General features: G+C 36.0%; 4 protein-coding genes across 5 annotated transcripts; 1 reads left to right on the top strand and 3 right to left on the bottom strand.

Moving 5' to 3' along the window:
• Positions 1-32267: 32267 nt before the first annotated feature.
• LOC149803155 (transmembrane protein 184B-like) lies at positions 32268-94128 on the bottom strand. Of its 2 annotated transcripts, XR_016420144.1 has the most exons (9): positions 94005-94128; positions 90072-90269; positions 74871-75036; positions 66731-66821; positions 61058-61133; positions 55696-55787; positions 54119-54288; positions 37189-50094; positions 32268-37152 (listed from the first exon to the last, which is right to left on the bottom strand). XR_016420144.1 is itself a non-coding variant. In XM_089952775.1 (8 exons), exons 2-8 carry the CDS (start codon positions 90267-90269, stop codon positions 49538-49540), a joined length of 1350 nt encoding a protein of 449 aa, XP_089808901.1. In that variant the 5' UTR covers positions 94005-94128; the 3' UTR covers positions 32268-49537. The 2 variants fall into 2 exon arrangements, 1 of the variants encoding a protein (XP_089808901.1); XM_089952775.1 differs by having other exon boundaries at positions 32268-50094.
• Positions 94129-94329: 201 nt separating this feature from the next.
• On the top strand, positions 94330-258613 carry LOC149803152 (DNA ligase 1-like). The gene is made up of 23 exons (XM_089952773.1): positions 94330-94442; positions 103426-103509; positions 110008-110485; positions 111712-111826; positions 117007-117152; positions 122095-122347; positions 126051-126125; positions 131254-131353; positions 205572-205679; positions 207245-207301; positions 208678-208850; positions 211876-211940; positions 219165-219266; positions 225181-225349; positions 227002-227101; positions 229733-229818; positions 230904-231019; positions 233288-233494; positions 234738-234954; positions 235671-235753; positions 241575-241727; positions 243462-243659; positions 249594-258613. The coding sequence occupies exons 1-23, from the start codon at positions 94426-94428 to the stop codon at positions 249771-249773; spliced, it is 3282 nt and encodes a 1093-aa protein (XP_089808899.1). The 5' UTR covers positions 94330-94425; the 3' UTR covers positions 249774-258613.
• On the bottom strand, positions 135555-192601 carry LOC149803153 (uncharacterized). The gene is made up of 4 exons (XM_089952774.1): positions 192383-192601; positions 152272-152527; positions 151008-151160; positions 135555-142547 (listed from the first exon to the last, which is right to left on the bottom strand). The coding sequence occupies exons 2-4, from the start codon at positions 152504-152506 to the stop codon at positions 142141-142143; spliced, it is 795 nt and encodes a 264-aa protein (XP_089808900.1). The 5' UTR covers positions 152507-152527; positions 192383-192601; the 3' UTR covers positions 135555-142140.
• On the bottom strand, positions 143586-145308 carry LOC149803154 (uncharacterized). The gene is made up of 2 exons (XM_089951495.1): positions 144533-145308; positions 143586-144177 (listed from the first exon to the last, which is right to left on the bottom strand). Exons 1-2 carry the CDS (start codon positions 145306-145308, stop codon positions 143586-143588), a joined length of 1368 nt encoding a protein of 455 aa, XP_089807621.1.
• Positions 258614-273009: the final 14396 nt, after the last annotated feature.

Here is a 273009-nt window from a genome sequence, read left to right as displayed (position 1 = left end):
TTTGTCTTTTTTAGTCCCTGTTTTTGTTCTTTTTTGACGGTCTGGACACTCTGAAGACCAATGCCCTTTCTTCTGACAGATATAGCAAGTATCTTGACTTTTATCTCGAAAGGAAGGAGAGTAGTCCGTAGGCTGGTCTGAAGAGAATTTTCTAATGACCCCTCGCAAAGCTCTGACGAAACGTTCCATCTGGTTAGTCTCTTCCATCGTTGTGCTCGGCTTGAGAGTGAAATGAATAGTGAAAGGACAAGACACACACCCTTTTATATACGCTGGTCTGCTATGACTATAAAGAAGCTCATGGTGTTTGAACTTGAGTCATTTGACTTTTTGCTTTCAAGATGAAACGATCTAATTCATTCGAGAAGAAAGAAGAAGAAAGTAAGAGGCAGAAACGTGATCTATCGCCTCGAACCAGGGCTGAAATCTTGGCACAAATTCATGCCAGTGATTTTGAAGAGGACATGAGTGAACCAGAATCCGAACCCTCTAAACCAAGTTCACCACCCTTAGTCAACCCTGAAAAATACTATTCCATTCGAGAGACGGAAAAGCGTTCCTCTAGAAAATTTAGAACCACGGCTTACAAATACACGGTGAAGTTTAAAGATTTCAAGTCCGAAGTACCGTTAGAGAAAGCAGAAGGGTTCATCACCGGAGTGTGGGATTCTCTGCTCACTGCACTCAAGCGACAATGTCAACCCAAAGAAGACGACCGCTTGAGACTTTCTATACAACACGACGGTTTGAAATCCCCTGTTTGGATCGAGTTTAGCACCCCTGCAGAATTGACCGTTTCCAAAGTCATGGACAAGATTCAACACGTGCAACAATCTAATGACCAGTTTGACATCACCGATGGAAAAGCCACATTGGACATGACCCACGTCTCTCCTCCTCAAGGGACCGGACGCAAAAAGATGTTATTGGTGAACGACCTTCGCAGCATTAAGCGTAGCCTTGTCCAAATTCACAATCCTCATGACCAGATGTGTTTAGCCCGTGCCATCGTGGTGGGACGAACCTATGCCAACAAGAACGACACGGTAGAATGGAAAAGAGACTGGGAGAACATTCGACAATCGGACCGAGCCAAACAACGAAGTGAAGCAGAACTCCTGTTACGACAAGCTGGCATGTCCAAAGACACACCCTGTGGCATTCCTGAGATGCAAAAATTGCAAGATGCCCTAGCTCCACGATACACCTTGAAAGTGCACCCTCAAGAAGTGCGCGGGCCTCTGTTGTTTCGAGGGCAAGATTTTAAGGACGGAAAATACATTCATGTTTATCATCACGATGACCATTTCGATACCATTACCAGTATCACTGGATTCCTGGGATATGTTTATTATTGTGAGAAATGTGACTATGGTTATAATAATCGAGAGCAGCACAAACATTGTGGATGGAAATGCTCAGGATGTTTGGCCTCTCCACCCTGTCTGAGCGAAGAACCAGTGCCTTGTTCAACTTGTCTGCGCACGTTTGTCAGCCCTACCTGTTACCAACAACATTTGAAGACGCAAGGTTCACAGAAGAAATGCGCTTGTCAACTGCTGAGATTGTGCCCCGCGTGTGGACAAGGCATACGTACCAACAATGCCAAGGCACACGTATGTCGAGGAAAGAAAAAATGTCACATTTGTCACCACATCGTGGACTTGGAACACGAATGCTACGTGCAAAAATACCATCCCCCACCAGAGAAAGAGGACGGTCACAAGAAGAAAGGCAATTTCATCTTTTTCGATTTCGAATGCATGCAAGAGACTGGCATTCACATTCCTAATTTCTGCGTGGCTCATCGAGCGTGCGAGAAGTGCATTCAAGAACCTATCTTCAGTCATTGCCCTCACTGCAGCAAGATTCCCGGAGGGCGTGAAAAAATCTTTCGGGGACCAAACACGTTAGCCGATTTTGCCCAATGGGTTTTAGACCCCATCGACAAGACGTGGAGCCAAGAGGACATCGAACGTTACGGAGATTGTCATCGTCATGCCACGGTGATGGCTCACAATTTTTCCGGATACGATGGACAGTTTCTTCTCAGATACTATACGGAACAAGGCACCGAGCGTCCTAAAGTGACTTTGAACGGGGCCAAAATCATTTTCATGCAAGTGGGACAAGTACAGTTTAAAGATTCGATGAGCTATTTGGCCATGCCTTTGAGTCGAATGCCTAAAACGTTTGGAATGACAGAAATGGCTAAAGGGTACTTTCCACACTTTTTCAATACGGAAGCCAATCAACACGCCGTTTTACCCCATTTGCCTGAGGCTCACTATTACGACCCCGACAACATGCGTACCGAACAACGAGAAGATTTCTACGCTTGGTACCAGGCTCACGCCTCGGACCCTTTCGACTTTCAGGAAGAAATGCTAAAGTATTGTCGTTCCGACGTGGACATTTTACGACGTTGCTGTGGAAAATTTCGAGAACTGTTCATGGAACACGGAGGGGTCGATCCTTTGAAAGAAGCTTGCACCATTGCCAAAGCGTGTTCCTTAGTGTATCGACAACGATTCATGCCTGAAAAGACCGTGGCTGTCATCAGTCCTCAAACGACCAACTATGTCAAACGTCAATACTCGGTCAAAGCCCTACGTTGGTTACATTACTTGTGCGACAAGGAAGACAAGTGGATTCAGCATGCCCGCAACGGAGGGGGTGAAAAGACCATCGGAACGTATTCGGTCGATGGTTGGGACTTAGAAAACCCCAAGATCGTGTACGAGTTTAACGGCTGCTTATTTCACGGATGTCCCGTCTGTTACCCTGACCGTGGCAGCAAAAATCAGTTTCTGCAACGAACCATGGAAGACTTGTACCAGGACACTTGTCAGCGGCGCCTAAAGTTAGAACAGCAAGGATACCAAGTGGTGGAAATGTGGGAACACGAGTACGATCACCGTTTGAAAACCGATCCCGAGTTTAAACACCTCGTGGAAAGTTACCAGTTCATGGACCCGCTGAACCCGAGGGATAGTTTGTACGGAGGAAGGACCAATGCCACCTGTTTGCTGTACCAAGCCGACGAAGAGAAAGGAGAAGAAATCAAATACTTGGACGTGTGTTCGCTGTATCCCTACGTGTGCAAATATTGTCGCTTTCCTGTAGGGCACCCGCAATTGCTGACGGAACACATCGACCTGAAAAACATTCGACAATACGAAGGCTTGATCAAGTGCAAAGTTTTGCCTCCCACGAACCTATACCATCCCGTCTTACCTCACCATTGTCAAGGCAAACTGATGTTTCCCTTGTGCCGTACTTGTGCCGAAACGTGCAACCAAGACCAGCCTTGTCAGCACACCCAGGAAGAACGTGCCTTGACGGGAACCTGGGTCAGCGTAGAATTGTTCAAAGCTCTGGACATGGGATACCAACTGTTAGAAGTGTACGAAATTTGCCACTTTCCCAAGACACAACAATACCACAAGGGTGATCCCAGTCAGAAAGGCATTTTCGCTGACTACGTGGATGCCTTTTTGAAACTGAAACAAGAAGCCAGCGGCTATCCTTCCTGGTGTCACACTCCCGAAGACCAAATACAATTCAAAGAGAAATACTATGAACAAGAAGGCATCTCTTTAGACCACATCGAGAAAAACGAAGGCAGGCGATCGTTTGCCAAAGTGATGTTAAATTGCTTGTGGGGTAAAATGGCACAACGACCGTGTTTACCCAAGACGGAATATTTGACAGAACCTTCCCGCTACTTCCAGATGATTCACGACAAAACCAAATACATGAAACACGTGGACGTCGTTCGAGAGAATTTGATCTTGGTCAATTACGAAGAAGATCTGGACTTTGTACAAGACGACCCTTTTGGAAATGTCATCATTGCGGCTTACGTGACAGCTCATGCTCGCTTAAAATTGTACGAAGCTTTAGAACTGTTAGGGGAACGCGTCCTGTACTTTGACACGGACAGCTGCATTTACATCCATCACCCGATTCAACATCACCCTAACATCGAAGGAGACCGTTTAGGAGCCTGGACAGACGAGCATCCCGACGACAAGATTCTAAGTTTCGTCAGTGGCGGTCCCAAAAATTACGGCTACGAATACCGGGACAAACAAGGAGAAGTGCACACGACGTGCAAAGTGAAAGGACTGACTCTGAATTATCGTACCAGTCGAGTGGTCAACTTTGGGGTATTGAAAGAAGCCTTGCAATCGGGAGAGGATGGAAACTTTAAAGTGACCACCTATCAACCGAACAAGATTGTACGTTTACCCACTCACCACATCGTCAGTCGACCCTTGGAAAAAGTCTATCAAATTGTATACCAGAAGCGAGTGCGACTTCCCAATCACTTTACCTTACCGTATGGACACGTCGGTATTGGTCTGTATATAAAAAGGAACCCTAGGCAAGATCGATAGTTCATTGGGACTACCAAGACCGAGCGAACAAGATGAATACTTTGAAAGAGACATCGTTCCAGTTTGGGGATTGTAAAAAAGTTGTATCTTCCTCTAGTGTGACTAATACTGGATGGATAAGACCCAGGCATTGCGACGGAAAATGTCCGGAAGGAAACTGCGATTGTCCATGTGGTTACCATTGTAATTGCGTAACGGAGTTTGCAGACGAGTGCGATTGTGAGCCTTGCGATGTGTACGATGCTGTACGTTGTGACCTGAGCGATGCCGTAAAGCATCATGGGAACTTTAGTGTCCCTACCCCTATCATGGAAAGCGATGCTGTGCGTGTCAAACCTGAGGGATGCGAAAGCGATGCCGCTCGTCCTCTTAGACATTTTACCGGGTTTAAAGGGGAATGTTCACCTTCACGTCTACCCCCCTACGGATGTCATCCAGCCCTGAGCAAACTCCTGTTCCTGTCACCCAACCCTCATCGAAACGAACCTGTGAAAAACGAATATTCGTTTCCTGTGCGTTTGTCGGAATACTGCGACTTTGAAAATCGTCTTCAATCGTTCAAAGGAAAATGGCCTAAGTATCTGGGAGGACCGACCCCCGAAGAATTAGCCAGAGCCGGATTTTTCTACTTGGGCGAAGGAGATAAAGTCAAGTGCTTCAGTTGCGGTGTGTCACTTCACCACTGGGAACCGCAAGATTTGGCCTACGTTGAACATGCTCGATGGTCACCGAATTGTCATTACTTACCCTTAGTGGGACCGAGACATTGAAGTAACTTCTTACCATAATAATCTGTTCATGGATACTTTACAAGAGAACATTCGTGCTTTGCCTGTGGAGTTGAGAGAACGCATTTACCGAGAGCTGGTCAAAATACAAGTGAAACGTAAAGAACAATTGCATCCGTTACGTCACCGGTGTTTGAACCACTGGTACCTGAAGGCTATACAAGGATTGATTCAATTGAAAGTGTTCCATCGGACAGACATTGATCAACGATCCTCTAGTTTTAAAAAGGATTGGTTTGGTATGGACGATTGCAGTTACATCATTGTAAACGTACTGCATCGAATTCCAGAGGAAGAGTTAACGAATTACCAACATCTTGAACACAATGTCAACTTAGTGAAAGAGGAAACTTCTGAACGAATTGTAATGTGTAGATTAGTGACTCAACGATTTAAATTCGACACTGAAGTGAAACCATGTTTGTGCAAAGAGTACATTTCTTGTGTCAGACCAAAGAGGATTTAGTATGACCTATTCATGGATACTTTGCTAGAGAACATTCGTGCTTTGCCTGTGGAGTTGAGAGAACGCATTTACCGAGAGCTGGTCAAAATACAAGTGAAACGTAAAGAACAATTGCATCCGTTACGTCACCAGATCTTTAACCACTGGTACCTGAAGGGTATAAGAGAACTGATTCGTCAGAAATTGTTTCAGTGGTCAGACCTTGTTCAATACTTCCAGGCCCCCGATGATTCACGTGTTGATCATTTTGGTTACTTCGAGATTCACCTAGAGCAACCCATTGAGGAAGACGAGGTAAAGGATTACCAACATATTTTCCGTGGAATCTACTTAGCGGAAGAGGAAACTTCTAATCGAACTCTGACGTTTCGGTTACAGTATGCAAGATTTACATTACCAACTGGAGAACGAAGATCACTGGCTAGAAAGTACGTGTATTCTTTTCGAAACAAAGAGACTATAAAAACAGGCAGCTATGCCACGACTTATGTCGTATGTCATCCAACAGATTCCGTGGAAGGAACTCAATGACCATATTCAAACCGTGGATCATTACCATCGATTATTACAAGAACTGTATCCATTCAATTTGGGACGACAAGTGGTGTGTGTCTTAGTGACTTGTTTTCTGGGATTTCGTTTACCAGCCGATTCTTTGTGGACTCTTTACGATCAGTACTTACCACCTCCATGGCCTTAAATGGTCACGAAAAACTCCTTTTGCTCAAAGCCTTGCGGTTTCATCTGGATACTTCTCGACCTCAACAGGAAAAAAAGATTCGTCAACTTTTAGCTACCCAAGACGTGTATGACGATGTGTGTGTAGCTTGTGACTTACACCCTCATTGGACAGATGTTCGTGACTTTAAAAAGGGGGGTTTTGAGGCTTGGACCCAAGAAGTGGCCCAGTATGCACAAGAGTTGTTCAAGGAAAAAAGTTACTTTTCAACCTGTGTTAGTGACGGTGCCAGAAGAACCCGTCACCGAGAACAACCACTCGCTTCAGGACAGGACTGTCATGGACATTCCTGAAAGGTCATTCCGGGAGGACACTTGTGTGACAATACCTCATGTAGAGACTGTAAGAACATTACACACTGTCCCTAGGACATCTTGGTTACCCAAAACATGTTGTACAGACACTTGTTTATATTCCACTTTGATCGCTTTGCTGTGTTTTATATTCCTGTACATCACTATTTGGGTTGTATGTATTTTTGTCTTTCGTGTTCATATTTGAAACATTCAATAAACGTGTTCTGAAAAAGTATATAAACTCTTGTCTTGTTTGTTTTTCGTGTCACAAGTGACATTTCTCATACCATGGCTACCTCTGCTGTCTCTGCTCCCTCTTCCTCTACTGTCAAAGTCATCGACGAACACTTAGATCGTGCCAGTTGGGAGGCTTTGTATCTTCGCCATCCCTTTAACATGCTCATTGCTGGACCTAGCGGTTCAGGCAAAACCGAATTCGTCAAACGTTTGATCGAACATAAACATCATTTGATCGATCGACCCCCTCAACGGATCGTGTGGTGTTACAAAGAGTGGCAATCGGCGTACAGCCTCTTGCGAGAAAGTCAAGGCGATTCCATCGTGTTTGTGGAAGGCATTCCTAAAGAAGACGACGGCATCGTCTCTGACTCCCGTCAAACCCATTTGGTCATTTTCGACGACATGTTAGGAGAAGACGAAGAAGAAATTAAATTGTGGTTCACGCGCAAAGGGCATCACCGTAATGCCAGTGTCGTTTACATCACCCAAAATTTGTTTCAACAAAGTAAAGCCCATCGCACCATCAGTCTCAATGCACATTACGTGGTCTTGTTTAAAAGCCCTCGAGATAAATCGCAAGTGCAAGTCTTAGCCAAACAGTTAGGAACGCCTTGGCTGACTCAGGCGTACGACGATGCCACTCAAACGCCACACGCCTATTTACTCATCGATTTGAAACCTACCACTCCCGAGGATTTGCGATTTCGTACCCACTTGTTTCACCACTGGTGCCAAGACGGAGGGCCTGTCCTGTACACGTCTCCGTCCTCGACTTCATTTCACTCCCTATCAAAAAATCTATAAAAACCTCAGACCCTTTTTCGTCTGTCTCACACTCAGTGCGAACATGACGTCCCTTCAGTCGCATCTTCCCGTCAAATTGATTCGTGCCTTGTATGGCATCAGTCGAGAAAAAGATCCACAAACACGAGCTCGTGTCTTAGAAGCTAGTCTCAAAGAAGTCTTACGATGGTTCACGGTGACGGCACGTCAATTACTCCAAGGAATCATTCAGATTCCTCATCAAACCAAACGCTTTTTCGATCGAAACAAAGTCGCTTTGGTCCAACTGGCCGATCCCCGCATCGACACTCAAACCAAAAAACAAATCATTTTGAAACCTGGAGGGAGCGGTACTCTAGGAGGGGTCATCATTCGCTCACTCTTAAGATGGGATCCTAATGCCCCCAAAGTTATCCCTAAGACAAAAGTTCAACGAAGCCCCAAGAAGAAAAAGACCAGGTCCCCAAAGAGAAGAACTTCTCCAGTGGCGGGACCCTCCTCTTACCAGACACCACCCCGAAAAAAGAAAAGAAGCCCCCAGAAAAAGAAACAGAGAAAAAGTCCTCAGAAAAAGAAAAGTCCACAGAAGAAAACTAGTCGCAAGAGAGGCACTGCGGCCAGGACGCAGCCTTACACTCGCAAACCACGACCTGCCACAACGTCTCCGGCAGCCTCACGTTTGTCCACTTCTCCGTTGATGTCACCAGGAACTGAAGAGTACTTGGAGACGTTGATTACACCAAGAACTTCTCCGTTGATGACCCCCAAAAGAACTTCCCCAGTGGCAGGACCCTCCAATTTAGTGGCAGTGGCTGCTGCTCACAAAGTACCTTCTCCCAAAATCAAAGTCCAAGAAAGATCGGGCATGTTACAAAGTTTACTGGATTTGTCCAAGCAAGAACTGGCTCGATTTAGTCCGTTGCGTACCCCTGCACGACGTGTCATGCCTGTCCTCAAACTGATAAAACGTAAAGACAATCAGTGGCGACGCGTTCCAGTATAAAAAGAGCCTGTGACCAAGTCGGGGTATCAGTGAACTTGTAAAAGATGTCACCTCCAAGAAGCCACAAAAGAAAGAGACAAAGGCAGACGCGTCATCCGACAAAGCGCTTAGCCAAGCATCGACATTACCCTAAGAAAAGACACAGTCGTTCCAAGAAAAAGAGGCGTCAACAAAGGGGAGGATTCCTTGGCGATTTTGGGAAAAACATTGTCACCTTTATGACAAAGCGATAGTCCCAAAAAAAAGATAAAAGGGTGTGCGTTAAGTCATCGACGTTAGTGTCTGTTCGGTGAATGTCCCGGAACCCACAAGCAAAAATGTCACCCTCCAGAAAACCCCAAGGAAAGAAAAGGAAAGGACTGCCACCACGTTTAGCTAAACATGGGGACATGTTATCTGTCCTGTCCAAAGCTTCTTCACCCCTACGAAAAAAACTCATTCAAACGGCCTCCAAAGAGGTCATCGATACCGTGTGCGAATGTTGTTTGAACGTTTTGAAAGGCACGATCCCTTTGTCCAAACACCAGAAACAATGCTTAGGCAAACATCGTCACGTTCTTCGCCAAATGGTTCGAAAGAAAATTCCCATTCGTCAAAAAAAGAAGATGTTGGTCCAACGTGGAGGCATTTTACCTCTCTTGTTAGGCCCCATACTGAAAGGAGTCTTGGGAACCATGTTGGGAGGACTGGTGGGAGCAAGATAAAAAGGCCTCGGAAGTTCCAAGATCTCAGAATCGACCCCTGACAACCCCATGGAAGGACGAAAACTAGCTTTAGTGCCTTACAAACGATGGATGGAATACCATCGGTGGCAAGAACAACGCACTCCGCATTTACCTCCCAATCCCAATTTGAGCGAGATGTCCCAGTTACAACACGAATTGCAATCCTTGATGGATCGCCAAGATTTGTCCGAAACAGAAAAATCGCAAAAGTACGGTCAACTCTTGCAAAGACTGCAACTCTTTCACCAGAAAGCTTTAGACGAAACAGCTTTACCCACTCTAAAAGATTTTAAGACCTTGATGAAAAGTCCAGCACCATCATCATCATTACCACCACCACTACCATCCCCATGGGTCATCAGAGATCTACCCCACAAAGACCTGAGGAAGAAGAGATGCGCGAAGTGTTTCAAACACCGTCAGCAGCTCCCATTTCGAGTAAGATTGCAGCATCCTTGTTGACCCCGTCCCCCACACCCCAACGAGAAGAAATGAAAGCTTGGGTTAAAAAGATGATGTCCACGCCTCCTTCGACAGAAGTGAAAAAGAAAGAAGGGAAACCAGAAGCGAAAAAAGAAAAGAAAACCAAAGCCATTCCATTGCCACCTCCACCTCCACCACCACTACCTTCGACTTCTACTCCCGTAGCCCATCGGACACGTAAATCCGTTTCCAAACCACCCTTTCGTCCCACCCAAAGTAGCATCACCGAAGAGTGGGTGACTTATTAACACACAAAAAAAATGGAAAAAGTCTTAGCCAGCATTTACTACGATCCCTCGCATCCTGCAGGTTACGCAGGAGTTCAAAAATTGTATCGTGCTGCCAAAACGCGACTGAAAAGTCTCCGTTTACCTCAAGTGCAACGATGGTTACAAGAACAAGCTACCTACACTTTACACAAACCCATTCGACGCAAGTTTGCCAGAAGTCGCACCCGAGTGGAAGGCATCGATCATCAATGGCAAGCCGATTTAGCCGATGTCTCTCATTTGGCCAGCTACAATCGTGGCTACAAATATTTGTTTTGTGTCATCGACGTCTTTTCCAAATTTGCCTGGGTCGTGCCCTTGACTTCCAAATCGAGCAGCGAGTTAGTGCGAGCCCTGCAACGGGTGTTAAAACAAAGCGGTCGTCACCCTCTTCGATGGCAAACGGACAAAGGCACCGAATTTCTGAACCAAGCTTTCCAAAAAGAATTAAAGAAACGTGACATTCATTTTTTTACCACCGAGAATCCCGAAACCAAAGCCAGCATCGTGGAACGTTTTCAACGCACTTTGAAAGAACGCATGTGGAAATATTTTACTCATCACCACACTCTCAAGTACATCGACATCTTACCGCACCTGGTGCAAGCGTACAACCAATCTTACCATCGAAGCATCGGACGTGCCCCGCAAGACGTGACTCCCGACAACGAAGTGTTGGTGTTTGAGCGTCTGTTCGGTACGTCCCCGACGAGGGCTGTCCCCAAGAAAAGTGGAGAGTTGGCCGTAGGAGATTGGGTGCGCATTGGCAAAACCAAACGCACTTTCGACAAAGGTTACTTACCTAACTGGACGACCGAACTGTTTCGCGTCACTGGACGAGTGCATGGCCGTCATCCTGCCGTCTATAAATTGGAAGACATGAACGGAGAAGTACTCAAAGGAACGTTTTATTTGCCCGAGTTACAACGTGTCACCAAAAAAGAAGACGACGTGTACGACATCGAAAGCATTCTCGAACGCAGAACCCGTAAAGTGGGCAAACGACGTGTCAAAGAAGTCAAAGTACGTTGGAAAGGATATCCACCCAGTTTCGATTCTTGGATCGACGCTTCGCAAGTCATCGACTATAAAAAGAAGAAGTGACCATCATGCCCTTTCACACAGCAGACGCAGCTACGTCGACCAGTCCTTCTTCACCCAGTTCTTCTGTGCAAGATTTACAAAAACAACCCTTGTGGGTGTGGTGTGGAGAACGTGTGCCTAAAACGCAAATCGTCTTTTTCTGCCAAATCTTCGTGGTGTATTGTGTCATCGGGGCAGCCATTGCCAATTTGAGTTTGCAGCAAGGAGACAAACAATTGTGGACCATTTTATTGAGCAGTTGCATCGGTTACCTGCTTCCCAATCCCTCCCTGAAATTCTCCTCGAACGGGAACGTTGTGTCCAGTGCCAGTGCCAGTCACCACTCCAACCACAATCAGAACCCCATTTTGGGCGGAGACACGCCTCTGACGTCCATTAATAACCCCTCGGACAGCCACAGAACTCTGGAATTATGAGTCACCAAAACCAATTTTACTTAACCTTACCCAGTGACAGTTCCATGGAGGTGTTTCCCCACAACACGTTGTGCTGTTACACGGCCAAATTACCTCAGACCATCCCCTTAGATCACGAAGCCCATTGGGAAGTGGCTTTAGTGGAAATGATTCACCCGACCCAAGTCCTCAATGTCCTTCCCAATCAAAATGTTTTTGATGTGGAAGTTCATGACGAACAATTGCAACAGTACTTGGATACCTATGGCAAATATGACAAGAAAACCCCTGGCACAAAAAATCAAAAGTACACCACCTATCACTTGTTCATTCCCCCAGGGTATTATTTTAGTGGTCAACATTTGGTGAGCACCATTACCTCCAGGTTTAATGTCGTGTTTCTGAAAGCTTTGGAAAGTGTCAAAAAAAGTGTCACCATGGAATACCACAAAACAGCTCGTCGCTTCTTGATGAAATTTGACGGGAGTAAAATCCTGTCCATTTTATTTTGTCCTGAATTGTTTGACATGTTGGGCGGAGACATGGACATGAGAATGGCGATGATGAAGAAAAACGAATCACCCATCGTTTACGACAACGAGTCTTTTAGCAAGTTATTTCGTGCCCCGGTAGAACTGAACCAAGGACTGAATTTGATGTTTGTGTACTCCGATGTGGTGGAGTATAACGTGGTGGGACACACCTCTGTACCGTTACTGCGTGTCATTCCTTTCAAAGTGGATTCTGCCACGAACGCTGACAAGGAAGGTGGAAACACTTATCACGTCCACCGCGAATTTGTCCATCCTCACTATTTGCCTGTCAGCAAGTCGTATTTGGACACGGTCAACATTACTATAAAAGGAGATTTGGGACAAAATATTCCATTCACCAAAGGAAAAGTCACGGTGAAACTCCATTTTCGAAAACGGTTCTCTCACGATTCGTAAGTAAGTCATGTATCCAGTGTACCGAGGGGTTGCTCGACAGCGAGGACACGGTTTAGGAGACATGCTGAAATCGGCCTTTCGTTCGGTGGCTCCGGTGTTGAAACCGATGGTGACACGCGGATTGCACGCCTTGAAAGATGCGGCACTGACGCAAGGCAAAGAATTTCTCCAAAATGTCATCATCGACAAACAAAACCCTAAAGGAGCCTTCATGAGGGCAGGCAAAAATGTCTTGCTGCAAACGGGTAAAGACATTTTGGGCCGACGAGACACACCTATAAATGCCCTGCACGCTACCGAGTCAGGCATTCAGCAAGGACAAGGCAGAAAGAGACGACGAAGAAAACACCCTTTCACCAGACTTCAAGCGAGAAAGGCCAAGAAAAGAAGAACCGTTCGAGACTTAGACGTTTTCGATTATTGAGAAAGAGAAAAAAAATGATGCACCGAGAGTCTTGCGCTTGTTCCAAGACGGAACTGGACCTGTTTGCCATGCCCCCCACCATGATGACCATGCAAGAGTCCCAGTGGGTGGAATTTCATCCCGTCTCCTCTTTGACGAAATCAGCTCCCATCGAGTTTGAAATCAAAGGACAACCCGAAGATTACATCGATCTGAATAGCAGTTACCTGTATTTGAAAGTGAAAGTGATCAAAACGGACAACACCAATCCAGGAGGCGATGCTAGAGTAGCTCCTGTCAACAATTTCATGCATTCCTTATTTAGCGAAGTGGACTTGTACTTGAATAACAAACTGGTCAGCAGCAGCATGGATACTTACCCATATCGTGCCTACTTGGAAAATCTCTTGACGTACGGAAAAGAAGCCAAGAATACTCATCTGGATGCTTGCGTGGTATGGAAACCTGACACAGCAGGTGTAGGCACGTTTAGCGACACAGTCCTGACAGAAGATGACAATCCTCACAATGTGGGGTTTAACGACCGTCGTAAGAAAATTCTGCAAGGGCGAAGTTTAGAACTGATGGATCGTTTGCATTTGGACATGTGGTTACAAGAAAAGTATTTGCTCAACGGGGTGGATATCCGTCTGAGACTGAATCGTAGCAGTGCCACTTTCCATTTGATGGCCCATGCCAACGAATACAAAACTATCATTCAAGAAGCCCGACTTTACGTGCGTCGTGTGGAAGTGTTACCTAAAGTGGGAAACGACGTCAGTCAGACGTTGAGCAGAACGACTGCCAAGTATCCGATACGACGCGTAGAAGTGAAAACGTTCACCATTCCTGCTGGACAGCGATCTATAATCGAAGATCATCTGTTTCAAAGACAGTTACCCAAACGTTTGATTGTTGGTATCGTCAGGAATTCAGCCTTCAACGGAACCCACGATCAAAATCCTTTTGAGTTTCAACATTACAATGTGTCCAAGATCGAAGTCAGTCGCGACGGCAAGACCTTGTGTACCCGACCCTTTGAGCCCAACTTTGGTGTCGCAAAGAATTATTTGAGATCGTACTTGTCCCTGTACGAAGCCACGGGGCAGTTAGGAACCAACACCAGTCACGGTATTTCGTACGACGATTATGCAGGAGGCTATGCTTTGTGGGGTTTTGATTTCACTCCAGACCAAGGCAGCGACGAGGGACATTTCCACCCTATAAAATCAGGCCAGATTCGTGTGGAACTTCAGTTTGCAAATCCACCTCCAGATCACACAGTGAACGTCATCCTGTATGCAGAATTTGACAATACCATAGAAATCAACAGTTTGAGAGAAGTTATTCTAGATTACTAGAAGTCATGGAAGACTGTTATCCCTCTTTACCTAGTGGAGAAACTTTGGACATGAAATGTGAGGAGACTGTGGAAGAAGAAGAAGTGATCATAATGAAGTCGAGATGGCCAGAACAAGAAGCACATTTAGTCTCCTGTTTTGCCAAACACTTGGTCGATAAAATGACGGAATTGATCAAGAAAAATTGCTATGGATGTCAAAACGATCATCCCAGTCAAATTCAACACGATAAATGCCTGATGTTAAGTCAAGAAGAAAAATTGGACGAGTATCTGGACGAAGCTTGGAGTCTCATCTCGAACAAAGACGTGTTGCACCAGTGGTATAAAGACTTGCGTGAACATTCTTGTCCACCATTAACCAGTCAAGAGATCCATCGTATCGAAGCTCTCCTAAATCAGAGTGAGGAAACAGAACGAATAACCGTTTATTCGTCAGACATTTTCAAGCAAAAAGTCAGGATCGAATTGACAACTTATTATTACCTGTGAAGAAGAAGAAAAAAACAACACAGAAAACAATGGATACCTGGGAACTTTATTACCTTTTGAACCACAGTTCGTATACGGCTTCTTGGAATCCTGTCGTCTGTGCTAAAGATGAACTCCCTCATCGCAAACCTAAAGACCATCAAGCTTACGTGATCAACACGGACGACAGTCATCTCCCAGGAACCCACTGGGTAGCCGTCTACTTTCCTCAAGAAGGATGTGTGGAATATTTCGATTCGTACGGATTGCCCCCTTTGGAAAACGATATCATTGACTTTATGAGAAGAAATGCTGAAACCACCCGATTCAATAATGTGAAATTACAAGGCACAGATTCCTTGGTGTGTGGACAGTACTGTGTGTATTTTCTGCATCATCGCAGCCTGGGCTATTCCTTAGAACATTTAGTGACTCATTTCGATCCTCGTTCTTCTGCTAGAAACGATGTGAAAGTAGATCGATGGTTTTGTGACCATTATGCTTATCTTTTGTCTCAAGCTAGGAAACGTAGTGTCCATCAATGGCCTAATGATTTCCAACAGTGGAAATCACAATTTCATTCACAACGTTGTCAGCCCTGTTTAAAGTAGATTGTCCATTGAGATAAAAATGTTTGTGATTTGAAAAAAATTGTTTGATGTTATAGTGTTGGATTATTGTTAAAAATGTTAGAGTTGTTGTTTAGTGTTAAGTGATTTTTGAATAAAAAATGTTGTGCTTTGAAAAAAATGTCTTTGTCTTTTGTTTAGCTATAAGAATGTTGGATTGATGCTCTTTCATTTCTTACTATCCCTCTCAAGACACTTAGTTAGTTAGTTAGTTGGATTATAGTGATGACACTCACTAAACGTTGCGACTCGAAAACCGTGTGGGGGATGTTTTCCTTCACGTCCGCGCTTTGACTTTAAGAACCGGGGTTGTTCCCAGTCTAACCATCCATTGTCGACTCATCCTCTTAAGAAGATGTGCTCCAAACTAGCTAAACTCAACGAAGCCTACGTGAATTTGCATAGGGTCAGACACAGTCTGATACCGAAGCCAGAAGAAATAGAGAATGTGAGAATGTTAAAAATCACTGAAGACCTGATAGAAGAGCTCTTCAGAGAAGAAATGAACAGGGAAAAAGAAGAATGGACAGAGAAGTACAGACTTCAAAAACAGCAGCAACAACAGCAGCAGCAACCTGAAGCTGACAGAGGCTTTGTCGATTGTCGTATCGACACTAAAGAGTTCTTCTTCTCTTTCCGAAGAAGCAGACCTATCGCCAGAAAGTCTATCCTCAGAGGACATCGCATTCTTAGAAACTAAAAAGAATGCCATAGCAAACAAAAAAAACAGCCCTTTTCAGGGCTACCCAATACTCTAGAAAAGAAATAACGATCCATTTGCCAATGTGTGTAGGTAGAGTAGTGTGAAAATAAACACTGACTCTTTTCAAAAAATGTGAGGGTATGTGTTTGTGTATAGGATTGTGTGTTTGTGTGTTAGTAAATGATCAAGTAGGTTGGTGTGGATAGTAGATTAAAATTATATCTTTTCTTAGTGTTTGAGGTGTATATTTGGGGTTAGATTGGATTGATTTGAGTATGTGGATAGTCTATTGAAGTGATTTATAAAAAATTTTAAAATAGTAATGGGTAGAATAAAAAGTGAGTGAGTGTTTCTTTTAGGTCCGCGCGTTGTTGTTTTTTTTGGTCATGATCTAGGTAAGATGAATTTTATGTTATTAGGGGATGTTTTCCATCACGTCCGCGCTTTCAGTATAACTTGAAACCCGTTCGGAAGTCCAGTTACCCTTGTTGATTGATCAACACCAAAAAATGAACACGAGACTTGAGAAACTGTTGGAGCTTCATGTGCATCTGGAATATGCCAGGCGCATATTAAATGAACTGGCCGCGGAAGCCATTGTCGAGGAGGGAAGGATAAGAGAGGAGGAAAGAAGAAACAAAGAAGAGGAGGAGAGAAGATATAAAGAAGAAGAAGAAAGAAGATATAAAGAGGAAAGAAGAAACAAAGAAGAGGAGGAGGAGGAAAAGGAGAGAAGAAAAAATTTCAAAATCCCAGAGAGCGAAAATTGGGATTCTGAAGCGACATATCCTGCCTCTGCTCTCTCCCCCCAAAAGGTAAAAAGTAACTGGGGGATAAGATGCGTATGTGGCGCCAGGCCTGGAAGGTGCCACCATTAACCAGGTGCCCATGAAGTTCCAAACAAAACAGCCCTTTTCAGGGCTACCCAATACTCTAGAAAAGATATAACGATTAATTTGCCAATGTGTGTAGGTAGAGTAGTGTGTATATAAACACTAACTCTTTTTTAAAAAAATGTGAGGGTATGTGTTAGTGTGTTTGTGTTTGTAAGAGTAAAGGTATGTTTGTGCGAATAGTAGATTATGGGTTTCTTTATTGTTTCTTAGCAAATGTGGAGAGTATAGTTTGGGTTATATTATATGAAATGAAAAAGTAGGGGATGTTTTCCTTCACGTCCGCGCGTTGTTCGGTCATGATCTAGGTAAGATCCATTTTATGTTTTTAGGGGGATGTTTTCCTTCACGTACGCGCTTTAAGTATAAGAACCCACAGTATTCGTCGTTCAAACCATTCTGCAAAGAATAAAAAGAAGATGGCGTCAAACCAAATGGACAAAATACAAACCTTGCAAGACGTTTTAGACAACTTAGGAATAATGGAACAGATGCTAATAAGACTCGTTGAAGACCATTATTCCTATAGTCCCCATCGTGTGAAGATGGAAATTAATAACGTAAGGAAAGCAAAGGACAAGATTAGTAGTGTCATGAAAGAGATCAAGGAGGAGAAGGAGGATGAAGAGGAAAGAATAAGAATACGCAAATGGAACGAAAAAATTGAAAAAGAAGAAGAAAATGAAAAGAGGAAGAAAGAAGAGGAGGAAGAGAAGAAGAAAGAAGAGGAGGAGAAGAAAAAAAAGAAAGAGAAGAAGAGTGTAGGAGATAAAATAAGAACTTGGTGGAGGAAAAGAAGAAATTAGAAGAAGAAGAAGAAGAAAACCCAAAGGCCCTTTTCAGGGCCAGCCATATATCTCGAAAAGAGATAGCCTTACCATTGCCTACCCCTTTTTTTATTTAGTTTTTTTTAAAAAAAAAAATAGAGACCCTCCCTGTTTCAATTTTACATAGACCCGATACAGACCCAGGGGTTTTTTGTCCATGTTAAATTTACATAGACCCTATACAGACCCAGGGTGATTAATGTTAAATTTACATAGACCCTATACAGACCCAGGTTAAGTCTGTAATGCTAATTCCCATAGACCCTATATCGACCCACGATTTTTCTCCATGTTAAATTTACATAGACCCTATATCGACCCAGGGGTGTTTTTAATGCTAATTCCCATAGACCCTATAGTGCCCCACTTCACTACTAACAATATTGCACGTAATGGCTGTCAAATAAATTTAATAGCACAATATCGTATGCAATTCTAAAATAACAGCTGTAAATAAGCACCGAGCTATAAAAACACGCATACATAGATATTCACTTTTTAATAAAAAACCTTACAACACTACACAATTACACACAATGGCTGTTTTATGTATACCAATTTAATTGTTTGTATGTTAGTTTTAACAATTTTTTTTATTATTTCATCACATACTATTGTAATATTATATGCTGGACTTGACCTTGTCCACAACTGAGTTCATTTTTGCTTGACCTGACTGATCTTTTTAATTATTTCATTTTATGTAAACAACTGATACATAGCTAAAGTATTCTTTATGTATATGCTTAATATTGTGATCTTTATTAACAGAAGAAGTATGGGTGAAGGGCTAATTTCTCGGCATATACCCCCCCCCCCAAAAAAAAACAACATTAGACATGAGTAATGGTTGAAACACCAATGACATATTTTTAAACAAAATCTAAATGATATCATTGTATAAGTACGTAATTTATGGTTAGTATTTCAAAATCTTTATCCTTAGGTACAAAAATTTGTAATGTAGAAGATATTGAAAAATAACGGAAAATAAGGAAAGTTAACTAAAAGATACATGCAGTGGCAAAAAGTAAAATGAGGATGGGTAAAACGTTATGAGTGACGAGAAGAGGAACAAGTACCATATAGCTGAATTTGACCGACAATCGCCTGGGGTAGTTCAGTCAGTATTGTATCAGTAATCGCTACAAAAACTGTTAAAATCGTATGACACAACAGGCTCTGTTGAGAATGGAGGCATAGTAACGATTTGTGATTGCAGAGACTTGTATTCGCGTCTCAATTGTGATTATCAAAGTTTCCTAACCCATTAAATAAATCTGAGTCAGAAAACACGTAAAGGAAGTGTGAAAAGTACAATGCGATCGCTGATTCTTTCTTGATACCGATACTGCAAGCTGTATAATCTGTAAAGGTCTGCTGTTTGCTATCAGTGCTTTATTTGTGTCTTGGTGTTAATTCTCACTGACCGTTGCTTCATTTTTTGCAGGGAAACTATATGGAGGAACTAGGAAGTAAAAGTCGATGACATCATGGGGCTAAGTCACATGGCGCTACGCGAAGTGGACAGGCCCATGAAAAAGTCTTTGAAAACACCCCATGCAGAACATAAACAGACAAAACAGAGACACAAATACATACTGGATACTTCTTCTATATCTTAAAAACCATACAGCTCCCGCACTGTATGATTGACCACTACACGATAATGTGGTCTTATAAACAATTTTGGATCCTTCAATAAAGAATAATCAGATAAATTAAATAAAGGAGGCTTAACTCGACCCAGGAGAAACACATAGAGAATAAAGAAGTGTGGACCTTGGATCTGGCTTAACCTACCTATCAACATCTTTAAAAACTATTACGAGGAACGACACATATTATCACTCAAATAATACAATAGGAATTTCTTTTATATATATAAACAAAATCTAAATAGTACACCGTTCCATCGTCAAAATTCGAAAACCATAAAACAAATTAAAAGATAAAATATAACATAGCATAACGGATCTTAAATCCAAAATTAGGAAGAAATACAACTGGGGAAGATATTTGATCTATACTTGCTGTCTCAAACATACAGAAAATGTAGCATACATACAATACAGCACCACTACATATAGCAAACACTGAGACCTAGGCGACCTCTAGCAAATGTCACAAAACTTTTAAAGGAAGGAACTTCGAGCAAGGTGAGGGAAACCAGGTTCGGACGAACACTAAGGAAACATAAATAACCCATAAAAAATTCTAAAAACTAAATTTTTGATATAAAATTTTGTTTTAAATAAAACATACAACACATCTGTGGGGTGGAACACACAAACATCCTTTTTATTTTTTGGGAAATGGTGGTAGTGGGGCATCTTCTGGTGCCCCCCAAACCTCCCCATGTTTTAGCAAAATATGTAAAAATATAATTGACTAAGAAGTGAATATATATGGGTATTGTAGAAAAGCTGTCATAAAATGATAAGTGCACGTACTTCTTCTTATTCTTATTAATCAAGCTTTTAAAAGTCCTTTTTAACCCGGGCTTTTCCGTTCTGGTCCTTTCTGACCCGTCACCGACCTTTCTGGACAGAGCCTCTTTAACTCGGGCCTTTTCCGTACCGGTCCTTTCTGACCCGTTATCCTCTAAAATCAGAAATGTACACTTATATACGGTGGCAAGGCCAGCCTTAGCGTTAGTAATTTTTATAAAAAATATTTATAGAGAGAAAGTCATTTTAAGGTGTTGGAATAAAATGTTAAGTTCAATATCATATAAACTTGTTTAAAAGTTTATTTCTAAATGTTGTGTTCACAAGGGGCCCAGCGCGTACATTCAACAGGCCCTGCCCATAGGGGCTCGTATCGGCTTACAATTTACCTGTCATTCCATGTATTATAGTTATTATATAGTACATGTATGACAGGTAAATTGTAAGCAACGATACGAGCCCCTGTGGCCCCGCCAAGATGCTCCAAATCGGGGCCGCGTTTGCTAAGGCCGTTGCTGGCATCTGGCAGTAATGTACAAGTAACGGAGATAAAAAAATAAAGTAAAAGAAAGCAAAGTTACGAAGCACGAAATTATAAATAATTTTTTGTTGTTGTCGAGTTTTGTTGCTGTTGATATTAATGGATATGATGGCGCTTGTGTACTGTACTGGTACACTAATACTATTCAGAACGGTACGTAATATTTTAAGACAGCAAATAAAACATGTAGCCATATAGTACTAATATTAGTACCCTTACTCGCACCTCGTGGACAACCACAACAAATCAAGTTGAGGCTACGACATCGTAGCTAGCAGCCATATAGACCAGCAAGTTGTTCTCCACCTTTTTTTTTTTTGACTGGCCGCCAGTCAAAAAAAAAAAAAAAAAAAAAAAAAAAAGGTGGAGAATGACTTGCTGGTCTAGTAGCCATATAGTTGTATAGCTATGGGACTTAATATACATTTATTGTTATTTATTCGTTTATTTTTATCCCCGTTTAAGATACTCATTTTATGTTTTCATTTCTCCAAGTTTTCATCTAAAAGTTCTTGACCTGACATTTCAGAACCTTGGCTAAAACACCATCAATAAGTTTATAGCTATCGTTATTTTATTTTTGTTAAAAATATTGATAAAAAAGACAAAACAGACTTCAATTGCATAACCAATTAAATCTAGCAGATGGTGTTTTCATCAAATGCTGCATATTCACACCTGTTTCACATGCCTTTGATGTCCACATTAATTACACAGATAAGACAATAAGCAGAGTAGGTATTGTCATTTATAACCAGACATAAGTATCATTTAATATGTAACATTCAAAAACATACATTAAGGAAACTGATGAAAAATACATATTGGCAACAGTGATATAACAGAATTTAAACAGTGTTTGAACAGTGATTTTAAATGCAAGCAATTTGATTTAAGATGGAAAGAATGCAATGTCTTAAATGTGTGTGTGCAATTTGCATTTCACCATGCAAAAATTCTTGATTAGTGTGTTGTTTTGTGATATTATGGATAATATCGGAATGGTAAAAATAATGGTAACAAGAAAAAGCAAGAAACAGTTTCCATGTGGTGACTGTAAGAAAGACTGTGAGTTGGGCTATCTTCTGTGTGAGATACATCACTTTATTTGTATTTCTTTTTCCCAGGTTATATTTTGTTTAGGTTCTGTTGTGCATTTTTATTATTATGATTATTTGAATCTCTCTGCAATTTCTTTGAGTTGACAGTATGACCTTTCATTTTAAGTTACAAGCATAAATGTGTTGCGCTATTCCTCCAGAAGAACAGTTTTAATGAATAGACAGTTATTCCAACTCTTTGCAACAGGAGAAATGTGCCTTCAAGTTTAGTAAAATTTTACAATTAATTTATTTCCTAGAATACAAAGTGAATGTTTAAAAGGAGCTTACATTATTGTAAATTAAATCCCAGATATTCTTAAATGTTCTATCACAAGTCTAACAATATAGTGTTCCAAATGAATGCTAGTATTTAATGTGCTGATGGTCCAGTAACCTTGAATGATTTAATGTGATAACAATCTTGATGTATCACAGTGATATAATCCAGAGTGTCCTTGAATGAATTCACAATAATCCCACATTGGCATTATTCTAAATATGTTGTTAAGATAGGAATACATTATTTTGATGTATATGTCCCCACTTGTAGCAATAACCTTTTTAAAAAAAATCCATTATCTTAAACATTTAACAAATTCCTTTCTTGAACCTCCTAAGGTCATAATCTAGACTGGGTCTGGAACTCGGACTCAGATAAACAAAGCTTACTAAAAAGACAGAGAAGGTACACACCATCATTCTACCCTCAGTCATCAACAAAGGTCAAGGACTAAAAATAAATTTAGTATATATAACATTGTAATTTCTCAGATTCCATTCTAAAAATGTGTATAATTTATTTGTTTATAGTTACACCATAAGCAGGAATCTAATCTTCATGTGCCTAATTCCAAATGACTCTATACAAAACATCTTTTATATATTCTGCATCAGTGTTGTGAAATATCATTTCCTAAATATATTAAACAAACATCAAGACTTTTTTCTATATTAACAGAGCTTGCATCAAAAATGTCTTCTTTCTGCTGAAGCCAAATCTAAAACTGAGATATCTAATTTTGATACACCCACCACCTTCATATCTCCCAAATAAACACTTATATCTCACTTGTGGTTTAATTTAATTTATGTATGTATAATTTATGATTATGTGTCAGACACTGTAATAAGTATTGTATATTTTGTACATATATAATGCATTCATAGTTGTAATATTCTATTTTTGGAGACTACATAAAATCTTTAACATCACATTTATCATTTTAATCCTAAAAGTTTATTTCTTGCATTTTCTCAGCACCCATACAAATCTTTCATTTTTGTTTAATTTGAGAAATATGGAACTTTAGTTATACTTATCACAATTGGGTTTTAATAAATATATTTTAATTTACTTTAAAAAAAATTCAAATTATTGCTGAATATATATTATATAGGGTATGTTATACATATTTAATTTGTATTGTTTGTTGGTGTTTGTACATGATTATAGATTATAGATTGTAAGGGTAATTTTTTTTGGTAATAGCTAATTTTTGTCTATAACTGTAGATTATATTTTGAGATAATTATTTCTTGTAGGGAAATATGCTTATTTGGATTTGAGTTCAGGACATTGGTTTTCCCCTCAGGAATTACTGGCCTACCTAATATTTGACATGTTCTTTACTAAAATTTAAGTGAAATTACCTGTTCTTGTTTACAAATTAGAATGTTCTGGAAATTAACTTTTGACCCTCACCCTGGTCCTTGTTTTATGTCTTAGGTTTTTATATTTTGGTTGCTTACATGAGAATTATTTGTTCCTATCTTAACACCTGAAGTGGAATCAGTCTTTTAGTTGTGTTAAGTTTTCATTTGAGGGGATTTATTTATTTCTGACTAAATCATTATTTTGGGATCATTGTGAATTCATTCTGAGACATTTTGGATCATATTAGTGTGATATATCAAGACTGTTAACACTATTCCAGGCTATTTGTACATTAGCACTTACAATACTTGAGTTCATTCAGAATACCACTGGAATTCATTCAGAATACTCTATACTGTTGGACTTGTGATTGAACTTTTAGGACTATTTGGGATTTAATTCACAATATTGTAAGTTCTTTTTAAGTTTTCACATTTTTATTCTAGGGTAATAAATTATTTATTGAATTTTACTAAACTTGTTGGGTTTTGTTCTTTTCTGTTACGAAGCATAAGAACATAGAGGCATTAAAGGTGGATATTAAACATTTAATTTATAACAGCTTATCTATTTAGTCTCATTTTCATTTGATAAAAATTTATCCTCTCCTAATAAAATTATGATTGAAAATCTATGTTTGAAGTTAATATTCTACAAATGTATAAATGTTTATGGCATTATTTTGTGAATGTCTCATCACAACAGGCTGCTAAGGGGGTCTTGAAAAACTAAAAGCTTTTGTTCAGCGCTGGACTTTGTTGATTGATGAGAGGTACTGTTTTTGTGTACATCCCATAATACCTGTAAATCAGATTGCTGCCAATATCTTGTTCTTGTACATGTAGAGAAAAGGGTACATTTAAGAACAACTGGGGACAGCCTTTTCGACAGTGTATCTGTCCTTATATGTGGTAATGAATCCAAGACCATTGAACTGTACTAACAATACTACTTTAATGATTATGCCTGAGAGGTCTGTGATATCAAGGCATTCTAACAAATAAGTATTCAGATTTCGCTGCCAGATTATTATTATGACATATTGGAAAGGAATCAGATTGGGAAATTTTCCTTGACATGGACTGTGATTAACTGGCCATGATCACAATGCATCCATCACACAGCATCTATCCAGATGTAAATGGGTAAAGAAACTGGCATTTAGGACAATGACTGGGAGACTTTGAAACAATGCCGTTGTTTCTTTGGGTCATTCAAGAACAGTGCTTCAACATCAGTGTGTTCAATAGATATACCAGCCTTTTCAGCAAACATTATGCCAATGATTCTTAACTTGACTCAGTAATGAAAAACAAGGTCAGCTGGAATAATGTTTCTGTTACAATGAATTAATTGGCTTCAATGGCTGTCAGCTCTGGTAATGTTCTCATTGACAGGCCTCACACGTTTTTTTTGAAGAAAGAGAAGTTTACAATCATAACAGATAGGTTGGGACTTTTCAAAATAAATGAAAATCACAATGCATTACTGTGTGTACCACCTGGCATAAAGGAAAACATGTTCTTTGTAGTTGACAACAAACAAAAGGATGAGAGAACAAAAACTAGTAAGAGGAAAGAGTTTGAGGATGACTGTGGCTTATGGTGAAAGGTACTTCAACAAATTTTTGTCACACCAAACAAAAATCTGTCAACCTCATTAAGCGAGATCAATAATATTGCGTTGAGAAATAAATAAACGCATCTACAAGCAACTTGTACTGCAACCTGATACTTCTGACCTGTTATTAGTGCAGAGGGCATATAACAAAAATAAGAACTCTCAAGAATACAAGGGATGTGTAACTTGGATAGGAAATACACCAGACTCTAGGGCACTCCATCTATCTCAATTATGTAGTATGTTGGTGCATTTCCTGGAAGTAAAATTCATGGAAATATAATAAAACCTGAAGTACACAAAGAATACACAAGAATGAAACAATATGCAAAGGTGGTGGTTGCAAGTATGGTAAAGCATGACTCTGCCAAAAACATGTACAATAAACTAAATCTAAGTTATTTACAATATTTTCAAAAAGATCAAGGTTGTTCAAAACATTAAACACAAATATATAAAAAAAGACAAGAACACCAACCTGCCTAAGTTATAAAACAAAAGAATTCTTGTAGACCACATTCTAAATGTAGAAATTAAAGCTTATTCTCAGACCCATTCATTTATGTTGTCTGACCCATTGATTCCAGTTTGTTCATCATACTGTACACGTACAGAGCAAAACAAATCGCTAGTTCACTTCACATAAAGACAAATGTGACTCATTATTTAGAAAATAAGGTTGATGTCAATGTACAAATTAGAAAGACTTTTGCCCACACCATTATTTATTGACAAAAGAATCTTGCAGGCCACTAATTCTGTAATATTAAAAGAAACAGCATAACATGCCACAGATGGTATTTTGGAAAAAGCATTGGGTTTCAAGATATACTTCAAAAGATGAATGTTACCAATTCTAAAAGATCATGTTAACTTAACTGAAGGGTAAAAAATGTAGAAACCCACTGGACAAATAATAATACAGAATCATAGGTTTAACATGGGATTACATAATGGAGTCAGAAGTGTTTAGAGGGTCAAAAGTATTCATGGGGTCACAAATGTTTGTAGGTTAAAAAGTGTTTACTTTGTTGTTTCATCCACTTCTCAAACAATCACTGACATTCTATTAGACGCTAATAAAAGTAGGGAACAAAATGTGTATAGGGTTGAAAGTTGTATGGGGTCAAATGGGAATAGTAATGTTAATGTTTTTATCTACAATCCAAACACATCATATATACAATCCAGCACTTTTTTTTATTATTATGATTCAAACACACAGCAGGGCCCCTAGTGGCCGAGTGGTCTAAAGCGCTTACCGTTACGGATCACTGCCATCTCACCTCTGTCTGCATGGGTTAAAGTCTCGGGTTCAACCTATGTGGGTATGTGTGAAAGCTTGCCAGTAGCTTCTTGTGGGTCGGTGGTTCTTTCTGGGGTTTTCCTGGGTTCTTCCTCTACCATTAATACTGGCCACCATGTATAGCCTATCTTGTGCTGAAAAATGGTGTTAAACACCACAACAACAACAACAACAAGAAACACACAGCCTTACAATCTAACACCCAATTTTAATATTATCCAAAGACCATCTTTCTAAGTACTATCTAACACCATAGGTACTATTCAAAACACCTTGTGCAGTGCCTAAATTGTCACATCTACAATCCAACTAAACTGGTATGCATACCTGCCAACTTTTCAAAAGCCATGGAGGGAGACTGAATAAAAATTAGGGAGATTGCGACCTAAAATTGGAGGTTTTTTGCTGCATTTTTTAAGCCTCATTTTCACTAAATATTGACTGATCTTCTGGGTCCATTGTGAAATTCTCAAAGGATGCTCAGTTTCTCCCTGTGATGTCACTGATGTGCCTTATTTTCCCACAGGAAATTCCCTCTTTACATATTCTGGTGAGCTGTGGCCAAACTGCTAAAGGTTAGTCTCAAGTAAACAAGCACGAAAGCCAGTGTGACTAATTAACAGTTAATCCTTAGCAATGCAATTATCATTGTAATTCAAAGAAACCATATTCTACAGTGCGTTATGTAAGCACCAGCAATTGACTGGCAAATAATGCCCTATTTTGTAGGACTTTGGACTTGCACTATTTGTTAACGTAGCTTTAACAATTTTTCAGTCATATTGCTACAATTTCTGCAGCGTGGCAGTTTATAGTGATGTCTAGCACTGGGGCATCATGCTGCAGACATGTAGTATGATGTCCCACCCAGTCACATTATCCTGACACCAGGCCAACCAGTCCTAACACTAACCTCATAATGCTGAGCGCCAAGCAGCTGTTAGTATCATTTTTGTAAGTCTCTGATATGACTTGGCCGGAAATCAAACCCATGACCTCCCGCATCCAAGGCAGATGCTCTAACCACTAGGCCACTAGAGCAGTTATATTTATTTTTTTCTTGTTTCTGTTTTTGTAGAAACTAGTGGCTTCTAAATATACATTCTCAAGCTACCATACATGTGGCAACTATTTATTCCCATTGTTTTATATCCCACCTTATTTCCTTATTTTCAACTCAAAAGGCATATAACATTGTTTACTAATATATTTATTCTGAATTAGTGTTTGAGGGTACATAAGCTGCATGGTATGTTTTTTCCTTCCTTCTTTTAATTTAATGATGGTAATTAATGTTTTTATATATGGTATGGTAATGCCAGGTGTTCACTGGTGGGAATGGAGATGATACAGCATTCACAGTAATCATTCTTGAAATTTAAACTAATTGCTGACAATTCTATTGTTGTGGTTTATTTTTGTTGTTTATTTTCTGATTTTTGTATTGTTGTAACCTTAAAAAAAAATCAAGTGATAATAATAATAATAATAAAGACTTTATTTTGAGAAGGTAATTCAATTATTTGCAGAACCAATCTAGCTTGAAGCCTTCTATGTTATGTACAATATATACAGTATATACATGATGTGAAGAATCTGGCTTGACACTAAATAATTAAGTGATTTTAAAAATCAAAGTATCAAGCCTGGAACATATGCACAGGCATCTGTGAATGCATAAACATATATAAAATATCATCCTGTATTAAAAAATTCAATAGTGAAAACTATGCAAAATTAGGTGGCATTTATTGTACTAGAACTGTTCAATTGTCTAAAGATTTCATCCATTCTAGACATTATGAAAAGAAGAAATGCTAGGAGCCTGCGTTATGTCATTGGGAATGTTGTTCCATACCAGTGGAACAGTATATTGAAAACCTTTTTAAAAAATTCCTTCTTTGGCCTTGGTATAATGTAATTTTTACTTCTTATGGACCTTAAATTTGGAATACCATCAGCATCATGTTGGTGAAATATATTGCTTAGATAAACAGGAATGGCTTTTCTGGATACTTTATACATCAGTTTGGCCTTTATATTATTCATTGCATCCTGGAAATTGTCTATACATTGATTTAGAATTAAATGACAAGCCCTCTTTTGGAGTCTTAAAAGTGTTGTTATCTTTGAATTAGAGCTATTACCCCAAATTACATTACAATAGTCCAGATATGGCTGAATATAATTTTTATAAAAGATGACCTTATACTGAAGAAGACTATGTTTTGATTTTCCTCAGTAGCCAAAGATTAGAATTAATTTTTTAAAAACATGTTTAATGTGAATAAACCATGTAAGATTGTGAATACACCAAGAATTTTAACACGAGTCATATTAAGGCCCACATTGTCCAATAGAACCTGGAGTTTGTCGCTATCTATCCTTGCTCGTTTTTGTTGCATTGTAACAAGTTGGGCTTTCATTTTTTCTGTATTTATGATCTGTTGAGAGCATCTTGTAAGTTATTTTTTTCAAGTACTCTTTTGGTTTTACCCATCTCAGACAGTGCAGTATCATCTGCATGGAAGTCAGTGGAAGAAATTGAAGTTCCTATCTTAAGAGGTAAGTCATTGATAAATAGAATGAATAACAGAAATCCAAGGATAGAGTCCTGTGGTACTCCACAATTAAAATTTTACTTTCATAAAGTTGACCATTTTAAGATACTTTTTGCACTCTATCGGTAAAGTAAGAAGTAAACCATTTTGGTGAGTTTTCACTGTATTGATAGATTTTTAGTTTTTCAAGTAAAATTTCATGGTCTACAAGATAAAAAGCTTTATAAAAATCAACCATAATAGTGCCTACCATTTCTCCTGGATCTAATGCTTTCAGCCTTTTATCAATTTATTTATCAATGATATAAGTGCAGTTGATGTGAATAATGTTTGAACAATCTATTTACTGAAGAAAAAATTGTTTGTGGTGTGATAATAGTTATCTCATCACAATACTATTCACAGGTAATAGATCAAGGCTTCTGTATATTACATAAAATTGTCTAATTATGTAAGATTTTTTTAAAGAAGAGAAATGAAAATCGACAGACGTACCATAATAACCAGCATTTCTATGCCAAAATCAGGAGATATTATGAAATCGGGGAGGTAGGCGTAGAACTATTCCCAAAATCAGGATTTTTTTTTCCCAGGATAAGAGTTGACAGGTAGGGTACTATGTGAAATCACTCATACTATCCAGCTCCCACTTTTTGATTACTATCTAAAACCTGCTTTTTAATTATAAACACACGCTCCCCTACAATCCATTACCCTCTTTTAGATTATGTCTTCAAAAATGAGGTAGTAGCCAGTCCAATAATAAAAGGGGGCAGGGTTAATGCTGAATCCAGATGTGATCAATGTATGACCCTAATTAGTTGTGTTTCAAATGTCATTTTGCTGGCATTTTTATCAAAGATTAATGAATCAATTACATGGATAAAATTAGTGATTCTCACTTTGGATTTAAGAAAGGGTTGTAAACTGTTAATACAATCTTTAAGCTCCATAGTCTTATAAATATGTACGTCAGCAGTCATGATTTACTTTGCTTTTGAAAACTTTCAAAGGGTTTGTGTTAATTTTTAATAATGGTTTACTGTACGAGTTATTTAAATCCGGAGTGAGGGAGAAGTATTGAAAGTAAACATGTATGTGGCTGGTTTTTTAACACTATTAAAATAATTGGATGGTAGTGTGTTTAAGAAATCCACCTTCTTAAAGGCACACCTACTGTCTGTACTTTATATTCGGATTTCTGAAACATGAATTGTTGTTCTTGATAACTTGTTTTTACTGAATTATTGTATGACTTTGTAAAGCTCACAAACATCTGAACTGTAAATTTAAGCAAAAGCAAATCGGTGCATTTTATCAATCTTAAAATTGTAATTTATTTCTTCTTTGTACTGCACTGTTATAACCATGTATCTGTCATGGCTGATGCTACTTATTTCTGTTTTATCATCATTGAAAATATAAATTTCAATCTACAGATCTACTTAAATTAACTTTTATTTCCATAACTGTTATTATTCAACGCGACAAAACTGACAATACTTTTAACACATCTATACAGGAAAACAAACCGTGATTTTCTCTTGATATATGCATTGATGCTTTGATGTTAATTGAAGTTCATCAAAAACATGGGCCACTTTTGTTTAGTGAGGTTTCAAAACTGAAATATTCCAATAAATTTAGAACTTCAAAAGATAAAGACTGTGATGGTATGTCACAGATAAACATGTTTATAGGCTAAAGCAAAGATGACTGAATTAAAATGTTGCCCTTGGTAAGTCCAACAACATGAAGCATCACACAATATTTTGAATTTATGAATAATCAAGAAGAAAAAGATAAATTTCATAATAATAATAATTAAAAAGTACATAGAAGCCTTATTAGTGGTGATTGATACACTTTGTATTCCTTTCATCCTGACAGTTTTTTTATTCCTTTTCTTTCAGATCATGAATTAAAATTTGGTCATGGGACATTTCATCATGTAACATCTTTCAATAATTTTTTAAAAATTCTCAGGTGTTACCACAATTTTGTGTGTGCTGGAGGTCTGAACTAATTGCTGACTCCACTTGCCTGTCAGTGAAACTTAAACATATCCCACCAGCCATCCATACATCACTGGCATATTGTGAGCCAGTTAGTAATCAGGACTATGTGTAGAGCAAAACATACCGATAGGAATGCTGATCTGACATCTGATTGTCTCCAGGTAACATAAACAATGTCATATAGTCAGATTCACTGGTTCTTGTTCAATTTTTAAAACAAATCATTGAAGATGAACCTTTGATTTTAACTAAATGCAGTACTGATGTGTAAATGGCCATCAGCCAATTAGCCACAGGCAAGTACAGAATATAAGTTGTTCATTCTATTGCACTATGAGAGACATAAGGGGGCGCTCACCAGTTATTATGTACTTTTTTGAGAGTCATGTATGTAAGGTGGAGTTGTTTGCATTTAAAACATGCACAGTGGAGAGAATGTTGGCATACCTCATTGTTACAATAATGTAATGTGGATGCTATTTTTTGGTATATTGTACTTTTGGAAATTGTACATGATCTAAGCACACTTCTGACTAAAATGACTGCTCCCTTGTGCTAAAAAAACAGCCTGAATTAGTCTAAAGTACACTATCCATAGCAGCTATCAAAATAGGGAAAATGAATTTTGCCAGACTAGACAATACCAGCTTCTGAAAGTGCATTGAATGAATACCAAATATATAAAATGTAAAAAAAAGTTATTGGCTCTTTTTTTTATACAATTTACCTCTGAAGTTCAGGAAGTGAAAATGATCAAGTGGTGCTAGCACTTTTTTTAAAGGTGCACATCTTGAGTAAGGCCAAGCTGGATACTCTATAACCCATATTACACCCATCAATCATACACCAAAATAAATTTAATTTAAGATTCTTTGAATTATACCTAAGATACATGGTCTTTCTTAAATAGCTAGTAAACCAGTGAGGAAATCCAGGGAAATTCTTTTTCTTTAAAATTCTAACCCTATGCAAAATACGAAACTGTAGAGCTCCACCTTAAATAAAAACAAAGCAGGGTCAACGAGAAACTTTAAATAAAAACAAAGAGGATTAACAAGAAACTTTAAATAAAAACAAATCAGGGTCAACCAGAAGATTTTTATTTCTGACAAGATCCATCAGACAACAAACAACACAAAATGGCCAGTCAACTAGTATTATAATGTAAGAAGTTTTGCCAATACTTACTGGCATCAAAGAACAAACAAGTTATACTATATCAAGGAACACGAGGAACTGAGAGAATTATTAACATGTAGATTTCATTTACTCTTTTAAGTTAAGTTATAAGTATGTAACATGTATGCAATCATATTGAATTCATGTTAAGTTTTAAAATATTATTGCATATTAACCCTTTGTTATTAACTTGTAACAGGTTGCTTTTCCATTAGCAGTACATTATGGACATGCAATTAACTTGCAACAGGTTATTTTTCCATTACCAGTACACCATGGACATACAATAAACTTGTAACAGGGTATTTTTCCATTACCAGTACATCAGGTTATTTTTCAAATTACTAGTACATCATGGACATGCAATACACTTGTAACAGGTTACTTTTCCTTTATCAGTACATCATGGACATGCAATTATCCTGTAACATTATTTTTCCATTATCAGTACATCATGGGCATGCAATAAACTTGTAACATATTATTTTTCCATTATCAGTACATCATGGGCATGCAATAAACTTGTAACATATTATTTTTCCATTATCAGTACATCATGGACATGTAATACACTTACTTGTAACAGGTTACTTTTCCATTATCAGTACATCATGGACATGCAATTATCTTGTAATTATTTTTCCATTACCAGTACATCATGGGCATGCAACTAACTTCCTATGGTTATTTATCCATTATCAGTACATCATGGACTTGCAATAAACTTGTAACATTATTTTTCCATTATCAGTACATCATGACATACATGTAAAGCAGAAAAAAATATATGGAAAGTTTTTTTGTATAAGGTACTGAAACAAACATTCTAATATAATTTGCAAATCATGATTAAATAGAGATATTACCAGTGATGAAAAAACACTCAAACACTCTGTGACTGTATATTGTGATTATATATAAATATATATACTAGGTTAATTGCCTTTCTTAGGATGGGAATACAAAAACTTGAATCAAAATAAAAAATAAAAAAATTGGAAAGTTTGAACATAAAAATACAAAACAAAGTTTTAAAAAATTTGTGATCCTGCCACAAGTTTTGAACTCGTGACGTTCTGTTTGGTAGCCAGGACTGACAGACAAATTATGGGTGTTGATATATGAAATTATATATATTCATTCTTGACACTATTTCAACTGAAATGTTTAAGCTTCAACAGGTCATGAAAGAATTTAAAGACTGAAGCAAGTGTGTAAATAAACATAGACAATATTGATATCCACTTTGAGCTTTTCAAAAGAAGGTAGGCAAAGAATGTGTAAAGGTATAAAGAATCTTAATTGCACAACTAAATATTCAGAGTTAGTTTATCTAAGACAAAAAGGTAGTTTATCTAAGACAAAAAGGTAAGATATATATATATATATATATATATATATATATATATATATATATATATATATATATATATATATATATAACAAATGTCAAAAACTGTATGCACTAGTCCAAGCAATATAAATGTATTATCTAGAATCTCATCAACTTAAAAATTTAACAGTTTTCAAATGATAGAAATACCATATATTTACTTAAGTCCAAATGAAAGTAAAACAGACCCTGATCTGTCATCACATAATGCACCATCGGGGTCTATGCAGTTGGTTCTACTTATTACTCATACTACACTGCATAAATCCAGATCTGCTGGCATGTTATCTGATATCAGTGTCTGTGAAATCTGCAGCTGGACTCAACTTATAGGCAAGTATATATGGTACATTTAGGTTAAAATGCTAAAAACATCAACAAAAATATTTAACATTGTGAATAAAGTGCTTCATTTTTATGAAATCCCTGTGGAAAATAAAAATTGTGTTCCAAATGTCACCAAGCTTATGGGATGAAATCAATATTTTCATCATACTGTAATTGTTTGGCTAAATGGGAAATATCTGATGGTCAAAAAAGTTAACTAGAAATGTGTTCATGTAACAGGGATACCCCCCCCACTAGAGCCTCAAAAGTGGTCAAAAAAGCTTAACATGCTGGAAAGAAATGGGTAATACTATATGCCCCCACATTAAATGAGCCCATACAAAAACACCTACCTGCAGACAATTTAAAAAGGTGCTGGTTATTTATGTTGCAAATATTAATTTTGAACTCAGGTTCCTGTTAATGCTACTGAAAAATCAAATTTACCATTTCTGATTAATGTTCCTTGAACAATGGAGGATGCGTAAAACTTCACAAATTTAATATTGTCAAAGAAACAAAACCAGTGTACTTGGTACCGATTAAAGCTAACTGGTAGTGACCCAAGATTTTGGTTACCAGTCAGTATATTTATTACACATTTACTAGAACATTATGGCCTACAAGCAGTTGACAGGATACACAATTTGAAATATTTAACATGCATTGTCAGTGACATATACAAAATACCAATATTATATGTATACACACCCTGACTGGTTCCAAGTAAACATTTTAAAGTCCCCAAAGTTGACAAAGTCTTGTTTCGTGCAAAATGTTACCAGAAAAAGCTATATTTCATCAAGCGAGAACAAAAACTAAACATGGCTAAAATACAAACAGCAAAATCTTTTTAAAAAATCACTGCAGCTAGAAGAATTGCCAAGTCCATTTTATCATAAGTGATGTGTGTGTGTGTGCACTGTATTAGCATAGGTACCAGTCATAATAACAGCTATATGGTGCCAACTGAGATTTGAATTTCTTGTTTTTAATTACCAGGAGAAATAAATGCTAATGCTATTGGTCACAAGTCTCACAAAAACAAGAAGCCCAAGTGGGTCTGAGATCACTTATTTCATATTACATTTATAAAATAGTAAAAGGTCTTTATGTCAGGACAACTTTTTATATTCTGTAAATGCTGTTGAGTGGTTTCTAAAGTTCTTTAAATAATTGTCTATTTTTAATATGAGCAGTTATAATTACTGAGACGGACATAAGCTATGCAATCTTGAAAGTTTTATTAAAAATTTGTTCAGTGGTTGTTGAGAAGGAGTAATTTATTTTATTTCTTTAATTTTGACCAAAGATGGCCATATTGGACGGTGGATCAGCCTCAACTGAATTAAATTGAAAGCCCTCATAACAGGATGCTTTCTGTCAAATTTGGTCCGATTCTTAAATTAAAAGCCCTCACAACAGGATGCTTTGTGTCAAATTTGGTCCAATTCTTAAATTAAAAGCCCTCACAACAGGATGCTTTCTGTCAAATTTGGTCCAATTCTTAAATTGAAAGCTCTCACGACAGCATGCTTTCTGTCAAATTTGGTCCAATTCTTAAACTGAAAGCCCTCACAACAGGATGCTTTCTGTCAAATTTGGTCCAATTCTTAAATTGAAAGCCCTCACAACAGGATGCTTTCTGTCAAATTTGGTCCAATTCTTAAATTGAAAGCCTTTACAAGAGGATGCTTTGTGTCAAATTTGGTCCAATTCTTAAATTGAAAGCCCTCACAACAGGATGCTTTGTGTCAAATTTGGTCCAATTCTTAAATTGAAAGCCCTCACAACAGGATGCTTTGTGTCAAATTTGGTCCAATTCTTAAATTGAAAGCCCTCACAACAGGATGCTTTGTGTCAAATTTTGTCCAATTCTTAAATTGAAAGCCTTTACAAGAGGATGCTTTGTGTCAAATTTGGTCCAATTCTTAAATTGAAAGCTCTCACAACAGGATGCTCTGTCAAATTTGGTCCAGTTCTTAAATTGAAAGCTCTCACAACAGGATGCTTTCTGTCAAATTTGGTCTAATTCTGTTTGGCAGTTTTTGAGAAGATGTTGTTTAAATGTTGTTCTCTTTTCAGTGACAGCTGCCAGGATTTTCCAGCCTTGTGGTAATACTTATTGTGTAGATCTATAAAAGGTTTTCTGATAACATTTTAATTCTGTTACAATGATGACATCTAACTTAATAATTTAGCTTGCTGTACATTTTAAGTAAACTTTGATTAAATACTGTACAATTTATTTTTTCATGTTTATTATGCAATTAATTATACATCTCTAATGACCACAAGATGGTATTTGATAGTAGGAATGACCACAAGATGGTATTTGATCACGGAAATCGCAAACTCTTGCAACAAGAATTAGGCTTGGGATTTCTAAAGTGCAAACCCGTTGTTTTACCACTGGTCCCAACAGAAGTGCAAATCCAGTGGTTTACCTCTGAGATATAGTGAGTGCAAATCCAGTGGTTTACCTCTGAGCTATACTGAGTGCAAACCCAGTGGTTTACCTCTGAGCTATATTGAGAGCAAACCCAGTGGTTAACCTCTGAGCTATATTGAGTGCAAACCCAGTGGTTTACCTCTGAGTTATATCGAGTGCAAACCCAGTGGTTTACCTCTGAGCTATACTGAATGTAAACCCAGTGGTTTACCTCTAAGCTATACTGAGTGCAAATCCAGTGGTTTACCTCTGAGATATACTGAGTGCAAATCCAGTGGTTTACCTCTGAGCTATATTGAATGTAAACCCAGTGGTTTACCTCTGGGCTTTAGAGATATGCAAACCAATAGTTAAATTCTGAGCTGCACAGATGAGTAAACTCAGGGATTTACCTACAGATGCTTTGTGGTTTCAGAATGCAAACCCTGTGGCTTACCTCTGGGCTTTAGAGATATGCAAACCAATAGTTAAATTCTGAGCTGCACAGATGAGTAAACTCAGGGATTTACCTATGGGCTATGCTGAGTGCAAACCTAGTGGTTTACCCCTGAACTATAAAGAGTGCAGACCTAGTAGCTCACCTCTGGGCTATTGAGAAATTCAAGCCAAGTGACTTACCTCTGGGATATACAAGATGCACACCAAGTGGCTTACCTCTGGCTAATTGACAGATGCAAACCAAGAGCTTACCTCAGGGCTATTGATGGACAAAAGCCTTTCAAGTAGCTTACCTCTGGACTATTGAGAGATGGAAACCAAGTTGCTTAACACTGGGCTATTGAGAGATGCAAACCAAGTGACTTACCTCTGACCACTTGACAGACAAAGGCCAAGTAGCTTACCTCTGGGCTATTGAAAGATGCAAACCAAGTGGCTTACCTCTGGGCTACTGAGAGATGCAAACCAAGTGGGCTATAGAGAAATGCAAAACCAGTGATTAGCTGTTGAGCTATACTGGCCATCTATCTCATATATAATTCCAGAATACAGGTAAGGCATTTCTTTCTATATTACAATCACTGTCAACTCGCATTACACTAGCATCAAAACAACCTAGATAGTAACACGCTTCATTATGCAAAACTCCATTTCTTAGTGAAACAACAAATCTAAAATAGTAAATTCAAATAATTTTGAACACCAGTCAATGTATCATGGTTTGCAATACGTTTTTAAAAGTTAACATAAGCAAAAGATTTTTGCCCCAGACACATTCATTAGAAAATACTACCACTGAGCTTGAAGTTTTCTTTACCGATTAATGCTGAATTTTAAAAAACCTATATCAGTGCACTGTATTGTTATAGTTGAAACATTTATGATTCAAATCATCCAAAAGATATATTTTTTTTTAAACCTGACATATAATATGTTTGCAAGCACAAGCCAACAAGTTTCAATAAAGGTCCACTTATCTATGTTCCTACAATTTAATTTCACTGCAATGAATACAAAAAGAAAAAACAGGTACATACAACATCATTTCCTTAATTAAAGTGGTTTATGCTACAAGAATGGATACGCTGACACTGTCAGGCTGAGGTGTATTCATATGCTGTATCAATCAAGTTCTTTCCTCAACTTATAAAAAGCAAGTTTAATGTATCTTATGAGCAAAACTTTTAACACCATGATAAAAATGATATCTTTTGCCAAGGCATCTGTTAAAAGTAGGCTTAACAACAAAGAGAGTAAATATCCATAGATCTACCACACTTGAGTAACATTTTACGTTATATATATTCTATTCACAAACTATACATACAAGCTGATATGCTTCAACAAACAATATATAAACAAATGTCAGAATAAATACAACAAAAAAGATAACTTTAACAATATCCTGATACTGATGTTTACTATATATATATATATACTTTCTTACATGCATGGTCCATTGTAATCAACACAGACCCGGATCTCTACTGCATAATCACCAGTATATCAGGGTCTGTGTTATTTTCTGTAATGATTACTCCAAACACAACCGCAAAGACTCTGATTTGCCACTGCATAAAGTGCAAGCTAATTAGGGTCTATTTTATTTGTTGCAATGATTACTCCTAACACAAACTGAATAGACCAAGATCTAACAATGCATAAAGTGCAAGCAAATCTGGGTCTTTGTTTTTTGTTGTAATGATTATTCCTAATTGCGTATACCCATATCTGCTGGCACATGTGCCAGCAGATCTGGGTAAAAGAAGTTTGCAATTGGATCTGGCTTAACACACCTGTATATACAGTTAAAAGGTATGTACAAGATACCATCTGTACTCACTTATAAGTCACTTCAAACTGAAAACAATAAAGACCCTTATCTGCCATCTCATAATGCACCTGCAGACCAGGTGTATGCTGTTTGTTGTACTGATTACTCCTAACAAACTGCACAGACTCAGATCTGCTGGCATATTATGCAATGGCAGAGCTGGGTCTGTGCAGTTTGCAGTTGCATTTGACTTATAAGTGAGTATATATGGTATTTACAGCAGCACAAAAATAGACATATTCTTTGAAATCATTATTATTATTTGCTCATTTTTTTCTTCATTAATTTTACATTGTCAGAATCGTTTAGTATTTTACGATATTGCACACCTTCATATTGCATTCACGTGCATAAAGGAACTACTTTCTATTGTAAACAAACAATGGATGCAGACGCCAGCACTTTTCATTTGTAAACAAATCATGTACACTAGCGTTATAGGCACTTTATGTTTTGGTTGATGAAATTTGTTCCTGAATGAAGTAAAGCAAATGTTTTGTGGATTGCCACATGGCAGCTGCTTTGACACATTCCGCGTTAACTTTTTTGATATAGTGTTTTCGATTTAGGCTAGCTAAATAGTAGACACCAGAAAGGGTCCTCACAAATAACATACACGTCACAAGGCATAAACTGTCGTCTTTAGCTGGTAATAAGAATGGCCAAAAAAATATACTTAACAGTTTTATATCCTGAAGTTCCTCAAATTGTACTTTCTTAGTTCTGCAAATCTGAATTACATGAGCCATGTCATAGGTTTTTAATCTTGATTACACATTTTGAAATTGTACTGTAATTTCAAATATAAGTGCAATTACATCCTCCTTACTGCACTCAAAATGAAATAAGCATTAATTTCCATAGCGTCTTTTGGATAATTGCAATTGAAACACTTCATATTTTTTCCCACATTATGATTTCAAACATTCAATGACAGAAACAGAACATTTGCAGATGTCAACATGCTTCTCCCTCGCTTCTTCAATCGGATGTATTTCATGTAGAATTGTCACATATAAATCCAGTCCATAATCACAAAATTTCATAGAATCGACAAAAATACCAAAATCTATTCATTCCAGATCAAACGGAAAAATTGTTGCAATGTGCATTCATTCACAATATGATTCCAAATTTCAATTTTAAGTAGACAAAAACACCATTTTCTTTTGAAACTTATGTCTAGTGTGAGACTAAGTTCAAATTTATCTGGGCGGAGTTATGTGTACATTAATAATGTTGTTGTTGTTGTGTGTATTTAGTTTGGAGTACTGCATACATTCATTTACTTTGTTTCTTGTAGTGTATTTTGTTTAGATAATTAAGTCTTAGGTAGAATAAGAAAATGAGCATATAATAAAAAGGTTACTGCATTTGTATGGGAAAATATGAACTTGTTTTGTCAGATGGATATACTGCACTCCCATGGTCATATTTTCCCATACAAATGCAGCAACCTATAAATACTATCTCTTCCAAGAAAACAGCCAATTTATTATTAACTACAGATTTATATTGTACATTAAATCAATAATTAAAGATGTGAACTAATTCAATATGATAAACATCACAACCACGATAGCAAAACAGAATTAAAAACTGTTAAATGCTGAATATTGTTGGAAAACAACATTTAAGGAATGTTCCAGTAAAATATACTTGGGAACCTGGGAATGCACTTTCAATGTGGAGTTGTTACTCACAGAAGCAATTTTAGTGTTTTATATATTTTCGTAATAACCCTTTCAATCATCAGAGTACCATGGCATATATTTTTTAAAAAGTGCATTCCTTGGATACCATGCATGTTTAAACGGAACAGCCCTAAATAATATTTATTTCTGATTGGAAGAAATTCAAAGTAAACCAAGTACTTCCTCTTTCTTCACAAAAATCACCTGTCAAAAGAGACAATAAGAAAAAAACGTAAACGCATCAGAAATTATTTTATGCTCATAAAAACTTAAATTGGGCTATATATAATATATTCCAATACCCTTGCACTCTCTCATTGTGATGATGCTATTACGAAAAAGACTAATATTAAATGGACATAATTTTGCAAGAAACTTTACATATTTGTGAAATTATCTTTGTAAATCGGAGTGTAAATCAGGATGTGATTATCAGTAAAAGACAGTTTAAATGAAGATGAAATATAAAGTATAATATAAAAAGAAATCAACAACTCTTTTGATCACAAAAATAGATTCTTTAATTCCCTGAAAACATGTTGGTCATCTGTTCATAAGAAAAACACTTCCAAAAAGTTTCATAATCATTTGTGAATAACAAATAAATCCTTAAATGATTGGTTTCAATTTGAAGAATGACTCATCAAAGGCAATTTTATCCCTAAGATTTTATTTTAAAAACTAACTTTCAAAGCCCCATCACATTAGGTTTTTGAAATCAAACATCCATAAACATAACTTCAAGAGATTTTATGTTACATAATTTTGTGTGAGAATCAATTAGTATATCCCTATTTCTGAAACTTTAATATTATGTTTCATTTACTGTGAATTCAATTTTAAATGTTGGACACAAATATCTGTAGATTTAACTGTTGTTACAAACCATGAATTTGATGACAAACAATGTTATTTGTGAAAACTACAGGATTCTTTTTTACACATCACATAAATTGGGCATCACAAAATAACTGAATTCACACGTTCAATCATGTTTTTCCTCCCGCTTTTCTTTGATATAAATTTGTATCACATAAGTGGCAGTTACTATGTCATACAAAACTTTCATAGTACTTAAAATGCAATTAACAAAATCTAATCAAAATATCCATGATACTGATGTATCTGTCAAAAGAGGGTAGTGGTAAGTGGATGGTTGCTTGGTTTAATGTTTTTGTTTTTCTAATGGAACTTTTGACATCATTTGCTGTATCATACTGAGAAAATAGAAGGACAAACTGAGGTAGCCAACCCAGATGGCCTGGGTGGGTATCAAACCCAATGCTCTTGGAATACATGTCTGACTCTCAACCAGCTAGACTACTACAGCTTCCAGGAAGAAGAGGAAGGAAAGGAGTAGGATAATTTTAAATACTAATAAGAATTCTGTACTAAATAATGCTCCAATGTCAAATGCAAAATCAATAAAATGTGCAACAAAGAGCTCATTATAACTGAAAGTTACAAGACAGTCATTACAGTATTATAAAAAAAATAAACAATACATAAACAGACATTACAAAAGTTTCATTTTCATTATAAACTGCAATGTTATACAACAACTGAACAAGCAATCAGGGGGATAACCTATGCATGTACACATTTTTACAAAATAATTATATACATATTGTTCACGGCTCTTGCCTCTCTTTCTGTTAAAAAATAATAAGAATGAAATTTATTCTTTGACAAAACTATACCAAGGTAAAAACAAAACAAAGTACATTAACCAGAAAATTAATGTTTAAGACAGCAGAAGTGAGTCACTTAAAACTGTTTCTTCAACGTTTTAATTAAATTACACAGTATATACCAACACATTAATCATCTGAAAGTCAATTATCTAGATTATTTCATCATCATGATGTACAGACAGAGAATATATTCTTCATGCCATAATTCATCACCTGCTGGACAAATTGTCATTGCAAAATTAATATTTTCTGGTTAGTAAAAAAATATCTTAGTTTCTGAGGTCTGCTACTTAAATTGTTAATTTACTTAAATTATATATGCAATGGGTACTGACAATTTTTACAGCATTAGTGAAACTATAGCAAAAAAAGAGATAAAAAAGTGTGACCGTTTTAAAGAAAAAGCATGCAATATCACAGTAATCATTTACATACTAATTATAATAATTCACAGAGATCAATGTAAATTGTAAATGACAAGAAGGGAAAAAAAGGAGTACTAGAGAGTCAAAGCATTCATGGTTTTGCATGGAGTTGAACTACACCATGCCTCTGATATGACCATTAAGAGTCTTTAGTCATGCTGGATTAACTTGGGATTACTAAAAGCCTAATTACAAATTGTCATAATGGCACTTACTTAAAGACAACTGGGTGTAAGAATAATCCTTCTCTCTTTGTATCTCATTCTTTCCCTCATTCTCTCCTAATTACATTTTATTTTACTTTAAAAAGATAATAGTACTATTTTAATTATAACTGTGTAAGATTTTGCCACCCCTACAAAATCACTGTCAATATTGCCTTGGCTGACAAGGTATTTCTTAGTAAAACATTATTGTTAATCTCTAAAAATGTATGATTAACACAGTCTATTTACAGTGGCTTTCAAACATTTAGGTTGCTCAGCCTGAATAGCTAGTTTTTGGTTCATTATAGCTTCAAGATACATGAAGAAGTCATAACAAGGAGGTTTTAGTAAGAATTGTCAAGGAATGGCATTTGTGTATAGCTTTATAACTGCAAAGCTGGTGATTACCATATATACTCGCTAACGGATCATTTTTTTAAAAGCTTAAACTCTGAATCATGATGAGTAAGGGTTGACTTGTAAGTTAGATGTACAAAAACATTTGATATAACTAAGGGCAATATTGGAAACTCGATGTTTTGCAGTATGTAAAAAATACCTTAAATTTAAATTTTTGTTTTCATGCCACTATTCTCGACCAGAAAAACAACTATTCTATGAAGTGTTTATCTGTTTCATTATGGTTTTCATTACACAACACTTGTATCTACATTCGGATTTTGATAATTTGAACAAATGAAATGAAATATTACTCACCCAAATATTATGTGTCCATCAACGTTTGTCTACCATGGGTATTTACTTGTAAGTATATTTCCTCCATTTTTATGCGGGTCCACACAAGCCATATTTGTATTATATTTCAAGTTTACTGTATAAACAATGCTAGTGTCTGACCAAAGTTTTAATTTGATTTATATTTGCCTTTTTTGAGAGCCAGATCTAATTCCCAAGCGATATTTCCCACGTTATCTGCCATATGCATACAGGATGATAAGCCCATAGCTTGTTTTCTCCGTTAACATCTCATCTGATAGAAACACTAATGTGATACATGTTTTGTGCCCAGGTGTAGTTCTATATATTCGTTAACTGTGGGTGCTTATTTTAACACTCCCTGATCATGCTAAGCAATCGACACCTGTACAAATGTGACCATCCATTAATGAGATTTCACTTACTGTATGATCAAAGGGTCACTTACACAGCTTAAGCTCAGTCCCCACATAAATAATGACCCAAGTTTCTGAATCATCAGTGTTCTGTCAGCTACTGCGTACCTTGTCACTTTGATATGGTACATCATGAATTGCTAAACTTGTAGTTTCACCAATATGGGAAGAAGAAAAAAATGCAATGTTCACAATAGCACATTCAAGTTAGAAGTCATCTACCATGCAAAGAAACAACACCAGTGTATCAAGAATGTAATTTGGTTTGTTTTTCCAAAGTGCTCCTCTGAGTCACTGACAACAAGTCATCCCTTACAGACAGATTTGATTCGGAAGTCAGACAGAAATTAGCTTTAATTAATCCTAAAAAGGGATCTCAACTTATAATCAAGTACATACAGTATGTACGATGGATAGAACACTTGTGTAAAGTTTTATAACAGCACAATGAAGTGATTATGTACCAAAAAAAGAACACTTACATAACTTGTTAACAACACAGCTGGGTGATTACGTACAAACAATAGTACAACTGAGTGATTATGTGCACAAATTAGTTCACTTGTGTATAACTTGATAACAGCATAGCTGGGTGATTAAGTACAAAAGCATCCTTTTACACTTCACACACATTAGAATAAATTACAAAAGCTGAGATTCAAAAGTTTTATGGGTTAATGTGCCATTTGTTAAAAATATTTACTTTGAAAACATTTTGCCATTTAGAAAGATGAAAAAAATATGTTCTTAAAAAATAACTTGATGAAGTCACAGCCAGACCATTTTATTGACACACATGACCAAAATGTGAACCAAGTAACTACACACATTTTACTTTAAAATCTGTCTTCTCACATGTTACATATTTTTAAAAGACATGTTAGATATATGATATTTCTCTACTAACTCAAAGCAATTGAAAAACTTTTAGATACAGCAGAAAAAAGGGCTTTATGACACTGACTTATTCTGATCAATAACATGCTTCCGTGGATGTCCAATTTGTTAAAGTTATTTTGGTTTAATGCCATTTCTCAGTACCAGATATGCTATACATGCTGGCCAGTATAACTGGTGGAGGAAGAACCCTTGGGAAATCCTGGTAAGAACCACCAACCCACATAAAGCTACTGGCAGCTTTCTCACATTCCCACACCGGCTGAGTGCAAGACTTGAACACATGTGGACAGAGGTGAGAAGACAGTGACTGGTAAAGGTAAGAGCTTTAGACCACCTGGCCACCTGGGGTTCTTTGAATTTTACAGATCCCTTATGTCATGGAGAAAGGAACTCTCTACTTAAAGTTATGACTTGATTTCAACAATGATACTTAAGTCTGAGAAACATATGGATTAAAAAAATCAAGTAATCTTACTGGAACACTGATATCATATTGCCTGAAAACTAACATAAATGTGTCATTTTAACAAGAAGTGATGAATGGACAGAGAAGGGTAACACTATATGCTCTGCTATATGACTAAAGGATAAAATGGAATGAAAATTTATTTTAAATTTACTTGGAAGTACACTGTAACAATGTCAGTGCAAATAAGAGCTCTGTGAACAAAATATTATATGCCTGCACCATGTTTAATAGTCGTCTATGCAGCATAAGTAGGGGATGGTTGATTCTTGAAATTACTAATGGGTCACAATGACCCTGACCTTTAGTCTTGAAATAAACTTACCATGCAGAAACAATAATTTCTTTTTTAAGCTTAACCTGACCAATGACTTTTGACTTTCAGACTCCAAAATCAATAGGCTTAATTCTTACCAAGTGAAATCTACCCACAACATTTAGTCAAAGAACTTACTCCAATACAAGTTTTTTCTGCAAAACCAATTTTTGTTAAAATGACACAATGACCATGACATTCTACCCCGAAATCAATAGGCCTCTACAAACACTTCTCATAATGTGGTCTAGAACTAAAGCTACTATGCAAAACCCATTCTGACCTCTGATCTATTGACCAAAGAATCAAGACTTCTTTCTTCCCAAAGTTTAAGACATCTTCACATTTTGTGAGTGAAGATGCCTAAGAACTGACATTTTTGTGAAGAAACGATTTTTTAAATTTTCAGCCAGGGTTACCTTGATCTTTGGCCCCAAAATCAAAGTTTCTATCTTACCCCAAGAGCAAAAAAAAAATAAAAAAATAAAGTTTTGTCTTGGTCTTTGATGTGAAACTAAAGTCATTGTGCCCAAATCATTCTAATTCTTGGCCACAATGACCTTGACCTTTGAATTCAAGTCCAATAAGCTTCTTCTTATTCCATGTGCAAGTCATCCACAAAGTAAGGATACAAAACTAATGCTACTGTGTGGATACCCTTTTCAGTTGATGACTTTGACCTTTAAACCCCAAAATTGACAGACTCTCATCTCAAATGCAAGCAATTCACAAAATATGTTAACAGTAATGATGAAGAACTCAAGCCATTTTGCAGAAATTTAAATATGAACAGACAGACTGATGGATGAACAAACAATATTGTAACATGATATCCCCCCACGCATAGCAGGTGTATAAGAACTGCATAGCAATACATTCACTGGTTTCTGAGCTACACATTTATAAAGATAGGTAATTTTTGCACCTGTACAGAAAATGCACAAGTAGTTATCATTTTTACTTCTGTTCAAATTTCATTTGCATGCTGTGACATCACAAATTTAACAACTTTTTTTCATATCAGGTAATGTTGTTGTTGTTGTTGCTGTTGTAGGGTTTAACGCCATTTTCAGCACAAGACAGGCTATACATGGCGGCCAGTATTAATGGTGGAGGAAGAACCCGGAAAAACCCCGGAAAGAACCACCGACCCACGAGAAGCTACTGGCAAGCTTTCTCACATAACCACATGGGCTGAATCTGAGACTCGAACAAACGCAGACAGAGGCGAGATGGCAGTGATCTGTAATGGTGAGCACTTTAGAACACTCGGCCACTCGGGGCCCCCCATCAGGTAATGAAGTGCTACACAAAATTCCAACTGAGTGAGACACACAGTGATCCAAATGACACATTCAAACATATGAATATTTTTGTTTTTCATTTAAATTTGTTCTGGTAGTTGGGGTTTGGTGGAATAAATAATTAAACAATCATCAGCATCAAAGAATGAAGAGACAATAAGCAACTTATTTGTACAGTTTCAGTTTCCTAGGAATCTGTACAGTTTCAGTTTACCAGGAATTGGTACATTTTCAGTTTACCAGGAATTGGTGCAGTTTCAGATGACCAGGAATCTGTCCAGTTTTTGTTGACCAGGAATCTGTAGTTTCAGTTCACCAAGAAACTCTACAGTTTTAGTTGACCATAAATCTGTAGTTTCAGTTGACCAGGAATAGTTTCAGTTTATCAGGAATCTTTACAGTTGCAATTTATTGGACATAGCTTGTTATGTGCAGCAAAGTGAGGTTGGGAAGTATAACTTTATGTAAAATCGCCACGCCTTAAAAATCATGTATTTCATAAAGAATACTTTTGTACATTCACAAGAAATTGAAATATTATTTTTCTCTTAGAGATTTGTATTTAATCCATTACTTTAAAGCATTGCTTCCTATGGACCATTACTGTTTATTTTGAGAGCAAGGGAGAGAATTATGGTGTAAATTACTAGTTTACCTAACTTCTCCATCATCAAAATTTTATCCAGGGACTCTGATGGGGCCAACCATCATTTATTTGATGATATCTCCACTGGTAATTAAGGACATAACGTGCTTTTCAACAATATTTGCATGCTCCGTTCACAAATCTTTAACCAGAATCAATCTATGTATTTCCATTATTTTATTTATAATCGAGTAACCTGCTCTCTTACTAAAATTTGCTGACAAAGTCTGGTGTTTTGTGTTTAAATTGAGTCAGCGAAAGGCCAATTTTGTTTGATGAAATTGTGCGTAGTTGTTTTAGCCTTTCATGTGATGACAATATGCTGCAAAAAAAACCCCAAACATTATATACACATAGCTTATTACTTTTTCTTGTCTTTTTCCCCAAAAGTATTTAATCAATGAAAAGTCCTCATCAAATATGTTTTCCCAATCTTCATGGTGATTTGCAATTTTGAGCTCCTTGGTCCTCATACCACTGCGTTTATCCCAATACACAGCTTTATAACAAAGAATTCTCCCATGCAGTGAAATGATATAAATAATATCATTTATGGAAGATTTGTGGAACTTATTCACTTTTGACTTTCTGTTGAAGGACAGACTATAGAGCAGGTATTGTTTTTTACATGCTAATATGAAATCACTTTTATTGATCTAGATCTTCTGTAAAAATAAATAAGAAAACACCGACATGTTTTACTGCCATTATGTATATGTACCTGGTTTCATATTCCAAAAAATAAATGTGAAAATGTGGAATCATTCATTTTTCACTACAACTGAGCAAACCTATTGAGGGCACATGGAGTTTGATTTTTTCCCTTCATTTGGAAGATAAATTCAACCTGCATCCTGCATTCTGGATCTGAACAATGGGCGAGAATACTGTACTACAAATCAAGAAATATTTCATTTCAGTCCAATTTAGTTTGGTTAATACTGAAGAAAACTAATTTTTAAAAACAAATCACTGCTAGAATCATTTCTACAATCTATGACACAATTATTTGTCCTCTTGAATAAACAATACCTGAAGGAAACAAAAATTAGTATTGCTTAACCATAGCGGTGTCCAGCTCATGACATAACCAGTTACTGAAATTCCAGAGCGAGACTTAGTTAAGTGGGCTTTTATACAACTACTAAAACTACCTGCAACTCACAAATGAAATTTTTTAGAGGCTTATTTTGTGTGCATTTTTTCCATATTGAAAAATTTCATCATACTGCTTCAACAAAGTTTTGGGTCGAATTTTATCTTTAAAATTCAAACGTATTTTGGTGAAACTGAATGCTCGATATCAACACTGTAATGCTATGACATGATTTTGAAGATTTCTGTAACATTAAAGTTTATTAAGAGCTGTAAAAGACAGGCCTTGAGTTCACCAGCAGAACCTAAATCAAGACTCAAACTTAAGTCAAACCTAATTTTAACAAAAAAATGTCAAGTTCAGACATAAATATTGAAGAACTGTTTGGTGAAGTCAAGGCTGACTGCTGATACTAAAATCTTGAATCATGCAATTTGATTGGATACAATTTAAGTCAAACTTAATTTTAACCAATCAAATATCACGTTCAGAAATAAATATTTACGAACTGTTTGGCGAAATCAAGGCTGATTGCTGACACATGAATCCTGAATCTAACAAATTTGACTGGATATAATTTAAGTCAAAACTTAATTTTGACCAGTCAAACATCAAGTTCAGACATAAATATTAGAATGAAATCAAGTCCAGAAATTCAAAGAATGATTGCTGATATATGCAGCACATGAATGTATATTATGCATTTACATCATGACTCCTTACTGGAATGGCTTGTTGACCTGAGATTGACAATTCACTTTGGCCCTCATTTTCTCACATAATATCTTTTAGTGAGATGTCAATGGTCAACAATGACCACATATTTCATTGTTCTCCAGTAGCTGTAAGTCTCACTGAAACTCATCATCGGAACTCAGCAATGTTGTCTTCTCATTTTGCCGCCGAATTGTGTGTGGGAGGCCATGAGGCTTGATGCCTCCCACTTGCTGTTGACTGGATGTGCTGTTGGCTGATGAAGAGTAAGAGCCAGTGGTTGGTTGTCCATTCTGGTGCTGTTGTCGGTTCTGATATTGGTTGTAAGACCAGCCACTATCACCATGATCCTCTTCCTGTGGGATTTTCATGCCCTGTTGTGTATACTGCTGGTAATGTGGGTGAAAGTTGTGGATTGCGTCTTGCATAATGTCACGTGGATTCATAGTCTCCTTCAAACTGCTGGAAATGCTTTGTAACGAGACAGTTCGCCCAACAGTCGAAGATGGTCCCGAACTGTAGATGGTATGAGGGAATGCAAATCTAAGGGCTATGGCAGCAAATAACATTTCAATGCAGATTAAAAAGTTTTGGTATCCTGCCGAGACAGTTCCCACGCCGACCTGCTCCAACCCCTCCTCGGAGTAGATTGATCTGATTGCACCTCCATGCTCAAGTATGGCAAGCAATACACCTGGATGAAAAAGAGGCATCAATTATCTCAGAATAAAGGATAGAAATTACTAACAAAAGAGTGCTTGTTTCTCCATTTGATTACTAACTCTGGAGTCACTAACCATGGGTATTTGTTACCCCCTCTGCTATACATGCCATCAAAAGAATGCAGCGACTATCTAAAAGCAGTTCATGAAACAAGTTTTTGAAAAAGCTGCTGCAAGAAATGTCTCAAAGAATATCTCTATTGTTTTTGCTGTTTCTGGTTTTGATTGATTACACTATTTAATATATTATTGGCCATATCATGCTAAGTAACTGCCCTTCCCAAGGACAACACAAGACAGCCAACCCAGAATGACTTGGGTGGGTTTTGAATCTGCAACCTTTGAAAAGCAAGTTAAATTCTCTACCAACTAAACTACCACCTGCTTCTTGTTCTTTCAACCTGTTCTTGAATGATGAATTACCAAAGTAATCACTATGTGTGGGGAAGACATTTGAAGAAAGGTACATACAGTACTTAGTGGTTTACAACAAGCTACCACCAGCTCCTGGTTATTTCAACCTGTTCTACAAAATTTTAAGTTATCAAAGTAATCACCTTGCTTGGGGAAAGCTTGTTGAAGAAAGGCACATACTTTATTTACTAGTTTACAATAGACAAAAAAAAGCAAATATCATAGACCCTCATCTGCCATGACATGACACACTGGAAGATCCATGTATATGTTATTTGCTTCAAATTTACAGTAGAACAAACAGTGTGGACATTGATCAGCTGATGACATATACATCTGAAAAAATTAGTCTACACTGTTCACATTATTCTTCTAACATGACTTTAATTCATTGTGACATTCCAAAAAATCAACACATATTGATAAAGATTTTTTTTTTACCATATATACATGTACTTGCTTATAAGTGGAGCCCAATTATGGACAGCACGGACCCAGCTACGCTGTTACAAAATACGACAGTAAATTTGGGTCTAAGCTATGTTAGGGGTAATCTGTTGAACAAAGAACACAGACCCTGATTTGCCTGTGCATTATGCAACAGTAGACCTGGGTCCATGTTGTTTGCAGTCTGACTTGACTTATAAGTGAGTATACAGCGGATTTGATGAAATACTGTGAACTCGTTTACTTTTGCTGGTATTCAAATCGGTGATTTAGGGATGAGGTCCTATTAATTTTGCTGGGTTTTTAAATTCTTGGTTTGTAGTAACCATGCAATCTATAAAAACGGGTACACTAAGAAAAGCAGTCAATTTACTGTATAATTTCATTCCACATGGAGCACAAAAGAACCCTGTTTATTTAAAATTTATTTATCTATATCAAGGTGATCTATCTACATTCCTGCAAACCATTTTTTGTGACCCACACAGATACAAAAAGTCAGTTCTATAATTATTAAATAATTACTCAAATATGTCATGTATGGCCAACAAACTTTATATTTGGCCCACAGTGTTGAAGATGCTGGACCACCTTGATCATGATTATGGGTTCATCCAAATCACATGTATGTCTCCTACAGTGCAAATCTGGCATAACTCAAATGTCTTCATCTAATACTGTTGTTAACCTGAACATTTTTGTGTCCCCTCAAGAGTTCTGATACAAGAGATTACAGGTTTGAGGCTGGGTACACGTAACTGCAGGTTTGAGGATGAACAACCAACTGCCTGATAGTGACATTGGGATGCTAAAAGCACATGCTTTACACCAGATTAGGATAACCCTTCATTTAATTTTGGGTGAACTATATAAATCTGAATTCTGACCTTTTACAATTTTGATGTTTGTGCATGAATAACAATACTGGAAATCACTTTAACACGTTAACCCCTGGAGGTTTTTGTCATTTTTGCCTGAAAATTGAGTAGGAAATGCATTTTGAAAGCTATTTCTGAATAGATCTGAAAACACCAAATCCCAGGTGATCTTTCAATAACATACTGCCTAGTTGCATTAGAAACATTGTTTTTCATTGGCTATTTGACTCGAGCATGAGCAGAAGGGTAAAAGTTGGAGTTCTTTTTGTTTTTTGCTAAATGGAGCCATTATTTTTGTATCGAGACCATTCTTCCAAATGCCATACTTATCCTACTTTTTGCAAAGGCTCATCTGTCTGTTTGCAGTTCATACTGGTTTGCCTTAGATCTGAGACCAAAAAGTCTAAAATCCAGATACAAAATCGGATTCCGACCATGGGCGAATTTTTGGTAGAAAAAAAGTCAGGTCCAAAAAATGAGGTTTTCTATCTGTATTTTGTAGTGCAACTAGATATTCCAGATTATTTGACATCATTGTAGAGCTACTTCTGTCTACCTTTCTATAATACCACCCACTTTAGTGTATCATGCATGATCATGACGCTACAGAGCTCAGCAGTAGGCTACTACCTCCTGCCTAGTTAAGTCGTAGTATGGGGTTAATGTGTTAACAAGGATTTTTTTTTTTTACACATCATCAAGGAATTGCTAAATTTGTAATTTATATGTAATGTCGATGCACAAGTGATTAGATACACAAGGAATATTCAAATTTGGTGACATCATCAAAATGCAGTTTAACACATTAACCCCTGGAGGTTTTTGTCATTTTTGCCCGAAAATCGAGTAGGAAACACATTTTGAAAGCTATTTCTGAATAGATCCGAAAACACCAAATCCCTGGTGATCTTTCAATAACATACTGCCTAGTTGCATTATAAACATTGTTTTTCATTGGCTATTTGACTCACGCATGAGCAGAAGGCTAAAAGCTGGACTTCATTTTATATTTTTTTGCTAAACGGAGCCATTATTTTTGTATCGAGACCACTCTTTGTTCCAAATGCCAATCTTATCCTACTTTTTGCAAAGGTTCATCTGTCCGTTTGCATACTGGTTTGCCTTAGATCTGAGACCAAAAAGTCTAAAATCAAGACACAAAATCGGATTCCGACCACGGGCAAATTTTTGGTAGAAAAAAGTCAGGTTGCAAAAAAAGAGATTTTTTTCTTCTGTACTTTGTAGTAGAACTAGATATTCCAGATTATTTGGTATCATTGCAGAGCTACATCTGTCTACCTTTCTATAATACCACCCACTTTAGTGTATCATGCATGACCATGATGCTACAGAGCTCGGCAGTAGGCTACTACCTTCTGCCCCGTTAAGCAGTCGCTAGGGGTTAATGTGTTAAAGTTATTTACATGCTATCACATTTCCCCAAGAGGTACTGGGATCCCCGGATTCTTTATCACATTTCCCCAAAAAGTACTGGGATCCCTGGATTCTTTATTTTTTTCTTACTTGAGTGTAATTTATTGCAAAACAGTTCTAATTCTCATTAGTTACAGAATCAGGTACTGATTATCTAAATTACATTTTTTAAAGGAAATATGGCTGGCTGGTGGTACTTATAATTTTGTCAGATTCCAGATAACTACCAACTGTAAAAAATAAATAGGCCCATGCTGCATGTGTAATTTTTGTATTAATCCAACAGGGCCACATTTTGTAAAAAAAATTATCTCAGCTAGAAATGTGTTCATTGAACATCGATGCCCCAACACATTGCCTGAATTGACCTAAATGCACAACTTAACTACAGTATGTTGGATGGACAGACAGACAAGGGTAACACTATCTGCCCCTACCAATATCATGCTGGAGTGTAATAAAAATGTTGAAAATCAAACTTTATGGTACTGAACAAAAACTGAACCCAGCTCGATGAATCCAGTCATCCTGAAGAAACTAGAAGGAAACCAGGCTTGAATATCTTTGTACAAATATCTGGATTGAAGAGTGACAATATTTAGAACAAGATTAAATTCCATTTAAAATATTTACTTGTGTACCAAGTTTGACCCATGTCCATTCAAGTCTTCCTTAATTTTGTGTCATACAAAAGAACATCTGCATAGTGGTAGCAGTTCTAGTCCCCTTCATCATATATAAAACATTAAACGCTGATAATAAATCTTTGTCACTTATTTACATTAAAAATAAATAATGTAGCAAAACTGACAGGTTAACTTACCTTGCCAGAAAGAGAGGAAAATGACTGACTTGACAGTGAAGAATTTCCAGACTGGTTCATAGGGACTTAGGAGCTCTCGGGTGGCAAAGTAGAAGAGGAACAGAGCATAGAGAGCCAGACTGACTGATATGTTGTAGATGATGGTGATGTATAGGTACCCACTGTCAGGCCTGATACAAAGAACAGTAGACAAAGTAAAAGTTTAATTACTTGGACATCTATTATGACTCTAAAACCAGTTTTTTTAAAAAGTACCCAGCAAAACCTTTCTACATAATATAAAAAGTAACAATATGATTTCAATTATATACCTGCAAAATAAAAACAAAAGACAAAAACTTAAGCAGCAGATATGGCTACTTCATACTGTAACAAAGATTTTGGAGTTTAACACATCTTTTATTTAAACAAACATTGTGGATTTGGATAATTAATAATAGTATAAATTCCAAAATAAATTTAATCAGAATATTTGAAATTTGCAAGACCTGACGAAACACAGACAGTCCAATTCATTTTCTTTTAAGGTGGCTTTATAATCCAAAAACCTGTATTTGTTTATACAAAAATAAATAGGAAATGCAACCTTGCTACCTTTACCATTGCAAAGCCATGCAATTGTTATTATAGCATTGTCCTCAACTTCCTAATGATGCCTCCACCCCCCACCCACCCCAGCAGTGACCCAGGGGCTTTGTCTGATTCCATTATATGTATGATGTGTCATCCCACTATGACCGTATATATGAGTTTGGTTCAACCTGAATGTGTTCACAGAACCCAAATGCTCAGCTACCCTCTTTTGAGCATGGCATTGCAGTCAAATGTGCATCAAAAACTGACCAGTGTATGCAAAACCTAAATCAATGAAGAATTAATTTTAGGTCACAGTGACTCAATTTTTGTAAGTGGCACTGTATACTACAATTTTATTGATTTGAGTACAGTCGACAATGTCACAAAAATGGACCTAAATACAAAACTTAACTAGAGTTATTGAGGTATCAATTTTAAATCAACTTGACTTAATATTTGCAGGGTAGCACTGTACTCAGCAAAATGCATTCCATATCAAGCTGCATGCCTCTGTTGCAAAAAATGCTCAAAAGCTGGCCTAAATAGAAAACAAAATGTAACCATAGTTGATGAAGGTTGAAATTTAGGTTGCAATGACTTAGTTCTGGTAAGATGGAGTTGCAATCATAAAGATGCACACACATCAAGCTATGACAACTGGGCTGACTTAAATGCCAAACTTAACCAAGCTGTGATGGCAGGACAGACGGACAAACAAACAGTCAAGGAAACACTATATGTCTCTTCTGTATTTGTGGTGAGGGAAACAACTACTTTAAAATGCTAGTAGAATTAAAACATTTGCACAGCTGATGTGACCACCATCCAGTGATACTGGGGAAAAGAGCCAAATAATTGCAGATGGTTACAACTATCAAGTTGAATGAATTTCCACCTAAACAGTTAAGGACGTATGGTAATGGATGGATGAATACATGGATGAATGGATGATGACACTAAAGATGGAGTATATCAGGAATGTCATTCTTTGCAGTACTTACGAGAAGTTGCCATCTTTGTAACGGCCCACAGCTTGCAGAATGAGGGTAGTAAGAGCCATGATTGGTTTTATAATACAGAACTGCAAAGTGGCCTGGAAAACAAACAAAACGTTATTAAATATAAAGATGAATAAAGATAAAATGCGACCCTGCTATAATGCGAATTCGGATATAATGTGGTCATGGCGTGGCTCCCGAAATTTCATATATTCATTCGCACACGAAAAAATATTTTTTGGTGCAAGTATGTGAAATAGTGTATAAAAAATTTATTATCATTTTGGGAAAGAGGTCGCATACGAGTTCAAATATAATACAATCGTGGCATGGTTCCTGAAATTTTAAATACATGAACATGTATTTTTCTCGTACCAGGATTATTTTTTTTTTTAAGTATGAGAATGAGTGTGTAAAAATGTTTATTATCATTTTGGGGAAGAGTCTGCGTATGACAATACGATGGTGGCATGGTTCCTGAAATTTTAAATACATGTACTTGCATTTTTCTTGTACTGGGATTTTTTGTTGTTGTAAGTATGAGAAATAGTGCGTAAAACATTTATTATCATTTTGAGGAAGAGCTAGCGTATGAATTTTAATATAATACAATCATGGTGTAGGTTCTGAAATTTAAAAATTTCACCAGGTTCTTTAAGTTTTATGCCAAAATAAACATTATCGGAAATGTTACTTATTACTGATCCATGAGTAAAACCAGTAAGTTGTCTTTGTGATTGTCTTCAATTAATTCTGTATACAATCGTTGTTCAAACAATAGCCAACATGTGTTTCTTCTTTAACTGCATACACAATCAAGCAGCAGACAATATGGGGGTTGATAAAAGATTCTCACAATTTAATAAACAACAAAAAACAAAAGCCGACATGTTTACTGGGCTTGGTGATGTTATTAGACGCAATCAGTTGACCAGTAAATAATGTCCGCTTTATCAGCTGGAAATTGAAAGGGTATGAAATTGTACACGTGTTCAGCTTAATTTTTTTTATATAAAAGTGACTCATGACCATTGCAGGTATACTGCACTTAGTTCTCTGGTTTTACATGGGTATGGTGTTTGTTTATGAACTCGTTATTATTTTCCTATTTTTCATAAAAATATTTTACCATTATGGAAAAGCAAGTTCACAAACGCAAGTCGTTCTCTGCACTTTGCACAATGATTAGTATAGTAGTTTTCACACATTTCTTTCGATATTCACAAAATCTGAAGTAAAAGTTATATGCATGCTGAAAGCATATGTTCATTGTTAATTGTTCTTGCTGTAGTCGTTCAAACAAATAGGTGTACAAGCGTTAATTATTGGAAATTTACAATGGATAAATGTACATGGAAAGGCATATGAGAAAATTTTAGCAGTATAAAATTTGTACAGACACTGTTCATAGACCCTAGAACGTAATGAACCGTACATGTGCTTCGTCTTTCTTAACCTAATTTTGCTGTTAATTTTCCCCACTGAATTCAGACACAACATGATGTGTGACAAAATTATTGAATAGTTTAAATATTTATGCAATTTTTGCAATGGAATTACATGTAGCATGGATTAATTGCAAGCCCTGACGGTAAGATATCAGACGGCAAGTAAACGGTGTTGATACTTTGTTCAAGCTGTATATTAGACTTTGAATTCAGACACAATGATCTAGGATAAAATTATTGAATATTGTAAATCTGTGTGCAATTTTTCAATGGAATTACATGCATTATGGATGAACTGCATGCCATGACAGCATGACAGTAAATGGTGTTGATACCCTATTCATCATATACATTAGACATGAATACGCGTATATGTGCCAATGAGTTGTTCTCTGAAAAAAGTAAAATACTGTAAAATTCCACATTAACGTGACCCTGATATTAATGCGATCCAATTTAGCGGGGTTCCACTGTACATTGATCTTATGGTTCTCATAATGTTACAAGAAACAAGAAGCAGCAGCCACCACTGGTGACCAACCATCTTTTTTTTTTTTTAAAAAAGCACACATTTAAAAATCAGCTTTAAGTAGATTTTCATGTGTTTGTCTATCATAAATTACCACCCATGTTGTTCTTTTGTTTGTGTTCTTTTTCTCACTTGCTTGAGCAGTTCTCATCTATTGTTATGGAGTTTGGTTATATATATTGAGACCCTGCTAGAGCTTGCTCCATTATAACAAGAATTTGGATATAACACGCTAGTGGTGTGGCTCCTGAAATTTCATGTACATATATTTTTCTCGTACACACAAAAAAAAATCTTTCTTCAAAGTATGAAAAAAAAACGTAAAATGTTTATTATTATTTTGGGGAAGAGAAAGCATATGAATATTACAAGATGATTGTGTCATGGCTCCTGAAATATTTTATGTATTTTTCTCATACACGAAAGAGTAGCTTTTTCTTCTTAAAAGTATGAAAAATAATGCATAAAAAGTTTATTCTGGGATTACACAGGGCTTCGCCAATGTCGCAAAATTGGATTTTTTTCCCCTTATTGGCAGCAACACATACCATCTGGTGATTTTTATTTTATTGGTGACAATATTGGCTGTTTAAACTTGTATATACAACCACTGGTTTGGAGTGGAGAAATTCAGAGGCCCCATGAAAGAAAGCTGCAAACTGGATATAAAATGTGCTGAAATTTATATATTGTTACATAAACAAATTCTTTGTCCATATTGATAAACCATCTAAACAGTGTACTGTTATATCAAAATCCACTTATCTTGACATCTAGAATGAGTACTGAATGTTGTGAGATATCCTCTTTTTAGTTGTTGACATTTCTGGTAACGGATATCAATGGATGAGGCATTATCTCGTAATCTATCATTTGTTGGATTTTTGGCCACTTGCTAGTAATTAATATATTTACAAAGACTGACATTTGTATGTGGATGGTAAGTATAATTCCTCTTCTTTTCACTCAGAATTAAATCCTTCAGAACACTCACACTTTCTGTTATAATTCCTGTCATTAGACCAGAACACCTGCGTCTCTATCGTCCTTTGACCCTTTGTTAAATTTCTGATGCATGCATGGAAGGCAGCATCACGTTGCTACCACAAATGTAAAAAAAAATAAAAAAAAAAGAAAACAGCACACATCTCACTTATTGGTTTATTCAATATGGAGGGAGGAACAGTGACTAGAGTAGTCCAAATGATGGCCAATTCCTTTTCAAAATGTACCCAGATAAAAGAGTTTGCTGAAATTTCAAAGGAAACAGATTACCTTTGAAGCACTGATTGTTATTAAAACATGCTCAGCAAATGGAGAAAAAAAATCAGTCTCATTCATGCAATACAATTATTTGACGTTACCGCCACAATAAGAAATGGGCATTTGTTTGGTTCTCCAAAGCTGGCCTTTCGTGGTGACTTCAATAACGTATGCACCCTTCCTCAAAGAAAGCCGACTACAATCTTCAATAAAAACAAAGAACTTTTCTTCAAAAAAGTCAGAACAAACTTAATAGAAGTAATGGAATCTGATGGATTTTTGCATTTTCCAACGTGACTGGAACATGTTAACTCTGCCATGAAAGTTTCCTTTTTGCTGGGAAAAAGTTTATGCTTACGAATGCTACCAACGGCGGCTTAAAATGCAAGCTTTTACTGACTTGGGACCTACGGAAAAGTAAATGTGCTTCGTCATTCGTTACGTGATTGTGTTATGTTTTTTAACGAATTCAGACCAATATGACCTGTGACAAAATTACTGAACATTTTAAATCTGTGTGTGTGCATATTTTCGATGGAATCACTTGTATTGTGGATTCACTGTATATGATGAGATTTGCGGGTCAGTACATGGTGTTGATACTCTATTCATGATATACACTAGACATGTATAAATAGACAGATGGTAACTGTGCCGATGAAGCCCATATTTATTACCTACCCCCGCTGCAATTTTTTTGGTACATGCATAATTTTCTTCAGCTAACTCACCTGGTTGCTTATAACATGGTTCAGTCTATAACATGGTTGAGTTCAATGGCTCCCAACTATTGTGTTATAGAGGGGTCATGCTGTATGTTTGAGTGATCTGTTTTATTTTGGAACCAGCCTGTTTGGAATATATCTATATAGTTTAAGAACAATAGATCACTGCAAGATGCACCACTAATCTAGCTATCACACTGCTAACCTGAACTTAAGACTGTTCCATTTTCTAAACCAGTTGATCATTTATCTGTTGAGTGATTCATCATTTAACATTATCTGTTGAGTGATTAATCTGCTAGACACAATCCTTCACTGCATACATAGATCTGGCAGATGCTTAAGAGTGCAAACACTATGATTATCCTAAATTAAAATCAGCTGCGACAAAACAACATAAACATAATGATCTGATAATATACTTTTCATTTTAACATAAATATATACAATGATTTGATATTCATGTAGATTTAGTTTTAAAACATTGAGCACTGGGTACAACAAAATTGTGGGAACCAAATGTAATCTGCATGTTCTTTCTCTCTCCAATGAGTTTCAAAGCTTGTGTGATTCTGTATCAATTTTGTGAGAATCTTGATATACTGTATCCATGCAGCATTGTCACTTAGATGTGATCAGTGAAGAAGAGCACTGGGTAGAGGCATCATTTTCAAGAATGAAAGCTAAAACTGAGGATTCCCTCTGGATGCAGGTTATAGGGGGTGATCTATAAATATAATGAACTTTGAAAGAGTGACAGAATAGGTGCAAGGTGAAGCTGTTTGCATTTGCAACATGCACAATGGAAAGAATGTTGGCATACATCTGTTACTTTCATATACTGTGGTTGAAATTTCTTTGGATATTGTACTTGTGGAAATTGTACATAATCTAAGCACACAGTAAAACCAATTATGACTTCTCCCAAGTGCTAAAAAATTCAGCCTGATGCAGCCATTAAATCGTGGAAACAAATTTTGCCAGATTAGACAATACCAGCTTCTAAAAGTGCAATGAATGAATTACCAAATATGTAAAATGTAAAAAAGTTTACAGCTCTTTTATTCACAGTTAACTCAGAAATTCTGTAAGTGAAAATGAACAAGCAAAGCTAGCAGTTTTTTGATAGGTGTGCATCTGAAGTAAGGCCAAGCTGTGTACTCTATAATCCAAATTACACCTATCAATCATGCACTAAAATAACGGGAATTAAAAGCTCTTTTTATAATACCCAAGATATACAAAAGTCTTTCTCAAATAGCCAGTAAAACCAGTGAGGAAAACCTGGAAATTATTTCTCTTTAAAAATACAAACTGTAGAGTGTCGCCTTGTGCTGGTTATATGAACATTTGCAAAACATTACTACTACAAATCAGTTTGTGACTGTGTGTTACACTACCTGTTTACAAAATCGCAGAAACCCTATGGTATACTCTTTTTCAACCAGACAGCATGTACACCAGATAAAGCTGGATCTGCAATAAAAAATGGGATACATTCATTATCAGAGTAAAAAGGAACTCGATTTGCGTTAGTAAAAACAAACATGCCCCCCCCCCCCAGGGAACAATGACTCCAAAAAGCCCATTTCTGAGAAGAAAAAAATCAATATGTAGAAACATTTTAAAAATTATTGTAACGGCAAGATGACCTAATCAGGTCAGCCATTTATACATACAAAACATGCATACCAAACTGACTCTGTCTACCTCAAGTAATTGTTCTTCAATTCCGTTCATTTTTATATAAAAAAAACCCCCACAAAAAACAAGAATCAACAGAACTAAAATAAACCAGATGTGATGGCATGAAAATTTACTCGTGTTTTCTACATATGAAAACAAACAGACCTATAAAAGTTCAAACTGACCTATACAATTTCATTTACCTTCCTCAGGATGATTTTGTTTCATTGTGCTTAAAAAGATTCTTTTTGTCTGAAAACCCCCAACCACCCCGCAACAAAAACCAAAGTTCAAAAACTAAAAAATATTTGGAAGACTTAAAAGTTGTTATAATGTCATGAAAATTCAGTGAATATCAATACATGTACCAAACTTTCATATGTTTTAATCTCAAGTGGAGTGTGCTTAATTATGCAAACAATGTTCTTTTTTGTTTTGTTGAAATCTCGAATCCAAAACGTTCAAAACTGTGCAAGTATTAAACTGTAATGACCTGAAAATCTAATCCAGTCATCTACTCATGGTCATCAAAAAGCATGCACAATTTCATGGCTCAAAATCCAAGAGATTGTTTGCAATAAAATGGATTCAGGATGGACATACAAACAGCAGCAAAACAATATACCCCTGCTGCTACGGCATGAAAAGGTATAATAATCTCTCCATATGTCACATGTACTTGCTTGTAAGTCTGGTCCAGCGGCAAGCAACACTGACCCTGGTCTGCCAGTACATAGCAAGGCAGCAGATGAGGGCTACATATTTGTAATAATGATTGCTTGTAACAAACTGTACCAAATCTGCTGGCTCATTATGCAATGTGGGTCTGTGTGGTTTGCTGTTGGATCGAATAGATCCAACTTATAGGTAAGTATCTGTGCTAAATGCAAACAGCACTGACTCAGAATTTTTGTCATATAATGTGCCAGCAGATCAGGATTTATGCTGTTTACATATGTGTGTTAATTACATGAAGGTAAAGAGTCACAGGAATTGGCATGTCTGAATGCTTCTCACTCTTGTTATTATTGAAAAGAACTATTTATCAGTAGCAAAGACTGCTACATAAAAATCTACATCAAACATTTCACACTTATGCTCCCTGTCTTTGTTTTTGGAAATTTTATAATTTCTGTTTTTTTAAAATATAATTCCCAGCTTAATGCTACAATGTTGGTTTTTGCAGGCTATTTTGTATGCAACAAGCACACCCCGTCTTTCTTACTGTTCAAACTAATTAGCAATACAGAGACCATTTGTTTACAATGTAAATCCTTTAAAGTTTGTCCGAATTTTTAATTCAAGTAGCATTCAAGATAGGGCTAAAAAATTTGCATTTTACACACTGATACTCACTGAAACAGCCTGTGCAGTCAGCCATTGATAAACATGTATTATTTGGACTCCCTGAAAACATACATTTTGACCAGATAAATGACCCTTGGGAAAAATGATAATATAAAGTCCCAGAGGACATTCTAATGGTCCACATTAGAAAAATGTCTCAATAACTGATATGCGGACAATAATGTGCTATTATATGCTAATACATAGTTTTGGGGGTAAAACTGCTTTCACTTTCCCTGGCACTAGTACCAGTCCAAGGTGAATAAACTCCTAGCTGATAACTTCCTCACTTCTATCATTCTGATTATTGTCCTCCTCTGACTAGGACAGAAAGGATATCAGGGTATGATTGGAGGAATTAATTTTGGTAAGTATTACACAACTAAAATTAGTTGTACACAAGAAAACTTCATTTTAATAGCTATAACATATTATCTGTGCAATTTTAATAAATTTGTTTTATGAAAGACCAATGATTGGGCAAAATTTCTCCTCACTTTATTCAAAATCAGGAAGATACAGGAATATAATCCCAGACATTCAGAGTTTATTACCCCCTGTAATGGTCCCTTACTTAGAAAGGAACATATCTCTTCCTTTAGGAATGCCAATTTAGTCTGATGAATCAAATGGGAGTGCTTGATAGAAGTGGAAGGTCATGAAATGAAGCCAGTAAGCCTCATTTATTATGGAGGTAACACATATAACATCTATTATGTTCAATCTGGCATCTGGAACAAGGCCTTGTCAGTGACCACTGACAGATGCCTGGTTACTGGTATTTGTTACCTTGTCCAATGACCCGTGCCCAGTGACAGATACCTGGTTTATCCTAATGCACTGTCACCAGTGAAAAATGACTCATAAACAGTAGAGAAGATGACTGTGCTTTCCTTGTGCCGTAGAAGCCGACCTCACTTGCAGGTGCTGGTGACTTCCTTGAACTGGGAAGTGTCATTGCTCCATCCCATGCTTGGACAGATTCTACCAGCTAAAAAAGGGAGTGGAGGATGTTCCCTTCTTCCGGTTTACTGTAGAAGCAGCAACTCTTTGCCAAATCCCACACCTCATCTGGTGACAATAAAGACATCCTTCAATATGACAGCACTTAGCACATGCCAAGCATGCGGTGTTGATGTGCCAAGATGTCAACATATGGCAACATTTGTCAGCTCCTTCTGGCATACTGAAAGGCTGACAGAAAAATACAACAGAAAACAAACAGCCAGAAAAAATTTGTAGTGGTAATACATACCAAAACCATTAAAAGACAACAAAAGGGTGACAGCAGGGTTTATTGTTGTTTCAATAACCAGTTTTCAGTTTTCAAGGACTACTCTCAGTATCAAGTGTTCGACTTCAGTTACCAATTAAAATACAAGAAACAAAAAAAGTAATAAATAAAATAAAATACAAAATGCAAATGATCAAAGTGTCAGTGTAACTGGAACAAAATATGAACAGGAGACCCTCAAAGGGACAGATGCTCTGCTGGGTGAAAAGAATTTCCATGAATTAAAATAAGACCATTTCTTCCTTTTAACTGTCAAATACTGAGACCATCTCTGATGGGCAGCAATAAAATGTTTTTCAAATTAGCTGCTGTGGTACACATACTGGATGTCAGCTTGGCAATATTTTTTATTTCTGACAAAGTTAAGACTAGAAGTGTTTTAGTGAAAACCATCTCATAATTCTCATCCATTCTGGGGTAGAAATGACAAAAATATTTTTAAGACAGACACTGTGGCAGCTGTATTTGATGTATGATTGGCACCATTTTTACTTGGACTAATTAGGTGTCATAAGAAGGCTATTGGCTAAAAGCCCATGTTGAAATATCTATTCAATTTGGGAGTATAGATAACATTATTTTCAAGATAGCAATAACAAGATTTTCAAGTTGTGATGGCCAAATTGGATCTCAGATCAGCACCATTTTCATTTAAGAAGTATCTTAGTGAAAACTTCATGTTGATATATCTATCCATTTTCAAAATGACTACCATATTGGCAACATATTTATTTAAGACCAATAATAAGTCTTTAAGTGAATACCTGATCTTGATATGATCATTCAGGAGGAGTATCAATCAGTAGATTTTCAAAATGGCTTCTGTAGTAGCCATATTGGCTGTCAGATCAGCAAGATTTTTACTTAGGACAAACTAGACATTAAAAGAAGTTATTTGGGTAAATCCTAAGTTCGTATGACCTTCCATGTTGGAGAAGTAGGCTGCCTTAGCAGCCATAATGAATGTTCATCTAGTACCACCCATAAATGGTATGTGTCCTCTTGTAATTAAACCTAAAATGCATCAATCTACCATAACAGCTATGTCCGTGAGTGTTTCTCTGAGAACCTAATTAAGTGCTGACCATGTTTTGATAACTGACTTCTGGAAGTATGTGCTGTATTGTTGCACTGAATTCAAGCTGGCCTCCTTTGTATTATCATGTTAATTATGTCTTTTGAATCAAATAAAGGAGGTAGAATAAAAGAAAAGTTAAAAGGCATGCAAATCCTACAAACTTAAAATCTAGTGGCCCCGGTTGTATGTTGGGTGAACTCACTTCATTTGATCAATCGAACAATGTTATAAATGTTATTGTGTATGTAACATAAACTACCTTAAATTAACTGACTCTTTAATAACTGTGATCAAAGACAGCAAGGCAGTCAAGCGAAATGAATATTTCAAAAACTAAAGAGCTTGATTTCACAGATATGGACCATTGTGGGCAAGCAAGTTTCAGAGAATTCTTGAACTGGCACTTTGAGATATCCTCAAGGATAATAATAAGTTTCATTATTACTTCTAATGAGATCATGACATCAACATTGTACTAATTGAACAATACAAAAATTGAACTGCTCCGGTGGCCTAGTGGTTAGAGTGTCCACCTCTGAAGCGGAAGGTCATGGGTTCGAACCCCCGCCAAGTCATATCCAAGATTTACAAAAATGGTACTCATAGCTACCTCACTTGGTGTTCAGCATTAAGAGGTTAGTGTTAGGACTGGTCAGCCTGGTGTCAGGATAATGTGACTGGGTGGGACATCATGCTATGTGTCTGCGGCATGATGCGCCATTGCTAGACATTACTATAAACTGCCACACTGCAGACATCATAACAATGTGACTGAAACATTGTTAAAAGCTATGTTAAAAATCCTAATCACACACACAAAAACTGAGTTTCGATGTAGACAATTGTCTCAGAAATAAATGGTGTGTTTTTAAAAAAAAGGAATCTTGTTTGGTGGTGTATCAACAATTAGTCTAGTTCCGTGCTCTGTGGACTCCAGATTTGGCAAGATACTCTTAAACACCGCTACAGGAACCAGACTCATCAAGAAAGCAAAAAGCAGTGATGTATTAAACAGATTGGTCGTGTACACATGATGGTTGTTGAGACCAGTTGGAACAATCTTTCATATGCTGGATATTTTGAAAATAAATGTTATTTAAATAGAATAACTTCATTAGAAAAAGCGCTTTATTAAAAATTATTATCAACGTGATTGTAAAATGAGGATTCAGTCATTAAACAGCCCAGTTCCCTAATGCTGCCCCCACATGGTCTTCTCGATGTCAAAGTGAATGTTTTCAATTTTTTGGAGGTCTCTTGGTAACTCACTCCCTTGCTTGTAGTGCAGTCTATGTTTGTGGACCCCATTGTGCACAAGTTATCAAGGGAGAGGTGTACAGACTACTGTCATAACTTTAGGTCTTAAAATAGGTAACACCAATTTAAAGTAAAATCAACACTCAATTTATTTCCCTCCAATACAAAGTGAAAATTCAACAGACACAGTATTGTGAAGTAAATTACAAGTAACAGAAGTGACAAAGGTATCAGACTGGCACTATGTTTATTTTTGCTCAAGGCACCCAATTACTAATAATTGGAGGAGAATATACATCATGGACATGGGACTAGCACCAGGAAAAGGGAAAGCAATCTAATAATAACAGGTAATGCATGGCTGCTATTGAAATGTAAATTTCAGACATAAAAATCATTCAGATTTCTCACTTGATTGGTTTTCCTCGAATCTCTGACATGATGGAACTTTCCCCTCCAAGGTACTCATAGCACAGACTCAGAAAGTTGTAAATCACAAATGCTGCAACAAAAAAAGGGCAGAATGCAGATCTTTAGCCTTACAGCTTACAACATCAATAAAACAGATCTAATCCATTTCAATATCTGTAATCTAGTAAATTATATGATGATTTATCACATTGCCATTGTGCAGCAAGGTCCATTGGTCCCTGACAGCATAGATATCTTAACAAACATTGTATTAATAATCATAGATAAACATTTGTCCATGAGGTAATGCACACACACACACATACACACACACACACACACACACACACACACACACACACATACATATATATATATATATATATATATATATATATATATATATATATATATATATATATATATATATATATATATATATATATATATATAACTGAAGAACTGAAAAAATAAGTGTTAGTTCCTTTCTCAATAAAAAAACCTCCATACAATTTCTGCCAGCTGACAGAACATATATCATGTGTGCTAACAATGCTCCTTAAATCTTAATAAACAAAAACACTTCCCATGGGATAAATTTCTCTTGGGGAAAAAGAATACTAGGCAAATCAGTTAATTGCCTCAGATAAAGCTGTAGGTCTGATTTTCAACATTCTCATTCCTAAAATATCCCAAACTATTTAAAAGTTACCCAGGCTAGTCAAGAGGCAGTGTAGTCTACCATTGGCAGTGTAATCTTGTGGTTGGCATAAATGACAGTGTAGCCTAGTGCTGGCATATAAGGCAGCATGTCCCAGTTGTTGGCATAAAAGACTGTGGCCTAGTGGTAAACAGAAAGACAATGTGGTTCAGTGCTGGCATAAACTACAGTATGGCCTTGTGACTGCCATAAATGATAATGTGGCCTAGTGGCAGGTATGAAATAGGTGACAGTGCAGGTTTAAAAGAGCATTGTGGCCTAATGGTCAACAGAAAGACAATGTAGAACAGTGCTGGCATAAACAGAAGTATGGCCTTGTGGCTGGCATAAAAGATAATGTGGCCTAATATTGGCATAAACAGCAGTCTAGCCTAGTGGTCAACAGAATGGCAATGTGGCACAGTGCTGCCATAAACTGTGGTGTGACCTTGTGGCTCGCATGAAAGATAATGTGGCCTAGTGTGAAGGGATCTGGCAGCTGGTCCTCTCCACTCCCACACCGGGACATTTTCAAGGTAAGATTTTCCTCAAAAGGGAAACTGCATTATTTCTTTTGTTTTGAATACATTACCATAATGCCTTCAAATTTAAGCAAAGATATGAAAGCGGCACAGTAAAATCTGTCTGAATAACCAATGGTATGAGAGACCCCTGCCTTGAGACGAGGTTCTCGGTGCATGGTTTAATTATATAATGTTATGACCACTAATGAGTGGCAAGTCTTGAGAGACCTCCTTATTTTGGCAGAAGGGGTGAACTTTCAAGACAGGTTCTAATGTAACAAGATGTTCTTAAAGCATTCACATAATGAAGAACAAAGGGTGTGGTAAGCAAGATGAGTCCCACATCTGATGCTAAGGAGCAGCCTGAAATGGCTGAAAAGGATGAATTAGAATCACTCCAGATTAGCAGGTAGTCTTTTTGGATGTATTTGTGTCCATGTTAAATGAGTTGATAAACAATGGGGCGTTTTTGCAATACTGTGTCACCTGTCTGGACAAACCCATATAAATGGAAATTATTTTACGCCCAACTCCATGGAAAATCTTTGTACACCTCAATCATTCACATAAATGAGTACAATCTCTTGTGCCAGTCAATATAATGGAAAATGTTCCAACTGAAAGTTTGTATGATCCATTTCCAAATATGAAATGTATTGGGTTTTTTATAATGAGAATAGAAAAAAAATGATGGTACAAGTTTATCTTGAATGCTCTATTGGTTATTCAGGCTTAAATTTTTTTTACTGATTTCTTGCTTTTCCGTGAAAATATCTGACATTAAACGTTTTTCATAATGTATCGAGACTCCTGCATTATCACAGTTATAAAATAAATTTGCAAGATAACATGGTCATATCATGGCTCCAGATAACATAAAATGTTTGCTTGTTCTGACTGCACCATTTCTCAAAACACTGGTATGGCAACATTATAAGTCAACAACGTATTAGCAACATGTAGCCTGTATATGAAGATCAATATTCTTGCGATCAATATTAACACAGCAGTGGTACATTTTCATGGAGCTTAAGGCCATCTTAATCCCAATCGTTACATAAATTGGCAGGTGGTACAATTATCAATTGTGAGTTAAACAAAGGGCCCATGAGGGTCTGATACTGTTCACTTCAGTTGTTGGCATGTCACCTTGAAGATGCAAATTCACAAACATATTGAAACTGTAGGAGAAATAAATATTGCTGTATTTTCTTATAATGTTGGTGTGACTTATCTTCTGTCATGTACCATTTATATCTAAAAAAATATGCACAATACAGTGTAAAGTACTATCCATGCATTCAATAATAACAAAAATAATAATAATAAAAATAATAATGAGTTTATTTAAGGTAACTCAATTAGATACAGGAACTACAATAATCTGCCTTGAGGCCGTCTGTTATGTATAACACAAACAGTATTTAATGCACAATGTGACAACAATTTTGCGTAACACAAAAGAATTGGGTTATTCTGAAAATCAAATAAAGTTTCAAACATGTAAATCACAAGCATCAGTGAGCATGTGAAAGTAAATATCATACTGTGTTGAAAAATTAATCTGTGACAAAGATGTATGAGCAGAGAAAAGCAGGAGGTATTTATATTACTTAGATCTGTTTGAGCATCTTAAGATTTCATCCATTTAAGACAAATATTATGAGAAGAAATATATGGAGCCTAAAGCATATTTAACATGAACAGACCAGGTTAAAGAATGTCTGTTGAATAGGGAACAGTATTATGTTTGACTGTACCGAAAGCTATAAACTTTGTGTATAATGCAATATACATGTTGGTTCAACAGGGAACAGTATTATGTTTAACTGTATCAAAAGCTATAAACTTTGTGTACAATGCAATATACATGTCTGTTCAACAGGGAACAGTATTATGTTTAATTGTATTGAAAGCTATAAACTTTGTGTACAATGCAATATACATGTTTGTTCAACAGGGAACAGTATTATGTTTAATTGTATCGAAAGCTATAAACTTTGTGTACAATGCAATATACATGTTTGTTCAACAGGGAACAGTATTATGTTTAATTGTATCAAAAGCTATAAACTTTGTGTACAATGCAATATACATGTCTGTTGAATAGGGAACAGTAAAATGTTTAACTGTACTGAAAGCTATAAACTTTGTGTACAATGAAATATACGTCTGTTGAACAGGGAACAGTATTATGTTTAACTGTATCGAAAGCTATAAACTTTGTGTACAACACAATATACATGTCTGCTGAACAGAGAACAGTATTACGTTTAATTGTATCAAAAAGCTAGACATTGTGTACTATGCAGTATACATGTCTGTTGAATAGGGAACAGTATTATTTCTAACTCTAAATTAACTGGGTACCTTTAATTAGCACTTACTTGTTCTGCATGAATAATATGCTGTCACTTGCTCACACTGACTTGCTAATGCATCACTGGTTGAATATATTGAGTGGTACCTATGCAATTGTTTGAAAATTAAGCTTACTGGTAGCTAAAGGATTAGCAACTTATAAAAGTCTCCAAATCAGTGTTTTTCACCCTAAACAAACTGAAAAATTACAATGTAGTTGCACTTTTAATCCAAATAGTTCAAATAGTGGGTAGCTGCTGGTTCTATTGATATATGAAGTGGGAGTTTTCTGTAACAGGTGCTTCCCAATAAAGTCACTACCTGATGATCTGCCCATTTTACCTGGAAGATGGTCAACCTGACAGCTTCTCCTATATGCACCACCAGAACTGGCCATTCTGAACAAGGCACACTAAGGCAAAATCAGCTTATAAATTACAATATAGACACCAACAGAAAGCATCATTTTCATTTTGTTTGTGTGTATGTTTTGTAAGTTTCAATAAATTTATGTCAACCTGCAAACAGCATATAAAATCAACAATAAATCTGGCAGCATACCACAAATATGGCTGCTGATGATGTCATTTGGGATCAATCTATCCACAATACTATGACATGAACTAGTTAAAAAGTTTGAAGCTACTGTTTTTAGTGATTGATACAATAAAGAACATTCAAAAATTGAGACTATTGAGCACTGGTTTATATCAAGACCTGGTGAAAACAGTGCTTTCAATGAAATCAAATCAAAATAAAAGTTTATTTGACAAATCCATACCTAAATTTTCTCTTGGAAGTACAATATTATGAGAGGCAATAGCACATGGAAAATTATTAAATTTAAAGCATTTTTTTAAATCTTTCATTTCAAATATAGCAGTTTCACCATTGTGTCAAAATAATAATGAAAAAGTATGGCCCTGTTGGGCAACTTGATTTTTCGCCAGGACAAGTGATTTTTAAAAAAAAAAAACACTTGCCCTAGACCTGCATCTGAAACCTGTTTTCTTCACTATTGCATCTTGTATTATTAAATGAAATTTTGTTCTGTTTTAAACATTGCTCTGAATAAGAAAGAATTATGGAATACCACAAATATGTAATTCTAAATAGCCCTTATCATAAATTACTTTCCCTTGATGTGGATCAGCATTATGTGAAGAACTGTAAAGGAGTTTCATGCCAGGATACAGCTGTTATTCTCTTGAGTTGATATTAATGATTAATAAATGTTGAATAAGAAACTGAATTGGCTCCTGGCTGATTTTAGCTTGGTTTCCTTAAATATATTTGAGATTAGTATAAATAAAATTTTTATATGTCTATATATATATATATATATATATATATATATATATATATATATATACATATATATATATATATATATATATATATATATATATATATATATATATATATATATATGAAAAAAGTTGTTAAATGACACTGAGTAGTTTTAAGTTGCAAATAACAACTGTGACTAAATGACAATCTACCCACAACACATGATGGATGATGTATGAAGGACCATATCTTAAGTTTAAGTGACCTTATAGTTAGGTGAGCTAACATGAGTCACAAGAGGGGACTGATGCTCTTCTGGCCAAAAGAAATAGTAATAACAAGATTTTCAACATGGCAATTGTGCAGCCATACTGGCAGTCAGATCGGTACAATTTTCAAAATACAACCAACTAGACACCATAAAAGGTATTTCAAAGAAAACCTCATCCTCATATTATCATTCATTCAGGAGCAGTGATGAGATTTTCAAGATGCTCACTATGGTGGCCATACTGGATGTCTGATCATTTTCATTGATGACCAACTAGACATTGTTGTTGTTGTAGGGTTTAACGCCATTTTTCAGCACACAATAGGCTATACATGGCGGCCAGTATTAATGGTGGAGGAAGAACCCGGGAAAACCCTGGAAAGAACCACCGACCCATGAGAAGCTACTGGCAAGCTTTCTCACATACCCACATTGGCTGAATCTGCAACTCGAACCCACGCAGATAGAGGTGAGATGGCAGTGATCCGTAATGGAGAGCGCTTTAAACCACTTGAGGCCCCAACTAAACATTGTAAAAAGTTGTCCAGCAAAGCCAATGTTGATAAAGACATCAATCCAGGAGGTGTAGCAATGAAAAGATTTCCTAGATGAACACTATAGTGACCGTATTTTAAATTCACCCATTACCATTTTCATTTAGGCCAAACTGGACATAAGAAATTTTCTGGTAAAAACAGCATGGCTTATTACTTTTTGTTTAGAGAGAGTAGAAATAACAAGATTTTTTAAGATCAACATTGTGTTGGCCATGTTTGATAAGCAAGTGGTACCATTTTTATTTAGGACAAACTTGACATCAAAATAAATTTTCTTGTGAAAAATGCATGGCAATATCTATTGGTACCATTTTTTCATTTATGACCAACTATACATATAAGATGTATTCTACTGAAAAGCTCGATGTTGATATGACCATCCATTCAGGGGGAGTAGCAATAACATTTTTAAAATGGTCACTATGGCAGTCATAAATGGATATCAAAGTGGCACCATTTTCATCTAGGACCAAGCAGACATAAAAAAAAGTCTTCTGTTGAAACCCTATGTCAATATGACTTAGGAAGCATAATGACTACAGAATTTCCAAGATGGCTTCTTTTGTAGCCATACTGGATATCAGATCAGAATGATCTTCCTCATAAGTCATTTTGTGAAAACCCTATACTGATTTGGCCATATATCCTGGAGGATTACTGGTAGCAAAATTTTCAAAATGGACATTGTGATGGCTGTAATGGATCCGAGCATGGCCATTTTCAATGAGAACCAACTAGACATGGGCTGATGGCAATCCTCCAACTTTTGCAAATGGATGAATGATAGATGACAGGTCATCCCATAAACACTTCTACGACCAGTAAAGCTAAAATGTTCTCAGTTCCTGTACATGGAAAGTATGTCAAACAGATCATAAACAAGGCTGAACATTTCTTTACTTGTGAGAGCAATTAAAAGTTCTTTAGATTATTCACTGTAACAATGATCACTGAATTCTTTGTCTTGCAAAAATGATCTGTTCTAAAAGCAATGCAACTGTTTGAGACAGTTCAGAATGGTTCCTTGTCAAAAATTTGCCCATATGACATTTAGTTATGAGACACTGAACAAATCTTAAGCATTTGCTTTAATTAATAATTCACAACGTTATGTCCATTATCATTTCAGCTATGCTTCTGGGGTGTAAAAGTGTATGTTCACATGCAATACACGTCCAAATGCAGATATCACTGACTCAAACTGGACATTGAATAATGCAATGACAAATCTGGAAGGATGTTGCTAACTGATCAGGTGTGCCTGCTATATACATATGTAAATGAAATATTCCTGGGTTTAGTTCTTTTTTTAAATATACTTTTCCACTAAGAAATTATGTCAGTTCATTGTCTTCATCAATGTGTTTGAAATCTTTTCATGAATAGGTGAATTATGACACACATGATCACATTAAACCAATTACCATGTGCAAGACTACTACAGTTAATTGACACCATGATGCAATCTACTATAGATTATCAAAAACTCTGCCGTAGCTCAGTTTGTAATGAATCAGATGAGTAATCCATTGGTTGGGGGGGTTGCTACCAGCCCAGGCCAGTCAGGGCCAGCTGCCTCGGTATGCCATTGGGAGAGGGATGTTACTCCTCTTTTCGCATCATGATATAGCCAATCCTGTTTTAAAAGTGGGGTTAAAACCAACTAAGAAACAAATCATACAAACCTTATCAGTATATATTTACATGACAGTCAGGTTTCATTAAGGTGGTGCTCAACAGTTTCGTATTTTGCAAAGGGTTAGAATTTTAAAGAGAAAGAATTTCACTGGGTTTCCTCACTGGTTATACTGGTTATTTAAAAAAGACTTTGTATATCTTAGGTATAGTTTGAAGAACCTTTAATTTCCTTTATTTTGGTGTATGACTGATGGGTGTAACATGGGTTATAGAGTATACAGTTTAGCCTTACTCCAGATGTGCACCTTTCAAAAAAGTGCCAGCTCTACTTGGTCATTTTCACTTCCTGAACTTCAGAGGTAAATTGTATAAAAAAGAGCCAATAACTGTTTTTTTACATTTTATATATTTGATAATTCATTCATTGCACTTTCAGTAGCTGGTATTGTCTAGTCTGGCAAAATTCATTTTCCCTATTTTAATAGCTGCTATGGATAGTGTACTTTAGACTAATTCAGGCTGAATTTTTTTAGCACAAGGGAGCAGTCATTTTAGTTAGAAGTGTGCTTAGATCATGTACAATTTCCAAAAGTACAATATCCAAAGAAATATCATCCACATTACATTAATGTAGTATAGAGGTATGCCAACATTCTCTCCACTGTGCATGTTATAAATGCAAGCAACTTCACCTTACATACGTCACTCTCTCAAAAGTACATAATAACTGGTGAGTGCCCCCTAAGAGAGTTAATGAAAGCTGACTGTGTTTCAAAATAAAGGCAGAAACAAATCTTACCCTCATAGCAGTCTCTCAGACTGTCAAAGTAGACATAGTAGTTGTCATTGTTGAAGAACATGAGACTGAGGAATGAGTCAAAGCTGTATATTGGGACAATGAAGAGGATCCGTACAATCCATCTCTGCTCATTAGGACAGGTGTAGTACCTCAGGTGCAAGTATATCTAAAAGATATAAAAAAAATCATACCATTGTTAATTTTTTTTCTGTGTTTAATTATGCTGAACTCTCCTTTCTATGAGTAACTCTAAAACAATAAATGTAAACTGTACACCATATACACGAGTCAAAGCACATTTATTTTTCACATACATGTTACACATAGTTCCTGCACCAAAATGATTTTTATTTTAAACACATTAACCCCTGGAGGTTTTTGTCATTTTCACCTGAAAATTGAGTAGGAAACACATTTTGAAAGCTATTTCTGAATAGATCCAAAAACACCAAATCCCAGGTGATCTTTCAATAACATACTGCCTAGTTGTGTTAGAAACATCGTTTTTTGTTGGCTATTTGGCTCGCGCATGAGCAGAAGGGTAAAAGTTGGAGTTCCTTTTTTTTATTGTGCTAAATGGAGCCATTATTTTTGTATTGAGACCACTCTTTATTCCAAATGCCCATCTTATCCTACTTTTTGCAAAGGTTCATCTGTCTGTTTGCAGTTCATACCAGTTTGCCTTAGATCTGAGACCAAAATAGTCTAAAATCCAGACACAAAACCGGATTCCGACCACGGGCGAATTTTGGGTAGAAAAAGTCGGGTCCAAAGTTCTTTTATCTGCATTTTGTAGTGCAACTAGATATTCCAGATTATTTGGTATCAATGTAGACCTACATCTATCTACCTTTCTATAATACCACCCACTTTAGTGTATCATGCATGACCGTGATGCTACAGAGCTCAGCAGTAGGCTACCTCCTCCTGCCATATTAACTCGTTGCTAGGGGTTAATGTGTTAAGGAGATTTTAAGGAGAAAATGACTGATTTCAGGAGTCATTTTTAAAGTCTGATACTTTGATAAAAGAAATAATACTACAGTTGAAAGCATGTGTGCAAAAATATCTTGGTTATCTGACTCAACCATGGCTACTGACATAATATGAAGATGGTTGCAAAATCGTTCACTGAGTGTAAAGTTGAAGTGGAAAAATAACATATTTCCTGTATAATTTTTTTTAGTTTAGCTCTTTAATATCAAATTCCAGGACATTTTATGACAAAAAGTAATCTTCAAGGAGGTTTATATCTGTGCTGAATTCAAATTCCAGTTGAATTTCAGGACCTCCTTAAAAATCAGGTGGGTGCAGGAACCCTGCAACCATAAAATTTACTGTTGGTACTATCCTTTTTACAGTAAATCCCCCCATCCCCACCACAAAACAAAACAACAGTAGCATAGTTTGAACTCAGATATAACATAAACGAAGACATTCCATCACTTAGTTGCTACTAACTGCCTTGTAGTTTTTTTTCTGATAGTCTAACAAGTAATATTATTTTGATTGTTAAATTCCTGGATTTTGGTTCCAATTGTTTTGATGGAGGGATAATTCTTTATTGGGTTTTTTAATTTGTTGTTTGTAGCAACTTTGACCTCCATGAAAATAGGTACTCCCCAAAAACTGTAGATTCACAGGTTTTTGTGAAAGAATAAAATTATCTGTATTTCATTTTTCCAAATACACCAAGTGACAGAAAATGGGTCATGGGTTTCACCACTCTGCCAGGTACAGTTTTATTACAGAACCAGATTATTCTGCAGTGTGTGAAATTTCCCTGACTTTGATGTAAAAAGTTCAAGAATAATTACAAATACCTTGCTGCCTTTATAAAATATTATTTTCATGGAAATGTCATACCATTAGCTACTTCTAGGCCTTTATAGGCTGGAATCAAAAACATTTGACTCATTAATGCTTGCAAATAGGTGGTCAGCGAGATTCTGTAATATTTCAACACTATACATTCTGACAGTGGATCTTCAAGGGTCCTTTTTACTAAAAAAATAGCCATGCAACAATATTCTTCCTTGTAAATTTATATGTTGACCATGAAAATTAACATGCAGTTTGCCTTGATCAGTATGCAGGTATTGTTTTATTATTACTAAAATTTCCTTTTAAAAAAAACAAAAAAAACAAGCATTACTGTCTTTATTAAATGAAGTATTGTAATATACTCACTTATAAGTTGAGTCCAACTGCAAACTGCACAGACCTAGATCTTTTGGCGCATGTGCAATTTGATAGGAGTAAGAGTAGAACAAACTGCTGTTTGATAGGAATAATCAGTAGAACAAACAACACAGACTCTGTCCTGCAGGCACATTAAGCAACAGCAGATAAAGATCTTTGTTGTCTGCAATCTGACTCGATTTATAAGCGAATATATATATGGTACCAGTAGCTGTCTGTTCCCAAATGTAAAAAGTGTAAAACATGCCTCTAGTCCTGGGCCCATTTTCTCTTGGGAACTTGCGTGTCTGACTTAACTTCGTATTTCTGATAACAACACACTTTTAATATAGGTGATGCTTGATTAATGTCATAGATGTGTTCCTGAGGTTGGCATAAATCGTAAATAATTTTCCCATAGGATAATTGTAAATTAATGAAGTTCTGGGGCAAATTATACTCAAATTTTTTCAAACAATGAAAAGTATTAATTTTTTAAGAAATTAATATGTACAATACATACGTGATATGTGCATGAGTCACAGCAGTGCCAGAGACAGCATATAAACAAACAGTGACACAAAATGAATGTTATTTCTTTGTTACAAATGGTGCTAAAATGAAAGCGTGTACATCAAATTGGCATATAGATTCACCACCTTAAAGCCTTCTGACACTGACAAGTTCATAGCCATCAGTTAAGTGATTTTAAAAGTAATCTCATTCTAAAAACAGAATTAATTTAAAATCTTGATGTTTAACTGGATGACATCAAATCACTTACCAAAATATAAGAGAATTTTTAGTTCAGTCTGAGTACAGTATGAACACAAAATTTAGGCTTTGGTTTTCCCAGGGTAACAGGAAATGGAGCCTGGTCTCATGACTTTTTTGGGGAAAAAGACCAATTGGGAACAAACTTTTAGGAGAGATTTGAAATTCTGCAGCAGCAACCCCCTATGACCCAACCAACAAGAGCTGCCAGAAGACAGCATAATTCAGAATTTTGATCACCCACCAATGACACCAGAAACATTTCATAAGATCAATTTATTCCAATTTATAGCTTACCCAGCAATTACTTTTCAAATGTTTTTTTTATAATAAGAGTTTAGCATCTTAAAACCATGCTAAGAGCACAGCATATATTTTGTGGCCCAATTAACTAAGAATTCTGTACTGGAATTTCAGCAGGTAGCAAAGCACTCTGTAACTGGGCATATGCATGTACATGACTGCTACTCACTATGATCAATAATCAAATATACATGTTCTTGTTGAGCAGACAGATCATAAACAAACAATTTTCAGCAAAAACAATGAAAAGCATGACATATAGTTCACAGTTAATGTACCTATTTTTGTAATGACTGTACCAGTACATACTGTAGTCCCTCTCAATACTGAACCTCAGTACTGGGTCCTTGACCAAGATGTATCACATGATTTGCACTAATTTCAAAATATCATGCTGATAAATCAACTAAATGATGACGCACATTTGTTTTTTCTCTATTAATCCCTCTAATATTTTGAAAATCCCCTTTCCCCCTCACCCACACTTATCAAACTGACTATCATGGCCGATTATTAGTTTTTATATGTAACCTACCTCACTATAAGGTGACCTCAGTTATAATGCAGTATACTTTTTGATGGCTCTACCTCACATTTGTATAGTGAGGACTACTGTATCATACTATCCACAAAAAAGTACATATCCTACAAGTAAGATTGCTGGATTATCTGACCTAAAAGTGTAGCTTAAAGTCATTGATGCATAAAATGTAAATCAGTGACCTACTTCTGATGTGGTGATGTAGTAATCAACACACAGGATACATATACAAAGTCACACGACTATACAAAGTTGTATGACACTGACCAAGTGCTAAAGGTAGAAGAAGTCATAAAATGTAAACCATGGTGACCAACTGTTGGCATGACAGCATAGCTCTCTATAATTTTGATCCATATTCTAAACAATTCTACCCTACAAGTGACAGTGCCGGAAATACTGACCTAAAATAATGCTCAGTATAGACAGACATACACATGAATGTCAGAGCGATCATTCTGGCTAGCTTCCAACATTAGGCAGACGAGACAAAAATTGAAGGAATGATGAAATAGGCAGATAGACATAATGATGAGGTTACCACTATATGCCCTTTCACAGTAAATGTCATTGTGAATCATACAAATAGTTTTGTCTCCTTTTGAAAACATATTAAAAAAACTGGCCTCTAGGTAAAAAAAAGATTTTTAAACCCTAACCTGATAGTGCAAACATATGGGTGCTGAAAAATATGTTTTTAATTCATTACAACAGCAAACATACAATATATTCTTGCTTATAAGTTGAGACCAAATGCACACTGCACAGACCCAGATCTGCCATTGCATAATCTGCCATCAGTTCTTGGTCTATGCAGTTTGTTAGGAGTAATCAGTAAAACAAACAAAACAGACTCTGCAGACAAATTATTCTATGGCAGATCTGGATCTTTGTTGTTTGCAGTTTTACTTGACTTACAGAGGTATAAGCAAGTATATACTGTAGAACTAAAATTTTAATCATCTACTTTTCACTCATCACAATAAAAAAAAACTACGTGTATAAGTTAAAAAGTCTTACTGTAATGTAAAAAATGAAACCAAACCAAACTTCTCACTCAATATTTGACTACAAATAAAATAAAATATTTATTAAAAACAACAGGTCTAAAAAGTGCTTGAGTGCAGAAGTGTGTGCATATATATATATATATATATATATATATATATATATATATATATATATATATATATAGGGTCTGACACTACTGTCTGAAAAGACTTTCTGATAATTCATGATAAGACCATTTCTTTTATTAGGAATGGAACCATCTCTGATATTCCTGTGCAATAAAATTATAAAATTACACATGGTGGAGCCATACTGGACAAAAGATCACCAACATTTTCATTTGGAAAAAAAAACAAAACAATTTGAAGACTTTTGTTGATATGACCATCCATTCTGGAGAATTAATGTGGCAGCTATATCTTAAGTCAGATCAGCATCTTTTTTTCATTCAAGACCAACTAGGTATCATAACAAGACTTCTGGCGAAAACCCTGATGTCAATGTGACTAGGTAGGTATCATAACAAGACTTCTGGTGAAAAACCCCATGTCAATGTGATTAGGTAGGTATCATAACAAGACTTCTGGTGAAAAACCACATGTCAATGTGACTAGGTAGGTATCATAACAAGACTTCTGGTGAAAAACCACATGTCAATGTGACTAGGTAGGTATCATAACAAGACTTCTGGTGAAAAACCCTGATGTCAATGTGACTAGGTAGGTATCATAACAAGACTTCTGGTGAAAAAACCTATGTCAATGTGATTAGGTAGGTATCATAACAAGACTTCTGGTGAAAAACCCCATGTCAATGTGACTAGGTAGGTATCATAACAAGACTTCTGGTGAAAAACCCTGATGTCAATGTGATTAGGTAGGTATCATAACAAGACTTCTGGTGAAAACCCTGATGTCAATGTGATTAGGTAGGTATCATAACAAGACTTCTGGTGAAAAACCCCATGTCAATGTGACTTTCCATTTAGGAGGTGGAAGATTCATCATCTTCAAATTAGCACAAGCTAGACTTGACAAGAAGACTTACGGTGAAAGCCCATAATTATATGGTTTTCCATCAAGGATGAATAGTCATAAGATTTTCAAGGTTGTCATAACAACATCCATATTGGAAATCAGATTGGCACATTTTTATTTAAACATCCAGACAATATTAATCATCTTCTGGTACAAAAACCCATGCTGATCTGCCTTTCTGTTCAGAAGAAGCGGCAATAACAAGACTTTAAAGATGGCTGCAGTGATGGCTATATTGAATTAGGACTAACAAAACACTGTTTTGCAGTGAAAAGTGCAAATTAGTCTAACAGGATGAGTGATAAGATTTTACAGATGTGGTAAATTTTATTTAAGACAACTAGACATCACGAGAAGTCTTTTAATGAAAACCCATCCATTTTGGTGGGGAATCAATAACAAAGTTCTGATGATAGCCATTGTGGTGTCCATTCTGGATGCCTGAGCAGCACCATTTTCATTCAGGATCAACAAAACATCATAAGAAGTCTTCCTGTGATAACGTCATCCCAATATGACTTTCTGTTCAGAAGGATTAGCAATAAGATTTTTAATATGGCTGCCAAGTTGACCATATTGAATGTCAGAGTGATGCCATTTTCATTAGGGACCAACTAAATGAGGCATTTGCAACCTATGGCCAGCAACCTAGTTTTATCTGCTCATTTGCATAATAGGGTATGTCTATAAAAATCCCTTATCTGGCCTGTGCCCTGGATGAAGCTGCACATGCCTGGACTAGATCATAAGATGGACCAACTAGATATCATAAAAAGTATTTTCTTGAAAACCCCATATTGACATTCAGGAGGAGTAGCAGTAACAAGATCTTGAAGAGGGCTACTTTGGTAGCCATACTGTATGTCCAGTTGAAAATATTTTAAGTTAGGACCAACTAGACAGCTTAAGCAGTCTTCAGTGAAAACCCCATGTTGATATGACTTTTCATTCATAAGCTGTAGTAATAACAAGATTTTCAAGATGCCCAAGTTAGACATCAAATCAGCTCCAGTTTATTAGGATTAACAATACATCAAAAGATATCTTTCAGTGAAACCTCATCTTGATACCACTATCCATTCAAAAGGAGTGGCAATAAGATTATAAAGATGGCTGTAATAGCAACCATAATGCGGGGCCCCGAGTGGCCGTGTGGTCTAAAGCGCTCTTCGTTACGGATCACTGCCATCTCACCTCTGTCTGCGGCGGTTCGAGTCTAAGATTCAGCCAATGTGGGCATGTGAGAAAGCTTGCCAGTAGCTTCTCGTGGGTCGGTGGTTCTTTCCGAGGTTTTCCGGGTTCTTCCTCCACCATTAATTCTGGCCGCCATGTATAGCCTATCGTGCTGAAAAATGGCGTTAAACCCCACAACAACAACAACAGCAACCATAATGGATGTCAGAGTATAGCCGTTTTCATTAAGGACCAACCAGACATTGGCATGAATATGTGTTATGTTTCGAAAATTTTTTTTTATATAGTTTAGGAGAATCAGTGATAGCAAACTTACCTTAACAGATAGGTGAATGTCAGATTATGGATAACAGGCCATACCACGAACTCTTCTGGTCTATGACCAGTAGAGCTCAAAAATAATTTTGGATGCAAATGTATTGAAAAGGTCAGGCATGCGCTATTTAACAAAGATAAATATAAATGCAGATCCAAGGATGCAGACACCTTGAGACAAGCTAAATATCACTCAAATGCAGACACCTTGATACAGACAAGCAAAATATCACTCAAATTTTTTACAATGTTGGGGCCAGTTTTCAAATAAGATTCTCTCTGCATAGAAGTATTCTTTGTAGAAGTTATTTTTCTTGAAGTATCATTTTTCATGGATATTCTGATTGTTACAAACCAGTATTTAAAGATCCAACAAACAATAATCTTTCTGTTCATATAATAAGACTCCTATCCAAATAATAATAACTGAGAAAAGTGCCACCTGAAACAAAAACATGAAAATTTACACACCACCACCCCAATAAATATATTGACAGTACTTGATCTATTACACTACCACTGGTGACAAAATACTCTTCTCCTGTCCCCATCTTGCAAGGTCCTGGATTGCCGAGTGGTCTAAGGCACTGTCCGTTACAAAGCACCCACACATTTGATCCCTGTCCATAAGAGTATTTTATTTTATTTTATTACCAGCCTAATGAGTTGCCCCAAGGGGCCAAGTGGTCCAATGCACTCTTTGTTACGGATCACTGCCATCTCACCTCTGTCTGTGTGGGTTTGAGTCTCAGATTCAGCCAATGTGGGTATGTGAGAAAGCTTGCCAGTAGCTTCTCGTGGGTCTGTGGTTCTTTCCAGTGTTTTCCCGGGTTCTTCCTCCACCATTAATACTGGCCGCCATGTATAGCCTATCGTGTGCTGAAAAATGGCGTTAAACCCTACAACAACAACAACAACAATAAGAGTTTGAGTCATGGCTCAAACACCATGGGTATAAGAGACAGCTTGCTGGTAGCTTCCTGTGAGCAAGTGAATCTTTACGTTGGTCTTCCTCCACAAAATACACTGACGGCAATGTTCTATATATCCTATCATCTTCTAACGCAAGTTAAGCCCACAAAACCCCAAACCAAAACCAATATGGCAATCTCGTAGATTTTGATCACGCAACACAGAAATGAAATGAATGAAAAACCCTATAAAAACTGCTATTCAAGCATAAAAGCTGTGCAGTAGTAGTTAATTAATCCTGTTCATGCTTGGTAGGAAGTGATGCTTTCTTGTAACCCTGGGGAAAACATTATATTTGCAAACTGAATTATTGGTACATCAATACAGTTTGCATACAATGTGCTGTATATACTTGTCTAGAAGTCAAGTCAAACTGCAAATAATAAAAGATCTGCAGATTACTCCTAACAAACTGCACAAGCCCAGATTTGCTGGCACATTATGCGACAGCAAATCTGGGTCTGTGCAGTTTGCAGTTGGACTAGACTTTTAAGTGAGTCTAGATGGTAAAATTTCAAATTCTAACCAAAGATATAATTGCATTTTGAGTCTGAATATTGATTATACAGTTCATACACGGTATGAAATTTATTTTGACTGCTGTGTGTATGTTGGCATTGTGACTTGTTAAGATAACATCATCATTTATTATTGAACACATACTGTTGCCAATTCATTTGCAAAGGATTTGTAAAAAGTACAGTTCAAATTTAAGGAATCACAAGTGCAAAATGTATGTGCTCTTTAGAGTTACATATTCATGTCATATACTTTTCTCTTCTTTTATATAGGAAATTAGGCCTCATTAAAGAAAGTATTAGGGATACATTTACTCTGCATGGTCAAGAAAGTATTTTTTTTTTTAAATTCTGTTAATTTATGGGAAAGACCAAGAATTTATTAGACTCAACTTTCTGTGTGATACGTGATTTAAATTTTTATGTAGCTTTCACGATTTTAGTCATATTGCCATTATGTCTGAAATGTGGCAGTTTATAGCGATGTTTAGCACTGGGGCATCATGCCACAGAAATGTAGCATCAAGTCCCACCCAGTCACATTATCTTGACACCAGGCAGACTGGTCCTAACACTAAACTCTTAATGCTGATGTCAATGCTGACTCGGCCAGGGTCTGAACACATGACCTCCACATCCAAGGCAGGCACTCTAACCACTTAGGCCACCAGAGTGGTCCCAACCTTTGTGGCTATCTATGAAATTTAATTTCCTACTAGATCATCCAGTTTTTCATATTTTGGGATACCCTGGTATTGAAGACTAAGTACATCAGTGAGGCTGCAGGTTGTAAACATGAACTTTGTTCATACAATGTGTTTCATGTTTGGTACAGTCAGAAGATCTAGATTATCACACTTTGTGGCCTAATTTATGGAGTTATGTCCCTTGTTTGACTTTCAATTTCATTTCAACTTGCTAGCTTTTAATGGACTCAAATGAAATCTGGAATAAAGTTTTACAACGGGAAGATCTAGGTCGAGGTTTTCTGGAGGTAGCTCTCAGAACTTTGCCCATCACTTTTGTTTCTACAAAACATGTGAAGAACGGCATGGACTGATATTTAATTTGCTATAAGGCTATTGTTAAGAATTATAGGTCAAATTTGATTTTCTGTGTTTTCAGTTCACAGTTTATTTAGTTGTTGACCCAGTCAGACATTTCAACTTGTCTACCAATTTCATTTCTGCTCAGTAATAACTAAAAGATTTGATGGAATTTAAAAAACAACAACTTGAAATGAGGCAGATAAAAGTTTATGGAGCTACGGACCTGTTTGACTTTGTAACTGCTCTTCAATTTTCACTTAAAGTCTAAAGGACTTTGTGGACTGAAACCATATTTTATTTGGTATGAGGCATTTTTAATAAGATTCTGGTTAAGTTTGATTTTTATTTTTTTTCCTATTCAATTTTACTGAGTTGTGGCCCTAGTGTTACTGATATCTTTGACCCTCAATTTCATCATAATTGCAGGGGGCATCCATGTCGTATGAACACATATCTGATCCTAACTACAGTATGATGTACATGTCTGCAAAATATCTGCCATTACTCTTCTTGTTTTATTAGCAACAAAATCATGCCAGATCATTTTCTCCACTTACATGTACAATTATTACTGTAATGGATATATGACCTATCTAAATTTTTCATATAACAAAAAAAAAACAAAAAAACTGTTGACACTTTTATAAAGAATCAAAATTTTGCAGTTCATCAGTATGGGGGGGGGCCAAACTTATTATTAATGCTAGCAATGGCTTGGGACACGTCTGATAATGAACACATTAATGAGAGGTTTTTTTCCTTCTCCCTTTATCAACTTATTGATTTATCTGCTGCATTACGATAAAAATTTGCCAAATCCTTGATAGTAAATCCTTGTCAGTAAGGTTACAGTGAAAATACAACTTCCCTGCTGCAAAGGCCTGCTGAGTAATCATCTAAAGGTCAGTTACAATTTATTGTTGCTGATAAAACTGCTGTCCCTTCTGGGCATCTTGGTAGCAACAAATAAAACATAAATGGAGACAAGGGAAAATCAATGTCCACTGGCTATACTGACAAACTAAAAAGCCAACCAGGTCACCAACCAAAGAGACAGTATCATTTTCAAAGCACATTCAGCTCAGGAACAATCAATACTTGCTACTGTGGTCTCAATGGTACTTAACTCTGTCAAAGAGAATTGTCACCGTCTTAGATTCCACCATAACCCTTTAATAAACAATTTGGAACAGAAGAGCAACATGCATATACAATAGTCAAATGGAGTTGCAGCAAATGCTGCCCCCGCCCCCAGCCAATTAAGTTAAAAAAATATAAACAACAATAACTGCACAAAAACCAAATGATCTGCAAAAGAATGCTGGCAGGCAGGGTCAATTGACTGCAAAGAAATTAGATATACATGTATTGGTAAATCTTTTTGTTTTTTGACCCAATGAATAAAAGACACTACTACATACTGCAAATTCATGTCACCTTCCTAAACTAAAATCTTTCTGTTTTAAAGGTAAAGTGAGATTCCAAATAGTTAAGTCATTTTTGAAAGGAAAAAAGATGACATAGTCTTGGCGCAAATTAAAATACATAGTGATAACTACTGTCTGGTACTAATACACATCAAGAATTGAGTTGCAATCCGTACTGTAACAGCAAATTCCTCGACCCCAACAACTGAAATGGGATCCTGAGAAAAAAAATGGCAGCTCTAGGATACGCAAATGCTAGGCCATGGCTAAAAGTTGTTGCTGTTCCAGACATACTGTTGGATATTTTAAATCCTGGGAAAAGTGTTAAATGTATGAGTTACGAAAATAGGCAGAATGCTGAGTAAGTGATCACAAAATGCAACAATCAATTCACAGATCTTTCATCTACACTAGCAGTGCTAAAAATATCCAATAGCCAGACACTCGGAGCCCATGTAATTTTAGTTCAGGTCCTGTATTCAAAGCGAGGAGCCCATCAGGCTCGTCGAAAATAAAATTGTTTGCCTGAGGTAGCTTTGATCATGCCGATGAAATGAGTAAACAATCTAAATCAAATCACACTGTACTAGGTAAAATTGAGATCTGATTTTAATCAAATGGATGCGTTGCTAAAAATAAGATTATAAGCCCCTGACATAGTCGTGTTTCGAGAAAACACTATTTTCAGTAATCTTTAAAATAACACACAAAAAAAAAACCTTTCAGTCTATGCCTGTTACATGTATATTATGTATAAACGGCAATCTGTAATGATTGGAAAACTATCCCTTGAGCAGTTTAAATAGCAGCGAATAAAAGAAAAGAGGTCAGGTATAAAAACAAAGTTTCACATTAACTGGCTGACAATAGAAATTGGGGGGGGAGACAACTGACCCCACCCCCTTGCCCCAATGTGTGAGCTCCCATGGGAGGCACCATTTCTCCCTGTGATATGCCTTATTATCCCCCAGGACAAGCCCCTCTTTTCATATTCTGGTCAGCTGTGGCTAAACTGCAAAATAGCTAAAGTTTTGACTTAAGTATACAAGCAATAAAGGGGGCCCCAAGTGGCCAAGTGGTCTAAAGCGCTCTCCGTTACGGATCACTGCCATCTCACCTCTGTCTGCATGGGTACGAGTCTAGGATTCGGCCAATGTGGGTATGTGAGAAAGCTTGCCAGTAGCTTCTCGTGGGTCGGTGGTTCTTCCCAAGAGTTTTTCTGGGTCCTTCCTCCACCATTAATACTGGCCGTCATGCATAGCCTATCATGTGCTGAAAAATGGCATTAAACCCCACAACAACAACAACAGCAGACAGAATGGTGGGAAAGTGTATATGTATATAGTCAATCTTACTGGAGGCTGAAGGAGTCTGCTGTCCATGCTCTCTGAGACATGAGAAACGTAAAAGGGAAGTCTGTTGTTGAGCCTTGTTACAATCAGGTCCACCAATGTTCTTTCCCATCTTGTGAAAAGGGACTCTCTTATGGAGTGGTAATGAGACCATTCTATGATGATAGTTCTTCCAGACCTGGACAGGCTATCTTCTAATATGTCCTTTGTTCCTGGAAAGTGGCAGGCTCAGAGGGTGATGTCACCTAGGTTGCCTAATTGAATAGGTTCCAGGACTCCAAGCAAAGAGAAGTTGCATGGGTGCCTCCCTGACTGAGGATATATGCGATGATGGACATTTTGACAGAGGAGACCATGACTCTTTGACCCCTTACTCTGTCAATACAACCTGGCAATGCTGGAGATACCGCTTTCAATTCTATATTGTTGATGCAGAGGAACAATTCAGCCATAGTCCAAAGGCCCTGGAGCATTGTGCTCTCTGGCTCTAAATAAGTGCTTCAATTGGAATCTGCCTTGTCAGCAAACAGTTAGGAGTGGAACTGCATGCATAGGACCATAGTCAGTAATCTGTCATGATTCATCCACATGTGCAAATGGTGCTGAAAAAGTTGCTCTAGAGAGATCTTGGCTGAAAAAGAAATCTGTGTGGTTTCCATATTGTGAGAAGAAGGAACTGTAGAGGCTGCAGATGGAGACATCTTACAGGAACCAGTTCTTCTGCATGTTCCCAAAAGGAATCGTAAGTAAAGGTGAGCAGACAATTATGTTTTTGCTTACAGTGAGCAGACAATTATGTTTTTGCTTACAGTGCATCTACATACCAGAGTATATCAATCCAATCCAGTGAAATCCAGATTAAGGTCTGTTTTATTAGGAAGTTTATCCCCATGTAAATCAAGTTCTGTAATGGAAGAAGTTCTGACTTCTTGTACTTGGGTAGAAGACCAATTAAGTCATTGTGGACCAACAACAGAGCAGACTCTGATGAAGGGACTTAACTTGAATACTGTGAATATATATATATATATATATATATATATATATATATATATATATATATATATATATATATATATATATATATATATCCCACTTCTCCCAGTTCAGCTCTCACTTCTCAATGTTCTGTCCAAATGGAAAAGTTGCTTCTCCCTAAAATTCAAGTCTAGCTTGACCCCTGCCTTAGGGGGTGTATATTTGAAAGAAGGATGGTGTACCCAAACCCCTAAAGGGTGTAATACTTGAGGTAACTCTTATGTCCCTTAAAAGGAGAAAAGGTTAACAGCACATCAAAAATTACAGATCAAACAGTGTAATGCTGAGATTGTAATGAACTGTACAAGGGAGACAGATAATGTAGTACACATTAGTTACGAGCAAATTTTCTCTGGTGATGATCTAGGCATACAGCATGGCATCTTTGAAAAAGATGATCATGATCATTTTCCACATATTCCAGGCCAAGTGTACAAGTGCATTGCTGACAATTCTCCGCTCCATGAGAGGATGTATTCCCATCTAATAGGCACTGGTTTTTTGGCATGAAAAGCATAAAGCTGCAAAACAGGGTTGGTTATGTTAAAGCTGCTATTAGAACTGGTTTATTACAAAATGCTGAAAAATTATTGTAAAATAATGCTAAAACACAAATAGTGAAACTCCCATTCAAATAAAGCAGAAGCATCCAACCTTTTCCAGCTGGAGATAAAAGCAAATAAAATACTTAAAGTCATGGACCACACAAGAACAGTCTGCTTATATAAAAATGCAACACAATTGTTACATGACACTAATAACATTTTTATCACACGGTTGCAATAATATTATTAAAGAGGTTTACATAAAATATAATCAGAAAGCATTGCTGAAAAAAACGAAACACTATTAATTAAAATCCATTTTTCAAAAAGACAGCACACACAGCTGTGGGTTGCACAATGTTAATGACGGGACTGCATGCAGCTGTGGGTTAGACACACCTGAAATAAAGTACTTCTGACACACACACACATACAGAAAAAGTACAATTATATGATTCTGCAATCTCTCATTGTACCACCATCCCCCACCAAACTACTTCAAATGACATAGTTGTGACTAATAAAATGAAAAGACTAATGGCGACACTGCTGGAAATAAATGATTTACTGTCATTTCTTCATTGCCAATGCATTTTTGTTTTATTTCTGCAATCCTGAATTTCTCTACAGGTTTCAACCAGTGCATGCCTGGCCGAATGTGTGGAGCATCATGGGATGCCAAAGTACCAGGACATGTTCGGGTTCGCGAGTCACCTTGTACAAAGTTCAATCATCTAACATTAAAACAAAAGTTAATGTATCTGACTATTAAGTATTGTTTTCCAGAAAGTAAAGGGAGGTAACTTTGGATGTTAACTTAAAATCCCAGGATATATCTTATATGAAAACAGCAAAACTCATTTGTCATGGAGGAGATAAAGACAAAAAATGCAAAATTATCAACTAAGAAAAAGTGCAATACACATTAATAGGGACAAACTTACCTGATAAACAGTGACTAAAATAGCTGCAATTGCAAAAGTGCCAGCAATTCCCTGTGCAGCCTGGGTCTGCAGGAAAATAGGAGGCTGGGTATTGTTCCTTGCCACATCGCTTGTGGTAGAATGAGTAGTTGTGTTGAATGAAACAGTGGTGCCATTACCCTCATGGAAAGGGGTAGTGGAATTACTGTATGCATTCATCTGAAAATCAATAATGAAGTAGTCAAGGTTACATATTTAAAATAAATAAATTTGACGGGCACTAGCTCAATTAACTTGTTCTGTTTATGTACTAGAAACAAAAGAATCTCATATCACAATAATGTTTTTAATGTGAGTAATTTCTGAGATTTCTCCCAAAAGCTGGAGTGCTGTAGCTGACCCATATTACCTCAGTACATCCTTGGAAAAGGCACTTAGCAGTATATGTAGTTTCCAGCATAATACATGTGTATAACAATAATATAATATAATATACATGTGTATCTACATGTATCATACATGTGTATAACAATAATATAATACCAGTACCATTATATACCAGCCAACTAAACAATTTAAATGGGTAATTTTAAGACTACTTCACTATTTTAGAAAAAATGTGTGCTTTTTCCTTTGGCTGTGTTGAACTTTTTGTTATTTGTCTTATGTTGAAAGATTAATGCAGAAAATAATTTTGTATACGATTTCCTTTTTTGTATACTGCTAGCAGCTGCAAACCAATTTATGAAAAAAATATTACATCATTGTGTTTTCCTGTCCATATTAAAAGTCCAAAATATATTTTTCACAAACTAAATATCTGATTAGTATCATAATATTAAGTTTTTTGACAAGAATAAACATTTTCATTCAAAACTTAATGTTTCTTTTTAAATACAGGTGCTAGTAACACTGAAACTTGAGACCATTTGTTGGTCATTGGGGTCTGAGTACAAAGCATGTACTTCCTGACTACCACTGTTAACAAGGGGAGCAGATGACTTCAAGGTAAGAATCAGATGATACTTGATTTAATGGGAAAAAGTATCAAACTTTATTTTAATGAAAATCACTTCTTTGCTAATAAGAATAGCCACCACTGTGTGCAGCTTTTTTATGAATTATGTGCATTTAATTGTATTCATACAATACTTTCAATTAGTCAATTTAATTTTTTTTAGATAATGATAGTCTATAATTTTTTCAAGCATAGCTTGTGTATCTTGTTTGTTTTAAGTCAATATTCGATGCCATATTGTTTTTACTGAATAAACCTGAGAATGAATTATGACATACATGTCATTATATATCATGCACTTTATAATTCATGTATACCATAAATAATATAGCACTTGTTTGTAATCGCTATTGTTACTGAGGGTATTACTGCGATGTGTGTCTGACATTTATTCAACTTAATAAATTTACTGAAACTTAATCTTATCTATGAAGTGTGTAATGTAACATATTCATTTTATAGTTCTATATATCATTTTTATTTCCATGAAAAAATCAATATTGTCTTGTTTTGGTTCAAATAACAAGTGTAAATCTCAAATTAACTTATTTGCCATACTATTCTTTTTGACTAATAAGAATATATTGAAAAGTATTATTAGCACAATGCCCACTCCTTGATATAATTTAAGATAAATGAATAATTAATAATGTAATATAATATAATTATAATTATATAATTAATAATTTAAAGCTAAAATAACATTTATATCACCCCTTAATAATCATGGGATCTGTAACTGCAGGGCTAGGATCAGGTGTATAATGGAATTTTTTGAAGTCACTAACGTTGTCTCTTTTATAGTATGATATACTAGGTCAAATGTCAGAATGTTTCACCAGCAGTAATATGATGACCTTTTTTCACATTGTATGATATTGTCTTTCCTGTGTTTTGGTTTCTTTCAACATTTAAGCATGTGTGAACCACCTGTCAAGATCCAGCGATAACAATGTAACTAGAAGGATCTACAATTGGGCAGAATGCCACCATCTGACTATTTTTGTACAGAGAGGGTACCCCTCTTTACGGGGCTCCCATTCTTTTAACTTTGATTTAATAATTTCAGGAATAGCAGGAACAATTTATGTGATAACATGCGCAAAGAAAACTATTTGGCTTTTTTTAAAACTATACGTTATTGGTAAGAATTTGATATGGCTCAGAGAATATTTTCATGAAAAATCCACAAAACGTGTGGATCATGGAGGGTTTCACATGGGAGAGGTTTTATTTATGTATCTAAATACATAATGTGCCAAGAATATTTTGGTACCTATCTTCGTTTCATGGGAATAGAGTTGTAATTATAACATACCCACCGTCTCATCTTTAACCGGAAAAGTGTGTCAGTTCTCTCCCTTGATTACCTGTTAGAGGTAGCAACCAAAGATTTTGACCTTTTATCAATAAAGTACAATGAAATCTGTGATAAAAGAAAATCACCTTATCAGAATAATAAATATACCTATATTTATAGTACATTAAGGTTATTTATTGTAAGGTACTTTACTGACAAAACATCAGACTACTTCGGTAGCAACTATATACTCTAATGAATATAAATATTGTTGCTACCGCTACCTGTAACCAGCAGTCTTTTTTTATTACTACAGCTACAAAATAGTATAAAACCTGCTCGATAACTTTGGATATAAAATTAATGTAGTAGTAAAAAAGATTAATACAAATTTATACTTGTATCTGCACAGATGAGATGTGATTGTTTTCTGTTTGAGGAATAAGAAACATTTCAAGTTATTAAGGTTACTAACAGTTCAGGCTGTTGAAGCATCCATACCTCCTGCATAAACAGCTTAATTTGTCTGTGATTTTTTGTTTTTTGACACTGTTTAAAAAATACTGTTATGACAAAAAATGCCAGCACAATCCAACTATACAATAAAGCAGATGCAAAATAAATAAATACAAATAAAAAGTATATACAGTACCGTATTTAACTTTTCACTGGAAATATGAGAGAGAAAGAAAAATTTTATGTAAACTTTTAGTCATAAGAACAATAGTTTTAGATGAATTAGTCTAAACAAATTCTAATACAGGTAGGCTTTTAAAAGGAATAGATACCTGGATTGAGTTGTTACATTGTCCTAATAGATTTCTTTTGAAAAGTAAGGAGGCAGATGTTACCAATCCCTTTTGTTTTTCACTTTCACAAGAATAAAACATGAATAAAAACAAGCTTACACATAATATGGCTTTTGGATTGGACATTCACTCATAATTGTAAATTCTGAGTAATTAAAGCTGCAAATTCTGGATTAGCCATGGCACATTTCCCCAAAATTTCCTTTTATATACCACATACATTTGTAAATTATGCCTCGAGAACAGTCTGGTTATATTCTCTTGTGACTGCTTCATTAACTAACAAAAAAAAAAAACCATTCCATTACTGGATTTGTTTTTAATATATACACTGTACAAAATATGCTCACTTTTTGGAGAATTCTTTTCTGTTGTTGCAGGCAATACAATAAGTTGTTTGCACTTTTTTATGAGCAAAAACCATGAAAAGGAGTATACTTGATTTGCTAATTTGTTATTTCTGATGCTTTGACTTTCTCAAAAATACCATATTTATTAACCTGAGATGACATTTTTAATTTGGCCTGTTATCCCTACAATTTCCTTCCTGAAAATCGGCACATATGCTTCAAAAACAGTATTCCGCATCAACGATATTGTAATCTCTATTGACAGTTGGATGGGTACTTTAGTACAAATGAGCATTTTCAAGTCATCTGCTAGGATTCACATTTCAAACAACTCTATAAATGTTACCCTTCTTGCGAAGAGAATCGTACGAGAACATTCGTATGAGAATCCATATGCAATGTGTAACTAACGAATTTCTTGGGTTTTTTTTACACAATAAATAAGATGCTAAAGTAACTGATAAATTGTATACTTACTTTGGCTTTATTCCAGTTTAAAACACGTGAAATGCTGTCATGTTTGTGAACTGTGTTAAGATAATCGTTATTACTATTATCCGTTCAATGATCTGTCACTCTAATCAGTAAAAATACAGGAAGTGACGATTATCCTCTTGATTATGACGTCAAGCATCACTAATGAAAACCATAATTTTAAGTATTTGTAGTATTTCTATTGATTCATTTGCCTTTAAATAACACAGTTGTACTCTGATTTACAAGCACAATCACCAAATCTTCAATCAGCAGAGAAAATTAACATTTATACTGGACACTTATTTAAAGTTCCTTCCCTTTAAATAATCTTCAACCAAATGGACATTAGTAAACTTCCTGTGGGATAAAAGCGGGAAAGCGGCGTGAAGTTCTGCAAGAAAAAACACCCGTTATTTCCAAAATGCAGCGATCTATTATGTCAGTTTCATTTTCGTTTTCTTTTTTTCATATTCATGCATTAATATAAGAAATAAGAGCATTCTTCAAATTATTTGCAACAGCATTTCATGAAAAATCTATAATCATATCATCTATGGACAAAAAGGACTTGCTCTTGAGTAATAGATCAACAATTCCTTCTCTGCCATTATTTATATTCTTGCCTCTAGATAATTATTAATCATCGTGTCAGTTTCTCCTTACATATAGCACTCGTAAGTGTAAATAGTCTTCTAATGTTTAATGGATTGCCCAGAAATTTGGTAAATGTTCTAACCTGGAAATCTGCACTTTGACAAATGGGCCCAACAAAATGATTGAAAATCACTTGGCTCTTACAATTTTTGGTAGAGTTGTTGGCCTTCTTGTCTAGTAACAGTGTGTGGAACAATCATGTTAGTGCAACTAGTTCCGCAGTTTGAATGGTTTGCCATAAAACTAGGTAAATGTTATAGTCGTGACCAGAGGATATGCATAATGTCATATCTCTGCTTACGAAATTTCTGTTAGTCTTATATGTCTTCTGGCATCGTTAGTCCTGTAACAATATAATAGACTCTGAGATGTAATGTGGGTGGCTTCAGTTCATTTTGGAGTAAAATCCAGTGATAATTCAGCTTAAATGCAACTTTTGGTTGAAACATTTTGGCCCAAGTATGTTTTTATAGGGATATTCTGCACTACATTAATGCATTATTACTTTTATAATATTTTGATAATATAAATGTGTATAAGGGATAACACTAATTGTCAATACCGGTAGTATGAATCACTAAAATGATTTTGTTGTAACAGTTATAAGCACTCACAAGGGAAGTAACTCTTTACTGATAGAACATGGCTTTTGTATAATCAGATGTGTTCAGATGCTACTGTACATGAATATCCAGTTATTATGACTACTGACATGTTTATTACACTTCAGTTTTCAACATTTTATATAACACATGCTTTCATGGATAACATGATAAAAATAACACGATCACAGGGTTCTCAATAATTATCAAAACTAAACCCTTTGACTCTTCACCCAATAAACTGAAGAGTCAAAATCGCAAGTAAGCAGTCTCACTAGTCTTTAGTTTTTAACAGTGATGAGCTCATAGCTGGCATTGTTTGTTATTTGTAAAATTACTGATGTTTAAGATTTCTTGTCTCGTGTTGAATAGAGAAACATCCAAGCTGACAATGAGGCAGATATCTTTACTGAAGTGTTTCTCTTTCTAATTATGGATTGGGAGATTGTAAGAATTGGAAGAAAAAGTATACATTACTGAGCAATTTTATTATAACAGTTCACAAATACATGCAATATAACAATTATTCCATCTTGTTATTCAATCCTTTGTAATTTGAAAGCATGAAATAGACACTGAGCATGATGTCTGGTAAATTCTTACTGGTATATACTTTAACTGAACACCACAAGTTTTACATGTTTTGCTGATTAAAGCAAATTGTTTGCAAATAAAACCCAGTTTGTCCACTTACCTTTGACAACTGGCTTCACTAGCCACCATATTTTCCAGTTTTGTATAATTGAGTATAATTTGATGGGCAATCAAACAAATGCAGATAATTATTAAAAGGTCATTCCAGTCAGGTCATTCCAGTCAAGTCATAATTGATTCTGTCTTTGTCATAAATGTCAAAGATAATCTCAAAACAGTTTAACCATTTCAAGTATGCACACCTAATCTTGATATCATTGACCTGTTAGCTTGGCCCAGTTCATACTGACATTTCATGTGTGTGATTATATTGGCTAATAAAGTGTAAATAATAGTCTAGCAAGTGTTGATAACTGGAGTATACAATAAATCATGCTAGATGTTAATCAAGGGTAATTACAATTGATGCTTCAGCTCAAATCAACTTGCATCATACAAACAGGTTGAAATTTCCATGCATCATAAATAGGTCAGATTGAAATTCCAAGCATTAGGGTCTAGGGGTATGTGTCAATTGAGGACCCTGTGCATAGTATATTAAAGTATGATTTTGAGCAACAGAGTGCCAATGATTGCGGTGACATATAAGCTGATTATGTATGGGGATGAACTGAAACAACTTAACCTAAAGTTTATTCTAATTTAAATGGATTGTATAGACAAATGCAACTCGGTAATGGATCAACCATTAGTATAATCACACAGGTGACATTAAAAAAAAACTACCCTGTCTAAATTCATAAAACAAACACTATTGCAGATATTTAATGCTATAATTGAAACAACAAGATAATAAATTGTGTCTAATTTTGTTGGGTACAAAATTAAATCATAAAAATCTTATATGTAATCAAATAACAGTAAATCTTGCAGATTGCCTCATACAATACACACATCATGGATTGCAGAAAATCCATGTTTTCAAGGTGGAATTTAATCCATCTACACAGTTTGGTAGTCAATGAATGCCAAATTTATTTAAGCTAAGGTTTATTTTCTTTAATGAAATGAATATCATTAATTACTTGTGTCAAAAAACTATGAAACGGGTACTCAGTTCTCCACTATGTTAGGTATATTTAATTTTTATTGTTTTGTCTTTTTTCCATGATTATGTTATATGACTATTATGTGATTGACCTTGGTCAGCAATTGAGTTAAAGGCCTGCCTGACCAGTGGCATTTATTTTATAAAACAATAGTACATAGCTAATACAGACCTGCAACTCTTACGATTTTGCCATTAGTCCTACGAAAAAAATTACCCTAAAAAATACGGACTTACGGCATACTAGAAAAAATTTACAGAAAAATGAATGCTGTCGAAAAATCTGGATAATTGGTCATCCATGTTGGACCCGGGTTTCATCTTAGAATTAGTGAAATCAGCCAGGGAACCAGACTAACTTTACAGCTGCACCCAGATGCTTTACAGCTGCACCTATTTGTTCATGTGAAGCGACTGCATGTTAAAACTGTCGATTATAGAATTTTAAAAAATGCCATCCATAAAGCGATGCATGTTTAAGATGAAAAGGAAAATAAACTTTTAGAAAAGTGTTAATAATCAACACAGAAGAATAAAAAGGGGTATTTAGATTATTGTGAATAAAAGCTGGAGCTGGAAAGGACACAGTTACGTTTATTGGACATCACATGCCAATTTGAGTATGTCTCATGGCAGGAGATATGATTGCTGTCGTCATTTGAAATGGAAAAGAATCGAGAGATAGCAACAAGCCATTGAGCTGCATAGGGTTTGGAACTTGAGTTTGTGCAACTGTACTAGTGGTAAATAAAGACTACATGTACTTTACAAACTTTTCAGTTAAAATTTTAATTACGTTTTCCAGCTTTACAACAGCAGTTATGGATATTTTGTTACACCTTACTGAAAACTGGTCAATATTACGGGGAAAAAATCAACTGCCTTACTGAGGACTTGTCAGGGTTGGCAGGTCTGCTAATATACCTGACTAGTGGCATTTATTTTTATAAAACCATAGTAAATAGCTAATATTTCACTGATTATAGATTAATTAGGTCATTATTACTAGAGCTAAACATGTTGTCTTGAGTTTGATTTTAGGATATTTTTGTTCCTCCTGGGAGTTTCTGGTATACCTGCTGTTTTACATGTTCTTTACTAAATTTTTAGTAAGAGACCCGACCTTGTTTACAACTTGGATTATTCTGGAAATGAATTCTATGGGAAAATGACCATCATCCTGGTTTTTAAATTGTGTTTTTATATTAAGGTTGATTATATTAAAATTGTTCGACCCTACCATAACATCTAGTTTTCAATCTTTGAGGATTTATTTATTTAAATTATTCACTGGAATTAAAGAGTACTTATTCCTGCTTCTTGGACTAGTCATTATTTTAGAATTGTGAATTTCTTCAAGGAAATATTTTATTATACCATCGTGATACATTAAGACTGTTGGCACAGTTGCAGATTCAAGGCAATTCTCACATCAGCACATTTGATATTGAAATTTATTTGGAACACCAATGGAATTCAATTGGAACTCTGTACATCTGGACTTTTGACAGAACTTTTAGGACTATTTGGGATTTAAATCACAGTACTCAAGTTCATTTTTAAATTTCTGCTTTGTATTTTAGGGAAATAAATTTGTTTGTTGAATTAAACAATACTTGTTAATTTTCACTCTTTACTATTACTTAGTTTAAGACCATAAAGTCATAACAATTAGCAAGATTACCACACAATGGGTATAATCATCTGGTAACATTAGGCTTCCTAGTCCTCTGTTTTACCATTCATTTATATAGATTTACTAAATATACATGTGAGCTCTTATTCCTCTTGTTGTCGATTGTGGGATTTATGACAGTTGGTATGAGGTACAATAAAAAAAACCTAAAACAATACAAAACACGTACATAGAATACAAGACGAACATAATACATAATATAACAAATACAGTACACATTATAACCCACCCACCGGCATTTATAATTTTATCACAAAAATAAAAACAATCCCTTACCAGACTCAAAGAGTATTACTTACCCAAAATATATTAACGTATTCAATCCCTTTGTCTTTCACTTGCGTGAAAGACTAATCTCCGCACTGCTCAAGGTGCTGTATGACTCTTTCTCTCTCTAGCCTCGAGTAGTAATTCCCTAGCCTTTTATTAGTATCGCAGAGAGGTGGTTTTCATACACATGACGCACGGGAATCATGCATCGCGATCAATCGCTCACTTGTTCGCTCACTCACAACAACCACGCACATTAGCACACGACGCATGTCCCAGGTCACATATGACAGAACCAAATTGGTTCCATGCCACTACCCCAGGACACCTCCAGAAGTTAAATTTTTCATTTTTATCGTAAGTGCATAGAATTATTATTAGAATTTGTCATTTACATTACTTGTGATTGAATCTTACAAAGTCATCTGGAGTGTGGTTAGAACCAGAAAATATGTAAGTAGATTTAAAAAAGCAATAAAAAAAATATGAGTTGATTAAGATTTTAGATGATCAGATTTATAATGCAGCTTGGAATGATTTAAAATGAGACAAAGATTTGGAAATATAGTTCAGTAACTATTTTTATTTTAATACTTCTAACTTCAAAGAACTACTTATTAAAAATTACAATTTCATTTTTCTTCGATATACAGTCACCGTGAAACTCAGATAAGATATGATCCATGATGTGATATTTAATTCAGAGCATACATATTGGGTTGTAAATTGTTAGGGTTTCCCCTTACCTTCATTTGTGTGTCTGAGACCCCTAAATTTTTAATTTGACCCCCAGCTCTGACACCAAAATTTGTTTTTGACCCAATCAGACACCAAGGGATTTTGCACACCTGTGGAAAAGAGTGAAACTTCATGTAAATATCAAGGATTATGTTTGATTGAGTTTCATATAATGAATTAACACCCCATGCCCCTGCTAAGTTTAATTGAATACACTGTGAACTTAGTCATCCAAATCTAAATCTAAAGTCTAATTAGAAGACATTTTTGGCGTCATTTGTTTTAATTGAGACTATTGAAATGAATGTAAGTGTTATTTTTCTGTTCTATTCAAATTCATTATGATCAAAAATACTCGTGTTGAAAATGGACCAACAGTATTAAAGGGCAGTAACACAGCTGGTCGATTAAATCTAGGGGCTCTCTCAGCTAATTCTATAAGAAGTGAGATTTTCACAATTGTTGCAAATTGACTTTTGACAATAACTTGACCAGAATGCAAACGTGTACTGTTTTCATGCACAATCATTGACCTTGTTTTGTAAGATGGTTTTCAAAATCAAACCATTTTGTTTTTATAGTAGAAATGTACAGACAATATTGGAATGAAATTTGAATACATGGTTAAAACATAAAGACTTTGTTTACTTTGATATGGTCCCAGTTCATAGCCTTCTTCATTACCAACTTGTCAAACTACATATCATTGTAGGAGCTTCTGAACAACAGTGAATAGAAATGCTGATGTTGTGATAAATGTGACTATTGTGAATTTATGTCATTATTTAGCGAGTTGGTGTTTGAATTTCATAGTTGACTGCTGGGTTTGTTTGCAGGTACAGTGTGACCCTGCTATAACATGGTAGTTGGGAGCCGTAGAACCCACCTGTGTTATAGACCGAACCGTGTTATAAGCAGACAGGTCAGGTAGATGAAGAAAATGATGCATGTACCGGGGGGTAGGGAGGGTGGGTGTATTAATAGAGTATCAACACCATGTACTCACCCACGAATCTCATCATATATATTGAATGCACAATACATGTGATTCCATCAAAAATATGCACACGCACACATTTAAAATATTCAATAATTTTATCACAGGTCATATTGGTCTGAATTCAGTGGAAAAACAGCACAATCACGTAAGGAAAGCACAATCACGTAACGAATGACGAAACATATTTACTTTTCAGTACATCCCTAGTCGGTAGAAGTTAGTTTGCATTTTAAGCTGCCGTTGGTAGTGTTCGTAAGCATGCGAAAAGGAAACTTTCACGACAGTGTGTTCCAGTCACATTAGAAAATGCAAAAATCCATCAGATTCTATTACTTTTGTTTAAGTTTGGTACTGACTTTCTTTGAAGAAAAGTTCCTTGTTTTTATTGAAGATTGTAGTCGGCTTTCTTTGATGAAGGGTGCATGCATTATTGAAGTCACCGCTAAAAGGCAGCTTTGGAGAACCAAACAAAAGCCCATTTCATATTGTGGCGGCAACATCAAATAATTGTATTGCATGATTGCGACTGATTTTTGTTCCATTTGCGAGCACGTTTTCATAACAATTGATGCTTCAAGGGTACTCTGTTTCCTTTGAAATTTCTGCAATATTTTATATGTTTACATTTTTAAAAAGGAATTGGCTGTCGTTTGGTCTATTCTAGTTACTGTTCCTCCCTGCTTATTGAATAAACCAAGAAGTAAGATGTGGTTTTTTTTCTCTTTTTTTCTTCACATTTGTGATAGCTTTGTGATGCCTTCCACGCATGCATCAGAAATTTAACAAAGGGGTATTCTGAAGGATTTAATTCTGACTGAAAAGAAGAGGAATTTTACTTAGCATCCACATAAAAATGTCACTCTTTGTAAATATATTAATTACTAGCGAGCATCCATAAATCTGACAAAAGATAGATTACACGATAATGTCTCGTCCGGTTGATCTCAGTTACCAGAAAGGTCAACAACAAAAAAAACGGCTATCTCACAACATACAGTATTCATGCTAGATGTCAAGATAAGCAGATTTTGATATAACAATGCGCTGTTAGATGGTTTGTCAATTGGACAAAGAATTTGTTTATGTAACAATAGATAAATTTCAGTGCATTTTATATCCAGTTTGCGGCTTCCTTTCATGGGACCTCTGAATTTTTCCACACCAAACCAATGGTTGTATATACAAGTTTAAAACAGCCAACAATGTTGCCGATAAAAAAAATCAGCAGATGATATTTTTTGAGGCCTATGAGGGAAAAAACATCCAAGTTTGCGACATTGGCGAAGCCCTACGTGATCCCAGAATAAACTTTTTACACGTGTACGAGAAAAATACATATAAAATTGCAGGAGCCACACCACTATCGTCTTGTAATATTCAGATGCAGTCTCTTCCCCTAAATGATGTTAAACTGTAAAAAAAAAATTCTGTACATTTAAGAATTTTTTGTGTACGAGAAAAAATTCATGTACAGTCAAACCCACTTATCTCGACCTCGGTTATCTCGACAACCCGCTTATGTCGAGCGTTTTGGTCCGGTCCCAAAAAAATTCTTCTTTGTTATGCTATTTTTTACCCGCTTATCTCGACCTCTGTTAAGTCGATAACCCGGTTATGTCGGGCATAAGTTTCGGTCCGAAGTAACATGTGGACCCGCTTAATTCGACGAAATGCAACTTTTTAACGTTAATCTCACAGAAATTGTACAAGAAATAGTCAGCAAAAGCGATCGATTTTCAGGCACAATTTTGGTCCGTTACGGCAGTAGTCACATGTTTATTTCATATTCTTTCTATTTTTGGTTCGTAAGAGTAGCTTAATCGATTAGCGAAAGGAGTGTCATTTGCACTCATAGTCAATGTACATGTACATGTATTTTCAAAAACATTTATTGATCTTTATCTGCGAGATACTGTCATATATTAACCTGGATATAATACAATCTTGGTTATTTTGCACCTAACACCGCATTATGCGTGAATGGCGGGTGCCTGAAAGCAATCGGTGGATGTTTCTCTCTCACTCTCTCGTTTGTGATTTTCTTTGATTCATTTTTCAATCTGATAACATATTCAAACCTCTGAGTACAACCAAACATGATTTGTTTTTCAATATTCACATCAATTATAAAAATGCGTCGTGTGTTATCTGACATAAGTGATGCACACTACAGTAATGGATGCATACGCTACATGTGATATAAGGAGTTCATAGATATATTTTTTCTTTAATAAATTACTTATGATGATAAAAAAGGAATAAATGATAACAACACCAGGTTAGTTCATTTCATTTTATTATCAATTAAGCGTTTTGTTTATTTTATTGTAACATGCAGTGGGAGGGGATTCCAGTAAACACCAGCAAGAGACAGGAGTAATGCTCAAGGACATTTTTAAAATTACCGGTTTTTATGAACCCGGATATCTCGGGACCCGGTTATGTCGACGATTTTTTTACACCCCCGACGTAATCGAGATAACCGGGTTTGACTGTATATGAAATTTCGGGAGCCATACCACGACCGTGTTATATCTGAATTCATGCTATAATGGAGCGTGCTATAGCGGGGTTGCACTGTATCACTACCAACTAGATAAAAAAATATTCAAATACATATTTTTTGTTTGAATACATACCAAATATGGTTCTGATTCAAATGTTTAGGGTTTTGTCTCAGAGTACAAGATCTGTATTTATTTCCACCATGCTTGAAATTTCTCTAATTTGCCTTGATGAATCTTTATCTTTCTCTTCAGGTCCTTTTTTGCTGCCCCAAAGCAGAAAAAGGAGGGTTCCGATGAGGCTAAGACAGATACCACAGTTAATAATAAGGAGAAAAGGTCTGAGGTTTCATGTAAAAAAAATTATACTTATTCTCACACATTAGCATACTTGCTATTAATTTTTGGAGAGAACTGTGATAGGCGTGGAATGAAAGTTCAGAGAGACAATCCCCATTGTAGAGTTAGGGAAGGCATAGATATTTAAAAAAAACAAAGATCAAACTATACAGTATGTGCTTCAGTCCGAGCACTTGTAGTTCTGTACACCTGCTGAAAGGGGGATCCTTCAGTGTTGTGATGTCTGTCCTTCCATTAGTAAATCTGTCTGTATCCTTACAGGGTCTGTAGGGGACCTTGAAAAGCCTTGAAAAATGACTTTACAGAATTAAATTAAAAGAAAAGAGGAAAAGAAACGACAAAAAACAATCTCTTGCTCAGTTTTTGCTGGAAATTTTTCCACTATTGGCCACTATGCAGTCATACATTTTGAACTTCCGATTGTATAAAGCCTGTATGTAGCATTGGTTTAAATTTGAATCATTCACTTCGACATTGCTGGCTGCTGATTCCAACTTCGGTAGCTAGCTGAAGAATAATAAAATTTTTGGATTATGAGATCTTTCTCTGAGAGTTTTGTAAAATGCAAATTATGCCAGAAGGATATTGATTTGTGTGAAATGGGAGAGAGTGCTCCACGATCCCATGCAGCTGCTCCCCCCCTCCCCCCGGCTCTTATAATGGTGCTTAATACAGGCAAAATTTGAAGCCTTCAGCATCAAATCAGTTTTCACAAAAGAGGTATGCTTATGAACACGTAGATTCAAGTTGTAAAATAGAAACTATATAGTCTTAATTATGAAATTAGTTCAATCCGGTTCTGTTTTGGGGTTGAGTAGAAATAGAACAGACTCTAATTGCAATGAACACGTTAAATCTAAAAATATAGAATACAGCTAAGCTGAGAGAAATATTAATATATCTAATATGAAATAGTTTAACATAAGCAATAATATAAAAAGATCTTTTTTTCATTTATGGGGATGAGTGAAGAAAAAAGGAAGGTCCTGAAAAAGACATTGAGACAATGACAGCTGCTGTTGATGTCTGTGCATTGAAAGCAAAGATCCATTGGAAAATTTCCTTTAACATGACGCCAAAATAATTTGAGAAAAGTGAAACAGACAAAATCGCTGAATTTGGAGCTCTTGAAAAACAGCTTGATAAGCTACGAGAACTGAAAAATTCACTCTAATATATTTTGGAGTTTTGTAAATAGTGTAATGTAGACAGAGTAAAATGAACTTTGTTAAGTGACTATATTATTCTAATTCCCAGATGTAGAATGTTTAATATTAATTGGAAAGATATCAATGGTCATATTATTGTCTTCATGTTTTATCTTGTTTTTTAACAAATAAATTTGCAAGAAATGTTCCTCATATGGAGTAATAGTAAGTATTAACTTTTGTTTACATAGTTTCATTTATGTATCCTTTAAAATTAAGGTAATAATGCACCTTGAAAAACACAAGTTTGAACCTATGAAAAACCTTGAAAATTTTGAATGAAATATCCTACTAACCGTGTCTTTATTAATCTCTACCATGACCAAGTTGTGGATTGCTACAAGTCCTTTCCATTTCTTATCAGTCGTACCTATTCAGGCCAGGTAAATTGCAGGTACTGTACAGCTCACGTAAATTGTCATTTCTCTGTCGTATGTATGAAATAGGAGGTTTTACAATTTTTTTTAAAGGTCAGCTTGCCTACTGGAAAATAGAACTTGCCCCAAAGTATGACATTATATATAACAATTTAAGTTAAAACAATTGGTAAAATCAAATAAAGGATGTTTAAAGGAGACCAGAAATAAAACTTTTCCTTTATGGATATAATTCTCAACAAATTTTAATTTGACAGTAATGTTTATAAATTAAAATATCATTGGCGAGTAGTGATTATATTGCGCGGAAGATGCAACAATTCTGTAAATTGCCGAGTTTTGATGAGATGACAGATCACATGGTACCGTGACACAATACCATCTAATCCTCGAATACAAACAGAAACATGGCGAGCGAGACAGAGAGGAGACCAGATTTGGGTTGCACATTCAAAAATTGAATCTGCTTTCAAGATATGCTCATAACTGTATCTGTTGAATTGTGTGTTAGCAATGTCTTTACGACCTGACAGCAGAAAAGTACAACAGTAAGAAGGTGCTCATATTTCATATTTTGGAATTTTAAAAAGCAATGAAATTTTAAAATAAATACTTATACATTATGTGCTGTGCAAAAATGTGATATGTATTAAGTGATGGTGTTCAGTGTAAAAAGTAAAACTTTACCACGAGGCAATAAATTAATTTAAGAAGGACGAGTTTCATTTGTATTATATGTAAATGACATGTGCATTACCTACATCCCCCCCCCCACAACTAATATCTTGAAAATATACACCCAACACTGAAACACTGAGAGATAATACTGAATTCTGGGCGAGGAGACTAGAACAGGGACCTACTTATGTATGAAACAGTATCTATATTACCGGGGAGGTATAAAAGCATTGAGAACGGTTTTCATTGGTTGTAACTTAAGCATTAGTTTTTCAAAACAAAAAAAATCCAAAAATAAATCTGCAAAGCAAAAACTGTAAGTAATTAATTTAAACATTAAGAAGCTTCTTTGTAATGATTCAATTACAGTGTATTTTACATGAAGGCTACAGTTAGCGTATTGACAAATCATGTATATATATATATATATATATATATATATATATATATATATATATATATATATATTTATATATATATATATGTCTGGTATAATAGTTTATGTACTGTACTGGCCAGCGCTGAAAGAATATTTTTTTTAGGCACAGGCCCTGGGTTGGTGACTTAAATAAAGTCATAAGCCCTGACTGAAATTCCACAAGCTCGGACATTTCATACTTATCAACTTTCAAGCTGGGAAATAAACCTCCCAATTTTTGGGGTATTTCCACCCCTACCTCCCGACCCCATAATATCTCCCAATTTTCCGCAGAGAACTCCCAATTATTACATTATGCTTGTCTATTTTCATTTCTCAGAAAAAACACCCCAAACCATACATAAATAGGTATAATGTGTGCAATCCACAGATGCCATATTCCATTTTATCACTTGTGAATTTTGTAGTGACAAAATCAGTGCCGGATTTAGGCATAAGCTAAACAAGCTATGTCACATCACAAAAATACCTGAATAGGTGCCAATAGTTTGCATACGAGGTCTTGGAAATTCTGCTCCTTAAAGATACGCCTATATTTAAATATTGGCATTAAGGTTGCAGCTGATACTTCAGAAAAAGGTTTTCTTCTATAGTGCTTTTATTATTATTCTATATTTCCATTGATTTCTGGTCTCCTTTAAAGAAATTATCTTTTTTTTAATAAAAATATTTTGTTTGCACCTTAATACCATATGCCAGTAATAAAAGTTATCAAAAAAGCTAAATGTAAATATTACATGTTTTATATGTAGATGAAAAAAGAAAGGATGCATATACAATTAAGGCTAAAAGCAACGATAGACATACAAGTATGTATATAGACAAATACGTGGCTAGATGAGGGGTTTGGTAAAAGGGATTTTTGAGGAAGGGAGGGAGGGAGAGCCTGTGTGATAGGTGATTTATATATTTGATGCAGCTTTAACCATTTTTCAGTCACATTGTTATGACTTCTGCATTATGGTAGTTTGTAGTGACGTCTATCCTCCAGCTGCTAGTACCATTTTTATCAGTCTTTTATATGACTTGGCCAGGGTTCGAACCAGCAACTGCCCACGTCCGAGATGGATGTTCTAACCACTTAAGCCACTGTAGCAGTCAGGAGAGAGAGATATGTTTAGATAAGATATTGAACCAAATAGTTCAACAACCGTTCTTCTTTGGAGCAACCACTTTAGATTTATTTGTGGAAACTTCATAAAATATCCTTTTCTCCTTTGAACATGACATTAATGTTATGAATAAAACCTCTACTACCTCCTGAATCCAGCCTCCCAAAAGATGAAAATCTATCTTTCAATCTGTAATATATAAAGGGGAATAACTCTTACCCATTACCTCCCATTGCCACATACAGGTGGAGCCAGTTGAAAGATTTTGCTTTGTACTTTTGCTGTGAACTAGACAGACATATTCACTTTGCCTTCCAAAACCAAGTTGATATTTGTGCTATTTTTCTTCCATCCATTGCGAATTAATTTTTAAAAATATGTATTGTAGATTATTCTAAAGGTGGAATACATTTTTGGAATTCTGAACATAATGGTTTTTACAGTATGGTAGACATGTAATAATATCAAATTGGTTTATTATTAAAGTCAGTAATTCAAACTTTAAAATTTTGAAGGGCTTGCACTTAAGGAATGGAAGAGGCATGTTATTTTGAGATCATTTGGGTTATTGTGGCTGAAAGAATAATGCTTTTGCAGATAAATTATTATTGTAAATTCCTTGAGCAAAACTTGTGGTAGGCTTATTAAGAAACCTATAGCAGCATGAATTTCAGTTCTTGATCATGTTCCAGTTTTTGCAGATGACTTGCATGTTGAATATAAAAGAAGCCAGTGTTTCCCTTTACGCACATTTGTGCGTCAGGGACGCACGCTGGAGAAAATTGACGCACACATTTTGTTTACGTGCGTTTTTTTGACGCAAAGGATTTTCATAATGTGATCAGGATTTATTTAATACCCAATGCATTGGACGAGGGATGGCATCGTATATACTTCGAGCATAGGCATTAACTGGTTCCCCGCTTTGTTTGTTCCTTGCCTTGCGCTCCTCTATTCATATAGCAGAGTGCAACGCAGGGAACATTCGAAACAATGAACCAGACTAGCATAGGCACTATTATGACGGAGTAGCTTTCCGTAATCTCGCGAGCTCTCACGCGATTTCCATCGAGCTGAGCAAGTTGTCATCTAGATGTTTAATCTCAGTGCTTGTTGCACTAGAAAGTGATCTCCAGATTAAAACGACGTGCACTAAAAATCATTAGCGAAGAAAGTGAAAGAAGCAGAACACAAAAGAGTAACTGTGGATCTAACTTAATGAAAAATGGAGAAAATAATACCCTTGACTGGAATACGGTATTCATACATTAGGATTACCGGTGTGACTTATGATCGCGTGATTGCGAATACTGCAAAAGTGAATAATCTTTTCATGACAGGGTTTTAGAATTTTTAAAAATCTGCCCTCGTTTGCCACAAGATATCTGGAGAACACATTATAACCCAAGACATTCTTTCACAACAAAGAAATCAGTAAACTTGCATACACAAATGCGTTATTTGGATTACAAAGTCAGTGGGTCATTGCAGATTTTGTTGGTTTTTAACTTTGCTGCAATAAAAGAAAGATCTTAAAGTTCAAGTGTAACTTATTAGAAAGAAGATGAATCATTATCCTCCTTGATATTTGGATAAATATGTTCTAGGACGAAGTACAATGAAACCGATGATAGTACACATTTTATGAAAGGCAGTAATTTGACTGCCATTTTGTTTAAAAGATTTATTTGGTTTTTTTGTATTGGCTTGTATGTACTGTGTTGGGCTATAATATTGCTTCATAATGATTATAAGGAGACTGTTAAAAGTACGACTTTAAAACATAAATGAAGTAATAAAATTATTCTTTGAATGGACAATGCATTTGTTTGTTAATTGTGCATGTTGGTTTATTTGTATGTTTAGAGAGAGAGAGTATGTTGTGCAAGTTGCAATATTCTATTTCAAGCTGAAAAAGTACAAGTCATATAAAAATTTGTCAGTACATTTTTTACCCCCACATTTTTTATTTGACCCCCAGTTTTGACACCAAGGTTTTTTTTTTACCCTCACTTTTACACCCCAGGGGGATACACTGAGAAGCCTACAAATTTTAGAGTAAAACATTCAAAGGTCTGTGTCATTGATTGAAAGAAGACAAATGGCTTTTGTGTGACTTTAGGTTTTTGATGCACTTTTTTTAAAGTTTTGAGGGGCTTGAACTTAAGGAATGGAAGAGGCATATTTATTTTGAGGTCAAAAGGTTGGGGTTATTGTGGCTGAAAGAGTAATGCTTTTGCAGATAAATTATTATTGTAAATTCCTTGAGCAAAACTTGTGGTAGGCTTATTAAGAAACCTATAGATCCTCGGGTCTAAATGTGAGAGGTCACAGTCATTGTAAGTATAGTATGGAAATGTTTCTGCATTGCAAGTTTAGTTCTAGGCCACATACCATGACCAAAGGTCCAGAATATTGAGACCCATTGGTCATTAATGACACAAGTTATCTGTGTCTTACTAGAATCTACGTAGAGTACTATGTGACACCGCTTAGGTATGTAATGCGCCTTTCACACTTGTTGATTTGCTTAGAAGATAAAATGTCAGCATCAGAGGGATGGCACCTTTTTTACAGATGAGATAAGGAATATATAATTTTTGGCAGATTAGAAAAGGAATTTCTTTTCTGCTGATGAGATAAGGAATTTATTTATTTTTTAGCAAAGTCGAAAAGTCTCCATTGAAACCAAAGAATAATTCACCGAAGAAAGATCAGGACTCTCCCATCAAGGCACCAGCTAGGAAAAGAGCCCGTGTTCTGGATAGTGAGAGTGAAGAAGAGGAGGAAAATGGACAGCAGCTGGAGAAAATTGGCAAACAAGAACAAAACTCTGTAGAAACATCAACTAAATGTAATGATAACAAGAAAGAAAATAATGAAAAGACAGATAAAATTGTTGAAAATTCAGCAAAGGAGGATGAGAATTTATTTAGGGAAGAAGAAAAGAACAGTAAACTGTCCAGAAAGACATCACAGGCTCTGAATAAATTCAGGAGGGATCCAGATGAGATTGAAGAAAGAAAAGAAAAGGCAAAAACAGCTGAAAAACAGAAAGAGGAAGCACCAGCCAAATCAGAAAAGAAGGAGTCTAAAATGGACATTAATGAAACAAAGGAACAAGAACAGGAGGAGGTTATTGTAAGAAAATTTGTGGAACTTCAATTGTAATTTCCACAGCTGTGCTGATTTGCCATTAAATCATGCTGCTTTTTAAGTCGAAAAGTTTGATTTAGAATTGGTTTCATTTCTATGACTTGCAGTATGGTATACATGTAATAATATCAAGTTACTTTATGATTAAAGTCAACATTTGAATCATATTCACATCTATTGCTCAGTGGTTCAGGTGCGGTGTGCTTTTGCAAAGGTTTATTTGCACCAAGAAGTTACAGTAGATGATAGGTCAAAAAAAGACTTTCTTGTCTCTGAGTTTACAAAATTTACTGAGAATTCACTGTTTTGAATGGGGTTTCCATTTTTTCTTGGATATCTTAGTTGCATCAAACTGTTAATTTTAGACCAAATGAACAGTGGTATTTCTGTGGAAATAAAAGGACCCTTTCTCAAATCCACTGCTGTAAGTACAGATGAAAATGCCATTTTGCCAAAGACAAAAATTGATTACGGTGAAAATAATGAAGTTAAGCGCACAATTCTATTGCTAAAGAAAATAGGATGTAACTTCAGATTCGATCATGATGGTCTGGTCCCTTACATTCAGCTTGGAAAACCTCATTTCAGAAGGCTGTTAGAGAACTTGGACATTTGATACAAAGTCTAAGGAATAAGTTTGAACTTAAACTGTCAGATAGGATAATATGTTTTACAGTAAGAATTTTTTTAGCAAGAAATATTTTCTTGAGGTTATTACATTTTTGCACTCCAAAACATGTTTTTTTTTATATATATACTGAAGGACCCATGAGTATAATTGGAACTTGTGCTGAAAGATTCTCAAAAGTTTGTAATTAATGATGATTTTAGAAACAAGTTGATTGATCATCAGTCATTTTGTTATATTTTATTATCAAAGATAATAATAAAAATAATAATACAGATTAAATCTGATAATATCTTGATTTATTTGTAGCCAGCATTGACAGCATATCACAGTAACTATAAATTAACATTAAACTATTCATTGGTTTTTAGGTTGTTTTAGGTAGCGATAATAATTTAGAACATGTCAGTAATGTAATGAGTCTATTGAAGTTATTAGTTTTTTGATCAGATTTAAATCGTGACAAGTTATCAGTCAAAGCAATTGGTTGTACACCACTGTTTGCAGTCACATAAATTCTCAGAATTGTAAAATGGTGGAGTCAATCTAACATAATCTACTCCATCTTATTATTTTTTTCCAGGTAAGTAAGAACATTCAGGAAGATTCTGGAGTTTCCTCACAATCTTCTGTTGAGACTTCTTCCAGTCTCACTACACCTGTGAAATCCCCATTTGGTATCCCAACCAGAAAAACAGGTAAGATGAAGAGGATTTTGATTCAGTTAGTGATATTTGGTTAGAGTTGTCTTGGAGGTGGACTGCGGTTCATTTGCCTCACTAATAGTTAGTTATATTAGTTTAAATAGTGAATAAATACAACAATTCCCAATTTATCTCTGGACCAAGGTAATATTGTCAACATAAGCAGCCGTTAAAATAATTGTTGGGGGGGGGGGGGCTGAGAAAAATAAAAATTTAGCATAAAAGTGAATTTCGTCTTTGAGGGGTAACTTGTCATCAGTGCGTAGTATATAAACCTTTTCAAAAAATAATCCTTAAAGGTTTTATGACCTTTCGGTATTTTATTTCTCTTCGCCTTTTGATACAACAACCCCATATACTACTGTCACTTTATTTGTGAAAGACACCTTATGCTATAAACTGGACTAAAAGTATTACAGAGTCAGACCTTTGTATGCATACCATACACATTTATAAATTATACAGCAATAAATTGAATAATCTATAATCACCTAGATTCATGGAAATATGTCACAGTAGTATAGATGTGAGCTTTGACATAGGGTCTGATGTTTGGGTATTTTTCTTGTACAGTTGTTTTTTATCCTTGATTGCAGTCAGGATGTGCAGCGAAAATATCACCAGCTTCTTTTATCTGCTTTATTCCTACTCTGTAAATTATTGATTATTAATGTGTGTGTGTTATTGAAAGGATTCTTATTATTCACGTAGGGTAAAATCTTGGGCAGGAAATGACTTTATCACTTAAAATTCTTGCACATGATGTTAACTAGAATTAGTAGGATGGCAGGGGAGACGACTTGTCCTGTGATTTTCCAAAAGAAAAGAGTTGTGTTCCCTTGAACAGCATCTCAAACAATGGCTACTTGAAGCTGGGTGTGGTATCAGGAGGAAGATTATGTTCACCCAACGAATTCACATAAGATCCTCAGATTAAGAGTTAAAGTTGTAAGAAAGTGTGATATTTGAAGATAAATATATACCTTCAGTGATCACATATATTTATAGAATTGAATAGGTGTGATATGTGGAGATAATTATTTTCATCCAGTGGTCACACAATCTTTACTAGTAAAAGTATAGGATGTGAAGAGAAAATGGACACATTCAATGACCACGCACAATTAATATTAATAAAAGTCTGGTATGTCAAATGTGAAAAGAAATTGGACTTGTTCCAACCCTGCCAATTCTTATGATTTTGCCGTAAGTCATACGACAATTGCCCTTAAAATACTGACTTATGGCATAAAAGCAAAAACTATGAAAAAATGATCATTGCCAAAAAATTCAGAATGTTTTTTCTTCTTTGTTTGATTTGGAGCTGGGTTTCATATTAGAAGTAGTGAAATTGGTCAGGGAATCAGACTAACTTTACAGCAGCACATCAAATGCTTTAATCTGCACATATTTGTTCATGCGAAGCATCTGCATGATCAAACTGTCGATCATATGATTTCTTTTTAAAATGGCGTCCAGCAAGTTATGCATTTTTAAGATGAAAGGGAAAATAAGCCTCTTGAAAAGTGTTAATATTCAACACAGGAAAACTAAAAAGAAATATTCAGATTCTTGTGAAAAAAAGCTGGAAGGGACACAATTATGTTTATTGGACATCATGTGCCAATCTGAGTATGACTCATGGCAAGAAATATGATTGCCATCATCATGTGAAATGGAAAAAGAATTTCCAGGAATTATGTCCTGTTGAGAGACAGCAACTAGCCAGTGAGCTGCATAGGGTTTGGAACTAGAATTTGTGCACTGTACTAGTGGTAAATAAAGTCTACACGTACTTTACAAACTTTTCAGTTGAACATAATATTTATCATCTCTGCTCGTTCCGAATACCGAGCTTTTAATTACATTTTCCAGCTTTACAATAACAGTTTATGATATTTTTTGTTACACCTTACTGAAAACTGGTCAGACTTACGAAAAAAATCAACTGCCTTACTGAGACGGACTCATCAGGGTTGGCAGGTCTGTTGTTCAGTGACCACACAATAAGAAAGGGGTAATATGTAGTGAGAGAAAAATCACCAATGATCACACAAAGTTTTATAACTGCATTGTATCCTGACGTCAGGGTGAACTCTTTTACATTTATATATGTGGGATTTGCAAACAATTCTTCTCAAAGAACAGGAAGTAAATGTCAAATATATAAATGTCTCAAATTTATGACTGGTCGGCCTGCTGTCGGGATAATGTGATTGGGTGGGACATCTTGCTATATGTCTGTGGCATGATGCCCCAGTGCTATACGTCACTATAAACTGCCATACTGCAGACATTGTAGTGATATGAATGAAAAATTGTTAAAGCTACATTAAAACAATAAAACACACAAATTAATGAAAATGGATCCCTGTTGAAATATTAGAAGTGAAGAAATTATTATTTTAGAATAACTCAGGAAATTGAAGTTCTACTTTAAATAATGAAATTCATCATTAGCTATATGTGTCTTACAAGCAAAATTATTAATGGAATGAAAATAATTCCAAAATAAATACTAAGTAAATATAGAAGTAACTGAAATATAAAGTTAAAGTAGGCACCCATGTCTTGCTATATTTGACACGTAAACCTGACTGTTACATACTGCTGTACATACCCAATGAATTTGTGCTTCAGATGCTTTGTTGTCTTCTCGTTTATACACAGGCTTTCTGGCTACTGATTCAAACTTTCCTGGGCTTTAAATACCATATTGTTCAAATTTTGCTGGAAAACCATTGAAAGTTGGATGTTTGGAAAAGTGTTGAATGTTGATGTAAATAATAAGAAAAGAAAAAATTTGTTTAAGTTGGAATCGAGGGCTTCTGTCAGCATGTACAGTTATTTTTTTATCTCTGCATAAACAAGTATGACAAATATTGTAGCAACAATAGCCCATGGCACTGGGACTTTACTTTGTATTTTTGTCACCATAGATGGCTTGTCAACATAAATTATGTCGATGTAAGTAGGTAGGACTGTCTGTTGGGAATTTGTCTTGACTGTATGAATCTTAGGCAATAATAAAACAAGCGAAAAACCCAGATGCTGTGAGTGAATATTTAAAACTATGTTTGAGACATCTTTATGTTTCTAGAGAGATGGGATTTTTTTCAGTCAAATGTACTTATTATCTGCAGGAAATAACAGTTTAGTATACACATGATGGCATAAACAAAGGAAGAAAAGGGCAGGAAGGGTCAGAATTTTGCTTCACCAGGCCAAAGACCAAGTTTCTTAAGGTCCTGCATCTGTTGTGTGTCCTCTTTCACCCATTCGTCAGTTAACTTAGAATAATTATCATACTAGTTTGAGGACATTCTGGCCTTCGCACTTTTAGTTAAATTTCAACCAAAGCATTGCCTCAGTAAGATCCTTAATGAGTAGTCGTGCGTCTTGTGAACACTAAAGTATTAACACTTTGAGTCCAGTCAGATTTGCAGCGGAGCTCTACTTAAAAGCAAAATACGTTTGATGAGGACCAGATTTTGACAATAGATTATAGTTATAGTCCTGGAAAGTCTTGAAATGGGCATTTTATGGTAATGTGAATAGTAGAATGCACATTTTTTGTTGTGTAATTTGAACTGAAACGTCTGAGTAGCTTCATCATAACAAGGTCTCAGATGACTTCTGCACAATCAGATTTTAATATTTCAGTGAGTTATGTCACTGCAATTTCGTAGCCATTTCTTTGTCTTTTAACTCATTCGGCCCCAGAGGTTTTTGTTGTTTTTGCCTGAAATGTGCGTAGGAAAGACATTTGGGGGGTATTTCTGAATACATTGTAATACATCGGTTTTCAACAGATTTTCCATGAGACTAATGCCTAGTTGTATTATAAACATCATTTTCCATTGGTTACTTTGCTTACGCATGAGCAGAAGAGTAAAAAAATGTATATTTTTTTGCTTAATGGACCCATCATTTTCGTATGGAGACCGCAATTTATTCCAAATGCCCACCTTATCCTAGTTTTTGCAAAGGTTCACCTGTCTGTGTGCAGTTAAGACCGGTATGTCTTAGATCTGAGGCCAAAAGGTCTAAAATCCGGACACAAAATCGCATTCCGATCTCGAGCGAATTTTGGGTGGAAAAAACCGGGTCCAAAAAATGAGGGTTTTTTCTCTGTATTTTGTAGTGCAACTAGAACTTCAGATTATTTGATATCATTTTAGAGCTATATCTGTCTGCATTTTTTTAATACCACCCACGTTGGTGTATCTTAAATGACCTTGATGCTGCAGAGCTTGGAAGTAGGGTACAGCCTCATCACGCCTACAGACGGGATTGGGGCCGAATTGGTTAAGCATTGTTTCATTCACATTTTGTCTGCTTTCAAAGTTTGCTACAGAGTTCTCCTCAGCACGTTTTCATGAGCTTTGTGATTAGATATTTATTAGAGTTAAGGCCCTTTCCTGACTTGGAATATCTATGTATATTGAATACTCTAGCATTCACATCTTTTGTTTGATATCAACCTGATTTCCAGAAAAACTTTATCTCATCAAGATCTCAGATGAGTTTGATGATCAATAGATTTGGACCATACCTAACAAAATTCTGACAACATATATTATTGTTACATTAAATTAAATGAAACTTCATATTAAGGAAGGTTTTAAATTATACAATTTTTCATCCAAGATTTTAATCATATTTTCTTAAATGTGTTATTGCGTATGATTAACTCAGTATTACAGACATTTCTCAGTACTCTTCCCTTTTAGTGGATTTGGTCTAGTTAAGAGTTACACAGAACAGGATACAGGTGTGATATATAGTGCTGAGACAATTGGGGTAAATTGCCTTGCCCAAGGACACAACATGGTAGCCAGCTTGGGTTTCAGCCATGATTTTGGCATGCTAACCACCGCATCACTGCAGCTTCTGTCTCCGTTACTTGACTTCTGAGGCATACAGGAGGGCACATCAGGCCCAGTCAACATACAGAGCCCACATGGGAGGTGGAAAGTTGGCAGAGGTTACAAGCCATTTTATTGGCAATTTCTTGTCAGATTAATAGTGAAAAAAATTGCTTGATTTTTTTAAAATTTAAAATTCAGTATCATGTAGACTGAAAACTCTCTTAACTTAATTTAAAATTTCAACTTATTTTAAAATTTCTATATACTAAATTGTTCTAAAATTATTGGCTTTCTTCCATGCAGCCAGGAAAAGTATGGGTGGCAGTGTAAAGAAGAGGCAACTAGCCTATAGTCCAAAAACAGAAAAAGGGAAATCCCCAAAGAAAAGTAAGGCAGAGGAAGAGGAGAACACATCAGCAAAAGAGGAGACTGCTGATGTTGAAATGGAGGTTTGTTTTGTCTGTCTCCCATGAGTCACCAGATAGCCATACAGGGGTACAATTTTCAGCTATAGTGGTCATAGAAAAGAAGAGTTTATAAGTTGGCCTGTGGACAATCATCTCTCATCCAATGCCCATTGTCCATTCGAACAAGTTTCTTATTGTTACTGCTAAGAAGCTACTTGGATGATTGCTATGAAGCTTCATACCCACATTTATCGCAAGGTCTAATTTGTCCTAAATGAAAATGGTGAAGCTTGGAAATCCAGTATGGTTGCCTGCTTAAAAATCTTATCATATTACTGAATGGATGGTCATATAAGCACAGGGTTTTCACTGAAAGACTTCTTATGATGTGTAGTTGGTACGACAAAACCCGTAAAAGGTTTGTTATCATTTTGGGGAAGAGATCACGTATGAATATTACAAGGCAATCGTGGCTTAGCTCCTGAAATTTTATATGTATTTTTCACGTACACGAAAAAGTACTTTTTATTCTTAAAAGTATGAAAAATAACACATAAAAGGTTTATTCTGTGATCGCGTAGGTCTTCGCCAATGTCACAAACTTGGATTGGTTTTCCCTTCTGGCTGCAAAACATACCATGTGGCTTCGTTTTTATTGGTGACATTGTTGGCTGTTTAAACTTTTATATACAACCATTGGTTTGGAGTGCAGAAGTTCAGAGGCCCCATGAAAAGAAGCCACAAACTGGACATAAAATGCACTGAAATTTATCTATTGTTACATAAACAAATTCTTTGTCCATATTGACAAACCATCTAAACAGTGCATTGTTATATCATAATCCGTTTATCTTGACATCTAGCATGAGTTCTTTATGTTATGAAATATCCACTTTTTTGTTGTTGACATTTCTGGTAATGGAGATCAACCAGACGAGGCATTGTCTCGTAGTCTATCTTTCATCAATTTTCGGCTACTGGCTAGTAATTAATATATTTGCAAAGACTGACATTTGTATGTGGATGGTAAGTAAAATTCCTCTTCATTTCAGTTAGAATTAAATCCTTCAGAACACTCACATTTTCTGTAATAATCCCTCTCATCAGAACACCTGCATCTCTATTGTATGTTAACCCTTTGTTAATTTTCAGACGTACGCGTGGAAGGCAGCATCATGCTGCTACCACAGATGTATAAAAAAAATACATCTTATTGGTTTATTCAATAGGCATGGAGGACAGTAACTAGAATAGTCCAAACGACGTCCAATAACTTTTTAAAAATGTTCCCAGATAAAATAGTTTCCTGAGATTTCAAAGGAAACAGATTACCTTTGAAGCACCGACTGTTATGAAAACGTACTCAGCAAATGGAAAAAATACCAGTCTCAATCGTGCAATACAATTATTTGATGTTGCCGCCACAATAAGAAATGGGTATTTGTTTGGTTCTCGGAAGCTGTCCTTCATTGGTGACTTCAATAGTGAATGCACCCTTTATCAAAGAAAGCCGACTACAATCATTCAATAACTGCAAAGAACTTTTCTTCAAAGGAAGTCAGTACCAAACTGGAACACGTTAACTGTGCTGTGAAAGTTTCCTTTTTGTAGGAAAAATGTTTATGCTTACGAACACTACCAACGGCGGCTTAAAACACAAACTTTTACCAACTTGGGATGTACTGAAAAGTAAATGTGCTGCTTCGTCATTCGTTACGTGATTGTGCTATGTTTTTCCACTGAATTCAGACCAATATGACCTGTTAAAAAATTATTGAATATTTCAAAGCTTGATGTGTGCATATTTTCGATGGAATCACATTTATTGTCGATTCAATGTATATGATGAGGTTCGTGGGTGAGTACACGGTGTTGATACTCTATTCTTGGTATACATTAGACATTTATATATACACAGGATTCACGTATATGTACCAATTCATTGTTCTCTAAATAAAGTAAACTGTTACATACTTCTTCTCTGTTTTCACTACAAGTGTATTTCTCATTTAAAATGCATTTTTTTATAAGATGGTAACTGTGCCGATGAAGCACCTATTTTACCGCCCGAATTTATTACCTGCACCCCCCACAATTATTTTTGGGTACATTTTCTTCAGCTAACTGACCTGGCTGCTTATAACACGGTTCGGTCTATAACACATGGTCGGGTTCTATGGCTCCCAACTACCGTGTTATAGCGGGGTCACACTATAATTCTATTTGTGCTCGTATTGAGATCGCTGTACATAATATCCCCATTTCTTCTGATACATCCAGCAATTTCTTCCATGATTGATAGAACAGATTCCTTTGATTTTTTAATTTTACGGTTTTTAGTAAACACCACTAAGTTATCATCTGTTGCGTCTGGAACCCGCAGAATAATATCTGTCAACAAGGTATATATTTGTCTTTAATTGTCCTTGTTTATCTTGAAAAACAACGACTTCATTTTGGTCCACATTTGCAAGACTCAAAGATTAGCAAGTTCATTCTTGACCTCGTCAAGGGTTGCATATTTAGATAAGTTGCCCTGAGGTTTGCCTTGAGTCTTACTCGGAGAAGATCGTCCATAAATATCAACGATTATACTTTAAGATCTGTTTAAAATGATGGACCGTCTACTTGTATACTCATGCATGGCTTTATGAGGTTGTATTGTTGATGATGACAACACAGCGTCGAGTACGGCAATTACTTCACGCCTGCATATTAGCAGATTGGTTATTTTCTGTGTTGGTAATGTTGAATACCAGATATGAGTGTTTATTGTTTTTATGTAATTTAAAAATTCTTTTGGTAGAGCCAACCATACGAATCAAAATAAATAATTCCACGTGGATCAATCGCATAAGCCACCCAATGAGTACCAGGACCGGAACTTTTATCGAGATTAATGATGCCTGTTTCAAAAGCTTTTGCTGCTTCATTTCTTTTTCTCTTTGTCTCCTTTCCTGTTTTGTTTGTTCAATATATTCGTTTACTTTCTGGTTAAAAATATTAAAATTATTAACATCATTCTCAGATCTGATTTGTGGAGTATCAGTAGCAATGTGTTATACATCCCTAATCCATTTGGCAGATTTTAGACTTTTAACATTCAGGTTTTACATAATTATTTTAATACGTGGCAATCTCAATTTTTTTTTTTCTTTTGATATTGGTAATACCTTCAGGTGTAAATTTTTCAATGATGTTCTAAATCTTGGCAGAGGTTCTGGTGGAACTTCAGGTTGTGGTTGAGAAGGTTGCTGGGGTGGTGGTTCAGCTGCTTGAAGATGGCCAATAATATCAACAGGCAATGTTTCAAGAGCTTTTTGAGCCTCCTCAGTTGCTGTAACAATTTTCTTTGTTGTTTCAACAATTGGTTTAAATAACTGTTCTGTACCTTCTGCAAATTCCACCTGAGACTCCTGACACGCTTGTAGTTGCTGCTTGACAACATCACGAACAGGGATATATTTCAAATTGCCTCTAGTAGCTCTCAAACTAATCTAGCCATGTGAGATTCCATTATTAATATAATAATGATTTAATTACTCACATATTACTGCAACAGAGAGGTTGTGACTACAAATAAGTGTTCACCCTCACTGCTGTTCTTTACTAATGTTTAGTAGGTATTTGGGGTGCTGTTAAGACTGGAGACTAAGCTTGAATGGCCTACAAATATTTAGTGGGAAAATTATATAATGTCTTTAATATCTTTCATGAATGTTAATCAACTTTATTTGACATCTGCTTATCTCCTAGATTTTTGGACTAAGTTGGAACACTAGTAAAGAATTTTGGTTTCATTGTTTTTAAGTCATCTACTTTTGGGATATATTAAAGACTGGTTTGCAAGCAACACATGTTGAACCCTAATCTCAGATGAACATATTCTTGGGGATTGATTTTATCAAAATTTTGGCTGAATGCTTATTGAGCTTTTATCATGAATAACTTTGCATATATTACATGTGAACCACTCAGTATACATTATTTTAGAAGATCTTTTGGGTGGAATTTTAAATAGATCTCTAAATTCTGGATATAAAAACAAATTCTGCACAAATTTCGAGGAATGATCACATGCAGTCCAAAAGAAGACGTAAAAGATTTATAATTAGGAGATGAATGTCATTGTTTAATCAGGACATCAAATAGCCTCAGTGTAGCAAATAGGTGTAAGCAAATACTTCCATCTGTTATAATAAAAAAGGTCTCAATTCTTTCATTTAGAGAGAGGGTGCCATCAAGGAGGTCAGTTATCCCTATACTTGTTTATTATAGGAATGGAACTCCTTTCAGCTTAGGATTAACAGAAATTAACAGAAATATTACTGGTTCATTTTATAATGACAGAATATATACTGTGTCACTACTTGGATGATGCCTTGATACTGTAGGATGACTTTCCAGTTTTTATGTCTACCATCAAAACACTTACAGATTTTGTTTCAGTCTCAGGTTTACATTGTAATGAATTAAAATCAAAAGCTATTTGGAAAGGAAGGAATTCAGAAGAAAAAATATTTCCAGACAAAATCATTTGGTCAGCTTTTTCCTTTCAAGAGTTCTCTTTAAACCTAGACACTATGCAACTGTCAATTTATGCAAAGAAATTAAAAGAAGTTAAAAAGCTGCTGGGTTGTTGGATAAGGAGAAGTCTGTCCCTCGTTAGAAAAAACTTTGATCAAATTGTTGATCCATCAGTAGCCTCAAAAAGTGTGGAAGTTTTCATGTCAGCTCAAGGAAAGTGTAAGTCAGTTTCATATTCCTTGTGTATTTGAGCTAAACTGTGTACCCAGGGGCAAAAATATCACTTGAATTGTCTCAGAGTCTGGATCCAGTTTTAATATGCTATTGTCAGTGCTCCATTTTAGCGCCTTATTGCAATTTCATCCAGTGTAGTCAAACTCAAACCCCACCAGATACAAGCATTATAGAGTGTAGATTTCTTTCCTTTTCTTTGAAGTACTATATATTGTGATTTCAGGATGTTAGCATGTTAGAATCTGAAGAGGATAACCAAATAACAACCAATGGGGCCACAAAGTCAGACACACAAGCATGCAAGAGTGTAGACAATGTTGGTGAGGATGAAGTCCCTGAAGATACTAAGAAAAAGATAGAGGAGAAAAAGGAACCAAACAAAAAGAATGAAAAGTCTAAAAAGAAATCTTCAAAAGGCAGAAAAGGAAAAAAGTCAGAATCTTCAGCAGAGGAAGAAGCAGAAGACAATAAAGATGGTGATATTTCTTGTTGATACACACTCAATATTCCCACTGATAAATGATGTGTAGAAATATTTTTATGATGGTCACTGAAAGTTCTCATCAAATGAGTAAAATTTTGTGTTTTTTTTAGCTCACCTGTTTATCAGTACAAGTGAGCTTATGTTATGGCCTTGATTCTCTCATGCATCTGTTTATCTACTTATCAAGGTACTGTAAGAATAAATGTTGGCCCTAAATCAGCTCCAGATGAAACTTGTATAGATAAAAGATTCCCCTCCCTTTCCTGGGTATGCATATCATTTTTTGTCAAGGGCTGCTTTTAATAAAGGGAAGCAATTCTTAAAAAGCCATTGGTTTTATTCATTGTGATACCTATATTCATGGATTATAGATACATTACCTATATAGACTGCTCGGGTGGCTCTAGTGGTTAGAGCATCTGGTTCTGATGTGGGAGGTCATGGGTTCACCAAATGGTGTCGTACCAAAGACATAAAAATGGTACTAACAGCTGCCTCGCTAAGTGCTCATCATTAGGCGGTTAGTGTTAGGACTGGTCGGCCTGGTGTCCGGATAATGGGACTGTGTGGGACATAGTGCTACATGTATGCGGCATGATGCTCAAGTGCTAGACATCACTATAAACTGCCACACTGCAGACATTGTTGCAATATGACTGAAGAATTGTTAGAAATACATTAAATATCCAAATCTCACACACACACAGACACACAACACATACACACACACACGTTTCCTATAAAGCATCTATTATGCATATTGGCAAAATGTATCTTTACTAAACTTGCATACATTATGCATAATAGTAAATTATAAAACTAATAAAACTTGATTTTTGTTTTGCTACATTTGTAATTGATGCGTACATTTCCATTAGGTTCGCTTGATTACCCCTGACACCTAGTTCTGTTTTCATTTCATTTGTTTCACTTGTGCTTAAGTTTAGCACTGACCTGCTGTCAAAATCTTGACAGAATCTCCCCAGAAAAGGTAATTCACAAAAATGCAGTACATAGACTATGTATGGTAATGAATGTTGATACGGTTTATGAAGAATTACAATTATTCAGAATGTGGTTCTTTCCAGGGTTTTACCTGGTTCTTCCTCCACCATTAATACTGGCCACCATGTATAGCCTATCGTGTGCTGAAGAATGGCATTAAACCCTACAACAACAACAACAAATCAAAATGCCAGCAACGAAAGCTCATTTGTTTATGCATCATTCAGGGGAAAAACTTTATGTTAATAGAAATTTTTCATGATAGTGATAAATGCTCCTAAAATTTGATATGTTTATTTGAAATTTATGAGAAAGAGCAATAGCTGTAAACTGTACAGCATGTGAGGCACTTAAATAATAGACACCAATGGAGGGATTTCAGAACTTTATCAAAAAATAAGGATGAAATTCTTGGGGTTTGCATCAGATGACATTAGGTAGTGATATTTATTGGATACTGTGAATTGAAAAAATGTTGACATAACTTTTGGTTTGTACATATTTAATACAATATCCCTTTTATAGGGTAGTTGATGGGTACCTGAGAGAAGTTTTTAACAATTTATGACAGCTTTATTCAGAGATTGGTTATCTTGAAAATAAAGGTAAATTTATACAAAAAAGCAATCGATTTCATGAGTAAAAGCTGTTTGCTGACAATTATTCCCAATTATAAAACAAGTATTCAGCTGTTAAACAGTGCTGCTACTCACCCACCCACAGTATTTTTTATGTCCAGCTGGAATGGCACTCCAGTCATTTTTTTGGAGGTTCCTCGGTAACTCCCGCTCAATCTTATAGTGCGGTCTATTTTGTTGACATTGTTTTTTGCAAGTTACTGAAGGAAAGGTGTACATACCAAGATGTTTGAAAGCAATTGCTTCACCATATTCAGCATATTGCTGATCTGGGAAACTGGTGGTCCTTTCTGTAATTAGCTATTTGTACTTTAAATAATTTGTGACTGCCACAATTAGAGAGATTTCTCGGATGGGCCAGTGTCTTTTGCAAGAAAAGTAAAGCCAAATTAAACTGAATTCATTTTGGAATGGGCTTTCTATGAGGGGTTCAAATATGGGATTTGTTTTTTAATATTAGAAGATGCTTGTCACATCAGATGTTCCTGATGATGCCTAAAATGTTTAACAAGCTGATTGTTTTGTTGTTTTTCTTTTTAAACTTTTGCAGTACTAAATAGGGAATATTGATTTTCTTAGCTAGGAAGAGCCCTGCCCAAGTACTTTTCTATCTGTAAAGGACAACTACCTGTGAATGGTGTAGACATTCATCTACCTTGCACAGTGTTAGGGTAGAACATGGAGAAGGCTGTTATATACATAATTTATATTGTGTGTTTGACCTTTGTCCATGATTGATGAGAGAGTTTTGCATGTACCTGATTTTTGTCATGTTTGTAAGTTATAAATAAGTTTGTTTACTGATAACTAAGTTCCAAGTCTAGCCTTGATTACAAGCTCAATGTTCTGGAAGTGAATTTGTGACCCACATCCTGGTCATTTGATTGTGTCTTAGGTCAAGTGAAAATTGTTTATAAGGTTATAATACACAAACTTAATAATTCCCATTTTCAGTTCAATCTGTTGATTAATTTACTGTTTCGTTCACTTATAACGTGAGAAGAATTGTTTATTTAAATTATTTATTGGAATTACAAAGTGCTGATTTACTTTTTGGACTAAGACACTATTTTGGGATCATTGTGAATTCATTCAGACATTCTGGATCATATCATTGTGACACATCATGTTGGTACATCAACCTATTCAAGACTATTGCTACATCAATACATTGAATATTGAAATTCATTCTTAATACATTATATTTCTGAACATGTGATAAAACATTTATGATTATTGTAAGTTCCTCATAAATTTCTGGTTTGTAATTTAGAAAGATAAATTATTTGTGAATTTTACTAAACTTTTTGGTTTTTGCTTTTTTCTTTTAATTAGTTTAAGACCATAGTCATAACAAGTGCTGTTTGCTTTAAATAACAATCAGAACCTGAATGATCAGCAGACTGATTATGATCTGTGGCAGATTGTATGACTGCATATTTAGATCTGTGTTATTTGCAGTAGGACAGATTGTATGATTGCAGATTTAGATCTTTTATTTGCAGTAGGACAGATTGTATGATTGCAGATTTAGATCTGTTATTTGCAGTAGGACAGATTGTATGATTGCAGATTTAGATATGTTATTTGCAGTAGGACAGATTGTATGATTGCAGATTTAGATATGTGTTATTTGCAGTAGGACAGATTGTATGATTGCAGATTTAGATCTGTGTTATTTGCAGTAGGACAGATTGTATGATTGCAAATTTAGATCTGTTATTTGCAGTAGGGGTTTTGATTTTCACAAGCAGATACATTAGTGTTGGCAATTCAAATAAAATATGATGGGCAGTTATGTTCGTTAAAAAAAATTCCACTGTCAGTATACTTTAAATTTGTAGTGACCCTTTTATTTAAATGTGGAACAGTATACAGTTGTTCAACAGTTTTTAGGTCCAAATGAGATGACACCTTTCTGTGAGTGTTTATACACTTAGCTGCCTAAGGAGGAGTTTCTTTGTGCAAGTATTACTGTCTGACATGGATATATTTATGTAATATCTTTAATATAAAGTCTGTTCTTAAATTATATTTTTCATTATTTGATAGAAGCTGAATCAAACCAGAAACCCGATAAGGAAAAGAAAGAAACTTCTAGTACTCCAGCAATTCACAGTTTCTTTGGTATGGATGATTTTATATTTTCACTTTCCTTGGCATTAGACAGATATTCATTTGTTTGTTTGATTGTTGCTTGTGTATGCTTATCTAAACATTAACTGTCGAGTCAAGTCTTGCACATTTTACAGCATTGTATATATGGTAGTACTGGGATTCATACGTACAGTAACACTGGGATTCATACATACAGTAACATTAGGATTGATACAGTAACACTGGGATTCAGACACAGTAACATTGGGATTCATACATCAAGCAACACTGGGACTAGTGTACAGTAACACGGGGACTCGTGTATATATAGTAACACTGGAATTCATACGTACACTAACACTGGGATTCATACATATAGCAACACTGGGAATCATAAATACAGTAACACTGAGATTCATACAAACAGTAACACTGATTCATACATACAGTAACACTGGGATTTATAAATATAGTAACACTTGGATTTATACATATAGTAATACTGGGTTCATACATACAGTAACACTGGAATTCATACACACTAGGATTCATTCATACAGTAACACTTGGATTCATACTTAACAGTAACACTGGGATTCATACATATAGTAACACTATAGAATCACCTTGGGATTCATATATACTGTAACACTGGGATTCATACATACAGTAACACTGGGATTCATACATACAGTAACACTAATATTCATACATATAGTAACATTGGGATTCATACATATAGTAACATTGGGATTCATATATATAGTAACACTGATACAGTAACATTGGGATTCATACATATAGAATAACCTTGGGATTCATACATATAGTAACATTGGGATTCATGCATATAGTAACACTGAGATTCATATATATAGTAACACTGATACATACAGTAACATTGGGATTCATACATATAGAATAACCTTGGGATTCATACATACAGTAACACTGGGATTCGTACATATAGTAACACTGAGATTCATACATACAGTAACACTGGGATTCTTGCATATAATAAAATTAGGATTGATACATAACACTGGGATTCAGACGTACAGTAACATTGGGATTCATAAAGCAACAATGGGACTCGTATGTATAGTAACAAGGGGACTCGTGTATATATAGTAACACTGGGATTCATACATACACTAACACTGGGATTCATACATACACTAACACTGGGATTCATACATATAGTAACACTGGGACTCATAGTAACAATGAATTCATACATACGGTAACACGGAATCATACATACAGTATCACTGGGATTCATACATACAGTAACAATGGATTCATATAGTAACAATGGATTGATATATATATATATATATATATATATATATATATATATATATATATATATATATATATATATACACACTGTAACACTGGAATTCATGCCTACAGTAACACTGAGGTACATACAGTAACACTGGGATTCATGCATACAGTAACACTGGGATTCATATGTACAGTAACACTGGGATTCATACATATAGTAACACTGGGACTCATATAGTAACAATGGATTCATACATACGGTAACACTGGGAATCATACATACAGTATCACTGGGATTTATAAATATAGTAACACTTGGATTTAAACATAGTAATAGTGGGTTCAAACATACAGTAACACTGGAATTCATACACACTAGGATTCATACATACAGTAACACTTGGATTCATACTTACAGTAACACTGGGATTTATACATATAGTAACACTGATATTCATACATATGGTAACACTGGGATTCATACATACAGTAACATTGGGATTCATACATGTAGTAACACTGAGATTCATACATATATATATATTAACCTTGGGATTCGTACATACCGTAGAATAACCTTGGGATTCACATATACTGTAACACTGGGATTCATACCTACAGTAACACTGGGATTCATGCATACAGTAACACTGGGATTCATACATACAGTAACACTGGGATTCATACATATAGTAACACTGAGATTCATACATATATATATTAACCTTGGGATTCATACATACCGTAACACTGGGATTCATACATATAGTAACACTGGGATTCATATGTACAGTAACACTAAGATTCATACATATACAGATTAACCTTGGGAGTCATATATACTGTAAAGGGCCCCGAGTGGTCTAAAGCGCTCTCCATTATGGATCACTGCCATCTCACCTCTGTCTGCGTGGGTTCGAGTCTTGGATTCAGCCAATGTGGGTTTGTGAGAAAGCTTGCCAGTAGCTTCTCGCGGGTTTGGTGGTTCTTTCCGGGGATTTCCCGGGTTCTTCCTCCACCATTAATACTAGCTGCCATGTGTAGCCTATTGTGTGCTGAAAAATGGCATTCAACCCTACTACAATAACATATATACTGTAACACTGGGATTCATACATATATAGATTAACCTTGGGATTCATATATACTGTAAAGGGCCCCAAGTGGCCGAGTGGTCTAAAGCGCTCTCCATTACGGATCACTGCCATCTCACCTCTGTCTATGAGGGTTCGAGTCTCGGATTCGGCCAATGTAACACTGGGATTCATACATACAGTAACACTGGGTTTCATACATACAGTAACACTGAGTTTCATACATACAGTAACATAGCAACATTGATATTCATACATGTATCACCAGGATCAGTAGGACCAGTTTTTACAGACTATATCTTTTCTCTCATAATGATACTATGATAAATTTATGTAGTATTAGGAATGCAAGATGTCAGACTGAAGAAGGGTCACGGTAGCTCATTTGATAGAGTGTAGGACCAGTAATCCATGGGATGTAAGTTAAATGCCCACCTGGGCCAGCCCATTTAGGCTACCTCAGTGTGCCCTTGGGAAATGGCACTTTTCTTCCATTTCCTCAGCATGGTGTAGCCAGTGATGTTAAAAGTGCAGTTATGCCAGCACAATTGAAATAGAAATGACCAAGATGGTTGAAAGCATTGGCTTCCCTGTATTCAGTTGTCATAACTAGGAATTAGTTGAGAATTCTATTCTGTATCCACATATACACTTAGACACTTTCAGATATGCATGCGACATTGGCCTCTGGGTCTGTTCTTAACCCCATGGCTCTAACTTTGGGTCAAAACCTTAAAAATATTGAGAGATCTCACCATAAGCATATATACTCTTACTGGACATGTAAAGAAAGTGTGTATAGATGGCTAACATGGGGCCCAGGAGCCATCCTATATACACAACCACTTGGAGGCTCAAACATTTGGGTGCAGTGTTAGAATGTATAAGGGCAGAGATATGTAAATTGCAAACATGGAATCCTCATCATACCATGTTTTTCTACACTACCTTAAATATTAATGGATTTCAGCAAGATTTGGCGGTGTTGATGAAACCATCTTGGTTTGATTTTCAGCTTTCGACATCATCGTTTAGCATAGTTGTAGCCACAGATTGTCGGACTCACAGCGTCCTTTGTTTGTTATTAAATACAAATCAGAAATGATATAAAGCTTGATTTTGATGGAACTTAGTGAAGTGAAATTGTCAGCAATCTATTATGCCATTGTTTAGCCTGGTTTTAAGCCCTGATTGTCAGACCCATCCATTTTTGTTGCTGCAGAATAACTTCTTTTGTTTTCATTGGATTTTCTTTGCAGCATCCGTCTGGGATGTGGGAGGTTGTGGGTTTGATCCCCAACTAAGTCATACCAAAGACTTACAAAAATGGTACTAACAGCTGCCTCGCTTGGCGCTCAGCATTAAGAGGTTAGTGTTAGAACTGGTCGGCCTGGTGTCAGGATAATGTGACTGGGTGGGACATGATGTTACGTGTCTGTGGCATGATGCCGCAGTGCTAGACATCACTATAAACTGTCACACTGCAGACATTGTAGCGATATGACTGAAAATTTTTTAAAGCTACGCTAAAAATCCAAATCACAATCACACAATCACAATCTTTGCAGCTAGATTTTGACTGGACCTTACCTGAAATTGATTGTTAGCATTCTACATCAGCATTTAGCAGTTATCATCCCCCAATTGTGGAACCCATCACCTATAATTTTTGCACAGGAACTTTGTTAATTATTTTTAGATCTTAATCACATTCTGTATGCAACTTTGTTCAGATTACTAGTCAGCATTCTGCATCATTGTTTAGCAGAGTTACAGTCCCTGAATGCCATATTTGCCCACTTCTGTTTCAACATATTATCTTCCTTTGTTATTGGATTTTAATTAAATTTGGTATGCAGTTAGATCCTGTTGACATTTTGGCAGAATTCATTAGTCTTTGTTCTGTGTTATTGTTTAGCGTAGTTATAGGACCCATTTGTTGTTGTAACCCACTTAGTTTCTGCAAAACAAATTTCTTGATTGATAGAACTAATATAATGTTGAAAGTGGCAAATAAAAACAAAGAAATGGCACAATAATTCTTGATTATTATTTCATTTCAACTGAACTATGCATCCAGCCTGATAGTGATAAGACTGGCAGGATTTGATTGTAAGCATTCTGTGTCAGACCCACCAACTTTGATTTTCAGATAAAGAGTTATTATTACTGAATTTCATCCAGAATTGGTGTGCAGCTTAAATTTCATGTGACCTTGGCAGAGGTTATCTATCGAATTTGTTATCTTTAGCGGCATTATAGCCCTTAATTGTCAGAGCCACCCAATTTCATTTCCACACAATAACTCCCTTAGGTATTATTGGATTTCAACCAAATCTTATAAGCAGTTTGATTTTGTTGAAGTCATTGAAAAACTGGGTACATAAATTTCTCAAATTGTTTGCATTGAAGTTGATTCAAAATGTTGATATGGTGTTAACACCAAATACCACCTGTAAACTATGCTTGAATTGATCTGAAATTAAGATTCTCCTCAAAATATGTAATACTTTTTTTAAATATGGAGATTTTGATCTTACTGTCAAACTTGCATTGCATAATACACATGTTATGTGATGCTATAAAAAAAATAATAGTAATCAAAAAGTAATTGATTACACTCCAGTAACCACTGCTAATGTAATTTATAACACAGCCCAAATATGTACTTGTAATCCATAGTCTAAAATGTTATTTGTAATTTAATAATTACATATTAAAGTAATTGACCCTGATTGATTCAATGGAGTTTGAGCTTTGAGATTTTCTTTCAGCACCTAGAATAAGTGCAAAAAAGGAAACTGGGACAGAGAAACAGAAGGTAAAGGAAGAGAAAGAGGAGGAAGAGAAAGAAGATTGTAAAGAACAAAAGAGGTAAGTCATGTCTTGCACACACAGCCTGTTTGGTTATTTTTAGCATCAAAAGAAAATCCCAACCATTGCTTGCATTCATAACAGCTTTGGAGATGCTTCAAGTTGTGATCTCATAAATTAAGACATTTGTATCCTGTCATGCATGGGAGAGACATACAGTGAGACATGATATCTAAATATATGTGAGACAGTGTGGCATATGTATCACGTGAGATAGAGTGAGACATGGTATCACATAGAAGTGAGACATTGTGGCATGGGTATCACATGAGATGGGCTTTGATATAGTGAGTTATAGGCAGGATTGGCGCTGGTCCTCATTTGATCTATATCTCATTGTCAACAAACACGTTTTGGCAAACAAAACAATTCACACTCATATCCTAGTAACACGTGTTTGTATAGTTGTCTATATGCTACATGTATATGTACTTAAATTGGCCTTGATTTTGGTCGGCCAGAGACAACTACCGTGATGCTGAGGCTACCAAGGGGATGAGGCTATTCATAGGGAAATGAAAATGTGAACAAATTAAAAAGTTTAGCAGACATTCTTGCAAGATGTCCCACCTTCATTTTATTTGATGGACAGATATCTGTTGAACAATAATTTGGGTTTTACGTCTTCAATCGTAAGCATGAACTTTTTTGCTGCAAACAGGAAATTTTATGGCACAATAAATATGTTCCAATCACTATGAAAAATGATAAAATGCTTTTATTTAAGTTTGTTGCTGACTTGTTTTGATCAAATCTCTTAAGCTTGAAGATACATGTATTATTGAAGGTACCGCTAAAGGCCTTCTTTCAAAGACCAAACAAGTGCCTATTATTGCTATGGCAACATCGAATAATTGTAGAACACTGACTGGGACAGAATTTTGTTTTCATTTGCTTAGTGTGTATATGTGTGTGTGTAAACACACACACAAACACACACAGAATGATCAGTGCTTAAACGGTAATCAGTTGTCTTTTAAGTTTCAGCTAAACTTTTTTTTCCTGTTACATTTTTCAAAAAGAAAAAATATTGCTGTCATCTGGTTGAATGTAGTCGTTTGTGCCTTCAGAGGTGGTAGATTGTAGCACAACTGTTTTGGTTATATTACGGCATACAGTACTAAGGCCAGACATCAGCATGAGTGAATTTTGATATAACAATGCCATTTTAGGGTGGTTTGTCAATGTGAACAAAGGATTTGTTTATGTAACAATAGATTCCATGCAGTTTTATATCCAAGTTTGTGTCTTCCTGTCATGGTGCCTTTGAATTTCTCCACTCCAAACCCAAGACTTTATATGTAGTTTTTAACAGCCTAAAAAAGTTGTCAACCAAAAATCACCAGATGGTATATTTGATCACCAATAAGGGAAAAAAAATCACAATTTGCAACATTGGTGAAGCCCAGTGCAATCCTTGCATAGGCATTATTTTCCCTACATCAGAAATCTCAGTGATGTCTACAATGTGATTTTTTGTTTTCAAGTTTTGTACAATTCCACAATATACATCATAAGACTGTTAACTTAGAAAAAATATGGAAGTAATGCAGTTCTAAAATATACATCATAGAATTATTTACATACAAGAAATCTTGTTCTTTGTATTTAAGTTAGACATTTGTATAATGTATGTCAAAGGGTTGTTTAATTTAAAAGATAGCTTTCCTTTTATGTAAGTAATGATTTTCTGGTGGCCATGTCAGTGATACATTGAGCACATGTCAGTTACACATTGAGCACATGACAGTTATATTTTGAGCACATCAGTTACACATTGAGCACATGACTATTATACCTTGAGCAAATATCAATTATATAATGAATATACAATGAGCTCATGAATATTATACATTGTGCACAACAGTTATACATTTAGCATGTGACTATTATACACTGAGCATATGAATATTATACATTGAGCACATGACAGTTTTACTTTCAGCACATGACAGTTGTACATTGAGCACAACTTTTGTTGCAATTGTCACATTTTTCAACTGAGATCTCTCTACTTATGGTCTGCAAAGTTGACTGGTGATTTGCCCTACATAGACAGTGTATCAAACTAGCTCTTTCTGGTCTTTCCTTTGTTCCTTTTTTTTATATACAAAGATGACTTTAGGAGAAAATTTACAGAGTCTCTGTACACTTTAGGCTTGTAGGTGACCTTTTCTGTGTAGAATGTTGTCTCTTGATGCTGACGGCTGAGCTAAATTATGTTACTTTAAGAAGGAAAAAGTGCTTTTGATAAATAAAAAGGTAAAATAATTTTATAAATATTAATAGGGTTCTAGACATTTTGGAAATATTGTTTATTTAACCCATGACAAATGGACCAAATTAATTTATATGCAGTATTTCTCTGTTGAAAAAAACCCAGAGCATTGCAGGATTATCAACAAATGTCACCAGTTCTAGTGACTATTTGTAATCATATTTTTTTTAATGTGGGAACTAGAGCGTCAGTCCCTTGAGAAGACTCTTGTTGACATTTCCTGAAGATTTTATTTTCCAGTAATATGTGAGCATTACCAGCATGTGAGTGTTCTTAAGAGAAAGTAACAAGGGTACAGTAATTTTTAAAACAGAAATAAAAAAATTATTCATAAAGTTTACAGACTTTAATTATTTTCCACATTAAAAATGGAAACTAGTTCACATAAAATCTAATGGACACAATCGATGATTATCAGAGAAAAGTTCATTTGTTTGAGGATTTTGTTTCAACTTTTTTGTAATAGAACATAAGGTTTAACAACCTTAAAACCTGGGTTTTCAACAAAATTCGTCATCCCTATCCAAATAGATGAAGAAAATGAACTGAAACCAATATAATTGTAGAACCAAACTAATACTGCATTAAACCAATATAATTGTACAACCAAATTAATACTGCATTAAAAGAAAGTTAATCAATCTTAAGTCTTAATCTCACAATGAAATATTCATGCCACTTCAGTGAATATTATTTATAGCAATATAATCCTTACCTTGTTAACCCTTTACCTCATGCAAACGCCTTTGGACACCTCTACTCTATTCACATGGAAGTGCCTTTTGACGTCTCTACTCCATTCGCATGGAAGCGCCTTTTGACATCTGCTGTAAACATCAGCCATTTTAAGCTGGTTTTTGTTGCGCCACCTTTGGGGGAAAACCCCCTATTAAATACTACATTCATTTCTGCAAATGACAATTACGTCAGATCATGTGGTCGCTGTTTATGCTCTGGTCGATATATGCTATTTAAAGTAACTGGTTTGTAATCTCCACTCCTAAATGGAGGTCGCGGATTTCATTCAGTACTTACAAAGTTTTCATGATTAGAATCACAACTATGAAAGCTTCAATAACTTAGGTAAAGGCTCTGATATTGATGTAGGCAGCAATTAGTTTCTATAAATTATCAAATTTAGATGACTTAGTGATGTAGATGCAGACAAAAAACTTGTAAATTTTGAATATGAGAAAAGGCAGCTACAGTTGGTCACGCGGTCTCACTGACTTGATGGTGAAGGAGTTTTCTCAAGATTTTAAAGCACATAAAAAATTCTTCAATGAAAAATAATTACACAGCTATAACAATCAGACTTTACTCTTAAATTTGTCCACACATAGTAGATGTGTACCAAAATGTAAAATGGTTCAAATTGCTGTTAAACATAACATACACTACATTGCTTAACAGTTAACAGGCAGGCCTATGCGTATGGAGTCGAATAGGTAACAGGTGTTCTGTTTATAGCACGCTGCAGTTTGTAACTATGCTCTATGAGGTAAAGGGTTAATATCAAGCAAATATTAGAAAAATAGTAAGCCTTGTACTGACATCTTTGATAGAAAAGAAACAAATGTAAGTTAAGATTGTTTCTCTGTTGTTTTTGTTTGTGGGAGGTGAGACACTTTTTAACTTTTCTGGTACTGTCAGTAGGTTGTCGGTTTTGGTTTAAATTTGTCACTTGCATACATTTTCTAAACCATTTGATACATTCTCATCATACTTGGCATGCTTCATTGTGAAGCCATGACAGTTTATTCCGTTACATGCTTGCCCACTCATATGACCTTGGTGGTCAGGTTCATAGTCATAGAAAATTTGTGTTAAGGTTTGGGTTCAGGTGAATTACCAAAGTTATTTTCTGAGGAAAACCCACTAATTCATGGATTAGAATAAAATAGAAAAGCCTTGTTTGGCACAATTGTATTGAATAACCTTTATTGTTCAATAGATACACAGAATACTATTTTTAAACATAGATCGTTACAAAGAGCACCTCTAAAGATAAAGTATATATAAAATGTAAACTAGTGTGTTATATTTGTCAGACAGCCATGCAAGGGGGACAACATCAATAATATATATACAAATATTAATGAACCTTGAGAATAAAACCATGAATATTCAAGGTTGTTTAAGTAAACCTGTGACAAACAGCAGCATACAACTAGAATTCCTGTTTGTTATCCCTAATATTTGCAGTGGATTATTTTTCCAATTTTGTGAAGGAATTCTGCAAATTCATGAACATGGGAGGTATGGAATACTTGTGAATTATTTGGGTTTTTTTTAGCTTAGCAGGCCATGAAGGCATTGACCTTAAGCGCATGGCCATGCAATTTTCATGTGTCTATCAACAATTGAGATTTTAAATGTATTTTCATTGGACAGGTTTTGTCAAAATTTGGCATAGTGTATACTAGTTTGAAGGGATTACAGATTGTGGCATAGTGTATACTAGTTTGAAGGGCTTCAGATACTGATTGTGGCATAGTGTATACTGGTTGAAGGGATTACAGATTGTGCCATAGTGTATACTGGTTTAAAGGGATTATAAATTATGGCATAGTGTATACTGGTTGGAAGGGATTATAGATTGTGGCATAATGTATACTTGTTTGAAGGGATAACAGATTGTGGCATACTGGTGTAAAGGGATTTTAGATTGTGGCATAGTGTATAGTGGTTCGAAGGGACTATAGATAGTGGCATAGTGTATACTGGTTTGAAAGATTACAGATTGTGGCATAATGTATACTGGTTTAAAGGGATTACAGATTGTGGCATAGTGTATACTGGTTTGAAGGGACTAGATTGTGGCATAGTGTATACTGGTTTGAAGGCTTACAGATTTTTGTGGCATTGTATACTGGTTTGATTTTGTTGTTGTTGTTGTAGGGCTTAATGCCATTTTTCAGTACAAGATAGGCTATACATGGCAGCCAGTATTAATGGTGGAAGAACCCAGAAAACTCCTGGAAAGAACCACCGACCCACGAGAAGCTACTGGCAAGCTTTCTCACATAACCACATTGGCCGAATCCGAGACTCAAACCGACGCAGACAGAGGTGAGGTGGCAGTGATCCGTAACGGTGAGTGCTTTAGACCACTCAGCCACTCGGGGCCCCCGTATACTGGTTTGAAGGGATTACAGATAGTGGCATAGTGTATAATGGTTTGAAGGGATTACAGATTGTGGCATAGTGTATACTGGTTTGAATGGTTTTCAGGTTGTGTTCTAGTGTATACTGGTTTGAAGGGACTATAGATTGTGGCATAGTGTATACTGGTTGAAGGGATTACAGATTGTGGCATAGCATATAATGGTTTGAAGGGATTACAGATTGTGGCATAATGTATACTGGTTTGAAGGGATAACAGATTATGGCATAGGGTATACTCGTTTGAAGGGCTTTCAGATTGTGGCCTAGTGTATGCTGGTTAGAAAGGACTATGGATTGTGGCATAGTTTATACTGGTTGAAGGGATTAAAAATTGTGGCATAGTGTATATTGGTTTAAAGGGCTTATAGATTGTGGCATAGTGTATACTGGTTTGACGGATTACAAATTGTGGCATAGTGTGTAACCTGGATTAAAGGGCTTATAGATTGTGGCATAGTGTATACTGGTTTGACGGATTACAAATTGTGGCATAATGTATACTGGTTTGAAGGGCTTTCAGATTGTGGCATACTGTGTACTGGTATGAAGTGATTACAGATTGTACAAATGATGCAGAGCTACCATCAGATGTGACCACCAGTACTAAAAATTGTTAAAGCACTTTAAACAGCCTCTCAGAAACCATCTGACAGAATTTAATCAAATTGGACATATCCTCGCAGGATAGTCTATCAAACATTAAAGTATCTTTAAATGATTTCTTCAAGACTAGGATTTGACTAAACTTGACAGAAAGGTTCATGGCATGAAATTCTTTCAGAGTTACATTGATGATGCCAGTCACTTATATTGTTACCATTGCTAAAATATAAAATAAAAGATTGACAAATTTTTCTCATAACCACTAAATAGAATTTGATGAAGCTTGCTAGAGGTGGCAGAGTGGTCCAAAGCATTCGCTGTTTCTGATAACTGCAATCTCATATCTGTTCACGTGTGTCCTATTTTTGGGCTCGGTCAGTGTGGTCAAGTGAGAAAACCTGTTTGTAGCTTAATATGGGTTGGTGTTCCATACATGAGTATTCTCAGGGCTCTTCCTCCAAGAGTTAACTTGCCTGCCATGTATTACCTATCATGTACTGAAAAATGACATTAAACCCACAACAAAAGCTTGTTTGAAAGTTTGTACAAAAAAAGCTACGCCAATCCATCATCAAATGTTGCCAACATTCCTGTATGCATAAACATTTAAATGATTTCTTCTCAAAGCGATTCAGAAGAATTTGACCATATTTCACAGAAATCATCCTGGCATCAGATTTGTACAAATCATTCCACTCTATCATAAAAAGTAGTAAAACATTTATGTGACATTGTCTCCAAACCTGCAGAACAAATGTTATGAAACTTTGTCACAAAGCGTCACGGCATAGGGACCTAAAATATTGCAGAAATTATGCCGAGGTGTCCTCAGATATGGATGGAAATTGAAGAGTTGTTTTTGTAACAAATTCAGCGGCACTGGAAGAAATTTAAATAGAAAACATACTACTGAGTGTGTGGTATTCACCAGAGAGACTAATGGCAATATCATGTTTACTCTCTGCTCATGCATATGACTGTTACGCATATGGCATCTAGGTGATTGATCTCAGGCCCACTTTGGCCTCTTGTTTCTATTTCATTGGTCTCCCTCTTATATGGCCACCCCTTCTGCACTGGGAAAGTGGCCTTATAAAACAAGTGGCATCTCAGAGGGGGACTATATTTGTGAGATGTGTATGTATATAGCAGGAGAGATACATATATCTTAAAGCAGTTCATGTCTTCATTTAAAGATAGCATTATTTATTAATATGTTCTTCATGTCTTTGAAACAATTATTTCAAAGTAACTTAAATTAATAGTTCTTATTCTTAGGCATGGAATATGAGTTGGATATTGTTGGCATGCAGATTACAAAACCATTCAAAAAAGTTTTTTTAAATCTTGATACACATATTTAAAATAATTCTTTTTCCATTTGCTCCCATTTTTCCACTGCTACAAAATATTTGCCTTATCGTTTATGATCTTGTTTATTTGAATCATGACAACATAAAATCTTTCAGCACGTGAACTCTCTCCATTGTGGTAAAGTCGAATAAATTTTCCTTCTAAAGTATTATTTCTTCGTTTATGTAATGACCTGTTAAAGCTTTGTAGTGATTTATTCCTTTGTTGCTAATTGTACAGTACTGCAATTTAATTTTGCACACGAAACTTTTGTAAACGAAAAACCTTGTTATGAAGGAAGTGATACATGTTCTGTCACGTGATTTTTTTGTCTTTGTCTGGTACCCTGTTTTGTTCAAGTTTAATTGTTTCTGTGTGTGTGTGTGTTAATTCACAAAATCAGTTTTTTTTAGCCTATCTGACCATGGTATGATCTTGACAATTATGCCCTGTCAGAATCAGCAATTAAATATAATTTTTGTTTTAAAAACCCGCTGTGTGAAGGCCAAAGCTCTGTCATAACAATGCTGACTCCATTTCCTGCAAATGTTAGCGTCAGTGATATAATAACTTTAGTAGTACATGTATTTTATTCACTTGATCATGGCATGCTTTTTTATTGGTAAAGGATACTGTATCTAAATTTATGCTATCTTCAAAAAATCATTAACTCAATACAATGTGTCATATACATAGTATGATTTATGTCATAAAATGTTCCCTTTTGGTGCTGTGCTTCTCAGAGTCAAATTTGGTAAAACAGGGATCATAAAATTTAGTTTTGCTGAGCTTGGCTTACTTGAAAGATGCTCATCTTTCCCTAAATCACAGCTGCATTTTGATATTTTTCTTTCATTAAAGAATCACACTCACACAGACACACCTCTCCTAACTTTCTCATTCCCACAGAGACACTGCTCCTAACTTTCTCATTCCAACTTCCAAAATAATATGTTTTGCACATGGTCCTTGGATATTTTGCAAACAGTTCTTCTCATATTCTCTGGGTTTTTTTCAGTGATTTGAAATTTGTATGTTTTGTGTGTCATTAGTACCGTTAGTTGGATATATTGTAGTTTCATTAGTACCGTTAGTTGGATATATTGTAGTTTCAGTTAGTCCCTTTTTCATGGCATTACATTACTACAGCTTGTAGACATGACATAAATCTTAGTTGTCAGAACACTACTATGAGATATCTGAGGGTCACCAGGAGTACCATATATACTCAACTATAAGTCGAGTAAAACTGTAAGCAGGTCTGAAATGGTGACAGCCTTGAATTCATTTTTGAATTGTCTTGTGACAATTAACTGTTTAAACTGCCTAATGGTGATTGTTTTCCATGAGAATTATGTCAGAAGCTATGCAAATAATGTGTGTAGCAGGTTACTGGCATATGATACCGTTTCTCTCAGTCACACTATAATTTTTAGAGATTGACTGGGAATAATCTTTTTAATTATCTTGATCATGTCTAGCTGTTTGGCAGTAAAAAATTGTGTTTTTTAATGTGTCAGGTTGTGATCTGGCACGTGTGACACATGATAGCATATTAAAGTAATACTTTCGATAAACTTACTTATTAGCAAACATGTTTTTTTATATATAAAAATTGCTGTAAATGTGCTGTTTTTTGTGGGACACATTTTCATGGCTTTATTTGCTTCCTACATTTAAAAATCTACCAAACAATGAGAATAACTTGAAATAGGACTGGTAATTGTTACACTGTAACAAAATAGTACTATGGCAAGTGTAATATTGTAACAAAATAGTACTATGGTAAGTGTAATATTGTAACAAAATAGTACTATGGCAAGTGTAATATTGTAACAAAATAGTACTATGGTAAGTGTAATATTGTAACAAAAAAGTGATATGCTTAGTGTAATATTGTAACAAAAAGTGGCTATGGGTAGTGTAATATTGTAATAAGATAGGGCTATGGTAAGTGTAATATTGTAACAAAATATTGGCTATGGGTAGTGTAATATTTTAATAAGATAGGGCTATGGTAAGTGTAATATTGTAATAAGATAGGGCTATGGTAAGTGTAATATTGTAACAAAATATTGGCTATGGGTAGTGTAATATTTTAATAAGATAGGGCTATGGTAAGTGTAATATTGTAACAAAATATTGGCTATGGTAAGTGTAATATTGTAACAGAAAAGGGCTACAATAAGTGTAATATTGTAAGGCAAATAAAAATATGTTTGCAGTTGGCCAACAGTCCCTGTTTTTCATTGCTGACCCTAGCACATACCCCACTCTACACCTGTTTAAAAAAATTTCCAAACAAAAGAACATTCAAACCAAAAATCCCAGAATTGATTTGTGCATCCAATTGAGCTATTTTAGTCCAGTGCCTGAAGTGCTTAGTATATATGTACTAATCATTATATATATATATATATATATATATATATATATATATATATATATATATATATATACATACACACACACACACACACACACACCTACCTATGTACCCAAATTGTAAAACCAGTTCAATAGGAAACATATTATTTTTGGTGACCTGATAAAATTAGGCGTTGGTTAGTACAATATTGTAATAAAATAGGGCTTTGATAAGTGTAATATTTTAACAAAATTGGGAGTTCATATTTTCAGTTTTAGCTCACCAGGCTGTAACTTTTGAAAGTCTGCATGGACTAAAATTAAATTTTGCTGCTTTACGTTAAGAAGACTTAAACAAGTTCAGTTCACATTTTTCTTATCAGTTTAGAGTTATGCCCCTTGTATTTGACTTGGAAACTTTGCCCTTCAATTTCTCATATTATGGGAGCATCCATGCCATCTTAACATTTCTTGTTTAATTTAGTGATATATTTTACTATAGCTGGAACAAGAAAAATAAACAATCTATTCAGACAATACAAATTGATTGGAGTTTGGTGTTCTGCACTATTCCAACAAAAATATCAAAATGCATTAAGTATGCAGCAACATGTTTGTGACTGTATTGTGCATATTTTAGCTGATCTAAGTAATTGGTATGTAAAAGTCCTCAGTTCATAATCCAGTCTACTTTTGTAAATCCTGCCAAATTTAAATAATTTCATGATTAAAGAAAAGAATTTTTAAAATTTAAATAGTCTTAGCTTGAAAATGTTTGTTAATTACATTATGATTGCATCAATATGATGTCACCTTTTACCCAAGCATATTATAGCACTATGAAGTAGGAGATTTGACAAATGATGTGGTCAGGATTAATGTATTGTAGGAAGTAATGAAGAAGAAAAATACACCAGCCTATAATTTTTTAAGGGATTTTGGATCTCTCGGACACTTAGTAAAATAAAAATGTTCTACCCTGACTTTTCATGTAAATGCTTTTTTAATTTTTTGGGGTTCAGTCTGGAAACAGTAGATGACCAGAAAATGTTATATAGTCGCTAAGAATAGCCGAGTCTTTCTTCAGCCTCAACCATACATGGTCCGCTTCCTTTAATCTCAGATAAATTGTATTGCTAGCTGATCCATATCCAGCTCTTTTATCCCCATGGAGCGGAACTTGTGGCTCAGCATTCAGCATAAACATTACGAAAGCATCCTGATTTTCTTGACTCACCAGATGAGCTGTAAATACGTATGATCCATTCACTTTACACTCGAAGTGAGAGGAATACTCATTGAAGCTGTTTCCAATATTAAGGAATATTTTATCAAACTCTATAGTTGTGTCTTGCAAAACAGGTCCCAGCCATGACTTGCGACTTACAGAAAATGCAATGTGTGGAGGTAGAGTTGGCATGTCCCCTGCAAAATAGAGAAAGTTCACATGTTACGTAATAGTATCCCTATCCCGTGCAGGGCTCATAACAATTGATGCTTGCACATTTTATTGGAGAATGTTACAAACTTGTCAACATTTTTAGTACTGAGGTAAAAAGTTAATTTTGAATCCATACATATTTTAGCTACTATTTATTCCATCTGCCTGAAAGAGTTGGATTAAATATTCAAGATGTGCATATCTTGTGCAGTTATTTTGTTTCTACCCAATAAATAGTTCAAACTTATCCTTTTGTCCAGTAAATTGGCAACTAGACCTGTATAGGTAGGTTTTGTTCAAACCTTGCTGAATATAGGTACATGTTGGGACCTGATTTCTTAGACCAGCCCTGATTTTATTTACTGCATCAGGATGGAGAAAATACAGTGAAAGATAAATGCTGTTTTACAATTATATCCCCACTCATACATGCCAAGTTTTCTGGAACCAAATCAGGGAGATTTGTGTTCAAAATCAGGGAGATTGGGTCCAAATCAGGGAGATTAGTGTAATGACTATTTTTCTCATAAGTTTAAGTGCGAAAGTGCAGATCATACCACAACAAAGTAAAATAACTATAATGAATAATAGTTACTGAACTTTATTAATTTTGTTATATGTTATTTTCTTAATAAAAATAATTTAAAAGTCTTCACAAGAATCACTGTGGTTAAAAAAAATAATGACACACTGGAACCTCAAACATGCAAACAAACTTAGTTTTTTTTCAACATGTGTTGGTTTTCTTTCAGTCTTGTAGAGAAGCTCCTTTTGCAGCGATACACAAATCATTTGAAGGTCTGAGCTCAAAACAGTCACACTTTGCATTTATCTTACACGATATTAGTGACGACACAGTTTTTCCACATAAATTTCATGGTGGTCTGTCTGAATCTTCCTCAACATGCTGAAACAGCGCTCAGGGTCTGCATTACTGTGTGGCAAGCTGAGTGCTGCCATAGAGAGCTTCACTAGATTTGGGAATCTGGGTTTCTTCAAGGGTGTGGAAACTCTGCTCATGTCTACCCAGAAGACATCCAACGGTGTTTCTCCCTGAGTGAAACTGGCAGGTCTGAGGCTGGGGAGAGCTGGAAGTCCCTGAACTCATCTTCAAGTTGACACTGTTTGTCAGTTGCTGTAACCAGTCTGTCACTCGGCTGAAGAACAGCTTCTACTGAAATCTCCAATCTCCTCTCAGGATTCAGGTAACCAAGGGCATTCAGGGTCTGGTCATTAAATGGAAACTTGGCTAGCATCTTTGCTGTAACTTCCTCATAGAAGGACCTGACACTCCTAAAGAAGGAGCTCAGCTGGGTTGGAGAAATGTTGTCTGGGTTGTTGTGAACGAAGCATCTGGCTTCCATACCCACTGCTAACAAAGAGTTGTTATGCTGGTTTTCTGTTGACATAAAGTTGACCTCCGTAATGCTGGCTGATACAGTAATAACACTCGACTTCACAAACTTTCCCATGAATTTCCATAGCATTTGTTCCATCTCCACATGGAGGTATCCCACCATAGCATCACCAGCCTGGAACATGGTGTTAAAGTCATTCAGTGGTTCCATGATGTATAGAAGAAAGTGGTATGTCAGTTTCATCTCAGTTTCATCTCTGGGTTTTTAAGGTTCTCCACAGATCTGTTCACTCTACCCCGTCTTCTCAGCATCTTCATGGCTTTGGAAATATGACTGAAGAGCTGGCCACTGTTGATGTTGTTGTTGTGGGGTTTAACGCCATTTTGCAGCACATGATAGGCTATACATGGCGGCCAGTATTAATGGTGGAGGAAGAACCAGAGAAAACCCCGGAAAGAACCACCGACCCACGAGAAGCTACTGGCAAGCTTTCTCACATACCCACATTGGCTGAATCTTAGACTCGAACCGCCGCAGGCAGAGGTGAGATGGCAGTGATCCATAACGAAGAGCGCTTTAGACCACTCGGCCACTCGGGGCCCCCTGGCCACTGTTGAAGGAAGCATGCAATGCATTTCTGGAGTGACAGCCACCTTGTGCTACAATGCTTGACCAGTTTGTACTTCTCAGTGTTGGCAAACTCTAGGAATTCTTTATACACCTCTCTACGCTTGGAACTATAAGTGAAGTGATAGTAGGTGTCGACCAGAAGTTCTTCAACTGGGACAGCCAATTTCTTCAAACCATACTGTGTACAGGTACTGGCCAAATGGCAGATACACCCAAGGTCAGTTACATTTGGTTGCTGTTCACAAACTCTGGAGAGGACAGAATTTTTCTTTCCAACCAGTACATTTGCATTGTCACTGCTAAACCCTACCAGGTTCTTCCATGGAGTCTGTCTGTTTGTTAAGACTTCTTGAAGACAGTTGAAAAGGTTTTCACCAGTTCCAATATTGCAAATGGGCATAGCCAGGAATTTGGTTGTCACTCTGTGAATGTCACTGTCAAACACCCTTACAAGAATTGCTACACACTTTTCATCACCACTGTCATTAGACTCATCCATCATCACTGAGAAAGGGTTTTCCTTGCATAGTAAAGTTACTTGATTGTCATACGTTGGACCCAGTGCATTGTTAATAATGTTTGTTACCTTAGTTCTTTTGCAGCGAAATTTCTGACCAATTTTTGAGTCAGGAAACATAACCTTACACAGCTCACTAAAATGATCAGCAACCAAGAATGGTAAATTATGCTCTGCCACAAAGTTAGCAAACAGAACCTCAGCTTTAGTAACACTGTCTACTGATGTTGGTGCAAACATTTGTGTTACTTTAGGCACATTATGTGATGATTTCTTGTTTGCAATGTGCCGCAAACTTTTCAAGTGCCTTGTAAGATCATTTTTTCCCCCACTAGAAATGTTCAAATGTGTGTTGCAAGCTGTGCAGTATGCAAAGCTTTCTCCCTTTCACTATGCTTCACACATTTAAATTCGCCTATCCAAGCACTGTTGAACTTGCAAACATATTTCTTTTTTTTCGAAGGCATATTTTCCATCGAATCCATTAGCAGACGTTTAGACATGGCACCAGAAGTTTTGAAATAAACCCGGAAGTAGTTGTAGGAATATACATCAATTTTTATGTGTTTGGTAATTCACCTCCGGCGGAGCGCACTACGTACTGTACAACAGCAAAGGCCGATGATATTCCGATTGTGATGTGGCTCCTTCCACTGCCATATTGCTCCATGTGAACAAAAGTAGTTCAGAATATAGTTCTCAATGGGAACGAATCACATCCGAGCTTTATTTCTCAGATTGACGGAAAAGGCAGAGAATATTCCGATTGTATAATTTGTAATAACTTGATTGATGGATTACGGTAGTCGTGAATGGTGTATTAAATGTTGTTTTAGCTGGAAATACCTATGCTTGGCAGTTTTTTTTATTTCTGGGAGATCTTGTTGGCAAATTGGTAGATCAAAAGATGGGGTCAAAAATCAAAAGACTCCCAGACAGTTCGGGAGACTTGACATGTATGCCCACTATAGAGGGGGGTATATAGGAGTCCTTATTCATCCATTCATCCTATTCATCAGTCTTGTGATCACAACCAGTTGTACAGTTTTTATATCAAGTGGATTCAAGCTAAAATGAGCAACAACTCAAATAGCATGAGGCCTAAGTTGTTGTAATGGGGCTTAACGCCATTTTTCAGCACAAGATAGGCTATACATGGTGGCCAGTATTAATGGTGGAGGAAAAACCTGGGCAAACCCTGGAAAGAACCACTGACCCATGAGAAGCTACTGGCAAGCTTTCTCACATACCCACATTAGCCGAATCCTAGACTCAAACCCACACAGACAGAGGTGAGTTGGCAGTGATCCGTAACGGTGAGCGCTTTAGAACACTCGGCCCCCTCGAGGCCTAAGTAGACTTGTTATCACTTATATGGATTACATAACAGCTGACCATTTCACTAAGCTGGTTTATGTACTGTAAATTTTTGCTTATAAGTAGAATCCAACTGCAAACTGTACAGACCCTGATCAGCTGTTGCATAATGTGCTGGCAGATCTGGGTCTGTACAGTTTGTTAGGAGTAATCAGTAGAACAAACAACATACACACTGGTCTGCAGATACATTTTACCATGATAGGTCAGGATCTTTGTTATTTGCAGTTCGATTTGACTTAAAGTGAGTAAATATGGTATTACTGTAACAAAACACCTATGCATATAAGAGTTCTCTCCATTGTAATACCCTTAATTATGGCACATTCTGGATAAAATATAGGTACCACTATGGACTTAAACAGGGTCAAGTTAGACTTGAATTTTTGGGAGAAGTGACTTCTCATTTTGGACAGAACAGGGAGAAGTGGATGTGAAGCACGAAACGCAATTTATATATATATATATATATATATATATATATATATATATATATATATATATATAAATAATATGTGTGTTCTCTTAATTGAATTATGCTCTCTATTCTGCAGTATGCATATCTGTATTTAACATTGGATTTAAGCAGTACTTTATTTTCAAGTTGAAAATTTTCCTTTATTTTGATCATATCACTCTAAAGGAGTATGCTAGATGACATTGTAACAAATTTTAACATGGTAACCAGATTACATTATAATTGCAAGTTCATAAAATCAACTACCCTTAATCAATTTTTACAAAATTGTCTTTATTTTTTAAAATATATTTTCACAATAATGGCACTTTCAGAGATTTCTAAACAAGGTTTTCGTAATATGTAATCACTCACTTTGTTTCATTACAATGGTCCATCGATAGGATTGCAAACTTGTGGTTTATTTATTTGTTTATGTACTTGTAGTAATTTTTAGCATTGGTTAAATAGTCTCTGCTTCACTGCTTTTTCTGCATTTCCACAAATATGAGTGAAGTCAGAAAACAGATTTGACCTTACATTGTTTCTCTGTTCTCTTGAATTCTGCAACATAGCATTGTCCCGTACATTTCTGACCTGCATAATTGCATTTTAAAGCTAAATTTTAAATAACATAATACCTAGACTTTGCTTTCTATGACTTGTATATTTTTCTAAATATATTTGCCTGATGATTTACGAACACAATCTAATAAACTGGTACTTTCCAGACATGGCAGTGTCCACCATTATTTCCCTGTTACCGGTTCACTTTCAATTTCAAACAAATTTTATGATGAGGTAGTGTACAAGAGGCAGTTAATATATTCAGATCACCTATTCTGATCTTAAAACACAAATTGCTATTTACATACTGTTGTTAAAGCTTCAAAACACAAGTTTGTATGTTTTATCATCGAGGGATGACAGGTAGAAATCAGGCAGTGATTGGTCAATCAGCTATCAAAACACATGCCTGTGAATGTGTAAGAGTTTGTTGGTGTAATTGATATCAAAACTAGGCCTAGCTACTGATGGGTTGATGAATAAATTTCGCTACAATACAACAGTAGAACTAATCTGTATAAGGTGAGGGGGCATCTCAAAAAGCATTATCAGTGAATGCACCACTAAAAAAAAATTGCAGGGCAAAGTCATTTTTGCTTTCCTTACAGAAGAAGGTGAAGTTTATATTTTTTTTGCTGACTTAGTTGCCCACTTAACCTGGTAGCGTGACCCCTGCTCCAAGACCAAAGCTGAATCACTGTGCCTGAATTGGATTGTGACTTATGAGTTTTGGGGATTAATACCATTTGTAGCACATGATAAACCATATGTGGCAGCCAGTACATCTTATAAAGGAAGAGCCCAGGGAAAATCCATATGAAGCTACCAGCAGGCTTTCTCACATCCCCAAAATGGTCAATACCAGCAGGCTTTCTCACACCCCCACAATGGTCAATTCCAGCAAGCTTTCTCACATCCCCACATTGGTCAGTACCAGCAAGATTCTCACATCCCCACAATGGTCAATTCCAGCAAGCTTTCTCACTTACCCACAATGGTTAATACCAGCAAGCTTTCTCACATACCCACAATGGTTAATACCAGCAAGCTTTCTCACTTACCCACAATGGTCAGTACCAACAAGCTTTCTTACATATCCACAATGGTCAATACCAGCAAGCTTTCTCACATACCCAAAATGGTCAGTACCAGCAAGCTTTCTCAGATACCCACAATGGTCAATACTAGGAAGATTTCTCACATACCCACAATGGTCAATACCAGCAAGCTTTCTCACATACCCACAATGGTCAATACTAGCAAGATTTCTCACATACCCACAATGGTCAATACCAGCAAGCTTTCTCACATACCCACAATGGACAATACCAGCAAGCTTTCTGACATACCCACAATGGTCAGTACCAGCAAGCTTTCTTATATATCCCACAATGGTCAATACCAGCAAGCTTTCTCACTTACCCACAATGGTCAATACTAGCAAGATTTCTCACATACCCACAATGGTCAATACCAGCAAGCTTTCTCACATACCCACAATGGACAATACCAGCAAGCTTTCTGACATACCCACAATGGTCAGTACCAGCAAGCTTTCTTATATATCCCACAATGGTCAATACCAGCAAGCTTTCTCACATACCCACAATGGTCAATACCTGCAAGCTTTCTCACATACCCACAATGGTCAATACTAGCAGGCTTTCTCACAGTGGTCAAACCAAGACTTAAAGGTACGATGTGAGTGACATGTGAAGGCGAGAACCTTTGACCACTCAGGTTCCCGTACCTGAATTTGACAATCAAATTTAAATCTAGAAAACAACATGAAGCTTATTGCGATATTGTTCTTTTCTTTTAAAACAATATTGTTTGAGAATACAGAGGCTCATAATCAAAGTTATTCATGATTTTTAAAAGTTAAATTTCAAGTATGCCAAGATGAATCTAATTATAAAGTCTGGACCTTTTGGGTAAATGACATAATACACAGCTAATATTCTCTACAAGTGTGGTTTAAATATTCAGATTATTATCATTGGAAGTAAACATGTTTACTTCTGTCTGAATGTTGGATATTATTGTTTTACTTTCAAATTCCTAAATGTGTGTAGAAAATTCAATGTTTTAGAGTAGAAAATTCAGTGTTTTAGAGAGGAGACTGACATACATTCTTACTCTATTATTGTGTCTTAGTTTTTTTATATCAATGTTGTTTACTTGAAAAATCACTTATTCTTCCCTTTAACATCCAAAGCAGATTTAGTCTTGTTGTGTTCAGTTTTTAATTTGGGTGGGTTTATTTATTCACAATATTATTCACTGAATTAGAAAGTGCTCAGTAATATTCTTGGTCTGAGACATTAATTGGTAAGTTTTAGTGAATTCAGACAAGGACATTTTGGATTATATTATTGTGATACATCAAAAGACTTAACACATCACCACATTCCAGGCCATTGGTGCATTATCATGTTCAAGACAACAGGGACATCAACACATTCAGTATTGGAATTTGTTTATAACAACACCAGAATTCACTTGGAACTTCATATGTTTGGACTTATGACAGAACATTTAGGACTAATTAAGATTTAATTCACAATACTTCATGTTCTTTTCAATTTTTCAATTTTAATGTAGGGAAATAAATTATCTTTTGAATTTTACAAAACTTGATGGTTTTTGTTCTTTTCTGTTACTTAGTTTAAGACCATAGAGTCATAAAACCCTCTTCAGTTTGTTATATTTTGTACTATTTCAATCAAGCTGATCGTCAGGATCAATCCAATTCATAATAAGACCTTTGACTAAAATGGTTTAGATGCAAAACCATAAGATGCCTTATTTGTCAAAGGGGGAAAACCAGGTTTTTTCGTGAATGTGTGTATACATTTTTGCATTAAGTCTGATTAAAATGGTATTAATATTGTTCTGTTTCATATCTTCAAAGAGCAGATCATGATACATGTATAACAATGGGCTTAATCAGGCACAGGTGTCCTGCCGTTATCCAGGTAATTGTGACAGCCTTCTATTAATTTGTTTGGGAATGGTTACAAGTGGAGTTCAGGTTTATTAGTAATGTCTGTTGAGAAGAAGGGATTCATTTTGAAACTATCACTTTTTGTATTTTTAGAAAGGATCACACTAGTGAGAGGAACATAACTTTTTTTTGTCCTGAAGAAGACTTTCCTCAGGGTATAACCCGATACTCAAAGAAGTGCATGCTTCAAGAGTTAAACATGTAGAACAGTAAATATTTACATTCTTGTCCAAAGAAGCACAACTTGGACAGCTGTGCTTCTTTGGACAACATTGTAAATATTTACCAGTGAAAAAGTCTAAACTAAAGAAAGAGAACAAGTTACAACAGAAATAGCTCTATTTGCAAAATTTGACCCTGCGTCTATGTGACAGATGATCGTGATGAAACTTGTATGACATATCACAGTAGAAATTGGCCTGGTTTTTCCAACCATTTGTATAACCCACTTCTAATGACATAGTGACATAAAGGGCTTTCACAGTTGTCAGAAAATTTACATTCCTATGATTGGCTAAACCTGGAAATTACCTTTGATTCCTTTTTCCCCTTTTGGTCCCATTGGACCCATTATTCCTTGTGGCCCTCTGTCTCCATTAGCTCCTTTAGCTCCTGTTGACCCCATGTCGCCATTTTTGCCCCTGGAACCTTTGGGTCCCATAGGACCCACATTTCCTTGTAACCCTGAGAATCAGACAGACATGTCATAAGTGATATGCTTGTTACCATCATGACATGGAACATAATAATGCCATATATACTCACAAATCAGACAAACTGCAGAGACCCAGATATGCCATTGCATGATGCATTGACAGATCTGGGTCTTTGTAGTTTTGATAGGTGTAATCAGTAGAACAAACATCATTGATCTAATCTGTCAGTACATTATGCGACAGCAGATCAATCTGTGTTGTTTTTAGTCGGACCCAAATTATATGCAAGTATATATGGTATGGTACAAATCAATGAAGTCTGACCCCACCATGGCACTGAAAGTCAAGTCAGTTTTGAAAACAAATACATGTCATAAGTTGGTACATCAATTTCTGGAGTGGACCTTACATTTTTCTTGAAAAAAAAACCCTGATAAGCTGATTGTCTGATGTACAAGAAAGGGCTGGAATTTTCCAAACAAGGTCTGACTCCTGTTCCTCTTGATTCATAAATTATGTAGTGCTGCATGTTCCTTTGTCAAGAAAGTTTTCCAGAGGTATTTAATACATAGCTACATACGGGATCGGGGCCGAATGCGTTAAAACATAGTTAAAATAGTTTTTATTGTTTGCATTATCGGTAAATCAACCTGTATAATGCAAAGTACACTCAAAATTCTTGTGAACATTGGCTTTTAACTATCAGTGCCGCATTTCAACAAGAAATCATCCGTACTTCAAGAAAAGATTTCAGAGAAAAAAGTCTGCTCAGTGATTCCCTTATGTCAAGATTCAAAAATAGATCACTTGGTATATTTGTTCTTTTTTTTTTTAAAAAAAATTTGAGCTGGCTAGAAAATGTTCAGTTATGGGAGGACTTGTTTAAAAGGAAATTTTCACTATTTCGGTTGTAAATATGTCAGCTTTAGAGCTGTTTCATAATGAGAATAACTTTGGTACATTGTCATCTGGCCCTGAACACCTTTATTTAGCACATCTAATTCCAAAGCATGTTCTAAAATCACAGACGAATTGAGAATTATATGACTTTATGATACATATAAATATTATTAAAATTGTGTTATGTACATATTACCCTTGTATTGTGGGTTAAACATAGTACAAAAAAGTAGCCTTACCTTGTGTTCCCTTTTCTCCCTTATCTCCAGTGTCCCCTTTCAATCCCTTTATCCCTTCTGGCCCTTGTTGTCCATTTAATCCTGGTATTCCAGGTGTGCCTGGGTTCCCTTGGGTCCCACTACAGCACTGGCATGAGAGAAAGTCCCCTTTTGTCTGGTAGGGATGTGTTGTTGGAATAATGAGGATTACTAGTGCAATTAAGATACATAATAGATGGAGCATCTTGCAAGTCATTTGTTACTGCCGCTGTATTCACTGAGAATAGAGTATTATAATTATCAGTTGGTTTCATTCATGCATTGATATTACAGAGAACAGTAGTATACAGTAATTATTAATTGGTATCATTCATGTCATGATATTACAGAGAACAGAGTAGCATACAGTAATTATTAATTGGTATCATTCATGTCATGATTTTACAGAGAACAGAGTATACTGTAATTATCAACTGGTTTCATTCATGTCATGATATTACCGATAAAAGTAATATTCATGGTTTAATTCATGTCATGATATTACTGATAAAAGTAGCAAATCATTATTTTTCATTCATTTTTTGATATTACAGAAAACAGTAGTATACAGTAATTATTAATTGGTACCATTCATGTCATGATATTACAGAGAACAGAGTAGTATACTGTAATTATTAATTGATATCATTCATGTCATGATATTACAGAGAACAGAGTAGCATACAGTAATTATTAATTGGTACCATTCATGTCATGATATTACAGAGAACAGAGTAGCATACAGTAATTATTAATTGGTACCATTCATGTCATGATATTACAGAGAACAGAGTAGCATGCTGTAATTATTAATTGATATCATTCATGTCATGATATTACAGAGAACAGAGTAGCATACAGTAATTATTAATTGGTACCATTCATGTCATGATATTACAGAGAACAGAGTAGTATACTGTAATTATTAATTGGTACCATTCATGTCATGATATTACAGAGAACAGAGTAGTATACTGTAATTATCAACTGGTTTCATTCATGTCATGATATTACCGATAAAAGAATAGCAAATCATCAATTTTCATTCATTTCATGATATTACAGAAAACAGAGTAGTATACAGTAATTATTAAGGATATTTACTTGAAATGAACACTTAATGGATATATTTCATCCATGTGATGAAATGCATCCTTTATTCAGAGCAAGCCATTTTCTTTTATTATTTTATTAATATATATAAAAACAGATTGAAGTTGAGGATTTCTCAATGGCTCCTGCATGATGTCCATTGTACCATTTATGTTCTGCTGTGTTTTGTGCATATTTGCACAGAAAATAGAAATAGTAACATACCGGTAATTCTCTTTACCAATTCAAGGTATAACAGCACATTTAAAAAAATGAAGAAAAATGTATTTGCACCTTGTTGGATTTGAACTTGGATTGAATGAATGCAAGATGGCTATAATTACATGCAAGCATATAAGAATAGCTTAAAATTTCTTATTTATATTGTTATCAATGTCCATTGATGGGCAGTGAAAATTATGTATGTATTTCACTCAAGTTAATTAAGATTATTTCACCCTGAAAATCCAGTAATTCATGGCCCAGCATAAAATGAATATATCTGTTACACATGAACAGAGGTCATTCATGATATCACAACAGTGTATTGTTTCATGAATAATATATTGTCGCATTGTATAGTGTTAAATTCCAGTCTGACAAAGACAAATTTTATGAAGACTCTAATTTTTGCCATTTTTGTAATGCATACCATGTTTCTTGAAGATTTCTTGAACTGTTCTGCATATGTAATTTGGAAACAAGACAGTTTTTAATAAAAATAACTCTTAAAATGCTGATAAAACAGACTTCATTTTATTACAGGACAGATTGTCTTGATATGATACTAAAACAAAGTTTCATGAAGATATCTCAGATGGTTCAAGCAGTATTAAATATACCGAAACAGACTGCCCACTTTTATTGTTGAAATGTTTTTGACCAGAGGACTTTGAAATTAGAAAATTTTCGTATTTTGAAGTAAGTTAATTTTAAAAAGGAAAGAAATAACACCTTTATTTAACTCGCTAACCCTGAAGATTTGTGTCATTTTCGCCTGAATTTGGGTAAGAAACACATTTTGGGGGCTACTTCTGAATACACCACTCCCTCGCTAACCCGCATCCTGATAACTCGAAAACCCACTTACAACGCGGGGTCAGGCATGGATCCCATTTTTTAAAACCAGAAAATATATAAAATAAGTTGATTCCTATTTCTTGAACTTAAAAAAATCACAATCAAAATTGGTAACTGAAACCTTGATATATCAATCATTTTATGGTCAAAAACGGTAGATATAACTTGGAAATTTTAATCAACATTTTGAAATTATCAACTTTTAATAAGAAGTCATATATAATCAGTGTTTCCTTTTATGCACATTTGTGCATCAGGGACGCACGCTGGAGAAAATTGACACACACATTTTGTTGCCTTGCGTTTTTTTGACGCAAGGGATTCACATAATGCAATCAGGATTTTTTATTTAATATCCAATGCGTTGGACGAAGGGTGACATCGTGTATACTTCGAGCATAGGTATTGACTGGTTCCCCGCTTTGTTTACTTCCTGTGTTGGGCTTCTCTATTCGTATAGCGGAGTGGAACGCAGGGAACATACGAAATAAAGAACCAGACTAGCATAGGCAATGTTATGACAGAGTAGCTTCCCCTAATCTCGCGAGCTCTCGTGCGATTTCCATGGAGCTCAGCAAGATGTCATCTTCATGTTTAACCTCAATGCTTGTTGCACTTGAAAGCGATCTCCAGATTAAAACATCGTGCACTAAAAATCATTAGTGAAGAAAGTGAAAGAAGCAGAACACAAAAGAGTAACTGTGGATCTAACTTAATGAAAAATGGAGAAAATAATTCCCTTGACTGGAATATGGCACATCCATTAGGATTACTGGAGTGACTTCTGATAGCGTGATTGCGAAGACTACAGAAGTGAATAATCCTTTCATGACAGGGTTTAAGAATTTTAACAAATCTGCCCTCGTTTGCCACAAGATACCTGGAGAACACATTATAACCCAAGACAGTCTTTCACAACAAAGAAATCAATAAACTTGCATACACAAATGCATTTATTTGGATTACACAGTCAGGGGGTCATTGCAGATTTTGTTGGTTTTTAACTTTGCTACAATAAAAGAAAGACCTTAAAGTTCAAGTGTAACTTATTAGAAACAAGATGAATCATTAGCCTCCTTCATTTTTGGATAAATTTGTTCTAGGACGAAGTACAATGAAACCGATGATAGTACACATTTTATGACAGGCAGTAAATTGACTGCCATTCGGTTAAAAAGATTTATTAGGCTTTTTGTACTGGCTTGTATGTAATAAGATTATAAGGAGATAGTTAAAAGTACGATTTTAAAAGAAAAATTAACTAATAAAATTATTCTTTGAATGGACAATGCATTTGTTTGTTAACTGTGCATGTTGGTTTATTTGTATGTTTAGAGAGAGAGAGAGAGAGTATGTTGTGCAAGTTGCAATATCCTATTTCAGGCTGAAAAAGTACGAGTTGAATGAAAATTTGTCAGTATATTTTTGACCCCCGCATTTTTTATTTGACCCCCAGTTCTGACACCAAGGTCTTTTTTTTACCCTCAGTTTTACACCCCTGGGGGATACACTGTATAATTGGTTACTTTTTATTTCCAAATGAATTCTTAGTACATGATAATTAAAGATATTCAAGGAAATTTCGATCACTGAAAATGTCACTTATGCCTTATGTAGGCAGTACATCAGTATTTCAATACCAATTAAATAATTTTAAGTGAAATTTGTGCTTTAATTCGATCTTTTAGTTCCTCTTAATTATAATCATCATAAATGCAATGTGCATTGAAACGTAAAATGTGTCAATCTACCATAACAGCTATGTTCACAAGCATTTCTCTTAGAATTTAATTAAGTGCTAACCATGTTTTGATAACCGACTTGTGGAAGTATTTGTTTTATTGTTGCACTGAATTAAAAGTGACCTCCTGTGTATTATTACATTATGTCTTTTGAAGCAAATAAAGGAGGAAGAATACAAAAAAGTTAAAAGGCATGCAAATCCTAGACCCTTAAAATCTAGCGGCCCTGGTCGTATGTCGGGTTAATTCGCTTCTGTTGATTTTTGGAGAAAAATGGGAGATGGAGCATACAGGATATCAGTCTGTCACAGCTGGTGGTGGAAAAGATTTTGCACAAACTATAACTTGTAAAGAGCCGCTTGAGAGATAATGTTCCATTAAATACTTGTGTTATATTATCATGCATAGAAGAAGCTGAGTCCGACACAGTTTCTTCAAAATGGTGTTGGCATTTAGTGATTCTGTATCCACAACTGAGGATGTGGCGCAGTATAGCAGTAGTGATATCCATCCATCCATCCATCACTAAAATGGTTTCTTCCTTAACTTGTTACCACTAAAGAGACTGTATTCTTGATCCAATAGTTAGTAAACTTGGTCAATAAACTTATGAGGAAGATCTGCATATAATGAAATTCAGTGCAGTTAGAAATAGTTTCCAAATTTTTGGCAATTCAAACAAGTTTTGTTTGCTTTTAAAATACCTGTTCTCTTTTGAAGTTAAAGCAAAGCCTAGAAGTAATCCATGATTTTGACTATTAAGAGTTCTTCCCCTTGCATATAGTTTAAAAACCAATAAATGTATACTTTAAAATACAAGATGGATAAATTTCAATAGATTTATAGAAATTAGTAAAATAATGTAACTTAGAGATTGGTATGAATAATCTGTCATTTGTAACTGAAAAAGAAGTATACAACAAAAATATTGGTAGAGAAATTTTACTTTTGTAGGCTATCATACAAAATCTGTTTAATATTGTAAGTAAGGATCAGAGTTTTTTTGAAATAGTGTTTGACAGTATTGCCATGTTAAAACATTGCAGGTTATTTGCTATCACATATTTTGCATTAATTTTTGGCATTTAATATATTCAGTGCCATTACTCAATATTTGGAATTCTTATTATTTTATTTCTAGCTTAAAAGAAAAAACGAATATGCTTTTCCGTTGAAACACTTTGAGATTTATTTACCCGGAGTAAATAAACAAATGTCTTTAAAATATCAAGACAACTGAATTATTTCAATTTTTATGAAAAATGTGAATCTTCATAGAGCGCAAATTAAAGCTTTGACTGCAAACTTGACTTTTAAGGGCCTTCAGTGACCTCAATTATGGACAAGAAAATATTGTCTTACTGTACTATGTTAGCCTGCGTAGTGAAATGGTCACTTGTTAAGTTTATGCCCACCAAAACCTATTGTTTTGTTTCTTCTTGACAAGTCCAGTTTTCTCGATCCAATTTTCATTATACTTCATAGTTAGTCAACACTTGGGCAGAATTACCTACCACAACCCACAACTCCAGTGGCGTAGTGGTTTGAGCTTCCACCTTGGATTTGTTAGGTCGTGGGTTCGATCCCTGGCCAAGTCATACCTAAGACTTACAAAAATGGTAATAACATCTGCCTTGCTTTGCGCTCAGCATTAAGAGGTTAGTGTTAGGACTGGTCGATCTGGTGTCAGGATAATGTGACTGGGTGGGACATCATGCTTCATGTCTGCAGCATGATGCCCCAGTGCTAGACATCACTATAAACTGCCACGCTGCAGACATTGTAGCGTTATGACTGAAAAATTGTTAAAGCTACGTTAAAAAAATCCAAATCACACGCACCTCCTTTTCGAATATCAAGCCAGAGGTCAAGGTCACAGAAGATTGTAGGTATGGGTTCCATATGATGAGTCTACTTTCCTGAAGTTTTCTGCAGCCATTTTGCATCATTATCATACATACGTCACTTTTGAGGAAGTGCAGCTCCAAGTTGAGTTCCTAATCAATAGCTTAAATGTTAGGGTTACTGGACATGAAGCTTCAAAACTATATTAATTTTACATTAATAAAAGGTATGGTCAGTGGAGTGGGGGAATCCACCATTCTTCCAGTGGCCTATTTTTAAATCATAGCTAGTACTGTATCTTCTTTCTTTCTGATTACTTGAAAGATAAAAGAAATAAAATAATTTACAAGGTAAATGAATCCTTATATATTTAACTTGCTACAAATATAAAATATATGTACCAGTATTGTCTTACCGTAAAGGTGATGTAGAAAGTTTGAAAAATGTTTTATCCGCTGCTTTATGTCTGTTTCTCTGGTATAGTTCAGTTTGAAACAACTTTCCAAGAATTCCTATAAATGTTGGAGACATAACCTAGGGGCTTCATTCATTTAAACAACTCTTAATAGACATTTTTTTGTAGGACTTCTCATCTTGAGTGGTGTTGCTTGGATCAAGAAAAATCAATCGTCTAACAGTCTGTTAAATAACAGCACTGAGGGAAACTGCATCAGCCTGTTCTCAGTCTAGCCACTTGGCACTTTTCGTTGGCCATTGGGCAGCAGCAAGTCAGACGAGTGTCTTTTGGGATTTGCTTTGATAATATGGATCCAATAAATGAAAGCTAAAATTGTCAGATGTGCACAGATTTCAGCTGCAATGTTATTATCAGTATTTTACAACCATGTTTTTAAATGCAGTTAAAGCAGGAAGATGTATGATAAATATGACCGATCTTTCATTATGGCTCTTAAGCACTGTCTGAATGTTATGCCCGTTCATTTTTTTCTGAATGATCCATTAAAATGTTTGAGGTTTTAAATGTTTTCTGATTCAAGCATTTAATTAATTGCCAATAAAATGCAATCCCACAATGAAAACTGGCTTAGTGAGAAACCATATATTCCCGTTTTGTCTAACTGATTATAATTTAAAGTGCAGTGAATGAATCCAGAAATTAATCCAGTGAAGTCATAAAAGATTCTGAACTTTTAAACATCCTGCTAAATGAAGCAAATTGTCAATAAAACGATTAAAGTTGGACCACTTCCGTTGACAAACAGCTTTGCGAGCCGCCATAATGATATGCTCCAGTTCTGACCAGTTGATTATAATTTGGTGTCCAAACACACTAGTGCTGATACTTTACCAAAAGGCATTCTATTCATATCATAATTGTTTCCTCTTCCTCTATCTTAAACTTCAGGTGTAATTCTAAAACAGTCCAACCTTATTCAGTTGAATCTAAACCTGACTTCAGTGAACTGTTACCTTTGCCCAGTTTATATGTATCTTCCATTGGTGCGATATCATTGGCCATAAAGGTCATGGTGGTTGTAATGGATGTCAAATCAACATCATGTCTTTCAGGACCAGCTAGACACCATAAGAAGTCATTTGGTGAAAACCATATGTCAGTATGGATTTCCATTTAAGACAAGTATCAAAAAATTTTCAAGATGGCTGACATGTAATGTATTTGTGTGTGTGTTCCTGACACAGAGTACTATTTAATATTGAGTGGACATATAATGTATTTGTGTGTGTTCCTAACACAGAGTACTATTTAAATATGGTGTAGACATATAATGTATTTGTGTGTGTTCTGAAGTATAGGTGATGACTTGTATATGCAAACTGATGTACCGGTAGATGGCTCAAACTTGTTCCAGTTTATGAAGCAGACATCAAATCAGGATCAGGTAAATTATAAAATCTGATTGCAGACTGTTGAGGTACCTGAAGAGAAAAAGACTCTTATAGCCACCCTTTAATTTGTTTGCTCTTAGAAGACTCTTCAGCTTGATATTGATTGTTTTAAAATTTCTATTATAATTTTTCAATCTTCCTTTTGATGATTTATTATTAATTATTCTCCCTCAAGAATAATTTTTTAAGTCATATAAAAAAAACAAGTCATAATATCACAGTAGGTTACCAGAATATGGAATCCCAGACCTAGCATTCTGGAACCTCCAGGATTACATGAATGCGTCATATATCCATCCAAACCCAACAAAGCAGGTAGGCTTGAGCAGCTTCACAGCAATAAATGGTAGTTTAAACCCAGCATTACATTAGCCACTGGGTTACCTATATTCAGCATAGCAAGCATTCTAACAGACCTGGGGCTACTGGAATGCAATATATGGCAGTCCATACCCAATAAAGCAGGTTGCTTTTTGAAATTTAACTGCAACTTATGGTTGTCCCAACCCATCATTCAGATAGCTGGGAGTGACCTGACTGCAACTTACCTAACACAGCATTATGGTAGTCCATAGCTAATGTGCTTCAGGCACAAGATTTGTCTGACTTCTTTTAGGTGTGCATCTTGATTCTGAATTCATTCCATCTTGAACAAAAGTCTTTTCAAAATTGACATCATGTACATGAGGTGAAAAGTTGTTGACTGTGTTTATTTACTTGTTGACATTAAGTTATAAAGTTTAATAACTGTTGGTTGGATAGTGGCCCCAAGCAGTAACACTCTGCGTTTTGTAATTACTGCTCTCTCTTCCATTACGTGCTTTTCTCATAATCATTATCTGCAGACTTGCTTGCGTGTGACATCTAAAGGAATCTAGTTAACTTTTTGGACGATTAACAGCCCAGTGAATGGCTCATAAATTGTTCTTTACTGACCATCTATTATAGACAGACACTGAGATGTCAGGCTAGAAAAATGGGAGATTATGAAATATGACTCACAAGGGATGCTTTGTTGCTTCCAAAATGAAGCTTCTCTGAATACAGATGGGCACAAGCTTATGCAATTGTTCACTTCTTCCTTTCAGAAGCTCAGATTTCAGATAGCTTTCCAGAACCGGTGCCTTAATCTTATTTCATCTGCAGACATGGCCACATATTCTGGCTCCCGTAAGATTTAGTACAAATCAGTTCTGTATACCATATATACTCATGTATAAGTTGACACAGACTGTAAGCATAGACCCTGATCTGTCATCACATAATGTGCCTGTAGATCAGGGTCAGTGTTGGATTAGTTCTACTGATTGCTGTTGACAAACTTCATGGAGCCAGATCAGCCACTGCATTATGCAACAGCGGATCTAGGTCTGTGCAGTTTGTAGTTGTACTCAACATATAAACAAGTAGATATGGTAATAAAAAATGTCTTACAACAACCCAACATTTCTGGATCCAACAGTGTAAGGTTTAGGGAGGTTTCACTGTAATATTCTCGGGTCCTTAATTCTATCACTAATTCTGTGATTAAAACAACACACCTATCCATTGGATAACTGGATATATTTCAAATTTACATCTGATGAGAAAATTTAGCAGCTAAATAAACTATTAAACAAATTAAACTTGCTGCATGGTACATTTTAAACAGACTCTTGAAATGAGACAACACACATGAACACACATCGCTTTTAAAGAGCCATCATTTTCACAAACGTCCAGAACTGTCTCTTGAAACTTTTGAGGTCTTTTAAAATAGGTACATGTAACTTCATTAGTACTGCACAGTTCATTGCCTCAGTTGTATTGCATTATCATTGTATGCCTTCATTTTACACCACCTCTTTGATAACATATGCCTGCCTAACTTGCAAACATGCTTATAATGTGGGTTTAGGCATGGGTCAGGGGTTTTAAAAAAAATAAATAGAAAATATATAGAAAATGTTCTAGTTGTTGAAATGAAGAAATTTGCAATAAAAATTAGAAAATGAAGCTTTGATATATTGCATATTTTTTTATATATGAAAATGGTGACTAGTGCCAAGGAAATCTTGAACCAACACCATGGTATTCTCAAATTTGAAAAGAAGTCCTATATTTTGCTAAATTATCTTGTTAAACAACATTCTCATTATAATGTAAATAACAAAATTTTGAATAGTGAAAATATCTCCATTGCCTATTGGTGGCAGTTCTTGTGTCCTTAATAAATAAACGTCAGTTAAATAAGTTTTGTCAAGTGAGATTCATGTTTTAGTTCTATCTTTTAATTTAATTTCAATGTAGTTATTATGAATGCAATATGCCCTCTTCTATTCAAATATTAAAAATGTCAATCTACCACAGCTATGTCTGATTATTTCTCTGTGAGTCAAATTAAGTTGCAATTGTGTTTTGATCTTGTGGAAATTTTTATTGTATTTTTACACTCAGTTAAAAGCAGACCTGCTTTGTATTATCAGAGTAATTGCGTCTTTCGTATCGAGTCAGATATAGGGGATGTGTCAGGAGGTGGTAAAGATCTGTGCTTTCGCCCACTCCACATGGTTTTTGTTGTCTAGGAGATGATTGACTACATTGTAAATAATACAAAATAATATGAAATTAATGAATGGAATAACAGGGATTTGAGCAGAGATATAGAAGAGAACAACATGACCCCCATATGTAAAATATAACAATTTATTCAGTTACACAAAAAAATGAAATCGAACATGACATTTGAATTTCTCTTAGAAATAGGGGTAAAAAAATTCTGCAAAATTCAGTTAGCTGTTTTGTTATACTGATAGAACAAATTTCATCATGTGATCAAATCATGATTAAACTCAAATTGCCAGCATGGTGCTTCTGAGCTTTCCCAAATCACTGTTGGTAATAGGTCTGTGTTTCTATATTTCCTTTCTCCCCTCACTCTCTCCACTAGCCTCTTCTGGTCATCAGTCTCCTGGTTGCAGACTGCACTCCCTTTCCACTGTGCAGTCAGGTATGGAGCTATTTTCCTGCAAATAAAAATAAAGCCCAACCTAAATACATCAGGTTTTTCCTCTCTTGGGATCAAACAGTATTCCCACTCTCTTTTGCATCAGATATCATCTAAATTCAACAACTATGGTCATTTTGCACCTAATACACACACACAACCCTGTTGATGTGAATTTATGTCCTTCTGGCTGTTCTCGCATTCCTATTGAGACAATAACATAATTAGCCCTGCTGTGGCTATAAATTACAAGTTGATTTATGCCAGTTGGCACACTTTCCTCAGTTCTAAGTTGAAGAGAATTCACAACTTAATTACACAAGAATTAATGTACTTCACTCCTTGTCCTAACTACATTATTTTACTAAATAGCTATTTATTAACATAGACTTAGTAAAATCAATTATCAGCATATATGATACAAATCATTGAGACATAATTTACTTCTCACATTTTGTCAGAAGAAATACATGTTTTCTATTACATACAAAGAACTGAATCCAAACTCATTTGTAAGATACATGGGTCATATAACATTTGGGAAGAATTGCATGTAAGCAGTTATCTTCTGAACAAGGAAGTATGAAGTAAGAATTTAAAAATGAATAAAATCAAGAAGTAATTACAGCTTACATTAATGAACAGACATTGTATGCAATTGAAACAATACCTTTTTGTCTTCCCAAGCCAGTGCTGACTTATCATCCGAGAATTCCCTCTGTCTCTTCTCTGGCTCTGTGTCTCGCCCTTGTCCCTTGGATGATTTGTTTAACAAGAGTACTTTTGTTTGATCTTCGAGCCAGCTTCCCCTTTTGGCAGAAAAACTTGGACCAACTAATATTGTGAGGGAGATTACTTTAAAACCTCAATTCGGTCTTGGAACACAAACATCCTTTAGCTTAGCCAGTCAGGATTACTTCTTTAACTGCCAAAATTTTGTATCACTCCCACTGAAGTTTGAATAATCCTTTCTTGTCCACCTTTATTAATAACTATTCTGGAAAATATCCTTTATCACACCTATTTCAATTGGCCCACGATTTCCAACAATTTTCCTTGGTATGTCTAAAACTCTTGTCATTTACCACTGTTGACCTTAAGTTAAAATTGCATTCTTATCTGGCTCATTCCAGTGGTGCAGTTGAACACAGTTATAAATATTATTATGTAAGTAATCGTGGACATGGTTCATTAAGGAGAATTGATTTCCCAACTTTTAGTGAACTTGCAGTTCCTGAATTGGCCCTTTAAGATTTCCTCATGGATGAGAAGTATCAGTATTACTTGCAATGAAATCAGGGCATCAATATTTCACTCATATTGCAATAGAAAATAGTGTTTTAATGTTGGTGGTTGTTTCATGAAATAATTGTCCCACGTTTTTGCAAAAAATAGACTCTTGTTTTCTTGTGAATCAACAACAAAACTTGTACATACATGTGATGGTTGTTGAAACTTAGATTAATATCTTTAACAGGATGGGTATCTTGAAAATAAAATTAATTTATACAAAAAAAGCAAACAACTTAAGTAGAAAATGTGCTTTATTGACATTAATCCCAACATGATTATAAGCCTTTTAACAGCCCTATACCTCAATCCCCAGGTTCTTTTGAAGTCCAGTGGGGATGGCATCCCCCATCTTTGCGAGCCATGGTTCAGTTTGATAACCCTAGCTACACATGGCATATAGAGCAGATATTTCTGTGCTTCGGGTCTGTGAATTTCATTGGCTGGGGCAGCAAGCCACCGCATCCAATCAAAATGAAGTTGTTCAAATGTGAACACAGTTCCTAAGTGATCAGGACAAGAGGAGCACACAACTATGAATGGACTGATAAAATAAGTAATTTTCCAATGCCAGTCCTTGTTTGTTTGTACAAATGTCGTTCACTCAAATACACCTATAACGGCTTCCCTCTGGTACGCAGTCATACTTTCAATGTTAAATTGCATAATAACATTTTTTAAAGTCTATTGCCTCCACCATTTATGCCCAATGTACAATGCACTGCTGTTGCACACTATAGGTTAGTTAACCCTTTACCTCATAGAGCAGTGGCCGAGTGGTCTAAAGCGCTCTCTATCACGGATCACTGCCATCTCACCTCTGTCTATATGGGTTTGAGTCTCGGGCTCGGTCAATGTGGATATGTGAGAAAGCTTGCCGGTAGCTTCTCGTGGGTCGGTGGTTCTTTCCGGGGTTTTCCCGGGTTCTTCCTCCACCATTAATACTGGCTGCCATGTATAGCCTATCTTGTGCTGAAAAATGGCGTTAAACCCCATAACAACAACAATAACAACCTCATAGAGCATAGTGACAAGGTGCAGCGCGCTATAAATAGAACACCTGTTACCTACTCGACAGCATACGCATAGGCCTGCCTGTGAACTGTTAAGCAATGTAGTGCATGTTACGTTTAACAGCAGTTTTAACCATTTTACATTTTTGGTATGCATCTATTATATGTGGAACAATTTAAGAGTAAAGTCCGATTGTTATAGCTGTGTAATTATTTTTCATGGAAGAATTTTTTATGTGGTTCAGAATCGAGAGAGAACTCATTCACCATCATGTCAGTGAGGCCGCGTGACCAACCGTAGCTGCCATTTCCCATGCTCGAAATTTACATGTTATTCCTCTGCGTCCACATCACTAAGTCATCTGAATTTGATAATCAATAAAAACTAATTGCTGCCTATATAAATATCAGAGCCTTTACCTAAGTTATTGAATCATTCATTGTTGTGATTCTAACCGTGAAAACTTTGTTAAGTACTGAATGAAATCCTGCCTGTGAACTGTTAAGCAATGTAGTGTATGTTACGTTTAACAGCAATTTTAACCATTCTACATTTTTGGTACACATCTATTAAGTGTGGAAAAATTAAAGAGTAAAGTCCGATTGTTATAGCTGTGTAATTATTTTTCATGATTTCATGAGTTGCCTCCCTTAGTATGTAATGTTAACCCTTTACCTCATGCAAGCGTCTTTGGACGCCTCTACTTCATTCGTGTGGAAGCACCTTTTGACGCCTGCTGTAAACATCATCCATTTTGAGCTGGTTTTCATAGCGCCACCTTCGGGGGAAAACCCCCCATTAGATACTACCTTCATTTCTGCGAATGACAATTACGTCAGGTCACGTGGTCGCTATTTATGCACTGGTCGATATCTGCTATTTAAAGTAACTGGGTCATAATCTCCACTCTCCAAAATGGCGGTGGCGGATTTCATTCAGTACGTACAAAGTTTTCACGATTAGAATCACAGCCATGAAAGATTCAATATGGCCATCTTGATGATCCTGTCATTATTCTCCAGAATTAAAGAAATCAGCATAGGATTTTCACAGAAAAAGTTATATTGATATTTAATATGACACCATATCTAAATGATATAGATATGATATCTAATCTAGTACAAAATATTATTGACATAACAGCCATCCTGAATGGATGGTCATATTGACGAGGAATTTTCACTAATGATGTTTATTTTGTCCTTCAAGAAGATGGCGCTGATCTCTCATCAGATTTGGAGGTCACAGTGATAACTTGAAAATCTTGTTGCTCAGCAGTGTCAGATATAGTTCCATCACTCAGACTTAAAAACAATAAACCGTCTTATTTGGAATTCTTGGAAATTTTTTGTGCAGTAGAACATCAGTCCTTTCTAGGGACTGGTGTATACAGACGTGTGCGAAAGAGACATGCCTTTTGTTAAAGGGAAACATTTTTGGGTAAATGGGTACTTTTTGGAGTAAATAGGGCCTGCTAGTACTTTGCAACCAAATAAAGATGCCAGCAGGTATCCAGGTACTCAAATACCCACCTGTTGATAATAACCCAAGTAATGATTTGAACCGTAGGGTACCTGTTTACAGTATACATGTACGTTTTCTGCCAGTGCTTGTAAAGGCATCACTCACTTTATTTTCAGATTGCCAATTATTTTGATTGAGCTGCAAATTCATGAACTTTTTCAGTGCCAAGCAGAGGTCTACCTCTTCCAGTAAATAATTGACCTTAATTCAGTAGCTTATTTTCCCACATGACATCTCTTTGATTGAGCCGCAAGTGTGGTACAGTTGCAAGTAACAGAGGATGGTTACTTGATCTTGCCACACAACTGACAAATTGATGATCAGATTGTTACTTACAAAGCTCAAGGTCAGTCTCTAAATAAGCATCTGCATATGGCAGTGAGACCAAGGAAAGAGAGTCAGATGATATTTATGATGACAAGACCATAACGATTGAGAATTTAGAACTTTATCAGATAATGAGGATGAATTCTTGGACTTAGTAAGTACTAGATGTCATTATGTACAGTGGTCCCCCTCTTATATGACCACCCCTTCTGCACCAGGAAAGTGGCAAATAACACTAGGATGCATGGGGGGGGGGCTAAATTTTTTTGTGAGAAGTATATGTAATGTGCATAGTAAGAAAGCTACATACTTCAAAGCATTTAATATCATCGTTTAAAAGTAACATTAATTATTTAAATGTTCTTCTTGTTATAATAGTAGACTTATTTCAACTTAATATACATTAACTCATTCGGCCTCAGAGGTTTTTGTCGTTTTTGCCTGAAATGTGCGAAGGAAAGACATTTGGGGGGCTATTTCTGAATACATCGTAATACGTCGGCTTTCAACAGATTTTCCATGAGGCTAATGCCTAGTTGTATTAGAAACATCAATATTATTGGTTATTTTGCTTGCGCATGAGCAGAAGGGTAAAAGTTGGATTTTTTTTTCATATATTTTTTTGTGGCTTAATGGACCCATCATTTTCGTATGGAGGCCACAATTTATTCCAAATGCCCACCTTATCCTAGTTTTTGCAAAGAATCACCTGTCTGTGTGCAGTTAAGACCGGTATGCCTTAGATCTGAGGCCAAAAGGTCTAAAATCCAGACCCAAAATCGCATTCCAACCCCAAGTGAATTTTGGGTTTTAAAAAAAAAAATGGGTCCCAAAAATGAGGTTTTTTCCTCAGTATTTTGTAGTGCAACTAGAACTTCCAGATTATTTGGTATCATTTTAGATTTTATCGCTGTCTCTGTTACTGTTTTGCTTTACGTCAAAGGCAGCTCCAAGACCCTTAATTCAGCACCCCAGGTCTCTTGTAACCAATTTTTAATGCAACAAATACTTCCCCAAGTTGATGATCAAAACAAAGCCGGCATGTAATTAAGGTTCTCATAGAAGTTCTGACGGGTTTCGATGTGACGGTCAATTGACTCTTTTCATGTTTTCAATGAACAGAATATGTTGCGATTATAATGTTTACACTGAAACGGAATTAAAGGATTAGAACGTGACTTTCACACAGGAAGACATGTAATTGGTGTTTATTTCATTCTCTGTTGCCACCTGTTAGCATTTACCAGAAGTTTTCATTGATCGCTATTTCACCAGACTATTTATTTACAGTATACTGACAACTATTTATCATAAAAACTTACATAATATATGATATCTTTAAACAGAGGTCTTGCTAGGATTTTAAAACTGGGTCTTTCTGCATCTGAATTCAATCACTAAATATCAGTACTTTTTCTCACCCGGCCGCCAGTCAAAGCCTTTGAACTATCCGCCTAGCTATTGCATCATGTTCTTTTTTTATGTACTCTTATAAAATGGCAACATGTATGTACATCAAAGAGTCTTTCAGTCACGGAATTATTCATTGTAAATATCAGCACAGCTAACTGATCAACACATTTTCCAACAAAGCAGGTGGCTGAAACAGGACTGGCAAATCTTTGAATTTTCCCGTGCACCTATTACATGCGTATGGAGGACTCCCGCCTCAGTGATTTTCTGCGTCCCAGATCAAAAATTGGCGTCCAGATACGCAGCATAATTAAGCGTTTTTGAGATCTCTGAAATTAATTCTTATTTAGAACTTGCAAATTTCAAAATATGGATTCTATTTTTATGGGAATTAATCACCATTTTCGATGATAATACGAGCAATGTATCAAGGTTTAATTTACCAATTCTTATTGTAATTTTTTAACGTTCAGCATATTTTAAAGATATTTTAAATACATTTTCTCTGGAAAAAATCGGGAGCCAAGATGGGCACACGTTATAAGCAGGATCGCGAGTTATCTGGGCGCAAGTTATCGAGGGAGCAGTGTATATCTGTCTGCTTTTTTTATTACCACCCATTTTGGTGTATCTTAAATGACCTTGATGCCGCAGAGCTCAGAAGTAGGGTACAGCCTCATCATGCCTACAGACGGGATCGGGGCCGAATCGGTTAATAGTTCTTATTCTTGGTGTAAGCATGATATGCGAGTGGGTATTGTTACCCACATAGTAAAATCATTCAGAAGCATCATTTAAATCTTGGTACATACATAATTCTCTTTCCATTTGTTCCATTTTCCCACTGCTGCTGAATAACCTCCTTATCGGTTACAGCATTGTTTATTCGAGTCTTTTCAACATAAAATTGTTTATTCGAGTGTTTTCTACATAAAATTGTTCGGTAAGTCCCCCTTCCCACCTCACCTGATGTCATCAAGTAGAATAACTAACTTTCTTCTAAAAAAATACATCTCCCTTTACGTGATGACATGTTAATGTTTGGTAATGATTTATTAAGATGTTGCTAACTCAATGCGATTTAATTATGCAGATGAAACTTGTCGAGTGGACAAAATGCCTTCTTTGTAAAGGAAGCGATAAATTTGTTGCCATGTGATTTTTCGATCTTTGTCTGGTGCCCCGATTTGTTTAAGGTTAATTTTCTCTGTGGGTGTGGGTGTTAATACACAAAATCTATTTTTAGCCTAAGCTGACCCTGTTATGATGACAATTACGTCTGGTTGTAATCATCAAAGAGAAGAACTCGACAGATGTGTGAAGCCCAAAACTCTATCATACCATTGTTGAGCCCATTTCCTGTAAACATTGGCTTTTCTAGACAGTGATATAATATTGATCCTAGAGTTACGTGTACTTTAGTCGACACTTCTTTCAGTAACGGAATTTTGATGTTGGGAGACATGTATTGATGATAGAGATAATCTGATTACTTACCTGATGTCACAATATGAATTAATTATTGGTTCTGGATACATTTGAAAGAAAATAGTGGCCACGCATGAGGGGAACATTTTCCATGTTTGTACTGATATGCTGGCTGCTGGTCACGTTAGAGGGGTGGCCGTTCTTGAGGGATACTTCTGAATACAAACTCGTCGGTGCCAAGAGATTATGGCCGTAAGAAGTGGGTGGCCGCTGGTCAGGGTGGGGTTGTTCAAGAGGGGGGCTACTGTAGTGATATGGATATGATACTGTAAAAAAATTTTAAATGTTGACTTAACTTCAGGTTTATACACATCTAATACAAATTCCCTTTGATCGGGTACCTGGGTAACCACTTGTTAGGATTGACGGGTACCCGTTTAAAGTTTTCTAAACTTTTGACAGCTTTACGACTAAACAACATACTTTTTGTCACAAGATTGATGTTTTTCTTTTTTAGTATGTTTTTACATCAACAACAAACTCTCATTCATTCATTCATTCATTCAGTGTTTGAAAAGCATAAATTTTTATTTAAAAATATAGAGCCTGCTTTAAGTAATTACTTATGTGAACAGGACTATGGCAGAACCTAATGAGGAAAGAGGGGAGAGCATTAAGAGGAGAGGTGGTGGGAATACTTCTTTATTGTTATCTGTTGAGCATCAAAGATGACAATGCTTGTAGAAATTATTATTTCTATATATACAAATAATGTTTCTAAAATGTCTTCCTACATGCAAATCATGCCATATAATAGTCAGAAATCAATGTCTGAATCACTCTATTCAGACATAACATGGGTCTATTTAGTTGCAAGCCTGCTGACACATGGTCATTGTTTGAATCACTATTTGAAAAGAGCGTGGGTCATTTTACCCAGTTGCCTTATGGCCTGAGGTCAATGTCTGAATAATTATTCAGAAGTAGCATGGGTAAATTTGGCTACTGGCATGTGGTCAGCATCTGAATCACACTGTTCTTTCATCTCACAATGTCAGTTTGTGTATTAAAGAGAAATTAACACAGTTATTATTTAATTTATTAGTCATATTAGATATGTTCTATATTGGAAGTCATTAAATATTTTTTCAATGTAAGAAATTAATAAAGAAGAGTACCATCGTTACTGACACATAAAAAATCATTTGGACAGTTTTCAACCAAGATGAACACGAAGAGGAAGAATCATAATTAATGACAGTCACTGGTACAGAGAATGTTTATCTTTGAGATCATGGCATCCTAAGAATTTATGGAATGTATCTAACTTGTATATATAGCCAACTTGTATAATTGACATTGCTGATTTGTAAAATCATCGTAACAGACTTGTATCTTAAAAATCACTATTTTGTAAAATAATCACAGATTTGTGTACTGGTAATATCATCACAGATTTGTATAATAGCTATCACTGAATTATTTAATAGCCAAAAGTGACTTGATTAATAAGCATAACTAACTTCTGGCTAGATTTGTTTAATAACATGCACTGATTTGTATAATATCTAGAATAGACTTGTATAATGGTCATCACTGACATGCATAATAGTCATCACTGACATGTATAATAGTTATCACTGATTTATATAATAGTCATCACTGACATGTATAATAATCATTACTGACATGCACAACTGTCATCACATGTCACTTTGTAAATTAAGGAGAAAATAATTGCAATTATCATTTGAATAATTTGGCTTAGTAGATGTTATGTATATTGAAATTTATTGATTGGAGACAATCACTGGTACAGTAAATATATGTCCTTGAAATCATGGTATCCTAAGGAATAATGGAATGCAAGTAACTTAACTGACATATACAATAATCATCACTGACTTGTGCAATAACCATCACTGACTTGTATAATAGCCAGGACTCAGGACTAACTCATAATCGTCATGACTGGTAACAATCACTGATCTGAATAATAGCTTTGACAGACTTGTATAATAGTCATCAATCAGACTTGTATAATAGTCATCAATCACTTGTATAAGACATAATTGACTTGTATGTATAATAATAGCTCAACCGACTTGTATACTGTATTAGTCTTAATGACTTTTATAATATCCATTGCTGACTTGTGTAATAGGCATTGCTAGCTTGTACAATAGCCATTACTGACTTGTATAATAGCAATTTCTTACTTGTGTAATAGCCATTACTGGCTTGTATAATAGCCATTACTGACTTGTATAATAGCAATTTCTTACTTGTGTAATAGCCATTACTGACTTGTATAATAGCAATTTCTTACTTGTGTAATAGCCATTACTGGCTTGTATAATAGCCATTACTGACTTGTATAATAGCAATTTCTGATGTGTATTATAGCAATTACTTTTATAATAGCCATTATTGGCTTATATAATAACCATTACTGACTTGTATAATAGCCATCACAGACTTGTATAATGCAATTATTGACTTGTGTAATCGCCATTACTGACTTGTATAATAGCCATCACTGACTTGTATAATAGCCATCACAGACTTGTATAATAGCCATCACAGACTTGTGTAATAGCCGTTACTGACTTGTATAATAGCCATCACTGACTTGTATAATAGCCATCACATACTTGTATAATAGCCATCACCGACTTGTATAATAGCCATCACAGACTTGTATAATAGCCATCACAGACTTGTATATAATAGCCATCACAGACTTGTATAATGCAATTACTGACTTGTGTAAAAACCCGTTACTGACATGTTTAATAGCCATCAGACTTGTATAACATAGACCCCTACATGTACCATGTAGACTCAGATTAATTTGGCATCTAGTGCTACTTTTAAGTATGGTAGTTATTCATCCCTACTTAAATGTTGTATATAGATCTACAGGACCATAACAATTTTTAAATTTCCTGTAATTTTTGAAAATTTGTTTAAAAATAATTATATTTATGAACTTGTGTTTTTCAGTGTATCCCTTAGGGGTGCAAGGCTAAGAGTAAAAAAAAATCTTCTTGGTGTCAAAACTGGGGGTCAGACTGAGTAAAAAATGAAATTTTATATAAAAACTGTGGGTCAAATAAAAAAATTTGGGGGTCTCTGACTAGTCAAGGGAAACACTGGTTTGTGGACACAATTGTATGGCAAGAGAGACAGACTAATATCATTATCAATATCATTATCGGAAAGTTGGGAATGGCTTGCTTATCTTCAACAAGTTAGAGACAAAATGCTGAAACTTGTGAGAATAAGGCTGCACTGTTAATTAGGTTGCTGACCATGCTATAGTAATGTAACTGCACAGACCCATATCTGCCATCACATAATGTGCCAGCAAATCTAGATTGATGCAGTTTGTTAGGAATGATCAATAGAACAAGCAACATAGATCCTGATCTATCTGTGACAGCAGACAGAGACAACCACTGAAGTGTAGACCTTCACTGAAAAAGCTGCTTTTTTAACACAGTTGCAAACATTACTGAAACCCACACCTGGTCACATGTTAGTCATGTTTAGAAATAAGCTTGTTTGGGTGAGTGACAACTTTTTGAAAGAATAACAAAGCAGAAAACAGATCCTTATTTTGTGTGTTTTATATGTTGCTCTGAATTTATTAATATTAGAATGTAATTTGCTATTTTAAACACCCAGGTTTTGCTAGCAGACTGCTTAAACCAGGATCAGGGCCCCGGGTTGCCTTTGCCAATCACTGCCATCCCACCTCTGCCCTTGTGGGTACGAGTCTCAGGCTCAGCCAGTGTGGGAACATGGGAAAGCTTGCCAATAGCTTCCTGTAGGTTTGTGATTATAGCTGGGATTATCCTGGGTTCTTCGTCCATCACTTAGACTAGCCACCATGTATAGCCAGCCTATCTGTGCTGAAAAATCATGTTAAATCCAGAAACCAAACCAGTATTGGCTCATTGAATCTGTTTGATCTAATCTGTATGTAGCAACAACCTTCTACACTTCAGCCACTACAGAAATATTCCTTTGATTTAACTATTTGGAAAGTTACAGTCATGATTCATGCTATCGTATCTGTTTTAATAATTTTATTAAATGACAAATTCCCAGACCAGTCTGGGTTCGATTTATTCATATTTTCACAGACACTAGACAATAATGGGAAATCAAAACATAGTAGAGTTTTTATTTAATGTGTGTTTTTTTGTATTAAATGCTTGCATTTTCTTATGGACTAAAAAGAATTACATGGAACTAGGCAAGTTACATCCCTTTTTGTTCAGTAATTTCCACAAAAATATGACTACTCTCCTGTCTGATTTCAAGGGTAATGATGTGTGAATTTTGTTTTTTGGGAATGGAATTTGTTATTCATTTCAGGCACTGAATTAAATAATTGTGTACATTTTCAGACATGTGAAAACAAACAGAAAATAAATCAAGTTCTTTGTAAGACTCGTGTAATAAGTGTAAATTCATTGTACTTTAGATAATGAACATATTTATCTAGTCACCATAACATTTACAATATATCATACGTAAGCATCGACATTACCATACACTGATGCATACAAATACATACATACATAAAGCACAGACATTTTCATAACACTGATACATGCACATCACATAAAGCATAGACATTACCATACACTGATACATATACACACCTCATATAAAGCATAGACATTACCATACACTGATACATACACACACCTCACATAAAGCATAGATATTACCATATACTGATACATACACACACCTCACATAAAGCATAGACATTACCATACACTGATGCATACACACACCTAACATAAAGCATAGACATTACCATACACTGATACATATACACACCTCACATAAAGCATAGACATTACCATACACTGATACATACACACACCTCACATAAAGCATAGACATTACCATATACCGATACATATACACACATATCACATAAAGCATAGACATTACCATATACTGATACACACACATCAACCATATACTGATAAACACACATCACACAAAGCATGGACATGACCATATACTGATACACACGCATTACATAAAGCATGGACCTAACCATATACTGATACACACACATCAAATAAAGCATGGACATGACCATACACTGATACACACATCAAATAAAGCATGGACCTAACCATATACTGACACACATGCATCACATAAAGCATGGACATGACATATACTGATACACACACATCAAATAAAGCATGGACCTAACCATATACTGATACACACACATCACATAAAGCTTGGACATGACCATACACTGATACACACACATCAAATAAAGCATGGACCTAACCATATACTGATACACATCACATAAAGCATGGACATGACCATACACTGATATACACACATCACATAAAGCATGGACATAACCATATACTGATACACACACATCAAATAAAGCATGGACATAACCATATACTGATACACACACATCACACAAAGCTTGGACATGACCATATACTGATACACACACATCACACAAAGCTTGGACATGACTATATACTGATACACATCAAATACAGCATGGACATAACCATATACTGATACACATCACATAAAGCATGGACATAACCATATACTGATACACGCACATCAAATAAAGCATGGACATAACCATATACTGATACACACACATCAAATAAAGCTTGGACATGACCATATACTGATACACACACATCACATAAAGCATGAACATGACCATATACTGATACACACACATTTCATAAAGCATGGACATAACCATATACTGATACACACACATCAAATAAAGCATGGACATAACCATATACTGATACACACATCACACAAAGCTTGGACATGACCATATACTGATACACACGCATCACATAAAGCATGAACATGACCATATACTGATACACACACATCTCATAAAGCATGGACATAACCATATACTGATACACACACATCACATAAAGCATGGACATAATCATATACTGATACACACACATCCACCTTATACTGATGCACACACATCACATAAAGCATGGGCATAATCCTATACTGATACACATCACATAAAGCATGGACATGACCATATACTGGTACACATAACATAAAGTATGGACATGACCATATACTGACACACACACACACACATCTCATAAAGCTTGGACATGACCATATACTGACACACACACACACATCACATAAAGCTTGGACATGACCATCTACTGATACATGCATCACATAAAGCTTGGACATAACCATATACTGATACACATCAAATAAAGCTTGGACATAACCATATACTGATACACATCAAATAAAGCATTGACATAACCATATACTGATACACACACATCACATAAAGTTTGGACATGACCATCTACTGATACACGCATCACATAAAGCTTGGACATGACCATATACTCATACACACACCACACAAAGCTTGGACATGACCATATACTGATACACACACATCACATAAAGCATGGACATAACCATATACTAATACAGACACATCACATAAAGCATGGACATAACCATATACTAATACAGACACATCACATAAAGCATGGACATAACCATATACTGGTACACAAACATCACACAAAGCTTGGACATGACCATATACTGATACACACGCATCATATAAAGCTTTGACATAACCATATACTGATACACATCACACAAAGCTTGGACATGACTATATACTGATACACACGCATCACATAAAGCATGAACATGACCATATACTGATATACACACATCTCATAAAGCATGGACATAACCATATACTGATACACACACATCACATAAAGCATGGACAAAACCATATACTGATACACACACATCAACCTTATACTGATACACACACATTACATAAAGCGTGGGCATAATCCTATACTGATACACATCACATAAAGCATGGACATGACTATATACTGCTACACATAACATAAAGTATGGACATGACCATATACTGACACACACACACACATCTCATAAAGCTTGGACATGACCATATACTGACACACACACACATCACATAAAGCTTGGACATGACCATCTACTGATACATGCATCACATAAAGCTTGGACATGACCATATACTGATACACACAGATCACACAAAGCTTGGACATGACCATATACTGATACACATGCATCACATAAAGCATGGACATAACCATATACTGATACACATCAAATAAAGCATGGACATAACCATATACTGGTACACACACATCACATAAAGCTTGGGCATGACCATCTACTGATACACGCATCACATAAAGCTTGGACATGACCATATACTGATACACACACATCACATAAAGCATGGACATAACCATATACTGATACACACACATCAAATAAAGCATGGACATGACCATATACTGATACACACATCACATAAAGCTTGGACATGACCATATACTGATACACACACATCACACAAAGCTTGGACATGACCATATACTGATACACACATCACATAAAGCATGGACATGACCATATACTGATACACACACATCACATAAAGCTTGGACATAACCATATACTGATACACACACATCACACAAAGCTTGGACATGACCATATACTGATACACACATCACATAAAGCATGGACATAACCATATACTGATACACACACATCACATAAAGCTTGGACATGATCATCTACTGATACACTCATCACATAAAGCTTGGACATAACCATATACTGATACACACACATCACATAAAGCTTGGACGTGACCATCTACTGATACACGCATCACATAAAGCTTGGACATGACCATATACTGATACACACACATCACACAAAGCTTGGACATGACCATATACTGATACACATGCATCACATAAAGCTTGGACATAACCATATACTGATACACACATCACATAAAGCTTGGACATAACCATATACTGGTACACACACATCACATAAAGCTTGGACATGACCATCTACTGATACACGCATCACATAAAGCTTGGACATGACCATATACTGATACACACACATCACATAAAGCATGGACATAACAATATACTGATACACACACATCAAATAAAGCATGGACATGACCATATACTGATACACACACATCACATAAAGCTTGGACATGATCATCTACTGATACACTCATCACATAAAGCTTGGACATAACCATATACTGATACACACACATCACATAAGGCTTGGACGTGACCATCTACTGATACACGCATCACATAAAGCTTGGACATGACCATATACTGATACACACACGTCACACAAAGCTTGGACATGACCATATACTGATACACATGCATCACATAAAGCTTGGACATAACCATATACTGATACACACATCACATAAAGCTTGGACATAACCATATACTGGTACACACACATCACATAAAGCTTGGACATGACCATCTACTGATACACGCATCACATAAAGCTTGGACATGACCATATACTGATACACACACATCACATAAAGCATGGACATAACCATATACTGATACACACACATCAAATAAAGCATGGACATGACCATATACTGATACACACATCACATAAAGCTTGGACATGACCATATACTGATACACACACATCACACAAAGCTTGGACATGACCATATACTGATACACACATCACATAAAGCATGGACATGACCATATACTGATACACACACATCACATAAAGCTTGGACATGATCATCTACTGATACACTCATCACATAAAGCTTGGACATAACCATATACTGATACACACACATCACATAAGGCTTGGACGTGACCATCTACTGATACACGCATCACATAAAGCTTGGACATGACCATATACTGATACACACACGTCACACAAAGCTTGGACATGACCATATACTGATACACATGCATCACATAAAGCTTGGACATAACCATATACTGATACACACATCACATAAAGCTTGGACATAACCATATACTGGTACACACACATCACATAAAGCTTGGACATGACCATCTACTGATACACGCATCACATAAAGCTTGGACATGACCATATACTGATACACACACATCACATAAAGCATGGACATAACCATATACTGATACACACACATCAAATAAAGCATGGACATGACCATATACTGATACACACATCACATAAAGCTTGGACATGACCATATACTGATACACACACATCACACAAAGCTTGGACATGACCATATACTGATACACACATCACATAAAGCATGGACATGACCATATACTGATACACACACATCACATAAAGCTTGGACATAACCATATACTGATACACACACATCACACAAAGCTTGGACATGACCATATACTGATACACACATCACATAAAGCATGGACATAACCATATACTGATACACACACATCACATAAAGCTTGGACATGATCATCTACTGATACACTCATCACATAAAGCTTGGACATAACCATATACTGATACACACACATCACATAAAGCTTGGACATGACCATATACTGATACACACACATCACACAAAGCTTGGACATGACCATATACTGATACACATGCATCACATAAAGCTTGGACATAACCATATACTGATACACGCATCACATAAAGCTTGGACATAACCATATACTGGTACACACACATCACATAAAGCTTGGACATGACCATCTACTGATACACGCATCACATAAAGCTTGGACATGACCATATACTGATACACACACATCACATAAAGCATGGACATAACCATATACTGATACACACACATCAAATAAAGCATGGACATGACCATATACTGATACACACATCACATAAAGCTTGGACATGACCATATACTGATACACACACATCACACAAAGCTTGGACATGACCATATACTAATACACACACATCGCATAAAGTATGGACATTTTCATACACTGGCACATACATATCAGACATAAAGAATAGAGATAGTACCATATACTGATGCATACATACACATAATACATAATGCATCTCTAGGTGCAGTATATATTTTTCCAGTGATGTGTACCACGATACTTTTTCAGTGTACTAGTTCTTCAGTAGTTTCCATCAGTAAGGAATCAACAGAAATTCTCAAGTAGTCTTGTTGTGAATTTATGATATTAAAAGTATATTTTTAGTTTTTAATGACAAAATGATTCCAAAAAATTGTATTTTCTTTTTTTATCAAAACAGTTTTATTTGTCAACAATTAATTTTGAATATTACAAATATATTTATGAATCTTTTATCACATGTTTGACAGATGTCCCTTATGTCATCATAGTGGCCAAACAGGATGTCTTCACAGATATTCAGGCCATATCCAACTTTGGAGATCATTTTGGATTTAAAAAAAGAAAGAAAAAAATAGGTTATTTTTTATTTGTTATTAATTAACATACATTAATGTGCTAAATACATGTACATGTATTTCTTTTTAGGACAGAGAATAAGCCTGAGATTTTCAGAATAGTTTATTTCTGTTTGACTTCATTTCTCTAGTCCACTAAATATTTATATTTTCTCATTTGTTGAGTCTGTGAGTTTTATGTTTACTGGCCCTCCCTGATAAATATCTTGCCCAGGCACTGGCATCCCACTCAAAGTTTCCCTGCTGATTATGTCAGTAGTGGAGCTAGTAAATTGTAGGCTTCAGTGTTAATGCTTCCTGTTTTTGACCAGAAGCATTCTACTGTCACCACTTTTACAGTGTGTCAGCTAAAATGTTAGCTTAAACATTATACTTTAATACAAATGTTTAGACAAAGGATGTCCACAACAAAACTAAGCTATTACCAAACCCACATAAAAACAAAAATAAAGCAAAACCCAATATGTCAAGGTCATGTAAATGTATATAACTAATCAATTGAAAACAACATGATATTCAACTTAAAGTTTAAAATATTCTACTTGAAATAACCAATAATAGCCTTTCCTTGCAGAAAAGGCAATCAAATAGTAGTGATTGCAGCAGAAAATGAATTAGCTTCCAAGAACAATACTTGATCTTCGATAAAAATTCAACCTTAAATTTTGCTGCACTTCCGAAATGAAGGCAGTTAAGAGTAAAGAAGGAAAGCAACAATTCCTAGTGTGCAATTTGCATCGATCATTTAAAATCTTGATCAAATGATTTATTCACAAGAGCAGGAAGAAGACCTACAATATATACTCTCTTATTATTAATTCACACTGCAAACTACACAGACTCGGGTCATGTGCGATTATATAGTCTCAGTTTGAATGAAGTCTCACAGTGTGCATTTTTCAGTAAAATTTGTTTTTAAAATATGCAAATGCATGGCCTATTTTACAGTTCAGATACTATCACATGATTACATACAGAATATAATTATGTTTCATTGGCATGACAAGAAAGAGTAATGGCATTTTCACTAACATGAAATTATTATGAGCAACACAACTTTGAACTTCTAAGTTTAGTCCCCATATATTGGGGTCCATTATGCATAATAATACCATTACATAATGTCATAGGATCCATAACTACACCTGCTGTTTAAAAGGGAACACGTTCAGTGTTTTATCCCCAAATGGCTTCATGTAAGTTTTTTGACTCAATTAAGGCAAAAAACAGTGAGTCAGATTTCAAACCTACGAGTCGTATTCAAGCCGATGATCAGTCTTCAGTAGTTTAAAAAAAATAATTATATGGTTCAAATACACTACAAAAGTATCAGTTACATAAGGTGACTAAGGCCAGTAAGGCAATTCCCTTGCCAGAAGCATCTGAACATTCTATATTCGTTTAAAATCTTGTTGATGGTTTCGTGTCATCAGAAATAATCTGAGCATATATGACAAGGCGTTTATTGTTGGCCATGTCAGTGCTTTCATCTGCATTGCAGTCACAAATGACAAATTTTGCAGGTCACATATAGGACAATCGTCAACAACGTTTGATAGGCTCTCCTGTAACTCTGAACAGGTAGTAGCCAAGTCATACTGAATGGTGGAATTCTTCAAAATGTCAATGACATCAGTTTCTTCCGCCATTTAGTCATGTATTAAATTAAGAAGAGATTTCTATTTTAAGATGAGATGTCTTCTACACTCAGCCAATGTACACACTTCAGTAGCACTTTCAGTGCTATGTCTTGCTTGGAATAATGATTTTGTGAACCTGCATTCACATCTGCCTGTTGTTGTGGACCTTCAATCAGCAGTTTGTGTTCTGGCAACCCAGCATGCCTTGCTAGTGTACTGTTCTGAAAGTTATTGTTTTTTGCACATTTGGTCATGGAGTTGTTTTTTTGCTTCTGTACATACGTGGCAAAACATCAAGGTGTCTTCACTGTCACATTCATCACTTGACTTCTTTGTGAAAATGTAGCCAGCTGTATGTTTTCAACTATTGCTGCACAAAAATACGTTTTATCTTACAAGTAACCGTTACTTCATCTTTACATGATGAAGGCTCCACTGGTTTGATAACAATACTATTATCATCGGTCGGTTGTAAACGTGGTCCAAATGATAATTTCATTTGTTTCAGCTCTAATTTAATTATTTGCCTTGGATGCCATTTTCATTCGAATTCTGACAGTATCTTGAAACAACACAAGGCAAACAATTGAAGAAAAGGAAATTGTTGCATCGTTGCAAGACAAGGATGCACATAAAATAATATTTTCTCATGAGAATCACTTTAAAATCACATGTTTATCTTCTGCCTCTTTCTTTTGTGTGGTGATTATATGGTTCTAATATCCTGTTGCTACAAATGATGTGACAGTTACAGGTCACATAAGGTCAGCTCCAAACTCCACACTCAGTTTTAACCCTATGTGTTATGATAACATCATAAGAAACTGATGTGCGCATGTTTCCCCTGTTTGGGATAGTTATAATTTAGCCAATAAAGTAGTTATAACAAACCTTTATTTTGTGTTAATCAGCAAAATCTAACACTGGTGTGCATTTGTTTTGTGTTAATCAGCAAAACATAACATTGAGATGCATCAATTTACTTACCGGCAATGATTTTTGTGCATCAGATCAGAAACGGCTGCATATTTGACGCATGGGTAGATAAAACACTGCACATTTTTATGTATTCATTACAAACCTATTTACTTTTTGATCTAGTGTTTGATGCAGATGTTCAGGTATTTTTTCCTGTCGACTTTTGTTCCTAATTGGGGAACTCATTTGAATACATCTTGGTTTAAAAAACTTCAACATATCCCTATGCCATAGCAAAACATTCCTTCCACTGACTTTTGTATATGTATAGGGTTTTATGGCATGTCAGCACGATCCAGGATATATAGTGCAGATCGACAGTTTACATCTAAAAATACAAGGGAAACATTGCAAAATTTTGATGAAAGATGAACCCTTCCAAATAAACTTTCACCTGTAGTCCTTCAAAAGATAAATCCAAAGAGTAAAAAGGATAAAGCCCTTCAGCTATAGCTTAATGCTTAACAGGATATATATATTTATATGAACCTACATTATTTTAGAAAGTCAGAATATTTCTTCTTCTGGAATTACATCATCAGAACATTGTTTATGTTGACCTAACCAAAGTTTGGCCTGACAGCTTGGAGAAGTGAGAAGCTTTCATACAATGTTTCCATCAACATCTTCTTTTTCACATCAGTTGTGCACTATCATCCACTCCGAATAGCATTGTTTTATCCTATGTTAGGAATTAATGCAACATGAGTGATTCTAACATCAATCTGTAACCTGTCTTTTTTAACGTATATGCAAGACAGATGGACTGCAGTACTCCATAATACCAAGGCAACAATCATGACACACAGTGCAGTTTAAGATTTTCCTACCACTGTGACGGCATCATTCATACTAACACAATGATAACCATGAACTGAATTTCTTCTTCATCTTTTCATAAAGGTTTCTTAACTTTTCATTGCATCCTTTTGGTCCTAATATCACAATTTCATTGTTTATATTTGACTACATCTACGTAGGTCACATTGCATCCTTTTGGTCCTAATATCACAATTTCATTGTTTATATTTGACTACATCTACGTCACATTGCACCCTTTTGGTCCTAATATCACAATTTCATTGTTTATATTTGGCTACATCTACGTCACATTGCATCCTTTTGGTCCTAATATCACAATTTCATTGTTTATATTTGACTACATCTACGTCACATTGCATCCTTTTGGTCCTAATATCACAATTTCATTGTTTATGTTTGGCTACATCTACGTAGGTCACATTGCATCATTTTGGTCCTAATATCACTATTTCATTGTTTATATTTGACTACATCTACGTCACATTGCATCCTTTTGGTCCTAATATCACAATTTCATTGTTTATGTTTGGCTACATCTACGTAGGTCACATTGCATCATTTTGGTCCTAATATCACTATTTCATTGTTTATATTTGACTACATCTACGTCACATTGCATCCTTTTGGTCCTAATATCACAATTTCATTGTTTATGTTTGGCTACATCTACGTCACATTGCATCCTTTTGGTCCTAATATCACTATTTCATTGTTTATGTTTGGCTACATCTATGTAGGTCATATTGCATCATTTTGGTCCTAATATCACTATTTCATTGTTTATGTTTGGCTACATCTACGTAGGTCATATTGCATCCTTTTGGTCCTAATATCACAATTTCATTGTTTATGTTTGGCTACATCTACGTCACATTGCATCCTTTTGGTTCTAATATCACAATTTCATTGTTTATGTTTGGCTACATCTACGTCACATTGCATCCTTTTGGTCCTAATATCACTATTTCATTGTTTATGTTTGGCTACATCTACGTAGGTCATATTGCATCATTTTGGTCCTAAGATCACTATTTCATTGTTTATGTTTGGCTACATCTACGTCACATTGCATCCTTTTTAACAAACTTAGTTACGTTCATTGCTGAATGAGAATCACCTCAGATGCTGTCACCTTTTCATAGCAGTAAATTAGCTTGCATTAATGCATGGTGTTCAGGTTTCATTCATTAAATGAACAGCATGTATAATGTCAAATAAAATTTTGAAACAACTTTTTATTTCAAATGTGTTATTCCTTTAACATAACAAAATTATTAATTTCAATTAAGCTCGCTGATAAGTCGAGTCCAACTGCTAAGAAACAAAGATCCTGATCTGCCGTAGCTTAATGCACCTGCAGATCAGGGTCCATGTTGTTTATTCTATTGGCTATTCCTTACAAACTGCACAGACCCAGATCTGCCTGTGCATTATGCAGTGGCAGAGCTGGGTCTGTGTAGTTTGCAGTTGGACTAGTCTTATAAGCAAGTATGTACGGTGTGCTTATTTTGGAATATGTAATAGAAAGGTAATTGATTGATGTTCAATCTAAAGTTAGAAAATCTCAGTATAACTTATGTAAATAACCAGGATTGTTATTGTATGGTTCAGTTCTTGGTTTTGGTTGAGTGAATCATGTAATAAGAACAAATAAATGTTGTTAAACACTGATGACCCATATGAATTAACACAGGTATAAAATGAAATGCCAACCAATAGGCACTGTTCGTCCCAAACACCTTCATCCAGTCTTGATTCTTCTTCGAATCTCACTTTGCCACAGCAAAATAATGGCTACTAAATGTCAGGTTGGAATCAATTTTTGGAAACTTGTTAGTGGACAAATATGATATTTATGAGCAATTATTTTATATGGGTGTTTTTTGTGTTTTTGGATTTTTAAGGTAGCAATTAAGTTATATCACTACGATATCTGCAGTGTGGCAGTTTATAGTGTTGTCTAGCACTGAGGCATTACAGTGTTTGTTTTTGGGGTGGTTACATTTGTCACAATGGAACTATTACCATAATCAAAATTAGAGGGAATGTCAATTCAAAAAAGTAAATTTAAATACTGGATTCAGATTTGTGACCTGTAGTGGTCAAATTTTTTTCAAACTGCCCATAGTTATCTCATGATGATGATGATGTACATATAGGGGCCATCCGTTTAGTATGTATGCAAAAATCTGGCAAAGCTTGACCCATCTCCCCTCCCTGTACACATGTGTACTTTTTTTTACACCACCTACGTATGTACACTTGATGCACACACCCCATGGAATTCTATAGAGCATCCTATATTTAATCCAGGCAGAAACAATAAAGGATTAATAATATTAATGTGTTTAATAAAACATAGTCCACCGACGTTGAATGTCTGGCTGCATCAAAGAAATAAGCTGCATAACTTTAAAAAGTTTGTCTAGTGTCCACTAAAATTCAAACGCCGACTGAATCATTCACCCCTCTCCAGTTTCTTATGCATACATATGCATTTGGGTTACACCCCCCCCCCCATGCATACATACTAAATGGACTGCCCCATACCAGTAAGTGGAAACATCACAGTGACAAATGGAAAATCAAATAATTTGCTTTCCATGTCCTTCTCAATCTCCTGATCTTAATGCTATTTCAAACAGATGGAGATTATAAACGTTTGACAGCAGTTGGAACAACACGACCATCAGAACCAACCCACTTATCATTTAGTGCAGAATGTACTGCCAGCTTTTGTAGGAAATTTAAAGTTATTCCGTTCCCATACAAATGTGTACATAATGAAAAGGCTAATTACTTCTGATCTGTTATAAGTTTTACAATATTTGCTTGTGTTAATGTTATATTGCATGAAAATGGTATGGCATGGTATTTGTAAATGGATGATAAATAAGTCTTAAATGGATAGTAATCATTTAACTAAGGAATAATACCAAGATTATGTGGGTTACTCATGTTTTCTGTTGGCATATTCTTCCAGATATGAAAAATGATTATCCAGTAAAGTGCTAAATGAATTCAACAGATATCTGGTTTTGCAACATAGAATCTCCGATTGCAAAGGGCAGACCCATCAAGCTTTGTTAGGAACATGGAACCATGTAATAAAACTACAACCTGGATATCAATAAGGCTATTGAACTATCTACTAAGCCATACCTAACCCTAATTCAGTATCGTGATTAACAATGAATAATGCAAAGATCTGCTGTTATACAATTGGGGATTAGAACAGGGTCTACATTAGACTAAAATCTAACTGGCACAAACTATATAGACCCTGACTTCTTGATGCTGCATTATATAATGTCAGATCATATTTCATTGTCAGTTATAAGTTGCTAAATTTGGTGTAATCACTGATATCAGCCAGAAAGACTAATAGATTAAGAAATGTACTAGCCACAGGCTACCAGGCTGCCACTGATTTCAAGCTCTGCTCTGACACAACTGCCCATAACAGAAGGTGTAATGTCCAAAGCATTAAGGTTTGAATCTCTTTTCAAGCCTTTCTCCAAATATACACCTGCCCATTTCATCTGAAAATAACCCCCGCCTTAATTCATGTCGGTAAATCTAATGAGAACATAATAGCAATAAGGTCTTTTTTAACTGTGATTTCCAGACCAGTTACTCAAAAATAAAATGTAAGTGAAATGACCAATTTCAACTCATTTTAAGTGTCTTCCAAAGTTCTGGACATGCATGGAGCTAAATTGTTAAGTAATCGATTTAAATTGTCGAGTCACGAAACTAGATCTTTAAGTCATAAAAATAAATATTTAAGTCATGGGCTACGTCTTCTAGTTGTGGAGCTAAATCTTTCAGTTATGGAGCTAATCTTTAAGTCATGGGGCTAAATCTTTTAAGTCATGGGGCTAAATCTTTAAGTCATGGGGATGAATCTTCAAGTCATCAATCTTTAAGTTATGGAGCTAAATCTTGCAGTTGTGGAGCTAAATATTTTAGTCATGGGGCTGAATCCTTAAGTCATCTATCTTTAAATTATGGAGCTAAATATTTCCATTATAGAACTAAATCTTTAAGTGGTGGAACTAATACTTTAAGTCATACGGCGAAATCCTTAAGTCATGGGGATGAATCTTGAAGTCATGGGGATGAATCTTTAAGTCATCAATCTTTAAGTTATGGAGCTAAATATTTCCATAATGGAACTAAATGTTTAAGTCATGGAACTAATACTTTAAGTCATGGGGATGAATCTTTAAGTCATGAAATTAATACTTTTAAGTCATGGAGATGAATCTTTAAGTCATAGGGATGAATCTTTAAGTCATGTGGATGAATCTTTAAGTCATGTGGATGAATCTTTAAGTCATCAATCTTTAAGTTACGGAGCTAAATATTTCCATAATGGAACTAAATGTTTAAGTCATGGAACTAATACTTTAAGTCAGGGGGATGAATCTTTAAGTCATGTGGATGAATCTTTAAGTCAGGGGGATGAATCTTTAAGTCATGGAGATGAATCATTAAGTCAGGGGGATGAATCTTTAAGTCATGGAACTAATACTTTTAAGTCATGGGGCTAAATCTTTAAGTAATGGAACTAATACTTTAAGTCATGTGGATGAATCTTTAAGTCATGGGGATGAATCTTTAAGTCAAGGAGATGAATCTTTAAATCATCTTTCTTTCAGTTGTGGAGCTAAATATTTAAGTCATGGGGCTAAATCTTTTAAGTCACTTGACTGATTCTTTAAGTGATTGGGCTGAATCTTTAAGCCAGTAATGAACATCTTTATTTTCATTGTTCAAACATTGGCTATGGATTTTAACCCACTGGATCTTTTTCTTGTTGGGGGAGGGGGGTCAGCATTGGATTTTCTGCAAAACATAAGGCCTGTTTCAGTTTAGTGCAGAGTGGTAGAGGAATAACTGGGAAAGACCTTGGAAATAGCCACTGACCCATGGGAAACTACTGGCAAGCTATCTCAGTATAACCACATTGTTTGAGCTAAAACTCAAAACCATGATGACAGAGGTGTGTTGTTTGAGTAATCTGTAAAGGTGAGCACTCAGCCCTAGAATGTTTGAAATTAGAAATATATCTATAACACAGTAGAACTTCCAAGACTCATCTGAAAATATCAAAAAATGTTATCAGTATGTTTGTGCTGTGTGCCCAAACTTTTTGTTTAGCACATTAACCCATGGAGGTTTTTGTCATTTTCATCTGAAATTCGAGTAGGAAACACATTTTGAAAGCTATTTTTGAATACATCCTAAAACACCAACTTCCAGGTGATCTTCCAATAACATACTGACTAGTTGTGTTAGAAACATTGTTTTTCATTGGCTATTTGGCTCGCGCATTAGCAGAACAGTAAAAGTTGGAGTGCATTATTTTTTAAAATTTGTTTTATTACATTTTTTTTGCTTAATGGACCCATTATTTTTGTATCGAGACCACTCTTTATTCCAAATGCCCATCTTTTCCTACATTTTGCAAAGGTTCATCTGTCTGTTTGCAGTTCATACTGGTCTGCCTTAGATCTGAGACCAAGAAGTCTAAAATCTGGACACAAAATCGGATTCCGACCACGGGTGAATTTTGGGTAGAAAAAAATAGGGTCCAAAAACGGGGTTTTTTCCCTCTGTATTTTGTAGTGCAACTAAAACATCTAGATTATTTGGTATCATTGTAGAGCTACATCTGTCTACCTTTCTGTAATACCACCCACTTTAGTGTATCATACATGACCTTGATGCTACAGAGTAGGCTACTTCCTCCTGCCACTTAAACTCATCACCAGGGGTTAATGTATTAAGTTTCAGCCATTTGGGATTGTAACTGTGAGAATGCTGTATGACCGAGGAAGCCATGGAAGTGATTGTTTGAGTTGTCAAGCATTGCTGTTGTTATTTAAACATAATCTGTCACCTTATTAATTTTAAAACAGAAAAACCTTCTTAAAGTTGAGTCTTCTTCTAACATTTATTCACAGCATATACAGTCTATTTCAGTACAGTCTTATTGGCCATTGTAACCCACTAAATATATGTAGCTTGACTTTGTTTCATTTTGACCAGACCTTACTTGTTGCTTATGCAGTGTCTCAAAATGAGTTTAAGTGAATCAACAGAGGGACTTTAGAAATGCATTAAGCATTCCAGACATGTCAGAAATGGATAGGTAGTTTGAAATGTTCTCCTGTAAATGTTAGATTTGGGTTTTGTTTGCAGGAAACGTGATATGTTAGTCCAACTATAGCCTAGCTATAAAATTTCTGCATTTCTGAATTTTAGAAGTCCTCGGAGAAAACAGTTGTTTTAAAATGTGTGATAAAATACAGGAGAATATTTAGGACATTCAAGTATTGAAAGTCTGCAGTGTATTTTCAATATGGGTTTTACAATTTTGATATTTTAATTAATTTGACATCAGCAAATTACATGCTGAAAACCTGTTTGAAATGTCCAGATTAATCAACAATACAGATTTTTTACTTATCCCCCGCCCCCCTCCCAGTAATATGAGTTGTCTCTGCTCATCAATCCATTCCAAATTTGTTTTAGCATAGAACATAAGAACTGGATCACTATGAAATTTTACATGTTATAATGGAAATATATATGGCCAGACCAGATTTTCAGACCATTATATCTATTTTAAATTGTATGCCGGTATTATTTTAAATTGTATAGCGGTACTAATTTATGAATCATTTGGGATAACATATTTCTTTTTCTTTTAAAATCTTCCTTGCATCATATTGAGCAAAAACTACTTCTTGGTACATAGATGAACTTTGGTAGGTTTATTTTTATTCTGTAAGTTTTCATTGTTTTACATATTGGTTAACATTTTAGATTTAAACTTTATTTCAACCGAAACTTTCAAATTAAGCAAGAAACCCAACTTGTAATAAACAAGTGAAATTTATTAGACATGTTTTTTTTATTTATTTGTAAATGGCCTGTTTAGATTTTCATCCCATTACAACAATTACTTGTCTTTTGTAAAAGTTATTCAGAACTTTTAGATCTACTTAATTTTATGAAAAACCTTGTTAACATGGTTGAGAAAAGCCAGTTGAGATAGATGAAAACTTAGTTGTCCTATTTCTAATTTATATTTAAATGACCTGAAAGTATTTCTAGCCAATGCTGCAATTTATTTAATTTTCATAAACTTTAAAAATTTGCCCTTTGGATTTTTTTTGTCTAATGTGCAGTCTGCTAACAACATTACAGCAGAGACCCTTTTTGTCTATAATGAACTGTCCAAAAAGAAGGATTACACCACTAACCTTTCTGGGGCCCCGAGTGGTCTAAAGCGTTCTCCGTTACGGATCACTGCCATCTCACCTCTGTCTGCGCTGGTTCAAGTCTCGGATTCAGCCAGTGTGGGTATGTGAGAAAGCTTGCCAGTAGCGTCTCATGGGTCAGTGGTTCTTTCCGGGGTTTTCCCGGGTTCTTCCTTCACCATTGATACTGGCCGCCATGTATAGCCTATCGTGTGCTGAAAAATGGCATTACACCCCACAACAACAACAACAACAACAACTAACCTTTCTGGTCTGTTGTGCAATCTACTACATAACAACATTTCAGTGGTGGAGGAATGTGTTTTACAAACACAAATTCTGCTTATTCTAAAATTTATTTTGAGCATAAATCTAGACATAGCATTGTGAAAATCTTGATTCTGAAACTTGCATCAGAGTAATAAGCTGTATGTATTTATAACAAAGATGTGAAAGGCCTTATAATCTAGCGGAAAGACATGATAGATCCTAATATTCTGTGTCATCATAAAGACTGCTGTAAAATCCAACATGTTTGAATTGATTGTCTTCAGTAATGACTCATTCTTTCTGATAATTCCTTTTCCTCTGTCCAAGAATTAAAAATGCTAACTTTAAAACTAGCAGTATATTGGCCACATACTTCTAATTAGAATATTTTATGAAAAAGATTAAATTAAAAGCGTCAGGTTTATATAAAAATATTAATTATTTAATATTGAGGTTGATGCTTGAGTCAGTCTTTTAGATCTTTAATTTCAGAGTTTTTTTTTTTAATAAAAGGTATTTAAATGGATGAATAATAAATGGCTTCAGGTTGAGAATGTCAAAAATTGAAACATTTGTTGGAGATTACTGTTATCAAAAATTGAAACATTTATTAGAGATTACTATTATCAAAAATTGAAACATTTGTTGGAGATTACTCTTATCAAAAATTGAAACATTTGTTGGAGATTACTATTATAAAAAATTGCATCAAATAATCTTTTACTTCTCAAAAAATTGTGTTACTAGTTGAAAGTATTAAAAAACAGAATTTTTTATATTAAAAAATTGTAATACTTGTACCATTTATACTCACTTATAAGTCAAGTCCAACTGCAGACTGCACAGACCCAGATCTGCCAATTCATAATGTGTCGGCTGATCTGGGTCTTTGTAGAAGAAACAACACATACTCTGTTCTCCAGGTACATTATGCGATGGCAGATCAGGATCTTTGGGGTTTTTTTTGCAGTTTGACTTACGAGCAAGACAATATAGTAATAAAAGACTGTAGATTATTTTACCAAGTTAAAACAATTTATCGACTAGGAACATTGTATTGGTTCTCATAATGTTCATACATTAAAGTATATTTATAATAAAAAATATTTCATTACCTGTAATGTTCTAGAAGTAGACTTTTGATGCTTGTGGTGAAGTGCCTGTTAATTATTTGACATGTTATTACTAGCATAAACACATCCTCAGTTGAAGTCCATGATGGCACAGAACTTTATACAAACAACTCTTTCTTCACAAGGCAGAATTCCAATTAATTACAAACAGTTGGCAGTGTGGAGTATTAACAGGGCAGACTGGATTTTGTGACAGCAGTCACAGTCTACATTAATGCTAAGCTAAGGCTTTAGTCTGGTAAGGGAGACAACATAATGCCTTGGCTTTCAACACCCACTGTGTTTTCACTGCTTGCGATAATTATTCTGCCCTCTGTCAGTACAAGTTTACAACAGAAAAAAACAAACAATTATAATTATGATACATGGAGTCTTTTAACTTAAAACACAGTGGTCCCTCGCTGTAAGGTGCCCTAGCATAAATGTGACTGAAATACTCTAGTTGTGTTGATGTGGATTGGGGGAAGATTATTTTTCTTAACTAGATAGCAAAGCAATTTCAGGTTTGGGATTGATGATGTGTGTCCATCCATCCATCCATCAAGTATCAATGCTCAGGTTAAGGTTGCAGTTAGGTCACTTTTTCAAACACTATGGCTAGTCAAGTCTAATGTTGTAAAGTGCTTAGAGCTTTTAAAGATTAGGCCTATACAAAGTCCTCATTATTATTATTATTATTATTATTATTATAAGCTGGTATTTGGATATCATGTGGAGTATTCAAGCTTTCAGTAAACATCAGGTCATTGTGACCTATATTTCACAATTCCTTGATTTTGGCTAATCTTGGTGTTTAGATATGTAAAAAAAACCAGGCACTAGTACAAGTGCAGTCTCATAATTGGTATATAGCTGCTTGCCATCAGTAAAAATAGGGTCATTCATACCTATATGTTATGATTTAGTGATTATTGCATATCTTTTGGTTGAACTAAATTTCTCTTGGTTAAGGTTTGTGTCAGGTCATTTTTTCAGATATTAATAATTTTAATGACTTTTATATAGGGTTAGAGGCAATAACAGTACCTGATAAATATTGTGTTTTAAATCTGCCAACTATATTGCAAAAGTGCAGGGTTAGTGTAATTTAAATGGAAAATAACTTGGTGACAAAGAATAATCTTTTAATTGGTGTTTATACCAAGACAACCCTTTGACTGGGATTTCTTTGCCTCGGTGCAGACCACAACATAGATTCTCGTAGTTGCATTAGGTGCTTTTATTCTTTTCAGGAATCTATAAAATATTATGTAGAAACAAAAACAGAATACAGTATTGTAATGTACAACACAGAATAATGATGGTACTTTACAAAGTACAGTCTTTATTAAGAAATAATTACAACCACACTCTACAGTTAATTTTATGCGGTAATTATTATGACTATCCTCTACATCTTATAGCCTGCTTTTGTGTGTGTGTGTGTGATTTAGATTTTTAACATCACTTTATGAATTTTAGTCATATCACAATGTCTGCAGTGTGGCAGTTTATAGTAATGTCAAACACTGGGGCATCATGCATTAGACATGTAGCATCATGTCTTACCCACTCACATTATCCCGACGCCAGGCCGACAGTCCTAACACTAACCTCTTAATGCTGATTGCCAAGCAAAGCAGCTGCTGTACCATTTTTATAAGTCTTGTGTATGACTTGGCCGGTGTTCAAACCCACGACTTCCCACATCCAAGATGGATGCTCTAGGACTGGACAGCCTGGTGTCAGGATAATGTGACTGAGTGGGACATGATGCTACATGTCTGCAGCATTATGCCCCATTGCTAGACATCACTATAAATTGCCACACTGCAGACATCTTAGCAATATTGCTGAAAAATTACATTAAGCTAGGTTAAAATCCAAATCAGACACACACACACAGACACACACCAATGCCATGTGATTATTGGTATGATTCTCATTTATATTGCATGTTGACATGTAAATTGACGATATGTTTCTTGGAGCTGTTTAAATTCATGACTTTATTTCACAGTTGAAAATTTCACATTATCATTAGCAGCATAATATAGAAAGCTTGGTTGCTAAGATACCTGCAAAACTGAAATTAAATAGCATCAATGTTTCCCAATTACGACCACCTAGACCTACATTTATGTATACTTAAAAAATACTCTTAGCAATCTAGATGTTTAATTACATTTATTAATTAGGGTATAGTTTCATTGTCATGTGTAGAAAGGTAAAGTTGCCACAGTGAGCATGAGCCTTCCAAATTTGTTCTCTGCAGAAATAATAATAATAATAATAATAAGTGCAAATTTGGCAGTTGAAGCCATTGTGCATTTCTCAAGGCAACTAAATGTTCTGCAACTGTTTTTTTAGTTCTGAATTTTGTGAACATTAATGTAATATGGTTTAATGACTGTTAATTGATGAAATGAAACATTGTTTTAATTTTGATCATGATCTTTATCGATACAGCATCTATAGTCACTACTGTTTTTTGTATGCATAATTTTGTTTAGTTTTTTTTAATATTCCCCACCCTAATAATATTTATGAAGGCTAGTGTTTTGTTTCAGTCGAGGCATCTGATTTTGATGTGGTTGAATGTAGTATTGATTTCTATATTTTTTTAAAAATCATGTCTGGACAAAAACTGTACTTGTACGTGTCTACTCTAGGATATAGAATATTTTAACAGCCATGTTGGCTTTTCCTGCTGATTCTTGTGCAGAATGCCAGGCTGTCTTTCAGGATATTTGCTTTACCCATTAAACCCTGGTACAGCAAAATAAGATGTTTTCTTTCCATTTTGTTAAGGAGGTTTCCATTTCAGTTTTCTCCATTCTATCCAAAAGTCATTGTTAAAGCTAGGATTGTCCACTTCACCAGGGAACCCCAGAGACACATAGAGTTTAGGTTGAAGTTTAAATGGACTTTAATTCTCACAGTAGTTTATTGACCACAGAGAGTACAGTGAATTTTTGAACCATCAACAAGATTTGTTTATAGCTGCAATTAGCTTGTCTGACTTCTTGATATCTCAAGTTAGATTGTTTGACTTCTTGATATCTCAAGTTAGCTTGTTTGACTTCTTGATATCTCAAGTTAGCTTGTCCGGCTTCTTGATATCTCAAGTTAGCTTGTCCGACTTCTTGATATCTCAGGTTAGCTTGTCTGACTTCTTGATATCTCAAGTTAGCTTGTCTGACTTTTTGATATCTCAAGATAGCTTGTCTGACTTCTTGATATTTAAAGTTAACTTGTCTGACTTCTTGATATCTAAATTAGCTTGTCTGACTTCTTAATATCTCAAGTTAGCTTGTCTGAGCTCTTGATAACTGAAGTTATTTGTCTGGGTTCTTGATAACTGGAGTTAGTTTGTCAGGGGCCATGACAACTGAAGTTATCTGTTTTCTTGATAACTCAGGTGAGCTTGTCTGGATTATTGCCAACTCAAGTTAGCTTGTCTGTTTTCTTAACTCATTAACCCCTAGCAACGAGTTAACATGCAGGAGGTAGTAGCCTACTGCCGAGCTCTGTAGCATCATGGTCATGCATGACACACTAAAGTGGGTGGTATTATAGAAAGGTAGACAGGTGTAGCTCTACAATGATACCATATAATCTGGAATATCTAGTTGTACTACAAAATACAGAATTAAAAAACCTCATTTTTTTGGACCCAATTTTTTTCTACCCAGAATTCGCCTGTGGTCAGAATCCGATTTTGTGTCTGAATTTTAGACGTTTTGGTCTCAGATCTAAGGCAAATCAGTATGAACTGCAAACAGACAGATGAATCGTTGCAAAAAGTAGGATAAGATGGGCATTTGGAATAAAGTGGTCTCGATACAAAAATAATGGCTTCTTTTAGCAACAAAAAAAAGAACTCCAACTTTTACCCTTCTGCTCATGTGCGAGCCAAATAGCCAATGAAAAATGATGTTTCTAACACAACTAGGTAGTATGTTATTGAAAGATCACCTGGGATTTGGTGTTTTCGGATCTGTTCAGAAATAGCTTTCAAAATGTGTTTCCTACTCGATTTTCAGGCAAAAATGACAAAAAACCCCAAGGGTTTATATGTTAATAATTCAAGTTAGCTTGTCTGGGGTCTTGATAACTCTAGTTAGCTTGTCTGAGTTCTGATAATTCAAGTTACCTTGTCTTGGGTCTTTATAACTCAAGTTAGGTTGTCTGGGGTTTTATAACTGAAAATACAGTATATACTCGCTTATAAGTGAAGTCAAACTGCAAACAACAAAGACCCAGATCTGCCATAGCATAAGGCACCTGTAGATCAGGTTCTGTTTAATTTGTTCTACTGATTACTCCAAACAAACTGCACAGACCAAGATCTGCCCTCACATTAAGTGACAGCAGACCTGGGTCTTTGCAGTTTGCATTTGGACTCATAAGTGAGTATATATGGTAGCTTGTATGGATTCTTGGTAGCTGAAAATAGCTGGTCTGGGTTCTTAGTATAAAGTACCTTCACTATCAACTAAAAGTAGATGTCAGTGATAAATTATAAATGACATTTCATTCTAGACATAACTTGGGGTCTTGACAGTGCAACAGCAGATGGCTTGGATAACACAATGGTAACACTTTAACATTCATGCTTTGAATTTGATTCCTGGTTTTATCGCTTGTGTGGGTGTGCGATGCCAAATCCACGGTTTGTGGTTTCTTCCAGGTTTTATGGTTCACTGTACCTGTAAGATCACAACACACCTATATCTGAACCATCAAGTAGGCCTCGTAGACTATAGTAAAATTTAGGCTGAAACTGACACGGGTAACATTAAAGGATCAAGAACAGAATTTTTTTTTGTCCAGTAAGAATTCATCGGGATTGATTCATTGAAAATTTTGATTGATTCACAGGGAACCAAAAGTTAAACTAAAGACAAATAGATTGTAAACTGCCATTGCATAATGCACTGACAGATCAGGGTCTGTGTTTTATGTATCGTAACTAACGTGTTGCATGGAGTCAAATCAGTCAGCACTTTATATGAGGTAATATCTGGGTCCATGCAGTTTGCATTTGGATTTGACTTATAAACAAGTAATTTGGTACCCACCATATTCACTATTAGAGTTTGTGTCGCAGATTAAGTGAATTCAGTAAGAGAAAATCAGTTTGTCATTGACTGAATTTGTGTATTTCTTAGATCACAAACTTCTAACCTATACAAAGTTTGGACCTTGATCACTGACAAATTCGAGAGAAAAGGCAAATATATATATATAAAAATAATGTATCCTCACATTTTGATTGGATCTACCAGGGTATGACAATGTGAAAGCATAGACCCTGATTTGCCATCACACTGTAGCAGTAAGATTCATCAAAGAAGAAGAAAGTTCACAAAGTTTTGTCTGTACAAAAAAAAAACTTTATTTTAAAAGGAACACGAGCAATTACATCAGTTATGCAATTTGTCAGATTTATTTAATCCCAAGAAGGTTACATTCAAATACTGCATCAGTGAAATACAAGATAATTCAGTAATTAACAAGATTTAAAATTAGGCACTGAATCAAGTTGAACCTTCCAAGAAAAATTTTCTTTCATTTAAGTAGGAATTCGTTACTTTACCGGTACATTGAGAGCTCTTTTGATCAATAGATACCAGACTGGGAACACATAGCTTATCACATCCATTAATATCACAATTTATTTCCTATCTACCAGTGTAAACTGGAGATGTGTAGATGTGTGTTGTAATGATTGGAATCACTCAGCAAAACCTGCCTGACATGTATGCTCTGAAAACAGAAAATTGCAAGTTTTATTTAACAACTTAGGAAGTAGCTACCTTTAAATTCTGTTGGAATAGAAAAGAATTGACAAAGAAATGTTTACAGTTTTTATACAGGTGAAGATAGATGACAAACAGTTGTAATTTTAAGAAAAATAAGTAAAATAAAATACAGTACAGATTTGATGGGGGGTGGGGTATGTGCCGTTGATTTCTTTTGCCTTATATTATGAAGGCAAAGTAGACCTGTGGATTTTATCTACAAATAATTTTATAACAATTCACTGGTGTCTGCCCATAATAACATGACATAATTTCTTAACAGTTTCCCTTAACTTTGCATTGTGAGTAGACCTTTCTTGTTATCTTGAAGTCTGAGAGTGATGGCGAGGTCATATCTCTGACCTTAATAAAAAAGAATCACTCAAGGTGTGAAACAGCAATGCAGAACAACCTATTCATTCAGCTGTTATTTTTTTAAATAAATACTTTTTTATTCCCCACATCCCACTTTTTGAAGAACGTATAGTGATTATGATATCCTGTCAATCTTGACAGCAAGTGCTCGTTTCTGTGTGTATTGTGATGCAGCTCCTAAACCATATGAGACAGAGGCTCTGTTATCCTGCCCATTCTGACAGAGCAGGTGCTTGTTTGCTTATGTACATGTACTGTCATGCAACTCCAACATCATTTGAGATAGATGTTATGTTACCCTGCCTGCCGGGTTCCCCAAGTGGCCGAGTGGTCTAAAGTGCTGTCTGTTATGGATCACTGCCATCTCACCTATGTGTGGGTTTGAGTCTCGGATTCGGCCAATATGGGTATGTGAGAAAGCTTGCCAGTAGCTTCTCTTGGGTCGGTGGTTCTATCTGGGGTTTTCCTGGGTTCTTCCTCCACCATTAATGCTGGCCGCCATGTATAGCCTAACAACAACAAACCCTGCCTGCCCTATCAGAGCAAGTGCTTGTTTGCATACCTAGAATGTGCTGTCATGCAATGCCAATGCCATTTGAGATAGAAACTTCAGGCTTTACAATACAATTAGGAAGGTGCTTGTATGCGTGCAATGGTTTTGGATTTTAGATCCATGCCTCCATGTTGCAGAAAGGGATGGAAACTTGTGAATATATTTGTTACGGGGTTGTGATCACTGAGAAAAGTATGGTGGTAACACTGCTTTCCTGCTGAGAAGAATTTCAGGATTCAAAGATAATAAAGTTACTGAACAGCTGCTATAAATAAAATCTTCATAATAACTGTTAATTTGTTTTCATGTGTGTGTATTTTGGGAAGGTTTGTAAACAGCATTGGACAGTCATGAGATACAGAAAAGAATTGCCCCTAATATGCAGGTTGCATCTTTGTAAATTAAGGCCACCAGTACAAGATTGGAGTCGTGTGGAACTTTAAAATTTACATTTTACGAAAGTGTTTTAAGAATTTTCTATAGTTAGAGGTAAAGACAGCGAATAAAATAAGCCACAAACAATGCTGTACTTTGTTCACATCTTTGACATGCATCCTGTACCTTATACCATATGTACTCAGTTATAAGTCCAGACCAGCTGCAAACTGCACAGACCTAGATCTACCAGTGCATAATGTGTGGGCAGATCTAGGTCTGTGTAGTTTGTTACAAGTAATTAGTAGAACAAATAGCATAGACCGTGATTTCCAGGTGCATTATGCTATGGCAGATCAGGATCCATGTTGTATGCAGTTGGACTCGACTTATAGGTGAGTATTTACAGTGGGTCACATTTCCAACATGTCTCCCCTGACTCTTTGTTACTCCAAGTATTGGCCACCACTGAGTGTCAGAAAGAAAAATTCAATAATTCTTTGTAGCTATCACTATGTATCATCATTTATGATTTATCTGGGCCTTTCATCAAGCAAAGGAAGCCATTTTGATGGCTGTGTAATGAGGGCAGTCAGTTGAAGCTGAGTAATGCCCATCTAATATAATGAAGCTGTCAGACATTTTCTGTTTAATGGCAAAGACGATAATGTGAAGAAAGCCTTGAAAGGATTCCTGACCGAGAGGCTAAAATGTTAGCCCCATTAGTTCTTAGATACGGGTCCTGAAAAGATGAAGTCTGACTTTTTCACTCACTAAGAGATGTAGCTGATAATTTGAATGATCAGGTCAAACTCAATTCCACAAGATCAGTCATACCTTATTCACTTATGTTATAGATCTCTGTATTTTCCCCCCTCCACCCCATCTCTCTATTTCTCCCCATTCACCCTATCCCACCTATCCCTGTATTTCCCCCATTCACCCCATCCCACCCTATCTCTGTATTTCTGCCCATTCACCTTATCCCACCCCGTCTCTGTATTTGCCCCCATCCCAAAGATGAGAATCATAATGTAACTTGTTTATTTTGGCAAGCTCACAAATTTTAGCTTTATAAGGAAACTATTTTCTAACAAAATTATTTTTGTATTATTCATGAGGTAAAATTGTATGTAGTGTGTGCATGTTACAGAAGAGTAGTCGGCACAGATTTTTTGCTATATGCTTTTTACAAAGGAGTAGTTGACAGGTTTTATGCTGTATGCAGAAACCCATGCTACTGGGAAATCTGGAAAAGGTCAGGAGAAATGATAAATTTTTTCCCAACTGTGAAAAGTCCTTGAAATTTGCAAATATTGACGAAATTCAGGAAAAACCCAGGAATTTTCCTCCACAACTTGACTTCCGAAACAGTTACATAATTGAGTTGTAACTGAAATGATTGTGAGTTACATTTATCGAGTTCTAACCAGAATACAAGATAAGTTTCTAATACTTTGCATTTATTGGGTTGTTTATTTTTTTTTCATTCTGTGATAGGAAATGTTTACTTTGTATAACATGCACATATATTGCTCTAGAATTCTTTGGAATTAAAGGAAACAAAATAATTTAATGCTCATTATGTTGTTTCCAACATAACGCCTTGCAGCAATGTAAAGTTGGAATTTATATTCTGTACATTGAAATTGCTTTAAATGCCAATTTATGGGAATATAGTCAAATTTGTTTTGTGTGACGCATTTTGTGGTCTTGTACATGATCATCTTTTCTGACATGTTTTTGTTTTTGAGTCTTGAAAGAGAAACATCTTCAGATTTGGAAAATGCATGTTTTATAATCCAAAATGTTCTTTAATTCCATTGAGTAATTGTCATATGTTAACCTTGAAAAAATTAATTTTATCCTGGAAATGACTTGGAAATTTATATTTAGAAAAGTGGGAACCATGTGTATGCATATTACAGAGTAGTAGTTGGCACAGATTTTATGGTTGTTGTTGGGTTTAACGCCATTTTTCAGCACACAATAGGCTATGCATGGTGTCCAGTATTAATGGTGGAGGAAGAACCCTTGAAGAACCACCGACCCACGAGAAGCTATTGGCAAGCTTTCTCACATACCCACATTGGCTGAATCCTAGACTCAAACCCATGTAGACAGAGGTGAGATGGCAGTGATCCTTATCGGAGAGCGCTTTAGACCAGAGATTTTATGGTAATATGATGGACTTGAAGAAAATCAGTGATTTTCAGCAACAAGGAGCATATGCATTTCTTGCAGTGAAGGTTGGCTGATGTTTAAATGTACATGACAGGTTATATCATTGTGGTGATATTGGAGTATAGTGTCTTGTCCAGAACCACACACTACAGCAGCTGACATTTTTTATAACCCACTTACTTACGGTTTGCGGTCAAGTATGCTATTGACTGAACCACTGTGACCCATTTCACTTTTTAAAAATTATAAAATGTTGATCATCATGTCCTCATAGTAACAAGGCATATCTATACTTCCGTCTAATATTTAATTCCATCTGCTATTTATTTCTGTCTGTTATTTTTTTTTTGCATATTCAAAATAAATATTAGCCTAATTTGACATCTTTCCTTTATATTTTTCTTAAAAATGATGCCTTTCCAGAACATAACCTCCCACATGTTCCTAACATATATGACAACATGTCTTTGGAGACACCTCCATATAAATGATACCTGTTCATAAAAGACATACTCTCATATCAACATGAACCTTCATTTAGCAGACATCTGGCACAAAAGAATATATACAAGACAATATGCATGTTTTTTTGTTCCAAGTTAGTGGAAGGAACAAGTTTGATATGATGCAGAGATACTTTGGGAATTCAGGTGGAGAGTGAGTTGTTAATATACCATATCAGACAAGTTCTTTTGTATAACTTTAAACACAACAAATGTGGTTCTGTATTTATTACAATTTGCCTTTTATTTTTATTTTTCAAACGATTTTTTTGATTTTCAATATGAATGGAATTCAAAGAAGGTTATTATTTGTAAAATGTTTCGTAAGGTACATCTGAGAATGAAGATGTGCAGATGCTGTTAAAAGCACCCAAGTAGTTCTCGTCTGGGTGTGCATTTTGGAAAATACTAATTGACTATTCTGATTGAACCCCAGGCCAACCATGTCAAATAAAATAGGTAAGTTACAAAAATGTTTGTGGTCTGTTGAATGTCCTTATAAACAAATTTCACTGTTGGGACTTTAAATCATCAAATCAATAAACTAATTAATTCATTAACTTGGTTACTTAGATTGATAGCTGTGTAAAACAAATGAATTTGTAGCTGAACATCAGAACTATATGGTAAAATATGGTTATGACAATCACCATAATCATAACTCAGCATAAAATGAAGTTAGTGATAACAACAACACAAAAATCAATATCAGGTCACATAATATCTATGAAAATCACTGCCAACAGGATAATAAAGCATCTGTTCTTCAGATGAAAATATTGCACTTGTCTTCCTATGGGGAGATAGCTTTATTAATGTCATTAGCCCCATATGGTAGTGGATTTAAATAAACTAAGTACAAATATAAAACATCACTTGATAAGTGAAATTCAAAAATTTTATGATCTTATAATAGATTATATATTTGGTCTTCTGTTAGGACTGGTTACTTTCATAGGATACATATTACTGGATATACAATAAAATTCATATTTCAGTCTTTCTTCAGACTGGCCACATATTCTGTTCATACTAATGCCATTCTAATACCATATATACTACATTATGAGTCCAGTCCAAGTGCAGACCCAGATCAATTATTTCATAATGCACTTGCAGAATCTCTGGTCCCAGTATTGTCTGGTTTAGGAAAGTTTTACTGCCTTGATATTGTATATGTTTGTTCTGATTTTATTTTCTTCAAATACATTTCTGAAGCATTCACCAGCCCTTGTACACCTCAGTCTTAATGAAAATCTGACCACATGCTGTCTCATTTGCCTTGTACCATTTGTTTTTTCTCAGTAGAAATGATTTCAGTGCATCAGTTCACCAATACAGTTAGCACAGAAGGAAGTGTCTGAATGTCTGGCACTCTCTTCATCCCATTGAAAAGTTCTTTTAAAATATTTTTATTTAAGACCTAAATGAATTTTTGGCACTTTAAATTAAATACATGACCTACTGATAGAATGAATATCTCTCTCTCTCTCTCACTCACTCACTCCATGACTGCTCCGGTGGCCTAGTGGTTAGAGCGTCTGCCTTAGTTACAGGCTCAAACCCTAACCGAGTCATACCAAAGACTTACAAAAATGGTACCAACAGCCGCCTCACTTGGTGCTCAGCATTAAGAGATTAGCGTTATGACTGGTCCCCTAATGTCAGGATAATGGGACTGGTGGGACTTCATGCTTCATGTCTGTGGCATGATGCCCCAGTGCTAGACATCACTATAAACTGTCACACTGCAGACATCGTAGCGATATGACTGAAAAATTGTTAAAGCTACATTAAAGATCTAAATCACACACACACAAATCCAACATACACTCACAAGTCATATCTAACTGTAGAGAACATAAACCCTGATTTAACATAATGCACAGGCAGATCTGGGTATGTAGTTTGTGCATGTTCCTGACTTGAATCAGATTGTTTCTTGATATAGTCTGTTTTTTATATCATCTCTGATCTGGTTTTTAAAAAAGGGTCTGTCTGGTCCCATTCCACAATGACCCTTGTAAATTATTCATTCCATATATTAGTTAGCACACGCCTCTTGTAAAGAGTATTCTGATTGGTCAAAGGTTTTAAATTCATCCAGTGAATCTTCGTGTAATGGAAACTGATGGCAATGGAAAGAAGAAGCATGCTTGCAAAACATGGCATCCCGAGTTGTTGAGAGAGATCACGACACAGAAAGTTTACATAGAGGTTTAAAAAACGTATAGAATAGGAATAGTTGGTGCAAAAAGTTGACGGAGCTTTAGTTTAATTCATAAGAAAACTGAACACTTGAGGACTGGCATTTTGTGACCTCTACAAGAAATACCTGAATTACAATAATTGCAGTTGGAAGAGTTTGGAACAGCACTTACAAAAGAAGCTGCATATGGAAAAATTGATGCTCCGAAGTCATCTGGAAAAAATGCAATTAATTACTATAAGAAGAAAGATTTCTTGCATGAGAGAACAGATTTAGCCCTCTGTTAGAATATGCACACTGCTGTCATTGAGAAGGAAAAGAAACGATTGCACATTGAGCCAAAACAGTAATTGGTGACAAAAAGGAAGGCTAAAGAAATCTTTGCCAAAGCTGCAAAAAGAGTTTGAATGGCATATCAACAGGTTGTGTCCATTGGATAAAAAGACAAGTGAATGTATGGGATTATTTGTATGTAGTTGATGTACTTGGGTGTTTACTTTACAGATTTGTTATGAAAAGAGAGATGTATACTATATTTGCTGCAAAAATTGACAAATTATTGTTACTTAATTACAATGTGAACACTGACATCCACATGAAATAACTTTGTATCAATATTATTGGAGAACAAATTCATGTGACAATTAATATTTTGAAATTATTGAAGTCAGGTTGAACATTTTTGGTTAGTTTATTACTTTTTCAAATGATTATTTTGGTTTATTTTATGATCATAAGTTGCACCAGGAGCAGTTTTTTATGAGTGTAAAGTGCATTCATTTTTAGCCGGGGGCCTTTGGCCTCCTGGACCCGCAGATCAGGAGCACTGCCCCTCAAGACTATGTTGGTGAATGACACCCAAACCAACCCTTAAAATTTTTTTCAGCTTTTTATGGAAGACCAAAATCATGTCTGGTTTTAGTAATTTAAATAAATATGTAAATAATTTGGCAAAATGAAGTTTTAAGATGAAGATCAAAATGTTCATATTATTTATTTCCCCGTACTTACAGAACTAGTTCGTTGACCTCCAACTTTTTATTAAGAATCTTAACTTTTTCTGGATGTAAAAATGTAATATAGAAATGTAAAATTTTGCATGCTGTACCTGTAGATCTGTTCTCAAGAGTGTAGTCAAGTGTAATCAGGTGTATTCTAAAAAACACCCGTCTTTTTTATTTTGCAGTGTGATTAATCCATTTGCTCCAAAGAGTAAAGAAGAATCCAAGGACTACAACCCTGCCAAGACCAAGTATCACCCCATTGATGATGCCTGCTGGAAACAAAAGGAGAAGTAAGGAATAGTAGCACCAATACGGCCCATTAAGTTTTGGCCATCCTTTTTTCTGTTAACTCAGAAATATTGTTTGCCCCAATATTGTACTGTTCGAGAGATATACCATATACACTCATTTATATGTCAAGTCCAACTGTAAGCAACGTAGACCTTGAACTGCCATCAGACAATTCCAAGTCTATTTTCTTTCTTCTGCTGATTTTTCTTAAACAGTATAGGCCCATATCTGCTGGCACATTATGCAAAGGTAGACCTTGTTCTCTGCAGTTTGCAGTTGGACCCAACTTATGAGCAAGTGTATATGGTAAGTGTTCTATCTCTTGTTCATCCTGTATATCAGTTTATTATGTTTCTGCTTAGGTGGCGCTCTACAGTTTCAAATTTTGCATAGGGTTAGGATTTTAAAGAAAAAGAATTTCACCGGCTTTCCGCACTGGTTATACTGGCTATTTAAAGAAGACGTATATCTTAGGTAATTCAAAGAACCTTTAATTCCCTTCATTCTGGTGTATGATTGATGGGTGTACTATGGGTTATAGAGTATACAGCTTGGCCTTACTCCACTTGGTCATTTTCACTTCCTGAATTCAGAGGTAAATTGTATGAAAAAGAGCCGATAACTTTTTTTACATTGTATATATTTGGTAATTCATTCATTGCACTTTCAGAAGCTGGTATTTTTTAGTCTGGCAAAATTCACTTTCCTTATTTTAATAGCTGCTATGGATAGTGTACTTTAGACTAATTCAGGCTGATTTTTTAGCACAAGGGAGCAGTCATTTTAGTTAGCACTGTGTTTAAATTATGTACAATTTCCAAAAGTACAATATCCAAAGAAATATCATCCACATTACATTAATGTAGCATAGATGTATGCCAACATTCTCTCCATTGTGCATGTTTTAAATGCGAACTACTTCACCTTACACACATCACTCTCTCAAAAGTACATAATAACTGGTGAGTGCCCCCTTAATAACTAAAAAATGAAGTAAAATTTAATATAAAAACATATAAAAAGTGTCCACAAGCACACATTTTTTTGGTCGCATATAAAGGGAAAACAAAATTGCTACTAAAACTGACCTAAAAGAAAGTAATTTTCTTGAATGTGACTGCCATGAATGCCTGGTAATTACTTGCACTTTAACTTTGAGGATTAAGTCAATCTTAGAAATGGAAATTACATGCGTTTTTATTCAGTGCAATAGGGAAAGAATGCACTAACAAAGTGGAGAGCTCAGTTTTGCCAAAGGAAGCTCACTCCTGTGGCTCTTGATATCATCCATATGTGCTTATTTTGATGACCTTTACCCTCCGAACATTTACTCGCACCTTTTATTGAGCTAGCAGTGTTGACATTATATTGAATAAAGTGTATTTATGTGATTTGCCAAAAATATAATCTGGGTTTATTAACCTAAATAACCTAGAGATAAAGACTATTTTGTGCAAGGTATATACCAGTTACAAAAACGACCGTTAATATTTCAGAAAGAGGGAATTTATAGAATACTTTTGAAATATTGTGCAGATTTTAATAATTTTTCTTTTCTTTTCAGGACTCCCTACCTACCACTGGCAAAGACATTTGAAGCTATAGAAAATGTTTCAGCTAGGTAATAATATTATGTGTTACACTATATACTTACGTACAGAATTTCTCCTATAATAAGATCTGGATATTAATAAACCTATGAAAAAGTCAATAATGGACTTACTCATAGCTGCCAAGTGTCCTGTTTTTTCCGTATTTGTCCCATATTTTGGACCTGAATACGGGTGTATGTTTTTTGGCAAAAAATACGTTTTTTTTTATTTCTTTTTAAATATTTTAAAAATTCCTTGCAATTTTCAGTTTAGAACGGGCACTCGGTTCCATTCTGATATAAATGTATCGCATGTATATAGGAATACAGTTCTACAATATGGTTGGTTCATTTGAAATCGAGGCTACAGTGCCTGTCTTTATCCGCCATATTGTATTTCGCAAACAGTTACCGCTGTCACTGTATCTCATTTTCGTAATATTCAACTTCTAATCATGTTGAATAGGAAAGCAAAATATTCTGAATTTTCTCCAGGAAAGACAAGAAAACAGAACTAGAAGGACAATTGTGCCATCTTGTTTAGATTTGTGATACCATCTAGTAAAGGAGAAAACTACGTTTTGCAAATTGTGTAACGTGATTTCGCTATTGGGCATGGAGGTGACCATGAAATAAAGAGCACAAAAAAGCTAATAAAGATCAGCTTGCTGCTTCATCGTACACAACGCAGCCTGAACTTACGATGTATATAAATAACAGAGAGAACCTTGATGTAATTTGATCGAAATTGGGTTTATTCAATTTTTTTTGGAAATTAGCCTCCCTCTTTCAGTTACTAGTGTTGCTGGCGATTTATTTCGCACACGTTTTCCAGACAGGAAAATCGCAAAGGATTACTCATATGCTGGAATGAAAACAGTTCAATAAGAAAATCACACAGAATTGAGATGATCGATGAAAGTTGATTCATTCAAATTGATAATGATTGGAAAAAATAAGGTGTGGAAAAGGCTTCTATAAAAAGTCTGTGTGTGAGTCTCTTGCACCTTCTGAATGGGCACCTGAATGGAATATGGTACAACACATGCATCTTTGACATTTAATAATTATGTAAAGCACTGTCCTACTTTACTGATGGTTGTATATGTTGTAAATAGTTACATATGCATTAAAATTTTAAAAATCAGTATTTGTTCCTGAAAATCAGTATTTTTGTCACAAGAAGTCAGTATTTTTTTATTCGGGGGTTGGCAGCTATGCAAGTTACCATCAAAGAAAACCTTTGTAAGTACTTGCCAGATTTTATTTGTTAAAGAAATGAATGTCCTTATCATCAAACAGTGTGTAATGAATAGGGCATTGTCTTCATGGGCAAACTAGTTTATCTAGCCATTTTAAAATTGCTTTTTACAACTCTCACTTTGCTTCTCATTTTTCTGTTTCAGGCTGAAAATGATAGAAATTCTCTGCAACTTTTTCCGTTCTGTTATTGTGTTGAACCAAGATGACCTTCTGATGTGTGTGTATCTATGTCTGAACAAACTTGCACCAGCATACGAGGGGGTCGAGCTGGGAATCGGGGAAATGGTCTTGATGAAAGCTATTGCCCAAGCAACCGGTCAGACTTTATTTTGCTGAAAAATTTATATGAATTTTAACATATCTATAGAATTGGGATCATACACTTCGCAGGGCGCAAACATTTTCTAGAGCATGAGGGATGTGTTGGAGCCTGATGTTTGAAAACCTTTCTCATGTACATTGTCAAACTTTCTCATGTAGCAAATATTGCAGTATTATGATTGTTACATTATTAGGCCTTAAGTACACACACACACACACACACACATACACACACACACACACACACACACACACACCATATTCTGCCTAATTGATGCATGTGACCTTTTAAATATGCCCCCCCCCCAACAACAAAAAAGACAGTGCCTACCTTAGACTCCCATATTTCCAATAGGCATTCACTTCAGAAATAAAATTTACATAAATGAGTAATTAAGAAAGTTACAAATGAACATGGTATATTCATCAAATGTGATTAAGAATGAGTGTAAAGTATTTCTAGTAGTTCAGTTAGAATAATTGTAGACAGTGACCAGGCTGCCATAATTGGAAGAGGTACAGCATTCACCATCTTGGTTTTCATTGAGAACTCTTTTGTCACATAGTTCAATCTCTGTGCTAGAGCAACCTTATCTTGAAAATTTTGCTCATGTTTGACTTCATCTGCTGTGAATGAGTATCACATAGGAATCCATCCTTTTATCCTCTTGGTGGAACAAGTGGTCTGATGGTGCACCAATATTTTCAGCCAAAATCATGGCAATAGACCTTGCCCTGAAATACATTTTAAAAAAGCAACATATTTTAAACTCTATTATCTTCAGGTCACTTACTTAAGTCACTGCACAATAGGAAGTTGACAAACTCTTTACTGACCAGTATTCTCATCAAACATACCGCTCTACCCCTAACAATATAGTATACTGTTAGTTACCCCGCCATGTCAGTATTAAATGTAACAGAAAAACAGATCACTTAGCTAAAAGAACCCTTTCTCCACAGCCATCAGATTTTAAAATAAACCAATTTAAAACCTGGTATCAAAACATTTTTATTTAGTAAGTGGCAGACATTGTGATGCTGTCAATAACAACATGTGATCAGACCTACCTTAAGCGAATGACCCTCTTCCTACAGATTCGTCCATAGAGACGAGGTCAGAATCGTCCATAGGGATGAGGTCAGGGTCGTCCATAGGGACGAGGTCAGAATCGTCCATAGGGATGAGGTTTTCATTTGCACTAATTAGAATTGGTCATACTTATATAATCCACTCCTGCATAATAAAGGGTGAAAACCAACCTGAGTACATTTCTTGCAACGAACCCTTCACTATGAAGCACTTTGTGATAGATTGGTTCAATGTCAAACCTATATGCAAATTGTTACTAAAATGTTCAGCACATGAAGGAACTTTCTGACACAGTAAATGTGTCTTGTATTTTAAATTTCTTGAAGAAAGTTAAAATTTATTCAAAAATATAGCTTGTGTGCAATCCTTCTATATGCTTGAAATATTTTTAATTTTATAAAGTTATCTTTTATTCTCTAGTTTTCCTTTATACACACCATTTAAATCCGCCATTGATCATGAAACTTCATATATTTTCATCATATCATTGTTATGTTTTTGTACCTTTATCGCTTATTGGTAATAAACCTTTTTATATCATGTAACCGTGTGCTGTATATCCTTACAGTGCTGATTTTCCATAAAATCCACAGTCAAACAGTTAATTGCTCCCATCAAGTTGATTGGTACTCCCACTTTTCTTCAATGAGAGCCTGGTATTTTCTGGGCTAATCTTCACCCAAGAAGTTTTTATTCATTTTGACACCAGTGCTTTTGGTGCTAGTTTTCTGTTGCCACCTTTCAAAAACTCAATCTGACCTAAGATTACCTGCTCACCATAATGCTCTGCTAGGTATGGAATGGCCTGTTTCAAGATATATTGGCAAGTTGCGGAGTTCCAGACTTGGACGAAACTAAGTTACATAATAAATTGTTTATAAAATGACCATTTCAATCTATAATCATGGACAAAAGCTAAAACACAGTACAAATAAACTCATTAACCCCAGGAGATTTTTGTCATTTTTGCCTGAAATACGAGCAGGAAACTCAATTTGAGGGTTACTTTTGAATGCATCTAAATAAATCGGCTTCCAAGAGATTTAGTTTAGCCTGAGGCCTAGTTGTGTTAGAAACGTAGTTTTTCATTGGCTGTTTTGCTCAGATGGGGTAAAAGTTGACGTTTCCTTTTTTGTGCTTATTGGACCCATCATTTTTGTGTCCTGGCCACCTTTTAGTCCAACTCCCCATCTTGGCCTAGTTTTTGCAAAGGTTCGCCAGTCTGTGTGCAGTTCAGACTGGTATCCCTTAGATCTGTGGCCAGAAAGTCTAAAATCTAGACACAAAATCAGATTCCACGAGCAAACTTTTGGTGTAAAAAAAAAAACTGGTGTAAAAAATGTTTTTCCCTTTGTAAGTAGTAATGCGAGTAGAAAGTCCAGATTGTTTGGTATCATTGTAGAGCTACAACTGTCTACTTTTCTCTGATACCACCCACTTTGGTGTATCTTAAATGACCTTGATGCTACAGAGCTCAGAAGTAGGGTACCACCTCCTGACACATAAATGAGGCACGAGGAGTTAATTTGTTAAATATGCATAACAGGTGTATCTTCTCTTTATGGTATCTATGAACAAGAGGAATGTTATTCTTGGCCCCTTGGGTTTCAGAATTTACATTCATGTAAATTTTAGCAACATATTCAAATATTTTTCAACCAAACATTTTTGTAATGCAGTCAGAGTAGCAGGAGGAATATTGTGTTTTCCTGATTTAAGGTTCTGAAGCCTCAGTCACGGTTGCCAGTGGTGGAAAATGCAGATAAGAATCTATTATTTGATTTAAAATCTTTAAAAATTATTATTTTCAGTGGCAAGCCTGGAAAGTAACTCAAGCTGAAACTGGTTTTATCTTTCTGACTGTTAAATATGCCAGACTGGAGGTCTATTTCCCAGTGTTTTAATCTGCATTCATTTTCTTTTATAGGTCGCAGTATAGACAAAATCAAGCATGATGCTCAAGAAAAAGGAGACTTAGGAATTGTTGCTGAGGTTAAAAAGCTACTGTATTGCATTTTTGTACCAGTTTTTATTTTATAGAAAAAGTGGGGCATTAAATTGGGATTGTCTGTTGGTTATTCCATCCATCCAGCCATCCCACTTTTATTTCTACATAGTGACTGTTAATTGTAATTGAATTTCTACCAGATTTGGTATGCAGCTTGATACTGATGAAACCTCAATAGACTGATTTTCATTTGTTCTGCATCATCATTCAGTCTGTAATTGTTCAGACGTTTTGCAGGTACCAGACCTCTACAACCATTATGCATAATTGTATAGGGTTTAATGCCATTTTTCAGCACACAATAGGTTATACATGGCGGCCAGTATTAATGGTGGAGGAAGAACCCGGGAAAACCCCGGAAAGAACCACCAACCCACGAGAAGCTACTGGCAAGCTTTCTCACATACCCACATTGGCTGAATCCGAGACTCGAACCCGTGCAGACAGAGGTGAGAGCGCTTGAGACCACTCGGCCACTCGGGGCCCCTGCATAATTGGATGCCATTTGATAGCTGAAGTGCCTATTACACATAATTGTGCTTTTTAACTGATTCCATGAATTTTAAATCTCTCCTGCAGCAGATCATTGCAGCGAACATAGCCCATGAACATTTCCGCATATTCTGTTGTAGTTTTGGGGTATACAGTTTTTCAGTAGATCTAGGTGTACAAATATAGTTTTGTCTAGTCAGCTCTCTTTTGGATAGAATTATGGCCCTTGAGAATGAACTAAATAAATCCACGTTTGTTCTTGCTCATAACTGACATAGCTTAAGAACCATTCAGCATATTCTGGACAGTTAGTATAAACATTGTCTAATTGTCCTATATGTGCCTTTATTAGATTTTGTCTTATCAACTCCATTTTGATAGAGTTATGGCCCCTGACAATTGCCTTTGTATCCTCACATCGGATGTTGCTTGTAACTGGAGAACTATTTGACATATTTTGGTGCCATTTGGGATGAACATCATATTATAGACTTATATGCACCTGTTATGGTTTAGTCTCATCTACTCCATGATGGAGTTATTACCCTTGCCTTGCAAACTCTCTCACTCTTTACCATATCCTAATCATGTAAACGGTATTCTCTAATTGTAAACATTACAACACACAGGCGTCCCAGTAGATACACTTTAGTTTGGACAAACTCCCCCAAACATATATAACAAAACAAATAAATTTGACTTCACTTTGGAGCAACTCACTTTAAGAAAATGAAACTTAGATAGAGTCAAGGATAATCCTTGGCCTAAGGTAGGATGAACCCAAGATCTGTACTGAGGTGATCCCACCATAATCCCTGCTTTGGAGCTGGGCTGCTACCAGAAGCTGACTAAGGCAGGTTGATCCCAGTCTTACTATACCCCTTATTAGTGGCACACAGCATTATCACTATACTGTGGTGTACCATCTTATTTTTTTGGGTGGTTTGTACTACTGTACTTTTTTACCATACCAGTACTTCAGTAGTTTCAGTCAGTATGGAATGTATGGAAATTCATGATTAATCTTGTTACAGATTTAATAATGTTAAAAGCAGTGGCCCTAGGTGTCTGAGTGGTCAAAAACACTCACCTTTACCAATTGCCGCCATCTCACCCCTGTCGATGTGTGTTCGAGTCTCAGGCTCAGCCAATATGGGTAAATGTGAAAGCTGCCAGTAGCTTCCTATGGGTCAGTGGTTCTTACTGGGGTTTTCTTTGGGGTTCTTCCTCCACCAGTTGTATTGACTGCCATGCATAGCCTATTTTGCAATAAGAAATGGCATTAAACTTAAAAGCAACAACATTAAAAGCATGCTTTCATTTTTTCATCACAAAATAATTCCAAATATGATTTATTATTGTACAAAAAAGTCTTTTGAATATTACCAATATAATTTTATTTATGAATCTTTAATCGTGTCTTGCACATGTGTCCCATATGTCAACATGACTGCAGAACTGGATGTTAAAGTCCAAATTGAACTTTAGAAGAAATTTCATATTTAAAAAAACAAAAGAAATGTAAAATGTATGTTTTAGTTATTTACTAGCTTATGGTAATATGTTAAGTGCATGTTTTTTTTATGGGACTTGGCCTAAGATTTTCAGTTGTTTTCCTTAGGAGTTCTACATAATTGCCAAACCATTCAATTTTTCCATCGTACAGAAATGACCCTTACTTAAAATATGGACTTGTGGAATAAAAGCACAAATTACAGAAATACGATTGTTTACAGTAAAATCAGGATACTGGCTTGTCCCTGTTTGATTCGGATCTGGGTTTCACATTAGATTCAGTGGAGTTGGTACAGGAACCAGACCAACTTTACAGGAGTACCTCATATGCTTTACACTGCACATATCTGTATGAGCATGCTGTTGCTTATTTGTTTTAAAAATGGCATCCATTAAGCTATAGATTTTCAGAATGAAAGGGGAAAAAAACCTCTTCCAAAGTTTTAATAGTACAGAAGAATAAAAGGAATTCTTATGAAAAAAAGCAGTAAGGATAACCATGCATTGATTTAAGTATGGCATGTGGGGTGGGGGGTGATTGCCATAGCCACAGCCAACGTGCACATTTTTTATAAGGATTACATCAGGTTGAGAGATAACAAGAAGCCATTGAACTCCGTAGGGTTTTGGATCTGCGCTGTTTGAAACTGTACTGGAGGTAATTAGGGACTGACCAAAACTCCAAATTAGTTTGTTGCCTAGCTTAAGTTGATGATCCCATTCCAAGATTAGGTAGATGTCTGAATAAATGTATGTGGGTCAATTATGCCCTTTTTATTGGTGTCCCCTATCCAAATACTAGACAGGCCGTACTAAACAAATATGGATAAAATGGAATAACTATGCACAGTAAAATAATATATACCGGTAACTGTGCAGCTAGCAAAGAGAATTATTTAAATATAAAACTTTGTACACAGTAACATTTTTGTTCAAATTGTGACTAAAATATCTCAGTATAATATGAACTATTGCATTATAAAGTGAAGTAATATAAAAGGTTGTCCACGTGTTTGGGTCCAGGCAGCCAAGTGGTCTAAGGTGCTTGATTTTACAAATCTTTAACATTTCACCTCAGATTGGTCAGCAATAGGTTCGAGTCTTTTGTCAACCAACGATGGTATGTGAGACTGCTTGACAGCAGTTTCACATTGGTCAGTTTTTCTTCCCAGGCTCTTCATCCACCAGATTTATTGACCACCAGGTTCAGCCTATCATGTGCTGAAATATGGTGTTTAGCGCCAAAAATTTGTGGCTACCATAAATAATATTATAGTATATTATAGTATAACTTTCTGTTGGTATTGGACTGCTCCGGTGGCATATTGGTTAGAGCATCCGCCTCGGAAGCGGAAGGTCGTGGATTCGATCATCAGCCAAGTCATACCAAAGACTTAACAAAATGGTACTAATAAGCCTCGCTTGGCCCCCATTATTAAGAGGTTAGTATTAGGACTGGTTGGCCTGGTGTCAGGATAATGTGACTAGGTGAGACATCATGCTACATGTCTGAGGCATGATGCCTCAGTGCTAGACATCACTATAAACTGTCACACTGTAGACATCATATCAGTATGACTGAAAAATTGTTAAAGCTACGTTAAAAATCCAAATCACACACACACTGTTGGTATTGAAAGCCAAATTATCTCACATATTAAATATGGTTGTTTTTCTGTATGGATTGCCATTTGATGCAGCATGCCAGGAAATGCATTGATATATGTAGCATCTTGTGGCACCTCAGCACAATAGTGGCTAGAGCTCTCCCATGTTATAACATGGTAGTCAGGGTCCATTACTGCTGACTGCATTATACTGAGAACCAAGATATCTTGGAAACCGCAATATATTGAGAATAGTGTAATATACAGAACTGCAGTATAATGGGGACTATCAAAGTTAGCTTTAATAATATAGTTTTGAAAAGGAAATGAAGATATAAGACTAAGTTCTTTTCTTCAAACACATTGTTATACACTGGCATGATTTTGTTCATGGGGTCCATTAGTACTGATGCACTATATCAGGAATCATGTTATAATGAGGCACATTATGATGAAGGAGAGCTGTGCTAACTACAGGTAAAATCTGAAAAATGTAAAATTGAATAGTTAAATGTCTTGGCTTCATCTTTTTCACTTCATTCTATTTTTATCCTATCTGTAACTCTTTAGATTTTGAGGTAAGCATCATTAAATGTAGCTAAAAATATCTAATTCATTTCACACAAAGTATGTTAAACAAATTGTGTACTTTTTGTTACATTTAATGATGCTGACCTCAAAAGTTACCAAATTATGGATATGACAAAATTGGTGATGCTCTGTGAAACTATACAGTAGTCATCCTCTTATAAGGCCACCCCTAATGCAGCAGGGAAGTGGCCTTATAATGTGGGTGGCCTTTCTAGAGGGGGATGACAAATGCAAATAGTAAATACATATGAAAAAAGTCGCAAGTACATTTAATTTTAAATATTTAATATTTTAATTAAAAAATCACATGCATGATGTGAAATAAATGTAAAACAAACTTTGTCATCATTTTCAAAAGAATGCTATGAATAACCATTGATATAGTTTTAAAACTGTCTTTATAATTATGTTACAGTTCACATCATCTGTCACTTTGTTGGTAACAGTCTAAAAAAACACACCAGTCTCGTCACATTAAAAATATCCTTGCTGTCATATCCCCTGCATATATTGTTTAGTCTTTTGTTCCAATCTTCGACAACTTCATTATTAACATCAGCTGATTCGCCGCTAATGACAGAATACTTGATATTGTGTTGCACTTCAAATCTGTGTAACCATCTGTTACTTGCGGTAAAGTCGTCATATCACAATTCAACTGACAAACTTTTTGCTTTTTCTTGTCTTTCAAATCAGGATACAAACGTCTCCTGGCTCAAACAATCTTCCTTTCTCCATCCATTTCACCTTTCCACTTCTGCAGAATTGTTTCATTATCTTTCACAATATTGTTTGTCTTAGTCTTCCCGACGTTAGTTTTCTGCAAGGATCCTCGACACCACCACCCCCCCCCCCCCACCCCCCCGTCAGTTGAATTACTTTCATGTTCTCCTCTAAACTGAGAATTTTCATTTTCCTCGATGACCTGTTGATCCTTTTGCAGTAAGTTAGTCATGTTGCCAACTACAATGATAAAACAATTTTGTATGCATCTAAACAAATTGCCATGTGTTTTTAAAGGAAGTGATCTTGTCATGTGATTCGTTATTTGCAGTCTGGTACCCTATTGTTTTTATACATTTCTTGAAACTAAGTGAGAGGGGCCAAAACGGCTTCGATATGTACCATTAACATCACGCAGATTTGACCTCGCGGCCGCTAGATTTGTAATTTTGACAATTATTGTCAGTAGTAATATACACTGATTACCAACGTGAACAAGCCCAACATCTTACTAAGGGAAGCCATAAAGGCTATTAAACCATTTTCCTGCTGACTTGGGTATTGTACATCGATACTGCCACTTCTCAGCTGTTACTACTGTTCGATAATTGTAATCTTAACAATTATCAGAGTGACTAAACCAGACATCTTATGATAACACAGCAGTAAGGCTAATTGGATTACATGTATGTACCCTTTTGTATGGATTAAAATTTGAGTCTTGGTTTTTATGGAATAAATGGCTTCTCGTGAGGCGTAAATGATATAATATTAACCTTAGTGGTAAATGTACTTTACTCAACACTTCTTTCAGTAACGAAAACACGACATCGGGAAACAGAAATCGGATTACTTAACACACGTTATGAATAAAATACTGGTTCTGGATACATATTCATATAAAATGCGGCCGCTTGTGAGGTAAATTTGATAATTTTGCACTAATATGCTGGCCGCTGGTCGCGTTAGCTGGGTGGCCTTTCGCGAGGGGTACTTTTGAACACAAACTCGTTGGTACCAACGGATTCTGGTCGTAAGGAGCGGGTGGCCGCTGTTCGTGGGGGGGGGGGCTGTAGTAACTTCCAGTTTCATGAATATTAATGGTATTGCTGTGTACTATTTCAGATTACCAGCAATAGGAAAATTGCATCATTGATGCTAAAATGCTTATTCTGCAATTCTGTTTTGTAGATTGAGAGAGAGATGTAGGCATATACATTTCATTGCATTTTTTTCTTGTACCTCATGATCAAAATAAAGTAAGCCCCGAATATCAGAGAGAGAGATTTCAGCTCATCTTCATCCTCTTTTGTACCTTGCTGCCCCTGTTTAGCTGAAGCATTTGTCAAAGAGAGAAAACTAAAATAAATTAAATAGCAAACAGAAACAAATTAAAATACTTACAATTCTCCTTCAGTTTCAAAGTTTAAAATATTCACAATATTTATATCCATATGAACTTCATTTAGGTTAAATCCCAAGAATGAACATTAAAATGCTGTTTAATTTTCATTGCAACAACTTGACCATTTAAAATAAATACGATTATCCTTTTTAAGTAAGTGCTCAGACATTTCCTGTAATTAGGCATCATTTGGTTTTGATCTTTGCTTATACTAGTTGTTACTTTAAATTGCTGACAATTCTGTTGGCAAGTACAAAATATGTCACTGGTTGAGAAACTTTACTGAATACGTTCCTGGCATTACATGGTACTGTATTCACAATACCTTATGGGTAGTCTCATTTCCCTATTGGTAACCTCAGTGATTTGATCTGGTCTGTGGAATCTTGCTCTCAAACAGGTATGAGTTTGTATGACCTGAACACAGCTGTAGCATACTTAATTAGCATATACATAACACTGGAAAGCCATGTGGTTCTTGAGACAATGGATATTTAACTAAAATGAGAAGAAATTGTTTACTCAGTGGTATCATTTGATAACGAAATATCACATAGTGTTTGTACATGAGTAAGGTCACAATTGTAAGGTAACTAAACAATGTAGATTCCAATCATCCTGAAAACTGTCTTTCTCTCTCTCATATGATGGCATATTCTATTTGATCAAGAAGAAAAATTGATGGAATACCTGTGTTTGCCATGGTTATGCATTTTCTAAATTGTTTATTCTATTGCACATCTATTTCTGGGGTTTTCATCCTGAATATTTTGCCAAGTATGACAAATACCGGGAAATGTAAATAAGCATTATAATGTCAAGTACGAGGTCAGAAGAACAGTGATTTACTTTATTTTCATGACTGCTTTTTTCAGACAAGTAGAAGTACACAGAGGACAATGTTTGATCCACCAAAATTGACTGTTGCTGCAGTTTTCAGCAAATTGAAAGAAATCGCAACAATGACAGGAAATGCAGTAAGTTAGCTACAACTTTTCACAGTGTTGGTATGACCTTTGGACATTGTTGATGTATGTGTAAAAATAAAACCATCACCAAACCAGGGCTGGTTATTGGTTTTCTTTTTACATGCCTGCCATAAAATTCAGTTTTCGCACAGTAACATAATTTATGCTTAACATGCCTTCATGAAACTTGGCAGAATGGTTGCTTAACATGCAAAGAAATTGGTTGCTTGACAAGAGGCAAAGAAATGGATTACTTGACAAGACACAAAGCAATACTTTGCTTAACAAGATACAAAGAAATACATTGCTTAACAAGATACAAAGAAATGGATTGCTTGACAAGATACAAAGAAATACATTGCTTGACAAGATACAAAGAAATAGTGTTCTTAACAAGATACAGAGAAATGGATTGCTTGACAAGATACAAAGAAATGGGTTCCTTAACAAGGTCTAAAAAATCTTATTGATATGAGGATCTTGAATAAAAAGGTTGATGTCAGTGTGACTGATCAAATTGAAATAGTTTCACTGTGATAATTGAGTTCTTCACATAACTTTGACAAACTTAGAAGATGGGTTGCCTTTAAAACAGTGTAACCTATTGATATGTGGGTTAAAAGGTTAAAGGTCATGATTTGTGTAAGGGTTAACTTTGAATGATTTGAATTTAATGAAAATGTCACTAAGCCTTTTAGATGTGTGGTCCTTAACAGCACAAAGGAGTCTTTTGATTTTGGCAGCTGAAGTTCAAAGGTTGCGGTCCTTGCAGTCTAACAATGAGAAATTACTTTTTATTAGTAAATTGAATTCTACTGAACATAACATCACCAAAGTTCACGTACGAGTTCCTCTTAAGGATAGAAAGAAACCTAAATGATTACAGGATCAGAAAAGTTGAAGTTAGAGTCACCATAGCCCACAGTAGGACAGGCAGCATGTTTATTTTGTCTCTTTCTCAGAATGATGGAATGCGTCTTCATTTTGTTCAGCATTGTGCATCCATCAACACTTGCTATGTAACTGTTATTCAAAATCAACTAGACCAGTTTTTACCAAATTTTGCACACAACATTCTGACATGAATCACTTTAAAATTGTAGTGATAACAGAAAGCATCATGACAGGAATACCTTTCAGATTCATACAAACGATAACAATCCACCTTTAAAAATTTGGTTACTGTTACTGAAAATAGAAACAACCCACTATTACACAAACATTGAGACATTTAAACAACTTTTTCTCCAGAACCTGAATAGAATGTTGAATAAGCTTTAGAGAAAGCATCCTGACATGATGACCTTACAAATGACGATGATCCACCATTAAATATAACTGCCGTTAATAAAAATAAAAAACCTTTAAGTGACTTTTTAAACTGCTCAACCAAATTTATCAAATTGGACAAAACCATCCTGGCACGGAGAATTTTTAAGTTTGTACAACTTCATGCCAATTCACCATCAGATATCGCCACTGTTACCTTAAAAAAAACTTGATAGATGGTAAACATAATTTGATTATATTTGACATAGAAAGCATCCAGAAATGAAAATCTCTAAGATTTATGCTAATGATGCCAATTTGCATTTAAATATAGTGACCATTTGCTACAAGTAGAAAAAACTTTAAACAACTTCTTTTCCAAACTGTTGATTAGAATTGTTTAAAATTTGGATGCATCCTGGCACGAAGATCGTTCCAATTTGTAGAAATTATGCCCATCAAATATGGCTACCATTGCTAAAAATAGAGAAATATTTAACTAAGCTCTCCAAAACTGCTGAATGGAATCTGACAAAGCTAAATAAAATCCATGCAGGCTTGAAAATGTTTTAAATTTTTACAATGATGCAGATTCACTATTAAGTATTACAATAAAAAATTTACTTAAAAATAACTTTACAAAATGTAAATGACTTCTAAAAGAGAAAAATTTATCCAAATTTAACAGAAAACATGCTGGTACAGAGTGCTTTCAGATTTGTACAAATGTCTCCAATCCACCACTAAATATGAAAAAGAGCATTTGCACAACTTTATCTCCAAAAACATTCAAACAAGCTTCCACAACTTTGACACAATGATACATATCGTACTTTCATTATTGGACAAATTGTGCTGATGTACTGGCTGATAATAGACCAACCAGAGAAACCTTGCAGTACTTTCTTTTATAGCATGTGCAGTCAGTGACATTGGAAGAAATTTCAACTGAAATCCTATTAAGACATTCCTGTGCTGTCTGCTCTTGCATTTTGGCTGTAAGGCAGGTGTCATCAGGTGAGCCATCTCTGGCCCACTTGGGCTGCTTGTTCAGTTCTTGGCACTGTTTTGGAATTTTTTGGACTCTACTATTTGTCACAAGCCTACTTGCCACATTTAGCACAAATTCTCTTCAGATGAAGAAAAGAACTATGATAGGTGTACTTATTTTTATTTATATGTATATAACCTAATTACTTAGGTGAATTTTTATGTATATAACCTAATTACTTTTTTTTTATATGTTTATAACCTAATTAGATTTTCAGGCCATTGCTGTAACAGCAAGGTTTCCAATATTTTGTTGTTGCACATTTTCAAACTTGTTTGACACAAGAATTCTTTAGCACTGTTGGTTTTTTTTTTAAATTTGATTTTGAGAAATGAAATCTAGTATGCAGTAGATTTTCTGATAATGATAGCAATTTCTAAGATTTGTCTGCAATTGTTTAAAAAAAAATTTTAGATCACCTGGCGGTAAGGGCAGGTGAGCTTATGGTATTGCCATGAGTCAGTCAGCATTTGATGAAACCAGGAAAACCTTGAAATGACTTCTTCAAAACTGTTCAGTAGAATTTGGTCCAAATTGACAACATCCTTGGATGAAGGGTGAGACCAGTCCATCATCAGATATAGCTGCTGTTAGTAAAGTATGGAAAAAAATGTTTTAAATTACCTTTTCTTTCAAGTTCAGATGAACTGTATTTATTCATGTTTGACAAAGCATCCTGGTGTGGAGGATTTTCAGTTTTAAAGAATTAAAGCCCTCAAATATGGCTGCCATTTCTAAAACTAGAGATAAAACCTTGAAGTAACATCCATAAAAGTGTTTAACAGAATTTGACCAAAGCTTCCTGATGAACTTTATTTTCATTCACTTTGCTAGATTTTTCCTTTTCTTTCACTTTCTACTGAACCACTCCAGTGGCCTAGTGGTTAGAGCATCTGCCTCGGATGAGGGAGGTCATGGGTTCGATCCCAGGCCGAGTCATACCAAAGACTTGCCACAAAAATGGCACTAACAGCTGCCTCGCTTGACACTCAGCATTAAGAGGTTAGTGTTAGAGCTGGTCAACCTGGTGTCAGTATAATGTGACTGGGTGGGACATCATGCTACATCTCTGCGGCATGATGCCCCAGTGCTATACATCACTATAAACTGTCACACTGCAAACATCCTAGCGATATGACTGAAAAATTGTTCAAGCTATGTTAACAATCCAAATCACACAAACACACACTTTCTACTGTCAGAGAATGGCATTATTTGTCAAGTGTTAGATGGGGTAAGGTGATGTGTTTTTAAAAAAATTCCCCGTACAGTTATTTACAGTTTGTGGTGCAATCTGACTTTGAATCAATATTCTGTTCTCGAACTGAAAATTTGAGAGGGAAATTCCCATTTGAAAAAAAAAAATTGATTTTTCTAATTTTAGGAGGAATTTAATGAAGAAATAATGGTAGGGCTTGAAAATGTAATTTTTCCATGCAGTTTTTGAGCACATAGTGTTACAAATCTAGATCATCAAATATTAGAAAGAAACAAAACCAGCAATTTAGTAAACCCAACAAACAATTTATTTCTCTACAACACTTGAATACAAAGTGCAAATTTAAAAGACTCTAACAGTAACATGAATTAAATTCCAAGTAATCCTAAATGTCCTATCACATGTCCAGAAATAAAGAATATTCCAAAAGAATTCCAATAGTTCTGAATGTTCTGATATATAACTTTGATGCAATCCAGAATGTCTTTAAACCAGTTCACAGTAATCCCAAAGTGTATATAAGTCTGAAAGTCAGTTAGCATTTCAGTGATTCCATTGAATTTTTTGTCTATCAGATAAAAATTTATCCACATTTTCACTTGACCTAAATGTAATAAAATGTGTAGATTTGGAACTGAAAAACCTATTCTGTCTGTAAACAGGACCTGAACTCTTGCTATGTAAACATGCTGGCATCCTAGAATAGACCCTTTTTTATTGCATAAGATCATTATATTTCAGAGATACAGTTTACATGTAGATTGAGTTCAGAGGAAATTTCAAGATATCAATTGTAAGGATAAATTACAATGCATGTTTACTGTTAGTTGCAGCTATTACTGTAGTTCATATTCAGAATTTAAAAAAATTCTAAAATACTTCATACATTTATATTTACAAAGATGCACAAAACACATTATTTTTTTTATCAAAGTAGAGTTTTTATTTATATATAAAAGGATGATGACAATATTTAGCACTAAGCAAATTTTTGCTATGGAATAGACCCATGATTGTAATAAACTGCTTTTGAATAAGTAAAGAAAAACTTGCATTAAATCTGTACCCAAGGTTTCAGTTGATTTGATTGTGGCAAAAATAAGGACCACTTGGCAAACTAACAGTCCCATACCCAGACCTGATAAAGGTATCGAGAATTTCATTTCTCAGGCCCATGCCCAGACCTGATAAAGGTACAGAGAATTTCATTTCTCAGGCCCATGCCCAGACCTGATAAAGGTATGAAGAATTTCTTTTCTCAGGCCCATGCCCAGACCTGATAAAGGTATGGAGAATTTCATTTCTCAGGCCCATGCCCAGACCTGATAAAGGTATCGAGAATTTCATTTCTCAGTCCCATGCCCAGACCTGATAAAGGTATGGAGAATTTCATTTCTCAGGCCCATGCCCAGACCTGATAAAGGTATGGAGAATTTCATTTCTCAGTCTCATGCCCAGACCTGATAAAGGTATGGAGAATTTAATTTCTCAGGCCCAAGCCCAGACCTGATAAAGGTATAGTAAATTAATTTCCCAGGCCCAAGCCCAGGCCAGATAAAAGTATAGTAAATCTAATTTCCCAGGCCCATGCCCAGGCCAGATAAAAGTATGGAAAATCTTATTTCTCAGGCCCAAGCCCAGACCTGATAAAGGTATAGTAAATCTAATTACCCAGGCCTGATAAAAGTATGGAGAATCTTATTTCTCAGGCCCAAGCCCAGGCCAGATAAAAGTATAGTAAATCTAATTACCCAGGCCTGATAAAAGTATGGAGAATCTTATTTCTCAGGCCCAAGCCCATACCTGATAAAGGTATAGTAAATCTAATTTCCCAGGCCTGATAAAAGTATGGAGAATCTTATTTCTCAGGCCCAAGCCCATACCTGATAAAGGTATAGTAAATCTAATTTCCCAGGCCTGATAAAAGTATGGAGAATCTTATTTCTCAGGCCCAAGCCCAGGCCAGATAAAAGTATAGTAAATCTAATTTCCCAGGCCTGATAAAAGTATGGAAAATCTTATTTCTCAGGCCCAAGCCCAGGCCAGATAAAAGTATAGTAAATCTAATTTCCCAGGCCCAAGCCCAGGCCAGATAAAGGTATGGAGAATCTTGTTTCTCAGGCCCATGCCTAGACCTAATAAAAGTATGTACATTAATATCATGGGTGCATTCGCTTTGAGTTTCAGTTGCAGACATTAAAAGTATGTTGTAGTGAGCTATTTTTTTTATACTGCAGTGACTTTTGATGTTGGAACACATACCAGAGAGTGGATGACAATTAGACATGACATTCTGTAGTAGCCTTGTCATCTTTAGTTAGTCCGATATTCTTGCGACCTAGCTCGGAATGAAATTAAGAGGAAAAGTATATATTTACTTTCAGTCCATGTCTAAGAAGGTGGACATGATCAAGGGGATGTTTGTTGCATGTCGGCAGTCTGAGGCACGGTATCTAATCCGATCATTAGGAGGAAAATTGAGAATAGGGTTGGCAGAGCAGAGTGTCCTAACAGCTCTAGGAAATGCTTTATTTCTAACTCCACCTGGGCAAGGTAAATGGATTACAGACAGTTGAGGCACTGAGAGAGAGAGAGAAGTATATTCAGATTTAAAGATGAGATACACAAGCAAAGGCACATATACAACTTTATTTATGATGAACTCTTTATGATATTGATTGATATGTACAAATATGAAACTGACTTTTTTGTGTTCATTTAAGTAAATTTTTGTTCATTAATTACGAGTCTTGAACTTTTTAAATGTATGTTTTCCATCTTGATAATAATACCACGATATTTAGCTACACCTTACTGAAAACTTGTGTAACTTGCATAAAAAAATATCAACTGCCTTATGGAGATCTTCGTTAGGTTGTTATATTTGAACAAGCTTCAAAATTTAATCAAAATCTTACTTATATGGCTATTAATAATCTTGTGGACAGTTATAGCGCGTGCACGCACGCACAGACACACACACACGATAACAGAAACCCCCATAAGATACAGTGGTTGATATATTAGTGATTAATTTTAGTCAAAACAATCCAATCTGTTTCTGTAAAATCACTGACCCAAACCCTCCATCACATACTGTGCCAGCAGATCTGGGTCTGTGTAGTTTGTTACGAGTAATTAGTAAAACAAACAAAATAGACCCTGATCTGCCAGCACTTATGCAACAGCAGATAGTATCTATCTGCTTTGCAGTTGGATTCAACCTATAAGCGAGTAAAAATGCATGATAAAACTGGAATGCTAAAATGCATACTTATCAATAATTCTCTCAAGTGAAATACTTTGTAATTTAGAAACATGTTTGAGGCACTGTTCCATCTTGGAAGGCTTAATAGTAAACAAAGACTATTGTTATAACAAGCAACTCATTTTTGGTTATACTTTTACTCAGTTTTGTGTACAGAGGCATCTCATACATTGTGCAGTATAATGATTTGATTGATCTGAATTTGATATTCAAAGAACAAATACATAAAAATCTGTAATGCCTCATATCTTCATCAGCTGATGGAATTAATTACAAAATACAACCAAATTAAAACTACTGACATCTGTAAGAACATCACCATTAAATGTTATGGAGGGTGGGGATGCTAATTTGAAAGATGTGGATTGAAAAACCATGCATATTTTGTATGTATGCATATATATATATATATATATATATATATATATATATATATATATATATATATATATATATATATATATATATATATACATACAATTCTCAAACCAACCTAGCTGAGTTCATATATCTTTAATACTTTCCTGAAAACCATGATAAAAATGACATATCAGCAAAACCAAAATTGTTAAGAAAGAAAGCATTTGGTGGCAGCTAGAGTTACACATGACATTAACCCAACTTTCGATTTAAATTGTCTTTGTATATATTAAATAGCAAGGGTGAAAGAATACCTCCCTGCCTCACTCCATTGTTTACATAAAAGGTCTTGTTTTCTGCACTTCCCCAACACACATAACACAATGGTATTCAATTGTGAAGTAACATTTAAAAGTGTCCAGTGAAAAACCCTGTTAAGAGCAAGAAAAGATACGAATTTAAAGTGTGAATGAGCTGCAATTGTAATACACAGATGTTGTAAAGTTCTTCCAATTTATAGTGTTGTGGATTATTTAATACAAGTTGAGAATGTCACATTTTCACCTTCTAACAACAGAATATCCACCAGAAATTTTAGATGCTGGAAAGGGCATGGCAGCTGATCAGCTGAAAAAGAAAATGGAGGAGGCAGCATTGATTATAAAGACCACATACTGGTGAGAATATCTATTTTGCTTATGTGTAATACAAAGGTAACTGTAAACAACATAGAACCACACACAATTCCTTGACATTATTGAGGCACAACTATAGTCTGTATGTTCTTTGGGACACTCTTACACATTCATACCATTCTATCACATTGTGAGGCAGAACTATAATCTGTATGCTGTGGGACACTCTTGCACAGGCCAACCATTCTGTTATATCAGTACATTCTATGGGACATTTACACATTCATACCATTCCATCACATTGTGAGGCAGAACTATAATCTGTATGCTGTGGGACACTCTTACACATTCATGCCATTCCATCACATGGTGAGGCAGAACTATAATCTGCATGCTGTGGGACACTCTTGCACAGTCCTAGCATTCCATCACATTGTGAGGCAGAACTCTAATCTGCATGCTGTGGGACACTCTTGTAGTCCTACCATTCCATCACATTGTGAGGAAGAACTGTAATCTGTATGATGTTTGACACTCTTACACATTCATACCATTCCATCACGTGAGGCAGAACTATAATCTGTATGCTGTGGGACACTCTTGCACAGTCCTAGCATTCCATCACATTGTGAGGAGGAACTGTAATCTGTATTCTGTGGGACACTCTTGCATAGTCCTACCATTCCATCACATTGTGAGGCAGAACTGTAATCTGTATGCTGTGGAACACTCTTGCACAGTCCTACCATTCCATCACATTGTGAGGCAGAACTAATCTGTATGCTGTGGGACATTCTTACACATTCATACCATTCCATCACATGGTGAGGCAGAACTGTAATCTGCATGCTGTGGGACACTCTTGCACAGTCCTAGCATTCCATCACATTGTGAGGAAGAACTGTGATCTGTATGCTGTGGGACACTATTACACATTCATACCATTCCATCACATTGTGAGGCAGAACTATAATCTATATGCTGTGGGACACTCTTACACATTCATACCATTCCATCATGTGGTGAGGCTGAACTGTAATCTGTATGCTGTGGTACACTCTTGCACAGTCCTACCATTCCATCACATTGTAAGGAAGAACTGTAATCTGTATGCTGTGGGACACTCTTACACATTCATACCATTCCATCACATTGTGAGGCAGAACTATAATCTGTATGCTGTGGGACACTTATACATTCATACCATTCCATCACGTGGTGAGGCTGAACTGTAATCTGTATGCTGTGGGACACTCTTGCACAGTCCTACCATTCCATCACATGGTGAGACAGCACTGTTTACTGCTACAGTTTAGCATATGGTTCAAGGTAGAAGATGCTGCATGCCATTTCATTCGTTAGGCTCTTCATCTCTATCAGTGAAGTGCTAGAAAATGCTACTTTGCACTAAATACAGTCATCCTGTATGATTATGAGCGAGGTCATTAAAGGTAAACCATGCAGGTTTGATGTACTGATCTCCTGTTCACAACATAAAGCAATTCTTTTTATAATCACTCTGAATAATTGGTGAAATGGTTTTAATAGAGATGACTTGTGACCTTGCATCAGCCATTTCATGCAAGGAGGGTGTTGCAGCTGATCAGAGGATCAGAGATGAGAGAAAATGGCAATATACAAATATTCTTCAAAACTGTTGAGGGCTGTTCCCTTAAAACATACTTCGGATACAGGGAAGGCACTTTCAATGTGGAATAGTCACCCATAGATGCAATTTACAATTTTATATTCATGAGAATTCTTTTGAGTAATCAGAGTATGTTTGCATATATTCTGTTTTTTTAAAGCTGGCTTCCCTGGGTAAAATGTCTGTTTAAATGGAACAGCTCTGGTGTTAAACCAGCTGTAAATGTTAGTATGGCTAACAATGGGCAGGTGTTTAAAATTACAGACAGAACTTTGGGAAACTACTAAGAGACATTTGTCAGTGTAAAAAGGTCTGGTAAAGCTACTTTATGTTTTAGTAAAGTTATTGCAGACTAAAGCATGTAAAAAAAACTTGAATAAATGGAATCATTCAAATATATCTACTTTTAAAAAGTCGGAATTATTTTCAGTACAGTACTTACTCTGTTAAATCATCCTCAGACAATATTTTTAAGAAACGATAGCAAGTTATTACAACCCTTGCTGACTCGTAGGTTAGATGTGATATTTCAGGTGGCTGAGCTTTGAAAATCAATACAAAAAATCATTATTCTAAGGCTGTAACATTTACCAAAATTTCAAACCAATTAGCATAATGGTCATGTTGAAATTGAAGTAATTTGAAAGAAAACTTTTCCCCCAGTGTGCACGTTTGGGTTACAGTTGTGTATGTGTGTATAGAGAGAGAGAGAGAGAGACCTATCTGCCTTTACAATTTGATCATGAGGCTAACTAAAACAAAATGTTCATTTATGGACTTAAGAACAATAACATACTGTCATCTGGTGTTAGCTCATCCCTGTCATTTGAGTAGCAACCCTGCCATTTTGTTTGTAGATCCAGTTACTGAAGTAAGAATTCCAGTTTTAAATTAAGTCATCCTGCAGCATAACTAGCTTTTTAAAGCATTATCATATTTTTGTTTGGTTAGATTTTGTTGTAATGAAATTATCATTTTCATAATCATCATCATCAGTATGATGAATAGTGTTTTTATTATTGCAGTGAGTGCCCCAACTACGGCGCCATTATTTCTGCTGTTCTGGAGCATGGTTTGGAGGAGCTGCCAAAACACTGTAAACTTACACCAGGTAAAGTATTAAGACATAATGGTTCCTGCAAATTGTAACATGACTGTCATATTCTTTTTCTTAATAAATGAAATTTTATTATGCTAACATCTGCAATAATTGGTTTCACAATTTTTCTCCTGTTTTTGTTTTCCTTTCTGATTTTTGCAACTTACGAGCATGTGTGATATGTACTCTGTATTTTTTATGTATTATACATGTTCAAAAATATGTAAATATTGAACCGTGTTACTATATGTAATGTATATACAAATGCGTTTTACTGCAGAGACCTCAGTCTGCCATGGTTTAATGCACTGGCAGATCTGGGTCTGTGTAGGAGTAATTATTAGAACAAATAACAGACCCAGATTTTCCAGTGCATTATGTGATGCCAGATCAGGGTCTGTGTTGTTTGCAGTTTATGGTGATGTCTAGCACTGAGACATCATGCTGCAGACATATTACATCATGTCCCACCCAGCCACATTATCCGGACACCAGGCTGACCATTCCCAACACTAACCTCCTGATGCTGAGTGCCTAGCGAGGCAGCTACTAGTACCATTTTTATAAGTCTCTGGTATGACTTGACGGGGGTTCGAACCACGACCTCCCTCATCCGAGGCGGACACTCCAACCACTTAGGCCACCAGAGTGGCCTACTATTAAGGTCCAATTTCCTGATATACCCATCATGTCCTAACTATGTCCTATAAGGTTTCTTCTTTTCCATGTTGCCTCTCTTTTCAAGTAAATCAAGTATTTTGTCTTGGTTTTCTTAAACACTTGATACAATGTTATAATAATATAAGAATCCAAAGAAAAGATTGTAGTACTGTGCACAAAGTGAAGGTGGCAAAACTACTAATGTTATTTAGATCTCTCTCTTACACACACACACACACATTTGGAGGAGAGGGGAATATTGCTCCCAGTCCTAGGCAATGTACTGGAGCATATCATTGAAAAAAGCTCTGATAATTTGCCAGATTTAGTACAGTAAGGGGACGGATTTATCACTAACTAAAGCCTTTACCATAAAAGGTGTGTTTTTGATAATATTGAATATTTTTAATAAGCTTGTAAAATATGTATCTTCTCAGGTATTCCGCTGAAGCCAATGTTGGCACATCCCACCAAAGGTGTTAGTGAAGTCTTAATGAGATTTGAAGATAATGACTTTACCTGTGAATACAAGTATGATGGAGAGAGGGCACAGGTATGTTTATATTCTTATGTCACATGTTTAGGCTTGAATAAACAGTAACACAAGAAAGAGAGAAAACAACAAGCTTTGAAAAATTCAGTAATTTATTTCCCTGGAAAAATTCTGTAAAAATGAAAAAATATGAACTTACGGTTTTATAGAATCAAATCAAAAAATAATCTAAGAATAAAATAGTAGTAATCCTAATAACAAAATGTTCTACTGATTTCAAGTTTGAATCCCAATGAAGAATCCATGATGGAAGACGATGATGTATGCTGCAATCTGTAGTGTGGAAGTCTACAGTTCCTTGTAGAAGCAAGAATTATCACTCTGGTTTCTGATAGCTGAATAAATTTTTATGTAAAAAACTGTTCTTGTTCCACAATATTACATGAGCACACATATTTTCCAGAAAAATAAAAGAATTAATCCTTTTGAATCCAAGTAATTTGAAATAACCCCAAACCAAGTAATTTGAAATAACTCCAAACAGCACAACATACAACTTACAGTTTAACAGCCCAGCTTCTACTGAGATTAATTCTCCAAAACATGGGTTATATCGTATTCTTAACATAAACAAGGGGTCACATGATCATCTTCTCGAAGGATATAGAAGCAAGTACTTGTTACAGATCACATTTACCCATTGTGACCCTGACAAAAACCAATCATTTGTCAAGAAATAAAAATATATAAGAATTGTTTGCATCTTAAAGACAAAGTCCCATCATGACCTCAAAAACAACCAATCATTTTAAAAATAAAATAGAACTTGTTTACCATGGTTGCTACAAATTTTAAAACAAGGTCAGGATTTAGATCAACACCTGGTGTTTATAAACTAACAGTCAAGGTCAAACTATTTTCTGAAAAAAGTATCATCTCTAGTGAATAAATTTACATTACAATATCATGTAATGAAAAATAAACAATTTAAAACTGACAAACAATTAAATTAAAATATATATTAAATCAGATACAAGTAAATCAAATATACATAACAATATGAATATGCGTATATTCTCACCCGACCCACTTCTTGTTTGGACACTGAAAATGATTTTTCTTAATTTCTCTTAAATATTTGCCTTTAAAGAGAGGACACCTATCTCTCAAGGGCATAATGTACTGCTTTTTAAAATGGGCCTTTATGGACAGGTTTCACAGTATACAGATAAAAATTAATAATATGCTTTATCTTAGCCCTAGAAATCGTAACAAGATAATTCTAAATCAATTATTTTTACATGCATAAAATAGTACAAAAATTTAGACAACCTACTTAATAACAATTTTATTTATATTAATAGGACAATAGCCTGGCAGTTTGCCTTTTTTGGATGAATATATTGAAAATTGTTTCTCATAGATATTCTGAAGTTGTTGAAAATTTGTTGATGTGAAAATATTATATTTGTAATATCCATAAAATTTAACATCAGTTATTAGCTCCCTGCCATAAAGCCATGTTGGATGTACATCCCCCTACATCATCCTGCTTCATCTCTTGTGTTGTCTCTTGTTCCTTGCCATCTACTGTGTTCAGTTTCTCAAAAACTACCTGAACATATTAGATGATGCTTGTCAATTATCCTCTTTTTTTTCTTTCACAAATGGTTCTGTTCTGCCTTTAAATATGACTGCCATTCCTGGAAATAAAAAACCCATTACATGTCTTCTCATAAAGCTATGGACAAAATCTGTCAAATTTGTTGCCATCATAGAGTCTGGGTCTTTCAGTTCTGTACAGATGATGTAATGGTTGTTGCAGAAAGAAAACCTTTCAATGGCTTCCTCATAAAAAGCACTTTAAAATACTGATCAAATTTGAAAGAGAGAGCATTAATTTGTCCAGTCATTTAATTTTCTAAAGTTGGTGCCTGTCTGCCATCAGAAATGGTCACCATGACTGAAAATACAAAACTTTCAAGCATTCAGAAGCCGTTTTTCAGAATTTTACTATTTTAAAAGAGAGCATCCTTGCATCAGAACCTTTTCAAATTTGTATTATGATGCTGTATCATCATCTAATATGGTCACCAATGTTACAACATGAATACTGAAAAGAAAAATTTGACCACTTTTAATTTTCCTTTCCTTTTTTTGTATTATTAGTGTCAATAGAAAAATATAAAATTACTCTATTGTTTAGCTATTAAAGCTCAAAGTAGCATTTTCATTTTCTTTTGGATAGAAAAATCTGTTGGCGTTATATTTGAAAAGTTACAGATTTAAGTCAGAATCACAGATCTCATTTTTTAAATTTATTTACAGATTCATGTTCTGGAGAATGGAAAGGTTCAAATATACAGCAGAAACTCGGAAGACAACACATCCAAGTATCCAGATATCATAGCTCGCATAACTGAAGTTATGAAAAAGACTGTCAAGTCTTGTGTAATTGACGCAGAAGCAGTGGCTTGGGATGCAGAGAAAAAGCAGATTCTTCCTTTCCAAGTTCTCAGTACACGCAAAAGAAAGGTCTTGTGACTATTTGTTTTCTTTTCTTTTACTGGTGCATTGCATCTCTCACTCTTCATATTTGTACAATACGTCTTGTTCTCACAGTGTTTTCAAGTCAAATAGCCACTGTGATATTAAGACCGATTTTATTTACATTAACTCCCAATCTATCATTAATAGTATTGTGATCCCTGCCATAAGGAGTAGCATGTTATGATTATTTCAGTCTGTCTGTTACCGTTTTCATTTCTGCACAATGACTCCTATTCTCCTCCATTTGCATTTACCAAACGCTATGGATGGCTTGCATTTGGGTTAAAGAAGAACCCTTTTGATTTTGACATTGAAAGGTCAGTGGTCACTGTGACTGAAAGAAGGGCAAAAAAAATGGTTTCTGCACAATAACTCCACTTTTCCACCATTTGCACTTACCAGACTTTATGGATAGCTTGCACTTGAGGTAAGGAAAAACACTATTGATTTTGTGCTCAAGTGGTTAAAGATCAAGGTTACTGACTGGAAGAAAAATGCTTTTATGTCTGCACAACAACACGAGTACTAAATAACCTGCCTGTATCAAATTTTATGGATGCCGTATGCTTGGTTAAGAAACAGGCCTGCTGATTGGTGTGGGGTGTCAAAATTTAAGAGGTCAAGGTCATTGTGGCTAAAATTAAAATCTGTTTTGCAAGATAACTTTTGTTCAGGAGTTAGGTCCTTGACAAAACTTTGTGGTTGACTTGCAATGTCATGGAAATCTCTTTTCAGGATTGTATGCATGGCCAGTCATTTGTAAAATTGATATTCTAGTCAAATTCTAGTTTAGATAAAGCTCTTTTTATATGCGTAACCTGTTGCTTTAGATTTACAGTGAAACGTTTTGTTCATATAAGATAGCTGATCTTAAAAATGCTGTTCAAAACATTATGTACATGACCATTAATTTTAGGGACTGTTCAAAGGCTGGTAGGAGTTACACCCCTTGTAAAACTAAGTTTATGTTGGATGACTTCTGATCTGTGCTTCATCTCTAGTAAAATGTAAATTTCAAAATAAATTTTTTGTTTCATATGTACTTTGTGTCTAAAATATTGATTATTATTTTCTCAGACTCTGATATATTAAAGAGAGCAAATGCATGAAATTGCTCCTTTTTTCACAATGAAAACCACATATAAATCATTTTTGAAACATTCAGTATTTTATTCAAGCCTTTCTAGTTAGTTTGATTGGTTTTTGTTTCTTTTCCATCTTTTTGTAGGATGCTGATGCATCAGAGATCAAGGTGCAGGTATGTGTATATGCTTTTGATCTACTGTACCTCAATGGAGAATCTCTTGTCAGGGAACCCTTCCGCAAACGCAGAGAGCTGCTCAGGGAGTCATTTGAGGAAAAGGAGGGGGAATTTATGTTTGCTCAATCCATGATCTCATCTAACACAGAGGAAATTGCAGAATTCTTGGAGGAATCTGTCAAAGGTAGAACATTGATTACCTTATGCATGCATCAGTGACAATAAAATAAAAATTACAGATTGAATTCTTAACAGATTTTTAGGTGGCAACCACTTTTCTTACAGAAATCTATCCTGGATTAATTTTGTCTCCCTATTGTCAAAAGGCAATAAGAAGGTTAAATATTAGCTTTATGTGCGGTGTTTTCTTTGTGCTGTGAAAAGGAAAATATTTTCTTTCACAGATTATTCAAGTCAGTTACAAGTCAAATTTTGCCTCTTTAGATTTTTATGCACTTACTCGATTCAAGGAATCTAAATATATCTTATGACAGAATGATAAGAATAATGACAGATTCAAAACATATGAAAAGAGTTTATTCCACTTTAATTTTCGTAACATGTTTCATGTAAAGTTATTAAAACATGAAGGTAAAAGGATGACAATTCGGTTAGAAAATTTTAGTAGAAACAATGATACAGCAGTGTTAAATATTTATCACTCTATCGTAGTACAGGACAACCTGTTGGAAAAAACCACCCTTCTGTCAAAATATCATGGTCTGTTAAGACAGGTTGTCTCATGACAGGTCATTTATACAATAGATCAGTACATCGATAACCTAGTTTTGCACAACAGGTGGTCTTTCATAGTATTTTTCTTTTAAGTCAGATTTTACTGTACAACACAGGATTATTAATGTTTTATCATTGTTTTTTTTTCTTCCCACCCCTACCTAGGAAATTGTGAAGGATTGATGGTAAAAACATTAGATGTTGATGCCACCTATGAAATTGCCAAAAGATCACATAATTGGCTTAAGGTAAGAGCTTGGTTATGCAAAATCTTTCAAAGTTTTTATTAACTTACCTGGCTCTAAGGTTATGTGAGCTTAGGATATGTCCCTGCATCTGCCTTGAGTTGTGCATCCATCAGTAATTATTTGTTACCACTCTGGACCCCATGTTTCCGAAGTAAATCGGACTTCGAATACGGAATATCATCAGACTCTCAGACAGGTTTGATAATGACTGTGATCCATGCATATTAATGAGGTGACTATGTGCCTGATTCTTGTATCATTAAGATCTCTCATGAGTTCAGTAAGGTGCAAGATCCATGCATACAAATTAGGTTATCTTGCATCTGATTGGCTGAGATTGTTACTACTCTGAAGGCAATATTTCAAATCTGATGTTGATCAAACTAGGAAGATATGTTTGTATCATTAAGACATTGGACAGGTTCTTTAACAAGCGAAATAAATCAGTGCATATTAATCAGGTGAACTAGCATCAGATTGGTTGAGGTTGTTACCCCGCTGGAAGCCATATTTCTGATCTGATCAGTGTTTCCCTTTACCCTCATTTGCACTTCTTAGACCCCCATACTTTTAATTTGTCCCCAGTTTTGATACCAAAGTTTGTTTTTAATTCAGTCTGACACCAAGGTGATTTTTGACTCTCAATCTTGCACCCATAGGGGATACACTGCTGATTTTAATGAAACTTTGAAATATATACTGGTACTTGTTTAATCACGGTCTCAGATGAGTCCAGTACTGATTGAGATTTGTGCAAATAAATGGGTGATCATCCATCAGTTGGGCAGAGCTTGTTACCTCTTGGAAGGACATATATCTGATCTTGGAATATAGGCTTATATCATCAAAATCATGTACAAGTTCAATAATTGAGCAAGATGCATACATTAATGAGTTGATCCTGCATCTGACTGAGTTTGTTGTCACACTCGAAGCCATTATTTCTGTTGCAGTTTTGATCCAACTGGGGAAATAAAATCTTGCATAGCTTTGGTATTGAGCAAGATTCAAGCTTAATGATGATAACAATCCTGCATCGATTGACTGATCTTGTTACCGAGTGGAAGCCATATTCGTTATCAGATTTTTTTCGGACTTGGAATATATACTTATGTCATCCATATCTTGCACTATTTCTGTAATAAGTGAGATCCATGCATATTTATGACATGATCTTGATCATGATTGACATCTTATGACTGGTTAGAGAACATAATTCTGATCTGGTTTAAAAGGTCCCAATAGTACAAGATGTAAGCTAAGAACACTTGCAATGTGTTGATACAACAATAATCATACCTGTGTCATATTTGCTAATTGTCCATACGTTTTAGTGAGAGATATCATAATAACCACCTTGTGTCTATCCGTTAGTCTGTTCATTCATTTGTTGCCACTTTTCCTCCAGAACTACTCTGGAAGTTCCCAAAACTTTCTAGTTGCATTTTTCCCAGAACTTTCTAGCTATATTTTCCCCAGAACTCTCTAGTCATATTTTTCTAGAAACTTTCTAGTTATGTTGCCCTTGGGATAGCTAGTAGTATGGGCTCCAACCCAGGGATTCTTGGGTTGAGGTTTTATGTCAGATATATAACAATTTCATTTCAATAACATCTTTAAATACACTGGTCAACAGTGAAATCATTACTGACTTGAAAAGGCCCTAATCTGTAGTATTTTGGTGTGCCGAACACGAATATAACCGTGAAAAATTTGTATTGGCTCTCGTTTTGAAGATATTCATATACCTCATTTTCTATGTTTCACTGTGTAAATTTCTCCAGTAGGACTGCAGCAACATCCGGAATAATGATGTAACATTGCATAATACCATCATGCTCACATCATCCACAGTTGATTGCATCATTTTCTGATGCAATGCAATACTAATGCCATGCGGCTGCTGAAGTAAGTTGACGTCAGCAGTGTACTATACATGTGTAGGCCTATTATACTAATGCCAGGCGGCTGCTGAAGCTGACGTAAGCAGTGTACTATATAAAGCCCAATCAGATAGGTTCAGCATTTAAAATATTTTAGACGTTGTGCGAGACAGTTCAAGCTACTGTTACATAAAACTTATTATTTTATCCATTTACGTACAATAAAGAACAGTAATGCCTCGAAAGTGTGTTAATACCGCGGACAATTTTTGCTATATTTGTGGGGAAGTGACATTTGCCAACCAGAAGAAAAGTATCAATTCTCAAGTGAAGAAGGCATATCATCTTTACTTCGGATGCAAGGTTGGTGACCAAGACAAGCCTTGGGCTCCGCATATATGCTGTGCTACATGTACAACACAGCTTTCACAGTGGTTGAATTGCAAAAGGTCATCAATGCCGTTTGCAGTCCCAATGGTGTGGAGAGAGCCAAGCAACCACCTAAATGACTGTTACTTCTGCTTGGTTCCTCCTCTTTCCGGCAGAATAACGAAGCGAAAGAAGTCGAGAATAGTCTACCCAAACATTCCGTCTGCATTGAGACCAGTTCCACATGGTGAGGGACTTCCTATTCCAGAACCTCCAGCAGAATATTCTCTTGATTCATCTGACGAAGACAAAGGTGAGCCGACCTGTTCTTCTCCTGGTCCATCAGCATGCAGTGATCCAGATTTTCACTGTGGTGCATCATCAACCCCACACAGAATAACACAGGAAGAACTAAATGACCTGATTCGTGATTTGGACTTATCAAAGAACAAGGCAGAATTGCTAGGATCAAGACTCCAACAATGGAATCTTCTAGAAGAAGATGTCACAATTACTGCATATCGAAAGCGCCACCAGCAATTGGAGCCTTTCTTCAGAAAGGAAAGTAATCTGATATTCTGTTCCGATATTGAGGGCCTCATGAATGCTTTAAAAATCACTCATGACCCACAAGAATGGAGACTATTTGTGGACTCTTCGAAACTGAATCTCAAGGCTGTGCTTTTGCACAATGGAAACATTCTTCCATCTATTCCAGTAGCGTATGCTGTCCACATGAAAGAGACATACGATAACTTAAGGCAGCTACTGAATTCCATTGAGTATAACAAGTACAGCTGGCACCTCTGTGGTGATTTGAAGGTAGTTGCCCTTTTAATGGGACTGCAGCAAGGATATACAAAATACATGTGTTTCTTATGCGAGTGGGATAGCCGAGCAAGGGAAATGCACTACATGAGGAAGGAATGGACTCACAGGCAGAATGTAGCCATTGGAGAGAAGAATATCCAACACCCAGCTCTGGTTGAGGCTCAGAAAATCTTGCTACCACCCCTTCACATCAAACTAGGTTTGATGAAGAACTTCGTGAAAGCCATTGACCGGACTTTGCCAGCATTCCGATACCTGCATGAAAAATTCCCTCGACTCAGCGAAGCAAAGATTAAAGAGGGAGTTTTTGTGGGTCCTCAGATTCGAGAGCTTTTCAAAGATGACCGGTTCAACAACTTGCTGGAAGGTGACGCGAAACAAGCATGGAATGCTTTTCGCCTAGTTTCTACAAACTTCCTCGGAAATGTTAGGGCAGAAAACTATAAGGAACTAGTAGAAGACATGTTGATGAAGTATAAGAAACTTGGCTGCAATATGTCTCTAAAGATTCACTTCCTTCATTCCCATTTGGATTTCTTTCCTAGCAACTGTGGTATTGTTAGTGATGAACACGGCGAACGTTTTCATCAAGATATCGCAACAATGGAACAAAGATACCAGGGAAAATGGTCCACTACAATGCTGGCTGACTACTGCTGGACACTCCTCAGAGATGCTCCCGAACAGCTGTACAAGAGACAGGCGAAGAAATCTAAGATGTAGTCAATGACTTGATTTTTTATAGGTAGGCTATTACAGTTGACCTTTTACTATTGGAATGCATTTCGTTATGTAAACATTAATTTCTTGCAGATTACAAAAAAACTAGAGCCAATTTTGCAATTTGACTGTCATATTCGTGTTCAGCACATAAAAATTGATAAGAATTGACTAATTTTATTTCAGTAACATGACTTTTGTAAAAATTTGTTGTCCAGTGATATCTTCCAATCAGATTTTGTAAATGCGGTCATAGCTGGATGATGCATCATATACCATATATACCCATATACAAGTTGGATCAAACTGCATAGATCCTGATCTGCAGTCACATAATGTGCCAAAAGATGTGTGTTGTTGTTATGATTAATGAGTAGAACAAACATTATTATATGCTCATTTTTTCCCCCATTAACATTACATTGTCAAAATTGTTCAGTATTACCCAATACTGAACTCGTGCGACAATACACATATAGCATTCACATGCATAAAGGAACTACTTTCTATTGTAAACAAACAATGGACGCAGATTCCAGCACTTTTGATTTGTACACAAATCATGTACACTCACGTACGAGGCTCTTTATGTTGTGGTTGTTTAAATTTGTTTCTGAATGAACGAAAACAGATGTTTTGTGGACTGCCATATACCAGCTATTTTGGCACATTCCGCGTTGATACAATGTTACGGATTTAGGCTAGCTACAGTATAAACAGATGCAAGATAAGGTCCTTACAAATAACATACAAGTGACAAGTCATATACTCTCTTTTTTAGCTGGTGATAAGAATGGCAAAATAAAATACACTTACAGTTGTACTTCCTGAATTTCCTCAAAATGTATTTCCTTAGTTCTGCAAATCCAAATTACATGAGCCATGTCATAGGTTTTCAATCTGGATTACACATTTCGAAATTGTGATGTAATTTCGATGAAAAGTGCAGTGGCATCCTCCTTACTGCACTCAAAATGAAATAAGCATTAAATTCCATAGCGTCTTTTTGATAATTGCAACTGAAAAACTTCATATTTTTCCCACATTATGATTTCAGACATTCAGTGACAGAAACAGAAACACATTTGCAGATGTCAACACACTTCTTCCTAGCTTATTAAATCTCATGTATTTCACGTGGAATCGTCACATAACAAATCCAGTCCATAATCAAAAAAATTCCTAGAATCGAGAAAAATACCAAAATCTATTCATTCCAGATCCAATGGAAAAGTTGTTGCAATGCACATTCATTCACAATATGACTCCAAATTTCAATTTTAACTAGACACGTCATTTTCTTTCGAAAGTTATGTCGAGCGCGCGACTAAGTTCAAATTTATCTGGGCGGAGTTATGTGCACAGTAATAATGTTGATTTGTGTAATGATGAATATGCATTTGTGTAGTTAGTTTGGAATGCAGCATACATTCATTTACATTGTTTCTTGTAGTGTATTTTGTTTATATAATTAAACCTTAGGTAGAATAAAAAACGTGAGAATATAATAAAAAGGTTACTGCATTTGTATGGGAAAATATGAACTCGTTTTGTCGGAAGGATATACTGCACTCCCAAGGTCGTGCAGTATTCCATCCCAAAACTCGTTCATATTTTCCCATACAAATGCAGTAACCTATAAATATAGACCCTGAGAAGACAGAACATTTTGTGATGCCAGATCAGGGGCTGTGTTGTTTGCAGATGAATTCATCTTATAAGTGAGTATACATGGTATGTGAATGATTTTTTACATTGTGACGCCAGGGTCACTGTCAGAAGGGGTGTGTGTGTGTGAATATTTTCTTAACTTTAAGTAATATAGGATAGAGATGCTCAAGTCTAACGAAGTTGATGGAATGTTTGCAAACAGTTATTCCATTTCATATATATATATATATATAAGAAGACCACCTTACTTGTATCTCATTCAAAAGGATGGTTTTAACCAATTTACTGATGACTCTGTATTCAGAATGCTAACACTGCTTGACATATCTCATATAATTAATTCACAGTTGAAGAAGGACTACTTGGAAGGGGTTGGGGACACACTTGATGTAGTGGTGATTGGAGGATATCTAGGAACTGGGAAGAGAACAGGGAGATATGGTGGTTTTCTCCTTGCCTGTTATGATGAGGAAAATGAAGAATTCCAAACCATCTGCAAGGTATGTTGAATATGATGGTAATTTGTATTTATTTTGGGTGTATAATTATTTTTAGTGTTGTGTCTATTTGTATGGCTCAACCATGAATATAGCAGAGGCTGAGAGTGGTAAGTTCTGCTCATACATGTGTACATTTGTATGCATGTCCCAGAACTTTGCTGTATGCAACCACTGCCATATCTCAGCATGAACTGTGTTGAAGCTTGGCAAATAGCAGCAATAAGAGGTCGGTATAGATGCATCTCCCCTTTATTAAGCTACGAAGAGTTCCTATGCAGTGATACAAAATTCTAAATTGCAGCTATCTATGACTATTCCACATTGAAAGTGCCTTCCCTGGGTCCTAGGGATATTTTAATAGAATAGCACTGAATCACTTTGAAACTTGGCAGACATTATTGACATCAGGTGAACATATTGTTCTTTTTCCTTGCTTTGATGAATCAGTATACTGCATGTAGTATTATCCTTGTCTGTCATTTGTCAGTTGTCCATACTAAAGTTAGGAGCATATAGTATTACTGTTGTCCAGCTATTTGTTAGTTATCCATGCTAAATTTTCTTTGTACATGTTCATCCATGCATGCATCCTGCCAGTCATTCAAAGGATGGCACATCCATGTCTTATAGATACATTTTTATACATAAATATTTTTGTTTTCTTCCATACTACATGGATCTCTCAAGATCTTGGGTATCTTTTCTTTCCATTTTAAACAAATAAATGATCATTCAAGTGAAGATGGTGCTGTGAGTGGTCTAAAGTGGTCGCTGTTACAGATCGCTGCCATCTCACCTCTGCATATGTTTGAGTCTCGAATTCGTTCATTGTGGATATGTGAGAAAGCTTTCTAGTAGCTTCTCGTGGGTCGGTGGTTCTTTTTGGGGTTTTCCTGGGTTCTTCCTCCACCATTTATAGTGGCCACCATGTATAGCCTATCTTGTGTTGAAAAAATGGTGCTAAACCCTATAATAATAACAACAAGAATCAAGTGAAGATTATTTCGTACCTCTCTGTTTCAGAGTTGTCAAATGGTATTTGTGTCATTGTCAGTAATGCAGCAAATTGTATAACGGATCTGCACTGCACGTTTAATAGTATGTGTGTCATTGTCAGTAATGCAGCAAATTATATAACTAATCTGCACTGTCAAGTCTAATGGTATGTGTGTCATTGTAAGAAATGCAGCAGATTGTATAACCAATCTGCACTGTTAAGTCTAATGGTATGTGTGTCATTGTTGGTAGTGAAGTAAATTGTATAGTTTGCACTGTCAAGTCTAGCGGTGTGTGTGCCAGACTGAAACAGATTAAGGACTTGGGTTCAAAACTCAATGGTAATAGTACTTTCTCTTTTCTTATTAATGTATTCTAGTGTTTTCTCAACGATTTCCAAAAATAGAGGGTTATTTTCCCCTCTACAGGGGATTAGAGGGGCGAGGCAATTTTGATTTGAGAACCATGGAACACATGTTAAATCAAATTTATGTGATAAATAACTTGTAACAACAAATTAAGATTAAACTTAAATGTTTGTTCATTATCAGAGCAGTAGCAAACATTGTGACAGGCATTTTGTTAAATGTTCTAATGGAAATAATGGTAGCCCAAATGTTCTCAATTATCCATTAAACTTGACTCAAGGTCAATATGTTTGTCCGAATTGTAGACTGTCTCCTAAATAATTAGAAAAGTATTTAAAACTTTGTTTAGCACATTAGTTAATCATTTCAGATTGGTACTGGTTTTAAGGATGATGACTTGGAAAAACATGCAGTGTTTTTTAAGGAGCATGTGATAGAGAAACCCAAGCCCTACTACAGCTGGGACTCCAGTCTTGAACCTGACCACTGGTTTGAACCTGTCCAGGTCTGGGAAATTAAGGCTGCAGACCTTTCTATCTCTCCTGTTCACAAAGCTGGAGCTGGTCTGGTAAGACTCTGTATGAAGTAGAACTAAGAGTGAAGATATCACCAGTTTTGGGGCTTCAAAGGATTTGTTACATCATGTATTTAGTGTAATTAATTTACCCTCCAGTTTTCTAGATGCCATATTTCTCCATCAAATGCATTACCCAGTCACATTAACATTATGGAATTGCTCTCTGCTACCTTCAAATCCAGCCCTAAAAGATTTTTTTTAAATATAAATAATTTGATAAAGGCTTTTCATCAATAAAAGATATAGATAAAGGGAAGTAACTCGTACAGATTTTCTCCCCTGGTTTCCACTGGCTGGTCACCTGTGTTCTGTATGTTTACTATTTCAGACAATCGCTTGCAACTGTCAACAGTACCTCTGAAGAATCCACTACAGTTGATACAAATTTTAGACCATCTAACTTTATTTTCATCTTCAATGGAATAGAATGTGTTCTTCCAGTGAATTTGTATTCATATTTTTCCAGGTTGATATTGCCCATGTGATATCGATTTGTAACACTCAGTTTTCACTGTGTGTTTATATTGCACTGTTAAACTGTTATTATGCTTGTCATAGGTCATCTTGTAACACAAATTCGCCTACTTGAACAGTTTGTATATTTGTTGTATGCATTCGTTATTTCTTCTCTCTGTCATTGCAAAAATATCAATCAACTGCAAGAAGTGCAGATGCATTAAAGTTGTTGAGGACAATCACAAGATGTGCGTTGCCTGCTTGAACAGTTCTTCCTAACACCAAGTTTAAACTCTATATGGTTGATGAATGTTGGACTTAATTGCAGCAAGGAGGAACAACAAACTGCCTACCTTCATCTCTCTGTTCTTAGACCCAGAACTTGGGCTGCTGATGCATTTTCAATCAGCTGAGAGGTATATGGGCATATGCCTTACCTCCAGCACTTCTAATACCAAAGCTAATCCAGAAAATGAGGGGCAGGGCTTGCAACATAGAGCTGATGAGACAGGATAAGGATCAATGATCGGCACAGTATGGAGATGGATGTACCAAGGAAAATTGTTACCTCCAGCATGCTGCCCAAGCCGAAGTCGCTATTATTCCATCCATTTCCAGGGAAACCTTCACATTTATTCACATTTGTCAAGGATGCACAACACAAAAAGAAGTTCAGCTCTTTAATTGTGGAAAAGATCACATTAGCTAAATGGTCTTCCACTTTAAAGAAATATATGGGGAAGTGGCACATTTGTATGGACTGGTGTCATGTTAATGATGTCACGTCGCTATCAACCTCCATTCCCACTTTTGGCTATACCTTCCTTCTTTTTCTCTTTGAAGACAAGAAGCTCCTCTTATCACAATCAATTGATACCATTCCATTATTTCAGACATGTTTAGACATCATGGAAGAGATGATATTGGCTCCAACAAAGATCTTTCTGACTTGTTCAGATTTGACGGATCTGGGCCTTGCTTGCTTACCTGTTTCCAAAATGGAACCTTTCCAAAATCTTGATGTGGATCAACTCATTTGAAGTTCAAATCCGTGTCTTCCACCCCTCTGAAGCAATGTCATATAAGATTTGGGCAATTATGGCACTAGCTTTATATTGCAGGGTGATTGATCTGCATACACTATCCATGAATCCTAACTGAAATTGAGTTATTACATTCAAAGGTCAGCTTCATCGAAATCACTTATATTTTTGTGAGCCAAAATCCTCGTGAGTTGTACCTTATCCTGCGAAAGTTCAGTATACTTTCTCCAGCTTCAGTTTACATGATATGGCCTCTCACAGATTCTCATCATACCACTAGTAACTGCCCTGATAATTTCCCACCCAATTTATGACAGCACAACTTCAGCCCTGGGCATGACTTTGCAGCTTCCAGTGGGTATGCCTGGAAAACGTTTGAATGTAAGGCAGTAGCCAGGTGCAGGATCCAACATGGCTTTGCCTTCACATGAGCATACATGTATAAACTTTGGTTGTGCTGCCTTCATATTTGAAGTAGAAAATTCATGCTTCTGCAGGGTGATCTGGGTATAGGATGGATGCTGAAACATTTTGTCCTAATACCTATTCTCCTAATATTAATGTGATGCATAATGTATTTGATGGAGAAAAGAAATGTTTTAGTAAATTAGTTTCCTCCAAAAATACCCGATCACAATACTATCAATATCTCAAGTTTAAAATTGTAATCATCGATGATATAGATCACTCCATTGGTCTATTGGTTAGAGCATCCGCCTCTGATGTGGGAGGTCTTGGGTTCAAACCCTGGCCGAGTCATACCAAAGACTTCTAAAAATGGTACTAACAGCTGCCTTGCTAGGCACTAGCATTAAGATGTTAGTGTTAGGACGGGTCGTCCTGGTGTCAGGATAATGTGACTGGGTAGGACATCATGCTACATGTCTGCGGCTCGATGCCCAAGGGCTAGACATCAGTGTAAACTGCCACACACCAGACATCACAGTGATATGACTGAAAAATTGTTACAAGCTACATTAAAAATCCAACTCACACACATCCATGATATGGGTGACCCCCATCTAGCAGGAAAAAACCAGAATTGATCTATAATAATTACTCTATGATATGTAGACATAAAGACAATTTTTCATCTTTTATTGAGGTTTGAATTTGGAGATCAGAGAGAATAATTTCCTAAGAAATGTTATCTGTGTACTCAAAAACTGAAGATGGCATAGTCAATCATCTATTCAATAGAATGTATCTTGTTCATATTTTGGTGCACTACAAAGTTTGTTAAAATATAAACTTTATTTAAATGGGTATAGCTTTTATTCTCTGGAGTAGGCCGTATGCACCTCCTGTGTGTCATTGGAGGCAAACAGTGGTGGCTTACTGATTAGTATGAGTTTTTTTCTACCATGGTGTATCCTTAGCCAAGCACTTTACTCCAATTGCCTTGGCACTAATTTACCTACTTGTATTGATGTGCCATAAAATGCCACAACAGACCAAATCCACAGGAGTTTCTGGAATAGATCTTAGGTGACCTCCCCTTACAAACTTTTCTCATTATAGCATTCAGAACAAAGGAATAAAAAAAAATGTGAATTTTGTTGCATAGTTGATTTTCAACAGATAGCAAGACATCCCTTTTACAACACCAGGTACACTTCATAATTTTGGAGTCAGGCATAGATCCAATTTTTTTCTAGAAAATACTAAAAGAATTGTTCCTTAGTTTAGAAAATTGTTTTATCATTGAAAATGGTGGTTGCTGCCTGGAAATTTGAATCGGCATCATGAAATTCACAGCTTCTAATAAGAAGTCATATATTTCGTTAAATTTACGTTATCTCCAAAATAATACAGTACACTGTAAATATCACTATTTGACAGAATAATGATACATCAAAATGTCACTAATGCCTATTGGTGGCAACAATTTCAGAAATAAATACTAGTTAACTAAGTTTTATCAAGTAAAATTTATGTTTTGGTTCTGCCTTTTAATCTGTGATAATACAAAGCAGGTCTACTTTGAATTGACACCAAGAAGTTGAAATTGTTTCTTGCCTTTGGGTAGATTTAGACAGCAAATTGCCTGCCAAAACTGCTCAAGATTGGTACTGTCAGGGTCTGATGTTGTTTTAATGTCTGTAAAATTCATTGCATGAAACACAAACATCTACATTATACTATTATTACCTTTGTAACTTTAACCTAATTTTCAGACATATTTCTTGCCAGTACTGTTACTGCTCGTTATTAATGACAATCGAATCTGGAAAACGATTATTACTTACCATTATTTTAGATGAATACAAAGACCTCATTCATCCCAGGCATGGGGCCCCGAGTGGTCTAAAGCGCTGTCCATTACATATCACCGCCATCTCACCTCTGTCTGCATAGGTTCAAGTCTCGGATTCTGCCAATGTGGGTATGTGAGAAAGCTTGCCAGTAGCTTCTTGAGAGTCGGTGGTTCTTTCCGGGGATTTGCTGGATTCTTCCTCCACCATTAATACTGGCCGCCATGTATAGCCTATCATGTGCTGAAAAATGGCGGTAAACCCTACAACAACAACAACAACAACAACCCAGCCATTACAAAAGTGGGAGATTATGTTCAGCTATAAAGCTGGCAAATAGTGTCTTGGCAACTCAAACGTTCTCCACATTTGATGCAGATTCCATAGACATGGTATGGAATTCAGTGATGGCATATTTTGTTGTTGCAGCTAATATGCATTTATGTGATGGGACTCTGCATGACACATGATGTCAGTTTTTGCCACTTTAACTGACTTTAAAATCAGCTTTACAGGAAGAGGAGAATGCCTATTCATGTCCCTTTGAATTTGATTGGAACCACTGAAATTCCCTTTTCCAAGCATTACTGAATTTTGTGTTATTTTAGTTGTATGGATTTTGGTGTTTTGTCGTTGCCACACTGAGACATTTTGACTGTCTTTAAACACGAAAGACAACCCAGTTCTATGCCACTTGAGCTACGGAGTAATCCCACTATAATCAGTTATTGTCTTAATCTGACCAAATTACTTTTGATGATGCATATCATAGTCTCTAATCCATCTCAATAACTTGAAACAATGAAGCAGAACATCAAAGTAATGTTTACTGTTTTATGCTAATTGAGCTCTTTTGCAACTGAACCTTAATATTTTTTAATCTTTTTGGATTTACGTCTGGTTACACGTAGTATAATCTACCTTGACAGAATTCAAAGAACGAAGACAGACTATAAAAGGTGAAATTAACAACTATATTGTCTAGTTGTGCTTCAGCCAGTTAATAGTCACATGATAACAGGCTCTATTACCATAAATATACTTAAATTTATATTTTTCTCTGATTATTTTGAGAACACTGGAGATTTCAGTGAGGGATGGGAGACACCCTAAACTAAGGAGAAAAACACTCCCATGTGGGAGGTTCACTTGTATGTCTCTTGGAGTAAGATTTTTAATCCTCGTTCAGAGGCTAATTATCTTGACAGTAAGGCAGTTTATGTATACTAACTTGATCCCATGCAGTTTGTAGCTAACTCTATTGAAAACTGTGCTAATCTGACCTCCAACATGACACAGCCATTTTGAAATTCTTATTCATTTTCAGGAATGGTGGTGGCATTGATTGAGATTTCATTAAAATACTTCTTGCAATATTTAGTTGGTTCTGAATGAAAATGGGGCACAGCTGACGAACAACATATACACACTTTTTTGAAACCATTTCAAGAAACATACCTGATTGTTCTCAGGGTTAAGCCAACAGTCATTACTGGCAATGCTTATAAACACAGTGACTGATATATACACAAGTGGAATTTGACCAGATTTTGTATTTTGTTGCATTCCAGTGATCAAGTTGATTATCAACATTCAGATATTGAGGGTCAAAGGTCTTGCCTTCGGTTTTTAATTTTACTGGCTTGTAAGCATGGCAACACAAACAAGTATGAATGAATTTTTATCATTTTACCAAGTTTGTGGATACATCTGAAGAATACCTTCAATAACTTTCAGCAGCTTAATTTTGGTTGTTTTTTTTTTTCCAGAAACATTTCTTGTAGATTTCACCAAATATTGCATTTGGTTTTATTTTGACATTGTTCTAGTCAAGTTCATTGTTCTTGAATCCATGATCGCATTTTCAAGGTTTAGTGCAAAAGAAACCTGATTAAACTTTTTTTAAACTGCATTTACATGTATCTTGTGAACAAGTTAACACAAATTCAAGAATATCTATTTTTGTTACCCAAATTGTTCCTGCATAATTAATGATCCAGTTGTTTCCAATAGGAATCTATCTTGACTCTCATCTTCCTGAATGTTATTTGTCATCCATCCATCTAACTTGTGTATTCTCTTCAGATTGTTAGAACGTGGAGAACCTAAAATGCAGTATGTGAAATTTAGAAATTGTTTTACTCATTTTATCATTTCATATTTGTTCACAGGTTGACAGTGAGAAAGGAATCTCCCTGCGATTTCCCCGATTTCTTCGGATACGTGACGACAAGAAGCCAGAGGAAGCTACATCAGCAACTCAGGTGGCTGACATGTATAAGAACCAGCAGCAAATTCACAACCAGAATAAGTCCGAGACGAAAGAGGAGCATGAGGAGGACTTTTACTAGAAAATCAAGACAATTTTTTATTCTGAAGAGCCTTCTGGGAGACAAATGGACCACATCTTAAAATACAGTGGGTCCTTATACCAAGCCACAGCATTTCAGAATTATTCTAGATTTGCAGTTTTGTCAATATACTCTGGAAAAGTTTATATTTCTCCAAATGAGTGGACTATTTCTTTTCCTAATCACCCAGTAAAAATCATTGTGACTATTTCATAGACGGAATTCACCTGTGTATGTATGTCATGAATTTGAAGAACTATTACATTTTTTTTTTTAAAGGGGTCTTCTCAGGGCATAGTATTCATGATTCAAAGCACTTTGGTAATTAATAGGGTGGCTTATTTTCTGCCGAAATTTACATCAACTTTTTCATTTTATCTGATCATAGACCAGAAGAGCTTATGGGATGGTCTGTCATCCATCTGTCACTTAACACAATATGTTTTAGCTTTTCCTCCTTAACTGGTCGGAGGATTGCCGTGAAACGTTACACACTGGTTCATGCCATGGTGTAGTTGGTCCAAAATGAATGGTGCTATTTTGACATCCAATATGGCAAACATGTATGGTCATGTCAAGATGGGGGTTTTCAGGAAAATACTTTTTATGATCTCTGGTTGGTTCTAAATGAAAATGGCATCAGTTTGACCTCTGGAATAGCTGCCACAGTGGCCATCTTGAAAATCTTGTTATGATTACTGATCTGAAAGGGAAAGTGACGTCAGCAAGTTGTTTTCACTAGAAGACTTATGATGTCTGGTTGCCTAGACATTCGGTATTGCGATTGCGGTGGTATCTTGAAAATATTTAAGCCCAATCTGCCTGAATGGATATCATATGGAGTTTTCACATCAATATTTCTTGTGATGTCTGGATGGTACTAAATGATAATGGTGCCAATATGACATCAAGTAATTCAGCCATTTTGAAAAGCTTGTTATTGCTACTCTTCCTTAATGTCACATTGGTATAGCATATAATTACAAAATCTAGTTGGTCCTAAAAGAAATTGGTGTTAATCTAGTTTCAAATATGGCTGCCACATCGAACCTATTGAAAATCTTGTCCCTAATGAATGGTCATGTCATCATGGAGTTTTCACCAAAAATCTTCTAATGTTATGTTGTTTGACCTGAATGAAAACTGCCAGTCTTACATTCGTTATTGCTGCCACAGCAGCTAATTTGACAATCTTGTCACTCAAGAATATCCAAGACAGTTCATATACTCGGCCATTATAAAGAAAAAATAGTCAAATCTTGAATTCCTGGAAATTCTTTTCAGTAGAACATCAGTCAATTTGAAGAACTCTTGTTGTTTTCCTGTTAGAGTTGTCTACTCATAATGGAATCTTTCTAGATTAAACCCCAGTAACTAGTGAAAATAAAACAGAATTTTAGTTAAGGTTAATATTCCTGTTTTGGTCTGACCACATGACTTCAGATGTAATTAAGTAGACTCTTTGCATCATAATTCTGATAGGAATATCTGTGGTACATTATTCCAATTATAAATAGGTTTTAAAAAATTAATCACCTGCCACCAGAACAGTTTTTTTTATTTTTTATATTTTCCAAAACTAAGAATTTAACAAGTCCAAAACAATTGTGTTCATAAAGATGTAGTTATAACGATGAGGTTACAACATCAGCGACCACTGGTTTGAATACACCTGACGGCACTGGTGTGAAGACATTTGTGCTTGTGCTGTCATGTACATTTCAGTGCATGTGATGTCTGGTATATTTTAGTGCATTGCTGTCTTGTACAGTGCATGTGCTGTCTTGTACATTTCAGTGCATGTGATGTCTTGTACAATTCAGTGCATGTGATGTCTTGTATATTTCAGTGCATGTCATGTCTTGTACATTTCAGTGCATTGCTGTCTTGTACAGTGCATGTCATGTCTTGTACATTTCAGTGCATATGCTGTCTTGAAAATTTCAGTGCATTGCTGTCTTGTACAGTGCATGTCCTGTAATGTACATTTCACTGCATGTGTTGTCTGATATGTTTCACTGCATGTGCTGTCTTGTACATTTATGGGGAGTGTTTCATAATATCTTTGAAATATTTTTAACTTTGTCATTTTTAGTGAAGTTTTTGAAGAAAACAAGAAATAATTTTTTTGTTTCAGTGACAGTTCATTAAGTATTTTTACTTATTTGCAATTAGCATAATGTAATCTAGGTACTTCTGACAGTAAGAATTAATTACATTGTATAGTTTCTGCTGTGCTCATGGGTACATAAGCCTTAAATGGTAATAAAAATAAAGATTATTTGATACAACTTACCTCTTTATGTACAGAAATTCACTAAGGGCTATTCTATTTAAATGTATGAGGTGGAGAGCGTTTCTTTGGGTTTTCTTTTAAGGATTCCACATTAGAAAAGAAAGTAGATTTAAAAAATGCATTCACACATCCATAGTGGATTTAAATGGAATAGTCCTAAATCTGAGTATATTATAAACAATTTACCTCTTTATATGTACAGAAAAAAATTGATAGTAGGAACTCAGGTTGTTTTTAAAACAAGGTAATTCTTGACAACATTGCAGATTTAATAGTATGTATTTCCTTATCAGACTTTTGTGTGTGTGTGTGTTGCCACTGTAATTTATCAGAGTATATGTATGTATCTAAGAATGTATAGGGTTTAAAGGCACATCAGCACAGTCCTGACCACGTAGTAGTTAGTAAATTTAGGCATCCCAAATAAAGGCACAAAAACAAAGATAATGGCAACATTTTAAGATTCAGATATTTGTATAAAGCATAACTCTTTTGACAAAGACTCAAAACGTCAGTGCCAATATCATCATGGGACACATCCCAGATCAAAAAGGTTGACTCAGTTAACGCATCTTATGACGGTGATGAATCTAGACTGTGGGATAGTTGTATCTAAACGTCTTTTCCCTTGTTACAGGGTTCCCACACTACCGGGAAATTGGGGAAAAGTTGGGAGAAATGATAACTTTTTTCCCGGCCATAAAAAGTCCTTGATTTTTGCAAATATTGACGAAAGTCTTGAAAAACCTGTGAATTTCTCTCCATAACTTGACACCTGAAACAATTACGTAATTGTGTCGTAACTGAATTGATCATGAGTTAAATTTATCGAGTTCTAACCAGAATATTAGGAGGTTAAAGTATAGATCATGTGGGTACATGCCATAAATATATTTGTGAGACAATTCAGACGCTCAGTGGATTAGATTCATCTGGTAGACATTTTTTTTCACAGGTCGATATCTGTATTTTTATTTTTATGGAAGGTATGAAAACCAGTCTAGCATCACTAGAGGCCAACATGGTGGCATTAAAGCATAGCCGCTTAGCAGATGGCTAGCAAACTTAAACGTTATTAAATCAATTTTTACCTGTATGAAATCGATGTGAAAATTTAAATTCGTTGTCTTTAATCTGCTGAACAATGATAAAACTAATGCGTTGATGAAATTTGAGCAGGTATTAGCGATTTTGATTGCTAGTTGCACGAGAACACACAATCTCACAACTGTCATTTTCAGATATTGTAGAAAAAATTAAATGAAAGTCATTGAAATAAAAATAGAAAAACAAAAGGGCACAAAATTCTCTATGTTTATTCTGAGACCAACTTCCAGTTTTTTTTGTATCACGTGACTACCACGTTGACGTGCTGTCATGTACAAGGAACATACAAAGCAAAGAACCAGACTACTCTGCATGATGAATCTGACTGGCAAAGTTTCTTGTAGTTGTTCTCGAAATAAAATGTTGAGAATTTTATGTTCTTTCTGGTTTGTACAAAAAGTATCAGACTTTCATTTAATATAATTGAAATTTTGTACAGCAACATTTAAAAGGAGTTTGTTGCTGATATCACGTGACTATTGGACTTATGATGTCGTTGTTTAAGATTTGTGAAGTCATGTGACTATTAACGCAAATGGATAGTACCAGGTCAGATTTCATCAGTGCTGAGTTTCATCTAGTCTGTCAGCGGATTAAAGATATAATGATTATAATACTTATTTTTGAGAAAATAACTAATTTTTCTATCGATTTCATGCAGGTATAAGTTGATATAACATAGTTTAAATTTGCTAGGACTGCTGGTAAGCTATCTTACGGTGGCGGCAGATTCCAAATTTTTTTGTATGTAATTGCTTTGAACCCGCACTCCATCCTAAATGTCCATATGTGAAAAAATGGGGTTGTAATATTCAGAGGAAAAACGGCTTAGAAACATGTTGAAACTCTGAGATGATCTTTGGTGCGAAATTATTACACAGTGACTTGTAGCTTGAAACATTGGTTTCAGATCTTAAATGTATCACAGGAGAAATGGGAAATTGTCATCCCTTTTATTATATATTAAGAAATAAAAAGAGCCCATGTATCAATACAGGTTTGGGGACTGCTTTATTGAACTACAAGAAGACAAGTTGATTTTAAAGAAAATTCAGCCCTTGTTTATACAGCAATGTATAATTTTGAAGGTCTTTTGTCAAAATTTAAATCAACCCTTTTGTAAATGTCTTTAAATGATGGAATTTTTAACCAAATCATCTTAAAAAAGTTTAGGTTGGTTGAAAAATAAAATCTGGTTTGAGATTTTTATTGGCACACACAAATTCAGTGTTAAACCTTTTTCGTTACAAGATAAGATTCGAATACTTTGCATTTATTGGGTTTTTTTCATACTGTGATAGGAAATGTTTACTTTGTATACCATGCACATATATTGCTCTATAATTCGTTAGAATTAAAGGTTTGAAAGGAAACAAAACAATTTATGCTCAAATGCAGATCAGCAAAGTAAAGTGAGAATTTGTATTCTATTAATTGAAATGGCTTTAAATGCCAATTGGTAGGAATATAGTCAGATTTGTTCAATGTCACTCATTTTGTGGTTTTGTACATGATCAGTTCTTTTCTGACATGTATGTTTTGGAGAGTCTTGAAAGAGAAACATCTTCAAATTTGGAAAATGCATGTTTTAAAATCCAAAATATTTTTTAATCCCATTCAGAGATGGTCATACGTTAACTTTGAAAAATTAATTTCATCCTGGGAAAAAACTGGAAATTTATTTTTAGAAAAGCATGGGAACCATGTTGTTGGTGTTAAATAACAAAATCAGTGTGCCACAAGGCCTGCTAAATTTTCAGCATTGGCATATGATTATTAACATATTGAGTATTTCTGTAATTTCTCTTTACAGAAGAAGACTTATATTAAACCCTCGTACTTCCGGGATATACTGTATAAAACATATAGTTTCAGATGTGACCTGAACAGATCTTAATTTGCAAGTGCAGAGGTTATAGTTGATCAGAACATCATTTAGCCATTTCCATCAGATAATGAAATAAACCTTGGATAATTCATTGCCTTTGAGAACGTTATTATGAACTACTTTCGTTCACTTTGAACAATGTGGCAGCTGCAGGAGACAAAGTCTCAATCAGGATGATCTCAGCCTTTGCTATTGTAAAATGTGGTGCCATCAGCTGGAGGCAAATCGCCAATGACATCAAATTGATGTGCATTCCTGCAACTACTGCCAAGGTTATTTCACGTCCTGACAGAAATGGTTGAGCAATGTTCTGATTGAGGTTATATGTAACCTGGGAGAAAGTACCTTATCAAATGTGTTGACATGCCAGTATTTTGTGCTTTGTAACCAGTTGTTAGGTTTTATTAATATGTTGAGTATACTATGTCAACAGAGAGGTTTCCTGACCTTACTTTTAGTCATGGAAACAGAGACTACATTCCTTGCTAATGATAGTTTAAAATTTGAGGTCACTTGCCATTCCATTCATTGATAATGGTAAAACTATGGAAGCTAACTGATATGATTTTGAAGAAGAGAAATTGTGAAAATATGACTGTCACTGAAGAGTGTTCACAGGAAAATGGAAAGGATACAGAGGCAGGTACTTTTACTAGTTCTGACTGCAAAATAAAACGGAAATTTGACTGTTCAGCAATAATGGATTGATATTTATCCATGGTTGAAGAAGACAGAAGATGGAATGATATGTGACATTTGTTCTCAAGAAAAGGAGAATTAATTCACCGCAGAATGTGAAAATTACAGGGCAATTACGTTAAGTTGACATCTTGCCTCACATAGTCACATTAAAGCTGTCCAAGAGCTAATGATATGGAAAAAATAGGATGCAGGTTAATATTTACTTTTTGCTACTTTGTGACAGTTTGTCTCTTAATTTTAAATTATTTCACTGATAAATTAAATCAACCAGTGACAAAAAAAGACATTTGTTCAGTTTATTATTAAAAAACTTAATAATATAAGATGAACAGATGACAAGATAATGTTGTTTTTTTTAATTATTTGGCCTCATTTTTTACAAGATGGGGGAAGTTGGCCCACTTTTTTTGAAACCTAGATTCATCACTGTTATGATAGGCTGGCAGGTGCATTGGACCAAATCTGCAAGGGAAAAACTGATCAAGGTATTATGGAAAGCAGTCGACTATATCAGAAGTAAATGACCATTAAGAAGTACAAGTATTCATACACAGTACATGCATTCTTTGGTTGCATGTAGTTATGTGTATGCTGTGTGTGAATTTTCCCCTTTTGCAACCATGATCATTGATTTATGATATACTCAACTTCTTTCATTAATACAGTAACCAGTCAACATCACGATCTATACACAAGGGTATATATAAGATTCTGTACAAGAAAATGTGAAATATGAATTTTGTGTGTGTTTATAGAGTTTTAATGTAGCTTTAATGATTTGAGTTGTATCGCTACGATGTCTGCATTGTGGCAGTTTATAGTGATGTCTAGCACTGGGGCATCATGCTGCAGACATGTAGCATGATGTCCCACCCAGTCACATTATCCTGACACCAGGCCAATCAGTACTAATACTAACCCTTAACGCTGAGTGGAAAAACAGAGTATGCTAAGGTCAAATATCCACTGTTAGTTTGAGAACTCTTGCCACTGAACAATTAAATTCACGACTCTATCAAAAGGATTGTCAACATGAAAACAATGTAAGTGCTGCCTTTACGAGAGAAAGGCTTATTAGGCCATGTGCATTGGCAGAAAACGTTAAAAGTATCTCTTGGGAAATAAATCTAACATATGGAAATGCAAATTAAAGCAAAACTTGTATTGCAGCAAATACAGCAAAACACAGATATTAATTAAAATACAGGTTTTTAGGACTTGCAATAAAACAGAAAACTTGTAAACACACAGAGTAAACAAAAATGACAGTCACTTCACTTTGCAGTGGGTAGTGTTCATTTTAACCATAATATTTTCAAAGTATTAAATTCCAAATATTTATAGATACAATTATTGTGTAATGAATACTACCATGAAAAGGATATAAGCAGTGTGTACCATAAACATATTTCAGAATAGTGGCAGGAAAATGTTAAATTAGTTTGAATTGACAGTATTTTTTGTGTACTGAAAAATCATCTACTTTCGAACATTACCCCTAGATTTATCAAATTTTTTGTATAACACCCTTATAAGAAGATTTCTTCTCTGCGTGAATCAGATTTTCAGTAATAAAAAACGTCAACTTGGAAGAGAGTATATATGGTATATAATCTCAGGAGAATTATTTCAAAATAACTTCGTCAGTGAAATAATGAACTTTCATTTTGCATAATTGTACAGATGACGTATTTTTATACGCCTTCCACAACATGTCTCTTATTTCATTTCCAAAAACACCAGTTCTCCACCATCTACCATTACCAGATTTTGTAACTAGCTTGCATTTGGAGCAAGGGAGAAACCTGACAGTATTTTGATGAAAAGGTAAATGGTCATATTCAGAGAGTGAAAGAAGGAAAGCTCTGTGTAGTAACATGATTTCTATAAAATAGATACCATGATGAAACGTTATTTATGGCTTGCATTTGAGATAAGAAAGAAACTATTTATTTTGGAGTCATAAGGTCAAAGTGCAAGGTTACAGTGACTCAAGGATTATAAATGTTTACTAGAGAATATTTTAGTTACTTTGACAGAATTTTGAAGATGGCTTGCATTTATGACAAGAAAGACCTCTAGTCATTTTGGTCCAAATGGTCAAGGTCATGGGAATAAAAAGAATGAAGAATTATTTACACAAAACTACTTAAGTTCAGATCCGCATGCCTTGACTAAACCTACAGCTGCTTGTATTTGAGACAAGAAAGGCAGCTATCAATAATGGAGTCAAAAGGTCACTTTGGCTGACAAAGAATAGGTCAGTAGGTCATGGAGGCTGTAAAAGAATAGGACAGTAGGTCACTGAGGCTGAAAGAAGAAGCGTGATTGCCATAAAATAACTTGATCTGGTATATATACCAGTTACGGTACTCATTTATATGAGAGAGTACGAGTTATTGAAAGATTTTTTAATTAAATGTTATTTATTTAGTAAATATTCCTCATGTGAATAACGTTTAGCTATCACTTGAAATATGTGAGAATTATGTATAGATGAAAGTGTTATGGTTGAGAAGACTTTATCATTTCAATGAAATCAACAACAGATCTACATAATCTTGATACAAAACTAAAATTGTTGCCCTATAATCCATCAAATTTTAAAAATATGTTGCTTATAAAGAATATTCGAGAAAATTGCAATGATGCATGAGTCATATTTTCTATATGGTTACAACATGAGGTGTTTGTTTTTCTGAATATGAAGGATGATCTTTTTTTGTTGATGCTAAAAGTGTCACTTGATAATGTTAATTAATGCCATATTCTGTTCACTAATAAATTTGTTTACATTTTAGTTGTGTCTTTTAACATTGTGATGAACACATACAGATATTGAGAAAAGGCATTTAGTGTTATTTTTTTCAGCCCATCCAACTCACGAGTACCAAATTTGGTATGATACTGTGTTGGACTAGGTCAGAAATCAGCATGTTTTTCAACATTTGTAATTATGGCCCTTAATTGATGTAAAATGCACTAAAGACGTTTAAACTGAAGTCCATATTTGTCTTCTGCCATTTCAATGAAAAGGGGGAATATAATGTTCATTTCCATTTGTCTGTCCATCCATCCATTTAGCATATAGTTGTTTCTCTGATTTTTTGGGGTGTTTTTTTGCAGAGTAATATAACTTGAGATAAAGATGCACAATGAGAAACACTGCACCATCAAAACTAGGTCACTGAATCATATTTATCACCATGGTTTTCTGAGTTAACCTTTGCAATTAACTTAATTACAATGGCATTATTGCTTGCAGTCATGTAGCTTGCTATATAGATGCATCACAAAGAGAGCTACACCTTAAAATTAGAACTAGGTCACTTTGCCCTATATTTTGTATTCCAGATACCCAAATTAGTCTTATTTAGACCAGCTTCTCAGGCAGTATTGCATGCAGTCATGTAACTTGGTATTTAGATGCTTCATGTGAAGTACTACACTCTCTGATCAGAACTAAGTCACTGTGACCTATATTTCTTGTTCCTGAGATCAGTGTCATACTTTGCATGTTGCTCAGTTACTTAGACACCACTGCTGCAGAGCGATGTAACTTGGTATATAGGATGTGTCATAAGAAGTGCTACATCATAACAAAACTTGGCAATCTGGCCATATGGTGATTTTCTTCTCAATGTAAAATTCAACAAAACTTCTTTTTACCACTCTTTAATCCAAATATTATATTGGATATCAAGCATATTTGATGCAAAGGTATATTTCAAAAAGATTTTTGAACAAGTAAAGTAAGTAGCAATTTCAATCAACTTGGATCTCATTTCCATGTATAGTTCAATCTATAGGCTTTCAATGCTAGGGAGTCCACGTTTCAATTTGGATTTCAATACAATTCCGTATAAATATGCACCTCGAAGCTTTTGATGGTTTTGGATTTTAAAAAAAATTTCATCAACATGGGCCAGAGTTGGGCCAATTTCACTATATGTCTAACTGGATTTCAACCCAGTTTGGTATTAGATCCAGTCACATTATCCTGACACAAGGCCGACCAGTCCTAATACTAACTATTAATGCTGACTGCTTAGCGAGGCAGCTGTTAGTACCATTTTTGTAAGTCTTTGGTATGACTCGGCCGGGGTTCGAACCCACGACCTCCCGCTTCCAGGTGTCGTCAGTTTTAAGCAACGATACGAGTCCCTGTATTCTAGAGCAGCATCATGCTCATTGCAGTCTGTACGGAAATGATTTTAATATTGGGCATGGTGGTAAATTTTATGTGGAGAAACACATGAAAACAAAGAAACACATTGAATTAGCTCATCTTACGAACTCCAATACGAAGGTAACTTCTTATCTGCTGCAGAACTAAAGTGCGGACATGAATGTTATAAATGCAGAGGTGTTCTTTACCGAGTTCTTAATAGAAAGATAATGAAGATCTTGCTGTTGGTGCAGAAGCAAGAGAATTCATAGAACACAATTCTACTCTAGCTGTGAAGGTGTTTTATGATAATGTTGGAGATTATTATGCTACAGCCTGTGATTACGTGCTCCAGAAATTCCCCTATGGAGATGGTGTGCAAAACATTCATGGTCTCAGCTGGTACAAAGTGTTTTAAAATACAACATGAAAATCTGTTGCTTTTGAAAGCTAAAAGTGCTACGTATGAAAACTTGAAGCAGTAAAGGATGTTAAAAGACGAGAGGGGCAAATAAATCATTGTTTATTAAATTTTTAGCATGTTATATGTGGATTCCTCTTTTTCTGCTTGGATTCCTCTTTTTGTCCACTTGGATTACACTTTTTCCTCGTCAGGGGTTGGTATGTATACTTTTGATTGATACAGAATTATCCACCAGGATCTTTGCTATTAGTTCAAGACAACTAGATCCGTTTGAAATGAAAAGGAGAACCGAAGATACATCGATCTGAATAAAAGGTTGCCAGTACATGGAAGCGAAAGTAATACAAAAATAACAATACTAATCCAGACACAGATGCCAGAGTGGCTCCCGTCAGTAATTTCAGCACTGGTTGTTCAATGTAGTGTAGTATCTGAACAGCAGATTTTTCAACAGCAGCATGGACACAATACCCGTACATACCTTACCTAGAAAATCTGCTGATTTACGGAAAAAGCCAAGAACGTACACTTAGATTCCTCTGTGGTGTGCTAACCCGAGACTTAAGATTTGTTGAACGACACGGGGTTGACAGGCTGACATCATCACAATGTGGGATTTAACGACCATTGTGATTTAAAGGCCGAAAAGAGAAAAACAAGCAATGGCGTTGTTTATAAATGATAGAATCTTTACATTTGGGCCTGAACGTTGAATGACGTAGATGTACGTCTGAGACTAAATGAAAGTAGCGCCGCTCTCCATTTGATGACGGATCTTGAATAACTACAAAAACGTCACTCAGCAGAATTTGACTAGGTTTGACAGGTAGAATCATGGGTTCAGTTGCTTTTAAATTTATGTGTAAGACGTCGATCCGACATCAAACATTGTCGAATTAATAAAAATTAGATAACCATATAAACAGCTTTATCTATTTAAAAAAAGAACATAATTTGATAAACTTTGACCTAGAGCATCCTGGTGTTGCTGCCTTTCAATAATGGACAAAAATGCTTATGTGCCATTAAATATGGATAGCAGTGCCACAAAAAGAGAAAACGTGCTACAGTAGTTCTCGTCACATATGCAATCAACAACATTGGGAGCATTTTTGCAGAAAGCATCCAGGTTTCTTGGCCAATTTCTCTCACATTTTGCTATTAGGCAGACCCTTGCCATATAAATGATCTCAGGTCCACTCGAGGTTATTGTTATATATAACCCGCCCCCCAACAATTGATACGACTAGCATCATTTAGTGCACCTTGGAGTGCATCACGGGTGTGAATCTGCATATGGGTAAACGTGAGTAGTTAAGTGGGATACTATAGCGTCAATGGGACTTAGCATTAAAAACACCCCCCGGGAACATATAGCGTCAAGGTAATTTAACATGGGAGAAAAATCGTGGGAACATATAGCGTCAAGGGAAATTAACATGGAGAAAAAATCGTGGGACTGTTGTGCGTCAAGGGGAATTGAACATGGGAATAGGGACTGTATAGCGTCAAAGGAATTTAAACAGGGTGGGACTGTATAGCGTCAAAGGAAATTGAACATGGGATTTTTTTTTTTTTTTTTAAATTTAAAAAAGGGTAGGCAATTGAAAGTCATTCTCTTTTCGAGAAATGTGGGTGGCCCTGAAAAGGGCCTTTGGGTTTATGTTAATATTAATATTAACATAGATGGCATCTGTCACATCTTCTTCTTCTTAAACTCCTTCTAACTGCAGGTCCATACACAAGTACCCTCTTGAGACATCCTTGTCTTTCTATGTAAACTCTTCTCATCCATAGACTAGTATCTGTCCTATTAACAACAGTCCACTTGGACCGGACATACATGAGCATGTCCGTCCTAAACATCATTGAAGACACAAGGGTGGATGATTCAAATGTGGTCCACATCGTGAGGCGACGAGAACAGGTGAATCAATGCAGTGAACTGCGCTTATTTATAGGGAGAGGAAGGATTGAAACGGATTGAGTTCATTCACCAATCCGAACACGCGTTACAAAATTCAGTCAGCCCGCATCCAATCCGAAGAGAGCAGTCTGTGACGTCACGTGGTCTATATAGATTCGCTAGCGCCTGTGTGCAGTCAATCTATGCGACAGTGATTCAACATGACGGAAACTCAGAAAACGATCCATTGGGGTGCACCAGCAGTGGAGACCACCCAAGGGAACCCGGACTTACTTTCAGAAGAGGTGAATTGGGATTTTGTGGATTTTCTTACCTCGGAAGAATTTGTTCCGGAACCTTCGTTACCTTCTTCATTACCGCAAGTGGAGAATTTTAGACAGAGACAGAAAGAAGAATTGGAGAAATTTATACAACGACAAAAGGAAGCGGAACAAGCTTTTCTCCTACAGCAACAGCAGCAAGAAGAAGAGGTAAAAAAACCAACAACAACAACAACAAGAAGTAGCAGCAAAGAAACAAGAGGGTGAAAATCAAACGGTCACGGTACTGTTGGACATTTTAGCGGAGTTAAGGAGTCTGAAACAAATGTATCAGACTTCTTTATTACGACCGAAGAGAATACGACCTTCCCGAGCTAAACACGTCAACCCTGTGACTAAGCCTTAGTGATTTCAACCCAATCATCATCATCATCAACAGTACGCAGTCCAGAAGTAGGCCTGGCCGTGGCAAAGGCTTAAGGCAGTTAAAGTTGATTGCTTAAACTCACCCCTACACCAAAAAAAACCAAAAGGCCCTTTTCAGGGCCACCCAAGTCTCTCGAAAGGAATTACAATTTCAATTGCTAATAACTCAAACAAAACAACCCATTTTACTCTTGTAGTACGTTTCTGTGTATGGGTGTGTGAGTGTAGCTTCTTATTTTAAAATAAAAACTCAAAGACGCTTACCTTATATAATTAATTTATTCTTTTATCCATAGTTACAATCCAATTCACAATTCACAACAGATCACTTTAAAAAGTTCATACACTTCTTCTGTCTCCTTGTTTAGTCTCTCTGTTTTTTAAATTTCTTCACCGTGACACTCTTTTCCTCTTCTTCCTCCTCGCTTTCTTCCCTTATTCATTTCTTCTCCTGTTTCTTTTTCTTCACTTGTCTGCTTTCTTCCTCTGAAAAATCCCTCTCTTCTTCTGAAGAATCCCTCTTTTCTTCTGACTCCTCTTGTTTCTTTTTTGGGCAATCTGGAGACCAATGTCCTTTTTCTTGACAATAATAACAGGTATCTTGACTTCTGTCTTTTTTAGCCCCTTTTTTTCTTCTTTTTTGACGGTCTGGACACTCTGAAGACCAATGCCCTTTCTTCTGACAGACATAGCAAGTATCTTGACTTTTATCTCGAAAGGAAGGAGAGTAGTCCGTGGGCTGGTCTGAAGAGAATTTTCTAATGACCCCTCGCAAAGCTCTGATGAAACGTTCCATCTGGGTAGTCTCTTCCATCGTTGTGCTCGGTTAGAGAGTGAAATGAATAGTGAAATGACAAGACACACACCCTTTTATATACGCTGGTCTGCCATGACTATAAATTAGTCTATGGTGTTTAAACTTGAGTCATTTGACGTTTTGCACTCAAGATGAAACGATCCTATTCATTCGAGAAGAAAGAAGAAATAGAAAGTAAGAGGCAGAAACGTGATCTATCGCCTCGTACCAGGGCTGAAATCTTGGCACAAATTCATGCCAGTGATTTTGAAGAGGACATGAGTGAACCAGAATCCGAACCGTCTAAACTAAGTTCGCCACCCTTAGTCAACCCTGAAAAGTACTATTCCATTCGAGAGACGGAAAAGCGCTCCTCTAGAAAATTTAGAACCACGGCTTACAAATACACGGTGAAGTTTAAAGATTTCAAGGCTGAAGTACCGTTAGAGAAAGCAGAAGGGTTCATCACCGGAGTGTGGGATTCTTTGCTCACCGCACTCAAGCGACAATATCAACCCAAAGAAGACGATCGCTTGAGACTTTCCATACAACACGACGGTTTGAAATCCCCTGTTTGGATCGAGTTTAGAACCCCTGCAGAATTGACCACTTCCAAAGTCATGGACAAGATTCAACACGTGCAACAATCTAATGATCAGTTTGGCATCACCGATGGAAAAGCCACACTGAACATGACCACGTCTCTCCTCCTCAAGGGACAGGACGCAAAAAGATGTTATTGGTGAACGAGCTTCGCAGCATTAAGCGTAGCCTCGTCCAAATTCACAACCCTCAAGACCAGATGTGTTTAGCCCAAGCCATCGTGGTGGGACGAACCTATGCCAACAAAAACGACACCACAGAATGGAAAAGAGCTTGGAAAACTATTCAACAATCGGACCGAGCCAAACAATGAAAAGAAGCAGAACTCCTGTTGCAACAAGCTGGCCTATCCAAAGACACACCCTGTGGCATTCCTGAGATGCAAAATTTGCAAGATGCGCTAGCTCCACGCTACACCTTGAAAGTGCACCCTCAAGAAGTGCGCGGACCTCTGTTGTTTCGAGGCCAAGACTTTAAGGACGGAAAATACATTCATGTCTATTATCACGATGACCATTTCGATACCATTACCAGTATCACTGGATTCCTGGGATACGGTTATTACTGTGAGAAATGCGACCATGGTTATAATAATCGAGAGCAACACAAACATTGCGGATTGAAATGCTCAGGATGTTTGGCCTCTCCACCCTGTCTGAGCGAAGGACCAGTGCCTTGTTCAACTTGTCTGCGTACGTTTGTCAGCCCTGCCTGTTACCAACAACATTTGAAGACGCAAGGTTCACAGAAGAAATGCGCTTGTCAACTCCTGAGATTGTGCCCCACGTGTGGACAAGGCATACTTACCAATAATGCCAAGGCACACCTATGTCGAGGAAAGAAAAAATGTCACATTTGTCACCACATCGTGGACTTGGAACACCAATGCTACGTGCAAAAATACCAACCCCAACCAGAGAAAGAGGACGGTCACAAGAAGAAAGGCAATTTCATCTTTTTTGATTTCGAATGCATGCAAGAGACCGGCATTCACATTCCTAATTTCTGCGTGGCTCATCGAGCGTGCGAGAAGTGCATTCAAGAACCTATCTTCAGTCATTGCCCTCACTGCAGCAAGATTCCTGGAGGGCGTGAAAAAATCTTTCGGGGACCGAACACGTTAGCCGATTTTGCCCAATGGGTCTTAGACCCCGTCGACAGGACGTGGAGCCAAGAGGACATCGAACGTTACGGAGATTGTCATCGTCATGCAACGGTGATGGCTCACAATTTCTCCGGATACGATGGACAGTTTCTTTTGAGGTATTATACGGAACAAGGCACCGAACGTCCTAAAGTCACTTTGAACGGAGCCAAAATCATTTTCATGCAAGTGGGACAAGTACAGTTTAAAGATTCGATGAGCTATTTGGCCATGCCTTTGAGCCGAATGCCTAAAACGTTTGGAATGACAGAAATGGCTAAAGGGTACTTTCCACACTTTTTCAATACGGAAGCCAATCAACACGCCGTTCTACCCCATTTACCTGAGGCTCACTATTACGACCCCGACAACATGCGTACCGAACAACGAGAAGCTTTCTACGCTTGGTACCAGGCTCACGCCTCCGACCCTTTCGACTTTCAGGAAGAAATGCTAAAGTATTGTCGTTCCGACGTGGACATTTTACGACGTTGCTGTGGAAAATTTCGAGAACTGTTCATGGAACACGGAGGGGTCGATCCTTTGAAAGAAGCTTGCACCATTGCCAAAGCGTGTTCCTTAGTGTACAGACAACGGTTCATGCCTGAAAACACCGTGGCTGTCATCAGCCCTCAATCGACCCACTATGTCAAACGTCAATACTCGGTCAAAGCCCTACGCTGGTTACATTACTTGTGCGACAAGGAAGACAAATGGATTCAGCATGCCCGCAACGGAGGGGGCGAAAAGACCATCGGAACGCATTCGGTCGATGGTTGGGACTTAGAAAACCCAAAGATCGTGTACGAGTTTAACGGTTGCTTATTTCACGGATGTCCCGTCTGTTACCCTGATCGCAGCACTAAAAATCAGTTTTTACAACGAACCATGGAAGACTTGTACCAGGACACTTGTCAGCGGCGCCTAAAGTTAGAACAGGAAGGATACCAAGTGGTGGAAATGTGGGAACACGAGTACGATCACCGTTTGAAAACCGATCCCGAGTTTAAACGCCTCGTGGAAAGTTACAAGCTGATGGACCCCCTGAACCCGACGGATAGTTTGTACGGAGGAAGGACCAATGCCACCTGTTTTCTGTACCAAGCCGACGAAGAGAAAGGAGAAGAAATCAAATACTTGGACGTGTGTTCGCTGTATCCCTACGTGTGCAAATATTGTCGCTTTCCTGTAGGGCACCCACAATTGCTGACGGAACACATCGACCTGAAAAACATTCGACAGTATGAAGGTCTGATCAAGTGCAAAGTTTTGCCGCCCACTGACTTGAACCATCCCGTCTTACCTCACCATTGCCAAGGCAAATTGATGTTTCCTTTGTGCCGTACTTGTGCCGAAACGTGCAACCAAGACCAGCCTTGCCATCACACCCAGGAAGAACGGGCCTTGACGGGGACGTGGGTCAGCGTGGAATTGTTCAAAGCTATGGACATGGGATACCAACTGTTAGAAGTGTACGAAATTTGTCACTTTCCCAAGACAGAACAATACCACAAGGGTGACCCCACGCAGAAAGGCATTTTCGCCGACTACGTGGATGCCTTTTTGAAACTGAAGCAAGAAGTCAGCGGCTATCCTTCCTGGTGTCACACTCCCGAAGACCAAATACAATTCAAAGAGAAATACTATGAACAAGAAGGCATCACTTTAGATCACATCCAGAAAAACGAAGGCAGGCGATCGTTTGCCAAAGTGATGTTAAATTGCTTGTGGGGAAAAATGGCACAACGTCCGTGTTTACCCAAGACGGAATATTTGACAGAACCTTCCCGCTACTTTCAGATGATTCACGACAAAACCAAATACATGAAACACGTGGACGTCGTTCGCGAGGATTTGATCTTGGTCAATTACGAAGAAGATCTGGACTTTGTACAAGACGACCCCTTTGGAAATGTCATCATTGCGGCTTACGTGACAGCCCATGCTCGCTTAAAATTGTACGAAGCTTTAGAACTGTTAGGGGATCGCGTCCTGTACTTTGACACGGACAGTTGCATCTACATCGATCGACCGGGTCAGCAACACCCTAACATCGAAGGAGACCGTTTAGGAGCCTGGACAGACGAGCATCCTGACGACAAGATTCTAAGTTTCGCGAGTGGCGGTAATAAAAATTGCGGCTACGAATACCAGGACCCACAAGGAGAAGTGCACACAGAGTGTAAAGTGAAAGGATTGACTCTGAATTATCGTACCAGTCGAGTGGTCAACTTTGGGGTATTGAAAGAAGCCTTGCAATCCGCAGAAGATGAACACTTTAAAGTGACCACCTATCAACCCAACAAGATTGTACGTTTACCCACTCACCACATCGTCAGTCGACCTTTGGAAAAAGTCTATCAAATCGTGTACCAGAAGCGAGTGCGACTTCCCAATCATTTCACCTTGCCGTATGGACACGTCGGTATTGGTCTGTATATAAAAAGGAACCCTAGGCAAGATCGATAGTTCATTGGGACTACCAAGACCGAGCGAACAAGATGAATACTTTCAGAGAAACACAAAACAAGTTTAGAAAGGCACAATTCAAGTGTGGGGCTTCTGAAGTGGAATGCGATTGTGAGCCTTGCGATGGGTACGATGCTGTACGTTGTGACCTTAGCGATGCCGTAAAGCATCATGGGAACTTTGTTCTCACTACCCCTATCATGGAAAGTGATGCTGTGCGTGTCTAACCTGAGGGATGCGAAAGCGATGCCGCTCGTCCTCTTGGACACTTTACTGGGTTTCGTTTTAAAGGGGGATGTTCACCTTCACGTCTACCCCCCTACGGATGTCATCCAGGCCTGAGCAAACTCCTGTTCATGTCACCCAACCCTCATCGAAACGAACCTGTGAAAGACGAATATTCGTTTCCTGTGCGTTTGTCGGAATACTGCGACTTTGAAAATCGTCTTCAATCGTTCAAAGGAAAATGGCCTAAGTATCTGGGAGGACCGACCCCCGAAGAATTAGCCAGAGCCGGATTTTTCTACTTGGGCGAAGGAGATAAAGTCAAGTGCTTCAGTTGCGGTGTGTCACTTCACCACTGGGAACCGCAAGATTCGGCCTACGTAGAACATGCTCGATGGTCACCGAATTGTCATTACTTACTCTTAGTGGGACCGAGACATTAAAGCACTGGTACCTGAATGGTATAAGAGAACTGATTCGTCAGAAATTGTTTCAGTGGTCAGACCTTGTTCAATACTTCCAGGGCCCCGATGATACACGTGTTGATCATTTTGGTTACTTCGAGATTCACCTAGTACAACACATTGAGGAAGACAAGGTAAAGGATTACAGACATATTTTACGTGGAATCTACTTAGCGGAAGAGGAAACTTCTAAACGAAGTCTGACGTTTCGGTTACAGTATGCAACATTTAAATTCCCCGCTGGAAAACGAAGATCTCTGGCTAGAAAGTACGTGTATTGTTTCCGAAACAAAGAGACTATAAAAACTTGTTGCCATGCCGCGACTTTTATTGCATGTAATCCAACAGATTCCGTGGAAGGAACTCAATGACCATATTCAAACCGTGGATCATTACCATCCATTATTACAAGAACTGTATCCATTCAATTTGGGACGACGCATAGTGTGTGTCTTAGTGACTTGTTTTCTGGGATTTCGTTTACCAGCCGATTCCTTGTGGACTCTTTACGAACAGTATTTACGACCCCATTCAACATGAAAGTGGTGCCTTTAAATGTTCACGAGAGACTCCTTTTGCTCAAAGCCTTACGTTTTCATCTGGATACTTCTCGACCTCTACGGGAAAAAAAGATTCGTCAACTTTTAGCTACCCAAGACGTGTATGACGATGTGTGTGTAGCTTGTGACTTACACCCCCACTGGACAGATGTCCGTGACTGGAAAAAGAAGGGTTTTGAGGCTTGGACCCAAGAAGTGGCCCAGTATGCACGAGAGTTGTGATCCTTCCTTTCAACATCCAAAGAAAAAAGTTACTTTTCAACCTGTGTTAGTGACGGTGCCAGAAGAACCCGTCACCCAGGACGGGACTGTCGTGGACAGGCCTGAAAGACCCTTTCGGGAGGACACTTGTGTGACCTTACCCCCTATTATAGAACTGGTCAGAACTTTACCCAAAACATGTTGTACAGACACTTGTGTTTATTCCACGTTAATGGTTATCATGTGCCTTTTATCCTTGTGCTTAAGCCTTTGGCTTTAATGTATTTTTGTCTTTCGTATTCATGTTTAAAACATTCAATAAACGTGTTCTGAAAAAAATTATATAAACTCTCGTCTTGTTTGTTTTCGTGTCACAAGTGACATTCCTCACACTATGGCTACCTCTGCTGTCTCTGCTCCCTCTTCCTCTACTGTCAAAGTCATCGACGAACACTTAGATCGTGCCATTTGGGAGGCTTTGTATCTTCGCCATCCCTTTAACATGCTCATTGCTGGACCTAGCGCTTCAGGCAAAACCGAATTCGTTAAACGTTTGATCGAACATAAACATCATTTGATCGATCGACCCCCTCAGCGGATCGTGTGGTGTTACAAAGAGTGGGAATCGGCGTACAGCCTCTTGCGAGAAAGTCAAGGCGATTCCATCGTGTCTGTGGAAGGCATTCCTAAAGAAGACGACGGCATCGTCTCTGACTCCCGTCAAACCCATTTGGTCATTTTTGACGACATGTTAGGAGAAGACGAAGAAGAAATTAAACTGTGGTTCACGCGCAAAGGGCATCACCGTAATGCCAGTGTCGTTTACATCACCCAAAATTTGTTTCAACAAAGTAAAGCCCATCGCACCATCAGTCTCAATGCGCATTACGTGGTCTTGTTTAAAAGCCCTCGAGATAAATCGCAAGTGCAAGTCTTAGCCAAACAGTTAGGGACACCTTGGCTGACTCAGGCGTACGACGATGCCACTCAAACGCCACACGCCTATTTACTCGTCGATTTGAAACCTACGACCCCCGAGGATTTGCGATTTCGTACCCACTTGTTTCACCACTGGTGCCAAGACGGAGGGCCTGTCCTCTACCCGTCTCCGTCCTCGACTTAATTTCACTCCACAAAAAAAATCTATAAAAACCTCAGACACTTTTCGTCTGTCTCACACAGTGTGAACATGACGTCCCTTCAGTCGCATCTTCCCGTCAAATTGATTCGTGCCTTGTATGGCATCAGTCGAGAAAAAAATCCACAAATACGAGCTCGTGTCTTAGAAGCTAGTCTCAAAGAAGTCTTACGATGGTTCACGGTGACGGCACGTCAAATACTCCAAGGAATCATTCAGATTCCTCATCAAACCAAACGCTTTTTCGATCGAAACAAAGTCGGTTTGGTCCAACTGGCCGATACCCGCATCGACACTCAAACCAAAAAACAAATCATTTTGAAACCTGGAGGGAGCGGTACTCTAGGAGGGGTCATCATTCGCTCTCTCTTAAGATGGGATCCTAATGCCCCCAAAGTTATCCCCAAGAAAAAAGTCAAACGAAGCTCCAAGAAGAAGAAAAAGACCAGGTCCCCAAGGAGAACTTCTCCAGTGGCCGGACCCTCCTCTTACCAGACACCACCCCGGAAAAAGAAAAGAAGCCCCCAGAAAAAGAAAAGTCCACAGAAGAAAACTAGTCGCAAGAGAGGCACTTCGGCCAGGACGCAACTTTACACTCGCAAACCACGACCTGCCACGGCAGTGACCGTGTCTCCGGCAGCCTCACGTTCATCCACTTCTCCGTTGATGACACCAAGAACTGAAGAGTACTTGGAGACGTTGATCACACCAAGAACTTGTCCGTTGATGACCCCAAAAAGAACTTCCCCAGTGGCAGGACCCTCCAATTTAGTGGCAGTGGCTGCTGCTCACAAAGTACCTTCTCCCAAAATCAAAGTCCAAGAGAGATCGGGCATGTTACAAAGTTTACTGGATTTGTCCAAGCAAGAACTGGCTCGATTTAGTCCGTTGCGTACCCCTGCACGACGTGTCATGCCTGTCCTCAAACTGATACGACGTAAAGACAATCAGTGGCGACGCGTTCCAGTATAAAAAAGGCCTGTGACCAAGTCGGGGGTATCAGTGATTTTTGGTACTCCTGAAGACTCAAAGATGTCACCCTCCAGAAAACCCCAAGGAAAGAAAAGGAAAGGACTGCCTCCTCGTTTAGTCAAACATGGGGACATGTTATCTGTCCTGTCCAAAGCTTCTCCACCTCTACGAAAAAAACTCATTCAATCAGCCTCCAAAGAGGTCATCGATACCGTGTGCGAATGTTGTTTGAACGTCTTGAAAGGCACGATCCCTTTCTCCAAACACCAGAAACAATGCTTAAGCAAACATCGTCACGTTCTTCGCCAAATGGTTCAAAAGAAAATTCCCATTCGTCAAAAGAAGAAGATGTTGGTCCAACGTGGAGGCATTTTACCCCTCTTGTTAGGTCCCTTACTGAAAGGAGTCTTGGGAACCATGTTGGGAGGACTGGTGGGAGCAAGATAAAAAGGCCCTCGGAAGTCCCAAGATCTCAGAATTGACCCTTGAAAACCCCATGGAAGGATGAAAACTAGCTTTAGTGCCTTTCAAACGATAGATGGAATACCATCGTTGGCAAGAACAACGCACCCGCATTTACCTCCCAATCCCAATTTGAGCGAGATGTCCCAGTTACAACACGAATTGCAGTCCTTGATGGATCGCCAAGATTTGTCCGAAACAGAAAAATCGCAAAAGTACGGTCAACTCTTGCAACGACTGCAACTTTTTCACCAGAAAGCTTTAGACGAAACAGCTCTACCCACTCTGAAAGATTTTAAGACCTTGATGAAAAGTCCAGTACCATCACCAGTACCAGTACCACCACTACCAGTGACCAAGACAGAAAAAGGAGAAGAAGAAGAAGGGTTTCAAACTCCACCAGAAAAAGTACGCAAGTTAACAACACCACCTACCTCCAGAATTGGATGGATTAAAATGATTATGACCACCTCTTCTTCATCACAAGAGAAAAAGAAAGTGAAGACAGAAGTGAAGACAGAAGTGAAACAAGAACCGATATCCCCCGCTCAGACATCCTCCTCTTCAACACCTATTGCCGGTCGCACACACAAAGCATTGCAATCCAAGAAAATACCCCAAGAGAACAAGAGTAGCATCCTCCAAGAGTGGGTGTCTTATTAACACACAAACACAAAAAAATGGAAAAAGTCTTAGCCAGCATTTACTACGATCCCTCCCATCCTGCAGGTTACGCAGGAGTTCAAAAATTGTATCGTGCTGCCAAAACGCGACTGAAAAGTCTCCGTTTACCTCAAGTACAACGATGGTTACAAGAACAAGCTACCTACACTTTACACAAACCCATTCGACGCAAGTTTGCCAGAAGTCGCACCCGAGTGGAAGGCATCGATCATCAATGGCAAGCCGATTTAGCCGATGTCTCTCATTTGGCCAGCTCCAATCGTGGCTACAAATATTTGTTTTGTGTCATCGACGTCTTTTCCAAATTTGCCTGGGTCGTG

Source organism: Sinohyriopsis cumingii, chromosome 3 (assembly GCF_028554795.1).
Source record: "Sinohyriopsis cumingii isolate HCF-2022 chromosome 3, ASM2855479v2, whole genome shotgun sequence".
Taxonomy (NCBI): domain Eukaryota; kingdom Metazoa; phylum Mollusca; class Bivalvia; order Unionida; family Unionidae; genus Sinohyriopsis; species Sinohyriopsis cumingii.
The sequence above is the reverse complement of the archived record's forward strand: the minus strand, read 5'-3'. Positions and strand labels throughout refer to the sequence as shown.

Coding starts and splice junctions, on each gene's coding strand:
- LOC149803153 (XM_089952774.1), bottom strand. CDS start 152,506: ATGACTTGCAAGATGCTCCATCTATTATGTATCTTAATTGCACTAGTA. Junction 151,161..152,271: donor GGGAGAAAAGGGAACACAAG/GTAAGGCTACTT, acceptor TCTGATTCTCAG/GGTTACAAGGAAATGTGGGT. Junction 142,548..151,007: donor AGGGGAAAAAGGAATCAAAG/GTAATTTCCAGG, acceptor TCTATTTTGCAG/GGGACATGCCAACTCTACCT.
- LOC149803154 (XM_089951495.1), bottom strand. CDS start 145,308: ATGTTTGCACCAACATCAGTAGACAGTGTTACTAAAGCTGAGGTTCTG. Junction 144,178..144,532: donor ATTGCATGCTTCCTTCAACA/GTGGCCAGGGGG, acceptor TTAAAAACCCAG/AGATGAAACTGAGATGAAAC.
- LOC149803155 (XM_089952775.1), bottom strand. CDS start 90,269: ATGAATGCATACAGTAATTCCACTACCCCTTTCCATGAGGGTAATGGC. Junction 75,037..90,071: donor TTTTAGTCACTGTTTATCAG/GTAAGTTTGTCC, acceptor TATATCTTTTAG/ATATACTTGCACCTGAGGTA. Junction 50,095..54,118: donor TTTCCTCTCTTTCTGGCAAG/GTAAGTTAACCT, acceptor TTTTTCATCCAG/GTGTATTGCTTGCCATACTT.
- LOC149803152 (XM_089952773.1), top strand. Junction 111,827..117,006: donor TATCCCAACCAGAAAAACAG/GTAAGATGAAGA, acceptor TCTTCCATGCAG/CCAGGAAAAGTATGGGTGGC. Junction 211,941..219,164: donor ACTTAGGAATTGTTGCTGAG/GTTAAAAAGCTA, acceptor TGCTTTTTTCAG/ACAAGTAGAAGTACACAGAG.